Raw genomic sequence first — 242543 nt, 5'->3', positions numbered from 1 at the left:
CAGCATGTTTGGAATGTAAAGTCTTTGCCTTGGCAAACAAGTTTTAAACGTGGCCTTGTCGTAAATAATTCGTTATAACCGAATCATCTCGGTTGCACACTGCACAGCCTGGCAGCCGGCGTTCGCCCGGTGATCCAATTATCTCAGTCCATTGTGCACGGCAACCTCACTATGCGTGTGTACAAATTTATCGTGGAGCTGAAGTGACATTCTCCACGCGTATGGCACCTAACAAATCAAAGATCAATGATGCCATCCGGCGCCGCGGGCCCGGCTCAACTTTGAAGATTATTTTCGTCAAGGAAAATGCACAAAGAGAGAAGAGGTCAGATGGAGATGCTCCATGGAGTTACACTGTTTACAGTAAAAGACGGGGCATAAAGCTTACTTCCTCTGTCCCAAAAAAAGACAAACCCTGATTTCCGTGTCCAACGTTTAACCGTCCGTCTTATTTGAAAAAATTATGAAAAAACTTTAAAAAAAAGTCACGCATAAAATATTAATCATGTTTTATCATCTAACAACAATAAAAATACAAATTATAAAAAAAATTCATATAAGACGGACAATCAAAGTTAGACGTGGAAACCCAGAGTTTGCATTTTTTTGGGACGGAGAGAATATCTCCTTATCGGTGGGTTTTCTGATTTAGCCCTGTGTTGGAACAATCTTGACAAATTATTCCTTAACAAAACTTCTTCTAAAACTATATATACCACTCCAAACCACGATAACGTTTTTTTTTCCTTTTTAAGCACATCGCTTGCACTACGATTTAACGCCGTGTAGTACTGTAGCCTACCACGTACGATTGTCAATGAGCCGTGTAGGGTTGCAAGAGCAAGACTACGACTTCTAGAACGCCATGCTAAATGTCCGGTTGTTAGATAAATGAGTTTGCTACGGTCTATTTGCGACAAATGGTTTTAGAATGGACCGCATTGTAAAAAGCTTCTGTCGCAATCGGCACCCATCCCTACCATGCCTACTCCCTCTATTTCACAATATAAGTCATTCTATCATTTTCCACATTCATAATGATGTTAATAAATCTAGACATATATATATTTATTTAGATTCATCAATATCAATATGAATGTGGGAAATGTTAGAATAACTTACATTGTGAAACGGAGGAAGTAGAATGCTAATAAGAATGCTGCTGCTGCTAATGTGCTTACCTATTCTATGCTTTTGGTATGTCACATGTTTCCTACACGTACGAACTGCGAGCTCTACACGACCTGGAGTTATCACTGAAAGTGGGTCGATGTGCTGTATCGGACCGACCTGTCAGTGATTTCACCGTGCATTGGTTCAGGTATATATAACAGAATACTTATTTCAAAGTAACGTATCAGCGTCAAACCAGCCAGTAAGCTAGAAACAGTGAAGAAATTGACTAGAAAAGGTTAACGCAACACAAAAGCGGCCAAATGCCCACAGCTCGCATGGACTTTATACTACAAATTGACTTATCGTTTCAACCGGGGGCCCATTATGTGTTCCCACCTATATTGCCCTCGATGCGTATATAAAAATGGTCGTTGCCACTGCCAATGGAGCTCGATCTGGAACATATATTGCACACGCTCTGGCACAAAGGCAAATACACAGTAGAAAACATATCATCGACGACCGATCTCGAGCCAAAGCAAGATGGATCCCGAGGAGATCGCCTTCGACGAAGAGCCGGAGCCACGGCACGCCGCCGGCCGCGGCGGAGGCGCAGCCACCACTCGCGCCGCGTTCCTGCTGATGGTGTCCGGCGCCACGATGATCATCGCCGCCGCCAGCGCGTCCCCGGGGGACCGGGTGCCATGGCCTCGGCTGCTCGCCGAGCTGCTGATTTGGCTCGTTGGGTGCATCACTCTGTTTGCGCCATCGCTCTGAGCCTCTCACGCTTCCATGGGAAAATATATACATTGGTTTATACAGTGAAAACTTAAAAACTATCGTTGCATCGAAAAATAGATGTATATGATTTGTCCACGTTCACGTTGCCAGTAAAATTTTTACTTGTGGTGATGTAGACGAATATCATACGTTCATTTTACAAATCAACGGTAGTTTTTAAGTTTCCACTGTATATTTTTCCTGCTTGCAGAGAGCTCAGTACGAGTGTACGACAGTATATGTACAAGGCATCGTGTTATTTGTGTCGTTACTAGTTACTACTAGTATTGTACCAGTATAGTATTTCGTACTTTATCCTGTAGTATGGTTTTTTATTAGCGGCTGCGTCTCGTCATATCGAATCGTAGTTTCCCTATAATTTCTTTTTCAGCCATAAAGTTGCTGTCAGGGTATCTATCATTATGCCCTCTTTGTTTAAGCTTATAAGCCAACTTATAAGTCAACAAGTGTAAGTCTAAACAAACAAGCAGTTTTTTCATTTGGTTTTTTTAAAACCATAAGCCACTCTAACACTATTAAGCCAAAAGCTAAGCCGGAGAAGCTTTTTTAGCTTATGTAAGGTAGATGTATTACTCCACCACCAAACTTAGGATATTAAATCCACCAGCTTATAAATCATATAAACCAATAAGCTGACTTAAAAGTTTTAGACCAATAAACCTAAGTCTAAACAAAGAGTGTCTTAGTCCATAGAGACTCGCTTATGCACATGTCAGATTGTCGGTCATGTTACTTCTTCAAGCTGAAGTGGTGCGAGTCAAAGTTAAGTAGCCGATGGTGCTACTACCTTATCCCCTTTGGATACCAGGGACGGCATCATCTTTTGCTCTTCTAGTAAGAATTAAAGTCTGGGGAGGATGATTATATGACCGGAGAAAGAATTAAAACTGCTCATCCTCTTTGGTCCGATTAACCCAAACATATTATAACGATATATAATCGAATGTGACATTTTCTATTACTATGAATTTCGATATATTATCTATCCAAATTCACAGTATTATGATATGTCCTACTTAATACTTAGGTTGCTATATTTTAGAGCAGATACGATAATATTAAAAAAATATTCTAAATTTGAATATACTATAATTGATGGTTTGGTAATATTTCGTGGGGACCCAATTATCATGTCTATCGGTTTTACAACCTCTTTGGCACGTAAAACGATGTGCACATTAACGCATGATTAATTAAGTATTAGTTAATTTTTTTTAAAAAAATAGATTAATATGATATTTTTAAAGCAATTTTTTATAGAAATTTTTTAAAAGACACCCCGTTTAAAGTATAAAAAACGTGCGCGTAGAAAACGAGATAAATGAGTTAGAAAAGTGAGGCAAAGAACTCAGCCAAATCATATACTACACGTTTAAAGTACTATTGTGAGTTTGATCGTGGAGAACAAAGAAAGTACTTGTGGCCAAATCAAGCTTACACGCGGGGGGAATGCTTTACAAGTCATGTTGATGGGTCCATGTCCGTGAAAAGTTTTATTCTAAAAATATGATTGGGGAAATGATGGATTTGACCAGATCAAGAAAGTTGTTCATCTTCTTTTCCCCAATTAGCCCAATCACAACCAATCTAAAAAGGATAAGTCTTTTTTTTTTTGACCCACTATAGCTTCAAGTTGTGTTTGTACTCCCTCCGTTCCAAAATATAATAACTTCTAACCTTTAGAATTTGTCACAAAATATAATAACTTCTCAACCAATCACAATCCTCTATCATTCACATTGGCAAATCACCGAAAATCAGCTGTCCAAGACCCATAAACATATATAGGTTTTTGAAAAAAAAAGAAAAGGAAATATTGAAGCGGTGATTTCTGATTGGAAGCCGAAGCGGGTCTCCCGGACTCCGTTTCTCTCCCTGACTGCGCTTCTCTCGTTCTCCGCCTCGGCGCCTTCCATCTCTCCTCACACGGCGGCGGCACGCGATCGAAGGCGGCAAGCGGTAGCACGGTAGTATGTTGCAGCTGCATCTGGCCATCCGCTTCCTCTCTGCTACGGCAACCGCGAGTCCGTTGCGCTGCCTCCATGTGATTGCCCAGCGCGGCAACGCCCGAGTGGCCGATGGGGGCAGCGACGTATAGCATCGGTGCGTCGCAGGCTCGCAGCGAAGCTGGCAGGTTCAGCGATCTATGGCGTGGTGCAGCGACCGGCATCGGCCTGCGGGCTGGCATAATCTGCATTAGGGTAAGCTCCACGGGAGAGGTCTTCTATACTAAATTTCAATTTCTAGTTTTAACCCTTGTCAATCTCAAATTGTACTGCTGAATTGCAGATTTTTAAAACATGAAGGAGGATAAAGATGGTGCATCTCTTTTCCGGTAATCTTCTTTATACTTTTCTAGTGGTATAAGCTTCTTTGAGTCAATTTTTTACTCAAATATTCATTTTAAGATGCCTTATTAATACATTTAATACACTTTTGAATAAATCTATTATCCATACTTGTAACGTATATATATTGGCACTTTTACATTTACATGTTTCTAAATTTTTCTATATATCAAACCACCTATACTCTAAATTTTAGATACGCCGTTGACCATTCAATTTTTCCACCTGCCTCCACCTCTTATCTAATCACAACTATCCTCCATTTACTTCTATCTACTTTCTTAATAACTATATACAACTCTAAAAATACTTATATTACGAGAGGCAGAGAGTATTTTATTTTGGATTTTGACAAGAGAGTATTTATGGTCGAATCGTACTACGCCAACCATTACGATGGGTTCATTATTTGCTCTTCTAGAGTAGTTAAAATATCTTTGGATCACCTCGTTTTTTTTTCTAAAATATGAAATCATCCATTATATTTTAATTAATTAGGAATAAAGTTAACCACGGGAAAAAAATCACGGAAAAAATAATCCAGAGAGAGAGAGCGCGCGCGTGGGATGGATATGCAACGAGAATATGAGATGCAAACTTGTCCTTGACAACCGGTCAACCTAAGAGCATCTCCAACAACAGCCTCTCTAAATTGGACTCTCCAAACATTCATATAGCCAACTCTCCATCTGATTTGATTAATCAAACTAGATAGTTACTCTAACAGATTCTCTATTAATCCTCTCCAAAATGACAACGGACCCACATGTCAGCCTCTACTCCTCTTCTTTCCCTCTCTCTCCCCCCTTCTTCCTTCTTTTCCCCTTTCCTTCCTTCCCGTCGTCAACCACGACGCTCGGCGCTGGGCGTAGGCGACGCGGGGAGGCGGGAGGCGGTAGGTGGCGCAGGAAGACGGCAGGTGGCGGAGCGGCGTGGGGAGGCAGCAGGCGGCGGCGCTGCGTGGGGAGGCGGCAGGCGGCGCGGGGAGGTGGAAGGCGGCGGTGCGGCAGCATCCGTGCTCCCTCTCCCCCCCAAGCCGAACGCTGTCGAGCTCCCCTCGGGCTGCTGGATCTAGAGGCTGCTGTCGGCCTTGCCAACCTCGCCCCGCTTTGCTCGATGAGGCGACAACGGCGGACGGCTTTGGGGGGTGGCGGCGGAGCTTGGGGCGGGGATGGCGACGGCGAGCGCAGAAGCTAGCGACGGCGGTGGCAGCTCGCGACGACGACCCGACAACGACCTTGACGACGACCTCGACGACGATGACTGCGCAGAGGAATAGCATGTGGGACCTACCGTGTGGCGAGCCAAATCTAGCCAGCCAGCGAGCGAGTCTAGCCAGCCAACCAGGTTGGCCAGTCGATTGGAGCTCTTTTTTGTGCTTGAATAGTTAAAATTTGGCTTGGAGAGGCTAATAGAGAGGCTGTTGGAGATGCTCTAATGGGGCATAACACCGTAACAAGAGATATCTGGACCGTGGTTTGTGGACGGTGTGGATCGGTGGATGGGCTTCACGGCTGCGACCACGGGTCCCGCCGTCCTGGGAGCTGGAGGCAGCGGATTAGCGGAAGATGCTGGATGGTGGAAAGCGTCTCAAGGAATAAGTAGCAGAGCGCTTCAGAAGCTCGGACGGCTGGAGAGTTGGACAAAGATCGTGCGGAAATTCCGGCTAGCGGCAGAAGAGTGGGTCGTCTTGCACGCCACGACAGTCAGCAAACCGAGAAGCCCACACAAATTTGGGCCGGAACGGCGTCCCCAAGCACCTGTTGGGCCCAAGAGGGACTCCGACGAACGTGCCGGCCTATAAGGTCGACGGGACAGGACGGGACGTAACGGGATTCGTGCCTACATGATTGGTCCATATTTTATTGGGCCTTATGGCCTGCAGTGTGTGGACGTGGTGGGTAGTGGGCCTTACGTACTGGACCTCTAATGAGATGCTGCAAGTAGGAAATAGTCTATCTTCCTTCTCTCATTCTCTTCCTACCGATTGAATCGCCTCCGTTAACCGTAAAACCGACTATAACGTCTCCTCCATCTTTGAAAACCAGCACAAATCAACTCCTTCAATGATTTGGAAAGTGGTTTCTGCTGACATGATATGTTGGTCACGGTTGACACGTTGAAGAGTCTAATTGTCAGGGATATATCTCATTCTGTCAGGGATATATCTCATTCCTGTGTGGGTAAACCAGGAAGGTGGGGGTTAGCGTGAGGTCCACATGTCGGCCTTTGCATATGCCTCCCCACGCCACATCAGCCAGCCTTCATCCCTACCCTATCGTGCTCATCGCGCTGTTGCTATCGCCGCTGACCGCTCTTCTCTGGGGGAGTTAGCCAAGCCCAACGAGGGCAATATGGTGTAGCCCGCCAATTGCACCGAGGCTGCGGTCAGTGGCGGACCAGGATTTGAACCCAGGGTAGGCCTAGCTAAAATAAATACAATACAATGTGATTCGATATAAAATATGGTAAACGATACGTTATATAACTCTAAATGGTTCAATACAAATAGAAAATAACAAATAAGTTTAAATCTTATCTAAATGACAATTTAAATTGTTCAAGTAGCCACTGAGTCTTGAAACCAAAATAGTCATAATCGAAGTCCCTATCATAAATTATCTCGCTGTCCAAGCGAGAAGCATTCTGAAAATAAAGATCAAAACATCAGAAACCGCAAGAGGCATAACATACATCGATAATCCTAATGACCAATAAATTGAATGGAACAGTAAATTTTACAAATCAGAACAAGAACAACTATCAGTGCAAGTCCCTAAAGTTTAGTTTGATATCTCACCTTCATGATGACTTCATATACATCGTGGGCAACCAAAGGAGCATTCAGCCCAGATCTCTCGTTGAAATGTCCATACATGTAGTTAATCCTGCACCTAGAACGACCAAATCCCAATTCACATCCCAATCATTAAATACCAATACCCTTCGCATGATTCGGATGAAACAAAAGCAATCAATCGCTAACGTCTCCGAGAAGGACTTCTTGGTGACTTAGTGTTCTTGTGCAGGTTGGAAAGAGACTGACCCACATGAGGGCGGCCAAGATGAAGGTGAAGAGAGGAATGGAAGGCTGAATTGCAGCGGCATATGTGGGATTGGTGTAGCTGAGGCCGAACAAGAAGAGAAGCTGGTTGGCGAAGATGCTGAAGAGAAAAACATAGTGGATTCATCAAAGTACGAACTTTACAGAGCATAGCAGCAGCATTGCTTCAGGACTCCACTACCGAGTTCCTGACCTCGGTAACATGAGGAGCTGGGAGTGGGTGGGGCTTACCCTCGCGGTGCCTGGGAGGATGGGCGCTGGAGGCAAGGGGCGGAGAGGGCACGGCCGGCGAGGGGCGGAGGGGCGCACCGGCGAGAGGGCGCGGCCGCGCGGGCACCGGCGCGGCGCGCAATTGCACGAAGGCAGCGGCACCGCCACCACGGCTGGGCGCGCCGGCGCGTGCGCCTGGTGGGAGCCGGGAGGCCACCGGCCGGACGCGGCGGGAGGAATGGGAGCGCCGTCGGTCGCCGGTCGGTCGGGACTCGGGAGTGGGAGGCCAGTCGGGAGAGCGCACGGGAGAGGGAGAGGGAGAGGGAGAGGAGTGTTAGGGCTTTTTTTGTTTTGTTTTGTTGGGCCAGGCTTTTTTTGATGGGCCAAGAAAAATGAATACCTGGGTTCTCTGGACCAAATTCTAGGGTAGTCCTGGGCCTACCTGGACTACCCCTTGGGCCCGCCCCTGGCTGCGGTTCCTTCCAAGATTGGCGATGCCAAGGCGGCGCCTACTGTCATGTACTCATGCTGTTCCGCCTCCGCTATGTACATTGATTTGCTAGCTATTTTAATAGGGACTAGATAGAAAATGATAAAATATATGTGCTGCATGTACGTGGGAGAAGTCACGTATGGAGGGGAGAGAGGGCTACGTATGAGAGGTGGAGGTAAAAAGATTTGTCTGGGACTAGATAGAAAATTATAAAATATACGAGCTGCACGTACATCGGAGAAGTCACGTATGGAGGGGAGAGAGGGCTACATATGAGAGGTGGAGGTAAAAAGATTTGTCTTTTTCATTTGATCTAACGGTTGGAAAATGATGGTTCCACCGATTTAAATAGAAACAGATGGATATATATTTTTCTTTTTTTCTCAAAATTTCTAGGATTTCTTTAATTTATTAGAGCGCCACGTGATGACTTAGGAGTGTTTATAGTAAGTTTAATAGACTTTTAGTATATAATAGATAGATTTGGATTTAACCCATGGTTTCAACCCATCGATGGTAATAGATTGCACTAAACTCCAGTCTCCTGGACAAACTCCTGCGGCGGAGGCGGCGCCGTCGTACGCCACGGAGTGAGAGCTAGGGGCGAGGGTGAAGTGCTGTGGAGATGAGGTGGGCGCAGACCTCTTGGACGAGAGGCGCGACAATGGGGTTGCGAGGGCTAGGACGAGCACCTCAGGCGAGATTGACGACGACGGTGAGCTCCCAGCCCATTATGGTGGATGGGTACGAATGTACGATGCCTAGAGCACCGGTCATGCACATAGAGGTCCCACGCATGTCGGGAGCCTCGTCCCTTAGCGACAGGATGTCGACCACGAAGAACACAGCACAACCTCCATCGTCCCAGCGAAAGACAGCCTCTGGTGTAGAGTCACCGGCAGCAATGGTTTCTCAAAGAAGCTTGGGTCTACGAAATAGAAGCAGGCGGGATCACGAGCATGCCTCGGACACCAACCTCTATAGTGTTAGAGTATATGGTAGTTAGAGTTATATTAGGATAGGATTGATTTGTTGGATTCCTTCCATATCTGTAATCCTTCCTTATCTCCTTCCCATGTACTCCTATATATACCGGCCCCCTGAGGCTCAATACAATGTGTCCCACATTACGCAGTATATCTCTTCTATACTATCCAACACATAGAATATAGCTCAATTGACATGGCGTAGCCTGCTCGCCCTGGTCACGGTCAAGAGTATAAACTCTACAGAGTTATGAAAACTAATCGATTAGTCGTGTTTACAGTCAAGAGCGACTTGATGAAGTGTCATGAGTATAGATTTTACATTTTAAATGTGTGTGAAATTGGGACTTGAAAATGGTGACTTGGGTTTGTTTGACGAATTATGATGATGAATTTACGCCTGGTCGTTGAGGAGGACTTGAAAATGTGTGATGATGCTATGAAATTTACTACGATACACCTTTGTTTAAGCTTTGAATTGATTTTATAAACTTCCTTTGCTAAATGTTGCTAAAAAAACTTGCTTTTATGCTAAAATGAATTATAAATGGCCTTTCTTTGAATAAGCCTTGCATATAATATGTTAGGATTGATTTTGCTTGCCAGCATATTAATTTTATTAATTCATCGACTCTTGCAATGTATATGTTTATTTTTCTTTTTTGCAGGTGTTAGACTTAGTTAATATGAGTGTACGGGATCATCATTTTGCTTAGGACTTAATTTTACCTCTAGTTAGATTGCTTGTAGATTAGGTAGTTAAGCTTCTGCAAATATCTAAATACTTGGCCAGTCGGCCTATGTATCTTTAGTTAGTTGTAATCTGAAGGTTTATTATTTATATGATTTTTTATTTGTATGCCAATGCTAGTAGAACTTATTGAGACTCGAATTGTTAGTAGAACTTATTTACTGGTCTATTTAGCTTAGAGTACAATTATTAGAGTTCAAAATTTTCTAATATACTTTATCCGTTTCATATTATAAGACTTTCTAGCATTGTCCATATTCATATTTATATGTTAATAAATCTAAGCCTAGATTCATTAACATCTATATGAATATGGGCAATGCTAGAAAGCCTTATAAAATGAAACGGAGGAAGTAATAAGATAGCAAAAATAAAAATTGCGCAATCAATCTTCACTGCATTTCCACCTTCAGAGGTTAGCTTATGGATTAATGGTGCTATCATATGATTCTTTCCGAGGTCAACTTTATGGCCACATCTGTAAGGGGGTGTTTAGGAGAGAGGGGCTAAACTCTTAAAAACATAAGTCTCTAGAGGAGGGACTTATACTTTTGTGAGAAGGACTAAAGTTTAGTCCCTAGTTCCCAAACACCCTCTAAGTATGTGCGTACCTTGCTGCACTCCTCCATATGTCGTAGTAAGTATATAGGTGTGTGCTAGGTCTATCAGATCATATCACTATGCTCCAATTGCTGCCAGATGACGTCGTTGCCATCTTGAACCTTTTCATCAGTTGCCCAGATGGACCAGTTTGCAATCTCAGATAATCATTTGATTCTTTTGTTGGATGGTTCTGGATTTTTTTCTTTGTATAATTTTGTTCAATATTAACCATTATCAGGTAACCATTTGACTCAATCTGTTTTTAATTTTCTTAATGTCTTTTTTCCCTGTATGATGCTGTTCAATCTAGAGGACAGCTATTAAGTTCTAAAATAATAATAGTCGTTGAAATACATAATACTCTTATGATTAGCAATACAGTGATATTTAAAAGACTTACTACTACTTCGTATTACAGATGGGGACAAAAATTATTTGGAAGAGACGGAGGCTTAATTTGGAAAGCAATTACTCCCTCCATCCACAAAAGTTACACCTATTTTACATTTGAGTTTTTCTAAATAAGTTGTTTCTATCTGTAGTCTTTATGCATTCAATACTTAAATGATCTTGACTACTTAGTGGTTGAATGTTTGATTAAAACCTAAAGAGTCATCTAAATATTTATTGGTTGTATATTTGTATTCACTTATTGATTTTGTAACATCCAAGACAATTTATTTTCTCTTTGGTCTTTGTGACAAAAGTAATACTACCTCCGTTCCAAAATACTTCTCGCTTTGAGTTTTTGTTTGTAAATTTTAATCATTCGTCTTATTCAGAAACTTATGAAATTATTATTTATTTTGTTTGTGACTTGCTTTATTATCCAAAGCACTTTAAGTATGACTTATCTTTTTTATCTTTACACTAATTTTTCAAGTAAGATTAATGATCAAACGTTGAAAAAAATAGTCAAAGCGACCACTATTTTAGAACGGAGATAGTATGTGTAACTTTTGTTGTCGATGAGGAGAGTAAAATATACTCCCTCCGTCCCAAAAAAAGGCAAACTCTAGGTTTTCGTGTCCAACTTTGACTGTCCGTCTTATATGAATTTTTTTTATAATTCGTATTTTTATTGTTGTTAGATGATAAAATATGATTAATATTTTATGCGTGACTTGTCTTTTTAATTTTTTTCATAATTTTTTCAAATAAGACGGACGATCAAATATTAGGCACGAAAACTAGGGTTTGTCTTTTTTTTTTTTTTTGACGGAGGGAGTAGAGGGTGGTGTCTGGTGATGGTCGCGCGAAGTCGTGATCGCGAATTCCGACGAAGCTTCGTGGCAGCTTCGCGCCCGGCGGCCGGCCGATGGGCGAGCGCGCATAACTGTCGTCGCAACTCGCAAGCGAGCCGACCGACAATTCGAAGAGCCATGGAAATTTATTTTGGCGTTCATTGCTCTCTTCACTGACTCGACTGAAAAAGCTGACGCGCGTAACAAGCCTGGGCTACGCCACTACGGAATTACAGTTGCGTCCCCGAGCGACACGAAGTTGCCAGGAAGCTTCTGATCACGAAGCGTGGGCTTGGACGCTGGTATGAACTCGTATGAACTGAAGTATCTGATCGACCAACGTAAGGCACTAGACAAGACACTAGCTCCTTCTGCTGTATAAATATAGCAGGACAAGGGAAGGGAGGACGATAACCCAACACTATCTGAGCTGCTGGAGATTTATTATACCATTTGGGTTTTCTAATCTCAGTAGCTTCCGCGTGCATCCTCCAATGGACGCGCAGCAACGCCAACGCGGCATCAAGGAAGACACCACCATGCCGGTTACCAATGGTGTCGTGGCCGATGGCGATCTCTTTGGGCAAGCGCAAGCCCGCACCAACCACCCTGAGCAAGGCCCTCACGGTGGCCATGGGGATCTCCGCCGGCCCGACGAATTCGGGCTGACCACCGCAGCCGACGGAGGGCTCCTCGCAATATCGGACGACGGCGGAGTTGGACGGTCAATCACCGTCAATGTAGCCGGCGCCGTTGGGGATGACGTCCGCGTGCAAGACCCCGTCGCGCTGCTCCTCGGCGGCGATCTCGGCGGTGGCGCTCACCACTCTGGGCGACACGACGCCGGCTCCTCGTCTCGCCGAGGCGCCGGTCAGTTGGGACCGGCCGAGGAATTCGGCGGCGCCGGCCGCGCTGACGCGGCGGCCGCCTTCGCTCCTCCGGCACGCGAACGCAGACAGCCCGTGCAGCCCATGGGCGAAGCCGAGCATGCCATCGTGCGAGGCCCGACGGCGGTTGTCGCCACAATCCATCCCGCCGCCACCGCCCACCGCGCCGGCGCCGCCGAGGCGGCCCCGATGCGCCCCCAGGTTGCGCTCCTCGCCATGCTGCTGGGCGCCATTGTAATCGTCGGCGAGCCGGACGCGCCCTGGCCCCGGCAGCTCGGCGCCTTCCTCATCTGGCTCATCGGCTGCGCCTGGCTCTTCCTGCCACGTCGGCCTTGACACCGGCCCAAGAACCAGCTCATACATGGCGCGCCGCATTCTCATCAGACCCAAAAAGAAAAAAAAAAGAGTGCGGAATTTTACTACATACCTCATCCGTCTCGTAATATAAGTGAGTTTGGTGGGATGAGGAACATCCTAATACTACGTATCTGAAGTACAGATTAATAGTACTAGAATATGTCACATCCCACTAAAATCTCTTATATCATGAGACCGGAGAGTAAATCGTCTAAAATAACCTATACTTATACCTAAATAAACTCGAGAAAAAGAGGAGCTTATCTATGTCGGATTCGCTTACGTAAGCTCGTGCATGGTACACTCGCTATGATTCTAGTAGTACTATTCTATTCCTAGGAGGCTAGGACTAGGAGTGGAGGTGGAGAGTTCAGGTAGTCTATTCTATTCCTAGGCCCAGCGGGTAGAATGGAATGTACCGTACCGGACCAGCAGCGACGGGACAGCCAGTGACAGATCGAAGCCGACAAAAGGTAGATACCTGCGGCAACGGCCAGCGGAGGACCATCACCATAACCCACAACGACCTGCGGCGTGGCCGTGGCGTGCTGAATCTAGACGTGTTTTGGTCTCTTATGTGAATGGTAGTGATGATTGTCATGTCGTGGACATATGGTTCTTTTTATTGCAAGAATAGAGTAATGGGCACCCCGAAAAAAAAATAGAGTAATGGGCAAAGAAAATTTAGTCACACACAAAAAGGCATTTCTTATAATATTCGCTTGTCAGAAAAATATGTAGAACAAACTTTATATATAGCGTAAATATGAACTACTAGGGGCGGAGGCAAGCCTAGGGCAGCTTAGGCTTAAGCCCTAGGCTTGCCTCCATAAACTTTGCCTAAATCCTTTTAAATCACCATGTATATTTTTGAGAAAGCCAATATCCTATTAGGTGAGCCCTACTTAAGCCCTAGGCGTAGAAAATTTCTGGCTCCGCCACTGTGAACTACTATATGATATTAAATGGACGTCTGAGATTTATTTACATCATTTTAATTTTTTACTTCCTGATCTAACCGTACCAGTAAAATAATTGATAACGGTATGTTGACTTGTCCTCTCCGGTTTGCATCGGTTTAAATTGATGAGAACGATATGCTGACTTCTAGCTACTACCATTATTAATCTCGAAGACTAAGCTGAATTCTGAAGACTTTCGGATATAATTCCATATCCATGGGAAATGGTACGCTTGCGTTGCGTACTGAGTACGGTGAAGTTTGTTTCGCTCACGTATTTGTCGCTTCTGTTTCTGTTGTAAACTACTCCCTCTATTCATATTTGATCAGAGCATAAACTTGGTATTTCTATAGTGAACGTGATGGCTTTTAATTACTTTTAAAGTTTACATTGACATTTAATTGCTTTCGCATGCACGCCTAACTCCGCATAAGCTGAGTGGTGACGAAGTGGGATCGGTTAGGTTCATCCCTATTTTTTTGGAATAGGATGGTTCTATTTAGGGATAGAGCACACCCTATTTTTTTGTTTGGTTTGAAAGATTAAGTGAGATGGAATGTCCCATCACCTGCTTGGATGGAGGGATGACCGGATGAGGTGGGATATTTGGATAAAAAATACTTCCTCAACAAGAATTGGTGAGGTTACCTCTAGCATCCACAAAAATTTAATAAATTCTTACACAAAAAATACATTTGTAGCAGCCCCAGAAATTTAACAAAAAGATAAATATGCTGCCATATTATGCTCAAGCACTAATTAATCATCTCATCACAAATTACTTGCACACATCACAAACTAATTCTTGCTCACATAAAAAAGTGTCTACTGAAAATTTGCCGATGGTTCGCGTCCGGGCACACCACCCCGCGCATTGACACGCGTGTAGAGAGAGAGAGAGATAGACCGAACCGACAAGAGGCAAACCCACTCGTGGAGTACGTACACTTGGCTGCCGGAGCAGCGTGTCCTACATGCACTGCACCTGGACGCTGCTGAATGCTGACGCCAACAATCGAATCATTCTCGCAGAATCGCGCCAGAGTCACTTGACCTTTTTTTTTAAACAAAAAACTCGGTCTCGGCCTTGCTTGCGTCCGTCCATCCAGGAGCATCTCCGCTGCCGCCGGCCTCGATATCATCGACCGCGCCTCGCATCGCATCTCTCGGAAAGCATAAGCAGACCGCGTGGCGGCGCCGCTTCGTCGTGCACTGTCGCTTGCTCGGTGCACTGCACCGCGAGCGCTCCGCTGCCGACGTCGCGCGCGCGAGCTAGGTGAGCCGAGGAAAACGCACGCAATCTTGGCGCCACGCACGCCGAAACAGCTAGAGGACGATGTAGCGGCCGGGTGGCACGCACGTACTCCCTCTGTGAAACCTCCGTTTCACAATAAGAATTTATAACATTGTATGCTCATATTCATATAAATGTTAATAAATTTAGATATATATGTCTGTCTATATTCATTAACATATATATTAATGTAGACAATACTATAAAGTTTTACATTGTAAAACGGATAAAGTAGTATGAGGTGTGGCATGGGGAGTAGGGCTCGGGAAAGATCGGGGCTCACACAAATAATCCTTCACATAACACGCGATTCGAACAAAATCACCTTTTAGTCTTTTACAAAACACGATTTATTAGACACGCTGCTCCATAAGCAAAGAACAATTCGGCTTATACCTTTAGACTTGTTTATTTTAGCTTAAGATTATTGAATCAGATTACTATAAGCAGGATTATAATAAATCGACATAGAATAAGCTGTTAGCAGTTTGATTCTCTGGATTATTAGCTGTTATTCACCCAATAATCTAGAAAAAGTACCTTTAGAGTAGATTACTATATTATAGTAATCTTGCTTATAGATTATAATAATCTATCATATTTGTTTTAGTTTATTCTTAATAATTCAGATTGTTATAATCCTAAGCTGAATCAGGGCCTTGGTCCCCACCAACCTAGTTGTTTATAGGCCTGATTCAAAAAAAAAATAAGGAGAAAGAATTGTAGCCGTTCGATAATGGTAAACAAAACCGTGAAAAAAAAATGCAAATAGAGCCGTTGAAAGAGATAAGAAAAATTACCGCCTCCGATCCCACCGCTACGGTCGCTTCTTGTGCTTTCTGGGTCATGGTAGAATCGTGCTGTTAATAATTATGTGTCACGTACAATTAAATTTTCATATCACCTATCATTAAGCTTAAAATATTATCTTTTTATATATTACAAATTGTTTTCTTATAGCTTTTAACTATTTCTAAATGTTTCTGCTGCAACGCGCGAAGTAACCACTAGTATAGTGTCTATTGGTTTCACAGTGCGTCTCTGTATTTGAGTTTGGATTGTGGAGAATAAAGAAAGTATTTGTGGTCAAATCATGCTTGCAGCACCCCATCGTTCTTGTAAATCTTTTTCTCTACTGGAGAAGTTAAAGCGTAAACACGGTTTCAAAAAAAAGTTAAAGCGTAAACCGATCGAATACTATAGTACAACATCGTTCTTCTAAAACTTGTTCTTTTTTAACGAATCGGCGCAAGATCGTCCATCATAAATTTGATTAGGAGTAAAGTCAACCAGAAAAATATATTTTTCACGCAATAAAAATAAACTAGAGAGAATCAGAGAGAGCGACGGATATGCCACGAGAAAACAAGATGCAAACTTGTCCTTGACAACCAGGAACACCCTAATCGTGACGTCTCCAACCGTTCGATCGAAATCGGACGCTCGGTGTGCTCTTTGACCAGGCTCCCTTGAGGGCCTTGAGGAGGAGAGCCCCGTTCCACGCAGGTCGCAGCAAACCTCGCGAGAAGAAACGAGAACTCGAACTCGAACTCGAACTCGAGACTCGAGTTTAGCGCGAGGCGGAGACGGAGAGGGAGATGGAGAACGGCGGCGGCGGCGGCGGCAAGAGCGATGTCCCGGCGGACGCGAACGAGCGTAAGACTCGATCACTAGCCCTTTCCCCCCCTGTTTCCGTTGGGTTTGGGGGTAGGTTTTAGGTCGCTTTGCAATGGGGGAAGGGAAAGGGATGGGGGTATGGGTGTGACATGAGCGAAGGAATTAGGGCCTTGCGGAAGATCCCTAATCGTTTGGTTTCGCAGATTGCCCTGGGACGCAGTCGGAGGACGCGGGGAAGGCGGACGCCTGCGCCGGATGCCCCAACCAGCAGATTTGCGCCACCGCCCCCAAGGGCCCTGATCCTGGTAACAAAACCAATTGTTGTTGTATCATTATGTGGCAAGATTTTCCATATGTTCATTCTTCTTTAGGGGTGCAAAATTATCTTGCATATATCAGCAGTTTAGAATTAATTTGGTTTGTACCTGTTCTGTCACATAGCTGCAGATTCTCGTAAGATTATTAGGTTTTTTTTTTTTTTTTTTTGGGGGGGGGGGGGTGGGTTGGGGGTGGGGGTTGCTGTGTCTTGTTTTCTGAATTTTGGAGAAGCAAGATACGGATGAATTAAGATTAATTGGCACACGGACATATTCCTCGCTGCTGACCCTGTTGTACATACATCTTACAAGAGCACCACATGGATAATATGAGCAGTTGAAATAAGCAAATTGAGGTTCTTAGTAACCAACATCCAAATTTTAATTAGGCGGATGAAAGTATTTAATATGTTCATCAGGTCATTGCATGGTTTAGTTGGGTGTGTGCAATGTTGATTGGATTCTAGCCTTATGGATAGTTTTTACCTGTGATATTTATCAACCAGCTTAGTTCTATCACTTGTAATGTTTTTTTGTTTGGGCATGAAGACACCATCTACCACAATGATATGCCTTCAAGTCTTGATGTAATTTTGTAAATCTATTGTTCTATCTGATTGCATAAGTAACAGTAAAACCAAACACCTTGTAGGTTCTTAGGTTGTAAGTTCAGATGGTTAAAAAAACATGAGCAATGTGAGCAATGGATATAGGAAGGCTTGGGGATTGACACTGAAAGCTTAAGCCAAACCCAACCCCAAATCCATGAAGAAATACTTGGTCCTGACTAATTTTCCAAAATTAAAGTACTGTCAGCAAGTACATTTTTTTATGGGTATAACACTAAAGATCACAAAAAAAAAGGAAGTGCATGATCCCGATATCCAACATGAAAATTGAAAACACAGCCTACCTTCCTTTTCTAAGAAGAATGAAGCTAAAAAATGATACTAGATGTTAACATACAGAAAATGGAGCGCATCAAGAATGAAACCCCTGTTGGAAACAAATATGGAGAAAGCATTTAGTGATATCCAATTATCTGTGAACACACATCATGACAGTGTTGCCATGAAAAAAAAGAAGGCACCCATGTGATCAAACACCTGGGAAGACAAGCTCATGTAATCGAACAATTAGGAATACAAAAAATGTAGTTAAACAAATGAATTCCTTCATGGTTATAATTGGTATTTTTCTCCTAAGTATGCTCTTCAGGCATTCCTAATTTTAGCCATAGTTGATTGCTATTCACAGAGACAATATTTGATGCTTTCTTTCATCCACATGTGTGCGTGTGTGTTAATTATTGACTGTATTGCTCAATTGTGATTGTAGACTTGGTTGGTATTGTTGAACGGATGGCTACAGTAAAACATAAGATACTGGTTCTATCTGGGAAAGGAGGTGTAGGAAAGAGTACATTTTCTGCCCAGCTCTCATTTGCCCTTGCTGAAATGGATTGCCAGGTTGGCCTTCTCGATATCGATATATGTGGCCCTAGCATCCCAAAAATGTTAGGCCTTGAAGGCCAGGATATTCATCAAAGCAACCTTGGTTGGTCACCGGTCTATGTGGAGTCCAACCTTGGTGTCATGTCGATTGGTTTCATGCTACCCAACCCAGATGATGCTGTTATATGGAGAGGCCCTCGCAAGAATGGACTCATCAAACAGTTCTTGAAGGATGTCGATTGGGGGGAAATTGACTATCTCGTGGTGGATGCTCCTCCAGGAACATCTGATGAACACATCTCAATTGTACAGTACCTGCAAGCCACAGGAATTGATGGTGCGATAATCGTGACGACTCCCCAGCAGGTCTCTCTAATAGATGTGCGGAAGGAAATAAATTTTTGCAAGAAGGTCGGTGTGCCAATCTTAGGTGTTGTGGAGAACATGAGTGGCTTGAGGCAGTCTCTCTCGGATTTCAGATTCGTGAAGCCAGGTGATGCAGGCGAGACGGATGCTACGGAATGGGCACTGAACTATATCAAGGAGAGAGCTCCCGAGCTTTTGACAATGGTTGCATGCAGCGAGGTGTTTGATAGCAGCAAGGGTGGTGCGGAGAAAATGTGCAATGAAATGGGAGTACCTTTCCTTGGTAAGGTGCCAATGGATCCACAGCTTTGCAAGGCAGCCGAGGAAGGGAGGTCATGCTTCGTCGATCAGAAGTGCAGTGCTAGTGCACCAGCTCTTAAAAGCATAGTCAAGAAGCTGATCAAGAATCAAGATTGAGTGAACTGTTTTTTTTTTCAGATAGTTGAAGACTTGAGTGAACTAGTGATGGAGGCTTCTGGAAAACTACTAAACTGGGATGTGGAGATATCGAAGCTCTGTGTGCATATATGTTTCTGTTACAACCCCATATGTTTTGAAGTCCAGTTTTGGTTGTGTAGAACTTGTCTGCTCGTAAATCAGTTTTTGAGTCTGATGTGAGGGATGCGCCACAAATAAATTGCATGATGCTACTAAGCTCAACAACCATTTGTATTTTATATACATTAGTTGCTTGCTTTGCATGCTTTTCTGTCTTTATGGGTTGAATATGGTCAACAAAACCAATGGCATAGCGTACTACAGTTATATTGCTGTTAGGGCTACTACTGCCTTATCCCCCTGTTTATCGTGGGCTCCGTTTATCTTTGCTTCGGCTTAAATCTGACCCAACAGCCTACACATCCTTGTCCAATTTGCAGATTGGACAAGCTTGGCCCAACACATATCGAATCGCGGAACATGGCCTGATGAGTCCCATGGAATCAAAGGGAATAAGTTCATCTGACTTTCCTTAACTTATCAACAAATCCGATTTTCATCCCTGAACCTCAAAACTAGATATAACGGTTCCTCAACTATCAAAACCGGTGTAGATAAGGTCCTAGGCGGTTTAGATGGTGGTTTTGGCTGACGTAGCACCTACTTGGCGAATTTGACTCGGTCTTCATCTGACGTGGCATTGACGTGGCGTTTACGTGGTAATTCAACCTGAAAAAAAAATACTAAACCCTGTGGGGCACACATATCAGTTTCATATACAAATTAATAAAAAATGGTGGGGCCCACGTGGGCCCCACATGTCATTCTCACCTCTCATCTTCCCCCTCTCTCCCCATCTCTCGTCGTCTTCATCTCTCTCCCCTCTCCTCCCCCCCTCTCGCTGGCAGAGATAAGAAGCGGCACGTGGGCGCCGGCCGGAGGGAGGAAAGGAGCGGCGCGCATGCGCAGGAGGCGGCCGGCGACCGGCGAGAAAGGAGCGGCGTCCTCCGCGAGGAGTTGGATGCACACCTCACCATCGCGGCCCCCGCCACCGTTTCCACCGTTTTCCGCGCCACTCACGGACCTCGACGGCGTCCTTGCCATAGGCGGTGGCGGGCGAGCTCCTGCTTCTCCCTACCTGCTTCCCCGTCGCCGCTGTCGAAGATGCCGCTGCCGATGGCAACAGGTTTAAGGAGGGCATCGGGCCACCGATGCGGTGATTGGGCGTCGGCGGCGCGGGAGCAGATCGACTGATTTAAGAAACTAGGTGAAACCCCGCGTATTGCTGAGGGAGTTTAGTATGATAACAAATAAAAAAAGTGTAAGATAGCTAGAAAACATAAGATTATAAGATTATGTAAGTTAATGTGGTTTATGACAATTTAAATTTAAATAATATATAGATTGATGATTTAAATGTAAAACAAAGGTGAATATGACTTTATGAAGGAAAAAAATATTAAGATAGTATATTAATCATCTAAAGGCTAAAAATAATTGAGGTGATATGGATTAATTAATGATAGAAGAAAAGGAGAGAGATAATTTGAACCATAGATTAATGAGAGATAATTTGAACCATAGATTAATCATTTAAGCACTAAAAACAATTGATGTGATACGGCTTAATGAGAAAAGAGAGAAATAACGTTAACTGAGGATGAGCTATATAGCTACACAGCATATCATAAAAAATAATAAAGATATATATTGAAATATTATGTGAATTATGTGGTGATTTAATATGCTTGTATTTTAAAAGCTCTAAAATTCAATAAATTATAAAATTATAGATAATATAATATGTTTGCATGATGTTTAATTTAATGACTGTTAGTGGATAATGATGTGACATCTTGTTAGTAGATGATAATGTGGTATCTTTGCATATCAAGTTTTAGGAGTTAATGGGTTATAACTTTACAGTAAGAGAGGATTTTAGATTGAAACTCTAGAATAATACAACATGCTGGAATAAACAGGGCATCTGATGTAAAACTGCTAACATCGACGAACATTCCGGAATAAACGTACAACGAATAGCCATCCTCTATACGAAAATGCTAAAGGGCAATCGCTCGCCTGGGGGTGGGGTAGCGATCAATTCGCCCCCCCTCCCCCTCCCTCTCTCCACCACCTAGTTTCCTTTTTTGGCACCGCATTACTTTCCTATTTTAGTAAATTTATACACCTAAAGTTTATATATATCGAGTTTACACATCTAAAGTTTAGAGACCAAAAGTTTATAAGTCAAAAGTTTATATATCCGATTCTTGAATTCAAATATTTTTGTATATATAATATTTCTATGCATCTAAAGTTTATACACCTAAAGTTTATATATCCGATTCAAATTTGAATTTGAATTTGAATTATATCCGATTCAAATTAGAATTTGAATTCAAATATCCGATTCAAATTTGAATTTGAATTCAAATATTTTTCATATATAGTATTTCTATACATCTAAAGTTTATACACCTAAAGTTTATAGACCTAAAGTTTATATACCCGATTCAAATTTGAATTTGAATTATATCCGATTCAAATTTGAATTTGAATTCAAATATTTTCTATATATAGTATTTCTATACATCTAAAGTTTATACACCTAAAGTTTATAGACCCAAAGTTTATAAGTCAAAAGTTTACATACCCGATTCAGATTTGAATTTGAATTCAATTTTTTTATATATAGTATTTCTATACATAAATTTTTCTAATTTTTTGTTTTTTTAAAAAAATTTTGTGTGGTGTACTGTGGTAGGAAGAGAAGAAGAGGAGGAGGAAGGGGAGGAGTGGGAGGAGGTATATGGGGAGGGGGGCCGGATCTGATCGCTTCCATCAGGCCCCCTCCTCTATAGCGGTCAAGGGATCATGCGTGAGGTGATTTGGTGATGCATGGACCGCTTAACATGTGCTTGCGGTCAACATAACAGACGATCGATCGAGATCATGGAACAGCCTTCCCATCTTCGTCCCTGTCGAACCCGTGCGGCGGCTCTCAGCATCGTGAAATATTGAAATATTATCTCCGTCCTAGAATATAATAACTTTTAGCTATAAATCTGAACATATTTATTCAGATTTATAGCTAAAAATAATTATATTTTGGGACGGAGGGAGTAGCTCCGATCGTTTGTAGGCTCCCCTGCCGCCGAAGTTTTCGGTATTTATCCAGTACCGCACCTGCACCCGCATCCTCCTCCGGCGCCGGCAGCGGCAGCAGCAGCGGCCGTGGTCATCATCATCATCATCATCAGCTCCGGCGGAGCGGAAGGAGGCGCACGGATGTTTCGCATCCAGTACAAATGTTTGGGCAAACCTTTTAGAACTTGCGCAAACCTTCATCTTTTTTTTAACATTTTAGTCATCTTTAAAAAATTATTTTTAGACCCTGAAAAATCCTTTTTCTCGGTGCCAGTTATCCCGGCATCGAGGTCCAACATCTCAGTGTCAACGACGTTGGCATGACACCCTCGTCCCCAACTGAAGCTAAGTCACAGGGATCGGTGCCAATGACAATCAACCGATTTTTCTTACAAATAGGTTCTTGATGTCAATGTCATTGACATCGGAGACCTCCTCAAAGTAAGTGTCATTGACATCGACTTTCTCACATTAGTGACTTAGCTAGAGTGGTTGCGCGGCGGAGGGAGAGGGAGGGGGGGGGGGGGTTTCCGGCACCAGTATTATTGGTGTCGAGATGCTAAACATCGGCGCAATGACCCTATCACCGAGAAATGGGTGCATTTCAACCATAAGTTCTTTGAGACATCTATTTATAAAATAGAAGTAAGTTTTAAAAAGGGATTAAAAAATAAAAAATCCAGTTGCACAAACTCCACTGTACGGCTAAGCCACCGGCATCGTTCAAAACACAACTATGCAGCATGTCCGCCCTCTTATCATGTGCTGGGCAACTGCGCATGGTGGTTGGTCATTGCCTTTGCCACTGATCATCGCACTGTAAGAATAACGATAAGCCATGTAGTCTTGTATTGCTAAGTCAACCCAAGCCATTTTTGAAGAATATATAGAAGCAAACCATTAATTTTTGCTAATGGCATACATAGAATAACTTGCTTGTTACATCCATAAAACTTAAAGATCAAACTGAAGAAACAAACTAAAGAAGGTACGGTCCAACTTTTATTTTTCTGTAATTAAATATAGAGTTTTATAGCTGCAGACTAACGTTGATGCCGGTGAATATACTTAAATAAATTAAGAGCCAATGGACACCGCAGAAATACACCAAAAGAGCCCTCAGTTTTGGAAGGAGGAAAACGAGACATGTCTATGAAAACTCTGATTGGCACTAGAATGGAGAGGAGCAATTGTACTAAAATAAAATTTAGCCCATTTCGTAGTTCAATCTTTTCATAACTATCACGCAGGAGAAGAATGATGGCACATACCCTACGAGCTCTTTTCCATGCCCTTGCTTTTGTAATGGGGTTAGGAGAACTATGTACAAATGGTTTTATTTTTTTATAGATAAAGGTATTTTTACCCTGTCTCTACATCGACCTAATCGGATATACGCAGCCTTTTTTTAATTAGGAACTAGACCTTAGGGCGCTACTCAGGTAACTGTAACCACTAGGCTACATGCCCTTTCACTGTTTTTATTGGTTTCATTTTATCTCTCTGGTTTATTTTTTATTATTTTTTCTGAAAACACTGTTTTGTTATGGGATAGTTAAGGTTTTGTTATTATGGGAGAAGGGAAGGACAACTCCACTCTTCACAACAGTAGAGAAAAATCACTATTGTCTAATTAACTAACTAGAGATACACATAAAGCCATATTTTGTGGGTGTTAAGTTCTAAGGGTAGAATCATTAACCCACAACTCCACCTTCTTCCCGCGCTCTATTGGGTTTAAAAGGTTTCCTTTTAGGTAAAGTTACTTAAAGCACGCTTTCTCCGTCTTAATTGTGATCTTGTTAATTTGGCGCCCTTTGCCAGGTCCAAATTAAGAATTACCCCCCTGTTTGCCTAACCCAAAACACCCGACAAGCCAGCAAATTAAATAGTTAAATTTTGAGCATAAACCTATTCTTTTAGACAATTAGCTTACCTATTTCTTTCACAAACTTTAAATTCTCGCCTGCCTTTACGCGGCATATATAGCGGGTTAATTTAATTAATTACTTACTCGAGAGCTGCAATCCTGGGAGGATGAGGAAAATGTACGGTACCTCACCGCGCGGGCTAGAACGATCGTGCGTATATCGAGGAAACGATCGACCGACCGATCGATGGCCAACGCGATTAATTGGTACGCGTGACCCCGCGCCCCGCGCCAGCCGGTCGTGTGGGCACGTTGTCACGGCGGCGGGAGCGGGGCGAGCAGCGAGAGGCAGCCGACGAGCCAGGCCACGAGCGCCGCGAACAGCCGTGGCAGCGGCGTCACGGGCGCCCCGCCGCCCGCGGCGCCAACGATCACGGTCGCCCCGAACAGCATGAGATACAGCGCGGAGAGGCGCATCGGCGGCGGCGGTTCAGCACGCCGCCGTCCGCGGGCAACGGCGAGCTGCTGCTGCGGCGGTGGCGCATGGTCCTCGTCGTTGCTGCTGCCGCCATTGCCACTGCCACTGCCAGTGATGTTATCCTCGGCAGCCATCGCGCGGTGGATATATCAAAACGCACCGGCCGCGGCGGCTGTGGTTGTCTAGCTGCTTAATTAATCGTGTGCTTAATTAATTTTTGGAAGCGAGCTCGAGGCAAGCTAGCTAGCTAGCGGAGCCGTATAGAATTTATACCACCTTGATCGGCGGTTGCTATCGATCTATCGACCGGGATGATGATCGATAATTCGATATTACTGACCACGTGCGGATGAAACCGGGACATCGAGATGAAAGGGAAGAAGCTTCATCGGAATTTCGATCGATCGAGGCGTATGTGGGTCATGGCCGGGTGAGGTAGCCAGCGACGAATTTTCTTTGTTTTGGTATCCGTTTCAGGTCAGGAGACGTTATAACATTGGTTAAAGTCAAACTGTTTTAAATTTAATTAAGTTTGTAGAAAAAAAATAGTAACATTTTCAACCAAGACAAATTTATTATAAAAATATATTTAATTATTGATTTGATGAAACTAATTTAATTATATTTATTTATAAACTTAGTTAAACTTGAAATAATTTGACTTTGACCAAAGTCAAAACGTCTTACAATCTGAAACGGAGGGAGTATTATATTATTTATAACTCCAATCCATAAAGGTTAAAGAAAGCTACTTAAACAATCTGTTCAGTGGCTTATTTCTTTTTAAAAAAACACAATTTAAATGCACACCCTATGAATGAATAAATATACACCCTATCCCTATGAGCACATCTAAAATACTGGACTAGTATATCTTGAGATGAGGAAGTCATCACGGTATCTTGTTGTCTCATCTACCATTAAAAAAATAATTAGTTGTAAATATGATCACTCGTGCCAAGTCTAGAACTTGAAACCATTGGACACATTCAACAATAAGGAACCCAACCAATGGAGCTGCGCTCACTTCGTTGTTCAGTGTGGATTATTAGAGCAAGTTCAATAGTATAGCCAACTACTAACTCCAATTCATCTATAACTAATCTAATAGCTCATTCATACAATAGTTATATACTACACTATTAATACCTGGTTCTACCTGTCATACACACATTGCGTCTTGGAGTCCGTGCTGCAGCTGGCTATAAATCTGTAGCCTGCTGCCCTTGTCTCTTTTTATTTATCTACTTAAAATATGTTTGTAGCTGGCTTATAGCCTACTATTGTATCTGCTCTTAGGTAGTCTGTATGTTCTTTGAAAAAAAAAGTCTAATCCTAACTATATACCTAGGTACAATATGTATACAGATATAACGAAGGATTTAGTTTTTTTAGTATGAAGGATGTAAGGGTGTGGCTTATGGTTTTAAAAGTTTGAATAAAAAATTGTTTGTTCGTGCTTATCCAAAATTATACTAATAAAAAGAGTGAAATGGGTGAAATATTGTTTTAATAAAGCAGTGGTTCTAATAAAGACATCTGTACTAATTAGGCTCTTTAAGAAAACTCCCATACTGAAAACAGATTAAAGCCGTTAATTAGGTTAATCATGTCATCACTAGGGATGAAAACGGAGCGGATAGTTTCCGTCCGCTCCGGAGAAAAACGGATACGGATAACTTTCGGATCGGATAATTCTTGGATAGTTCGGATACGGATACGAATACGGATATTTTCTCCCGGATACGAATACGAATATGGTATCAGGGTTTCCGTCGGATACGGATAATAATTCGGATATCCGGTGAACAGTGCTATTCGGATATCCGCAGGACCCGTGAGACATACCCATTTCTTTTTAACTCTATAACCTTCAATATACCTTTATAGATTTTAATAGTAGTTTATCTCTTAACACTAGTCCATACTATTAATATTATTTAAATTTTAAAAAATATTTATAAATTATACCTCATTTTATATAAAATGAGCTAATTATATATGTTGATATTTGTTTCTATTAGAAGTTGAGTTGGTTTTCGTGTTCCGAGAAAAATTTGTTTCCGTATTCGTGTCCGATCATATTCGATTCTTATTCGTATTCGAGATAATCCGTATTTGTTTTCGTATTCGAGCTATCCGTATTCGTTTTCGTATCTGGTAAAAAATATGAAAACGAATATGGTATAAACATTATCCGTCCGTATTCGCTCCGTTTTCATCCCTAGTCATCACGATTATAGATTGCATTGGGAATTCATCTAGACGGAAAAAATACAATTGAGAACATCATGGAATTTTATTTTATTTTCAAAATTAAGAATTAAATAAATATAAAGTTGTACCTATCTTCACTTTCAGTTTAGTATTTTATATATCTATTTACTTCTGAAATTCAAAATCAATAATAATTAGCAAGATATAAAGGGCATCATTGACATATCTTCACCAATATAAAGGGTGAACCCTACAAAACCAGGTAGTAGTTATTCTTGTTATCATAATGTGTGGATAAGGTGTATCATATCTCACATTTAAGAGAAATGGCTGGATTGAGAAGAAAGAATGGACGATAGAGAGAGGAGAGTATTAATATTTATTTATTGCTTGTCGTCTGTTATTAGTGTTACTACTAGATGATACTACTACCTTTTTACGTAGTACTACTTATCTCACAAAGGTAAACAAGATAATAAACTTCCTTACTACTCACCTTTTGACATATTGTGAATGCTCTACTGATGGATCGTTCTTTTAATCAAAACCACACAATTCAATAAATAATCATTGTATTCACTGTATATTAAATTTAGAGTAAATTTTACAAAACTATGTATATACTTTGATCAAATTATCACAAAACTATAGATTTTATACTAAATTTATCACATAACTACATATTTAAGTTGGAGTATCGTAAAACTACAAATTTAATAACAAAGCTATCATAAAACTACATATTTAAAGTTAATTTAGTCACAAAACTTGGATGTTTATAATTGAAACATAACATTAGTGCTAAGGATTTAAATTGTAAAATATGTAGTTTTGTGATACTTTGCTTTGACCATATAGTTAATGTTATGATAAATTTGTTATTAAATTCGTAGTGTTTTTTGATACATCACCAATTTTGAGATAATTTGGCGAACGTATTTATAGTTTTATGAAATTTAATTTTAAAATTATAATATTAATAATCCAGAATAAATAAATAACGGGTAAACTTACCATGAATGCCTAGGAATGAAAGTGAAAGGCGGCTAGCTAGCCGACGACAGTGTGTCCTACGTCGTTGACCACCTACTTCTACCCCCCAAAAGGGTACTACTCCGTACTAGTAGTTAAGAGTAAGAGCAAGTATAGTAATAGGCTATAAACCAGCTAAATGCTGAGGTGGAAGAAAGAAGAGAGGAGGGAGAGGAGAAGCGGGCTGTAAACTTACAGCCGGCTTGGATACAAAAACCAAGAAACTCTGTGAGAGAGACAAGTGTGCCCTATATTAATTATAAAGAGCTAACTATTACTCCCTCCATCTATTTTTGATAGTCATATTTCATCTTGACACACAAACCAAGGATAAGTAATTCTACTTATCATCCATTTAAACATGCTACTAGTCATTCCTCGTAAACAAGCGATCCATTAATATTTACATTTCTCAATGACCATGTAGCCAATCATGTGTGGAAGAATGGAGTCACGCATTAAATTCGAGAAAATCATTAAGAGGATAGGTTGTTGGATTGAAATATGTCTATCAAAAATAAAATTTTCAGATTTGGAAATATTACTATCAAAAGTAGATGAAGTGAGTATATAGGTAGGCTGAAAGAAATCTATAAAGAACCTTATAGCCAACCTGTTGGCTATATTATTAGCCTTGCTCTAACAGTCGTGAAGAACTGTCAACGGTAAAATCATCTCCAATGCAGGAAGCTTCACAGAAAGCATCTGTTGCTAGCTGTTTGACTTGTACTGCCGTTCTGTTTTTGCCTCTCAATTCTCACGTGAATAATGGAAAATTTCGACGTCCTCACCCGAGCGCTATTGTACTTAAGTCATCTGCTTCAACAAATGGAGAAAAATAGTAAAGAAAAAAAAAAGCTTCCTCTCACATTTCGCACGAGGGAAAACAAAGTCGGCTACTCCAAGTCAGCTGCTTCAACAAAGGGAGAAAATAATTAAAAAAAACTTCCTTTCACTTTCAGTGATCTACCATTCCAAGCAGTGATATAATATGGGGGACGCTAATAGGCAATCAATCGATTGGAGTGATCGATCCCCGTCCCCTATACGCTCCTCTCCCCTTCCTCATCCCCTTCCTCTCTTCCTACTACACCATAAATTTTAAAAAAAAATAAAAAAACAAGTTGAAAAAAGATATGTATAGAAATACTATATATAAAAAGTATTTGAATTTAAATTTAAATTTGAAACGGGTATGCAAACTTTTGATTTATAAACTTTGGGTCTATAAATTAATATTTGAATTCAAATTCAAATTTGAATCGGATATGTAAACTTTTGACTTATAAACTTTGGGTTTATAAACTTTAGATGTATAGAAATACTATATATAAAAAATATTTGAATTCAAATTCAAATTTGAATCGGGTATATAAACTTTTGACTTATAAATTTTGGGTCTATAAACATTAGTTTAGATGTATAGAAATACTATATATAAAAAATATTTGAATTCAAATTCAAATTTGAATCGGGTATATAAACTTTTGACTTATAAATTTTGGGTCTCTAATCTTTAGGTGTATAAACTTTAGATGTGTAAACTTGAGGTGTATAAATTTTAGATATATAAATTTACTAAAATAGGAAAGTAATGCGGTGCCAAAAAAAGAAGCCAGCCACGTGGGGAGGGGTGATCGCCCAACAGGATTTTCGTATAATATACGGCCGGGAATGCTAGATACCAATAAGATCCCATGTATATATAGCGCTCCCGACGCATGCCTTCTCCTATTTTCTCGACGCGAGTCACACGTCACGCACGGTTCTTCCGCTCGGTGGGCCAATGGTTTTTGCTACATGTAAATCACGACATAATAAGTAACTCACGTCGCTTTCCTAGCTGAGCAACGACGGCCTCATCTTTTCGCTAATGCTGATGTTTATCAGCCAAATTTTAAATTTTAAATTTTAAATTTGGAGTTGATTTTAGGGTTTTTTCATCAAAGTTTATTTTTCAGTCTTTGCTTTAGATCACTAAGAACACGTATATAAAAGTTTTGTTCACAAATGATTTTTCGTTTGCAAATAAGTCAAATGATGGGGCCGCTAACCATATGACATAGGTTCTTTCTCATCTTTACCTATTTTTCTCCTTTTTTTGGTTAAATTTCTTATTTATGAGTTGAAACAATTTGATTTTTTAAGAGAAATATATGATACTTGTGTGACACCGATATTTCTCATTTATTTTTTTTAAGATATTTCCTTTTTTTCCAACTAGCATGGTGGCCCGCGCAATTGCGCGGCTAGCATCATTATATTTTTCTCATATAATAGCGCATATATATATATATCTTAATTTATTATTAAAATATATTAAAGTGACAACATATTTTTAATTATGTACTAACTTTACCAAACTACTAATGTGTGTAACATTCACGCTGTATTGTATATACGTGATAGTTATTAATTATTTTTATTATCAAATGTAAGTTATTTCTAAATTGTATTCCTATATGGACTCTACGCTCGTCTTCTAATATTCCTTTTTTTAATTTCATTTTTTTTATTTCTAGATTGTATTTCTATATGAACACTAACCTAATTTTAATTTTCTTATTTTTTTAATTCCGAATTTTCATTAGTTCTAAATTGTATATCGGTATGGACTCTAGTCTACTCTTTAATATTCTCTATTTTATTAATTCTGAATTTTAGCTATTTGTAAATTATATTTCTATATATACTATGTTTTTCTTTTTCTCTAATTAATATGAGAATTTCTAGGTTGTGAGAGCGAATGTGGAGGCTCCTTTTTCTATTAGTTTAATAAGTTAATAGATTTATCAAGCGATACATATGTATGGTTCTGCTACCTTATGTACCTTATATTGTACAAGTATCTTATTTGATGCCTTTATAGATACATTATTTATCTTTGGCTTTTGTATGTGCTACCAGTACGTAGAATATTATTCTTGGCACCAATTGCTATATAATCAGGACGGGATCGGGCATTTAAATATTTACCACTTTTAAGATGTGGTAATTAAACATTTACCACTCGCGATCTATGACATATGGGCTCTCATATACCTATGACATATGGGACCAATGGCAAATCCTTAATTGCCACTTGTAAAAGTGGCAAATAGTTAATATTTGTGTGGTAGTATGTGGTACCAGCCCTTGTACCCACATGTATCACATGATACCTACCTAATATCACTGTAGTACCGACCAAGTATCAATGGGTATTAATTAGCTGGTGCCGACGAGCATCAGTTGGTGCCTGATAGATACCAGCCGATACCCCTAGTACATATAGGATACCAGAGTCTGATACTTTGTATATATCATCCTGTCTGAACAAGATCCATGGTATAGTAGCCCCTATAATATAGTTGCTTGTGGCAAACTCATAACAGATCCAACTCTAACTACAACATGTGTAACTTGCTTACTTGCAGCATATATAGTCTTCTTTTTATTCCAAGATCACCAACATTACAGTGTTCTAGACAGGCGAAATAGTAGTAGCTCTTCTTTTAAAAAAAATATTACAAAGCACCTGATAAACCGGCATCTAAACAGAGCCTGCATTGGTACATACTAGCGGCTAGAATTTTGAAAGGGTTGGAGGTATCCAAACATAGCCATGGGTCTGCACGTAGCCCATCCTCTTGCTCAGCTCGTCGGCCTCTGGGGGTCCCCGGGTTCCCGGCTTGTACGGCAGGGCCTTCACCTTGCCGTCGTCGATGTCGTGCAGCAGCGGAGTGAAGATCTCCCATGCAGCCTGAAAACCAACACGGCGTCAGGTATTCAGTCACAAGCGAGCCAATTGCAAGTCACACAGCGTCAATTACACAAAGCACAAACCTTCAGTTCGTCTCGGCGAACAAAGTGCTGCTGATCCCCTCTTATCCTGTCAAAAAAATGGAAGACGATATCATGGTTCATCCCTTATATATATATATATATAATAGATTAAAAACCCGGCCTCTACTTCCAACACGGATAGTTCATCTTGGATATGGCATGTGTTGGGAACTAAGGCGCAATGCAAGTGAAGAAGTTATTAGTGTAGCAGAAAGAAATGGGGGAAGAAGGATGGAACAAGACGTACGTATCCAGGATGAGGCGTTCATACGCTTCTGGGATCTTCACGTCTTGGTAGCGTAGCCCATATGACAGATCCAGCTCACTTTGTTCGGTTGCCATTTCTAGTCCGGGTTTCTTGACCTGCAACAGTTCATGCACTTTGTTCAGACAACACTAGTTTTTTTTGGAGTTCTCTTCGGGCAAGATGAATAGACAATTCTGACATATCTTCAGATAAGTGGGTTTACAGAAGTTGTACATACAGTTAATTTCATATACATGGCTTCCGATGGCTGCAACCGTATAACGAATTCATTCCTTCCTTGCTTCTTGCCTTTATCAGGGTGAAGTAAAAACAGAGTTTTAGACACCATTGGCAGAAGCAAAACAATAGCAGACAGAACTGTATTGATTCAAATAGGTTACGGATGTTTAACTACATTCACAGTTATGTGAAATTTCTCTAGTCTGCTCATGAGACAAAAATACGTTTTGTTATCATGTAAAGGTACCACACACGCACACATTTTAACTTACTGCCAGATTCTTGCGCCTATAGAAAACAATAATTAGTTATCTGAAGGAGCTAAACAGAACAAGTTTTTACTTCATACCAGATCTTTTGGACAGTATTATTACCAATAAGAAAATGACAGCTCACTTCCAAATCTATTAAACACAAACAAGCTGACAAGCAGGGTCAACATAAGTCATAGAAACAGTGACTCAACCAATTAGTAAGGTGACCCAGCAAAAACCAATTAGTAAGGTACTCAGGTCAAACTGAAAGTAGGGAGCTTATAACAATTTTAGATCCTAAAATGTAGCAAAGTAGCAAACCATCTCATGCTTATTCTTGTCTATTTTCTAAAGGAAGTGTTGCTTATACTAAGGTGTCACATCATAACCCATTATAAGAAGTAACTTTTTCATACCAAAGCACTGGCACATTTTTACATTATTTCTCAGTATTATCAAGAAGGAATGTTTAGTACTCTCTTTAGTGCTTGCATAATGCAACATCTTATATTTCCAATAGAGTTGTCTGCCGTTACCCATTAACTCTTGACACAGATATTCAGATTTTTCAGTTTGTTTTGAACTAGCATTCAGATATTCTAAATCAAATAATTTAGTTTCTTATAATAGGTTGTGACTTTTGCAAGATCAGACTTGATGACAAGTTTCACAGCACATTTGGATACGAGAAGGTGTTTAGCACATACATTTAAAAATGTCACCAGGAGCATCCTTGAACTGCACACGTATCTCTGCTTTCCTATTGTTCAGTGCTTTGCCAGCCTTGAGAATGAAAGGAACTCCTGCAGCGCACGATTATTACTATGTTAACTGCACTGAAAGATAAGATAATGGTAACTGGAGGCTCAGAAGTAGATGTCAATGCAGCTTCATTTTTTCTAGGACAATGTAGGCATATGGAAAATGGAAATCTTGGAACCAAATGCCCATGTTTGATCAAAGTGATGCAGAACAGCTGAAACTCTTGTATCGAAAAAAGGCAGTTCAGTTGGAAAATGCAGATATTGGTTTAAAAGTGACTTCAAAATACTGTATATCTGTATGTTGTAAGGTGTAACATATACCTTCCCATCTTTCATTGTTTACCCTCAATACAAGAGATGCAAAAGTAGGTGTGTTGGAGTCATCTGGTACCGTAGAGTCATCCTTGTAGCCATCATATTGCCCAAGGACCACCTCATCATGCTTTATAGGTGTCACTGACTGAAGAACCTGACATTGTGGTATAAAAACGCAGAAGGAAGTATTGTAAGCAACGAAGGATGACAAAAAAAAAAAAAGATCCATACAGGTCTCCTACTTTCAGTTAGAGTAGAATTGTATAAGGAGAAGCAAAAACCTTGACTTTTTCATCTCTTATGTGCTCAGGCTTAAGAGAGACAGGCTTTTCCATAGCCACCAAACAGAAGACCTGCAGACAAGAGCGAAATCAATACAAAGAGGGGGCCTCAACTCGTGAAAGTGAAAACAGCAATATTCTCTTTTCAGGAATTATAATGCGTGACAGGTTGCTGCTCTGCCTCCTCATCACCTCATGGTATAACATAAGAATGGTGATGGAATAAAGCAGCAATCATTCTGAATGGTCAAGTAAAATGTCCAGCAGTCCCCACAGACCACAGTAAGCAAATGCTAATGTAGATTCACATTGGGAAGTGAAAGTGCACATAAAACTTCCCTCAAAAAAAGAAGTGCACATAAAACTGCATGGAAAACTATGCTGCATACCAAAAACAAATATATTTACCTGCAACAAATGGTTCTGAATGATATCGCGAATGATGCTGCAGCAACAAAAGCGAGGTCAAATATTTACATCAGCGAAGACGAATAATGATGCACGGGAGGTCCTCTAGGTGATTATTTGTCTCATAACATAAACACCATAATGCAGTTGATTTATTTTAAATCTAGCAAATACTGTATTATCATAAAAACTAAAGAAGTTTAATGCCTAAAAGAAAATAATAAAATGCAATTTGTATATTTTCTAATGGACAGCTGTACATGATCGAATGATTTCATGTGAACTATGGGAACCATAAACCATTTACAATATATCAAAGTGATTTTACACTTTTATAGTATATCCACAGTCACAAGCATATGTGCTTACAACAAAATACTTTCAGTAAAAGGAACTTTCATGCAAAATAAAGTTACTCCCAACATACCCATATTGATCAAAGTACCCTCCACGTCCTTCAGTCCCAAAGTCCTCTCTGAATACAATCTGCAGCATATATTTATTATGTTCAAGCACATGTTGTTCGCACCATGATTAATGATAAAACTTTCCAGATTTTCCAAAACTAATCCATTCAACTTTATACCAATAACAGAGGATGTCATAGATGTAACTACAGTTGACAAATAAAAATACAAAGGACTACATAGAAAAGCATATTACCTGTACATTAGCAATGTTATCACGATTCCAGAGAGGTAGGAACAAACGGTTTGCAAAGCGAAGCACAAGCTGAAATAGATTGAAATATGTTATAGTAGCATGGAATATGTCATACAACTAACTAGACTAAAGCCATACAACTTACCAGATTTTGGACCAATTCTTTTCCTAAATAGTGGTCAATTCTGTACAGCTGTTGTTCATTAAACAGCTCTCCAAGTTGGGCACTGAGTTCCTCTGCAGACTCCAAGTCCTTCCCAAAGGGCTTTTCAACAATAACCCTTGTCCAGCCAGAATGAGAAGCTGAAAGCACAATATGATAGTTACAGAAGGTGACTAGCATAAAAGAAATGAGACTACAACATAGTATAGCACAACTTTTAAAAATCAAACTTAAAAATAATTAATTTGATTTTTAATTTACTATGAACCAACACATGACTCAATTAATAACTAAGAGCAAATTCATTGTACCCAAATTGCTTCCAGAAAACCAAAATTTTATGTTTTAAAAGTCTTAATGAAAAAGCAATGTCAGGAAAAGAGTGGGCGACTGCTAGGAATTGGTATGCTTAGCAAGTTAAAATAGTAGCAAAGTTCCACAAGGCAAATACTTAGTTAAATAAAGAGGACAAAAGGAAAATAGTACAAACAAGAGTGGATATTACATTCTTAATACAACCAAATATATTTCCTATATTTTGAAACTCTGTTGTGGATAACTTCACTACACCAAAGGAAGTGCAGCAGCTTTCAAAATCCGTAAAAAAAGGGGAAGTACTCACATGGATTCATGCAGTATGATCTTATCATTTTGCATACTGAGGGGTAGACTGATGGAGGCAATGCCAAATAAAATAGTCTACGTGAGCTTCCTGGTTTGTTGTTCTTCGAAGTTTCATTCTCTGAAATGGCGTTATTTAATGATTCAAATCCTTCCCCGCTATTGTAGGAACCACTAACATATTTAATCTGCAAGGAAAATTCAACGTGTTACGAAATCTAAATGCAAAGAAGCTATTCATGATATCAGTGACTTACTAATTGCAAAAATTGTGAAATATGTTCATCTGAAGCTCCTTTGAGGTATCTGCGATAACGGGAGAATGCTATTTAGACACAAGTATATCATCAGACTTAAAAACAGAGAAACTACTTCCTCATACAGAATTTATTTTTACATGAAATTATTAAATTATTTTATGGTAAATGTTGGTGTTAATATGTATCTTTCTTACCCACGAATGCGTTCTCTTAATCCATCATCCGAAATATTTGATCTTGCATACCCAAATATATGGACTTCTCCAGATTGTAGAAATCCCTATCAACACCAAAGGTTACAGTTCAGAACTTTGTACGTGTGTCAACCTGACAAAACATTATGTACATGGCATGCAATAGCAATATAGCATTATAAAGTGCTGCAGTAGAATTTCTGAGCAATTATAACTCATCACGAATGCATCAATTTTGTTTCTTTTTCACTACCAACTCTTTCAGAAGTTTGACAACTATGGAAGAAGCTAGTATACCAAACAATGTAAGAAGCCACTAGTTACAATCAAATTACCTGCTGAAATAGGTGAAACAGCGCTGGGAATGTTTTCTTCTTAGCAAGATCTCCAGAAGCACCTAGGACCACAATGGACAAGCAACCAGACTCTGAAGACAGTTCTAGGTCCTTCAAATCTGACAAAGAACTGAAGCTAGCCCGCCCTGATGCTGGGGAAGAATCACCAGATCCTCCTGACATGATGAACTGTATGGTCTCTTCCTTTGGAGACAAAACCTAAGAATGTAAAAAAAAGTACTGTTAGTCTAATATGAGGTATTCACAACTAACTTATAATCTATCAAAAACTTTAATCTATGCTAATATGAACAAAAAGGTCTCTTGGTTGAATGATGGATTCTTGAACTGAATCACCTGTAAGTACCTAACAGCCAATTTGCAACAGAGTGTAAATCAAAATGAATGGGATTAAAGTTGGTTTCGTGAAATCAGTACTAAACTACTAATATAGCTACCCTGAACTTACGTCAGAGAACTATTCCCATTGTTTGCCAACTTATAGTCAAAGTTCTCATAAAACACAAACAGGTACTGTAGTTATGCTAGTCAAATGCTTCTATGAGATTCTAATACAGTAAAAAAAAAAGTATCTGCAAGACTACAATGTAAATCAATTGAACTTGGTGCCCCTACATTTTGTACGGGTAAACTGGAACACATGCAACAACTGAACTACCGCACTCACTAGAAGTCTAGAACACACAACAGCCCAACCACCCAATAATCCCGAAATAAACTAGAACTGCAACTTGCAAAGCAAATTCTGTTCCGAGAGCTTCAAATGATTAAAACGAACCTATACAGCAAGCGCATCAGGGCGCCAGGAAATCGAGGAGCACACGCAGAATAAACACAGAGATCATGAACACAAACACGGCGCACAGAACAGAGGAATTTGCCTGCGAAGGCTGCGATGAGATCCTAAGGCCGCAGCGTAGCACAATCCCTTCCACGGCAAATGAAATCAGCAATGGAAAAACCGATCGCGCAGAACTCTGCTACGGAACCGATCAAACCAAACCACCAAAGAGGAATCTAAGCAGTGTGGATGAGGAGGATGAGGAGGGAGACTAACCAGCAGTCGCGACGAGATTTGACTTCTCGAGGTGGAAGAAGAAGACGACGACGGCGAATTGGGCAATGAATGGTGATCTTTTCCGGGTGCGATTTATAGGGGGATCTTCCTCACTCACACCCGCTTTCCATCCACCCTCCACTCTCCTCCCCCCGCCGCTTTTATACTCGCGGACGACTCGTCTCTCGTCGGCGTTCTTCTCAGCTTTGACCCGCGCTTAGCCGCCTCTCTACTTTGCCACACGCCCACACCCACCAACCCTGCCCGCTTACTGTTACCCTACCAACATATAAATCACCGATCTTACAAGTTCTTTTTTAAAAAAAAATAGCGTCAATCCGATTCGTTTAATAACGTGAGACTGTCTAGCATTACCCACATTCATATAGATATTAATAAATCTATACACACATACTCCTTCCGTCCAAAAAAAAAAAAAGCAAACCTTGAAGGGACGTGACCTCAGATTCGTTCACATCCCTCCAAAGTTTACTTTTTTGTTGGGACAGAGGGAGTAAATGTCTAGATTCATTAATTAATATATATATATATATATATGAATATGAATATGAATATGAATATGGACAATGCTAGAAAGTCTTACATTATGAAACGGAGAAAGTAGTATATATAAAAAAATGTGAACCGTGAAGCTTAACGCTGTGGTAGAACCAACTTAGAGGTTCAAGCTCTATATTTAACATGGATGCTCGTATTTATCAACAGTGACTTTATCAATTTGTAATGTATTTTTGTCAAGGACTACGTGGCAACTTCATCAATGTATACTGTGTTTCAAATAAAATATGAATGAACCGGTAGAAATAGTTTATCATTAACATTTAATATTTGTATCACTTGTTTTAGCGATAGAAATAGTGCATCAGTAACATTTGCTCGCTTTATATAAGTTAATAGAAAATAAAACTAGAAAAAAAAAATCCTAAAATGAACTCTATACATTTCAAATTTTATATTTTTGCTGAAGCTGATATGTTGAGATTTACACTCCTGTCCCGTAACAAACAAACTTTTTGATATATTTAGATACATACTTTCTCCGTTTCACAATGTAAGTCTTTTTAGCATTATTCACATTTATATAAATGTTAATGAATCCAAACACTATATATGTCTAGATTTATTAATATATATATATATATATATATATATATATATATATATATATATATATATATATATATATATATATATATATATATATATATATATGAATATAGTCAATGTTAGAAAGTTTTATATTATAAAACAGAGAGAGTAATTAGAAGTTGAACATCCATAACTAAATATTTTTTTTTCTATGGATTGAAGGGAGTTGAAGGTGCAGGCGATAAGTCTGAGATGAGACCAAAGCAATCTGTGGAATGCCGATGGATTGTAGTTTTTTCTATGGATTGTAGTTTTCCCGAGTATCCACACTCTGGTACTCTAGTACTCTACAGTGTTGGTGACAAAAATTTTCACCTTTTCCAACCCATGAGGCCACATGACATGACATCAACCAAATGGCGCCGCAAATCGAGCATCGTCTGGAAAATCAATTCACGAGTCGAACGGCGCGGCCGGTGGTATATCTATCATCCCCATCTCTTCTTTTTTTTTTTTCTGTTTCGATGATTTAACAATGGTCATCAGCGACGTCACAAATACGCCAAAAAGTACCACGTTTTAATCCTCTATGACCTAAATGGTCTTATGATAAACTAAACGTCTTCGTCCTAATCGCTGACGTCTCAACGAACCCATAAACAAGAACTCAATATCCAGCTCGCTAGTACGGAGTACTACGCTGTATATAACAGTAAATTATGCAGAATAATCACCATTCATGTACTAATGTACGCCGATTAGTGCATGAACCACATGGCTAAGCTGACCACTGTGCTCGCAGATCTAAGCATGTTCCTGATGCACGTGTTAGGTTCTTTCTTTTTACTGCCACTTGCCCGGAGATGTCTCCACGGCGTCCCCGGCCCAGCTAGCTGCAGCCCAAGGCCGGAGCAGACCGACCCACGGGCCGAATCCCTCGGCTCAGTTCCGGCCCAGTCCGGGCGCAACTCGGACTTGTGGGCTAGGTCAACGGGTTCATCATAAAAGTGGCGCTATAAATTTGCAGCGAGCACGTCGTCTCCCTCTCTTCCCATCCTCCAAGAATCCATCACCGAGCTCGCGGCCCAGCTCCGCGCCCAGAGCGCGCCATGGATTATCTGGATGATGCCGACGCCGACGTCGAGGCTATGTTCCGGGAGATCGCGGCCGCCGTCGCCGCCAATGGTCCCGGCGGCGCGGGAGCTACTGCGCCGGCGAGAGATGCGCCTGCGCCGACCTGTACGCCAGCCTCCGGGCCATGGAGATGACCGCCGGTGAGCGGCCGTTGCCGGACTACATGACCACGGTGCAGCGCGGCCGGATCGACCCGTGGACGCGCGCGTCGCTTGTGGCGTGGATGGAGGGGATCACCCGGGGGCACGCCGGCCTCGCCGCCGGCACGCTCCACCGCGCCGTCGCCTACGTCGACCGCTACCTGTCGGTGAGGCCCCTGGAGGCGGTGAGCCACCGCCTGCTCGCGCTGCTCGGCGCCACGGCCGTCTTCGTCGCGGCCAAGTACGAGGGCGACCTCCCCGAGGAGAGGCTGAGCGCCGGCGACGCCGCCGCCGCCGGCGGGCTCGCCATCGCCAGGAGCGAGGTGCTCGACAGGGAGCTCGACCTGCTCGACGCGCTCGGGTACAGGCTGGGCCGCCCCACCGCGCACACCTTCGCCGACCACTTCCTCGCCAGGTACGGCAACTCCGGCGGCGACGCCGTGCACGCCGTGGCGCACCACCTCGCCGACCTCACGCTGCTCGACCGCCGGAGCCTGAGGATCCCGCCGTCCGTCGTGGCGGCGTCGGCGGTGTACCTCGCGCGGTACGCGGCCACCACCCTGGCAGATGCCGGCCTGCCGCCGCCGCTGCCGTGGGAGGACGACGGGCTGGAGGCGGTGACGGGATACAGCGTCGTGTACCTGGCACGCTGCATGGAGGAGATGTACGACGTGCATGAGATGGCGTCATCGTGGCCGGGTTACGACGAGATGAAGAGCAGATTCGCCATTGACTACCTGTTGCTTCCTCGCAGACTTGTGGTGCCCTTGTTCTTAATGTGATCATCGTAAGGGGTTTAATTAATTCATACTCCGTAGTATATAGGATCGATGATTAGCTAGGAGAGTCAAGAGAATCAGGTAGAAGAAAAAAGAAGGGGTTGATCTGGAAGGGGAAAAAATTGCCGGCATTTCGATGCTACTAGCGGAAGTCCGTTGCAAACGTGTGAGGTTTCATCAATGATGTTGTTGATGAAATCACCCTCTCGTGTTAAACCTCTTTGTAACCCTTAATTTGATACTCCCTCCGTTTTTTAATAGGTGACGCCGTTGATTTTTTCTCATATGTTTGACCGTTCGTCTTATTCAAAAAATTTACGTAATTATAATTTATTTTGTTATAGGTTATTTTATCACTCGTAGTACTTTAAGTGTGATTTATATCATATACATTTGCATAAAATTTTTGAATAAGACGAACGGTCAAACATGTGAGAAAAAGTCAATGGAGTCATTTATTAAAAAACGGAGGTAGTATTAGTCAATTTCTCTTGGCTGACGAACGCCTTGTTCGATCGCCCGTACGTAAAAAAGGTGGCAGGAGCATGTAATTGTAGCTTAATTAGCATTTACACGTAATTTTTCTTATTGAAATGAGATGTTTGGAACGTCGTCACAAGTTCAATTTTCTCGACGACGTGTATTTGCATACTTCTAAAATTTTATTTCCAAAAAATGTTTTTCATTGTCTATGACTAATACACATTCACACCATTTAAACATGCATAATAATTACATCTTTCTAGCTTTGTTTAGAGTAACTTCATCCTGCAACCTGTATACCGTTTTAGGCCTCCTTTAGAACAGAGTTTTTTCAGGGAAGTACATTTTACAGGGATTAAACCGTTCTTTTCTTCAGCTACTTCATTGGATTATCGTCAGTTCGTCACGGATTATTTACTCAGGTTTTCTTAAGATATTTCTTACTTAAACCACTTATTCGAAGCCATTTATAAAGTTTACTTTTTAAAATATTTAATTCATTCCTAAATCAAATATATAATCGGTAGTAATAATAATCCAACGAGTAATATGTTGAACATATCCTTTTTGCCAGAATTTTTGTAAAAGTTGATGTGTTCCGAGGTACAAACTGGGAGGCCGTTCATGTGCAACGTGGCGTCCCCAGGAGAAGCCACGCGACTGCAGTATTTCCCTTGGAGACACACACTAACCCAAAACCATACAGAGATCAGCTGTCCGTAACGACGCCACGTACGCCCGTGAGGCCGCGAGCACGAACCCCATCGTCAAACACGAGCCGCATAACCACCAGCCCTCTCACTGACAACTGGGCCCGGGATCCTCGCCCGGGCCCATACGTCAGCGACAACCCCCAGCCATCTCACCACCACCAAAGATAAGCTCCCGGGAGCTTTGCTTTATCTTCCCTCCTCCACTGCTTCTTCTCCTCCCAAGTCCTCGTCGACGTCGACGGCCAGACCACGTACACGGCGACGCGAGGCCGGAGGAGGCGGAGGAGGCGGTAGAAATGGAGGTGGTGGGCGGCGTGTCGTCGCTGAGCGCGTCTTCGCCGGCGCGGCTGCGGCTGCGGCAGCTGTCGCCCGGCGATGCGGGCGGGGGAGGATTCTTGCTCGTGAGGGCGGCGCCGAGGAGGCTGCAGGCGGCGGCGAGGCCGGCGCGGCGGGCGGCGCTGGTGGTGGAGGCGAGGGGGAGGGGGTGGTCGGACCGGCGGTCCCAGCAGCAGCGCATGCCGCAGCTGCCCAAGATCGAGGACGACGGCAACCCGCGCTTCGTCATCTTCATCCGCACCGCCAATGTCCGTGCTGCCCTGATTCTTGTTTTTTTTTCATTCTTCTTCTTCTTCTTCTCCATTCCTGATCCCAATGCTTCGTGTGCGTGTGATCAAGATTTGTGGTTTTTTTGGTTTCTGCAGGTGTACTTCTGGTACCCGCTCAACATCGTCACCGGCGGCACGACGGCGAAGATCATGCTCGCGGCGAAGGACAACTTCCTCGGAAAGTACATCTACAAGGACACGCTCGCCAGGAACCTTGCCGCTGTCATCTACAAAGTAATTAACACCACAATCTGTTTGCTTACACAAATTGTCACACAATCGTGTTTAAAGAGTTGTAGAAAAGAGAGGATTCAAATGTGCGTGTTTCATGATTTGTTTTCTGAAGGACGAGGATGACATAATAGACACAGCAAAAGAGCAGTACAGGGTGCTGAAGACCGACAATGAGTTTCGATATGGCTACAAAGTTGTGGTAATTTTCTCAGTCCTCATCTTCTGTGCGTGATTGTATGTTGTTGCACTCGAAAAAATTGAGAATTGCAATTTACCTGTCTCATTTGGGTGAGCAGGAGAATGGGAACCTGAGGTCTGCGCTGACGACAAGTAATGTGATCGAAGTACGTTTCGCTAGCGCCTTTTATCTCCTCTCCCTGTCGAAGTCTCGTGAACATTAGAGCTGAAATCTCTGAAAATGTACATTTCAGACTTGTATCTTGCTTTATCCTAGGCTGACATTTCTAGAGCACAACCTTCAAATTGTTTTGGCCTAGTACTAGATAGTAGCCTAGAATTAGCTGTGTACATCCAATTGGATGTAGAGGCCAGGTTTATCCCATTTTCTAAAAAAGATAGTAGCTCAGAAAATGTTGTCCTGGAAAAGAACTATGCAGTTAAGTGAGGATGGCAGGCATTTCTTATAGTAAATGTACAAATGACCATGTTTTTAGTAAGCATGTCTTGAGCAAAGGTAGCAAGTCACTAACAGTAAAATGTTTTGATTATCCCAGCTCCCAAAGAAAGAAGAGCTCAAAACTGTGGTTGACAAGGTGAAGGACTTCTTCGGCGACGTAACCTCTGGCGCTAAAGAGTCGTTTGCGCAGATTACAGGATCTGTCAGCGCAGAGGCAGAAGCGCCAGTGGAGGAAGAGAAGCCCTGGGTGAAGAGGCGAAACGAGAGGAAGCGGAAACAGAAGGAGAAGCAGAACCAGAAGCAGGGGATCAGTAAGTAGAGAGAGACAATGCTCCTATACTAAACTGCATTACTGATTCCTGTGATTTTGCTTGTGTCAATCTCTAGGCCTTTGTATAGCCATCATACACAGACGTTCTGAATTGCCTGCATGGTTACCATTTCTGATCTGCAGAAACGGAGAGCTGATTGTAAAGCGCAGCATACCAGAGATCGTCAAGTGAACAGCCGGCTGTAATTTTCCAGTGTGCTCATTTCCCTGTCCCAGATCAGCTCTTTGTAGTTCCTCAATACTTCGAGTTTTTTTGCAACAAACAATGTGTAGCTTGCCTGTGACTGTGAGTAACTTGCTTTGTTCTTCCTTACTAAATCTGCAGCTAGAGTCTCCTGGGATATTAGAAATCGGTATTTTATGGACTTATGGAACGGCGAAAATTACTGTTGTATATTGACCTCGTTTCTGATGAGTTACAGTGGCTGTACAGTGTGTGCGCGCGATTGCGTATGACCGATTGCTGTTTATCTGTTTTCTGAAATGTTGCATCTGAAAACAGGCTCAGAACAAAAGGAATTACGCTTGGTTCTATTTTGCAGTTCTCTTTTGAGACTAGCATGTCAGGCTATTTCAAGCATATAGAGAGACCCATAAGATCAAACAGTGCGGAACCCCAAAAAGACATCGCCACAAGACTTGAAATGAACGAACAGATTCATCTCAGAAAGACATGCACTCTTCTCGTTCTACAAATCTAAAGCACACTTACTGAAATTGCACACGGAGGTTCTCTTTAAAACCTTTTTGCTGTCCGCAATAAAATCAAACCGAGATATAGATCATGTTCTCATGAGCCTAGGAGTACAAGTAGAACAGCAATTTCAGTACGGTTTATGTCCATGGGGAGCTTTGCAGGGATCTAGAAGGATCACACCTCCAACGTCCAACGTAGACCATTGAATTTACAAGTCAATGACTCGTGACAGTTTCTGGATGCGGTTCAGCAAGAAGTCCCCTTGCTTGATGGTCGCTTGGTAGAAGGCATTCCTAGCGTCAGGTCGGTTTGTCTCCAGAACACCAGCAACCTTATCGATCTTGCAGTGAAGCTTCCCAGCTGCAATGAACCGCGACAATTCCCTGGAACAAATGAAAGGGAGATATTATCTCCACAGCACAGGAACAGAAAAGAAAGTTTTGTCCTACACAGGAATCACAAACATAAAACTAATGCGGATGGGTGACAGCACTTACTGGTCTATGAAATCAACAGTCACACCAAATGCTGCGGCCATCGCTTCCATTGTCACACTCTTGTATGACTCCAAAAACTGTGAATAGACAACGGTCCGCACTTCCCTCATATAGTAGCGGAAATGAGGCTGAAGATAGCGATCCAACTTAATCTGCTCCGTCATACCAGCTGAAAAGAAGTTTAGACCATATATTCATATAGCCCAGCCGTACAGACTGTAACAGTAAAACTATAGACAGCTTATCAAGATACTTTACACTTACAGAATGCAACAAAAAATGACTTGTACTGGCAATTGTAAAGGGAGTTCAGAAACTCAGATAGATGAGGTACTTTGCCAATCACTGCCAAAATTTCTGGCGCATCTACCACCTGCCATATTTCTTGTTAGTGAGTCAATTAAGAAAAAGAAAATAGAGTGTAAGAAGTGAAATTACCTTTTGTTTTAGAGATACACGATCCAATGTGATTATGCTTGTGATGACTGTATAGAAGACAAAAGTGTCATATGGAAACAACTCATAAGTTGTGAAAGTTGAGATGGAATCTAAAAATAAGCTGGCAGCTTTCTTGAAGTTTCTCGTTGCCATGAAGTATAGGCCTTCATATACTTTCAATCGGTTCTTTCTCTCCCAGTCGCCTCCTTCCTCAAACAGGCTTCAATCAACACAATAAATAGTCAGATGTCATTGCTCCAGTATAGATGGCAGAATGGAACTTCACAAAGGCACAATCAAAGCTATAACTTACTTCTTTGCCTTGTCAATGGATTTTGAGATGAGATCAAAGTCCATGTGGAAAAGGCCTATTTGCAAAGTGTAGAACACAAGATCCATTTTCTGGCCAACAGCTACAGTTTTCCCTTCAGTAACTTTAAGCTGCTCCAGTGCTTTTTCCTGCAATATTGATTTCAAAGAATGCAAATAGCTAAATCTCAAGCGCACACTTAATGTAAAGTATAGAAGCACACAAGTTTATACCTTCTCTCCAACCCTCATGAAGTACAAGGATTTCGCCAGATGGGCCTCACGCACTTCGCTCTCACCCAAATTCTCTTCAGCATCAGCAATTCTTCATACATAAAACATAATTACTTAGTTACTTCCAGAGGAACCAAATGATTCTTATCAAACTTCTAGTAACTGAAATATTAGATACAGATGCGAAGAGCAAGATCAGAAAATAGAAACAATGAAACATGCAAATCACCAAAAGGACATATCTTGACTGGAACCTCAACTTCTCAAGGAAACTATTTCTAACAAATTTCAACATGCCGTTCTTCCTTCACATTAGTTTACACTGGTATTTTGTCTCGAGAAGTTGCGTATTGTGATCCTTAGCAATCTCAATTACTTCTCTACATGCTAAATTACACATTGCAGAGAAAATGTACAAAATCATGAATATGTACATGAATCTAAAACAAAACTGTGGAAAAAGTTTATTATTATGTAGTACAGATTTGCATAGAGGTGAATTAATTGGCCCTAAACATAATTCATAAATTACAACTACCGAATCAAATGCAAGCTATCTACCAGTTTTAGCATCTACATCTCGCAACACAGAGTAAGCTAGGTTAGCTAAGGCAAACGGACCATATCAACACCTGAGTTATCGCAAAACTTATCGCATACGCAACACAGCAAGGGGCGACCTAATTTTTGGGGGGCTAAAAATAAAATAAAATCAGAAGAGAGGAAGAATCCACTCACTTCTCGTCGAGCTTGCGGACCTCCTCGTCGATCCGCGCGCGCATCTCGGCGAGCAGCGCGTCGTCCGGCTCCAGGACGCCCGCGGCGGCCAGCGACTCGAACAGCGGCGCCATGCCATCGGACTTGACGGCGTCGAGGGCGTCGGAGCGGAGGGCGACCTTGGCGAGGTCGTCGAGGTCGGGGTGGGAGAGGAGGAAGAGCTTGTGGGCCAGCACCAGGTGGCGCTCCTGCTTCGCCTCCTCGCCGCCGGCGTCCATGTCGTTCTCGTCGGAGTTGGGGGTTCGCGGTTAGGTCGGCTCGAGACGAGGCGAGGCGAGGTTGGGGCTTGGGTACTTGGGTTGGGTGGGTGAGTGATGCAGAGTCTGTTGCTGTTGCCGAACTGATGAAAGAGGAGTGCGGCCCGCTACGGCCTAACAGCCCATAGGCCGGATTCAGAGACGGTCCCCATGGGCCGGATTCAGAGCCGGTCTCAGCAGGCAACAGAGCTAACTTAACCAAAGAGGTGGATTTGTCTCCCGTTTTATTTATGTATGTATGTCATCCGAAAATTCATTAAAGATTTTAAAGATAAATTAACATGTAGGAGTAATATATTACTCAACAGACATGCAAGTTTAAATTCAACATATACAAAACAAAAAACAACAATTTTAACACACGAACTTTCCGCCTTGTTGAAGATTTGGGGGTGCTACCTGAAGATTTGAATGGATGGTCATCACTATCATGAACAACCGAGATTCAATGAGAATTCGCACTAGCTTTTTGTCTTTGACATAAAAAAAAGTTTTTCGTATTATTCACAAGCAAATTACTTAGTTCTAATTCTACTTATATGTGTCAAATTTAAGCTTGCATATTTGTGGAGTGATATTATTTATTCGATCTATCTTGTCCTTTTCTTTTTTTCGAACTTTTTGATGAGTTTTTGGGTGGCATGCAGCAGAAGGAATTGTCCTTCAGGGACAAATAGACTTCCCCGCTAAACCAAGCACATTACTGATTACATATTCAAGATAACTAGAAGAATGAAGAGAAAATTTGGTTAAAAGCTAAGTATTCAGAAACGGGGCAAGTCATAACCCAGCAGTATGTACAGATATTCAAAATGAACAACAACAAAAAGCATCACTAGATCAATCACCTTCACAACTCAAAAACCAGTGAGCGAGATTTCGTAGACAGTTAATTGAAGTTATCTCAGTCTGACAAGCAAAATCTTAATCTCCTATGCAAAGCAGCAGGCAAAAACCACAAACCAAAGGTAGCAGAAACAAACTACTCCTATCAATGCACAGTGCTACTACCACCTATGATAAGTATTATCCTGCATGCATCATCACACATCATCAAGGTAGCAGAAACAAACTACTCCTATCAATGCACAGTGCTACTACCACCTACGATAAGTATCATCCTGCATGCATCATCACACATCATCTTCGACTTGCTAGACAAAAATCAAGTGGAAACGAACTACTTCCGAATCATAGCTATAGCTTCTGGCCTTTCCTGATCTGGACTCAAACTCTGAATAAGATTGATACGTGCGGGGGGGACTTGTCCGGGTTAGACCGGGGGAGGTCGTCCTCGTCCGGGAAGGTTGGGGGGGACGTCGACGCCGGGGGTAAGTCCATGTCCTGGGAGTAGGTCAGCCCGTCCTCGTCGTCGGTGTCAACTAGTGCGCCATGAGGAGGATTGCCAGTGCCCTCGTCAGCAGCCACGGCAGTGGTACTGCTGCTGCCGACGGCAGTGGCAGTGGCGTCGACCTTGACCTCGTCGCCGGTGTTGCTGTCGTCAGACCCGGCATTGGCAGTGGGATCAACCTCGTTGGCGGGGTCGTTGTTGTCGGACGCGGTGGCATTGTTGCTGCCGGTGGGGTCGACATCATCGTCAATGTGGCTGTCAGTGTCAGTGTCGGTGTCGACCGGCGGTACAGCAGGGAAGGCGCCGGGCTTGAACAGAACCAGGATGACGGTCGTGTTGTCGCCCGATGGCAAGCCAAACTGAACAAGCTCCTCACAGATGACACGCGCTTCTGCACCCTCCTGCATAGCGATATTAATTGGTCACAGCAAGTCAGCAATATTTGGCCACAGCAAAAGGAACAACAGTTTTAACAACGAAACAATCGAGCATGCAAGATATTTTTTTGACGTAAACATGCAAGATATTAGTCACAGCAATATTGATCAAGGCAAAAGGAACAGCAGTTTTAACAACAAAAGAATCGAACAATCACAAAGCAGATGACAGTGTACTTATTAGCACTTGTTTTTTTTCTTTTTTAAAAAATCGGGTGCTTTATATTGCCTGAGTGAAGTCATTTCCTAGAATTTGACACAAAATATTTTTGCTATTACAGTAGATCTCGTCCTGCCAAGAAGACAAACTGAGCAAAAGAAAAGGACTCACCAAAAGACGGTCATGTGTGTGATCAACCACATTTTGATTTGTCATGTTGCACCTGCATGGAAAAAACATAGTACAGTAGGTATGCAACTATAAATGAAACTATATATGCATCAGCAGGAGAAAGAAAACAGCATCACAAAGAGTACTAGTGACATCAAAATGATCAAATAATAATTATTGTCAGTTATTTTTTGCTCAAAATTTACCAGAGGCCTTCAGTTGCTATCACAAGAAACTCCATGTCATCAGTTATGTCCATCTGACACAGAAAGGGGGATTTTCCATCAGACCCCACACAGCAGTACAAACTTCAAATTCAACCAAATACTAAACAAACATAGTTGCACTTACAGTCAGGATGTCCGGATTACATGTCAGCATTTGATCTTCAGGAGGTAAACGTTCGTTCTTCTTGCAAGCGAAGTCCCCTGAAATGTAAGTGGGTAAAACACATCAGCAAATCACAACATAATATGTTTTTTTTTCGGTGCTATTATGTGCAATAAACGAAAAACAGATCCAGGCAAGACTATACCAATTGATCTTGAGATTGATACTCTTCCCTTAAAATCAGTGAAGCCCCATTGTTTCTTGGTTACCCACCTCCCCATTATTTTACGATAACTATACCCAACAGCTACTCCTCCTGCATTCTGAACTCTCTCTCTTTCAGACTCACTGTCTGGTTTATGATCGACGGATAATGCACTGGCCTTTTGACACAACAGAAACAAGCACAAATGTTAGGCACGAAAATAAGTGAGCATGCAAATTAGGTACCAACAAGAAATTCGATAAGGAAATAGTCACTATACCTGACCATTTCTTGAGAGTACACAACGAGAATCACCAGCATGCCCAACAATCAATTGGTCACCTCTGATGACAACCACACATGCTGTGCTCCCTTCATATGATGGCGCAGTATATGTTGCCTGGAAAAAGAAGAAAGAAACTAAATTCCAACATAGTAGAGATACAGGTTAACCAAGAAATAGCTCACAAAAGCAACCAGACAAAGAAAAGCATTTCTGAAAGCCAAACCAGTGTATATGAAAGAGATAACCATAGAAGAGATGCCGCAAACAATACCTCAGTTTAGGGTAATGCCATACTATGACAAGAACCAAGGTGCAATAAGAACTTAAGAACCTGTCAGGCGTCCAACTCACCAGACCAGGCAACTGATAAGTAACTAACTGGACCTTTTTTTACAGGCGCAATTAGTTGAGGTTAGGGTTAAACATATCTCTTCCAACTCCAAAGTACATCTCAAGAAAGAACAATAGTCTCGATATCACACACATTCTTCCATTTCCTTTTTCATAGATACAATAAGCACTGTCCAACAAATACAGTTTTGAGTAACTTCTTCAACATATGGATATTATAAGATGTTTAGGGGTTAAAGGATCACTACCTGCGGGAAAGGCGAAAGGTTAGCACAGACACCAGCCTTGATAAAATACATCCATCCATTATTACGAGGAATAACTAACTCCCTCCAAGCATCGGACAGTTGCAGGTCCTCATCCATGCTGCAGAAATTACACAGGAACAATGATATTCCAAATTTGCAAGTGCAGCATCATTCAGTGCAACAAAATGATATAGACTAGGCGAAAATAACCTGTAAAACGCACTCCTCATCGCATTACTTAGATTGCTGTCGTAGTCTTCATGATTGCAAAGCTCAATATGAAATCGTTTTGCACAATATGATGCTACTTCAGCTCCTGAGATAGAAAATAAACAACTCAGAATGGTGGCTCAAGATTACTCCTATGTGCATATAGAAGCTTATAAAGCAAAACAATGTGATGAACACAGCAGATCAGCACTTCATAGGTATCATAAGAAAAATAGCACCACACATAAATTAACCAACATGTTCATCAGTGGCTATCCTTTTAATTATCATGACTGTTAATATTAACTCACAACCATGCAGTGTTTTATCCCTCGTAAAATAATATTTCTGTTTAAGCAGTTCATGTTATCCTAGAAAGCACACCGCACAAAGGTGATTAGTACTAATTAGCAAACTTGGTTCATTATCCAGAACTGTAGCCTAATATTTATTTGAGAATTCACAGGTAAAAGTTTCAGCATAAACAGTAAAGTTTTCAAAACATGCACGCAGATAAACACATGACATACAAAGACAAACAAAGCATGATGTAAACAGTTATGCCGACGATTTGGAGGATTTGAAACCAAAAAAAAAAAAAGAGAGAGAATGAAGATCAAACCTCCATGGCCATCATAAACGCCAAAGAATGACGTCATGGTATCATCAAGATTTAGAATAGCTGCATGCTAGAGAATATAGAGGGCATATGTCAGTCACAGTATTTTACACAATTACTTACAGATCAGTAAGAAATTTTTGCAGAACTATCCTTTTTTTTGTCATACAAAAGGCTGCAAGTTTACTCACAGCATCTTCCATTTTCTCACCCCATCCTTGCATAGACGACACAACATACTTAATTCTGTCATTCTCTTTTTCATCAGTGAACTTTGATTCTACAGGAAGGCTGTTACCCATAGCAGACCTTTGTTTTGCTGAAAATTAATAACATGAATACAAATATACAATAACTTTATTGACAAATATGGAGAAAGAGTAAAGTGAATACAATTACAAAACACTACAGATCAATTAAATACATAAGAGCTTTGGTAAAAACACGAAAAGGAGTCAACTAGACATAACATGATATGACACTATTTATCAGGGCCCCTAAATGCATTTTTGAGACATATAACATGAGAGTATCAATCTTCAGTTGCAATGCTGCAGTATTTTGCACATTAATCTTATATCTTATACTAGAATCAAGCAAGGAATAATTAAAATAAAATATTACTGTGAACAAAACGCATACAAGGTTTTGTAAGAACGCCAATTAAGCTTTACTGACACAAATCATAACACCAAATTCCAAAGTGAAATGAAGAGGAAACAAACAGAAAAGGCGTATTGTACAAGGACAATCAATTTCCTCCCGGTATGGCCACCTCTTCGGTGTATTAAAACTTCAATAATTCGAAACAGAGTATGAAGTGAACAGAAGAAGAAAAACAGAGACAGCAGCGTGCACTTATAGTAGAATTCAGCAAGAAGAATACAACATGACAGCGTCACTGAGAAGTAAAATATAGGTAACAAACATGAAGAAATTGTACAATCTTGCAGAACCAAAACCGTTGGGCTTAGAAGGATCCCAAATCTAAGATTCAAGAGATGAAAGCTTCTTTGATATGCAAAGAATCAGAAGATTTCTCATCGAAAAGGGAAAAAAAAACAAGCAGTTTAACCAAGCTACACATGCAGAAATCATTGTATGAACAGAACATGGAGTTCTTTCCAAACAGAAACTAAACCAAGATAACACGTCAGAGAGAACATGGAGTTCTTTCCAAACAGAAACTAAACCAAGAGAACACGTCAGAGAGACACATAGAGAAGAAGCATCCTGCATCAGGAACAGCGAAAAGAACAAGAAGGCCGAAGGCGGCATCTGGTTAATAAATTTTCAGAAACTGAACTCCCGCAACACACCAAAATTAACTGAACAAACTGGAAAATACAAGCAGACAAGAGAAACGAATTGACGTGGTCTAATTTTTTGCGCACGCACTGGTAGAGACTTTGAGACACACACAGCAAGATCAATACACCATGAAGCTTCGGTGCTCATCAGCCTCCTCCTCCAACTCAGAAAACCACACTCCACCTCAAACTTCAAAACCATCAAAGCAACAAAAGCACGGTACGGGAAGCCTACAAGAGAGGGAAAAAAAGATCAAACAGCTGTGATCCTTGCCCCAAGTTTCGGATGACGAAACGCCTCAAGATTCAAAGAGAGGTCAAGACGCGGTTGCTGCTCGATCAAATGCCACAACAGCGAAAGACATGATCGAACCAGAAAAAACCGCGACGCCCCCAAACACCCAAGCACGCAGAAACCACACCACCAGGAGGAGAGGGAGAACACCACCAGAAGAGCGAGATCGAAGGAAAGGGAGAAGAATCTCACGGCGCTTTGGGAGAGCGAGATCGAAGGAAAGGGAGAAGAATCTCACGGCGCTTTGGGAGGACGTAGGGTTTAGGGATGGAGGAGGAGGAGAATCTCACAACTCACCTCGCACCTTTCGCAGCTACTGCTCTTGAGATGAGAACGTTGCGAGAGAGACAGAGAGAGAGAGAGAGAGGAGAGAGATGCGGAAAAGTGGTTGTGCAGCGAAGCGCAAGGAGAAGAAAGCATCGCGCTTAAATACCTGAACCGGACGCATCTCGGCCGTCGGATCGTCTCTCCCGGCTGATCCAACGCTCGAGGAGTGCACCGCCCGTGTCTGGTGGTCCCCACGGAGCACGCGCCCTCCTCCTCTCGCCCTGCATGACCCACATTGCATTTGCAACTATAGCTGTGGTGTCCGTTATGCACATCCCACAGCTGACATGTGGGGCCCACAGTCTCGCTTCTGTCTCTTCTTCTCGACGCATAGGCCTCTCTCTCCGCGCCACCGCCGCGAGCTGCCGCTTCCTGACAGCCGCGCCGCCACCCACGCCACCAACCTCACATAGTGCAGAAGCCGGAGTGGTTTCGTTCCTACGTGACAATCAAATCAATATTTTTAAAAAAAAATCGGTGGGACCCAACTATTAGAGAGGGAGGGAGAGGGAGGGGTGTGAGAGGGAATCTGATCAAATTATCACAAAACTATATATTCGTTGATCAAATTATCGTACATTGATCGAATTTATATTTCTAATCCAGTACATTGATCATCAAGTTCGCGAATGTATGATGGTATCAAAGCTTAGGCCCTCTTTGTTTAGGCTTATAAGCCAACTTATAAGTCGAAAAGTCTAAGCCTAAACAAACAAGCAGCTTTTCCGTTTGGCTTTTTTAAAGCCATAAGCCACTCTAACACTATTAAGCCAAAAGCTAGGTTGGAGAAGCTTTTTTGGCTTATGTGAGGTAGATATATGACTCAACTACTAAACTTAGGACATTAAATCCACCGGCTTATAAATCATATAAGCCAATAAGCTGACTTAAAAGTCTAGGCCAATAAGCCTAAGCCTAAACAAAGAGGGCCTTACAAGGCAGAGACCTGCTGCTGCTGCTGCTGGCCTGGCCTTGGTATGAATTGTGATCCACCGATTCCAGTGCTCGTGATTTCTGAAGATCTCGGAATAGAGCTGCAAACAGGTCATGTTGGCCTGCAAAGAAACAAACAAGCCAATGGAGGAGTTAGATTGAATTGTGAGAGGTTACTGAATTTCCAGCTTACTGAAATGGGCTCTCTTTATGAGTAAAAAAGGAGCTTACTAAAAAAGGAATGATAGAGTAAGTACGTTACAGGAAACTAAGGGCCCCTTTGCCTTTGATTTGTAGGAAAAGTGTAGGAAATTTGAAGGATTTCAACCCTTTGGAAAAAATTCCTATGAAAGCCTTTGAAACAAAAGATTGAATCCTATACTATCCTTCAAAATTCCTATGGAATGGCTAATCCTATAGAGATTTTGGAGGAAAGTTAGCAAGAGATCCAACCTCTTGGAAAAATTCCTTTGAGTCTATCTCTCTCATCCGATTCTTGCGTTTTTCTTGTGGTCCAATCAAACGGTTATTCCTGTGTTTTTCTTGTATTTTCCAATCCTTTGTTTTACACCTGCATTCCTGTCAGAATCCTACGTTTTTCCTATTCCTCCGTTTTTCCATTCCTGCGATTCAAAGGGGCCAAACATAATGTGGGAGTTATTTGCTCTTTATTTTCAGATAGTGAAATCATCTCGCAGTAAAATTGCTCTTCTTTCAGGCTAAAATCAAAGTAGATGAAAATGAGATATTGTATAACGTTTACGCTGAACACCTGTATTTCTTTGTTGGTTGAAAAATGACCCTATTAATATTGTGCGCTCAGCCAATACCATAATTGCTCTCTACGTTGACGAACAAAATACAAACTAGTGATCCATAACAGATATATCCCCCCATAGTGACCAGAATACTTACTGATATGCATTATGTATCAGGATCAGCTTCTGCAACATGAAGAGCCCATATGCATATCAATTCCAAACCAGTTGGAATGTCCAGATTTCTTTCTATAAGAACTGATGAGACATACATCAGGTGCAGCGCTATCAATTTGCAAGAAGTTGCAAACAACACATAGACCTTCTGACATATGCTTCAGGATGTTGTGAAACAGCTCTGTTGAAACAAAAGTTAATGTCAAAATTGTACCTAACTAATAAAGTTCCTTAACACAGGAAATGTCTGTTTAGGCTTGGAGTACCTAGATCTTATTGTATCAAGAATAGCTGTGGCAACAGCTGATGCTTCCGGATGCATTGTCATGCACTTCATACAGACGCCAAGCATGCATACAATTTACCTAGGACAACAAAGTAGCGACTGAGCAAATCGATACCATATTACCATGTGATCTTTTATCATATCATTGCATGAGTGGGAGCATAAAAGCAGCAGCATAAACCAAAAGCATACAAAGGAAATCTATTTTTTGACCACTCCGACTGCAAATCTTTAGCTTTTCCAAGACCCCATTTACGAGATTTTCCTGATTTAAGTATTTAACTTGACATGATCTAGATGGAACCTCCTCTTTCATACCAGTGTGAACAATTCAGAAGTGTCCTGATTCTAAGACTTCCCTCCAAGGACCTGCAACAGGACAGGAGGTCCCCTGTCTCTGAAGTAGCTAAATTTCGAGCATGTACTTTGTCAACCAGACCACAGGGTAAAGTATAGAAAAATACAGATTTATACCTTCTGCCTGACACTTATGAAGTACAAGGATTCGGCTAGATGGGCCTCACGCACTTCAATCTCACCCAAATTCTCTTCAGCGTCAGCAATCCTTGATACATGAAAAAAAATTACTTTCAGAGGAAGCAATGATTCTTATCAAACTTGCTAGTAACTGAAACATTAGATACAGAACAAATGCGGAGAGCAGAACGGAAGATATATGTGACCAGCTAAAAGGGCATGTGTTGATGACTGGAACCACAATTATACTATTTATGCTCTAGTGAAGTTATATATCTTGATTTTCCTTCACATTAGTTTACATTGGGTTTTTTTCCTTGGTGAGGAGGGTGCATAAATTACTTTTATATTGGTTGGGAAGTTGTGAATTGTGATCCTTATTAGGAATCTATATTGCTTTTCTACAAGCCCAATTACACCTTGTAACAAAGAACCAAAAGCATGCATTGATGCACATCTGTGAGCATGGAATCAAGATACACAGACACTGGCAATGTACTGAAGACAGAATTAGGTACTTGGTCTGCAAACTGTCTCAAGAGAAACCTCATACAATACATATCGACCCCATTCTGAAACATAGTAATACATAAATTACATATATCCAGTCAAATGCAAGTGATCGACAGGTTCCCCAAAGTAACCTAGCCTAAGGTTCGTTTGGGCAAACGAATCGTAGCAAAGACTTGAGTTGTCACAAAATTTATCCCCATATAGACAGTGCTACAGCCTACAGCCATAAGAACAGCAACGGGCAAACCTAATTTTCTGAGCAATAAGAGTAACACGATGCCAAAATTGAGGAGAGGAAGAACCCACTCAGAACCCACTCACTTCCCGTCGATCCGCGGCACGCGTCTCGGCCAGCAGCGCGTCGTCCGGCAGCCAGCGACTCGACAGCGGCGCCATGCCTGCACCAATCAATGTCAATCAACCCCCGCATCAAAAAAATAAGAAAAGAAAAACCAAAAGTGCGGTGCCGTACCGTACCATCGGATTTGACGGCGTGGAGCCGGACTGACGGAGGACGTCGGAGAGGAAGGCGAGGTCGTCGTCGGCGTCGGATGGGAGAGGAGGAAGAGATTGTGGTCCAGCACCATCAACCCGCTCCTGCTTCTCCTCCTCGCCGCAGGCGTCTTTGGCGTCCTTGTCGTTCTCGTCGGTGTGAGTGTTCCGGTTGGGGAGGGATTGAGGGCCTCTCACTTTTTTGCAGAACTTTTTTTAGAACAACGAGTCTCTGACTCTCACTCTCTTGCTGTTGCCGACTGCCCAGCCGAACTGAAAGAGGCCATGAGCCGGTTTCAGGCAGGAAATGCTTTTCAGTTGGAAAAGTCCACTTGCCGTCTCTTATATAGGAGGTGGAGTTTCAATCGCGTCCCTCAATTTTAAAACCGGATATAAACAAGGTTTTTTCTTTCTAAAAAGCTAGAAAATTTCGGTAGGCACAACTCCAAACGAAAATTTTTGAAATTTTAACATATTCTTTTACTGAATTTGAATAAATTATTGCCAAATTAACAAATATTTGGAAAAACAAAAATTCATAATTAATTTTAATATTTTCTAACTTATTTTATCAAAGAAAATTTACCAAATCATTCTCTTAATGCAACGCGAGAAGGTTTCATAAAGTTACAGAGAAAAAGAGCTTCCAATCACTTAGTAGTGGCCAAAACTTAATGAAATTAATAGACATCATATAGCCGAGCTAATATAACTGCATATTCTAAATGAACGAGTTAACTTAAAAACACAATCATCGAATTGGCATAAAAATGTAAGTTGGATCCTCCATGTAGTTGCACTCCTACTTCTTCATACCCAGGAGACGTTTGAGCGCCTCCAAGGGAAAGCCACAACCACGATATGAGTTCTTCGTTTCGGGGCTGTTTACCCCTTCGCCTCGACAAGGAGGTATTCCAGCCATGGACCTCTTACTCTTTTTCTGATTTATTAACTTATCTTTCTGCTTTGTCACTCTCGTATTCTGAATAAAAATCGGCAAATAGGTACAACCACCCTTGAAAAATCGAACATCCCTCTTCACCTTATTTACCTTAGTGTATTTTACCTCATTAGCATTTTCCAGAATTGTTGGCCCTACCTGATATATGCTTTCAACACTTCGAGTTGGTCTGCCGTAACATCCTGCAGGAAATGTTGGCATCAATACTTGAGGCGACTGGTGATACGGAAGATGTGCGCCGGGATTGATTACAGCCGTAGTTCCTCGTTCCATGTCGTATACACACAGTACTTTTCCATTGAACCCCGAGTAGTAGACACAATTCCCTCTCAAGCATGTTCACTCTGCATCAAATGACGCTCCAAAACTGCCAATCTCAACGAAGAACGCTCTACCACCTAGCGAATCCACCTTCACCCACGCTGCTGATCTTTGCTCCTGCGTTGTCGTCGGATTAATGCTCAACCTGTAAACGCCTACACGCGCGACAATCCGGTCACATCCGATCGGGTGAGAGAAGACAACAGAGTGCAGCTCCCCGTTTGATTCCACGAAGCTAGTAGTACGTTTCTTGTACACCGCCGGTCTCCTATCGACGTCGTGTACGGCGATCTTGGTGAACGCCACCTCCGGCGAGAGCTCGAGGACGCCGACAATGCCGGAGAGTTCTTCGGTGTAGAACTTGCCGTCGATCGCCGTAAGCTGGCGTAATCCCCAGATGATGGCGTCACGGTGGGCAGGGTTGCGGTACTGGTACGGATGTTGATGGAGCTTCACCCAGTGGTTGTCGCCGGGGCGGCAATACCAGAGCTCCGGGTAGGCGAGGTCGATGACGAGCACGGTGCAGCTGGTCGGGTCCATGGGATCGCAGCATGACAGGAGGCACCTCCGGCGATGGCTGCCTTCGGCGGCGAGGACGGTGCCGTCGTGGTCGGGGGGCTGCCCGGCACGGCGGCCGGTGAAAGGGTCCCATAGGAAAGTGCACGGCGAGCCGCGGCGCGCCATGAGCAACCAGCCCTGCGCCGTGGTCCACCAGCGGTGACCTCTCATCATGTCGTCGACGCCGCCGTCGCCCACCCTCGTTGGCGTTGGCATTGGCAGCAGCGCTCTCTTCGGCACGCTGAACAGGAACGTGGCGTCGCCGTGGCCGAACAGCAGCAGAGGAGCAAGCTTGGGATCCAGAGCGGCAGATGCGTTGACTGCCTCCTCCATGATTTCGACGGACGACTGGCCGATCGATCTTTCGGTATACGAATTTGTGCAGTGTTTTAGAAATCCTACAAGTGTTGTCTCGTGATTTCTGTTCCAAATCATCCGAGATAAAGAAGCGATTTAATAGTAGTACAAGTCTACAAGAGATAAAGAAGCGAAGAAGTATGCACACCTACGACCTACAATCAGTAACTCCTACCAATTATAATGTGCACCGGCCTGTAGATCAGGAAAAGGAAACATGAATTCCTACACGACATCAAAATTAATTATACTAGTACTCCAGTATGCATCTATTTGGAGATTGGATAGCAAACTAACAAAAACTACAAGCGGAAGCCGACCTATATTACGCCGTGCAGGCCATCGCGGACACGCACGCACGCACGCACGAACTCTCGCGTGTGGAACACCAGCCAGGCCGGCGAAAAAGAAGCGGAAGCAGATGGACTGGTCGTCTCTCCCGTTGGACATGCTCGTGCTCGTCCTGGATAGGCTCGGGTGGTCGAGCCACCCGAGCTTCGCGTCGACGTGCCGGCACTGGCGCTCCGCCGTGTCGCCCTTCCGACGGCGGCGGATTGCGGCGGTGTTCGTCGGCGGCGGCAAAAGAGGGAAAGCACGACGTGACGACGAGGGTTCGATTTCTTGAAGCTAGAGCAGACACACGACCACCGGGACTCGTTCCTAGCGTCGGATTGGACGAAGCAGAGCCGAGGAGGGCAAGCGACGGGCGGCAATGGCGGCGAGACCATGCCGAGCGGCGGCGGGGCTTGGGGTGGCGCCTACTAGCTATCGGGTGTGCTACGGGGAGGAGGGAGAGCGAGGAGAGGGAACGGAGGGGATACCGCGACGGGACAGGGCGCCGTGAAGAGAGGACGACGGCGCGAAACGTGATCGTTTTGGCCGAGGAAGGGGATGAAGCGGGAGCGCGGAGTTCACGTCACGCGTCCACGAACGCGCCGGCTCCTCCGGCACGCTCAGCGACGGACGGCGACAGTGAGACGACAATGGTGTGCGACAGCGGTGGAGAGTGAAAGCAAGAGAGATTGGGATGGCGATGTCGGTTTGGGAGGGGAGAACCGACCTTGGGCGGTCAAATGGCTCGGCTGGCGCTCGGCGCACGCGGCCAAATCGGTGACAGAGGATGACGCCGGCGAGGGGAGGAAAAAGAAGAAAAGAAGAAAGAAAGGGGGGGCACTCCTTGCCAAAACAGGAAAGGGAGGAGGGAGAAGGAGCGACGAGGCTCTGCCTCCATCCCTTGGACGCACGCGCACAGAGGGCGGGGCCGGAGTGGATGACGCCGGCGATGACGGCTAGGGGCAGTGTGGAGCGGAGCGGCTACAGGGCGGCAGCGCGGGCACAGACGGCACAGGCGCGGCAGTGTTACATAGTATAGGGAGAGAGGATACTGCGAATATTAGACACATTGCCTCAGGGGGTCGATATATGTAGGAGTACATGGAGAGAAGATAAGGAAGGATTACAGATATGGAAGGAATCCAAACAGACCAATCCTATCATAATATGACTCTAACTACCATATACTCTAACGTCCCCCACAGTCCAAGCGTGAGCAGCGCAGACACTTGGACTGGAGAAGAAACCGACAAGAATGCTCAACACGGATGATAGCCCTTTGTGCCGTAGTCGATGTAGCCAAAGCGAAGGAGCCGAGAGAGCCGTGGTCGATGAAGCCATGCATAGAGTAGCCGTGGTCGATGTAGCCGAAGTCGGGAAGTCGATGATGTCGAGGTAGCTGAGCCGCAAGGTGCAGGGGACGCCGTAGAGTGGTCGTGGATGGACGGGAGGGCATCGTGGACCAATGGTGCGTGAGGACGCGCTGGAGACGAAGACGGTGATACAATCACGGCGGTCGTTGAGGAAGATGACGCCGAAGAGCCGATGTAGTCGAACCGTGAAGGACGAGACGTTATACAGGGCTTGCCAGACCCCGGGACAACTCGGGACAAACGCGCGCGCCGGTGTTGCCAATACCGCGCGGGCGAGACAGGAGACCACCATGAATCATACGCCAATATCGGAGGAGACTAGCAGAGAAGGCCTCCGGGACAGTCGCAGCGCAAGAACGGCGTAGAGGGAGAATTGCCGTAGCAGCACGCAGTTGCCGGAGAAGAGCGAAGTGTAGTCGAGGAAGATACGGCGACGCTGGCGATGAGTCATGTTGGACGAAGTAGAAGGCGAAGTAGCGGGACCAACGGCCTGGACGGCGACATCGGTAGCCATGTAGAGGTAGCTGCACCACCGGCCTAGAGTGGCAACAGTGGTAGCTTGGAGATGCAGCGGCGATGCTCGAAGTAGAGGAAGAAGACCCCGAGCGGCTGACGATGACCAGTGCGGACGACGAGGTTGTCGATGCGCGAACGGCGATGAAGACGACGAAAGCGGCGAAGCTATGGTCCGAGAGGACAGCACAGCTGCAGCTCCATGTCGATGCAGCGGCGAGAAGTCCACCGGCGGTGAGGCCATGCTGAGAAGGGCACCTCTCAGTATTGCAACAGCCAATGGAGGTGTGGACCATAGGCAGCGGCACTGCGGCCCAAGGAGTCGACGCAGCGGCAACCCAGAGCTTGATGGCGTAGACGCGTGCTCGAAGACGATCGGTTGCAGAAGTCGTTGTAGTCGGACGCTTGAACGGGTGATCAAGCCGAAGATGCACGGGGCAGGACGACGAAGTCGATGCCGATGTCGGAGACGTGTAGATATCGACGAGGCGGTGGACGACACAAACCCGATCTCTGATCGGAAAAAAAAAAGATACATGCAGCAGCAAGCAGCACAGTAACAACCAGCCCTACGTGCTCAAATGGTCCGTAGACCAAGTCCACGTCCAGCAACCTCTCTGCCTCAACTGTACCAGCAGCAGCGACACATGCACAATCGATTCCCTCCACAGCCAGCCAGCCAGCCAACAAGCTCTCTGCAACCATCTTGTCTCTCTCTCCTCTCCCTTGCTAATCACGTGTAAGATCACAGCAAAGTGACGGACAACCAAACAATACAGGGAGCGAGAGGCAAGACAGACGCGGACGCGTAGGGGCTGACCGGCGGCAACGACGAGGGAGCTGAGTCCGGAGGCGTCGAGGCCGCAAGCGGCGACAATGGTGCAGATCCTGGCGGCGAGGTGTCGGGCCGCGCGCCCGTGCCAGAGACGCCGGACCAGCAGCGTCTTGCCGGCGACGAGGCAGAAGGCAGGCGGAGAGGCGGTGAAGACGTCGGTCCATCCCCCCGGCGGAGCTTGATGAAGACAGCGGTCGAGGCGGAGACAAGGTCGTCCGTCGGCCGCGGAGCCCGGCGGAGGTCGATAAGCCGACGGTGGCCATCGGAGGTAGGGGCGGTGGAGGCGGCGGACCGGAGGTGGAGGACGAAGTGCAGACTGATGATGACCGGAGACTCTGCTACTGCTGCTTGATGACGACGCAAACGCCCGAGAGATCAATCTCTCTCCGGACATCGACTTTGACGACGCGAAGGAGAAAAAAAAAACGGTGGCCGCCCCAGGAGATTGAAACCCTCCCGGGGGCGACGAGCGGAAGCTTGAGAGAGAGGCGACTAGATCGCCCGCTCTGATACCATGTTAGATAGTATAGGAAGAGAGGATACTGTGAATATTAGACACATTGTATTGAGCCTCAAGGAGCCGATATATACAGGAGTACATGGGGAGAAGATAAGGAAGGATTACAGATATGGAAGGAATCCAAATAAACCAATTCTATCCTAATATTACTCTAACTACCATATACTCTAACAGGCAGGGCTGACGGCGGCGGCGACCGGCCAGTCGGCCACCACAATGCACGCGCGGCAACAGGCGGCACGGCAACTTGGGCGTCGTTTGCGGGAAATCGGGGAGAGAGAGAACAAAGAGAGGGAGCAAGAAAATGAGAGAGAGGGCTCTCTCTCGGCTTGGCTCAGCGCGCGTGCACGGCACGTGCGAGAGGAGGGGATGGGCTGAGGGAGAAGATGTGCCGAGGGAGGGAGCTTGGCCCACAAAACTTTAGGGAGGCGAAATAGACTTCTGTCGAGAGATTTGATTTGGAGGGGACTTGAAGTTGGAATTCGAACTTGACGATGGATTGGGGGATTGGGATCTGACGATGTTAGCTAGGCGCTACGACGGAACGGGCACTACACAACGAGGCTTTCTCAGGAAGAAAGCAGATTGGGGAGCTGTTAAACGACCTAAAAAAAAAAGGAGAAGGTTTCATAAAGTTTCAGAGAAAAAGAGCTCCCAATCACATAGTAGAGACCAAAACTTAATGAGATTAATAGACGTGACATAGCCGAGCTAACATTACTGCATATTTTGAATGAATGAGTTAACTAAAAAAACACTCATCGAGTTGGCATAAAAGGTAAGTTGGATCCTCTATGTAGTGCACTCCTATTTCTTCATACGCAGAAGACATTTGAGCGGCTCCAATGGAAAGCCACAACCGCGGTATGAGTTCTTCGTTTCGGGACTGCTTGCACCTTCACCTTGACAAGGAAATCTTTCAGCCATAGACCTCTTACTCTTCTTCTGATTTATTAACTTATTTTGAATAGGAATCGGCAAACAAGTATAACCACCCTCGAAAAATCGAACATCCCTCTTCACCTTACTTACCTTAATGTCTTTTACCTCATAAGCATTTTCCTGAATTGTTGGCCCAACCTGATAGATGCTTTCAACACTTCGAGTTGCTCCGCCATGATATCTAGGAAATGTTGGCATCAATACTTGGGGTGACTGGTGATACGGAAGATGTGTGCCGGGATCGATTACAGCCGTAGTTCCTCGTTCCATGTCGTATACACACAACACTTTCCCATTGAACACCGAGTAGTAGACGCAGTTCCCTCTCAAGCCTGTTCCCTCCGCATCAAGTGACGCTCCAAAACTGCCTATCTTAACGAAGAACGCTCTGCCACCTAGCGAATCCACCTTCACCCATGCTGCTGATCTTTGCTCCTGCGTTGCCGCCGCATTAATGCTCAACCTGTAAACGCCTACACGCGCGACAATCCGGTCACATCCGATCGGGTGAGAGAAGACAACGGAGTGCAGCTCCCCGTTTGATTCCACGAAGCAAGTAGTACGTTTCTTGTACACCGCCGGTCTCCTATCGTCGTCGTGTACAGCGATCTTGGTGAACGCCACCTCCGGCAAGAACTCGAGGACGCCGACATTGCCGGTGTGTAGTTCAGTGTAGAACTTGCCGTCGATCGCCGTAAACTTGCGTAAAAACCTGATGATGGCGTCACGGTGGGCAGGGTTGCGGTACTGGTACGGTTGCTGATGGAGCTTCACCCAGTGGTTGTCGCCGGGGCGGCAATACCAGAGCTCCGGGTAGGCGAGGTCGATGACGAGCACGGTGCAGCTGGTCGGGTCCATGGGACCGCAGCATGACAGGAGGCACCTCCGGCGATGGCTGCCTTCGGCGGCGAGGACGGTGCCGTCGTGGTCGGGAGGCAGCCCGACACGGCGGCCGGTGAAAGGGTCCCATAAAAAAGTGCACGGCGAGCCGCGGCGCGCCATGAGCAACCAGCCCTGCGCCGTGGTCCACCAGCGGTGGCATCTCATCATGTCGTCGACACCGCCGTCGCCCGCCCTCGTTGGCGTTGGCATTGGCAGCAGCGCCCTCGTCGGCACGCTGTACAGGAACGTGGCGTCGCCGTGGCCGCCGAACAGCAGCAGAGGAGCAAACTTGGGATCCAGTGCTGCAGATGCATCGCCTGCCTCCTCCATGATTTCGACGGACGACTGGCCGATCAAATTCATAAATCCTTATAAATAACTATTGGCATAGGAAAGAGGTATGCACATCTACGACCTACAATTAGTACTCCTACCAATCATCTGCACCACCCGTTGATCAGGAAAAGGAAACATGAATTCCTACACGATATCAAAATTCAAACCACTACCCAATTCTAAAGCAAAATCTAAATACTTTGCATATATGGAGATTGGATAGCAAACCAACAAAAACCAACCGGGGCGCCGGGGCGGTATACAATCTCCAAGCGGAAGCCGACCTATAAGGCTTATTGGCTCGCTGGTCTCTCTTTTTAGCTTTTTTGAGAATGAACAACCTTAGCAACTAACTTTTATCCTTAAAAGCATATTTATTTAAGAAAAATCTTTGTTCAAGCTACATGGCTAATGGCTTATTTCAGGGCATGTTTAATGCTGACCTAACTACCTGTTTTAGCAAGTGAAGGATGGCCCATGTTTCGAATTTGGGTTAGCGGATTAAGCTAACCTTGCCTAGCAAAACTCTGCCAGTCGGTCAGCTTGTATAAGTTTAACGCATGACTTCAACACAGGGCATATAATGACTAGCATAAAGACTATCATACTTTAGTTACTGTACTGCCAGATATTGAAAATTGCCCTTTGATAGGTGATCGCGTAATCACAATTTCACAATTATAAGTGGAGTTCACAATGAAGAAGTAGATTTGCTTAAGACATTGTTCAATCAGTCTATCACCTTGTTGATTTGATTAGTTGATAACTTGATATGGCTTCTTTGTTCCATCTTTGTATTTATGAGCTAAATATTTATTTTGTTTGAAACCATCAGTTATTTCTTGAAATATTCTGTTGTCTGCAGTCTAATGTTAGTTATTATTTAGTTTTAATAATCTTGCTACATATCATGCGTAGATATGCTTTCTGATGGCTATCTTTACTGAATATGCTTCAGGAACCGTGCTAACAATCGACGCAAGTCTGGAGGTAAATCACATTTACCAATTGAATCAGTTGGATTTCATGATGTTTTGGGGATTTATTATATTTTCCTTTATTATTATTTTGGCTTGACTGCTATATAAGGTCTCCAAATTAGTTGATAAGGTCTTATCCAGTTGTTGGTTGTTATGGTATCAAACTTAATTCATTATTCCTCTAGTAGATTTCTATGCAGTGAAACTGCCATGTTTCTTTTCCACAAATGGGCTGAAAAATATGTGCCTTACACCGACCATGTTGATAACTACTCTATATCTATAAGGAAATCCTTGCAAGCAAACATCCTTGTATGAGCCCCTCTACTCCATTGTATTAATGATGCCAATACTCTGTACAACATGCAACTTCATGCATCTAATGCAAGCTACCTGCAATCATAATCCCCACAATCAGTCATTTACAAGTCAAATGTGTTTTTTACTCAGAGTTTACTTATTATGACCAATAGCTGTCCAGAATCTTCTAACCTTGACATGTCTTTATTTGATTATTCATATTTCCAATAATTTTTTTATGGGCTATCTTTTCCTTATCCATGTGTTTTTTTAATGATTTATCTGTATGTTTAAGCATAACAATTTAATTTACGAGGTGATTTTTTTTGGCTGACACTGTAACACTTTTGTTATACCAAACAGATAGGGCTGAGAAGGCTAGTTATTTGTACAATAATGATGGAGAGAACAGCCATGCTCCTTCATTAAAGAACCTTCCACCAATTATCCCTCATGAGACTTTTTTCAGCAATCCTCAGAATGATTACAGTCAAACAAGATTAATACCCTTGGAGGGATGTTGTGCCAGTGAGGCTGCCCAGCTTCTCAATGACCGTATGTTTCTCAGAGAGACGAAGCTGCCCTTTTAAATGCTTGTAGAATTTCTATGATATAAGTTCTTATCTTTTTGACTTTCTGGGAATTGTTGCATGTTATTGTGGTAGTGATACATTATGTCTACAGTAATAACATACTACTCTGTCCCAAAATATAAGCATTTTTAGCATAGGGCTAAGTCAACCATTTTTAACTTTAACTATTAGTAGCAAAAAAATAAAAAAAATCAATAATGTGAAATTGATGTTACTAGATTTATCATTAATCAAACTATTATTATATGCAACTCTTTTTATTTAAAACATTTTATTTTTATAGATATTGTTGGTCAATGTAGCATCTCGAATACTATGTCGTGGTCCAAAAATGCTTATATTTTGGGACGGAGGAAGTAAGTAGTAAAAGCACATGCAGTATATTACAGAACCGCCCATTGCTTTAATAAGTTTACACAGGCTGATAATCCAATATTCAGATACTGTAAGTTGTAAAGAAAAATACGTGGAGCACCTGTTGTGATTTATTTTGGGGTTCTCTGCATGTTAGTAACATGGAAGAATATTCAAACTGTGTACCTACTGCTTATCCTATCTTTTTTGTTCATTAATCATACCATCAACTGTTCTCTTTATGTGCAATTGTGCATATGCCACCGGTAATTTACCGGAAGTTAGGCAACTTTTAATCAAGGATGGTCTAGGCATATATAACAAAGATGTATTCCTACAGTTGCTGTACTAATTTTGAACCAACTTTATTTACAACCATTCTTCTTATGTGATAATAAAACCTTTGCTGCTTTTCCCCTGTAGGTTGGGCTGCAGCAATGAACTTGTACAATGATCAGTCATATGATTCCCCTGGTGAGTCCTTAAGCAAATTCAGGCCGCATGATGGGAGATTTACTATGACATGAATCATGGTAGAGGAATCTTTAGATATTTTAGGATCAATTTCTACAAGACCTGGCATACTATCCTAGACCTATGTTTAATTTAGATTACCGTTTCATAAGTTATGATAGAAATATGGAGGTGAATATAAAGTGTTGGCAACAGTAGTGACGCCGCACAATTATGGTGCTAGCAATTATAGTATTGTATAGCAATTCGTGATGTTAATATGTTACTATGAACACCATCAAGTACCCTGTGCACTCAAGTGAATTTTCATGTCAGTTGTACCAACGGGAAGCACTAAACCAAAGTAACCTATTAAATGCTGTTGATGTTTTGCCAGATAAGCCGGTGATGTACTCTGGATCTAGTGGATCATCATGGGGTCATGGTCACATGAAACTTCCTCATCAGGTATATTGAACCTGCGATTTTGTCATACTGTTCTCCTACGTCTTAGTTTCTGTACTCTGATTCCTTTTCTGTGGTCATTGGTAGTACAGATGAACTTCTTTGAGGAGTTGCGCCGTGCCCTAGATGAGCAACCAGTCACAGGACCGTCTGTCAACACCTGGAACTAATCAAGCTCAAGCTGCATTGGAGTGCTAAGATTTACAAAAAAGCAATCTATTGCCAGTTCGCTGTGTGTTGTATCTTGTACTGAAACTGTATGCATGATGTGACTATAAATGCTTTATTCTAACTTGCAACTCCTTTGGTTTATCTCAAACAGAAACGGCAATCCTGCCCATTTGTAACCTTATGGATGGAAAGCCAGCCTGCTGTATCATGTGGAGTACTTTAGCATGCAGAAGTGCAGAACCAATGCTATATATATATATCCCTCTTCTTAAGGGTGAACTTTTGCAGTTTTGTCAGATTTGTTGCTGCGAAAGCATTTTTTTGAGTAACCTTATTCATACCTATTTATTTAAGTGAATAATGCAATTTGATGTAACAGGGCAAAAGGCTCGAATATTGGCTTAAAGTGAACAGATGTATGATAAATACACAAGACACATCTATTCACCACTGAATTTTGTGGAGCAGCATCTCCAAACAGTCATTGCAGAGAACAGTAAATAAGTAGCACAGCAAAATGGATCAGCTATTAGTGAAGATAAAAAATGTCGGTTTTAGGCAAATTAGCATCCACCTGTTGTCCGCTTGAATGATGTTTAAAGTAAACAGAGAGGCCATGCATCTCAATCTACAAGGAACGAGATTTTCGTCGATAATACAGGTTTGTGACTTTGTATAACTACACGACTTAAGAGCCTGCATGGATTTGATAACGCTTGACAACGGGTGCCGATGGGCCGAGGGGAATTAGTTCCCCTCGGCAACCTCCGGCGAGAACTCGAGGACGCCGACATTGCCGGTGTGTAGTTCGGTGTAGAACTTGCCGTCGATCGCCGTAAACTTGCGTAAAAACCTGATGATGGCGTCACGGTGGGCAGGGTTGCGGTACTGGTACGGTTGCTGATGGAGCTTCACCCAGTGGTTGTCGCCGGGACGGCAATACCAGAGCTCCGGGTCGGCGAGGTCGATGACGAGCACGGTGCAGCTGGTCGGGTCCATGGGACCACAGCATGACAGGAGGCACCTCCGGCGATGGCTGCCTTCGGCGGTGAGGACGGTGCCGTCGTGGTCGGGGGGCAACCTGACACGGCGGCCGGTGAAAGGGTCCCATAGGAAAGTGCACGGCGAGCCGCGGCGCGCCATGAGCAACCAGCCCTGCGCCGTGGTCCACCAGCGGTGGCCTCTCATCATGTCGTCGACGCCGCCGTCGCCCACCCTCGTTGGCGTTGGCATTGGCGCCAGCAGCGCTCTCTTCGGCACGCTGTACAGGAACGTGGCGTCGCCGTGGCCGCCGAACAGCAGCAGAGGAGCAAGCTTGGGATCCAGAGCGGCAGATGCGTCGACTGCCTCCTCCATGATTTCGACGGACGACTGGCCGATCAAATTCATAAATCTTAACTAATATAAAGAATCGTAATTTTCCTTTCGTCACAAAATTTTCGTGAGTCAATTCCGACCGATTCGTCCGTCAATTCCGACTGAGTGGCCCTCTATCTTCGCTATTTTACAGCGGCCAAAGAAAGAAAAAGAGATCGATACAAATCCTAACGTGTGTAGTCCGTAGCCCAGGTCGTTCCAAAATCGAAAGGAATAAGACTCTAATCCACCTAAATAAAATCTGAAGCATGATCCATAGGAGAACCCCAATCCAGCTGTGTTTCTAAATTCCAAATTTCTAACTAGAACACGAAATTAAGGTTCGAGTGAGGCGCCTGGAGGGGATAAGGTTCGAGTGGTGGGAGGAGATAGCGCCTGGGAAGGGGAGCGAGAAAACGGTTCCCATTTTCTTTATTTATTTTCTTTCCTTTTTTAACGCTACGGTCCTCCGGTTAGACATGAAAGTCTATTGAAAATATCTCATTTGCTAAAATTTATAAAGACAACTTTAAGTAAATAAGAAAAATACAAAATCAATTATTCTACGTGAAAGTAAAAAAGACTTTCACTTTACTTTCACGTTAATATAGCGTTGAGAACAGGTTGTATTTTTTTTCGAAACACAGTATAGATACATGCATTCATATAAACACGTGCACATTGATCCATATGAAAGCACACACGCACAACATATCTCTATGAGAATCTCCAAGACTAAGTCGGTATATTTTTTAGATTAGAGATATCATCACATGCGTCTATCGAATCTTGTTTAATCTTTCTATTATCTCTATCTCTACTACTTAAAAAATTACTTAAAAAATTGAAGGTGTTTTCGTCATCGTGATAAAAAAAAAGGCGAACAAACATATAATGATGAACCCTGAGCTCCACTCAAGATGCTCAAAGCTGTTGTTTGGACCGATCTTTCGGTGAGTTGAGATAACTACGATTTGGAAGAAACGTTGATGATCCGACTACAACCATACAAGACATTGCGTTGCGCCCTTAGCGATCGATACACCTCTCCGATTCATAAGAAGCTTGCACCTTATGTTCGATTAGGTAAAACATCATTATGGTTGTATCCATGGTGATGATGCCCTCATCATATAAAAAGAAAAAAAATAGGAAAGTCCGATTCATCAATGACACGGAGAAAAGAAGACCCACCGTCCGTGATAAAAAAGGTAGAATTTTTTTTGTTCTTATTAATCACTCTATATACCAATCATGTAGGATGGATAAAGCACAAAATCAAATCAAAGATCTACACGGACTGAGAGAACCTGAAAAAAGTCATCTATCAAACAGAACTACACGGAGAATCTAAAAGAATCATCCAATCGGACAGTTACACAGATTGAGAACCCTAGAAAAAAGGAAAAAAAGAGAGGAAAAAAATCACACAAATGAGCGAGTTTGCCATCGGATCCGGTTGTTCTGAGCTCGTCACTGTCACGCCTAAAAATTCCCGAATAGAATTCCAAGCAGAATGTGCATTAAAATCCCCGTCCAGGACCGGCCGGGTTACACAAACGACAAAGTTGACATACAGATCCACGTCTTACAAACATTATAAAAGTCTTACATAAATGCAGCGGAAAACTTAAAAGATATCTGGAGCTAAGCTTGACTTGGACTGCAGCGGGAACACCACTCCACAGGCATCCTCGACGGCACGGATGAAGCCTACTCCTCGGAAAAGCCACCATCTGACGCATACTCAAACTCTGGGGTTTTGGGGAAAATAGAGCAAGACTGAGTACTACCCATTGTACTTAGCAAGTCATACCGGGATAGGGGTATGATGCAGGGTAATCAAAGGATAGCTAGAGTGGTTCATTTGCATAAAGCGAGCATTTATAAACAGTAGTTGGAAGAAATTATAGTAATTAATCAATATTAACCATCCACTGTCCAACACTACACCACGTTGCAACAGACCCAACCATCCACCTAAACTAATCAGTTCCATCAGACTACCCTAGGGTGAGACTAATCACGGTGAATCTGGTTGACCGCCCATAACCGCGGGCACGGCTATTCGAATAGTTTTACTCTGATCAGAGGTGTACAACTATACCCACAAGACACAGCCCCACGACACGTTTCCGTGCGCCGACATGCCACCACGACATATCGGAAAGAGGCCGTGACAGGACCCTTCGCATTACCCCCTCTAACCAAGCACACCACACCTCAGGTTTCACCCCCACTCCTCGCAAGGCAGCGGGCAGTCCCCTCTCGTGCCTAGGTGAATCCGGAAGCCGCATAGGCCGTCGCAGGGCCCATCCAAACTCCATCACGCCCATCCTTGCCTGGATGCGTCGGCTAGAGGAAAGCTACACTACAATCCCAGCCGTTGCCCACGCTGGCTTGTGGTAAGTACGAGAAATTCTTCCAGGGTTTCCCGCGAACTGGTCCTTAATTGCCATGGGCGCGACCATCAAAACCATGCACCCACAGCCCACCATTTAATATATTTTAATTAACCAACACCGGAGCGGTGAGCATTAACCAACATCATTCCTAGAATCTGATATCTATGCATTAATGTTGTCCCCCATTGTATGCAAGTTGAACTAAGCAAGGCTAAGAAATCCCTAGTCCAATCTCTAGTCATGTTATATCCCAAGCTAACAAAGGAACATGGTACAAAATAGCATGGCTATAACAGTAGGTAAACTTCCCATGGTAATATTATAAAACAATGCAGTATTTGAAGGAAAACAATGGAGCATTTGCAATATAGGATCAACATGTTCAAGTGACAAGCATGACTTGCCTTGCTCTGCTGCTGGAGGAACCTCGGCGACTATTTCAAAGTACACCGGAGCGTCGGGAGAGCCAGAATCTAAGCGACATACAAAGCAAACAATACAAACAGGCTATAAGACTACTGAAACAGAGAACAAAACCATTTTTAATGGATTCTACACATTTTTATTGATTTACTAAGACTTGAATGGGCTTAAACGGAGCTCGGATGAATTAGATATGAATTTTAGAAGATTCACTGTGTTTTACTATAAACAAAAAATCCTTAATTGAATTATTGCGCAATAAATAAATCCCGGGAGAGAGAGAGGCGGCGCCGACATGCGGGCCCCACATGGAAGTGACTCGGGGAGGGCGGTTCATGGTGGACCGAGTCCACGGACCGGGAAGGAGCGGCGCACCACGTGGCGCTGACGCAGCGCCGACGTGGCGCACACGCGGCGGCCACATGGCACGCCACGCGGGCGGCCGAACCGACGGCCCCGAACTACCCGAGGGTAGATCGGACGGCGATGGGGAGCACGCGGCCGGCGCGCACGGGCGGCTCGAGCCGGCCCGGCGGCCATGGCGCACGGCGGCGCTACCGCGGGGCGGCGGCGCGGCAGACGGCGGCGTCCGACGGCAAGCGGCGGCAGTGCGACGGCGCGGCGACGCTGGCGGCGGCTAAGCGGCTAGGCGGCGGCGCGGCGACTAGACGGCGCGGGAGAGAGAGAGAGAGGAGAAGGTGCCTCACCGACGACAAGCGACGACGGCGAGCGACGGAGGGCGATGGCGACGGCGGGACGATCTCCGGAACCACCTAGCGAACACGATGAAAGGAGTTAGAGAGGGAGAGGGAGATGGAAGAGGGCGAGGACGCCGGCCAAGGGCGGCGGCCATGGCGATGCTCACCGGCGCACGGCGTGGAGTGGGTTCCGGCGGCGGAATCCGACGGGAGAGGGGTGGACGGGGTGGCCGGCACGACGGCGAACGCGACAGCGTCGACGACGCGGCTCGGCACGGCGGCTAGAGGCGGCTAACGGCGACCGGAGCGGCGGCGGCGGCGGAGAGGAGGGCGACGGCGCTAGGGCGATAGAGGGCACGGGAGAGCTTGGCGAAATGGGAAAAAAGAGAGAGGGGAGAGTGGGGATGCTTAAATAGGGGAGAGGGAGCTCGGACGTGGCCGGTAGAAGCGGGAATCGCTGGCCGACGTGGGGGAAGTGGGAGAGGAGAGAGAGGCGGGATTCGAAAATCGAATCCCGGCTGTCTCGAGCGCGGGCGCGGGCGGGAGAGAGGGGGAAGTGGGTGCGGGGAACACGGGCGCAAGGGCGACGTGGGCGACGTGGCCCGGGAGATGTGGGAGCGGGGTGCGGCGGCGGTTGCGGGGCACGGCGGCGCCAGCTGGAGGAAGGGGACGGGCCCGACAGGTGGGCCCCACCTGTCGGCAACCCCGGGAGAGGGAGGCGGGCGGCCGGCTCAGCTCGGCTGGGCCTCGGCCTTCGACCGGCCCAACGGGAAGAGGAGGGAGAGAGAACGGGCCGGCGGCCCATTCGAAAGAAAAAAAAGGGGAAAAGAAAAAGAAAAGGAAGGAAATGGATTTTCCTGGGATTAAATATTTCTTGTGCTCAATTTTAATTGGTTAAAATTATTTCTAGAGCTCTGAAAATTCCACTAAAAATCTTGTTAGCGTATTTTGACATGTAGAACTCAAGAAAAATCCCACATGCCAAATCCGATTATTATTTGCATTAATTTATTAAGGTTTACTCTTGCTTTACACTGGTATTTTATTGAGACCATTTATAACTTCAATTTAGGCTTGGGAAAGAACTTCAGGGTGTGACAGTCACCATTGCCATTGACCGCGCTCCTGTCATGGCCTCGCCCGCCGGGCACGGCCACACTCACCACATCCCCAACCGCGCACGGCACCCTGTAGGATCAAGGAGGCCGACTAGAGGGGGGGTGAATAGGCGGTCTTAAAACTTAATGGCAGTTAAACAAAACTAACCTAAGTTGCTAGGCAAGGTGAGGTGCAAGGTTAACTAAGCAACTAAGTTAAGTTTTGCAAACCTAAGTGATATGGGCTCAAATATGTCTCTATGAATGCAAATTGCACAAATGTAAATGCAACAAATAAATGAGACAAGAGACAAGGAATTTTTCACCGAGGTTCGGAAACTCGCCGGTTTCCTAATCCCCGTTGAGGCGAGCCCAACTCCACCGCTCAACCACGAAGCCACCGCACGCCCCCTTCGTCAAGGGGTGGGCAAGGTGAGAGCCGGCCCACGGAGAGGACTACCCAAGCCTCGATCACTAGGGGTAGTTCTTCCTTCGCTCCGAAGGTGGTGAACTCCAAACCACTCACAACCGGCGCCGGGCCTCCTCCACAATCTCCTCGGAGAGGTCACCGGGCAACACCTCCACAAGCCGTCTAGGAGGCGGCAACCTCCAAGAGTAACAAGTCTAGGATGCTTGCCGAGGATGATCAAGTGCCACACTAGCTCTAACAATGAAGTAATGCACTTGAATTGGCTTAACTCACTCTCTAACACCTCACTAGATAAACTAAGTGCACAAGGGTGTGAGAGCTCTTGCAAGGGTTCAAGATAATGCAATGGAGTGCCAAAACCTTACCCTTGCTGCTGGGGAGTGGGTATATATACCCCCAACCACCAAAACTAGCCGTTGGAACCGAAATCCCCAACTTTGTGCTCTGCCGGTCAGACCGCCGTTGTGATGCCGGTCAGACCGGACTACTGACTACTTTGCAATTATTGAGCCCACTCAACCTAGCCGGTCTGACCGCAGTGTAGTGGCTGGTCAGACCGTCCACGGCTCGGTCAGACCGCCGTCGGCTCGGTCTGACCGGTTGCGGCTCTGGCGGCTCTGTATCGCCACCAAAATCTAGACCAGTGCAATAGACCAGTGGGGCCGGTCAGACCGGCCTTACCACGCCAGTCAGACCGGCTAACAGACCCGGTCAGACCAGCCTAAGGCTCACGGTCAGACCGCAGGTCACTTTTCAGCTCAACCGACCGTTAGTAAAACGGCAATATCTCTTGATTCGGGTCTCGGAATTTGCCGTTCTTGGACTCTATGGAAAGCTTATTCAAAGGGCCATCCAACCCATGAAAAATCCATCCAAGAAACACAACTTAAGTCAAGGATAAAGGGCTCACACTCCAAAGGATATCCACCGGACATACCCACAAGATGTCACTCACTCCTATTTGACATGCCCACTTCTCTCTTGGTTTAGGACTTGAGAAAACTCATCACACTTGGTTAGACAAGCCCACAAAATGCACCTACATGCATATGAACTAATATGGCACAAGATCATCCACAAGCTCGCTTCATAGACCCCTTCTTGATAGTACGGCGCCTATCTAGCAAATCCGGTCTATACCAAACACCAAGACCGGGAAAAGACTAAGAAAACATTCTTAGCTACATTATATCTTTGCCTTGCACCATCCATCTTGGGGTCAAGCTTGACCCGAGATCAACACTTGTGACCATCCGGTTGAACCATGTTTATGCCGAGGTCTTGTCCATCCTTTGTCAGGACTTTATTCTCATCACAAGCTTGACTTCATTCTTGCCAACATGACGATGTCCTTGGCTTGGTGACCACTAACCCATGGTGTCATTCATTAGCCTCATCGTAGTGGGACCTATTCCTTTTCACACCTCAAAGGAGAACATTAGTCTCAACAAATCGGTTGTCATCCTTCACTTGATGACCAACCGGTTGCATATGAAAGATATGGATATGTTTGTTGAGTATTCATTAACATCACAAGTGTCATATACTCGTATGCAAGCTCAAGTGCAAAGATCTAGTATAAATAATAGGTGAACAACATGGATCTAGAACATGCACAATAAATGTATAGGATTTGCTCCCCCTAAATATATGCATACAAATAAATATACAAGAGATGCAAGTGTATGCATAATTAGAGAATGACCAATGGGGGTTTATCCTATACATATAGAGAAGGCATATGTAGTAATGATGTAGACCAACATAAAACATATACCTTCATGATCTCCATGTTCTCAATGTAAATAAGACTAAATAAGATAACATTCGAGTAAACATTAGTCTCACACTTATATATCAATAACATGGAAATCATATATATGAACATATCAAAAAGTAGGAGATAAGAAGTGGTACATATCGTTTTATCTCCATGCATTTCATCCTTGTCATGATTAAGGTCCATCACAAAAGAATGCATGTCTTCCACATCTCATTATCGGGAAATAACCTAGTAGACAACTTATACAAAAGAGAGGTTAATCCCATAAACATCGGTTTATCATCTATCACCAAAGTAACAATTACACAAATTGTTTAATCCAAGATCTTTCAATCTTTTCTCTCTTTGGTGATGGATAATAACCCGATATAAACAATATAGAGAGATGAGATGAAAAATGATTTCAAATCAAGATAGAAATCTTATAATAAAAAAAATATAGAATAAGCTCCCCCTCAAGATGTGCATACATATGCATATGAAGGAACGCATATGCACATAATCAATAAAGATCAAATAGGAAGCTCACACTATATTTTGGATCCACAAGAGAGACCAAGTTAGAATATGTGAAGTTTAATACATACTTCTCATCATTTTTACTTTCATATCCAAATGAGACTAGTCAAAGAAAGGCTCATAAAAACGTTAGTCTCATATAATTAGATTTGTCATTAATCACCAAAACCAAATTAAGGCACTTGAACTTACACACCCCCTCCCTCTACCCCGGCGACCTACCTTCCGGTGCTCTCTTCCTGCTCGGAGACAGAGGAGAGAAAGAGAGAAGGACGGTCGTCGCCGCCGTCTCCGTGTCATAGGCTTGTAGCCCCACCATCGAGGCCTATGGGGAGAGGGGAAATGGAAGGATGGTTGTCGTCGCCGTCGTCCCCCAACACTGTGCCATGCTAGCGAGACGGGAGGGAGAGGGGGAGATGGAACGGTGCTGCCGGTGGGGGAGGGGAAGGGGAGCGGCGTTGCTGATGGAGGGAGGGGGAAGGGGAGCGGCGCCGCCGGTGGGGAGGGAGAGGGGAAGCGGCGGAAGGGGAGAGGCGCCGCTGACGCCGTCGGTTTGAGAGAGAGAGAGAAGGGAGGGGAAGTGATTTTAGGGTTAGGGTTTGGGTTGCCGCCTTTTTATATATGTTCGGATCAATCGGGACCGTTGATCAGATCAGATGACTGTGGCTTCTCCCGCGTCGGGTTGCCGTTCCCAGGCCGCCACACAATTGGGCCACGTGTATGCTTCGCACGGATAAGTTCAGATTTGGTCCCTCAAGTTGTCCCCGAATCTTCATCCCTAAACCACAATGCTAGGCCAAAATCAGTTTATTTTTCTAAGCAACTGATTTAATTATTTTTATACTTACAGAAATTTTTTTGGTACTATTTTAAGCCATTTAAAAGTGTTGGGAAATTACGATTAATTATTTAATCACTCATAGATTATTTTTAGATAAATGAAACCAACAAAAAATTTATCTAGAAAGTATTAATCATATGATATTGTATTTGACCAAGTTAATATGGTTTCATGTCAAAATAATTATTGGGCTTGTTTGGTTTATTATCCTATGTTGGTAGTGCCAAACTCTAGGCAAGTTTTGACACTACCAATATTTTGGTAGGGTAGAATTATAAATGAGTGTCTTTGGATTTATGCCAATTAAGAGCCAAATTTTAAATTGTGATGAAGAATATTCTAGAATTGTGCCAAATTGAGTATAGGCATTACCAAACATTTGGCTTCAAACCAAATCATCATATTTACTATTTAAACTACCAAAAATTGATATGGCAATATTTTGGTATCAAACCAAAACGCCCCATTATTTCCTTAAATATTAAATTATTTCTAGAATTCAAACATATTCCACTAAAGATTTTTGAGTGAATTTTATTTCGATACTACAAAGTGTGTGTTTCTTTCCCATTGCAGATGCCTTTACCATTTTCCTTTTGTAGAGCATGGTGAATTCAGAGCTGTAACTGCCCCCGTTTATGAAAATTTGTGAAAGTTGGAATATTGTCTGAATGTGTAGAAAATTTGGAATATAGTTTGAGATACAACCTGAATCTGAATATGTATACAGTATGAGATATGTTTTAATATTTTCCTGTATAAAACTTGGAGATATTTGCAAGGTATGTACAAATTCAATATTTTTGTGCACATGTATTATAATAAGTACACAAGCAATCTTAACCATCCATATTTGTTTGATATTCACCCGGTGCAACGCACGGGCATATTTGCTAGTCCTTATAAATAACTATTGGCATAGGAAAGAGGTATGCACGTCCACTACCTACAATTAGTACTCCTACCAATTATCATCTGCACCGCCCGTAGATCAGGAAAAGGAAACATGAGTTCCTACACGATATCAAAATTCAAACTATCAACCCAATTCAAAAGCAAAATCTAAATATTTTGCATATATGGAGAGTGGGTAGCAAACCAACAAAAACCAACCGGGGCGCTGGGGCGGTATACAATCTCCGAGCTGAAGCCGACCTATAATACGAGTCCGGAGGAAACACGCCATGAAAGTAGAGCTCCGTAGCAGCACAAAACGCAGCTCGCCATGCAGGCACGAACTCTCGCGACTCGCGTGAGGAGCACCGCAAAAAGAAGCGCAAGCAGAGATCGACAGATGGAGGCGGCCGCCGCGACGGCGGCGCAAGGACGACGGGACTGGTCGTCTCTCCCGTTGGACATGCTCGTGCTCGTCCTGGATCGGCTCGGGTGGTCGACCCACCCCAGCTTCGCGTCGACGTGCCGGCACTGGCGCTCCGCCGTGTCGCCCTTCTACCCGGCGTGGATCACGCCTCTCCTCCTGAGCGCCGCCGACGTCGGCGTCACGAGCGCCAGGTACTACAGCCCCTACTACCACAGGTGTTTCCAGATCGCCGACACGCTCGTCAAGGTGCCTAACGCTAGGATCTGCTGCTCCACCGGACGACGCCTCACGCTGTGCTCACCTAAATCGATCCTCCAAGCCGATCTCGTACTACTCGCCGGCAGCACCATCCATGAGCTGCCGAAGCCGACACCGCCTTTCGACTCGTCGCCCGATTTCATCGTCTACGACGACCGCGCGCGAAGGTTGTATTGCGTCAACACGACGTCCGCGCTACGGCTCGCCCGTGCGATCCAACAAGACGATGGCCAATGGGGGCCCTGGGAATTGACGGGCTTCGGACCGCAAATTCTGGCGGCACCGACCAGCAACCCGGTGCTCCACGGTGGCTTGCTGTACGTTCTTGGCGAAGACGGGGAGCTCGCGGTGTACGATCCGTGCAACCATGGCGATAGTTTTAAGGTTCTTGATAAGCCTGGGAGCTTTGGAATCGAACACCAAGTCGATAGCCACCTGTTTGAGTCCGACCAAGCTGGCGCGCTCATGGCTGTCCTCGTTGGCTACAGTGGTGCGCCTGTCCATGTCGTCAAGCTCAATGAAGAGACGATGGAGTGGGAGAAGATGCGGTCATTGGAAGGACATGCGTTGTTCACCGGGACATACACGACGACGTTGAGGAAGACTAAGCTTAGGTTGATGCAGAACAAGGTGTTCCTCCCGAGGCTGTACGACTGGCCCGAGACCATCCATGTCGACCTTGTTACACGTGACAGCGAAACAGCATTTGTTCCCAAGTCATACAGTTCGTCTGCCACAAGGGAGATCACCTCGGACATAAATATTTGGTCCTACGAGTTTGGGCAGCACGAAGCAAGAGAGTTTTGGGGATCGGAGAGAGTAATTATAGTATTTGGGTTGATTTTAGTACTAATTGACCCAAATTGCAGTTGTTAGCTCATAATGAAGTTACTCTTCTTTCGGGCTAAAATCAAAATCGACGCAAATGAATTTTGGTATAACATTTACCCTGCACAACTGTATTTCTTTGTTTGGCGTTGAACAATGACGCTATTAATATTATGCGCTCAGCCAATACCATACTTGCTCTCTATGTTGACGAACGAAATGCAAACTAGTGATCCATAATGACCAGAACACTTACTGACGTACATTTTGTATCAGGATCAGCTTCTGCAGCATGAAGAACCCATGTGCAGAACTAGTAGAAATGTCCCGATTTCCTTATATTGATAGTGACGAGTCCGTTGCTGTTGCGGTGCTGCAGTATGCCATAGGCCGGCTTCAGATTTTCAGAGCCGGTTTCAGCACGCAATTCTCTTCAGTTCAGACAAGAGAAGAGAGGTAATCAGCCAAACCAAGCGCATTACTGATTACGTATCCAAGAGAACATTAATTCGGGAACAGAGCAAGTAGTACATACTCAGCTCTCAGCATGTGTAATAGATTCAAAATGAAGATCAACAAAAGCATCACTAGATAAAAACTCAAAAACCAGACAAGTGTTCTCAGTAACCAAGTCTAGCAAGCAAAATCTCCTACCCCCAAACGTACCCAGCCAGTCAGGAGGCGTGAACCAAAAACAAGGTAGCAGAAACCAACTAATCCGATCCTATCAATGCATTAGTTCTACTACTACTACCTATGATCAGTATCATCCCTCGAATGCAGTGGTGCATGCATCATCACACATCATCTCCGTCTTGGACAAAATTGAGTGGAAACTGTAGTGAACCGGTGACCTCTTTCTTCTGAATCATGCATCTACGGGCTGTCCTCGCTGTCGTCAGGAGCCGTGCCCTTGCCAGTGCCCTCGTCATCAGCCACGGCGGCGCTGGCGCTGGCGCTGGCAGTGGCAGTGGCGTCGACGTCGACCTCGCCGCTGGTGTTGCTGTCGGCCGTGGCGTTGGTGATGGCAGGGGGATCGACCTTGTCGCCGGTGTTGCTGTCGTCGGCCGCGACAGTGACAGTGACAGTGCCACTGGCATTGTTGTCAGCAACGGTGGTGTCGTTGTTGACGAGCTCGCCGCTGTCACCCCTGGCACTGCCGCTGGTGCTGTCGTCGACCTTGATCTCGTCGCCGGTGTGGCTGCCAGTGTCAGCCGCAGCGCTGGGATTGGTGGTGGTGGAGTCGACCTCGTAGCCCGCGCCCGTCATGACGCTGCTAGCCACGGCCATGGCTCTGGCAATGGCGCCGTTGACGTCATCGTCGCCGGTGCGGCTGCCACTGCCAGTGTCAGTCGCGGTGTTGGGGTTGGTGCTGGTGCTGGAGACATCGTGGCCCTGTAACGGGAAGCCGCCCAACTCGGCCTCGACTTTGTCGAAGGCCTCGAAGATATCCCTCATATTGTACCTCGTGGGGCTGGCATTGAGGCCGGCCTCGATTTCCCTGGGAGTGGGAGAGGGGCCGTCGTGGGCCCTGCGGACCTGAGGCTTGGGCCTGAAGATGGGATCGAGATCCACCTCGTCGCTGTTGATGCCGAACGTGTCGTCGCTGTTGATGAAGGTGAAGACGTCCTCGGTGTCGATGTTCGTGGCGATGTCCAAGTTAGCGGCGAGGTCGTCGCTGCCGAAGTTAGTGGCGATGTCCAAGTTAGCGGCGAGGTCGCCGCCGCTGTCGAACGCGGCATTGGCGCTGCCGCCGCCGCTGCCGGGGCCGGTGCTGGAGCCGGCCTTGTAGCCCGTGGTGGTGGTCCCGGCAGTGGCAGTGTCGTCGACGCCCTCGCCGCTCGTGGCGCTCGTGTCGCTGTCGCTGCCACCAGCCGGGCCGGCACTGGTGCTGGCAACGTTAGAGGCGGCAGTGTCAAAGGCAGCGGGATCGACCAGCTCATACTGGAACTGGAAGGCGCCGGGCTTGAACTGAACCAGGATGACGGTCGTGTTCTCGCCCGATGGCAAGCCGGACTGAACAAGCTCCTCACAGATGACACGCAGCTCTACCCCCTACTGCATAGCAATATTAATTGGTCACAGCAATATTGGTAACAGCAGTTTTAACAGGGAAAGAATCCAAACTCAAAGCAGATGGCAGTTTGTCAGTCAGGCATGTATATTCAGCGCTAAACAAAGTACTGGTTTTCGGGAGTTTAGGGGATAAGCACTGTTATTCTACAAAAAGAGAAACCAGGTTATTTATATTTCTTGGTTGAAGTCACTTCCTAGAACAGATAGCATAATTAATACCAATAAGATATATTGTCCTGCCAAGAAGACAAACTGAGGAAAAAAAAAAAAGACTCACCAATAAACGGACATGTATGTAAGCAACCACATCCGCACTTTCCATGCAAGACCTGCAGGGAAAAAATATACAGTACGTAATGCGGTTAGTATGAAATTATGAATGATACTATATATGCATCAAAAAGGAGAAAAAGAATCATGCCAATGAGTACTGGTGACATTAAAATGATCAAATAGTTACTGACAGTTCTTTTTTGCTGAAGAGTTACCACTTACCAGAGGCCTTGACTTGCTATAACAAGAAACTCCATGTCACCAGTTATGTCATGCTGACGTAGAAAGGGCCATTTTCCATCAGATCCCACCCCGGCAAAACAAACTTTATATTCTACCAAACGAACATAGTTACACTTACAGTGTGGATGTCAGGATCACATATCAACATTTGTTCTTCACGATTTAAATCTTTGTTCTGCTTGAAAGCAAAGTCACCTGAAATGTAAGTAGGTAAAACGCCAATCACAGTGTTATGTGGTTTTTTTTTATTACATGCAATCAATGAAAAATAGGCTCAGGAAAAACTATACCAATTGATCTTGAGATTGTTACACTTTTCCCAAAGTAACTGAGGATCCATTGTTCCTTGATTACATAATTCTCCATTACTTTTTCACAATCAACTCCAAGAGATATTCCTCCTGCATTTTGAACTCTCTCTCTCTTTCAGACTCGCTTGTTCTTGGTTTATGATCGGAGGATAAATCAATAGCCTTTTGACAGAACAGAAACAAGCACAAATGTTAGGCACACAAGAAACGAGCATGCAAATTAGGTAACGACCAGAAATTCAATAGGGAAACAATCACTATACCAGACCACCTTGTCTTGAGAGTACGCAACGAGAATCACCAGCATGTCCAACAATCATTTGGTCACCTCTGATGACAACCACACATGCTGTGCTCCCTTCATATGCTGGCCCAGTATACGCCTGGAAAAACAAGAACAAAACTGAAGTGTAAAACACAGAACCACAACATAGAAGGAAAAGGCTACCAAAAAATAGCTCAAGAAAGCCAACAGGTAAAGAAAAACATTTCTGAAAACCAAACCAGTGTACGAAAGAAATAGCCATCGAAGGGATGTTGCAAAAAATACCTCAATTTGGGTAGCATAGTATGATAAGAACCAAGGTGCAATGAGAACTTAATAACCTGTTGGCCTCCAACTCTGTAAACCAGCAATTGATATGTAACTAATTGAACCTTTTTTAATAGGAGCAATTAGTCGAGGTTAGGGTTAAACATATCTCCTCCAACTCCAAAGTACATCTCAAGAAAGAACAACAGTCTCGATATCAAACACATTCTTCCATTTCCTTTTTCATAGATACAATATGCACACTGTCCAACAAATACAATTTTGAGTAACTTCTTCAAGATATGGATATTCGAGGACACTAGGGGATAAAAGATTACTACCTGCGGGAAAGGCCAAAAGTTAGCACAGACACCAGCCTTGAGAAAATACATCCATCCATTATCACGAGGAATAACTAACTCTCTCCAAGCATCGGATTGTTGCAGGTTCTCATCCATGCTGCAGCATTTACACAAGAACAATGATATCCCACATTTCCAAGTGCAGCTATAAACAAAATGATAAAGTAGGCTAAAATAACCTAAAAAACACATTGTCCAGTGCGTTGGTGAGATCATTGTGATAGTCTTCATGATTGCAAAGCTCAATGTGAAATCGTTTTGCGCAGTACGATGCTACTTCAGCTCCTGTGATAGAAAATAAACAACTCAGCATGGTGGCTCGATAGGATGGATCATGATTACTTCTATGTGCATAGAAGCTTATAAATTAAAACAATGTTATGAACACTAGTAGCAGAACATCACTTTAACAGGTTTCATAAGAAAATAGAGTTAGCCAACCTGTTAATCTGTGATTATCCTCTTAATTATCATGACTATTTGTATTAACTCACATTCATGCGGTGTTTTATCCCTCATGAATTAAAATTTCCTTTTATGTAGTTCAGGTTACCCTTGCAAGCATGCCGCACGAATGTGATTACTGAACTTGGTTCGTTATCCTTAACTATAGCATCATATTTATTTGAAAATTGACAGGTAAAAGTTTCAACATATACAGCTAAGTTTTCAAAACATGCACAAAGATAAAAATGTGATACACACAGACAAACATAGCATGACGTAAGCAGTTACGCCAACAATTTGGAGGGTTTGAAACAAAAAAGATGACAATGAAGCAAACCTCCATGGCCATCATAAACACCAAAAAATGACGTGGACTTGGTATCATCAAGACTTAGAATAGCTGCATGCTAGAGAATAAGGAGAGCGTATATCAGTCTCGGCATTTTACACAAATTACTTACAGATCAATAAGAATTTTTTGGCAGAACTATCCTAATTTTTGTAATACAAAAGGCTGCAAGTTTACTCACAGCATCTTCCATTTTATCACCCAATCCCTGCATAGATGACACGACATACTTAATTCTATCATTTTCTTCTTCAACAGTGACCTTCGATTCTACAGGAAGGCTGTTACCCATAGCGGAGCTTGCTTTGCTGAAAATTTAACATGAATACAAATATAAAATAACATTATTGACAAAAACGAAAAAATAGCATCGAGTAAACAAAGCCACAATAGGACAGAGAGTTCTTTCGAGGCAGAAAACAGAGAGACGTGTAGAGAAGAAGCATCCTGCATATTGCATCAGGAACAGCGAAATGAACAGAAGAAGGCATCTAGCTAATACAAATTCAGAAACTGGCACTTCCGCAACATACCAAAACAGGGCAAACTGAAAAGACAAGCAGAGAAGATAAACGAATTGATGTGGTCTAATTTCTCGCGCTTGCACTGGTACAAATAGAGAAACGGAAGGCAAGATCAAGACCAACGTGTTCTGAGGAGAGGCGAACGAGATCACCATGAAGCTTCGGTGCTCATCAAACTCATCCAAGAAACCCACGCACACCCCAACTTCAAAAACATCAAGCAACAGTACAACACGGGTACGGAAGCCAAGAACACGAGGGGAAAAAAGATCACTGCCAGGTAAAATCTTAGCAAATTTCGGACTCCGAAACGCCTTAAAATTCGAGAAGAGAACGAGGCGCAGTGCTACTTGACCAAGACGTAAGGAAGACGAGCGGATTGCATCAGGAACAGCAAAAATAATAAGAACACACCAAAACAGAACTGAAAAAATTAAAAAAAAATCAGAGAAGAGACGAATTCATGGCGTCTAACTTCTCGCGCACGCACTGGTCGCGCCAGGAACTGTCAACATCAACATGCTCCGATGGGAGAGAGGCGAACGGAGTCGGAGACCACCATGAAGTTCCGTTGCTCGTCAACCTTCTCATCCAACTCTAAGAAAACCACGCCTCAAATGCATCAACCATCAAGCAGCAACATCACGGGTACAGGAAGCCAAGAACACGAAAAAAAAAACAAAGAGGAACATAGCGCGGTAAAGAGGTTCAAGTTTCGGAAACCGAGACGCCTCCAGATTCAAGCAAGAGTTCGACGCGCGGCGCCGCTCGATCAATGCCACTCAGCGAAGACAAGAACGAGAGGACCGCGACACGAAACACCAAGCAAACAAACACCACCACCGCACCAATGGAGCAAGATCGAAGAAGAATAGGGAGAAGAATCTCACGGCGCTTTCGGAGAAGAAGTAGGGTTTAGGGATGGAGGCGGCGGACGAAACCACAGAGGAGAGGAGGACGAAGTGGGAGAGAGATCTCACCTCTCACCTTTCGCCGCTGCTCTTGAGACGCGCGCGCGAGAGAGAGACGAGAGAGAGAGAGAGAGAGAGAGAGATGCGGAAAAGTGGTTGTGCAGTTGTGCTGCGAAGGGCAAAAAAAAGTTGCGCTTAAATACCTGGACGAGACGTATCTCCTCCGTCGGATCGTCCCTCGCAGCTGATCCAACGCTCGAGGAGTGGCCCCATCCTGTGGCTGGTGGTCCCCACGGATCCCTCAGCCTGCATGACTCATCCCCGTGTAGTTCTCTTTTATACTCATCATCAACTAGTCAGTTCATCAATCTGAGTACAGTTTCCACACGTACTCCTAATCTGGAACATGACAGCTTCCATACAATTTCCACACTAATCAAGTCATGTTCTTTTGCATCATTGCATGGATGACCAAAATTCTAACATTTCAAATCCCAGACAAAAAAAATCATGTAGACTGTAGCAGGATTAGCTGAACTGGAATTTGTAAACATGGCAAGATAATATAAGTTTTTTTTACAAATTAATCCAGTACATCGATCACATCATGTTGGCAAATGGTATGATGATGTTATCAAGCTTAGAAGGTAGAGAGACCTGCTGCTGCTGCTGCTGGTCTTGCTGTGATCCGCCGATTCCAGTGCTCGTGATGTCTGAAGGGCCATCTCAGAATGGAGCCGCATGCAGCTCATAGCCATCTACAAGACAAACATGCCAATGGAGTTAGATGGCAGTGTTAAAAGTTATTGCGTTTCCAGCTTAGTGGATTGGTTTCTCTTTATAAGGTAAAAAGAGGTCCTGTTTTTCTTTACAGATTTGCCGGGACAGCCGAAAGAGGTCGCCCAAATTGTATTAAGAAGAAAGAGGGTGTCACGAAGGTTACAGAATCGACCTTAGACAGTCGAGCAGGGTGCTAGCCGCAGCTAACGCCCCCCAAAAGAAAAGAAAAACGGCCACCTTAGGGTGACGCCTCCAAAAACTCTAGACACTTTACGCTTTTGTTAATCTACTCGTTTGAAGATCTCTTTTCTTTACAGATTGCTGAAAGAGCTGGATCACTGAATGAGTATAACATTAGATTAAAGGAATGAGAGGAGGGAGTAGGTTACTGAAAATTAAAGCATATGATGAGTGATATTAGCTCTTTCATTTTCAGATTGTGAATCATATCACAGTGAAATTATTAGTTCTTTCAGGCTAAAATCAAAGGCGATGCATACGGAATTCGATATAACATTTGCCCTTTATCTTTCGCCACTAGTGCTCTTGAGATGAGAATGCGTGAGCCTGTGAGGGAGGGAGAAGCAGAAAGTGGTTGTGCAGCAAACCGCGCAAGGAGAAGCAGCATTGCGCTTAAATACCTGCACTGGACGCATCTCGGCCGTCGGATTGTCCCTCGCGGCTGATCCAATGCTCCAGGAGTGCCCCGTTCTGTGGCTGGTGGTCCCCATGGAGCACACGCCCTCCTCCTCCTCCTCTCGCCCTGCATGATCCATCCACAGGTAAATTTTCTTTTGCTCAACTAATCAATTCAAAGTTTTCAAACATAGTAGTAATCTGGAACAGAAGACTTACATAAATTGTTTCACGTAAATCAATTCATGTTCTATGTATGAATGACGAAAAATCTAGCACTCCAAAACCAAATACATCAATCGATTTATATATCTAGTCCAGTACATTGATCATTTTGATGGTATCAAGCTTAAAAGGCAGAGACCTGCAGTTCCTGGCCATGCTGCGATCCACTGATTCAGTGCTCATGATGTCTGAAGATCTCGGAACAGAGTTGCAAACAGGTCATGATGCCTGCAAGGAGACAAACATGACAATGGAGGAGTTAGATGACAATGTGAGAAGTTACTGAGTTTCCAGTGTACTGAAATGGTTTTCTAATTATGAGTTGAACAAAAAACGAGTCTGGTTTTACTCTACACATTACTGAAAAGAGCTGGATCATTGGTTGAGTATAATAGAAGACCAAATGGAATGATAGAAAGAAGTACGTTACAGGAAACTAAAGCATAAGGTGGGAGTTATTAGCTCTTTATTTTCAGATAGTGAATTATCTCACAGTGAAAATACTCTTCTTTCAGGTTAAAATCAAAGACAATTCAAATGAATTTGATATAACGTTTACCCTGAACAACTGTACTTCTTTGTTGGTTCAAAAATGACCCTATTAGTATTATGTGCTGAGCCTATTGTACTATAATTGCTCTACTTTGACGAACAAAATGCAAATCGGTGATTCATAACAGAGATATCCCCCCATAGTGACCAAAGTACATACTGATATTCATTCTGTATCAGGATCAGCTTCTGCAACATGAAGAGCCCATATGTGTATCAATTCCAAACCAGTTGAAATGTCCCGATTTCCTTCTATAAGAGCTGATGAGACATACAATGGGTGCAGCACTATCAATATGCAAAAAGCTGCAAACAACACAGACCTTCTGATGCTTCAGGATGTTGTGAAACAGCTGTATAGAACGAAATTTGATGTCAAAATGGTAACTTACCAATAAAATTCCTTAACAGGGAAATGTTTGTTTAGGCTTGGCATACCTAGATCTGATCATATCAAGAAGACATGGGGCGACAGCTGATGCTTCCGGATGCATTGCCATGCACTTCATACAGACACCGAGCATGTATATCACTTTACCTAGGACAACAAAGTAGCGACCAAGGAAATCGATACCATATTACTAACGAAGTTCAACATGCCATTCTTCCTTCACATTAGTTTACACTGGTATTTTTCCTGCATACAAGGGACACACAAATCATTCGTATCAGTTGGGATGTTGTGCATTGTGATCCTTAGCAATCTCAATTACTTTTCTACATGCTAAATTACACATTGCAGAGATAATGTACAAAATCATCAATATGTACATGAATCTAAAACAAAACTGTGGAGAAAGTTTATTAGTATTATGTAGTACAGATTTATATAGAGGTGAATTGACCCTAAGCATAATTCGTAAATTTACAACTACCAAATCAAATGCAAGCTATCTACGGATCTACCAGCAGGGGCGAAGCCCAATAGAGGCCCGTGGGTGCAGATGAACCCCCCTCAAAAAAAATTTTTAGTTATTACCCCCATATCTCGGCCCTATATGCACCCTCTTGGCCCAATATAGTGCACCCACAGCCCAAACAACAGTCCAGTTAACGTTGTAAGCCCATGAGGAGAGTCGAATCCAGATCAATCTTTTCTCTTCTCGACTTCTCGTATGCCGCGTCCCGTCGCTGCCAATCTTGACGACTCCGCCTCGCGTCTGTTTGGCTTCCACGCCGCTGCTCTGCAATCAGCCAATCCCAGTCTCCCAGACAACACTTGCCCATCTCAACATCGCGACGCGCCGCCGTCGGCCGTCGCCCTCGGCAGCTCACCGTCACCGTCGCCGTCGCCCCTGCTTGCTTAGCGCCTGCGTTGCTCGCTCCAGCCGCAGGAGCCAGGAAGGCAGGAAGCCGGTCGCCAGGCAACCAGCTAACCAGGAGCAAGCATCAGACCACACTTTCACAAGCCACGAAGCCAACAACGACATCATCCATCTCCATCAACTGATCAGCACACAGCCACATTGTGCGTTAGTAGAGACAAGGTAAGAAAGCATGCTTCATCTATTTCTTTTTTAATCAATTTGATTTATTAAATACAAAGGCCTAAAATTTTTATTGGTTGTTTTTTTTTTTACATTGTAGAATTAGGAGGCCAGTAGGGTTCAATTTGGAATCCTTCAGAATTGGAATAAAATTGCAGATTGGGGGAAAATTTGAGAATTTGAGTTGAAGGTGCTATTTGGATGTAAGTCATATCAATTTTCATTCTACCTCTGTACTTGAATGAATGATAAAATCAGTATATATTTACATCCTCCTGAATCATCTAAGGATAGGTTAATTGATGGAACGATTTTACAAAAGGAAAGTGCCAGAGCCGAATAGTGCTAACAATGCATGTAATTCATGTTTGGATGATATAAACTGGGAAGATGAGATTAAATATGATCCAGGATTAAGAAAACAAATTGATGAGTACCATCCTAATCTCAGAGAGAGGGTGAGAAGGAAATACTTGGAGAATGGCCCTTGTCAACCTCGCACATTTGCTTTTCCTATGACAGGTTCAAGAAGGTTTGTCCCGGAATGGTTTGATGAGTTTGGAAGTTGGCTTGAATACAGTGAGTCCAAAAATCAAGCATATTGTTTTTTCTGTTTCTTGTTTAGAGAAAAGAAGGATGGTGGATATGAAGCATTTGTTAAAAATGGTTGGAATGGTTTTCATAGAAAAGAAAGGTTGAAATTGCATGTAGGTGATGTCGGTGGTTCACACTATCAAGCAATGAAGAAGTGTGATGATTTATTACAAAAAAGACAGCACATTGATGTTGCTTTTCATAGTGTGAGAGAAACTGGTAAGAGGGACTATCTTACTCGGTTGAATGGGTCCATTGATGTTGCTAGGATGCTAGTAAAGCTAGGATTGCCTTTCCGAGGTCACGATGAGTCAAAGGAGTCCTACAACAGAGGCAACTTCAGGGAATTTCGTGATTACACAGCGGAACAAAACCCATCCTTAAGAAAGGCAATAGGTACAAAAAAATCAGATAACAGTCTTTTGGTTGCTCCTGAAATACAGAGGGATATTGTGAAATGTTTTGCAAAGGAAGTGCTACATGCTATTCTAGAAGAAATTGGGCATGATGTTTTTTGCTTGCTAGTTGATGAATCAAGAGATGTTTCTTGCAAAGAACAAATGGCAGTGGTCTTGAGATATGTTGATAAATATGGAATTGTGAGAGAGAGATTTGTTGGTCTTGTCCATGTGACTGAAACAACTTCTGCCTATCTCAAGTCTTCTATTGATGCTCTATTTGCAGAACTGAAGCTAAGTCTAAAGCAAGTTAGAGGGCAAGGATATGACGGTGCTAGCAATATGCGAGATGAGTTCAATGGTTTGCAATCATTGATCATGAGGGAAAATAGTTCAGCTTATTATGTTCACTGTTTTGCTCACCAACTCCAATTGGTTCTTGTGGCTATTGTGAGAAAACATAAAGGCGTTAGTGATTTTTTTACTAAGATTTCCATCTTACTGAATGTGGTGGGTGGATCATCTAAGAGAAGGGATTTGATTAGAGATATTAATGTTAAAGAAATGAGTAAGGCATTGGGTTGTGGGCAACTTCAAACTGGAACCGGGTTGAATCAAGAGCAATGTCTTCAGAGACCTGGGGATACTCGATGGAGTTCCCACTATAAAACTCTCAAAAGTTTGGTTGGCATGTTTGCTACAATAGTCAAAGTGCTAGAAATTGTGGAAAAAGACAAAAATGATTGGAAAATTAGAGATCAAGCATCGAATCTTTTGGAGTACTTCCAATCTTTTGATTTTGTCTTCTATTTGCACCTCATGTTGACTATATTAACAATCACAAACAGCTTGTCACTAGCATTGCAACGGAAGGATCAAGACATAGTGAATGCTATGAAATGTGTAAAGTCAACTAGGCTCAATTTGGATGAGCTTAGAAGAGAAAAGTGGGAGAAAGTTCTAGATGAAGTCTCTGACTTTTGTGACAAGTATGATATTGTCAAATTGGAAATGGAAGATACATATATTGATCCCAAGAAGCGTAGGCACAAATCTGGAATTACAAACAAGCATTACTATCAAGTGGATTGTTTTAATGATGTTATTGATTGGATACTTCAAGAGCTTGACAATCGCTTCAGTGAGACAAGCTCTCAATTGCTTATTTGCTCATCGGCTTTTAGTCCAAGAGACTCATTTCATGATTTCAATCTAGAGAATTTGATGAGTTTAGCAAAATCGTATCCTAGTGATTTTAATTCTGGAAATTTGAGGGACCTTAGCCACCAACTTGGTCTCTACACCGCTGATGTGAGGGATGATGGTAGATTCTCCAATATACAAACTATTGCCGAGCTTTCTCAAATAATGGTGGAGACAAGAAAACATCTTTGTTATCCATTGGTTTATCAACTTTTAAAACTTGTACTTGTATTGCCCGTCGCTACTGCCACAGTTGAGAGGTGCTTTTCAGCTAAGAATGTGAAAACATATTTGCGCAATAAAATTGGTGATGAGTACTTAAGTGATAGCCTTATTTGTTATGTGGAGAAAGAAGAAATGAAGAAAGTCACCAATGAGGCCGTTGTTCGTCGCTTCATGAACATGCAAGGACGCAGATTTGATGATGATTGAAGGTAATGATTGTATCTAAGTGCTGGATTCTACTTTTTATTTGAAAAATGAGAACTGATTTTGATGTTAACTTGTTTTAGGTTATCAAATCATCGTCGAGGATGTTGAGATAATGAAATAGAATGGTGTTTGCTTATGTTTGCATATGCAGATCATCTTTTGCTCATGGGTTAGTAACCAATTCTCAATTATCAATGTTATTAGTGGATTTCTTAATTTTGAAAAACAATGTTTGTCACTTTTTTTATTTTATTGATGCATGTGTGTCTCTACTGTTGATGTAAAAAATTATTAATCAACGGTTCTATCGAAAATGTAGCTTGAAGTTATATATATTGATATACTTGTGGCAAAATCTCGAACCCCCCTCCATTTTGCTCTAGCTTCGCCACTGTCTACCAGCTTTAGCATCCATGTTCCGCACCGAGAGCAAGCTAGGTTAGTTTAGGCAAACGGATCATATCAACACCAGAGTTATTTATCACAAAACCTATCCCCACATAGTACTACTGCAGGCATACGCAACACAGCAACGGGCGACCTCTTTTTTGTGGGGCTAGAAATAAAATCGAAGAGAGGAAGAATCCACTCACTTCTCGTCGAGCATGCGGACCTCCTCGTCGATCCGCGCGCGCATCTCGGCGAGCAGCTGCGTCGTCCGGCTTGAGCAGCACGCCCGCGGTGGCCAGCGACTCGAACAGCGGCGCCATGCCATCGGACTTGACGGCGTCGAGGGCATCGGAGCGGAGGGCGACATTGGCGAGGTCGTCGAGGTCGGGGCGGGAGAGGAGGAAGAGCTCGTGAGCCAGCACCAGGTGGCGCTCCTGCTTCGCCTCCTCGCCGCCGGCGTCCATGTCGTTCTCGTCGGAGTTGGGGAGTCGCGGGTTTTCCGGTATGGTCGGCTGGGGAGAAATCGGTGTGACCGTGAGTGTGAGTGAGTGAGTCTATTGCTGTTGCCGAGCTGAAAGAGTAACCGTGACCCAAGAAGCAGCCCGCTACGGCCTACTTCAGACCATGGGCCGATTTCAGGCACAAAATGCCTACAGCCCGCATGGCACGACGCTCCCTCCTCCTCCTTTTTCGCGTACTTCGAGCCGGCGCGACGGCCGCGCCTCCTTCCTTTTTCCATCCACCTTCCGGCACGACGGATCGACGGTGGCACATCCCCTATACTCCCGTGCTCTACGCCCGCGCCACCACCTGTCAGTTGTCACCTCCCTCTGCTGGTGTCGGCCTCCACACCGGCACGAAGATTTGACAAGGAAGTACTCCCTCCGTTTCACAATGTAAGTCATTCTAGCATTTTCCGTATTTATATTGATGTTAATGAATCTAGATAGATATATATGTCTAGATTCATTCATATCAATATAAATATAAGAAATGCTAAAATAACTTACATTGTGAAACGGAGGAAGTAGATACTAGCGCTGATCTTGGTAGGTAGACCGTAGACATCCTATTTTGTTGATGTGGATCCAAGAAAGCAGTTGTTCGATTTGAAGAGTTGAGACTTGAGACCACTCGATGTTTCTGAAAAAACATGTGCCAGCACTATTGAAAATTATTTTCGTTCGCTCTGAACCTTTGAAGCTATTGCTGCTATCTAGGACTATCAGGACAGTTTTGTTTGTTGATCCCGAATCGGGAACAGAGAAGTAGTTCATACCCAGCATGTATAGAGATTCAAAATGGAGGTCAACAAAAGCATCACTAGATTAAGTACTTTGAAAACTCAAAAACCATTCAAGTGCCTCGGTAATTAACCGAGTCTGGCAAGCAAAATCGCGGGGGGGGGGGGGGGGGGGGGGGGCGGCGATACCCCAAACGTACCCAGCCAACCAGGAGGCATAAACCAAAAACAAGGGTAGCAGAAACCAACTATTCCGATCCTACCAAAGCAAAGTTCTACTACGATACTAGTACTACCTAGGATCAGTATCATCCTGCGCATGCAGCGGTGCATGCATCATCACACATCATCTTCGACCAGGACAAAATTGAGTGAAGAATCGCTGGTGTGCAGCTTGCTGCCGGCCGTGGCGCTGGTGCTGGCGTTGGTGACCTTGTCGTCGGCTGCGACAGTGGCAGTGGGATCAACCTCCTCGCTGGTGTTAATGGAGTAGTAGTTATCCACGATGGTCGACAACAACGACACCACGGTGGCTTCGTCAGCAGCCATGGCGGTGGTACTGCCGCCGGCGACGACAGCGGCGTCGACCTTGACCTCATCCGCGACGGTGTTGTTGGCGCTGGGAGTGGGGACGGCGAGCTCGCCGCTCTCAACCCTGGCACTGCCGCTGGTGTAGACCTCGTCGCCGGTGTGGCTGGCAACGATCTCAGCGTGCCCCCTGGGATTGTAGCTGTCAGCCGTGGCGCTGGCGTTGGGATCGACCTCGTCGCTGTCGACCGTGGCATCGGCGCTGCCGGTGCTGGAGTCCGCGTCGTAGCCCATGACGGTGGGCCTGGCAGTGGCAGCGTCATCGACGCCCTCGTCGCTTGTGTCGCTGGCACCAGCCGGCGCAGCACTGGTGCTGGCAATGTTAGAGACGGCAGTGCCAAATCCAGCGGGATCCACCAGCTGGTACTGGAAGGCGCCGGGCTTGAACTGAACCAGGATGACGGTAGTGTTCTCGCCCGATGCCAAGCCGAACTCAACAACCTCCTCACAGATGACACGCAGCTCTGCACCCTCCTGCATAGCAATATTAATTGGTCACAGCATTATTGGTAACAGTAGTTTTAACAGCGAAAGAATCGAAGTCAAAGCAGATGGCAGTTTGTCAGCCAGGCATGCATATTCAGTGCTAAACTAACAAATGGTTTTGTGAGGTTTAGGGCTTACACAGTTTTTTTTAAAAGAAAAGAGAAAATCAGGATATTTACATTGCTTGATTGAAGTCATTTCCTAGAACAGATAGCATGATTAACACCACTAAGATATCTTGTCCTGCCAAGAAGACAAACTGAGGGAAAGAAAAGACTCACCACCGATAAACGGTCATGTATGTAAGAAACCACGTCCGCACTGTCCACGCAAGACCTGCAGGGGGAAAATATACAGTAGTCAATGCAATTAGTATGGAACTATGAGTGAAACTATATATGAACCAAATAGGAGGAAAAAAAATAAGAGAATGCCAATGAGTACTGGTGACATAAAAATGATCCAATAGTTATTGACAGGTATTTTTTGCTGAAGAGTTACCACTTACCAGAGACCTTGACTTGCAATAACAAGAAACTCCATGTCATCAGTTATGTCATCCTGACATTGAAAGGGCATTTTTCCATCAGATCCCAACCCGGCAAAACTGAACTTCATATTCTACCAAACGGACCTATTTACACTTAGTTACACTTACAGCGAGGATGTCCGGATCGCATATCAGCATTTGTTTTTCACGATCTAAATCTTTGTTCTTCTTGAAAGCAAAGTCACCTGAAATGTAAGTAGGTAAAACGCCAATCACAGTGTAATGTGCTTCTTTTTGTGCTATTACATGCAATCAATGAAAAACAGATCCAGACAAGACTATACCAATTGATCTTGAGATTGTTACACCTCCCCCAAAATCACCGAGGACCCATTGTTCCTTGACTACATAATTCCCCATTACTTGTTCACACCTAAGTCCAAGAGATCTCCCTCCTGCATTTTGAACTCTCTCTCTTTCAGACTCAGTTCTTGTGCATGGTTTGTGATCGAAGGATAAATCAATAGCCTATTGACAAAATGGAAACAAGCACAAATGTTAGGCACCACAATGAACGAGCTTGCAAATTAGGTATTAACCAGAAATTCAATAGGGAAACAATCACTATACCAGGCCACCCTGTCTTGAGAGTACGCAACGAGAATCACCAACATGTCCAACAATCATTTGGTTACCTCTGATGAGAACCACACATGCTGTGCTCCCTTCATACGCTGGCCCAGTATATGTCGCCTGGGAAAACAACAACCAAACTGAAGTATATAACACAGAATCACAACATTGTTAGAAGGAAAAGGCTACCAAAAAATAGCTCAAGAAAGCCAACAGGTATAGAAAAACATTTCTGAAAACCAAACCAATGTATGAAAGAAATAACCATCGAAGGGATATCGCAAACAATACCTCAATTTGGATAGCATAGTATGATAAGAACCAAGGTGCAATGAGAACTTAAGAACCTGTTGGCCTCCATCTCAGTAAACCAGCCAATTGATATGTAACTAACTGAACCTTTTTTAATAGGAGCAATTAGTCGAGATTAGGGTTAAACATATCTCCTCCAACTCCAAAGTACATCACAAGAAAGAACAGTCTCGATATCAAACACATTCTTCCATTTCCTTTTTCATAGATACAATATGCACACTGTCCAACAAATACAATTTTGAGTAACTTCTTCACGATATGAATATTCGAGGATGCTAGGGGTTATTAGATTACTACCTGTGGGAAAGGCTTAGCACAGACACCAGCTTTGAGAAAATACATACATCCATTATCATGAGGAATAACTAACTCTCTCCAAGCATCGGACTGTTGCAGGTTCTCATCCATGCTGCAGCAATCACACGAACAATGATATCCCACATTTCCAAGTGCAGCTATAAACAAAATTATGTAAAGTAGGCCAAAATAACCTTAAAAACACATTGTCCAGTGCATTAATCAGATCGTTGTGATAGTCTTCATGATTGCATAGCTCAATGTGAAATTGTTTTGCGCAATACAATGCTACTTCAGCTCCTGAGATAGAAAAAAACAATTCAGTATGGCGTCTCGCTCAATACGATGGATCAAGATTACTTCTATTGCATAGAAGCTTATAAATCAAAACACTGTTGTGAACATTAGTAGCAGAACAACACTTGAATAGGCTTCATTAAAAAAAAACTAACCTGTTAATCTGTAATTATCCTCTAAATTATCATCACCATTTATATTACTAGTAACTCATATTCATGCAGTGTTTTATCTCTCATGAATTAAAATTTCTTTTTATGTAGTTCATGTTATCCTTGCAAGCATGCCACACGAATGTGATTACTGATTAGCTAACTTGTTCATTATCCATAACTGTAGCATCATATTTATTTGAAAATTGACAGGTAAATGTTTCAACATATACAACAAAGTTTTCAAAACATGCGCGGAGATAAACAAAGTGATACACACAGACAAACATAGCATGACATAAACAGTTACGCCAACAATTTGGAGGGTTTGAAATTAAAAAAAAAATGAGAATGAAGCAAACCTCCATGGCCATCATAAACACCAAAGAAAGACGTGGACGTGGTATCATCAAGATTTAGAATAGCTGCATGCTAGAGAATATAGAGGGCATATGTCAGTCACAGTATTTTACACAATTACTTAAAGATCAGTAAGAAAATTTTGCAGAACTATCCCTTTTTTTGTCATACAAAAGGCTGCAAGTTTACTCACGGCATCTTCCATTTTCTCACCCCATCCTTGCATAGACGACACAACATACTTAATTCTGTCATTCTCTTCTTCAAAAGTGAACTTTGATTCTACAGGAAGGCTGTTACCCATAGCGGAACTTGCTTTGCTGAAAATTTAACATGAATACAAATATAAAATAACATTATTGACAAAAACGGGGCAAGACACTTAAACAATAATACAGATCAATTAAATGCCAGAAAGCTAGGTTACATATGAAATAAAGTGAAGTAGAATCATCAAACTTGATATGGCACTACTTATCTAGCTCAAAGCACAGGGTGTAATTGGTGCTTTCATTCAGGGCCCTTAAATGCTTAAATGCATTTTTGAGATATATAACATGGAAGTATCAATCTTCAGTTGCAGTGCTGCATTATTTTACACCTAAATCTTATTTCATTACTGCGAACAAAATACACACAAGGTTTTCTACAAACGCGATATAAGCTTTACTGACACATATCATAACACCAAATTTCAAAGTGAGATAAGAAGAGGAAACGAGCGCATAAAGTGTACTGTACAAGAATGATCGATTTCCTTTAGATATGGCACTGCTTCGGCGAATCAAAACTTAAACAATTGCAAACAGAGAATGCAGAACAGAAGAAAAAAAGCAAGAACAACCTAACAGTACAGTACGGCACCGAACACCATCACAGAGAAGTGAAAAACAGGTTACAGACAAAAAAATTGCACAATATCTCGGTAAGGGAGAAGGAAGCCAAATCAAGATTCAAGAGATGGAAGTTTCTTTGATAGGTAAAGAATCAGAAGATTTACAAGTAATTCAATGGAGCGACACATGCAGAAATCATTGAACGAAAAAATAGCATCGAGTAAACAAAGCCACAATAGGACAGAGAGTTCTTTCGAGGCAGAAAACAGAGAGACGTGTAGAGAAGAAGCATCCTGCATATTGCATCAGGAGCAGCGAAAAGAACAGAAGAAGGCATCTAGCTAATACAAATTCAGAAACTGGCACTTCCGCAGCATACCAAAACAGAACAAACTGAAAAGAGAAACGAATTGATGTGGTTTAATTTCTCGAGCTTGCACTGGTAGAAATAGAGAAACGGAAGGCAAGATCAAGACCAAATAGAGAAACGGAAGGCAAGATCAAGACTAACGAGATCACCATGAAGCTTCCGTGCTCTTCAACCTCCTCCAAGAAACTCACACACCCAACTTCAAAAGCATCAAGCAACAACAACACGGGTAAGGGAAGCCAAGAACAGGAGGAAAAAAATGATCACGGCCAGGTAAAATCTTAGCAAATTTCGGATTCCGAAACGCCTTAAAATTCGAGAAGAGAACGAGGCGCCGTTCTACTTGATCAAGACGTAAGGAAGACGGGCAGATTGCATCAGGAACAGCAAAAAGAATAAGAAGAGGGCATTTGGTTTATACAAATTCAGAAACTGACACCTCCGCAACACACCAACTGCAAAACAGGAGCCAAAAAAAAAAAAACAAAGCAGAGAAGAGAAACGAATTCATGGCGTCTAACTTCTCGCGCACGCATTGGTCGCGCCAGGAACCGTCAAGATCAACGTGCTCCGATGGGAGAGAGGCGAACGGAGACCAACCATGAAGCTTCGGTGCTCGTCGACCTCCTCATCCAACTCCGAGAAAACCACGCCTCAAATGCATCAAGCAACAACATCACGGGTACGGGAAGCGAAGAACACGAAAAAAGAGGACCAGACCGCGGTAAACAGGAACCAACCAAGACGCAGGGTGCTGCTCGATTCAGCGAAGACAAGAACGAGAGAAACCGCGACACCAAACACTCCAAGCAAACAAACACCACCACCAATGGAGCAAGATCGAAGAAGAGTAGGGAGAAGAATCTCACGGCGCTTTTGGAGAAGTAGGGTTTAGGGATGGAGGCGGCGGACGAAACCACAGAGGAGAGGAGGATGAAGTGGGAGAGAGATCTCACCTCTCACCTTTCGCCGCTGCTCTTGAGACGCGCGCGCGAGAGAGAGGCGAGAGAGAGAGAGAGAGATGCGGAAAAGTGGTTGTGCTGCGAAGCGCAAAAAGCTGTGCTTAAATACCTGGACCGGACGCATCTCCTCCGTCGGATCGTCCCTCGCGGCTGATCCAATGCTCGAGGAGTGGCCCCATCCTGTGGCTGGTGGTCCCCACGGATCCCTCGCCCCTGCATGACTCGTCCAATTCTCTTTTACTCATCATCATCAACTACTAGTCAGTTCATCAATCTGAGTACAATTTTCATCAATTCTCTTTAATCTGGATCAGGACAACTTCCATACAATCTCCACACGAATCGACTTAAATTCTAGCATTTTCAAATCCCAGATTAAAAAACCCTGTAATATGACAATATCAAGCCTAATCAGAATTAGCTGACCTGGAATTTCTAATATTACATGGCAAGATAATATATGCTTATTTACAACTTAATCTAGTACATCGATCACATCATGTTGGCAAATGGTATGATGATGTTATCAAGCTTAGAAGGTAGCGACCTGCTGCTGCTGCTGCTGGCCTTGCTGTGATCCGCCGATTCCAGTGCTCGTGATGTCTGAAGGGCCATCTCAGAATGAAGCCGCAGGCAGGTCATAGCCATCTTGAAGACAAACATGCCAATGGGAGGAGTTAGATGACAGTGTGAAAAGTTACTGAGTTTCCAGCCTATACTGAATTGGTTTCTCTTTTAAGTAAAAACTGGTTTCCAGCTTATAAGTAAAAATATGTCCTGTTTTTCGTTACAAATTGCTGAAAAGAGCTGGGTCACTGAATTTGTATACTGAAGGAATGAGAGAAATGAGTAGGTTACAGAAAACTAAAGCATATAAGGGTAGGTTACTGAAATGATTAGGCGATGCAGACAAACTTTGATACAAAACCAGCATAACTGTACTCCTTTGTTCGTCAAAAAATGACCTATTATTATTGTGTGTGGTTTTAAGAAACAAATGGTCATCCTATTATACCATAATTGCTCTCTACGTCGACGAACAAAACACGAACAAGTGATCGATAACAGATATAGACCAGAGTACTTACTGATGTGCATTCTGTATCAGGATCTGTTTCTGCAACATGAAGAGCCCATGTACGTATCCATTCCAAACCAGTAGAAACATCCTGATTTCCTTCTATAAGAGATGATGCAACATACGACGGATGCAACGCTATCAGTATGCAAGAAGCTGCAAACAACACAGACCTCCTGACATATGCTTCGGGATGTTGCGAAACAGCCCTGCAGAAACAAAATCCAATGTCAAAATCGTACCACTTGGTTATAACTAAGAAAGTCTTTAACACGGAAATGCTTGTTTTAGGCTTGGCATACCTAGATCTGATCATATCAAGAAGAGCTGGGGCAACAGCTGATGCTTCTGGATGCATTGCCATGCACTTCATACAGACACCAAGCATGTATATCAATTTACCTAGGACAACAAAGTCCCGATTGAGCAAGTCAACACCATGTGATCTTTTATCATATCCTTGCATAACAGGGAGCATAAAAGCAGCAGCATATAAAGGAAATCTGTTTTTTGACCACTCTGTCTGCAAATCTTTAGCTTTTCCAAGACCCCATTTACGAGATTTTCCTGATTTAACTTGACCAGATCTAGATGGAACTTCTCTTTCATACCGGTGTGACCAATTCAGAAGTGTTCCTGATTCTGAGACTTCCCTCCAAGGACCTGCACCAGCAGGTCCCTGATCACTAGGAACTAGCCAAGAGGGAGAGGTGTCGGATATCAAGTTTCCATGCCGCAGCTCTCTCCTTACAATTTTAGTTTCCGCAAGCTCCTGTGCGGCCTCAGTCATAACATCAATAATCAAAATGCGCTGACTTACATCCACGCTTGATGAGTACAGCAACTTGGTGAGAACATCTAATGATTCAAATGTGCAGGTTACCAGCAAGGCAACTAATGCCTTCTGTCTCTTTTCTTCAGCAGAATCTTCCTCTCCTTCCATTGCCACGTCAGAACAACGAACATGCACAAGTGCTCTAACAAGATCACCTGAATTGTGGCGTAGTTCATCAGGTGATGCTCTCACAAGCTTCTCGGCAGAACTCAGAGCGTTTTCAACCTTGGGTAAAAAAAAGGGAGGATGATCAGGATTTTACAATAATTTGCTCTGGAAAGTACAGGTAGCACTAGATAGAAACTTACACCGTCTGGATCATCAGGTTTTCGTAGTGCAGAAGCAAGATCTTTTAATTGGGTGAATTTCTTCTGCAAATCTGAGTCATCGTCTGACAGATCATATGGCTCCAGGGATGAATCACTGGAGGCATCAATGTTCATTATTTCCTCATCACATTCTTCCTCTTCGAAATGCCCATTCACAGCAGAACCAGACGTTTCACAAGAATCTAGTGATTTGATCTCAATGATTTTTGCCCTGTTCTCTGAAGTATCATGTTTAATAGCCTTTGCCCTTCTCTCACCAGCATGTTTCTTGTTCTCAGGCAGAGATGGTTTCAGTTTGCTTATAAGTTCTACATCCTTTGAAGGGGCTGTGATTTCCTTCGGAGATAAAACCCCAAAGTCCCACTCAACATTCTCACAACAGTTATCATCAAGGTATAGAGGATTGTTTGGATCAACAACTTTAGAAAATGTCAATGCAATAGCACTGGCCATCTTCCGGATTAAATCAATTGGACTCTCTAACCTACCTACAGCAAAAGAGCATTCAGTATTACCATAATAATAATATGATAAGCTAATGCAGGGGGGGGGGGGGGGGGATACTCACAGCTTACACCTTCAAGAATATTGTTCAATACATCTTTAGTTGTTTCTAATTCTCTTTTTGATATCTTCTCCAAACACAACCCAATTGCTGCAGTGATGTCTGAGTGTTGTTTAAGGGGAACAAGTCAAATGATAATTTGCAAATAAAAAGTGTGTAATGTAATACAGTTTTGAGTGCCTCAAAGGATACAAGCTTGTTGCTCCACTGAGTATGCCTGGACAAACTCTTTCTTGGACCAAACACTGACTAAAGTTTGCAGTGTACCAAGGAAGCTCGATGTCCTTTGCTTCTGTGTTTCTGTGCCTGAATTTGGTGGCAATTCAAAGACAGCATAGTGAAGAATCCATCTCAGACAACATAGAGGGAATGTTTTCCAAAGCAAAAATTTGTCAACAAACATTGCCCTGAAGAAAGCACAGAGAATTAAAGGATGAAAGAAAAGAAAAGAAAAGACACGTTGAAGATTATTTGATCAATCGCTGCATGCCAATTATATGCTGAATAGACACCCATAATATAAGCCCATGCTGAAAGTTAAGTAAACATACATGGCACCCTGTTTGTCGTTCATAGGAATGAAGTAACAAAGACATACAGGGTATCTGAAGACTATCATTCACCTTACCTAAAACATCCACTAACTGAAAAAAATAAACCTCAGAAGTACTTTTTCCTTCACAGATAAATGTAGCATGCCAGACACAGATGAACCAATGTGGATAAACTAAAAAACAAGCACGTCAAGTGTTGCATAGTATTAAAATGCGTACATGTACTATCTCATTCTCACCTCAAAACAGTTTTGTGCATGAAGCTCTGATTAAACAAAGTCCACAGAATCCAGTATGCCTCCTCATCGCTTGTATGTTGTGATGCAAGTTGGCGCAACATCTCTTCCGCCAACCTTTCAACAGAATGCTGGTCTCTAATAGCCTCAACCACATTAAACCAAAATTGGGAAACATGCTTGATCTTGTCAGGACTTATGGTTTTATGATCAGATTCCATACATCTCTTTAAGTGACTACGGATCCTAGGAATCAGCTCAGCAACTAAAATGCCTGAAAAGAGCAAGATATATTATCAGAAATACAACAAATAGTAGGGAAAAGGATGGCTACATAGATTACAAACTAGAAGTTGTTAATGACTAGAACAGTGTGCTAGGATCATCAGCCATGACATGAGGCACTGCTATCCTGGGTGACATCTCAAGCATTGCAGACCCCAAGTCTACTGTGATTGCCAAAAGTGAACACTGGATAAAAACCCAAAAACAGGCTACCTTAAATGTTTAAAATTTCAGCTGAAGGGACTATTAGTGGACCATCAGAGAAAACCAAATGTGTACCACTGTGTTGTATTAGTTTGCATAAGGATTAAAGATTATATGAGGACAAAAAAGGATCTGCTCCATCACCCTAGTAGCAGACCATCGCAAACATAAATGTTGAGTTGAATACACTATAATCCTACCAGACACAAATGCATTGCTAAACCATTACTGCACCAACTAGAACTGCCCCCATTAGTAAATAGAAATGTCTAAACAGATAAACTAACAGCACACTGCACACGTCAAGCTACATCCTGAAGGATGAATACTCACCAGTAGATCCACGACGGCTAACACGAGATATCACTTCACCCACGAAGAGGAACACAGAATTGGAGGCATCTAGTCCATTAGCATCTTCGTCAGCAGCCAACTCCATAGCCACTTGTTCAGTTGCAACAAGAAGCTGATCGACAACACACTTGAAGAATGACCTTGGTTTCCATCAAGGACTTACAGTTTGGAGGAACAAACATAGTGCAAATAAATACATATTAGCTGAGAAAAAGCTAACAGAATAAAAGGAAAGGAAAAAAATAACAAAGATGTTTGTGTTTGTGTGTGTCGTGTTTGGGGCGGTGGGGGTGAGGATACGATGATGTCAGTGCAGGTGAAGCTCCCATTCTTGTTTTATCTGGAACAGATGCAAGTAGTTGAGCAACCCTTGAAATGAAAGCTGCTCTGCCTGGGTTCAAGTTGTCATCATCGTGCTTGCTGCTTACAGTAAACTCTGCAATAATCTGGCTGACCCCCTTATTCTCAACCAAACATAGAATTAACAGCCTGAAATGGGGGAAATAATGACACACCAAGCTCAAAACATAGTTATCGGGTGAGAAAAAAGGAAGATACCAGATAGGAACAGACCCATGAATTTTCAGATGAAGTGTGCATGCTAGATTGTTTGATTTCCTAATGACTCGAGCATAAAATAGACTTAAGAATACAAAGAAGACGATTGGACAAATACATGATATTAGTACAGACCCATGTAGTCGAAGTGTTGAAACTTGAAATTTTGTCCTACAAGGTTTGGGTGTAATATTTGAAGTTTTGAACTCACAGGGAATTGTCAAAAAGAAGGATGTGCTATAGACTTATAGTAAAAGCAAACAAAGTTGGACCAATAAAAGATTCAGGTGTAATGAAATAGAATTGATAGATTGTTCATGAATAACCTTTCAATATTTGAACATATAATGTTATGATCTTCCTTAGAGCCTCCTTTGTGAGACAAAGCAGGAACAAGAGCTTGAATGACTTCAGTTGGAGGTCCTTTGACAAAAAACGAATCATATATTTCCTTCCTTGCAGAGGCACGGATCTGACGTAACCACTTCAAGGCAACATCTGGACAACCAAAGAGTGAGAATGGGATTATAACTGAAGGAACTTTGCAACTGACCTAACTGTGATGAACAATCAAGAAGTTTTGAGTGTATAGTAATCAAATTGTAGAGATCGATAAACAATACAAATGAAGTATGACTTGTATGACTGGCAGATAACATTATAAGCAAACAGGAGAGTTGTACATGTAAAGAATATCAATGGTACAAAGTATATATGCAGTGATAGATTCAAGAGTAAACTTACGGCCAAGCAAAATCTTAGATATAGTAGGAAATGCTGGACCATGGTAAAAAGCATGCCTCCAAGATCCCCGTTCATCACTGCTGAGGCTTACACCATTAATTATCTGAAAGTACAGAAAATAATTCTCCCTGTTACATCATGGCCTAAAAGGATGGAACTCCAATTGGCTATTTGGCTGAATCATATTGAAGGAAGCATGTGTCTTTGAATATCCATACTAATTTATCTCTCAAGCATGAAACATGATCTTCTGTATTCTGAATGCATTATCAAATGACACAGGTTTTACAAAATGTGTGCTGCTACAGCTCACCTAGCAAGGTCCTGCAATTCGATTACCCATTGTGTGACCAAAGTTATAGGTTTATCAACTGGAAAATTTTGTGGATGCTTATCAATCCAGTTTCGGAGTAATTCCTTCCAGAGATCAATTTCCTCAAATATATGCACCACAATTATGACATTACAGCGGCTGAAACATTGTCCACATAACCAATAGTTCACTATGATATCTTAATGCTCCATTTCTATTTTTTGTGGCAGAATTACTGCTCCATTTCGGCATACAGTCCTTTGTGATTGCAGGTCAAAACAAAAACTCAAGACTTCCCCATTTTTTTTATCACAGACCCCTTCCATGATTATTAGAAATCACACATCATTGTTTATGCCAGAACCAAAAATAGCAAATGATAAAACTACTAGTAATTTTTCTCAGATGGACGAAATAAAAGGCCTAAAATTAGCACAGAGCTTCACCTGGCTCCTGAAGGGTTCGTCCACGGTACCTACAAGAGAGGCCATCAGACACCCCAAGTGACGGCGAATGAGATAAATGGGAATAGGGGGCATGTCGGATTAGGATTCGGAGCCTCACCGGCTACGGCAGCGGAGTCGACGGGGAAGACGAGGGCGGCGACGGCGTGGATCGCGCGGACGACCTCGCCGGCGCTCGACGCGGCGGCGACCGCGTCGGCCGCCTCCGCCAACTTGTCCAGTGCTAGGTCTTCGAGGCGCGCGCCACCATGGCCGCCGCCCTGGGAGCCCGCAGCCCTCGCCGCGGAGCTGCTTGGGTTGCTCGCCATGGGAGGGGGAAGGGAAACACACGACGAACCTAAGAGAGAGCGCTCGAGAAGGGGAGGTTTTGGAGCAAGAGTAATTAGGGGGGTTTTGTTTGGAGGAGAAATTACAGTTTTGCCCGGCTTGACTGCCCTTGGCTAAGATAAAATTTTAGGGGTATGTTTGAGAATATCAAAATTTTCAAATGAACTTTTGTTAGAGAAGATGTGTTTGAGATACCAAAAAATAATTGAAGGAATTAAGAATGTCGAATGTCAATCGTACTTTTATTCATGATACGAGTAGTATATTACTCCTATTATTTCTAAGTTTTTTTATAAGGATAGAATTGGAACTGCTAAGAGCAAGTTTAATAGTATAGCCAACTACTAGCTCTAAATCATCTATAGTCAATCTACTCCTTCCTTCCCAAATTGATTTTATGCACCAAAACTAAGGATAATTTAAATCACATCAATCAATACAACATGCACACATTCTCCCACCATGCATCGATTAAAACCTCATGCCAATTACACCATAGCATGCACACATTCTTCCATGCTGCATTAATTGTATTCTGCTGAAATCCGTGTCCATGCAGTTATATGATGATCAATTTAAGAATTTTTAGATTCTTTTACATGATGATCAATTTGGGAAGGATGGAGTAAAAGTAATTCATACAATAGTTAACTAGAAACATATACCACACTATTAATATCTGGTCCCACATGTCATACTCACATTGCCTCTTGGAGTCCGTGCTACAGCTGACTACAAATCTGTAGCCCACTGCACTTCTCTATCCTCTTTTATCTTCTTAAAATATGTTTATAGCTGGCTTAGAGCAGGTACAATAGCATACCATCAGCTAGCTATAAACATATTTTTATGAGATAAAAAATGAAAAAGAATAGTAGCGGGCTACAGATCTGTAGCCAGCTGCAGCACGGACTCCAAAACATAGTGTGTGTATGACTGGGGCCATATATTAATAGTATAGTAAGCAACTATTGTATGAATTAGCTATTAGATTGGCTATAGATGAATTAGAGCTAGTAGTGGCCTATACTATTAAACTCGCTCTTATAGTATGCTATTGTACCTGCTATAAAACTAACTTGCTTCTTTTCCTCGATACAGCAAAGCAGCAATTAACTAACTTTTCTCAGTAGTCGAATTATGCATCAAAAGCGGAAGGAGCGAGTATAACCAACTGCCAAATACGAAGCATGAGTGCATGATTCTCTATTAGATTCGAAAACAAGCTCGAACTTTCGAACGCTTTCATTACAACCAAGAAACATTTCGATTTTGACATCATGCTTCCCGAAGAAACCATGATGAATTTATCATGGTTACAACAGAAACATCCACATCTACATAATGGTAGTACTAGTATTGTTCTATTCTGCACGTATTACATTCTGTGTGCGGAACTCAACACGTACTGCTCGAGTACAATTTCTGAGCAGAGGACAGGGAAATGAAAAGAATGCCATCTGTACCAGGTATAGTTAAGTTAAGGGTGTGTTTAGTTCACGTCAAAATTGAAAGTTTTGTTGAAATTGAAACAATGTGACGGAAAAGTTGTAAATTTGTGTGTGTAGGAACGTTTTGATGTGATGAAAAAGTTGAAAGTTTGAAGAAAAAGTTTGGAACTAAACCAAAGCTAAGAAGAAATAAAATAAAACTGTGAATATATCTGCTAGTATTGTACAGTTATGCTACGAGATGTTGAATTCAAATCTCACATGCTTTTTTTTTTACTTAGTATGCATCTTTACTACATGTTGTTTCAATTGGTACTAATTAAACATCAAGAAGTTTAGTCTCGATTACTAGTCTCGAACAGGTATTAAAGATCGTTTCTCGTGCGTGAACAATAAAAACTGATATAACAAGAGGAAGCTCCACGAGAAAAGCAAAGAAAACGGAAAGAGAATCTCATATCACCTGTGCCATGGATTGATGTCACAAAATCGCCGTTGTTCGCTCTGAATCGCCTGTTGACAACCTGATTTATCGATCAGGGCTGGCGAGAGGGATTCATATGCGAGCTCATTGTTTCGATTTTCCGATTACCGCGGACGGAAATTTGTCCACCGCGTGTGGATCCGGTAACGGGCTTCATCGGGGCTTGCTTCGATGGACGGTCAATAGGAGCGGGAGTATGTACTCCCTAGGAGTACCCATTTTCATATATATACTGTACTCGAAAAATTGGCTTTGAGTTGAACCTGACTCTTATTTTGTTCTTCTGGATTTTAATATTTTGTAATTTATTTTCTCAAAGATAATTTACCAAGTTGAGCTATCATTCATAGCAAGATCTCTCTGCAACACCTAGGGTCCTTTTAGAGAAAATTGCAATATTGGGACAACAAACATTAAGCTTCGCTGTTTTAACACTCCGAGTGGATGACAAATAGATCTATCTGTGTCTATGAAATATGTGTCCAGTGTCATTATAGCAAAGGTCAATGTTTGCAGTGTCATTATTGCAAATCTCCCGTCATTTTTACCCCGTTTCATAGAAAAATATTATATCTTATGAAATTAAATCTTATAAAATTTCATAGAAAAATATTATATCTTATGAAATTAAATCTTATAAAATTAATAGACGAGATATAGCTACATTGGTGTATATCTTGAATGCATGCCATCCAATTTTAGATTACCATATTACTTTCGAACGAATGGAGTAAGAAACGCTCATCTGGTTGGCATCAATATTTTAGGCGACTGGTGATATGGAAGATGTTCTCCGGGATTGATTACAGCCGTAGTTCCTCGTTCCATGTCGTAGACACACAGCGCTTTCCCATTGAACCCCGAGTAGTAGATACAGTTCCCTCTCAAGCCTGTTGTCCGTGCATCAAGTGACGCTCCAAAACAGCCTATCTGAACGAAGAACACTCTGCCACCTAGCGAATCCACCTTCACCCACGCTGGTCTTTGCTCCTGCGTCGTCGCCATGCTCAGCCTGTAAACGCCAACGCTAGCGACAATCCGATCGCATCCAATCGGGTGAGAGAAGAGGATGGAGTGCAGCTCCCCGTTCGATTCCACAAAGATGCTGGTACGTTTCATGTACACCGCCGGCCTCCTGTCGTCGTCGTCTACGGCGGTCACGGCGAACGCCGGCTCCGGTGAGAACTCGAGGACGGCGACATGGTCGATGAGATCGGTGTAGAACTCGCCGTCCATCGCCGTGAGCTGGCGTAACGCCCGGATGACGATGCCGCGGTGCTCGTGGTGAGGCGGCCCAGGCTGGAGGTACTGGTGCTGATGCCTCTTCACCCAGTGGTTGTCGCCGGGGCGGCAATACCAGAGCACCGTGTCGGCGTGGTCGATGACGAGCACGACGCAGCTGGCCGGGTCCATGGGACCGCAGCACGAGAGGAGGCACCTCCGGCGATGGCTGCTGCCTTCGGCGGCGAGGACGGTGCCGTCGTGGTCGGGGGGCAGCCCGACACGGCGGCCGGTGAAAGGGTCCCACAGGAAAGTGCACGGCGAGCCGCGGCGCGCCATGAGCAACCAGCCCTGCGCCGTGGTCCACCACCGGTGGCCTCTCATCATGTCGTCGACGCCGCCGTCGCCCACCCTCCTTGGCAGCAGCGCTCTCGTCGGCACGCTGTACAGGGACGTGGCGTCGCCGTGGCCGAACAGCAGCAGAGGAGCAAGCTTCGGATCCAGTGCTGCTGCAGATGCGTCGTCTGCCTCCTCCAAGATTTCGGTGGCCGACTGTCCCACAGGTAGGATACGGCCGGTCAATTGGAAACGAACGAATTTGGCGGTGCTTTATAAACGAGGAGAGGCTTTGAGCAGTGCAATTACTGGCATATATAGGAAAGAGAAGCGAAGAAATCTGCACGCCTACGACCTACGATTACTAGTACCAATTAGGACATGAATTCCTATACGACATCAAAATTCAAACAAATTATAGTACTAGTACTTTGGGCCGGTAAATCAGTAAAAGGAAACAGTAATCTGGGCCGGGGATAAAGAGGGATCACCACATATGCATCTATGGAGATTGGATAGCAACCAACAAAAACCAACCGTGCCGGGTATACAAACTACAAGCGAAAGCGGAAGCGGAAGCGGAAGCCGACCTATATATGAGTCCGGAGGAAACACGTCAAGAAAGCAGAGCTCCGTAGCAGCACAAAACGCAGCGCGCCAAGCAGGTCATTGGCTAATTGCGGTGCACGAACTCACGAGATTCTCCAATCTCCGCTCCGTGAGAAAAAGAGAGCGGAAGCAGATAGATGGAGGCCACTGCGACGGCGGCGCAGGGACCACGGGACTGGTCGTCTCTCCCGTCCGACATGCTCGTGCTCGTCCTGGATCGGCTCGGGTGGTCGACCCACCCGAGCTTCGCATTGACGTGCCGGCACTGGCGCTCCGCCGTGTCGCCCTTCTACCCGGCGTGGATCACGCCTCTCCTCCTGAGCGCCGCCGACATCGGCGTCACGAACGTCAGGTACTACAGCCCCTACTACCACAGGTGTTTCGAGATCGCCGACACGCTCCTCAAGGTGCCCAAAATTGCGGCTAGGATCTGCTGCTCCAATGGACAACACCTCACGCTGTGTCTACCTAGATTGATCCTCCAAGCCGATCTCGTAGCCGGCACCATGTATGAGCTGCCAGAGATGCCTTTCTATTCATTCGAGTTTATTGTCTACGATGAGCACGCGCGGAGGATGTATTGCGTCAACACGACGTACGCGCTACAGCTCGCCCGTGCGACCCAACAAGACGACGGCGAGTGGGGGCCCTGGGAATTAACGGACTTTGACGTGGAAGGACCGCAACTTCTGGCGGCGCCGATCAGCAACCCGGTGCTCCATGGTGGTTTGTTGTACGTTCTTGGTGAAGACGGGAAGATGGCGGTGTATGATCCATGCAACCACGACAATAATTTTACAGTTCCCGATAAACCTAAGGGCTTTGGAATCAAACACCAAGTTGATAGCCACCTGTTTGAGTCCGACCAAGGCGCGCTCATGGCTGTTCTCGTCGGCTACAGTGGTGCGCCTGTCCATGTCGTCAAGCTCAACGAAGAGACGATGGAGTGGGAGAAGATGCGGTCATTGGAAGGACATGCGTTGTTCACCGGGACATACACGACAATGTTGAGGAAGACTAAGCTTAGATTGATGCAAAACAAGGTGTTCCTCCCGAGGCTGTATGACTGGCCTGAGACTATCCATGTCAACCTTGTTACACGTGATGGCGAAACAGCATTTGTACCAAAGTCATACAGTTCGTCTAACACCAAGGAGATCACCTCGGACATAAATATTTGGTTCTACGAGTTTGGGCAGCAAGACGCAAGAGAGTTTTGGGGATCGGAGAGAGTAGATTATAGTATTTGGGTTGATTTTAGTACTAATTGACACAAATTGACGTTGTTAGCTCTTATATTTTCATATAGTGAATCATCTCACAATGAAGTTACTCTTCTTTCAGGCCAAAATCAAAATCGACGCAAATGAAATTTGATATAATATTTCTTTGTTGGTTGAAACATGGCGCTATTGATATTATGCACTCAGCCAATACAATTATTGCATGAATTGATATTGATATTTGTGCACAGTAATTTATGAGGATTTAAGGGAATAATAAAATTATAGGCTTGGATGATTTTCTCGGAAAATTTGAATTTTTTTGGGAGGGAAGGATTTAGGGTTTGGGTGATTCACAAGGATTTAGGCAAGTTTTGAATTTCAAAATTCGAACCTTGGGATTTGTAATGGAATTTTGGGATGAAGTTTTTGGGATATCAAGGAGAGACCCACCGAGATCTTTTGGCACACTTAAGTCCTTGAGGATACAGAAAGATCTAAAATTTTTGCAATTAGGATTTCGTTTTATACAAAATAAGTTAGAAAAATAATTCATTCGACTGTGAGTTGCTGAAGATATGGTGGTGTTATCGGAAGACTTGACCGAATAGCCATCACTGCTAAATGGTGGCATGGATCTACTTAATCCACAAATAGACTTTCCCATTAAACCAACCATATTACTGATTACTCCCTTCATTTCACCAACATCCATTATCCAATGCATGAATCGATTTAAAACCAAAACGTATCACATAGAGCTAGAAGAATGAGGAAAACTTCCCCAAAAGCAAAGTAGTTAACGTACAGGTGCAAGTAGTTAACGTACAGTATCAATGATACTGGTTGGTGACGTTGGCTTTCATCATATACTTGGTTATCTTCTTCTTCGCCTTCTTGTCTTCCGACTCACACGTCTTAGCGTGAGCCAGAAGTGGGTTTCTCGCCCTGGCCGAAGAAGGTTCAAGAAGAATCTTCTGGTAGCCTTTTCCGCAGATCCAACACTTCCTTGGGTCGAATTCCTCCTGCTGACGCACGGCCACCTGATGGCCCGTTGCAGTGGCATCGAGGGCGACCTCGTCGGACTCGATGACTGCGCCGAGAGAAGGTTTGGGAGCGCTGTCGTCAGCGTCGGCATTGGCGCTGGAGTTGGGATCGACCTTGTCGTCGGCTGCGACAGTGCCAGTAGGATCGACCTCATCCGTGAGGGTGTTGTTGGCGCTGGGAGTGGGGACGAGCTCGCCGCTCTCAGCCCTGGCACTGCCGCTGGTGTCAGCCGTGGCGCTGGAGTCGGCCATGACGCCCTCGTCGCTTGTGTCGCTGGCACCAGCCGGCGCAGCACTGGTGCTGGCAATGTTAGAGACGGCAGCGGGATCGACCAACTGGTACTGGAAGGCCCCGGGCTTGAACTGAACCAGGATGACGGTCGTGTTCTCGCCCGATGGCAAGCCGAACTGAACAACCTCCTCACAGATGACACGCAGCTCTGCACCCTCCTGCATAGCAATATCAATTGGTCACAGCAATATTGGTAACACCAGTTTTAACAGCGAAAGAATCCAACTCAAAGCAGATGGCAGTTTGTCAGTCAGGCATGCATATTCAGTGCTAAACTAACAAATGGTTTTGTGAGGCTTAGGGCTTACACAGTTTTTTTAAAAGAAAAGAGAAAATCAGGATATTTACATTACTTGATTGAAGCCATTTTCTAGAACAGATAACATGATTAACACCACTAAGATATCTTGTCCTGCCAAGAAGACAAACAGAGGGAAAAAAAAAGACTCCCCGATAAACGGTCATGTATGTAAGCAACCACGTCCGCACTTTCCATGCAAGACCTGCAGGGGGAAAATATACAGTAGGCAATGCAGTTAGTATGGAACTATGAGTGAAACTATATATGCACCAAATAGGAGAAAAAAAAAAGAGAGAAGAGAACGCCAATGAGTCCTGGTGACATCAAAATGATCCAATATAGTTATTGACAGGTGTTTTTTGCTGAAGAGCTACCACTTACCAGAGACCTTGACTTGCAATAACAAGAAACTCCATGTCATCAGTTAGGTAATCCTGACATAGAAAGAGCAATTTTCCATCAGATCCCAACCCGGCAACCCAAAACTTCATATTCTACCAAAAGGACCTAGTTACACCTGGTTACACTTACAGTGAGAATGTCCGGATCGCATATCAGCATTTGTTCTTCACGATCTAAATCTTTGTTCTTCTTGAAAGCAAAGTCACCTGAAATGAAAGTAGGTAAAACGCCAATCACAGTGTAATGTGTTTCTTTTTGTGCTATTACATGCAATCAATGAAAAACAGATCCAGACAAGACTATACCAATTGATCTTGAGATTGTTACACTTCCCCCAAAATCACCGAGTGCCCACTGTTCCTTGATTACATAATTCCCCATCACTTTTTCACAACCAATTCCAAGAGATATTCCTCCTGCATTTTGAACTCTCTCTCTTTCAGACTCGCTTGTTCTTGGTTTGTGATCGGAGGATAAATCAATAGCCTTTTGACAGAACAGAAACAAGCACAAATGTTAGGCACCGCAATAAACGAGCATGCAAACTAGGTACCAACCAGAAATTCAATAGGGAAACAATCACTATACCAGACCACCCTGTCTTGAGAGTACGCAACGAGAATCACCAGCATGTCCAACAATCATTTGGTCACCTCTGATGACAACCACACATGCTGTGCTCCCTTCATATGCTGGCCCAGTATATGCCGCCTGGAAAAAGAACAACAATTCTGAAGTATATAACACAGAACCACAACATAGTTAGAAGGAAAAGGCTACCAAAAAATAGCTCAAGAAAGCCAACAGGTAAAGAAAAACATTGCTGAAACCCAAACCAGTGTACGAAAGAAATAGCCATCAAAGGGATGTTGGAAACAATACCTCAATTTGGGTAGCATAGTATGATAAGAACCAAGGTGCAATGAGAACTTAAGAACCTGTTAGCCTCCAACTCAGTAAACCAGCCAATTGATATGTAACTAATTGAACCTTTTTTAATAGGAGCAATTAGTCGAGGTTAGGGTTAAACATATCTCCTCCAACTCCAAAGTACATCACAAGAAAGAACAACAGTCTCGATATCAAACACATTCTTCCATTTCCTTTTTCATAGATACAATATGCACACTGTCCAACAAATACAATTTTGAGTAACTTCTTCATGATATGGATATTAAAAGACGTTAGGGGTTAAAAGATTACTACCTGCACGAAAGGCCAAAAGTTAGCACAGATACCAGCCTTGAGAAAATACATCCATCCATTATCACGAGGAATAACTAACTCTCTCCAAGCATCGGACTGTTGCAGGTTCTCATCCATGCTGCAGCATTTACACAAGAACAATGATATCCCACATTTCCAAGTGCAGCTATAAACAAAATGATAAAGTAGGCCAAAATAACCTAAAAAACACATTGTTCAGTGCGTTAGTGAGATCATTGTGATAGTCTTCATGATTGCAAAGCTCAATGTGAAATTGTTTTGCGCAGTACGATGCTACTTCAGCTCCTGTGATAGAAAATAAACAACTCAGTATGGCGGCTTGACAGGATGGATCATGATTACTTCTATGTGCATAGAAGCTTATAAATTAAAACAATGTTATGAACACTAGTAGCAGAACATCACTTTAACAGGTTTCACAAGAAAATAGAGTTAGCCAACCTGTTAATCTGTGATTATCCTCTTAATTATCATGACTATTTGTATTAACTCACATTCATGCGGTGTTTTATCCCTCATGAATTAAAATTTCCTTTTATGTAGTTCAGGTTACCTTGCAAGCATGCCGCACGAATGTGATTACTGAACTTGGTTCATTATCCTTAACTATAGCATCATATTTATTTGAAAATTGACAGGTAAAAGTTTCAACATATACAGCTAAGTTTTCAAAACATGCACAAAGATAAAAAAGTGATACACACAGACAAACATAGCATGACGTAAACAGTTACGCCAACAATTTGGAGGGTATAAAACAAAAAAGATGACAATGAAGCAAACCTCCATGGCCATCATAAACACCAAAGAATGACGTGGACGTGGTATCATCAAGACTTAGAATAGCTGCATGCTAGAGAATAAGGAGAGCGTATGTCAGCCTCGGCATTTTACACAAATTTACAGATCAGTAAGAATTTTTTGGCAGAACTATCCTAATTTTTGTAATACAAAAGGCTGCAAGTTTACTCACAGCATCTTCCATTTTATCACCCAATCCCTGCATAGATGACGCGACATACTTAATTCTATCATTCTCTTCTTCAACAGTGACCTTCGATTCTACAGGAAGGCTGTTACCCATAGCGGAGCTTGCTTTGCTGAAAATTTAACATGAATACAAATATACAATAACATTATTGATAAAAATGGGGAAAGAATAAAGTGAATACAATACACTTAAACAACAATACAGATCGATTAAACAACAATACAGATCGATTAAATGCCAGAAAGCTTGGTTACATATGAAATAAAGTCAAGTAGAATCATCAGACTTGATATGGCACTACTTATCTAGTAATCTAGCTCAAAGCACAGGGTGTAATTGGTGCTTTCATTCAGGGCCCTTAAATGCATTTTTGAGATATAGAACATGGAAGTATCAATCTTCAGTTGTAGTGCTGCATTATTTTACACCTAAATCTTATTTTATAAGAGAATCAAACAAGGAGGAATTAAAATATTACTGCGAACAAAATATACACAAGGTTTTCTATGAATGCGATATAAGAATTACTGACACAAATCATAACAAATTTCAAAAGTGAGAAAATAAGAGGAAACGAGCACATAAAGTGTACTGTACAAGGATGTTCGATTTCCTCTAGATATTACCACCTCTTCGGCGAATAAAAACTTAAACAATTGCAAGCAGAGTATGAAGAACAGAAGAAGAAAAGTAAGAACAACCTAACAGTACAGTACGGCACCGAACACCATCACAGAGAAGTGAAAAACAGGTTACAGACAAAAAAATTGCACAATATCTCGGTAAGGGAGAAGGAAGCCAAATCAAGATTCAAGAGATGGAAGTTTCTTTGATAGGTAAAGAATCAGAAGATTTACAAGCAATTCAATGGAGCGACACATGCAGAAATCATTGAACGAAAAAATAGCATCGAGTAAACAAAGCCACAATAGGACAGAGAGTTCTTTCGAGGCAGAAAACAGAGAGACGTGTAGAGAAGAAGCATCCTGCATATTGCATCAGGAACAGCGAAATGAACAGAAGAAGGCATCTAGCTAATACAAATTCAGAAACTGGCACGTCCGCAACACACAAAACAGAACAAACTGAAAAGACAATTTCTCGCGCTTGATGTGGTAGAATCAGGAACCAGACCAGGAAGCAATAGAGAAACGGAAGGCAAGATCAAGACCAACGTGTTCCGATTCCGAGGACAGGCGAACGAGATCACCAATTCACCATGAAGCTTCGGTGCACTCAACCTCCTCCAAGAAGCCTACACAACCAACTTCAAAAGCATCAAGCAACAACAACACGAGTAAGGAAGCCAAGAACACGAGGAAAAAATGATCACGGGGAGAAAATAATTCGAAACAGAGTATGAAGTGAACAGAAGAAGAAAAACAGAGACAGCAGCGTGCACTTATAGTAGAATTCAGCAAGAAGAATACAACATGACAGCGTCACCGAGAAGTAAAATATAGGTAACAAACATGAAGAAATTGTACAATCTCGCAGAACCAAAACCGTTGGGCTTAATAGGATCCCAAATCTAAGATTCAAGAGATGAAAGCTTCTTTGATATCTAAAGAATCAGAAGATTTCCATCGAAAAGGGAAAAAAACAAGCAGTTTAACCAAGCTACACATGCAGAAATCATTGTATGAACAGAACATGGAGTTCTTTCCAAACAGAAACTAAACCAAGAGAACACGTCAGAGAGACACATAGAGAAGAAGCATCCTGCATCAGGAACAGCGAAAAGAACAAGAAGGCCGAAGGCGGCATCTGGTTAATAAACTTCAGAAACTGAACTCCCGCAACACAACAAAATTAACAGAACTCCCGCAACACAAAAAAATTAACAAAATTAACCAAGCTACACATGCAGAAATCATTGTATGAACAGAACATGGAGTTCTTTCCAAACAGAAACTAAACCAAGAGAACACGTCAGAGAGACACATAGAGAAGAAGCATCCTGCATCAGGAACAGCGAAAAGAACAAGAAGGCCGAAGGCGGCATCTGGTTAATAAACTTCAGAAACTGAACTCCCGCAACACAACAAAATTAACAGAACTCCCGCAACACAAAAAAATTAACAAAATTAACCAAGCTACACATGCAGAAATCATTGTATGAACAGAACATGGAGTTCTTTCCAAACAGAAACTAAACCAAGAGAACACGTCAGAGAGACACATAGAGAAGAAGCATCCTGCATCAGGAACAGCGAAAAGAACAAGAAGGCCGAAGGCGGCATCTGGTTAATAAACTTCAGAAACTGAACTCCCGCAACACAACAAAATTAACAGAACTCCCGCAACACAAAAAAATTAACAAAATTAACCAAGCTACACATGCAGAAATCATTGTATGAACAGAACATGGAGTTCTTTCCAAACAGAAACTAAACCAAGAGAACACGTCAGAGAGACACATAGAGAAGAAGCATCCTGCATCAGGAACAGCGAAAAGAACAAGAAGGCCGAAGGCGGCATCTGGTTAATAAACTTCAGAAACTGAACTCCCGCAACACAACAAAATTAACAGAACTCCCGCAACACAAAAAAATTAACAAAATTAACCAAGCTACACATGCAGAAATCATTGTATGAACAGAACATGGAGTTCTTTCCAAACAGAAACTAAACCAAGAGAACACGTCAGAGAGACACATAGAGAAGAAGCATCCTGCATCAGGAACAGCGAAAAGAACAAGAAGGCCGAAGGCGGCATCTGGTTAATAAACTTCAGAAACTGAACTCCCGCAACACAACAAAATTAACAGAACTCCCGCAACACAAAAAAATTAACAAAATTAACCAAGCTACACATGCAGAAATCATTGTATGAACAGAACATGGAGTTCTTTCCAAACAGAAACTAAACCAAGAGAACACGTCAGAGAGACACATAGAGAAGAAGCATCCTGCATCAGGAACAGCGAAAAGAACAAGAAGGCCGAAGGCGGCATCTGGTTAATAAACTTCAGAAACTGAACTCCCGCAACACAACAAAATTAACAGAACTCCCGCAACACAAAAAAATTAACAAAATTAACCAAGCTACACATGCAGAAATCATTGTATGAACAGAACATGGAGTTCTTTCCAAACAGAAACTAAACCAAGAGAACACGTCAGAGAGACACATAGAGAAGAAGCATCCTGCATCAGGAACAGCGAAAAGAACAAGAAGGCCGAAGGCGGCATCTGGTTAATAAACTTCAGAAACTGAACTCCCGCAACACAACAAAATTAACAGAACAAACTGAAAAATACAAGCAGACAAGAGAAACGAATTGACGTGGTCGAATTTTTCGCGCACGCACTGGTAGAGACTTTGAGACACACACAGCAAGATCAAGACCAACGTGTTCCGAGGAGAGAAGCGAACGGACATCACCATGAAGCTTCGGTGCTCGTCAACCTCCTCCTCCAACTCCAAGAAAACCACACCCCACCTCAAACTTCAAAAGCATCAAAGCAACAAAAGCACGGGTACGGGAAGCGCTGTGAACCTTGCCCAAGTTTTGGATGCCGTAACGCATCAAGGTTCAAAGAGAGGTCGATACGCGGTTTGATTGATACAAATTCAGAAACTGATACCTCCGCAACACACCAAAACAGAACTGAAAAAATTAAAAAAAAAATCAGAGAAGAGACGAATTCATGGCGTCTAACTTATCGCGCACGCACTGGCCGCGCCAGGAGCCGTCAACATCAACGTGCTACGATGGGAGAGAGGCGAACGGAGACCAACCATGAAGCTTCGGTGCTCGTCGACCTCCTCATCCAACTCCGAGAAAACCACGCCTCAAATGCATCAAGCAACAACATCACGGGTACGGGAAGCGAAGAACACGAAAAAAGAGGACCAGACCGCGGTAAAGAGGTAGGTTCAAGCTTCGGATTCAGACGCAGGGTGCTGCTCGATTCGATACCACTCAGCGAAGACCAAACCAATGAACGAGAGAAACTGCGACACCAAACACCCCAAGCAAACAAACACCACCACCAATGGAGCAAGATCGAAGAAGAGTAGGGAGAAGAATCTCACGGCGCTTTCGGAGAAGAAATAGGGTTTAGGGATGGAGGCGGCGGACGAAACCACAGAGGAGAGGAGGATGAAGTGGGAGAGAGATCTCACCTCTCACCTTTCGCCGCTGCTCTTGAGACGCGAGAGAGAGAGAGATGCGGAAAAGTGGTTTTGCAGTTGTGCTGCGAAGTGCAAAAGAAAGTTGCGCTTAAATACCTGGACCAGACGCATCTCCTCCGTCGGATCGTCCCTCGCAGCTGATCCAACGCTCGAGGAGTGGCCCCATCCTGTGGCTGGTGGTCCCCACGGATCCCTCCCCCTGCATTGACTCATCCGATTCTCTTTTACTCAACGTCATCAACTAGTCAGTTCATCAATCTGAGTACAGTTTTCACACATAATCTGGATCAGGACAACTTCCATACAGTTTCCACACGAATCGACAAAAATTCTAGCATTTCAAATCCCAGATTAAAAAAATCCTATAATATGACAGTATCAAGCCTAATCAGAATTAGCTGAGCTAGAATTTCTAATATTACATGGCAAGATAATATATGCTTATTTACAACTTAATCTAGTACATCGATCACATCATGTTGGCAAATGGTATGATGATGTTATCAAGCTTAGAAGGTATGATGATGTTGCCTTGCTGTGATCCGCCGACTCCAGTGCTCGTGATGTCTGAAGGGCCATCTCAGAATGAAGCCGCAGGCAGGTCATAGCCATCTTGAAGACAAACATGCCAATGGGAGGAGTTAGATGACAGTGTGAAAAGTTACTGAGTTTCCAGCTTAACTGAATTGGTTTCTCTTTTAAGTAAAAACTGGTTTCCAGCTTATATAAGTAAAAATATGTCCTGTTTTTCGTTACTGCAAAGAGCTGGGTCACTGAATTAATTTGTATACTGAAGGAATGAGAGAACTAAAGCATATAATGGTAGGTTACTGAAATGATTAGGCGATGCAGACAAACTTTGATATAAAACCTGCATAACTGTACTCCTTTGTTCGTCAAAAAATGACCTATTATTATTATGTGTGGTTTTAAGAAACAAATGGTCACCCTATTATACCATAATTGCTCTCTACGTCGATGAACAAAACACGAGCAAGTGATTGATAACAGATATAGACCAGAGTACTTACTGATGTGCATTCTGTATCAGGATCTGTTTCTGCAACATGAAGAGCCCATGTGCGTATCCATTCCAAACCAGTAGAAACATCCTGATTTCCTTCTATAAGAGATGATGCAACATACGACGGGTGCAGCGCTATCAGTATGCAAGAAGCTGCAAACAACACAGACCTCCTGACATATGCTTCAGGATGATGCGAAACAGCCCTCGTAGAAACAAAATCCAATGTCAAAATCGTACCACTTGGTTATAACTAAGAAAGTCTTAACATGGAAATACTTGTTTTAGGCTTGGCATACCTAGATCTGATCATATCAAGAAGAGCTGGGGCAACAGCAGATGCTTCTGGATGCATTGCTATGCACTTCATACAGACACCAAGCATACCAGTGTCTGTAACTTGACCAGATCTAGATGGAACTTCTCTTTCATACCGGTGTGACAAATTCAGAAGTGTTCCTGAATCTGAGACTTCCCTCCAAGGACCTGCACCAGCAGGGCCCCGATCACTAGGAACTAGCCAAGAGGGAGAGGTGTCCGATATCAAGTTTCCATGCCGCGGCTCTCTCCTTACAATTTTAGTTTCAGCAAGCTCCTGTGCAGCCTCAGTCATAACATCAATAATCAAAATACGCTGACTTACATCCACGCTTGATGAGTACAGCAACTTGGTGAGAACATTCAAATGTGCAGGTCACCAGCAAGGCAACTAATGCCTTCTGTCTCTTTTCTTCAGCAGAATCTTCCTCTCCTTCCATTGCCACGTCAGAACAACGAACATGCACAAGTGCTCTAACAAGATCACCTGAGTTGTGGCGTAGTTCATCAGGTGATGCTCTCACAAGCTTATCGGCAGAACTCAGAGCGTTTTCAACCTTGGGTAAAAAAAAGGGACGATGATCAGGATTTTACAATAATTTGCTCAGGAAAGTACATGTAGCACTAAATAGAAACTTACACCGTCTGGGTCATCAGGTTTTCGTAGTGCAGCAGCAAGATCAGTTAATTGGGTGAAATTCTTCTGCAAATCTGTGTCATCGTCTGACAGATCATATGGCTCCAGGGATGAAACACTGGAGGCATCAGTGTTCATTATTTCCTCATCACATTCTTCCTCTTCAAAATGCGCATTCACAGCAGGACCAGACATTTCACAAGAATCTAGTGATTTGATCTCAATGATTTTTGCCCTGTTCTCTGAAGTATCATGTCTAATAGTCTTTGCCCTTCTCTCACCAGCATGTTTCTTGTTCTCAGGCAAAGATGGTTTCAGTTTGCTTATATGTTCTACATCCTTTGAAGGGGCCGTGATTTCCTTCGGAGATAAAACCCCAAAGTCCCACTCAACATTCTCACAACAGTTATCATCAAGGTATAGAGGATTGTTTGGATCAACAACTTTAGAAAATGTCAATGCAATAGCACTGGCCATCTTCCGGATTAAATCAATTGGACTCTCTAACCTACCTACAGCAAAAGAGCATTCAGTATTACCATAATAATAATATGATAAGCTAATCCCGGGGGGTTGGGAGGGTGGGGGGTGGGTTGATACTCACAGCTTACTCCTTCAAGTATATTGTTCAATACATCTTTAGTTGTTTCTAATTCTCTTTTTGATATCTTCTCCAAACACAACCCAATTGCTGCAGTGATGTCTGAGTGTTGTTTAAGGGGAACAAGTCAAATGACAATTTGCAAGTAAAAAAGGTGCAATACAGTTTTGAGTGCCTCAAAAGGATACAAGCTTGTTGCTCCACTGAGTATGACTGGACAAACTCTTTCTTGGACCAAACACTGACTAAAGTTTGCAGTGTACCAAGGAAGCTCGATGTCCTTTGCTTCTGAGTTTCTGTGCCTGAATTTGGTGGGAATTCAAAGACAGCATAGTGAAGAATCCATCTCAGACAACATAGAGGGAAAGTTTTCCAAAGCAAAAATTTGTCAACAAACATTGCCCTGAAGAAAGCACAGAGAATTATACGATGAAAGAAAAGAAAAGACACGTTGAAGATTATTTAATCAATTGCTGCATGCCAATTATACGCTGAATAGACACCAATGATATAAGCCCACGCTGAAAATTAAGTAAACATACATGGCACCCTGTTTGTCGTTCATAGGAATTCAGTAACAAAGGCATATAGGGTATCTGAAGACTATCATTCACCTTACCTAAAACATCCACTAACTGAAAAAAATAAACCTCAGAAGTACTTTTTCCTTCACAGATCAATGTAGCATGCCAGACACAGATGAACCAACAAGGTGGATAAGCTAAAAAAACAAGCACGTCAAGTGTTGTATAGGACTAAAATGCACATATGTACTATCTCACCTCATAACAGTTTTATGCATGAAGCTCTGATTAAACAAAGTCCACAGAATCCAGTATGCCTCCTCATCGCTTGTATGTTGTGATGCAAGTTGGCGCAGCATCTCTTCCGCCAACCTTTCAACAGAATGCTGGTCTCTAATTGCCTCGGCCACATTAAACCAAAATTGGGAGACATGCTTGATCATGTCAGGACTTATGGTTTTATGATCAGATTCCATACATCTCTTTAAGTGACTACGGATCCTAGGAATCAGCTCAGCAACTAAAATGCCTGAAAACAGCAAGATATATCATCAGAAATACAACAAATAATAGGGAAAAGGAAGGCTACATAGATAACAAACTAGAAATTGTTAATGACTAGAACAGTGTGCTAGGATGATCAGCCATCCCAGGTGACATCTCAAGCATTGCAGACCCAAGTCTACCGTGATTGCCAAAAGTGGACACTGGATAAAAACCAAAAAACAGGCTACCTTAAATGTTTAAAATTTCATCTGAAGGGACTATTAGTGGACCATCAGAGAAAACCAAATGTGTACCACTGTGTTGTATTAGTTTGCATAAGGATTAAGGATTATATGAGGACAAAAAAGGATAAGCTCCATCACCCTAGAGCAGACCATCGCAAACATAAATGTTGAGTTGAATACACTATAATCCTACCAGACACAAATGCATTGCAAAACCATTCCTGCACCAACTAGAACTGCCCCCATTAGTAGATAGAAATGTCAAAGCAGATAAACTAATAGCACACTGCACACGTCAAGCTACATCCTGAAGGATGAATACTCACCAGTAGATCCACGACGGCTAGCACGAGATATCACTTCACCCACGAAGAGGAACACAGAATTAGAGGGATCTAGCCCATTAGCATCTTCGTCAGCAGCCAACTCCATAGCCGCTTGTTCAGTTGCAACAAGAAGCTGATCGACAACACACTTGAAGAATGACCTTGGTTTCCATCAAGGAATTACAGTTTGGAGGAACAAACATAGTGCAAATAAATACGTATTAGCTGAGAAAAAGCTAACAAAATAAAAGGAAAGGAAAAAAAAATTAACAAAGATGTGTGTGTTTGGGGCAGTGGGGGTGAGGACACGATGATGTCAGTGCAGGTGAAGCTCCCATTCTTGTTTTATCTGGAACAGACGCAAGTAGTTGAGCAACCCTTGAAATCAAAGCTGCTCTGCCTGGGTTCAAGTTGTGATCATCGTGCTTGCTGCTTACAGTAAACTCTGCAATAATCTGGCTGACCCCCTTATTCTCAACAAAACATAGAATTAACAGCCTGAAATGTGGGAAAATAATGACAAACTAAGCTCAAATATGGTTATCAGGTGAGAAAAAAAAAGGAAGATACCAGATAGGAACAGGCCCATGAATTTTCAGATGAAGTGTGCATGCTAGATTGTTTGATTCCTAATGACTCGAGCATAAAATAGACTTAAGAATACAAAGCAGACTATTGGGCAAATACATGATATTAGTACAGACCCATGTAGTCGAAGTGTTGAAACTTGAAAATTTGTCCTACAAGGTTTGGGTATAATATTTGAAGTTGTGAACTCACAGGGAGCTGTCAAAAAGAAGGATGTGCTATAGACTTATAGGAAAAGCAAACAAAGTTGGACCAATAAAAGATTCAGGTGTAATGAAATAGAATTGATAGATTGTTCATTAATAAGCTTTCAATGTTTGAACATATAATGTTATGATCTTCCTTAGAGCCTCCTTTATGAGACAAAGCAGGAACAAGAGCTTGAATGACTTCAGTTGGAGATCCTTTGACAAAAAAGGAATCACAGATTTCCTTCCTTGCACAGGCACGAATCTGATGTAACCACTTCAAGGCAACATCTGGACAACCAAAGTGTGAGAATGGGATTATAACTGAAGGAACTTTGCAAATGGCCTAACTGTGATGAACAATCAAGAAGTTTTAAGCGTATAGTAATCAAATTGTAGAGATTGATAAACAATACAAATGAAGTATGACTTGTAGAGATTGTAGCTGGCAGATAACATTATAAGCAAACGGGAGAGTTGTACATGAAAAAAATATCAATGGTACAAGTATGTTTGCAGTGACAAATTCAAGAGTAAACTTACGGCCAAGCAAAATCTTAGATAGAGTAGGAAACACTGGACCATGGCAAAAAGCATGCCTCCAAGATCCCCGTTCATCATTGCTGAGGCTTACACCATTAATAATCTGAAAGTACAGAAAATAATTCTCCCTGTTACATCATGGCCTAAAAGGATGGAACTCCAATTGGCTATTTGGCTGAATCATATTGAAGGAAGCATGTGTCGTTGAATATCCATACTAATTTATCTCTCAAGCATGAAACTTGATCCTCTGTATTCTGAATGAATTATCAAATGACACAGGTTTTACAAAATGTACTCCCTCCATACTCGTAAAGGAAGTCGTTTAGGACAGCGACACGGTCTCCAAAACACAACTTTAACTTCTTGTTTCTATAAAAATATTTATTGAAAAGTAATATATGTATACTTTTATGAAAGTATTTTTCAAGACAAATATATTCATATAATTTTTACATTTTCAAACTCAACAACTTGAGAGTTATTCATGATTTATATTCCCAAGGTTTGACTTAAACATTATCCTAAACGACTTCCTTTGTGAGTATGGAGGGAGTATGCTGCTACAGCTCACCTAGCAAGGTCCTGCAATTTGATTACCCATTGTGTGACCATTATTAAAGCTATAGGTTTATCAATTTGATGCTTATCAATTGGAAAATTTTGTGGATGCTTATCAATCCAGTTTCGGAGTAATTCCTTCCAGAGATCAATTTCCTCAAATATATGCACCGCAATTATGACAATACAGTGGCTGAAATATTGTCCATGTAACCAATAGTGTTCACTTTGATACCTTAATGCTCCATTTCGGCATACAGTCCTAAGTGATTGCAAGTCAAAACAAAAACTCAAGACCTCCTTTTTTTTTTATCACAGACCCCTTCCATGATTTTTTTTTTGAGACAGAGAGCGGAGACCCTCCCATTTCATTAACGAAATGATAAGATTCTTACAAAAGGTTCAGAGCAAGTAAAGAAACTAAACATCACACAAGCCCATGGGGCCTGACCCAAAACATGACAGCCATGTTAACTACAGCAGCTCAAAGATGAAAATAAACCGAAGACATTCAGCAAAACAGCCAGCATTCAACACCCCAAACGCCTGACTTGTGGATTCCATCCATGACTTGCATTGTAGAGATCACCGGCTACCCTTCCATGATTATTAGCAATCACACATCATTGTTTGCGCCAGAACCAAAAATAGCAATGATAAAACTACAAGTCATTTTTCTCAGATGCACGAAATAAAAGGCCTAGAATTAGCACAGAGCTTCACCTGGCTCCCGAAGGGTTCGTCCACGGTACCTACAGGAGAGCACACGCGGACAAGAGAGGCCATCAGACACCCCAAGTGACAGCGAATGAGATAAAGGGGAATAGGGGGCATGTCGGATTAGGATTCGGAGCCTCACCGGCTACGGCAGCGGAGTCGACGGGGAAGACGATGGCCGCGACGGCGTGGATCGCGCGGACGACCTCGCCGGCGCTCGACGCGGCGGCGACCGCGTCGGCCGCCTCCGCCACCTTGTCCAGTGCTAGGTCTTCGAGGCGCGCGCCACCATGGTCGCCGCCGCCGCCCGCCGCGGAGCTGCTTGGGTTGCTCGCCATGGGAAGGGGGGAGAAGGGAAACACAGGACGAACCTACGAGAGAGCGCTTGAGAAGGGTGGAGGTTTTGGAGCAAGAGTAATTAGGGGGGTTTTGTTTGGAGGAGAAATTACAGTTTTGCCCGCCTTGGCTGCCGTTGGTTAAGATAAAAATTTGGGGGTATGTTTGAGAATATCAAATTTTCAAATGAACTTTTATTAGAGAAGATGTGTTAGAGAATATAAAAAAAAATTGAAGGAATTAAAATGTCGAATTTCAATTGTACTTTTTAGAGAACATGCTACCGATAGTATACTATTGACCCTCACTCCCGTTTAGCAATTTAAAAAACGTGCGCGCGGAAAACAAGAATGTAAGTTGGGAAAGTGGAGATGAGAACTCAGCCTAAGTTTTTTTTTTTTGTAAGGTTAGAATTGATGTCATTAAATTTTGCATACTTCTTTTCTTCGATACAGCAATTAACTAACTTTTCTCAGTTTTGACTTTTGACAAATCCCAAAGATAGGACATAAAGTAGTCGAATTATGCATCAAAAGCGGATGAAGCGAGTATAGCCAACTGCCAAGTACTCCTACGGAGCATGATACGATTCGAAAATAAGCTCAAACTTTCGAACGCTTTCATTACAACCAAGTAACATTTCAATTTCATATTATTCCCATCATGCTTCCCGAAGAAACCATGATGAATTTATCATGGTTACAACAGAAACATCCACTTCTACAGCGTAACAAAGAATGGTACTAGTATTGTTCTATTCTGCACGTATTACATTCTGTGTGCGGAACTCAACACGTACTGCTCGAGTACAATTTCAGAGCAGAGGGCAGGGAAATGAAAAGAATGCCATATGTACCAGGTATAGTTAAGTTAAGAAGAAAGAAAATAAAACTGTGAATATATCTGCTAGTATTGTACAATTATGCTACGAGGGCAATGGTCACAAGATGCTGCCTATCAACCATAGGTGCAAGAAGAGCCAATACACCATGAGCCCTAGCCTTGCACGAGGCCGGTTCATCAGAATTTGGCTCCCTGAGACCCTACAGAAAAAAAATACAGGGCAGTCAGACTACAGAAAAATACAGCGTGGTTAGACTAAAGGCAAATAAAATATTAAAACGTGTAGAAAAGTACGAGCTACGAACTCGTAGGAAGCACTACTCTACTCCCAGAAGACGATCATAATTGTCAACACGACGAAAAAGTCAACATAATTCCATCAGTGTTTGACAGCATTGTCTGTTGAAGTGTAAGCTGCTTACCAGATGCCATCAACCCTATCAGCAATCTGTTTTCCTTGTGCTGGAATCATGCCGGATGTATGCAGTGATTTAAATACACGCCCTTCAATACAACAAATACAGCACTGTCAATGACACATTAAAAATGATTATTTAAACAACACAAAAGGAGGCTGTGTTACCTTTGTCGTCAGAATCTTGTGCAGTAATTAGTCGTTCCGACTCTCGGCCAATATTCAGAACAAGATGGTCAGATGAGCCTTTTCGCATTAGTCTAGAATGCGCAGCCGTAGGGACAGATGAAATTGATGCCTTCCCCGCTGGTCCCTGCAGAGAAGTGGACTCTATTGTTACAACCAAAGCATAGATGGAATATTCATACATCTTCACGAGATGTGCTGGCATGTGTAGTATCAGAAACAAAAAAAAAAATGCATGTATAAGATTTGTGGCCAGGGAAATCACACGAAAGAACAGTAATACTACTATCTAATAATATTAGGAGTGTAAATGGCATATGCTAAAAAGGTAATGGAGCAAAAGAAAAGAATTGACAAGATAATAGACAGACAAGGTTTACCAAATCTTCAGCATCAGATATCTCTGAACCAACTGCTGAGGAAGATGCTTCAAATGCTCTATCCATATTAGCCTCTGGTTGCACAAGCCGAGCATGATGCAAGTCATCAAACATCTTAACTTTTGTTGACAACTCATCAATTGCCTTTTCCCTGACCTGCAGCTTTGCTCCCAGTTCCTGTATTACAGACTTGGCATTCCCAGATTCCACATTTGAGGCAATTATTAGTTTTTCCAGCTTTGATAAGAGTGCTTGTGTGCTTGTAGGCTTGTTATCTTCTAGTGCTTCTTTTCCTCCAAGATATCCTAATCGCTGAATCATTCGTTCCATACTAACTGTTATCTCAAGTAGTTCACTACTCTTTGATTCCAGCTCCCTGCGGTTTGAGTCACTATTTCTGGATGCCTCCTTTAGCTGTTCCATTTCACGAGCATGGGATTCAAGATTTAAATGTAAATCTTCATTTTCATATCTCAAGGTATCTACTTCGTGCCGAAGTGCATAAACTTCATCAATGAGACTGAAGAGCTTTTCAATAGGACTAGAGGACATAGCCAATTCTCTCTGCAAATGTGACTCAGCAGATGATGTATTTAACTTATTTATTTTCTCAACAAGCGCTTCCAATTGATCCTTTGAAATAACCTCAGTCATACCTGAATATTTTACAGAGGACGAGAGTTAGGACAAGAATAAAACAAGTAAATAGGTTCTAAGTAGGAAATTGTCAATAAAAAATGTCCCGTTGGCAGTTGCATAAGAGAAATTACCTCTCTCTGTTGTACTTTGTGCGTGCTCTAATGACAGCAACTCTATCTCTTTTGCCTTCAACATATTCCCCCTTTCCTGGTACTCTTGGATCTTTATTTCCATTCCTTTGCGCTCATCCTTTAATGTTTCAAGATCTTTCTCCAGCACACATACTCTTTTTACATACAGCTCATGCTCCTGCAAAGAAGTTTCAGCAGCTGATTCAGTTTGTTTCAGCCTCATTTTTAACTCATCTAACATGGTGAACACTGCCTCTTTCATATTAGATAACTTTTCTGACTCCAACTTCAGTCTGTTTACAGTAGATACTAAAGCATCTGAAACCTTAGTGTAATCACTAGCATCCACATCCTTCAAAACAGATGAAGATCCTTCAACTTTTGATACAATGCTGGAGTTTCCTGTTGCCAATTCTATTGCATAGCCTAGTTCAAAAAGATCATCAGAAATGGTTTGAATCTGTTGGTAGCAATAAATACAATTTGATGACATTGCCCTCAACTCTTTCTGTAGAGAAAGCAATTCGGATTCTTGAGCTCTATTATGAGTGTCCTTGTTTTGCAATTCATTCCTCAAGGTGTCATGCTCTTCTAGAGTATGAGCAACTTTGCTACTTGCCAACTGCAAAGAGTGATGAACCAGCGTGATATTTTCACCCATGTAACCTGACAAGTCTTTAAAAATCTCAGACAGGTATTCAGCTTGGTTGCTCAACTGTTCAACAACAGTAGAGAAGGACAAAGCACCATCAACATTCCCTTTTCTGATTTTGCTGCTTGCCATTCTTTCAGTAACAAAGTTATCGTAGTCTGGGAAAGAGAGAAGCATTCCCGATTCTGAATCCTGCTTATGAACATATGAAATGGTCAGATTATGTTTGACATGATTAAGCCAAGTCAATCGGCACAATTTGAGATATATAAAGTGTAAGTCAGGTAAAAACATTTTTTGGTTCCCTCGCTGAAATATCTAAAAGTTTAAAAAACAGAAAGCCTGCAAGTCTCAAGTCATTTTACCGCCGTATCCATTGTTAGGAATTAGGAAACAGTTACAAACACAATAATTGTTCTGGAGTTACAAGATCAACAGATCCATAACACGAGAACTGCATTGCGTACATGTATAATGGAGTAACTGTTATGATTAGAAGAAGAATTTAGCTAGATTGATTGGTGGTAAGATGGAGTCAGTACCAAGGTCCTAACTTTATACTAAAACTTCAGAAAGCTGTGTATTACAATAGAAAACATAAACACACTGAAAAACACAAACGCTAAAATCATAAATGATTTAAACAAAGAGTCATACAATTGAGTGCGTGTGTGTGTGTGTTGGGGGGTGGGGGGGGGGGGGGCGTTGAGGCTAGGAGAGGAGGGGCACTTTACCTCCATTGTTGGGTCAATCTGAAAACCCTTTGCAGCAAGCTGTTCACGCATACTCCTCACAATAAGGGCCATTTCTCTCAAGGTACTGACCTTCTTTCCAAATTCTTCAGTCATTAATGATAAGAGGCTGTTATCCATTACAAGTGTACTAAGTTTCTCAAGGTAAACATCATGTTCAGTTGAATGACTTTGTAAGTTTCCATGACTTCTGTCCAACTCTTCCAAACATTTGGCAAGCTTAGCATTAAGAGCACTAGTTTCTGTTTCATGCTTGGCATCAGCTTCCTTCTTTTCAGCATCAAGAACAGAAATATTCACTCTAGCCTGTGACAATGCATCTTGTAGTGAGTTAATCATTACATTGGCATCTTCGAATTTGCTGGCATAAATAGCCAGTTCCTCATTTGTTTTCTCCAACTCCTCTTCTACAGCAGCAGTATGCAATTGCATCTGCCGCTTTTCTTCAGAAATAGAAGAGATATACTCCTTTGAATTACTCAATTCATCTTCCAATACCTTTAGGCTGGAAAGGGCATCAGCAAGCTGGCTAGCTTGTGAGGTAACTTGTTCATTTGCTTTGTGTAGCTCATTCTCCACAGAGCTCTTAGTAACTTGTGATTCCTTGATATATTGGGCAATCTGACCTATTTTGTCGATAGGATCCTCACATGGGCTATCGAAAGGAAGAGAAATGCTTGATATCAATTCAACTAGAGCACCCGAAGAAACTTTGGCTTCTGCCAACATGCTTTCCACTTTTCCCTTTTCGTCAATAAGGGAAATAATGTCCAACTGCAACTTTTGAGAGTGTGTGACCTGAGAAGACAGATGCTCAACTTGCTCTCTGAGATCCGTAATGGCAGATTCTCTTGATGCTATCTCATATTTTAGATTCTCCATTTCCATGTATGTTGCATCAATGTCTTGTTTTAGCTTATCTGTTTCAGAGTTCTTTTCATTCAATGTATGTTTTAAATTCTCTATTTCAGAGTTATTCTCATCAAGAGCATGCTTTAACTTATCTACCTCAGAGTTTTTCACATCCAAAGCTTGTTTTATGTTCTCTGATTCAGAGTTCAGTTCATCCCAAGCTTGTTTTAGCTTCTCTAAGACAGAGTTGTTTCCATCAAGAGTTTGTTTCAAGTTTTCTAATTCAGCATTCTTTTCATCCAGAGCATGTTTTAGCTTCTCTATGTCAGATTTCTTCTCATCTAGGACTTGCTTGAGTCCTTCACGTTCCTGTACCAAACCCTTGCCCTTTTTAACAGCCATTGACAGTTTCTCCCTAAGCAAAGATGATTTTTCCTCCACCCGTTCAAGCTCTTTCTGTAATGAGTCCTTTTCATTTTTCAGTGCGTCAGTTTCCTGTACCATTCTTTGTAATTCACCAGATAGCCTCATCATCTCAGATCTATCAGCCTTGTCTTCTTCAAGAATTATTTTACATAATGTTAATTCCTGATCTAGGGTATAAACTTGTGTTTGAAGCTTCTCGAAACTTTCACACTCAACAGGAGAGGACTTTGCTCTTCCTTGGATGTTGGCGAGGCACTGTTCAACTAATTTGCCACCGTCCAGGATTTCATGGTCTTCCAATTGGACATCAGAAACCTCTGCAAATGCCTTCACAAGCTCAGTATACCGCAACGAGACAACAGACAATTGATCACTAGCAGCATGGTACAGGGACATCAATTCAGCATGTTCATTTGCAAGTATGTCCTTTTCCTGCTTCTCTTCAAGTAGAGCTATTGTCAAGCGGTCAACTTCCTCATGCATTGAATTCAACTTGGATTCATGTGAAGCCAGTTTGTGCAGCATAGCAGAGGACTCATCCTGCATCCGTGCTGCATCCTCTTTAGCCTGGTACAGTGAATTGAGAAGCCAATGGATTTGTGAATCGAGCTCACCAGTTAAGACTGCATGTGGAAGGTCAGTTGAGGCTAGGATATCTTTAACTTTCCGATGCTCTGAGAAGATCATGTCAGCAATTTTCTTTTGCTCAACCAGCCATTCCAATCTGTCAGCCATCTCCAAGGAAAGCAGATCCTCTGGAAATGATGCTTCTGACATTACCCCTTCAATGCGTTGAAGAATCACATCCTTTACTGAAAGGGAAGTCTGAACAGAAGTAAGTGCAGTGTTTTCTTCAGTCAGTTGCTCAACAGCAGCCTTAGCGGCTTCCAATGCATTATATGTTTCTCGAAGCTCATCCAAACATTGCTCATGTTCATTCGACTTTTCATCCAGCAAAATCTTGAGTTCCTCAACTCTGCTCTCAGCTGCTTGCATGGCATCTGACTTCTGCTGCAACTCTGTCATGCACCCATCAAGCTGAGCTGCCTTTTCTGCCAATGCCTGCTTCAAGGAATCACGATGCTGCACCAACGACTTGCCCTTTGTAACAGCCATGCTGAGCTTTTCTTTAGTTGTCGATAATTTATGCTCCACCTGTTCGAACTCTGCTTTTGCCTTTTTTGCTTCAGCATTCGCTACATCCAGAGCAGCTTTCACACTCTGAAGCTCTTCAGCAAGATTCTTGTTTTCTTCCCCAAAAGTGTTCACCTTCTGCAGGAAATCTGCTTCATTCCTCTTGCTGTTAACCAGTTCTTCCGAAACAATACCTAAGATGGTAGCATGATCGCATTGCCCTGTAGCCCCAAAATCAGGCTGTACCTCTGCTAGAACCTGCTCAAGTTGTTCAATATCCAGTAAGATTTGTCGATGCCTCTCTGCCAGCAATGAAGTCTTCCTTTCAACAAGAGATATCCCCTCTTCATCAGCACCCTCACTGCTGACGTCATATTGCCCAACCACAGCATCAACAGAAGCAACAATTCTCCCAATAGCTTGTTCTGACCCTTCCCTCGACACCTCAACCTCCGCAGACCTACCGCGTAAGCTCTCGATCTCCTGCTCCCTCGCACGCACCACTGAGTTCAGTTCAAGTACAAGTCTCGAGCAATCGTCAAGCATTGAGTGCAGCGGCGTCAGCGATCCCGACGCCCTCTCATCAGAGTCCTCCGCCGGCAACGATCCCGAAGCATCTTCCCCCACAAGCTCACGCAGCATCCCTCGGAGCGCCACAGCCTCCCGTGCAAACACCTCCCTCTCTTCCTGAACCAAATTCATTCATTCCACGTCCGCATTATTACAAACTATTAGCTATATCGCATCAACTATTGACTGGGTAGATGAGGCAAAAAGCGAAGCGACACCTTGTACTTCCGGCACTCGGCAGCTAAGCTCGACTCGTCGGGGAAATCGATGACAGCGATAGATTCGTCGAGGGAGCGGGCGGAGCGGGAGCCACCGAGGTCGTCCGGCGCGTCCTCGAAGGTCTCTCCGCTGGTGGCGTCGTCGGCGGGCATGTTGACGAGGACGCCGCCGTCGGGGTCGGCACCGGGGCTCCGCGCTTCCTACACGCAGCAGCAGAAGCTTCCATAAGCCGTCCTCCTCACGCGAAGCCAGGTACCATGACAAAAGGACGGCCGAGACGGCGGCGGCGGCGGCGGGGGAATACCTGGGAGGGGAGCTCGACGAGGACGCCGTCGCTGCTGCCGCCCTCGTCGGACTGTACCCGGACGCGCGGCGGGGAGCGGCGGAGCGCGGAGGAAGAGGCGGACGACGAGGAGGAGGACTTGGGGGAGGAGTCGGAGTCGGAGTGGTCGCCCATCGCGGCGGCCACGGCGGCGGCGGGCGGCGCTGGATCTGGGCCCGGTGGTGGGGGGGTGGGATCCGATCAGGCCATCGCCGAGGAGGAAGAAAGAAAAATTTGGGGGGATGTTTGGTCCGGTGGAGACGATGGCGTGTGGGCCCCGATCCCCAGGGTGCATGGAGGTGGAGGTGGAGTAGCAGAGCGGCGAAGGCTTGGAGGAGACTGTGCTTACGAGTGGGACCCAGGACTCAGTGGGAGATGGGAGGGTGACATGTCACCTTGCCGCATTTGTCAGCTGGTCGGACCCCACGTGGCGGTGTGTGTTAACCGGGCTCCCGGGAGATCGCGTGTACTTCTTCGTGTCGGGCCCCCGGTGGTAGATTTTCGCCGACCCGTTGACCAGTGTAAACGTTCCGGTTGCTAGTACTCAATCTGTAAATAAAATAAATTCTAACTGTATATTTATCAATAGAATTTGAGTGTTTAGACTGAGGGAGTAAATGATAGGAGTATCGTAAGAAAGTAAGCGTATGTTTGGAGAGCTTCTAACTACTATATCTTCTCCCAAAATCAAAAGCCTTCAATCAGTTTAGGTCTTGTTTGGGGGAGCTTATCCTAGCTGCAGCTTTTCCCAAACGATGCTTCTGCTATAAGCTGCATCAAACAATCCACAGTTTCTGAGAATCTGTAATTATAGATTCTGAAAAATGAACTAAGAAGCCAGAAGATGGGTTTCAAAGCTTTTCCAAATTCTCAGAAGCTAGCTACCAAACAGCTGCTTCTCAGAATCTAAAGCTTCCCAAACAGGCCCTAGATTTTGGTCCAGATTCTGAGAAGTTGTAGTTGTAAAATACTACATGAAATGAACTAGAAGCCAGAAGCTGGGAAACCCCACTTTTCTAAATTCTTAGAAGCTAGCTACCAACCAGATGCTTCTCATAATGTTAAGCTCCGCAAACATGCCCTAAATCTTTTTTATAAATTTTAATGAGCCATAGCCTAAATGATAACTTTGAACAACAAAACTAGATAGGAAAAATTGCAAAAAAAAAAACATCCATAAGTTATTTGAAAGTTTGACATTCTATCCCATAAATTATTCTTTTCAAGTGTCAACCAACCTACTTAGTTTTATTTAAAAACCATCATAGTATTCATATGTTTAATCGAATCAACACGTGTTTCATAAAGTGTGAGCTGTCAAGGTGGCTTTTACTGAAACTAAATCATTTCAGAGTATAGTCTTGATATTTTTTTTAATATTCCACAAATAAAATTGTTGAGGAGAGTTTAAACATTATCGTACTGAGTTTTGTTGTATGAAAAAAAAAAGCTCAAACAAATATAGAAAATAAGTATAATGCAAGCACTTGGACAAAATTGATTGTTTTGATTTACCACCCCAAGATAGCCAATGCGCACGTGCTTAATTGAATCAATCTAATAATACTATATTAGCGATAACGGGTTGTTTCGATTAAACACGTACGCATCGGGGGTGGTATTTACAACAAAACTAAGTTGAGGGTATTAAAAAAAATGATTTATGAGGTAGAATGTTAAATTTTATGTGACTTATGGGATTGTTTTTTAATTTTTTCCACCTATATATGAAAATGGAGGTTCCCTCAACTATTAAAACTAATAGATTTTATCCCTTTGAACGGTACGAACGATGGTTTTATCCATTGTGACGTTGAGTGAGCCGGCTACTGATCTTGAACGAATTCAAGGAGGGGACAACTTCTATAGGATGAAACATCAATATTAGTTGAACTACAATTTCTCAAAGAATAAGAAATAAATAAAACAAAAGCTTTTGTCATAAAAGCTATAGGAAAATTTCAAAACAAAAGAAGAAAAAATTATACTCCCTCCGTCCCATAATACAAGGGATTTTGAGTTTTTGTTTGCACTGTTTAACCACTCGTCTTATTTAAAATTTTTTTAGAATTATTATTTATTTTTTTACTTACTTTATTATCCAAATTACTTTAAATACAACTTTTCGTTTTTTATATTTGCACAAATTTTTTAATAAGACGAAGGTATTTTTATAGGGCTAACCACTCACAAGAAAAAGAAAATCATAATTTTTGGATGGTCACTTGCCAAGTTTCCATGGTTGGTCAAGCGCCATTATAACACTTTATGGCGCGTAACAGTTTCCGAGGCATGGGTCCCACCGCCCACCCCCGGAGGCTCGAGCAGTCGAGCAGCGTTCCCTATCTCGCAACATCGCATCACGTTCGTCCGATCCCCTAGCGTGGCCACCGATCCGCCCGTCCCTGCTCTGGGCTTGCCGCCTCCTTCCTTCTCCCACGACGACCCACCCCAAGAGGCCCAGACGGGAGACGGCTTGCCGCCTCTTCTCCTTCCCGCTCCGCGCCATCCACCTCCCCCTCCTCTCCCTCCCCTCCGCCGCCGCCTGGCAGCTTCCGCATCGGGGGGAAGCGCGGTAGCAGCACTGGTCTGTCCAACTCGAGGTGGTGTTATCCCCAAGATCGAGAAGGTGCATTTGGGGTGGTGTTTCCGCTCGGAGATGGTCAGAGGGACATCGACCCGGCAATACTGTTTCTAGAACCAAATGTAGGTAAAGTTCAAGCTCTGCTCTTGTGAGTTGTGGCTAGAAGATGATTACAAGGCCCTGTTTAGATCTCACCCCAAAATTTTTCACCCTGTCACATTGAAGGTTTAAACACATATATGAAGTATTAAATATAGGCTAAAAAAAACTAATTGCATAGACTGCGACTAATTTGCGAGACGAATCTTTTAAGCCTAATTGCTCCATGATTTGACAATGTGGTACTACAATAAACATTTGCTAATGACGGATTAATTAGGCTTAATAAATTCGTCTCACGTTTTACCGATGGATTCTGTAATTAGTTTTTTTTATTAGTGTCTGAACACCCTATACGACACACTATATAATACCTGATGTGACACGCCAAAACTTTACACCCCTGGATCTAAACACCCCCTAAGTTTATTTCCTTCTATGCTACTCCATCTGTTGCAAAATGTAAGGAGTGAAATTAATGAGAGAGATGAATAAAATGAGGGATGACTGAGACGAGGAAGTAGGTTGAGAGGTTATTATTACATTTTGGGGAATTTGGGGGTTTTGGGGGTGAACTTGAGCAGTATCGCACATTGAGTTCGGGTGACGCTTTTTTCTGTTGCTTCCTGTCAATAATGTAGCCTCATTTTTGTTTTTACTGCTGATTTGATGCTTTCTTTGGTCCGCTGTTTGTTCCAGGTGATTGGAGAGATTCATCAGTGATTGCTTTAGACAAGACTGTACTGGGGATTTATTGGTGTTTATAAGGATGGATGATGCTGTTCGAGGGCAGGGATGCGTGGGGAGGCTCAGGAGCTTCAACAAAACAAAAAAGAAGAACCGGAACTGCAGTGATGACATGCGAAATGGTGATGACGAAGAGAAGAAGAAGTACAGTCATCACGACATGAAGAAGAACTTGCGAAATGATGCCAACGAAGAGAAGAGGAAGAGCAGCGATGACATGCGAGATGGTGATTTTGAAGAGAAGAAGAAGTGCAGTCGTCACGACATGAAGAAGAACTTGCGAAATGATGCCAATGGAGAGAGGAGGAAGAGCAGCGATGACATGCGAGATGGTGATGACGAAGAGAAGAAGTGCAGTCGTCAAGACATGAAGAAGAACCTGCGAAATGATGCCGACGAAGAGAAGAGGAAGAGCAGTGATGACATGCGAGATGGTGATGACGAAGAGAAGAAGAAGCGCAGTCGTCACGACATGAAGAAGAACTCGCGAAATGATGCCGATGAAGAGAAGAGGAAGAGGAAGAGGAAGAGGAAGAGGAAGTGCAGTGATGACCTGAAGAAGAGTGTGCTAAACGATGCCAGCAAAGAGGCGACGTCACACAGTGACTGGAGAAAGAATAGGAAGGCTGGAAGCGATGCTGAGCAAAGGGGGAAGAAGTTGTTGAATGGCGACAAGAAGGCTAAGAGTAGGAAGGTGACCACTCCATTCTTTGAAAAGATGCGGAAAATAAAAATGCAGCGCACGAGCAACCAGAATGGTGAGAAGAATATGAAGAGTGACGGTGACAGCTATAAGAAGACAGTGCCGCTCTCAGTCAACAAGGGTAAGATGGAGAAAGATGGAACGAACAAGAGGACTTTGTCTAATACACTTGTTGCAAAGGAGAGGAAAATGCGACCTAGTGACAGTATGGAGATGAAGATGAAGAAAAAGAAGCGGGATGCATCATTCGTTCAACCTGATGAGAGGACAGCTCAGACATTTAGCACTAAAAACAAGGAAAAGAAGAGGAAGGCGCCATCTACACCATTGAAGAGGGAGCAGAAGGAGCGAGTGGCTAGCAGTGACAATAAAAAGGAGACGAAGAAGGCTTGTATTGTTGCTATAGGAAATGAGAAAAAAAATTGTAGGGATGGCAAGAAGAAGAAAAGGAAAGCAGCCTTCGCATTCTTCAAATTTGTGCGCGACGAGTTCGAGGAATTACTGGTGTGTGCAGATTTCTAATTCCTACACATACTTGATTATGTCTGTTGCTCATAAGCTCTTCTTTAATTAGCTATCCATGACCTTGAGACTTTTATTTGTGCTTGAAACTTGGAAGGTACTTGGAAATTAATATCATCTAATATTATCGGTCATTGGTTAATTTAAAGGTGACCATATGCTGTATTCTTCTTTCTACAATCCTGCCTGCCATTGACAACCAGGACTAAATCAACTACACAGAGGAATGATGAAGAGGCCTTGTACGAACAGAGTCAGTTTCAATTTGACCTTGTAAATTATTCAGTTACATCCTTTTTACCATTCTTGAAAAGGAGCCAAGAGCAAGAGGTGCCAAAGTTTATAACATCGTGTGGAGGTTTTCTCTCATCTTTGGAGACTTATGTACCTCTCCAGCTCTCCTTGGAGTGGTACCTCTTGTAACCTTCGGAGAATCCGAAAAAAACCCAACGAATGTATGGCCTGTTCTCCGTAGTGCATCGTTATGGTGCTGTAGTAGCCTTTTGCTGCCATTGACATGGCCATTAAGCAACTAGTCATCTTTCTTGTTGCGACCATAATGATAAAAAAATATTTTGGCCGAAAGGATCAGATAAGCAGTTATGTTTTCTTTTTCTCTCTGTTTACATGGATGCATGAAGTATCCAACTTTCTGTCTTATTTTTAATTTGGCACCTGCCTTGCTGCTTAAATATCTCTCCATAGCTCTCAAGCACCCTAAAAAGTCTCCGTAATTTCAGCTCTGTTTTTTCTTGTTCATTTTAGTGTCTTTTTTGTCATTGTTTTTTCTTCTTGTACTGTACCATGATGATTATCCTTAAATATTATATGCACATAATGTTGATTTATTCTTGTGCAGTTCATACCACCAGCAGTTGCACCCAGCCTTAAGGATTTAATTGATCGCCATGTATACCTTGAAGACTCAGAGGGGAAGTGTTCAAAGATCAGGCTATCGGTGGTGGATGGTTCCCTAGCTTTTTATGAGGGATGGAACAGTTTCGTTTCAGAACATTGTATTAAGTGGGGTGAATTTCTATTATTTGAGTACACACCAGAATCAACATTTTCTGTGCGGGTGTTTGGTATTGATTCTTGTGAAAGACTACATTTCAGTGTCAAAAGCGGAGGAAAAGGTGCTGTGAAGAAAAGGAAAGAAAGGCATACATTATCTGATGATTTGATATCACATTATAATGGTCAGTATCAGGACTCTGAAGACATACACGATGACCCCAATGTTTCTGGTGAATCTCCTAGGAGCAAAGAGCCCAAAATAGCAGTTGATGCTGAGATTGGTACCAGGAATCTAGTTGCTAAATCTATAAATGCAGCTTCCGAAACACAAGACTCTGAAAGAGTTGAAAGTGGGATTGGATATGGATCCTTAGGGGCACTAGGTAATAAGGTTAGAAATTTAAGCAATGGGGAGTGTGATACAAGGAGTGACTCTGTGTTCTGTATCCAAGAAAAAACAAGAAGATCTGAGGTTATTATAATAAGTGATGAAGCTTATTCAACACAAGTAGACGAGGATACCATGAAGCAAACAGCACCAAGTGAAGCTTCAGAAATACATCATGTGACTATCAATACACAAAAAGACCTTGAAAGAGTTGTAGATGGTGTTTGTTGTGAATCCTCAGTAGCACTAAACAATAAGATGGGAAATTTGATCCTTGGAGAGCCCAAAAACAAGAATATTTCACCAGCATGTAGCACAGAAAAAACAAATGGATCTGAAATAACTCCAACCACCGGTGCAATTCCTTTAACACAAGAAAATATTGATACGGTGAAGTTAAATACACTTTCTTGCTTCGAGGAAGACAGAAGCACAACAAGAGAATCTGAACTTGCTGCTGCTATTCCAACAATATCAGAAACTCATGATTCAGATAAAGATTTAGGACAGAAACATCAAAGGAATTCCGTTCAAGTAAATTCTATCATAGCTGTTGACAAATATCTTAATGATAGTGAGATGAATATTAGTGGAAATATTTTCAGAATATATGAAGCTCCAGCGGGTACTCGGTGCTTGGAGAAGTGGAAAAGGGGTATTGTGAACGGTCGAGCAGCTCTTGATGACATTGGACAGGTTAGACCTGAAAAAACACAAAAAGCTGGAGAGAAGTTAGTTGGTAATTGTGGTGCAATGGGAGAAAGTCCAGTTGATCTACGGATAGAGTCTGATGTTACTGATACCTGCCTCAAACCAATTCTCAACATACCTATTGAAGAACTCTCGATTCTTGATAGCGTATCAATATCCAAATGCGGACGTAGCAGGACAGAGGTCAACCATTTGTTCAATCAAAAAGGTGGAAGGGTGCTACTTCTCATAATACCTATGATGTCTGGAAGCCTGAAACTATTTTTATTTCTCAAAAGCCTGAAACTAACATTTACAAAATTAGCTTGTTTAGTTTGAATATAATTTTTATTTATAGCGTGTACTGAATTGTCTATTTGGTAGGAGCTACTGTTCAACTGCAAACAAAAAAGGAGCCATTGAAACCAACTGGTAGCAGCGGAAATAGAAAGGGGGACAAAATTGCAGTGTCTGTCAACCGTGTATTTGCTCATCAATCAGGTGAACTTACCTAGTTTATTTCATTGTAAAATTAAGGAGAGGCTGACCAATTTCATTTTGTGTTTCTTGTTGGGCACTCAAATTCACCCATGCAGAACTTCAGATCCCCCAGCAGGAAAATGGAAATTTTACCAGTTGTGTAACCCCAGTGGCTCTGCTGCCTGCTAAGGCTGAACTCCTGGATCTGGATGATCATTCCCTTCAATTCTGCATCCCTTCTACCATTCAGAAATGGCTTGTGAGTTGTTTGTATCCCATGGACAATTTCTTTTGCAGCTCATTAGTATTTTATTAAAACAAGGGCAAAATAATCCATCATATCTGCTTTCATGGAATCAAGGGATAGAAAAAGAGGACTTTTACGGTACTCCCTCCATTCCAAAATATAAGGCACAACCACTCATAACTCAAAGACCAAGAAATAATTATTATCATCTTGTAGTTTGGATCATCCTAATAAATACAATGCATGCATCCAATAGAATTAGAAAACATGAGAGTGGATGATTTAAAAAAGTAATAATTTAATGGAGAAGATGCTATAGTTAATTGCCTACATGCATGCATGCCTTATATTATGGAACATCTAACAAAAGTGGTTGTGCCTTATATTTTGGAATGGAGGGAGTACATTGTACTGCAAGTATATACTAGCAGTATATAGAAAAAATGCCACACCAAGAGTGAAAAATAAGGACTTGCACTTTTGGATTGCGATGGATCTACCCATCTGCAACGTAAGGTGTCGTGGTCCGAGTCCATGACGAGCAAACACCGCTGGAGGATAGCTGGGTGGTGTTGGCTGCTAGCCGCTAGGTGTGAAGGGAGGACTTAGGTTGGGATGAAGAACATTGAGTCAATATTAAAGAGTCGTATAAGTTGTACAGTTGTATTTTCAGAAATAGGTGCAAGAGTTATATAAGGAGTAGAGTTCTACTTTCAAATACAAACATGAATTATTAAAATATTATCTAGCAGTGCAAAAATCCATAGAAATATAGTTTTATAAAATACTCCTAAACAATTACTCCCTCCGTCCTATAATATAGCAACCTAGTACCGGATGGGACATTTTATAGTACAATGAATCTGGACAGGAGGATGTCATTGTACTATGAAATGTCACATCCGGTACTAGGTTCCTCCTGTCCAGATTCATTGTACTATGAAATGTCACATCCGGTACTAGGTTGCTATATTATGGGACAGAGGGAGTAATAAGTTAATTGCCAAGATGCAATCTTAGTGGCCATGTCAGCAGAAACCCAATCATATATCTCTAGATTGTAATGCGCCACCTTATGCAATTCGTGAAGGTTTTCAGCTACAGTGTTGTGCAATGGATGCAATTTGTTGAGTTCATGCTGATTGCAGTGAGGGCGGTGTGTTTGGATTGGAAACATCTGTTTATTATCTAGGCCACATAAAAAAGCATCACTCCAGAATAGCTCATTGCTGGTTATGATTGTATTGTTGAGGCTTGAATTCGTGTGTTTTCTATTTGTCTTAATTCGTTTTAGGCCGCTGTAAAAGATACCCCTCTACTAGTATCACAGTAGGTCAGTAGCTACTTGTTCTTGGGCATACTCATCAATCTACTAAGATCACAATAAGGAATTGATGCAGCATAAAACTTTAGTTTTGACTTACACTTGCCTATAATAACGCTATAAAGCTCCTGACACTGTTGATGAGTATGGCAAGCCCATTGACAACTGCTCTTTCTTTGCTGTCTTTGTTCAGGAGTTGCCCAAATCGCTTCCAATCACTTGTCGGCAAAAAGGAAGGTATGACCGGAACGTCGTAATCCTCAAGGATCCCATGAGGAGGCTATGGCCGGTCTTCTACCATGATAAACCGGTCTTCGTAGGCTTCACCGCGGGCTGGAAACCTTTTGCCGCAGCAAACAACCTCCAGGCTGGGGATGTCTGCAAGTTTGTGAAAGAGATGGACGAAGATGAGCTTGCGTTCCAGGTTTATATCACAAGAAAGTGATGGCAAGTGCTCTAGCTGGGTGCACCATCTTCAGTAGAACATGGCTGCTCTGCTCCCTCTGTAAATATAATCTTAGGTTGGTTTGCTTTTATGCAATGTTCTTGCTGCCATATTTTTCGTTTTATCCATCAGGGAAATTCTTGCAGCTCACATGTTCACATGACTCTGTGCAGGCATCAGGAACTATGGCTTTTCTTTTGGTTGCAACGACAACAATGTGCTGGCTGGCCACCAGGTTGTGTGAAAGCCGCGGTTCTAGGCGCCCTCCACTACTGACGAAATGATGGTTCTTTTTGGGTTGGCTGTTGTGCTGCATACTTGTCCTGACCAATTGGTGTAATGTATATATATAGCCTTGCCGTCCAAGACGACAAGCTGACAATATTGTGGACTTCAACAATGCAAAGGTCAAGGCATTGAACTTGTGTTGAATACTTGAATAAGATGTTGGCACTTTGGAACCAGACTCCCTTCCCTTTTTTGTACCTGTAGACAAGACACCACGGTCTAATAACTGGCTGGTCTAACTGAGTCCACGGTCTCGCAACCAAGGTTCACCAAACCATTTTAGGTGGGGTTATCATCACACTACAGTTTAGCAGTTATCGTGGTAACCACGTTGTTACTCTGAAAACTGTGTGGTTACCACGAGGTATTACGTAGTTTCAAAAACCGAGAAAATTACCGCACAAGATAACTACGAGAACTGCACGAAAACCGTACGGTAAACCCCTCGCAACGTTAGGCGTTGGCCGATGCCGTATTTGCCGTCGGATCGGTGTTCGGGTCGTCGAACCACCGATGGCGGCGACGGACGCTGCGATCGATCGGCACAGGCGAGAGCCCGAGAGCTCCCGTTCTCCCGGCGCCGCGGCAGCTAGTGACACCCGTATCTCATGGGATGGGATTACTGGCGTGCTTCGCGCACGCAGGTGGCAACCCGGGAAAAGTTGGCTTCCCCGGTGGGGGTTCGCTCGCTCGATCGGTCGGGGCAGTCAAGTGCTGGCGGAATAAAGGAGGATTGGTTGGGATTGATCGATCTGTCTGTTCCATATTCCGCCTGCCGTCTGTGACCGCGATGAGCCGATGACGCCTTCCTCCTTCAGCTCACTTCAGTTTCAGCTCGCCAAACCCCAACCGCTCCAAGCCCAATCCGTCTTGTCCCCTTCGCACTTGCCAATGCGCTCCCCGTGCAGTGCACCACGCACGCCATGGACCGGTTTGTAACTTTGGTTGCAACCGCTGATCCTGACTCCCAACCGTACGGTTTACAACACCGACTAGTTATCGGACAATTATCACTTGCGGTAACCTTTTCAGTTTTCGAAATCACGATATAACCGTATGTTTTTTTTTAACTACTCGATTACCGTGGTAACTGTCAAACCGTGAGACGATGGTAACTCATAACTTTTTTCTTTTTTAAGATCTAGAAAGAATATCTTTTACCCTGTTCGAATACTCTATAAATAGGATTAAATTTTGGATACTTGTGGCATGCTTTTCAAACGGCTAAACGGTGCGTTTCGTGTGAAAACTTTCTATATGAAAGTTGCTCTAAAATATCAGATTAATCCATTTTTCAAGTTTGTAATAATTAAAACTCAATTAATCACACATTATTATAACCTCGTTTTGCGTAAAACACTTAATTTTCATCTTCAGCAGATTCAAAGACCAAATTCCTGAATTTTCATGGTTCCTTATGTAATATGTGGTGAATACTAAATAGTCTGATGTGTCTTTTCTTCTTTTAATTTGTAAAGTAGTAACTGTGCTGGATAAGACTTTAGTCTAGTTTAGTTTTAGATGTAGGTGCACCAAACTGGTAAGTGGTTTAGTGCATACGTAGTTCAGTAGACGCATTTTATCATGCTTAAAGAGTGTGGTCAAACAATATAAAGCTCATGGCTCTGCTTTTGTGGTTAACTCGTGGTGGTGTCATGCTATCCCATGCTTCTATCCAATGTAAAGATTGCCGTTATCCATTGACATTAGACAACATTTCTCTTACAACATTTCTATTTTATAGGATGTATTTTACAATGTATCCAATGTAAAATACGTTGTTCATCCTATAACACTTAACGGAGGATCGCTAGCAGAATCCTAATAACGATGGTATTTCTAATACAAAGTTACTTGTACGATGACATTGCATGAAATTCACACTTGTCGATGGCTTAGAATTAGGTGCCTGTCAATGATACTTCCTTTTTTCTTAAATTTTCTCTTATAAATATTCTCCCGATTAAACTAAAAGACACACACAATACTCGCAATCGCACCTACACCCACGGATGTGTCTCTTATCATATGGAGATCCAGAAATCCCTAACTAGAAAAATCATTTCAAAATTCAGGTGCGTTTCAGCTCGCAAATATGCCCAACATTCGCAGGAAATAGAATTCAAGCTGACGGAGGAGGAACGAGATCCTCTGATGTAGAAGCCTCTACGTCAGAGGGACGTTCAAGGCGGGATCACCGTGCGTAGCGCATCCGACGGCACCAATCATTCATAGTGCCAGTCCGTTCTCCATCTTCGACCCAGAAGACCATTCAGTCGTCGCCGCCGACGCTGAGGGCATAGGTGACGCCTCCGCCTGCTTGGTCTCATCGCCGAGGGCGCCGCCTGCGAGGTCCAACAACCCACCATGCTAGTCACTCTTCAACATGGTCGGCAAGAAAGTGAAGTTTCCACAAATGATGTTGATGAGTTACACACCTACACAGGGAACGAATCGACGGCTGCTTCATGCCTGATGCAGAAGCCAGACGCACACACAAGTGTTGATGAACCTGCAATCTGTAGAGCAGTCCGGAGTGGCCATGGCCAGGCAGATGGCGGACTGCGGTGCCCAAACAGCGGCGGCAAGAGAGACGCTGCAGCCGACAGCGTGATGAATGGCGACAAGAGAGGAGTAGCAGCCGGTGACGCGGTGGACGGTGGCGAGCAAGTAGCGGCACCCGGCATCGCCAATATTTCCCCCTCACGAGTGAACAAGTGCAGCTGCAAATGAGGACCACATTGCGCTATTCATCAGGAGCGTTGGATGCTTGGGGGACGGTGGATCGAAGAGCTACTGCCCTCTGACGTAGTTTTCCCAACATCAGAGGATCCGGTTCCGACAGGGGAGTAATAGATCCATGACTCTAACCGCCATATATATCACCCTATGCTTTTCTGTGTACTTACCTACTGTACTTTATTATAAAACTTTATTCTTTCATTGTATTTAAATTGAATAACTTCACAATTTATTTACTCTATCCGTTTCATATTATAAGTCGTATAACTTTTTTTCATAATCAAATTTTATTAAGTTTGACCAAGTTTACAGAAAAATTTAGCAACATCTAAAATATCAAATTAATTTTATTAAGAGGGCAGCTACCCTACGGGATTCCGTTGCAACGTGGTAGTCACGGGATAACTAAATCCCCCGACATATATTTTTTTGACCGAGTTTGACCGAGGACCACACTGTCCACGCGATTCCACCCCAGCCAAAACCCGGCTCGGTATCACGTGCCTTCGCGCGCGATACCTCGCTGGCGGCGCTGCCGCCGCGACTACTCCGAGCAGGAGTGCTCCTTCCTCCAACCAGCTAGAACCCTGCTTTGCACGCAATACCTCGCTGGCACCGCCTGCAACTACTCCTAGGAAGACTTTCCCCCGGCCAGAGCAAGAGAGGAGGACTTTGGTTGCGACAGCAAATAGGAGACAAGGATCGAGTCTAGGTAAGGCAGAAGACGAGAGAACACGTGTGGTGCTTGATACTTGATACCTTGCAACCAGCCATGATACCTGATGCCTTACAGGTGCCCGGTACCAGGTCTGATACCTGATACCTTGCAGGTACCAGGTACCAGGTCTGATACCTATGGTACTAGCCATGATACCATAGGTACTAAGTATGGTACCTACTGGTACCATGTCTGATACCTGGATATCAGACGTGATACCTACATGTACCAAAGTATCATGATACCACTAAAGTATCACGGCAATAAATAACCAAAAATCATATGTTTATCAAGAGAGAGTTGAATAAAAATTAATAAAGGAAATCAATACCATGAATAAGTCATCATAGCTGTAGAATCACCCATAGAACATGTAGAACCCAAAATCAAACACAGAACAAGACAACACCTGAGCTTGGAGGTCGCGAGCCTAGATCTGGGTGTACTTGATGACGGTGACCTCGTCGACGATGGCCACCTCCTGAAATGTGGTGAGCAGCTCCGCCTCCATCATGTGCTTGGGCACCTACCCCACGAACAGCTTCACGATCTTCTCCTCTACTCCGCCCACGCCTCCACCAGCAGCAATGGTGGCGGCGGTGATGGCAGCTTCCTCCACGCTCGACGCGCCACCCTGCAAGGCCAGTCGCCGCCGTTGCCTCCGTGCTCCATGAGGGTGCTAGTCAGAAGGAGAGAGAGGGAGAGAGGAGAGGGAAGGGAAAGTGATGAGAGGATAAGGTTGAATAGATGGTGTGAGGAGTGAGAGTTAGAAATTTAGTGGCAGTAGTTATCCCGTGCCTATGGAATACTGTTCAGTGGTTTTTCTATTTAATTAATTAACATTAAATTTGATAATATGTTTATTTTGTGTTAAAAATACTACTATATTTTTCTATAAACTTGATCAAATTTTAAAATGTTTGAGAAAAAAATAAACGATTTAATATGAAAAGGATGGAGTAGCCTCTTTTTGGGTCTTTCACCAACTCAAAGCCAGCGTGCAACGGTATTCCAGCAGATCACCCTGGGTGGTGCACCGGTTCCACCAACCCCACGTTCGCAGCTAATATAGCTCTGACCGCTTCCGCACCGCACCGGATCGAACTCATCAGCATCAGCACATCTCTCTTCTCCGCTCCCCCCGAAATCCTCGCGCGAGCCGCCGCCAGCCACGCCATGGCCGGCACGTGCACGCACGCCGAGTTCTTCCGCGCGCAGCCGGCGTGGGCGCTGGCGCTGGCGGGCGTCGGCCTCCTCGCCGCCGCCCGCGCCGCGCTCCGCCTCGCGCTCTGGCTCTACGCCGCGTTCCTCCGCCCGGGGAAGCCCCTGCGCCGCCGCTACGGCGCCTGGGCGGTCGTCACGGGCGCCACCGACGGCATCGGCCGCGCCATGGCGTTCCGCCTCGCCGCCTCGGGGCTCGGCCTCGTCCTCGTCGGCCGGAGCCCCGACAAGCTGGCCTCGGTCTCCGAGGAGATCAGGGGGAGGTACCCCAGGGTGGAGGTGCGGACGTTCGTGCTCGACTTCGCCGCCGACGGCCTCGCCGCCGGGGTGGAGGGGCTCAGGGAGGCCATCCGTGGGCTCGAGGTGGGCGTGCTCGTCAACAACGCCGGTGTCTCGTACCCGTACGCCCGCTACCTCCACGAGGTGGACGAGGAGCTCATGCGCACCCTGATCCGGGTCAACGTCGAGGGCCTCACGCGGGTCACGCACGCCGTGCTCCCGGCCATGGTGGAGAGGAAGCGCGGCGCCATCGTCAACATCGGCTCCGGCTCCTCCTCCGTCATGCCGTCCGATCCGCTCTACTCCGTCTACGCCGCCACCAAAGCGTGAGCTCTCCCTCGTGTTCTTGTATCCCCTAATTGCAAGTTCACAACCACTTTGCTAGTTTGCTCTGTGTTCTGAAGTATAGTTAAGTTTAGATGCGGTGCTTTAATTTATCTGAATGTTCCTGATGATAGATGGCGGTAGTGCAAATACTTGTTACTTCACTACTTGATTTTCCAACCTATTAGGAAGATTTTGGGGTTTGAATAGGGAAACCGAGCGCTTTTGGTGTGAGCTGTTAGTTTTGAAATTCTGATGTCACACCCGTATCAGATTCTGGTGCCAATCCAGAAGTAGCTGGAAGCTGGAATAGTACATCATTTAGTGCCTTTTTAGCTTGTGATATGCCGAAGTTGTGGTCAGATCTGTTGTGAAATCAGTCAGCGGTCTGTTAGTGAATTAGAAGAATGTGAATTGCTTATTTTTAACATGCCATAGTATATTAATAAAATCACTTGCAGTTGTTTCTGACGGGTTTGTTACAGTAACTAGATGCTTTGAAAACTGGAGTACCTGGTGGGTCTTATTCTCATGGGATATGGCTCATCTTGAGTCCAAGACCAAGAAATCTTGCAGCACACTAGCACAATCATGTAGGAGTAAAAAATATGCTAGCAAACCACGCGCACGTATGAACAGTTGGATCATTTCTCCCTTTTTTCTGTGCGTAAATCTTGGCATTATGCAGAGGTACATAGCGGGGAAAGATGAATAAAGTCACCATTTCTCCTCATGTATATTTTTTTAGTTGAAGCTGTTTCTGTATAAACTTGTGAACTCTCTACAACTTAATGCAAGTTTGCCCATTTCCATGCAAATTGAACACATTAACATGTATTACTAGCATATATATTCCTACAATTTCATAGGAATTGTTAATTCTGCTGGAGAGAACAGTGATGCTCTCTCTCTCTCTCTCTCTCTCTCTCTCTCTCTCTCTCTCTTCATTTCAATCTACCTATGTTAGCTAACATAGGACTGAGACTAATAAATTTTTGTTTCTCAGTTACGTTGACCAATTCTCAAGATGCCTTTATGTTGAGTACAAGAGCAAGGGTATTGATGTGCAATGCCAGGTAATTACTAGTTTCTGTTTCTCAAAGTATCTCTCCATTATGCGGTTCTTGCAAGCTCAACATCTGATTTTCCTTGTATTAGAACGTTTGGTTATCTAAGACTATAACCTTTTATGGCCATAATCACCTAAGTGCTTGTTTGGTTTTTCCTACATATCTCTTGTCAGCAACTGAAATTTCAAACAAAAAACAGAATACACCACTTGTCTTAATCGGTCTCCTGTATATATTATGGTAGAAGCTTTATACAATATGTTCTCTAAATTAACTAGAGTGTTTCTGAAGTTGGTAAGACTGCTAAGGATAAATCATTGCATAATGCACATAGATGCAACCAAATGCCGACAAAGGCTTTCTCAAATAAAACCATTATTTTCTCATCATCTACTTTATTTTTTAAGATCGTTTCTTTTTTTTTTTTTACTGATTACTGAGCTGTCCCTACTTTTAACCTTATCTGTCATGTGAAAATTTAGTTATCTAAAATGCCCCTTCCTGATTCAAAAAGAAAATAGATTATTAGATAAATTGCATATGTAAATGAGAAACAAAGAGCACCTCAGTAGTGTGAAGTCTCCTGAGTGTACTTGGTGGTCCAACAAAAAAAAGAAAGAAAGAAACATCTGAATAATTTCCCTGCCTGTTGTTACTATAGATACTGTTCTTTCTTCTATATGAACTGTTGCACACTTAAATGACTTGTGATCTGTTCAGGTGCCCTTGTATGTGGCAACAAAGATGGCCTCTATCAGGAAATCCTCGTTCTTTGTCCCATCCGCGGACACCTACGCCCGTGCTGCCATTCGTCACATAGGCTATGAGCCGAGGTGCACACCGTACTGGCCACACTCTGTAATGTGGTTCCTGATCTCCATTCTCCCCGAGTCACTCATTGACAGCATTCGCCTGGGAATGTGCATCAAGATCCGCAAGAAGGGGCAAGCCAAAGATGCTAAGAAGAAAGCGCAGTGATGCTTCAGATTAGTCATTCTTGTTTGAGATTTTACTGTTTCCTGAGCATGTTGGACAAGTACGTGGCTCCGCTGTACAACTTCATAGATACATTACATTCCCAGTGTTTAGATCGTGAGTTATATTCCTTCCACTGATTATGAAACATGAACCTGTAGTCCATGATTTCCTACTGTAACGCCAGATTTCAAAGAACTGAAATTAACTCGAAAAAATTGAGTATGCCTTTCAGAATTATTTTCTCTCTTTTTCCCGTATTGTTGGGGATACAGCTTCTTCTTGAGATGGCGTTCCTTTCAAGCAGACAGGGTCTATCCAGAATTCCAGATTCTACTCATTCCAGGAACAAGTCCAAAGTAGAGATTAAGCACAATGAATATGCAAAGGCATACTACTACTAATCTACTTGCCAGGTGGCATCGTATTTGGGGGCACCGATTATTCTAAGATGTGTGGGCTTGATTCCAAAAACACAGAATCTTGCAACATCCATTTCATTCAAGAGTGGTTAGAATTAGTTCATACACCGGTCTAAACAGTTCTGTACAAATCAAGACAGCTAAAGTAGCTCTAGAAAGACGACTTAGAAATTCTGTCTGAACTTTCTGGAGATGTTAGGGATCAATTGTCAACTGCGCCTCCCGATCATCACCACGGTTGCTCGTCCTCTTCCCCATGGATCTCTGGCTGAGCATTCGGCTGATGCCGCTTCTCAGTTTCTGCATCTGGGACACACTGCCAGATTGGCTGCCACCCATTGTCCTCTCGAGCTCTTCCGAGAGTGATCTGACAAGGTCGTCGAAACGACGCTTGGCCGTTGGGTACCTTGATATCGACCTTGTGATTCCTTGCAATCTTGCATAGGATTAAAAACAGATTAGAAAAAAAAGAACTTAAATTGGTAAAAAACAGGAAGGGTGATGAACAGAAGTACCTCCGGGAAAGTGCGTCGATTTCAGCTTGTTTTCGCTCATTCAGTGATGATGGCAGATGAGGAACAACCTCTTTGAGGCGCTTCGGATCACTGGTCAGCAGCACTCGCTTCTTGAGGTATGCTTCTTCCTCTTCTGTAAAATTCTGGGCTTTTATTTGCTCTTTGATGACCATCAGAGGATCAAAGAACCAATCAAAGATTGTGTTCTTAGGCCTGTTATCAGATGTTATTTCAGAACCATCACCTGCATAATATTTCAAAAGGTGAGTCAAGCAAAGTCATAGCACCTGTTTTCGAATATGAAAAACTATTTTATTACTTACTTAAAATTAGGCCATCAGAATTAGCTTTTGCAGATCTAATGAGTGCGTGAAGAATAACATATGCCGGCAAACCAACATTAAGTACTCCAATCCCGATTTTTCCTGACTTTGTTTCTTCAATGTCTTTTGGTGTTATCACTCCTTCAGCAACCAGAACCTCTCCACGGTGCTTACACTCCTCAAACAGGTGATCTAGCAACTAAATCATAATATCAATCAGATATTTTTTTTTTCATTCAAAAAATCAATCAGACAGATTTGCACGAGTCTAAAGCAGACTTTCATGGGATGTGCAAATGAGAAGTGAAAATGGGACGATCGAGCAGGATAGTGTAATCTCTAGAAGTCTGAACAGGTGTTGCCCCTCCTAATATAGTAGAATGATTCAACAAAATCTGCCAATTTTAGCCAAGAAGAGATCACCTTAAATGGATTGAACTCATCAAAGCTGCCCTTAAACGATGTAACACGTGATGGAGCTTTCTTCCCGTCTTGCTTGTCCTTAAATGAGGCAGGCCTTGATAACGAACCACCCTCTGTCGAAGCTTCATTTTTCCGGTATTTAAACCTAGTAATAGAATGTTAGAGTTAGCTTGTATCATTCAGACAAGGAGGATTCAAAACATAAAGAGCATCGTGCATACCTGGGAAAGCAGGATCCTGGTGCCATGTCAAGCACATCATTTGTATATTCATCAAAGATGGCCACTGATGATATTACATAATTTAGTCCCATGATAAGCGAGGATTCCTGGCACAGAGACATGGTTAGGCTTCATGAATTCACCTCAGACAGATCAATTTATACTAGAAGTGAAAAAAAAATATTCACGGTCAGCAAGTGGCTACCTGATAAACCACAACAGCAGCAAAAGCACCTAAAGGAATACTGGAGATGATGGAGGCTAGAAAAGCTCCAAAAACAGCAAATGGCCACAGAAGAATAGCAAGACCAGCAAATGGCACACAAGCTGTCTCCAGGAAAGGTCCTTCCCTGCCAACTAAGTCTTCGATCAGCCGCTTCCATCCTTTGAAAAGCATCACAGGGAACTTGTAGAAGGCAATTAGTGTGAACATTATTCCATCCACTAGAAATCCACACGCAGCAACGAATAATGCACCAGGAATGTCAAGCACTCTGGGAGATGTAGAAGTATTATTTGACTTTGTTATATGGAATTCTTCAAGAAAATAAGATCAAGGCGGGCATTCAGAAATAAATATAAACAGCACCAATTTTGAAATTGTAGCGTGGTGAAGTTAAATTTATGAGGGAAAACTCCCACATATCATTGTAAATTAAGGTTTCAGTTCAAAATCTATTGCAAACCTTAATTATTCATGCATGTAAGAACAAAGGTCCCAGATAGCAAAAACAATAACTGAATTCATGAGAAGGTTGCACTGTTAGAATCTTAGATGAAGATTCCATGTCCTGACAATAAAATGCAACCTTAAAAGGAGAAAACAAACCTTATTTCATATGGCTCTCCTCCAGGAGGTGCATGAAAACGAAGGTCATCCATTATTGAAAAATATGAATGCAATAATAAATCTTTCAGGTCCCTAACTACTGTACAGCTTCCTGTTATAGTACTCCATGTTCCATCCTGCATTTCAAGTTGCATATACCGATGTAGAACTTGAGAAGTTATTTTTTTCGAAGGAATAAATCTTTAGAAGTAAGAACAAGGAAAATGCCAGAGTAAATCAAAGAAAAGGAAAATGTACCACAAAACAGTGGTATAGTGGTCTTTCTTTTCCTTCTCCAACTGCATCAAATGTGGCCATTACTGGAGTGAGAAAACCATACACCACACCAATTAGGACACTTCCCACGATCCCGACAATGAGCCATAAGACTAAAATCACAGATGCAGCGACAAGAAGAAGCAGCTTTACAACAGGCCCGACAAGCTTGGATCTGCTTTCCGAAAAAAAGATGACAAGCATATATAAGTACAGTTTTCATAATTATGTGGTAATTCTCTTTGGAACGGATCTGTACTGAGTTGTGAATCCTAAACCTGATGATGCAGTAGTATGTCCAGATCACATGCATAGGCCATAAGCCAAGAACGAGTGCAGAGATTCCGATCATCATGATAAGCCATGCCCATGGGAAGAGCAAAGCACCTGCATAGGCAAAATTAACACGTAGGGAGGAATTGCAAGTCAGAATCTGAGGTTCAAAAATGGGAACATGGGACGGCAAAAATTACTAAGTAGTATTTGATCATATGCTGAAAAGGCATTTAAGTTCGTACAACGATTTTGCATTCTGGAATTTACAGATACCTAGTACCGTACTTCAATTCCCCTTTTGCAATGGACAGTTGCAATCAGTCTAAATGAAGTGCAAGTGACGAACTCCAGCTGAACCAGAACAAAAAAAAAAAAAAAAGAGAGGCTAAAATCCAAAAAACTTTAACTAATCAGCCAAAAAAGAAGGAAAAAGGAAAACAATGACATCCTCTGAGCGATTCCAATTCCAACCCACTCAACCAAACTACCCTAATGCAAGGAAAATGCAAATGGGTCACCCAGAGAGATCTTCGGCTTGCCATTCTGATCAAAAACTAACAAATGCGCCACAATTCCACAGTACATAATTACAGAGACACTGCTATGTGAAGTTCTCCTCTAATACTCTCATGACAATACTTTCTTAGCACAAACAAACAGAAGCAACCAAACAAGATGAACCAATACAACCAGTGTTTTCTCTTCACCTTTGATGATCCCCAGGAGGAGAAGGCCAAGGAAGAAAGGTAGGAACTTGAAGAAGCTCCAGGCAGATGCCCGAATCCCAGACGGCGGCTCCATCGACAACCTTCCGCCCAATCTCTTCCTCAACGCCGATCAACCCTGCCCAACCCAATCACGGCAAAATCAACAATGAGTAAACCGAAAATCTCTCCAGGAAACGGATAGAAAAAAAAAAGCAGTCAAGCAGCAAGAATTTTCCAAGAAACTCACCGCTCACCAGAGCGTCGTCAAGTCTCAAAGTCCAAACCAGAGAGAGACGCGAAACCCTGGAGCCCCAAGAAAACGAAAGGCTCACGAACTGCCAAGATAATTGAAAATTAAAACCGGACGAAGTGGGGGCTAGTGGTGGTTGCGGTTTGGCAAGAACAGCCGCGCCCTGGAGATCGGCGTCGCGTGGCTAGTATGGGCCGCTAACTAATCAAAATTACCAACACGCACGCACACACCCATCGAAAGCAAAGAAAAGCCTCCTAATTGATATTATACTAATCAAGAAACAGAAAAGGCAGGGGCGGAGAGAGCTGTCTGCTTCGCTGCCCGCCGAATCTGGTGCCCGCGAGCAGAGCAGGCTTAGGGAGGAAGGCAACCGGAGCAGAGCAGCTCGCTTTGCTGGCGGAGGAGTGGGGGTCGCGGCGGCGGCGGCAGCGGCAGCGAGGCAGCGCGAAGCTGGGAGTTTGGCAGGGAAGGGGAGGGAAGGAAGGGATGGTCCCGACCGGATGCGTCGCGTGGTGAGCGGAGCACATGCCATCCGAATTCTGGACTGCGAGAAGAGAGGCCACAGTGGACAGGGGAAAGAAGACAAAGAGGTCAATAGCCTCGTTTGCAAAAACCGTTGTGCAGGGAAGCACCGGAAGCTTTCGAGATTTGGATCCCGAGCAGGTTTACCAAATTATCTGGAGCCAGATCCCCTAGAGTTTGGGTATTACTCTACCGGGTGGAGTTGGTCAAATCTGTGCCATTCGGCATACTTCAAGGGCTAGGATTAAGCCACATTAATTTATACTTAAAAACCAGTAACTGACCATGCAACAAATAATCTTGCATCAACAGCTTGTCACGAGATCATTCTTACTGTATAATTAGCACAAAAAATTCAAGATTCATCTATTATTTAAAAAATCATACACATTAATATTGATATGGTTCGCTGTTTGCATATATGTGAAAGCACTATGTTGATATACACTGACTGCCGCTTTAGAGTTGATCGACTATATCTATTGTTTGGGGAATAACAAAACGTTGTTCTGTTACATTTTTTTTTTGGGTGAGAACTTAATCAAATCGCTATTAGTGAGCAAACACATGAAAAAACTAAGTCATAACCATTAATTTAAGGAGTTATTTATTAGGTGAAATTTCCTTCAAAAAAAAATTTGTTAGGTTAAATTGATGAGGAATGATCTCAGCCGTAGGAAACAATGGATAGCACAGATTTGGCCAACTCCACCCGGTAGAGTTATACTCAACTCCAGGGGATCCAGACCCTTGCCAGTACCACCCACGATCTAGCAGTTACCCTGGTAACCACATGGTTATCATAAAAACTATGTAATTATTATGAGGTATACCGTGGCTTCGAAAACTGAAAAGGTTACCGCACGTGATAACCATGATAATCGCACGGTTTGATAAACCCTAGACATTTCATGAGATTCGGGTATTGCTATTTGTGTACTCACACTTGATGGGAGGATTCCTAATCATCAGTTTCAATGAACTTTACATCTATTTCCTTATTAGAGTGTCCATATAGCACCTGACATGTTTCTTAATCGAAATTAGTTGGCTTTTTTTAATTATGTTATCAACCCTTAAGAGCTCTCGTATAATATGATATCAAACACATATATTGTGTAGTTTATTTGCTATATCCTAATTCAAAATAATAATATTAGCAACTCGTATATACTAAAATTACAAATAACTATAGTGTACTAACATTGTCATTGCAACGTGAATTTTATTTTAGCTATACAACCAACACCTGCTGCTTGCTTAGTTAGTAAAGAGTTGACAGTGATACACAAGATCAATTTCCCACACCACGAGCACAGTCAACCGGTTAGATAACTTTAATTTTATGTAAAGCGGTCCGCACTAGCATGAGGCCATGTTTGGTTGGAGGGACTAAAGTTTCAGTCCCTTTTAGTCCCTAAAGTCTCAAACAGGAGGGACTAAAAATGACTTAAAGTGCATTAGTCCATTAGTTCCTATGGTAGGAGCTTATTGGGACTAAAATAGCTCCTTTCCACCCACTGCCCCCACACATGGGCATGGTGCATCTCTCTTTACATGCTTTTAGGGGTAGCATGGCCATTATACAGTGCAATTAATGACCTTCCCTTTTAGTCCCTATATCCAAACAGCCGTGGACTAGCGGCTGTGATCCATGGATCTCCGATCGGGAAGTGTTTAGTCCTAGGACTTATTTTAGTCCTAGGAATAAAGGATCTAAACACCCCCTGAATCTTGATGAAATCCTTATCAACCGGTAGGGCTATGGTACCCAGATTATTCCTCTCACACGAGAAGAGAACACGAGAAGAGAACAAAAGTGTATACGAGATATTATACAAATATGTGCCTATTTAATGTGATAGCGTACCAATATGTATTTTGGATAACAACCATACATCAGTGGAGGACAATAGCAGAGAGCAACAAACTAATGGTGGGAGTACGGTGGCAGAGGGCCAGAGCATGGGGCAACGAACTAGTGGTGGGAGGATGACGCAACAAAATGGTGGTGGGAGGATGAGAGCAACAAATTATCAATGAAGAACAACACTGGTGTAGTAGCATCGACAGAGTATGGATTGGAGCAATGAATTGGTGGTGGGAGGACAACATTGATGTCGGTGGTGTAAGGATTGAAGTACGGAGGGATGTATTACGGGGCAATGAACTGGTGGTAGGAGGACAATGTTGGTGTCAGTGGCATAAGGATCGAAATGTGTAGGGGTGGAGCTTGGGGCAGTAGATTGGGGTAGAAAGACAAGATCAACAAACTGGCACGATGGGAGATCACGCAATGATTGAAGTGCAAAGGTTCAAAAGCAAGGGGCGATGATTTGGCGTCCGACGACTCCCTAGGGTTGTAGATTTTGGGAGAAAAGGATTGAAGTGGAGAGGGGTGGATCGGGGGGGGGGGGGGATGAAATAGCGATGACAAGACGGGGGATAATGAAATAGTGATGGGAGGATGGGGGACAATGAAATGGCAGTGGAACGTATAAGGATTGAAGTGTATAGGGTGTAGAATAATAGGCAACAAATCAACAATGGGAGGACGACATGACATTGGTGGCGTAGGGATTGAAGTTACCAACATGAAAATGGCACCACTGCCAACAACGTCCCGAGGGTTGGAGAGTGAGAGAGATGACAGTGAATTTTCAATAGCATATAAGAAAACCAATGAATTTTCAATTTCATATAACTAATTTTTCTTACTATTAAAGTTGAAAAAAAGTGTTTAAGGTGTAATGTAAGGTGACTTCAATACAAATCAGCTCAATATTTTCATGTAATTTTTGCTGGATGGTACATTATGATAACTGATAGGCGTAAGGTGATACGGTGATACAAACACGTCAATACGGCACAGTTGGTACGTACCACAGTGCTATCAGTTTAGTATTAGTCAATGAGAGTGAAAAATTCTAACCTGACTGACGGGCCGTAACTGGGCCTCTCAGGTCCGACCCGAATTAATGCAACGAGAGAGAAACCAGCCTCGCGCGGACGCACACAACAGCCGCAGATTTTTGACGGCGGCTGCGGCGGGGAGCCCGCCACCGACCGCCCGTGATCGCCGGCCACCGCAACGCTGCAGACCTGCAGTACCACCTCTCCCTCCACGCGCGCTCGTACGCTGATTCGACGGGACACACAGGACGCGAGGACCCGCGAATCGCACGCGCGCGCGCGCGACTATTCCACGTTGATACCAGCACGCGAGATCGGCGAGCAATCAATCCGCAGATGTGGCAGATGTGGTGTGGATAGATCGCGCAATCATGCGCCGGATCCTTCTCCGGGGAAGAACCTGATGAGGACCAACCCAATCCGAGAGAGACATGCTATTGCTGCCGGCATCAAGAGATCGGAAAGGGGCAAGTAAGCATGGCTTCCCATGGAGTCATGGACCATGAGTGAGTGGTAGTGGACTTGCTTCCTCTTGCTGATGATGATGGGGATTGGAGAAAGGAAAGAGGCATGAGCTTTTTTCCCCCCTTTGATGAGAGAATCAGAGAATATTACTAGGTCAACTTTTGCATCAACAAGACTAGATTGGGAATCTGGGGGTAGGCATCGATGCATGCAGTTAAGATAGAGCGAAAAATTCTCACCTTTTTGGCGCCAAAACGCAGCCTAATTCATCGTCCTTTCGTAGCTTTATTTATGTACTACTCCACTATACAACACAAGTACTGCCCAGTGCAGGAATGGCCGGGGAATGCTTATCCTCTTGGCTGTTTGACAAAACTGAAGTGCTGAACAGTTCTCTGAACTGTCAAGTGTACATCCAGAAGCAATTGGCCTTTGCATGAGGTAGTTCTATGAATGCTGCATTCCTTGTCTCCAAGAATACTTATGTAAATTTCGCATCTTACTAGTAATTGTGGCTGTTTTTCACTGCCCTTTTATTCAGAAGCTTTCAGGCAGGTTTACCATTTTGCGAAATTTTATGAACTTGTCATTTCACCCACTTTTCAGGAAATCTTATGAACTTGGTATTTGAGAATGTTGGCTGTTTTTGACATTCCCTTTGTTCCTACATTTGGATCTGCGAGGATCAATTTAATTAGCAATTGCCCTGGTCTTAGCGTAAGAAGTGAAATACTTGAGAATTAAAACAGCTTATAAATGAAGTAGGCCATGCCCTGGTCTTTGCACTTGCTTTCTTCTGAAGCCTAGTGACCTTTCTTTTTTAGTGTTTCAGTGTCAATGCTGTCAATTCAAACATGAAAGAGATAAGCGAAAGCTTTATTCCAGTGCAGATGTTGGTTGTTGATGTCTGTAAATGGGGAACATCTCGGTGACTATTTTGTACTCACTGACAGCCCAATCTGAAATCTTTAAGGGCTCATTCCTTTCAAAAGATTTCCAAAGGATTATTGTAGTAATTGAAACCTCATGGTTTTTTTCTTTGTGCATTATTTGTTTCATAGTAACAGATCCTACGGAATATGTAAGGATTGTATCCTTATAATCTTGTTCCATAAAAAAAACTTCTAAGGATTAGAGTGCATGTGTCATCCTAATAATTTACTTCTTTTATTCCTATGTTTTGGAAATCCTATGAACCAAATAAGCCCTAAGCACAAGGCGAGTACTGCTATACATACGACCCAGTTATACAACTCACATACAACTAGAGATATGCAACCATGTATCAATCAAAGGAGAGTATATTCATATGTATTGCAGCCGTTTGCAATCGTTGATGTAGTTCATTCATACGTGAGTTGGACAGTTAGGTCGTATACGTAGCAATTTCCGCACAAGACAACTTAGCACATTGTCTCAAAACTCTCAATGGCACAACCGCACAATATTTTCCATTATCACCTAAAGATTTTCCATATCACCAATGTTCCGTTTCTTCAACCTGAAGCATCATTCATGGCTCTTTCTCCATACAAACAACATCGCAATCAAAATCATGAGGAATCCGACAGAAGGCAGGAACAACGAAACGAACACACACATTCAGTTTCCATTCAAGAAAACACAAAATACATCGTCTTTAGCCCCCATTTCCTGTCCATAACCTATGTAGGAATGGGAAAAAGACCAGAGCACAGTACCAGGGACCATAGGAGCCCAGCACCAAAGCTTAGCATCACATCACATCACAACCACCATGGCTGGACACTTGCAACTAACTAACCCATCATTAAACAACTCACACACTCTGATACACTCTCATGTTGAGGGACCCTTTGCCCTACCATGGAGTGGCACCACTGACAGTAAACTAAAGAGAGGAGGGGGTGAACAGCACCAACCCCCCACCTATTCCGGATATAATAAAACCTTCCAGAAATTGAGATGTCGATCGACTAAAATTGTAGTACAACTTAATAATAGTACTCTAATAGTTAGCGTGGTAACAGAACAGGGGTCACGGCCACCTAACCCTTAGACTTGGATAAAAGGCTGGCACGGGCTCTGCATGACCCGGGCTGCTGCGAGGGCGGCCCGGACCTTCATGTCCTTAAGGGCAGGGTCCTCGAGGAGGAGGACCTTGTCCTTGTCCCTCACCCCAACCATGTGGAGGTGATCGGTATCCTCCTTTTCCTTGCCCCTAAACAGCAGCCTCTGCTCCCTGGGCTCTAGCCCTGTCACCATGGACAACCTCACCTTCAGCTCACCTGCAATATAAGATGCAGAATATTGTTGTTACATATACAGAACATTAAATTCAGGCTTGGGCTTCATTTATAATAGTAGATTGTTTGCTTGCTTGGAAATAAAAAGGAAATTGTAGCAGGAAGTTTTGCAATTTTGTCTGCCTCCAAGCCATGTTATTATTGTCAGGCACCGGCAGATGCATACAATACATATATGAGCATGTGCTGGCAGTGCCGGTAGCAGCCATAAATTTCTTTAGCGTGTATGACTTTTTACAAGTAAAAGTCCATTCTGTACAGTTATGGAGCAGTAGTGGTACACTGCTATTCTTTTTTTCAATTAAAGCAAGCAACCCTCCTAGTTGTCAAGTTAACAAAAATGTTGGCATTGCCCAAGTGCAAAAGGAAGAAGGTCACATTTTGGCTTGTCTAGGATATGCAGGTGAAATGATGGAACAGTCAAGACCAAAGGTAGTTTAACCTTGCTACTTGTGTCTTTATGAACACCTGATGAGCCATTATCTGACTAGAACAATCTTGAAAAGCATTTTAGTTTTGCAAGGAAAATGTGAAGCAAAAGAGTGCTACTACTAACTGAACCGATATTTACTTCACACCAAACTGGCAAAGTGTGTGGGGGAGGTGTGATGGGTTCTTAACTGCAACCAATGACCCACCTACTACCAAACAAAAAATAGTGGAATTTCCCTAAAAAATTGATGAAATTTTCTTCCTCTCTTTCTTTTACACTTCTTTGCCCCCCAGCTTTTAGCTGTAGACTAATAGACCTTACTCTAGGATTCAAATGCATGGCAAAGCATCTGAGCTGATGAAAAGGAGTGCAGTGATTCAGTCCTGAACTTTATCGTTCTTGCAAAAAGATTGTGCATTGGTGATGAGGTTCCCAAAGAAAACCATGACCAAAACAAGTTCCAAGAACATTCTCTAAAGTTCAAAAAAAAAAAAGAGAGATAGAAACCAACATGAACATTTCCTCACATCAGCCCAAACAATACCAAAGTAAGCAAACAAAAACATTCAGTTTCCCTCAAGAGAGAAACAAAGACTGAGAACTCTGAACTCACCGAATGTGGAGGTCGCAGCAATGGACACGTCGTGCCAGGCGAAGCCAGTGGACACCCTCACCAAGATCACCTCCTCGCCGCCTCTCCCCTCCCTCTTCTGCACCAGCATCCCTCCCGGCCTCACCTCCCACCCTATCTCCCCCGCGCCGCCGCCGCCACCGACACAAGCAGTCGCCTTCGACGAGGAGCAGCTCCTCTTGAACAGCCTCTTGGAGTACCTCAGCTTGATCATGGCTTCTCACTTGTACACAACTCTGAAGTCTGAAAATGGTGAAGGCTGGCTAAGTGGTGACAGTGCCAAGGAGGCTTGTGCGCTGTATATATAGGCAGGTTTCAGAATGGGACTTTGGAAGCGTGCGTCTGCTTAAAGAGTCCAACGACGCATGCTGCAATCTCTGCAAAGTCCAAAATGGGACCCAATTCAAAAATATAAGGGCCCGCGTTACAGAACTATTCCTTCCGTTTTTTAATAGATGACATCGTTAACTTTTGATCATTTGTTTAATCATTCGTCTTATATAGGAATTTATAAATATGCAAATATCTTTAACCACAAAGCAAGTCATAACAAAATAAGTGAACATAATTTTCTGAATAAGATAAATAGTTAAATGTATGTGCAAAAGTTAATGACAACGTCTATTAAACATTATGAGGAGTACCACTCCTACAGTACTGTAGTACTAACCAATCAATCAATAAAATTAATTAATGTTGAGATGTTTTTCGAGCTGCATGGAAAGAGCAAGTTTGGGGGTTGCACATGGGAGGTTGGCGCCAAAAAATGATGAGCTTTTGATGATAGGACTTGGAGGGAAAGAAGAAGAACATGATAATTGGGGTGGTCGGTTAGCGAGCCCATAAGCGTCTCAATTAGATTATTGCCATGATGATAGTAGAATGGTTGGGCAACATGCACAGGTAGCTTAATTAGTTAGTTCATGGCCTATGGTTGCTTGCCGTCTTGCTGAACACAAAGGGGGGAGATGATGATTTGTGAGACCGGCTTCGTACGTGTGCACGGTGTGCATGTTTTCTTGAGTAGCTCTAAAGGTATGTGTTTATGATCTCCATTGTTTGTGGCTTTAGAGGGGTGGTTAAGGTGGCCTTGTGGGGCTTAATGTAAGATCTTTGTGTTGGTATTTTTCAGTCCCATATATGGATTATTATGGAGCTTGCCATCTCCTACGAAAGCTTAGGCTTGATTATTTTCAGATTATTAATCGAATTACTCAAAAGAATTATTTATCTCGAATTTATTAAAAAAACTTTATTATACTACATTACGTAGATCACTTGTTTTAATTTACTTTAAGTTTATTTATAAAAATGTTTAGTTAATCTCTATAATTTAAATAGATAATCTGTAGCAATAATCACTCAATAATCTGAGCTTTAAGTTGATAAGAGAGAATGGACGATAACAAGGGCAAACTAACAATTCAAGAATTCACTCTGTACCGTCTTAATCGCCAATATCCGACAACGACAAACAAGATCGATCGATGGAATGGATGACGATCTCGATGTATGATTGATCATGCATCCATGATTCCATCTGCAGCTAGTTGTTACTATAATTATATTAGTGTCTAGTATTTCTTAATCGTGAGAACCTTCCTGCGCTGCAGCCATCGGCGTCGCGCCATGTTGCACTGCAGAACGTGCTCCGACGCGAGCATTTTGGGGGTTGGAATCTCCATTATTTTTGAGCTAATCGATCGGCTAATCTCGGCCTCGGCCACATGCAGGCTCGAATCGGATTTGCATTCTCCCCGGGCCGGCCGCGCATGGCTAGCTCCGACGATCCAGCTGAAATTAATTTAATCAACCCATTGATCGCGTGTTGGATTCATGCTCTCCAAACTATCCTAGCACTGTTTTGTGTCAGATCACGCCAGCCATGAGCCATACGTATTGTTACCGCTGCATGGGCATACTGTTACCGCTGCATGGGCATGCACGCACGGCTGCAGGCGATAAATGCCAATCGTGCCAAACTGGCGGTATTAGGCCATTCACAGTGTATATAGGTGGCATTCAGTTCCAACCTATCACGTCCAAAGATTTTATGCCTAGTATGTTTCTCCCGTGACCAAATAAAGAACGGGAAACTAAAATGGATCACCCGTTCCTCGTCAGGTTTTTGTCAGGAGTGGAGAGAAAATCTTTGGGAGGGGAGAGACGATGACCGGAATAGGGAGGGGCATACCGGGATTTTTGTCACCGCCCAATCTATGTCGCCGACCTACGCCGCTGCCGCTAAGACCCCCGCCAACCATCGCCACTAGCAGATCCGTTGGGGAGAGGGAGGGGAGAGGCGTTCGCTTCCATCGACCTACCACCGCCTCCGCATCTTCTCCCAAGAGGTGCCGGCCAGCAGTGGGAGGGAAGAGGGGAGGGGAGGGGAGGGAGGGCGGTGCCAACGTTGATTTCCCCTTGTAGCCACCGGCCAACCACCAAATCCGCACCACCGGAGAGGAGGTCGAGGTTGCCCACCACTAGATCCACATCGGCGAGCTCCACTCCACGCTGACCGGAGGATGAGGAGGGGTGCCGGTGGCCGGAGGAGGAGGGGAGGGGGAGGCTTGATCCGCAACCAGATCTGTCGCCGCTTGGGCCGCCCGGCGCCGTCGCTTATCAAGAAGGCGCGATAGCCGGAGGAGGAAGGGGGAGGCGCGATGGCCGGAGGAGGGGTAGGGGAGGCGTGGCACTGAGAGGACAAGGGAGAGAGAAAAAAATACTTTTTATTTGTGTGGACCCCACTTGAGACTAGGTACCACTGTGAAACTTGTGTTAAACATTATTCTTAGGTGTTCTTGAGCCTATGTGACGCATGAGGTTCAGCAAAATGTGTTGTCGCACTGCTAATGCCCTTAGTGATACAAGTGTTTGGGAGGTCTCAGTTTCTGCAGATGGATTGGCAAGCAAAACATGATCTAGAATGATATTTTGATGAAAGCATGTATACAGAGCTGGATTTTCTAGACAGTAGTAGAGCTAGAAAATTTTTAAACCCCAAGCAAATCTAACTAAGACAAGTACTCCCTCCGATTCGAAATGTTTCACACCGTTGACTTTTTAGCACATGTTTAACCGTTCGTCTTATTCAAAAACTTTTGTGAAATATTTAAAATTATATGTCTACATAAAAATATATTTAACAATGAATCAAATGATAGGAAAAGAATCAATAATTACTTAAATTTTTTGAATAAGACGAACGGTCAAACATGTGCTAAAAAGTCAACGGTGTCAAACATTTCGAAACGGATGGAGTATTACTATAAATTTTTTATGTTCAGTTCTATATTATATCATATTTTACTTCATGTTCACTGCCACGAGTGCCCGGGGTCGCCGGGCGGTGGGCGGTGGCTCCGCCACTGCTTCTAGAGCATCTCATCCGGCCGCTATCCGAAGAAGGAAAAACAGGCAAAAAAAAGTTTTTTTTAAAAAAATGTATCGGCAAGGAGATTACCGGCTTACACCAACTTCCGCGCCGGCCGTGGCCGGCTGTAGTACTGCACACCGTGGCCACGCGGGCGGGCGGCGCGCGCAGCACCAGCAGGTTGGATGCCGGCCGGACTAGGCCGGTCGCCACTCACTGCGCCAGCGAAGCGGCACGTTGTCCTCTCCTCTCAGGCTCTCGCTGCGTCGGCGCCGCGCCGTCCGTCTCCCGTCTCCCCCGCGCGCGCGAGACTGCCCCGTCAACGCAGCCACCACCCACCCGTCCGTGTGATCCATGACCCGCGCGCGGGGCGCGGTACACCGATCCGTCGTGGGCCGGCATGGATTGCAGCGGGATTCCGCGGGAATAAGATCACTTTTACTCCCTCAACTGACTACCGAATCTAAATCATATCCCTCAACCGCAATACCAGAAATCTTGACTCCTCAAACTTACAAAACCGGTGCAATTTGACTCCCTGAACGGTTTTAGGAGACGGTTTTACTGACGTGGCGTCACGTGGTGCCTACGTGGCAATATTGACCGAGTCTTCGTTCTATGTGGCGATGACGTAGCACCTACATGACGGTAGAATTAAAAAATATGAGTGGGACTCATTAGTCATTCACACAAGAAAAAAAGTTGGCCTACATGTCAGTCCTCCTTCTTCCTCCTCCCTCTCTCCCTTCTCTCTCTCCCCTTCTTCCCTTCGGCCAGTGGCGCCTCTCTCTTTCTCTCCCCCTCTTCCCTTCGGCCGGCGGTGGAAGCGAGCGGCGGCCTAGCTTCGGCCGGCGGCGGGCGACGAGAGCAAGCGGCGGCGGCGCGCAAGTGAGGCCTGGAGCGGCGACGGCAGGATAGGCGAGTGAGCGGCGGCGGCGCGCAAGTGAGGGGAGCGACAGGAGGACTCGGCGGAGGAGGCCGAGTGGGAGCTCCGGCCGCGTTCTCACCCTGCTTCACGACGGCATCGAAGGCGACGCTGCCCTTGTCGTCGACAGTGAGCACGAGGATCTTCGAGCCGCCCTTCTCGTCCCGTCGGCCCATGCCGAGCGGGTACTGCGCGACGTGGATCTCCGGGAAGGCCCCGCCGTCGCCGAAGTCCTCCAGCCGCCGCGGCACGAACCCACCACGCTTCCCGTACGGCGGCACGGGCTTGGTGGGGTCCGAAGGCTTTGCTACCGCCGCCGCGTCTGACTGCGCCGACTCCCCGCCATACCGCTCTGGGCCTTGCGTGCCGCCTCTGCTCGCTCTCGCCGCCCGCCGCCGGTCGAAGGGAAGAGGGGGAGAGAAAGAGAGAGGCGCCACCGGCCGAAAGAATGGGAGAGAAAGAGAGAAGGGAGAGAGAGAGGAGGAAGGACTTATATGTGGGCCCCACATGTCAGTGGGCCCACTTTTTTTATTGTGTGAATGACTAATGGGTCCCATGCATATTTTTTAATTCTACCGCCACGTAGGTGTCACGTCATCGCCACGTGGAACGAAGACTCGGTCAATATTGTCACGTAGGCACCACGTGGTGCCACGTCAGCAAAACCGCCTCCTAAAACCATCCAGGGAGTCAAATTACACCGTTTTGTAAGTTTGGGGAGTCAAGATTTCTGGTATTGCGGTTGAGGGATACGATTTAGATTCGGTGGTCAATTGAGGGAGTAAAAGTGATCTTATTCCGATTCCGCGCGCTGCCCAACCACGTCGCTTCTGGGCCTCGCGCGCGTGACATTTCGGGCAAAACACGCGATGCGGGCTGCGCGTGAGATTTTCGGGGTCCAACAACATCAGCTTATCGTGGGCTCGTGGGACGGTACGGAGCGCGGCAGCGGAGGCCGCACGATCCACGCCATTTCGGCCTCCCACGCGCACGCACTGCGGCCTCGGACTCGGACTAGGCCTCTCGCGCGTGGCCGCGTGGGATTTGGGCCACACACTATGCGGCTGCCAATGGATTTTTGGGCCATCAGCCATCGACCCATCGTTGCGTTTGCTGCTGCTCTTGTGTCAGCCCATTTCACCCCCTCTCTATATTACGAGGTTTAAAATGAAGTTGTGAAGCTACTTAAGCCTATGTTATACTTAGGGTTTGTTTGTTAAAGCTCTAACTCCTATATTTAGCTACAAGAGTTGGGTTTAGGGTAGAGTTGTGGAGTAGTATAAATCCAGCTTCACCTTTCTAATTCATTGTGAGAGCACTTCACCCATCTCCTCTCCTATTTTAGGTAGAGCTGAAATTGTTTAGCTGCCGCTCCACCACCCCCGCCTCTCTCCTCTCTCCGCCCAAGTGGGCCATCGGAAATCGGGTGGCGGACGATGCCCATGACTCCAACCAGATCTGAGGTGATGCGACGACGGCGAGGTGGCGTCGCCGGCCAGATCCGACACCCTCCCGTCCAGATCCGACGGTGGCAGTGGCGAGGCGGCAGGGCACAGCTGCGTAGAGGAGGTGCGGGAACACCTAGATCCGGCCCCCTCTGCCCGGATTTGGCCTCCCCAACGCGGGTAGCCAACCCTTGAGCTGGTAGCGCATGAAGGGGGGTTGAAGCGTGCGGCAAGTTTCTTTCTAGGCGTTAGTCCTTTCGCGCCGGCGGCTTGCCGCCGTAAGATGGCCACGCTGGACGGGCTAGTGCGGGGGAGAGGGGATCAATTCTTCTCTCTCACCCTTCCCCTCTCCAATCCAACCACGTGGAAGAAGTTGAAGCGCGTCGTAGGTTTAGACTCTACTTTGGCTGTGTCTTTTGGAGGGTTGGGAACCTCTCCCCTTCGCATGTAAAACGGAGCGATGAATTAAAGCATGATTAATTAAATATTAGCTTAAAAAATTGAAAAATAGATTAATATAATTTATTACAACAAATTTTGTATAGAAACTATTTTTTATAAAAAATACCGTTTAGCAGCTTGAGAAGCGTGCCTGTGAAAAAGGAAAGAGGTGAGTTTGGGAACCTTGAGGGAAGAACACACATTTGATGACCGGTTGGCGGCAAGGCGTTGGTGCGGTGGCTGTGCGTGAGGGGAATAGCTAGTGGTTCTGCTGAATCTGACATGCACTCTTTGGCGCGGGAGAGTAGGAACTATGGGCAAAGATCTTAGCCTTCGGACGGGCAACGATGACGCCTGCAGGCGCTGATTTCCCCTTGGGACGTTGTTACGTTTTCTCTCCTCTCCCAATGTTATTAAGGTGAAAAATCAAGTCCTAGTTCTCTAGGACGAGCGGCGGTAGAGCTTTTTGTGTCGTTTCCTCTTTGGAGGTGTTGTTTACAGGTGTTGTGTGTCTATTCCGTTTTTAGCACTAGAATAAAACATAGACGCGTGGTGCGGTTGTTTTTTTTTTCTTTTCCTAACTATAGTCTGCCAAGACTATAAACTTTTTTCTTGCCATATCATTAAAAATATAGCATTACCTCATACCGGTTGTTAAAAAAAAAGAAATTCGAACGCTTCAAAACCAGTCCTAATCCACCCGATTTATCAATAAAAATCGACTGATTGGGAAGTTGGGATAGTCGAGTCGATCGCATCTGTAGTTCTGTTGCATCTGGATTCTCTGGAAATAGATGCATGGAACGAACGAATGATGCTGACGTGCATCTACATAACGGCGAGGACCTTCCTCTTCCTCCTCTCTTTTCTCCAAGGTGATCACCGGACCCGGACACCTCCCACCCACCCCAATCCGGTTCCCCGAGGTGGGGATTGCTAATCCGCGCAGACGGCCGGATTAGCAAGTCGCGCGCATTTCCGAGTCCGTAGCTTCTCACGCTCCTTTTTTTTCGTTTTCCGCTTCTTTTTTCTCGTCGCACGTGGAGGTTAAGCGCGTGGGCTATTACGATCACACGTCATTAATGCTAATAACAGTGCTAAGCTTATGAATTAATCTAATTATAGATTTTATTATCAAAATAATATATAAATAGTTAAGTTGAAAAGTTTCAGCGATACGATGAACATTTTAAAATTTGAGATAGAAAGTTTTCAAAAAATTGTCTTGAAAGTTAAATTTTCGAGTTGACAGTTTTAAAATTCTAGTTGGAAGCTTTCAAATTGAGGTTGGAAATTTTTATATTTGAGTTGAAAGTTTTCAAGTTTCGACTTAAAAGTTTTTAAAATTTGAGTTGAAAGTTTTCAAATTTTGGGTTGAAAGTTTTTAAATTCGAGTTGATCAAATTTGAAAACTTTCAGCCAAAATTCGAAAATTTTTGAACACAAAATTTAAAACTTTTAAGTCAAAATAAAAAATTTTCAATTCTACATTTGTAAAGAGGTGTGTGAAAGATTGAAAAAAAAAACAGAAAGAAACAGCGAAAAAAACGCGTCTAAGATCAGAAAAAAAAGTGTGAAAATGAAAAATAAAAGGGCCCGGGAGAGGCGACAGCTGGCGCGTATGCGCGCATTAGCCATCCTGCTCCGAGGTTGGCTCCCCCTTCCACCACCGCCGTTGTGGAGACGAGGAAACCCTCGTCGCCTGCGCGCTCACCTCCGCTTCGACCGAGTTTGTCGGAGGAGGTTGCAGGGAGAAAAAAGAGAAAATACTGCCGTTACGGGATGTTGCAACTTACAACCCCGTAATTTGGGGGCAGTTGCAACGGGCAGGGTTTCCCAAACTGCCCGGGCCGGGGTTACCGCGCCTCGGCGGTAAGCACGATTACCGTGGTATACGTGAAAAATCGTACGAAATCGTGCAAAATTTATCAAAAATTCAAATTATTTTTTAAATTTATTTAAATTTAAGGATGCTACCGCGGTATTTATATTACCTATCTGTTGGTAAGCCCGGTAACCACGCGGTTACCGGCGATAAGGGAAACCCTGGCAACGGGTGACGCGGGGAAGATCCTGACAGTAGAACGCGCGTGATGAGATCGGACGGCTCGGCGGGCACCCCATTTTTTTCCGTCCGATCGGCCGCACGGATCCAATCGTTTTGGCATCCTTTTTGGACCCGCTCATTTGCTCTGTAGCTCATTTAGGACTTTTCATGTGCCTCAACCGAATTGGTGAATTTGGAGGGAGGGTAACTGTTAATTCTTTTAGGTATGAATAAAAACCCGGCGGATGCACTGTACTTTCTCCATTTCATATTGCAAGTCACTTTTCATAACCAATTTAATTTTGACTAATTAAGCATTAAAAAAACATAGTAGAATTTTTATCACAAAACAAACATATTATGAAAATATATTTAATGAAACTAATTTGATGTTTTAGATGTTGCTAAATTTTTTATAAACTTGATCAAACTTAATAAAATTTGACTTGAGAAAATTAAAACTTATATAATATCAAACAAAGAAGAGAGAGTACAGTTATATGCATGGTCACAAGCAGGGTTTCACAATTCCGATGAAAACCGGTCGAATTCCGCGAAATTTCGACGTTTTGACGCGGCTCGGAATTAAGTTTCGATTGGAATTTCGAAGGTTAAACAGTAGATTTGGTCGAAATTCAGTCAAAATTTATCCGAAACCGATCAAAATTTATCAAAAACCATGATACCGATGAGAGCTCGAAATTTAGTGGTCAACCGGTAATATAAACCCTCACAAGAGAAATCTCTATCAGATACAAACAACTGTTGCAGAACACTTCTCGACGGGTTCATCGCCCCATCCGTGACGACTCACCAAGTTCGAGCATCGCAAAACAGTCTACATATTCATCTTCATCGCATGGATTTCTGTAATCACGGACGTCAGTTCTGTCAATGTCTGCTGTGTCCTCTTGCTTCTTAGTACTCATCAACTTACCATCAAAATAAATCTGGAGATAGTAACCACGATAAACTTTAATTAGTACTCTCTCCGGTTCATTATTTATAGACGCTTTAGACAAGAGTTTAGATACCAATGAGTAATTAATTAGAGTGACTATTTCCTGTTGTACTCATATTAAATACACCTATGTGGCTAGCTTAATGTGTTTTGCATGCATTAAGGGGATAAATTAGTCCAAACTGATCACACCAAAACCAAAACTTAAACGCTATTTTTTTTTCATTCAAACAGTCAAGTCTCTGACGTCAACTAATAACGAACCGGAGGGAGTAATAAATAGTAATGGACTATGTGTAAAAGACTATGACTACCTTACTCAAAAGTTGCAATAAGTTTGTATCAATCTAAAATCTGCCATGTAGAGAAGTCCATGAGACCTTTTAGAGTCAATAAGAGCAAAAGAGGAATTCTAATTCTAAAATTTCTAAATAAGATAATTACTCTTCGGTTACTAAATCACCAGTAGAGAGTCGTACGTATGTTGGGTCATTAGCCTTTTTTGCAACAAGAAAACAACTCGTAATCTCATGCCCGACAAGGCAAAACCCCAACAGCTTGGCAGGATCTCCGAATACCGAATCCAATAATTGTGCATGCAGTGTGACACTGTGATGTAACTTTTTATTTAACTAGGAAGGTAGCCCGCGCATCGCGCGGGCATGTATAACATAACATGTTGTGTTTCGGAAACCTATATAACTGGAATATAAACCAGATGATACCTGCCATGCTTCAAAAGTACTATTTCTTCACAACTTTTCTTTATTAGCATCGCTCAGTAATTTTTTTCAAACTATTTGGTAGCTTGAAATTATTTAGTATTTAATTCATGCCTACAAGAAATCATTTATAATGCTTCTTTTGGTCTAGGAAGAAGGTTGGCATCTTATTTATTTATTTATGAAAAGAATAATAAAATAAGTCAACTTACCATATCCATTGTAGACTACTATATATTATCTTATAATAAAAAACATTTATACTATCTCAAAAATACTAAATGATAAGAGTATTTCCTAAATTTAAAATAAAAATCACTTTTCTATTGTCACCTCTTCTTATGATGATTATATTGTTTTAGTGGATACTTATTATCATTATTATTGTTTTTGAAAGCTAAGAGTCTATAATAGATCAAACTACATCATACCATTACAATAAGATTAATACATTATTAGTTAACTACAAAAATCATCTATATTATTTAGATGACTATCCATGTCTCGCTTATTTCCAAATATATGTCTAAATATTCTAAAAATACCTTTTCTATCAATTAATAAGCTAACAACGTTAAATCAGATAAGCATATTCATGTATTGGGTGAAGCCGACCGCGGGCACCGAGGCTTTCTTCCGTGCTACCTTGAAATATGGGTTTCTCATAGCCATGTCCTTCTAGACCAGCGTGGAGCATAATTTTAATGTCTAATTAATTATAGGTGCCCTCATAGAGAATTGCCTCCTGAAATAGGAAGTTGAGCTCTATTGCTAAAGGCATCCTCTCATTGGGACTACCTCAGCCCGCCATATGTATGCCTCTGCTTTACTTATGATTGCGTAGAATGCTCTACTATCATGCATGGTGCCCTTCAGAAAAGTACAAAGAGAAGACGAAGGTGACGAAAATAATTTGTTTTTATGTTATGAGTTGTTTTATGGTATAGAGTAGACCTAGTTTGTTTATTGTGTTCATTAATATTACTCAAATTTTAATTCTATAGATACAATATCCTTTTTAAAAAATGACCAAGGTTGATAAATGGATATTACTGATAAATATATTTAAAGAGAGATACCACACTAATAATCTCCAAGATTAACCCCTGGTTTGCCTTTAACACTTGTTGTTCTAGACAAATTTACTAAGTTCAAAATTTTGTTTATTTTCTGAAACTTATTTACTATAGCTTATTCATTATTGGAGTGCACTTACAGTCACGTCAGAATTTCTTCACTATTAGAAAATATATCATGAGTACTTTAATGTCAGTGTTACTGGATTGTTCATTTGTTGCCAATACTGCCTTGGCAAAGAAAACAAATTTACATATATGACCATAATTATCATGATGTATTAAGGGGTTGTATTATAGTGGCTAGAAATATTTTTGATATTATTTTTCATATCTACATAGAATGTATGCTTCTGGTTTTTTTTACCATGTATGCTTTTGACTTCATATCTACACCAGTCAAATAGTTTTGAAAAATAAACAAAATTAAATTAGATATACTTCAAAAAAGATGATTAAATTCTACTGTTTTTAGTTTACATACGTATATTCAAATTAGTGTTGTATATTTGTTAGGTGATATTGTGCTCCATAAATTATGATGTAAAATTATTTAAAAGTTATTGTGTCTATAATTATTACATGTCGACACCATGTGTTGTGATGTATTTAGCCCTACAAATAACCATTATAATCCGTTCATAGTTCATTTAGTGATAAAAATTTTGTGATATATAATTTCAAGTAAGGACATTTAAAGGCCATTAATTTGATATTTTATCTTTGATGTAGTTTAACTCAGTATAATTTATCTTTGATATAGTTCAACTGTGTTTGATTATAGACTAATATTACCTTTAAATCATAGGAAATTTTAGTTTTAAAGACCGCTTACTTTTCTAAATAATATTATGTGCGTATGTATCGTTTTCCGTTTGGAATGTTTTCTTTTTTAACTTTTTTCTGTTGAATTCTACATACGTAGATGGGCTATTAGGATAGGGATATTTAATGGCCTAAAATAATATGTTTACCAATTTAATGTATGTGAAGTACTTGTAATGATTTTGAATGTATGACACTATTGAATTTTGATATGACATTTGACCATTTGTATTAAAAAATATATAAATGATATTTGTTTTATCATTACTTGTTTTATCATCAAAAATCTATAATCCCAATTTATATTTTTACATATCTATACAATTTTTTAATAAGATGGATGGTCAACTTATAGGAAAATAAAGAGGAAGTAATATATTTTAGCTTCCTCTAACATGGAATATCCCAATTCAAAGTTGAATTTTCTTTTCCAATCATATTAAGGAAAATATGTAGTGACTTGGATAAATCTCATGCGTTCATTTTCGGATGCATTGGCAGTTTTTAAGGTTTCATCTACGTATGTAGTTTGTAAAGTATATTTTTCCATCATACTATAAGTTTGTTTGGTTTGGTTTTTTTGCTTTGGGCTGTATCATTTTTCCCAGTGAACTGTACGTATGTGGCGAACTTGATGTACATACGTATTTTCTCACGTACATTTTTCCTGGTGAACTTTATGAATGTACGCATTTTCTCTTGTACATGGACGGTGATTAGAATGGAAATATTATATTTTAATTTTTCTAAAAGTAAAATCTAATCTAATGATCTAAAATAATAGATCCATCAATTTAAGTAAAAATAAAGATGACATATTATTTTTTCTCCGAATATCTACAATTTTCTCTAATTTATTAGAGCATCATATGATGGTGTAGGAGGGTTTGTAGAGTATCACGTGACGGCTTTGGAGCGTTGAATATCTACGATTTTCTCTAATTCATTAGAGCATTATGTGGTGACGTAGGAGTATGATTTTCTCTAATTCATTAGAGCATTATGTGGTGACGTAGGAGCGTTTACAGAGTATCACGTGATGTCTTGGGAGTGTTGGTAGGAAGTTTAATATATTTTTTTAGGATATTAATAGGTAGATTATAATCTATCGGTTATAATGTTTGATTTTTTTAATCATCATAAATTTTAAATTTTGGTAGGTAGAAAATTAAAAGATGGAAATAATGATATAGGATAGGAGACGGAGGAGGGGATGGATGGACATATGGATGTACGTACGTACCTACGTGATGGGGAGAGGAGGAGGAGGCCCAGGAGGTGGTGGGGTTATGGATAAATTTTTTGATTTTGATCTAATGGTAAAGAATAATAGGTCCACCGTATTAAATGAAAATCAAGGGTAGGATGTTTTGCTTTTTTCTCAGAATTTCTTTGATTTCTCTAATTTATTAGAGCGCCAAGTGGCAATTTAGGAACGTTTGTAGGAAGTTTAATGGACTTTTAGTATATAATAAATATATAGAGGAACATGAAATGTAGTATATGGCAAATTAAAATTAATATAAAGCCGAGTGACATCTCATACATTACTTCATAGAAGTAAGAACAAAGTTCACTTGAAGCCCTACAAGGCTACAACTAGGAGTTAGGACACAGCTACATTTATTGGGGATCCATGCATTAGGCGTACTTTGTCATACAAATTCATAGAAGGTATTGGAGTGGTTGCAAAAAACCGTTACAGCATAGTAGTTTTTATATTTGTATGTACTTTTTGAGAACTTAATTACAATAAGATGCCCTGGTTTGTTTCAAAATATACGATACTTAAAATAGAAAAATTCAGGCGCCTAATGTTCCGCATTACCAAACAAGTATAGTAATTGCACTTATTTGCAGAGAATGTTATAAGCGTTTACCTTGTTTTTTATGCCATTCTCTGAGATCCAGCTGTCGCTGTTTCTGCACCATCTCTGCAGTGCATCATTATCATTAATTTCCAATTTCTCCAAGGCACTAAGCTTTTGTACAAATGCCGGCAAATATACCAGATTCAAACAACCAGTAATAATTAATTCATGTAGCGATGACAGACTGACCAACCATTTTGATAGTTTCGTCATGCTATCGCAGCCATCTATCTGCAGTGATCGGAGTGTCGTCAGGTACCCAATGCTCTTTGGCAATTCGTAAAACCAACAGTGTGTAAGTTCCAACACCTGAAGATCAGGAAGGAACTGAAGCAGTTTCCAGTCATTGGGCAGCAGGCGGCAGCTTCTAATATGCATTTTCGATAGTACCAAAGACGATGACGAGCCTGTGTGATAGAAATCTGCTATAATTTGATCGCTTGCTTCTATTCTCCATTCAAGAGCTCTAGGAAGGCATGGATTTAACCTTAAAATAGGACACTGAGAAATTTCCAGCTTGTGAAGACTGGGGAACATGAATTCACCATTAGCCGATACTTTGGTGATCCACTCATTTAGGTTATCCATCTTTACCAATGTAAATTCCCTCAATTTCCTGAATGCTCCATTACCACCACAAATTTCTCCTCCCAGTTTCCTGAGGCTAAGGATTCTCCTAAGAATCAACAGTTCCAGATGTTGTAATTGACCAAATGGTGGTAAATATTCACACCTTGGTAAATCTACCATCTCAATTCGGACTAGATAAGGCAGACATGATGCCAAGTTCATCATCCAGCTAGCAAATGATGTCGCCATGTAGCCTTGTATCTGGAGACCTTTTAGAGTGTCAGGAGGTTGTAACTTCCGCAGCAAATCTTCATCCTCCACAAAACGCTCAGCTGCAGGAGTCCATGCCAATGCCAATTTTGATAGTGCTGATTTATACGTCAAGTTTACAACATCCACTTCTCCGATACTTGTTACATTCTCAAGGCATTCAATTTCTAGCTCAGCAGGATCTACAGATTGAAGCCGCGAAATATTGCTACACATGCCAAAAGCTGCTCTTTGAACAATAAACTTGGGCAATGCTAGCATATCATTCTTGAACTGAGACTCCCTCACACGCTTCTCTAACCAGGGTGAGCATCCTTGTATTAGCAGAAATTTGAGGCTGGTGATCTCACAAATGCTTTTCGGAAATATTTCTATCCATTGACATCCTGAGATATCTAAAGTGTGGAGATCTTTTAGACCCCTAATTGTTTCAGGTAGGTGGATGAGACTTGAGCAACGAGACAGGTTTAAGTACTGTAGCTTTGTAAGGCAGCACACAGCATTGATGTCAACCATTAAATTTAATGATAAACAGCGTGACAAGTTTAGATACTGGAGTTCACCTAGCCTATGAAAAGACTTGGGCAAACTATGAAGATCATAACAATTTGCTAGGTTCAAATGCAAGAGATTTGTCAGGTCACCGAATGAGTTTGGCAATGAACAAAGGCCAGTACATCCAGATAGGTCTAGATGTACCAAGTTTACGAGTCCGCATACTGTATTTGGCAAAGTATCAAGACTAGAGCAATTTGCCAGGTTCAAATGTGATAGGTTTGTCAATCCACCAAATGAGTTTGGTAATGAATAAAGGTTACTACAACCAGATAGGTCCAGGTGTAGCAAGCATCTCAGTTTGTTCACTGATGTTGGCAATGTTGAAATGTTCAAAGACCCATTTATGTTCAAATAAATAAGTTTTGAAAGTTTCATAACATGCTCGGGAATTGTTTCATGTTGCATGCCAGTAGCACTAAGGAACTTCAATTGCTTCAATTTCCCAATAGATGCAGGTAATTTTCCACAAGAACACTTACTTATGTCCAAGACACGCAAAGATTTTGTAAATAAGGGTAGCTGAATTCCATCACAGTTGAAAAAACGCATAGCTCTTAATTTAGTAGATGAATAGGAGAACTTTGTTTGCCCGACACAATTGATTAGTAATGCATACCGACAATTGCCTTCTCCAGAGTTGTATTCCTTTCCATTATCCATTAGAAGTAGCTCATCACCAATAACACATCTAGCAAGATCATGCATCAAATCATGCATGCTGAGTACCATAGAACACTTAGCATCCTCCCGTAGTCCCGTGTAATCTAAAATTCGTACATTGAAATGTTTAAATTAGTCCAGGATGACCCTGAAAGTACACCTATTCAATAGAAAGAGGGCCTGAATTTTAATTCAATAGAAGAAAAAGGATTAGACTACTAAACTTATATGAGCAATTTTAGGGTGCTCCACTTAGCTGCTATGAGGTAAGATGAGTATTAAATCCGAACCATCCATTGATCAAGGGTAATTGCCATGCATGCACTTTGCCTAGTATGGCAGATTTTTATTATGTTAATTAAGAAACTTTTCTAAGCACATTTAGTTCATCCTCCCATGTATTCAAGGAAATCAGATGTCCTTTTGGCTTAATATAACATTTCATGGTACACAAAATCACAAATACTCATATAAATTTATAAATATTTCTTCTGTACAATCTATGTAAATAGAAATATAGATCAATATTTGAAAACTGATATATGTTCTCTGTATGCGGTATTAAACATGTTAACTTTTTTTATAACAAAATCATGGAATCAATGCGTGCATCCTTTTTTTTGTGCGCCATGGATAGCCAGAATTATACGTTTAAGCATTACTGCTAATGACCAATGTCCAGATTCATGCATATCACATAAAAGTAACACACTTAGACCAAAATTAAATCATGAATGATAAGGAAACATTGCATTGCTCTATTATTCAAATGACAGTGGCTATGTGTGTTTTCTTACTTATGATACTGTCAAAAAAGACTATACTACCCTTGGCATGATAAGTGCTAACCAATTACTCCTTCCTAGATGGCAATCTTAAGAGAACTTTTATGGTGTTTTACCCTTTTTGGGATGCAAACACCATAAAAGTCATGTAATCTTAACTGTTGGAATTCATGGAATGGATGCCCCAAAATAAGTTGGGTGAACCTTAAAATTTTCCAACTTACATCTCTTGAATATTTTAAGGTTTATATGTAAATCAACTAAAGAGATTTATATGTAAGTTGGAAAATTCGCTCACCAGGGACAAGACTTGAATATTGAAGAAAGGACATTCCCAATAGCTCGCTTACATACTGTTCTCCTATCTTTTCAAGCGATATGTGCTTATTAGGTCTTTCTTGAATGAAACTAAGCGATATCCACTGTTGAATTAGATCACCACTATAAATCTCACAACCTTTAGGAAATGTTGAACAATAAGAAAAGCAAATCTTCAAATAAGGAGGCATCTGGTAATAACTAAGCTTCAGCGATGGCAGCACAACATCTTCTGGAGATGATCCATCCCATACATCACTATCTCTCACATTTTTCCATTCTTCAACATCTTTGGTGCGCAAGATGAATCCGAGAGACTGGGCTGCCAATGGAACTCCTTTGCACTTCTTTGAAATCTCCCATCCTATCTCTTCCAACACATTTTTATCACCTCCTTGAAAAGTACAACTAGACAGGATAGCACTCTGCCTAAACAATGTCCAGCAATGGTCATCAGACAATGGCTTCAGCTTGTATGGTGCAACTGTACATATCTTCCTTGCAACTTCTTCATTCCGTGTTGTGACAACGATCCTAAGCCTGCTTTCTGCCTTAAAGCTGCTTAGCATCAATGTTAACTCACCCAACTGGAAACAGCTGTTCTCCCATAAATCATCCAAAATAATCAGGCAACTTTTACCATCCAATATCTCTTCAAGACAGTTACTTATTGACTGTAGATCATCTAAACAGTCACTCTGTCCTTTGATTTGTGAAATTATACTTCTGCCAATCGTTTTTAAATCAAAATTTGGAGATACATAAATCCATACACGCAAATCAAAAGTTTGTGTTCGATCATCATTGAAAACCAATTTAGCTAGTGTGGTCTTACCAATACCTCCAAATCCAAAAATTGGAATTACCAGCAAATTTTCAATGTTGTCCGATTCTAACAATGCTAATATTTCCTCCTTCTCTTTGTTTCTTCCAACAACAGCTGACTTATTGATCTTTGATGTTGTTTCCCTCTTGCTGATCTCTTCCCGTTCCAGATCCCTAGGGTAGGTATCTAGAGTGAATCCATAGTGTGTTCGTTCTGCTGCTATCTCTGTTAACCTTACCCTCATATTCTTCAACCTTTTGCCCATAAATAACTTGGCCACCGAGCTAGAGAATGTTGTCTGTTGAACGTTTGTAGAAAACATAATGAAACGACTGTCCCAACATAAAGAAGTACTACCTCAGTTTCAGGTTATAAGATTTTGCATTGCCCACATTCATATAGATGTTAATGAATCTAGGCACACATATATGTCTAGATTCATTAACATATATATGAATGTGGGTAATGCTAGAAAGTCTTATAATATGATTATATGAAACGGAGGAAGTAGAAAGGAAAAACTTGCTCTTGAACATGACTGTAACAGTACAAAGGCAAATGAGCAGTTGCCCCATTGGAACACGCTGCAAAACCTCTATTTGCTTGTTGGGCACTATAAACCAGTTAGGCCTTATTCGGTTAATCCCCATGAGAGAGGGATTGGAGGGGATTTATTCCACACCTATTATGGTGTGGAATTATTCCCCATCAATCCCCTCCAATCCTCTTCAATCCCCTCTAAACCGAACAAAGCCTTAGGGAATCTAGCTGAGACTACTAAATATTGTCCTAAATGTCAAATCTTTTTTGACGGGAGGAGCATAGATAAGCATAAAACTGAAGTGAAGGACGACATCCTAGCGGGAGGACACTTTTTTACCTCCGATAACTTGGCTTCGAATTCATCGAGCATGTCGGAGATGTCGTAGGCCGCGTTCTTGAGCCTCTTCAGCCAGAGGCTGGCGCCTTCGTCACTCACGGAGCGCCTCTCGGCATCCCTGAGCACCGCTTGAAGCATACCCAGGGTGCTCTTGATGCTCTCCAGATCTTGCTTCAGGTTCCATCGCATCACGATCTGTTCCCCGACGGCGGAGCCAAGCTTTCCCAGCACCTCCTTCAGCACGGCGGACACGAGCGCCTCCCCGACTCCACCAGCCATCCTTGCTGTTGCTGCAACTGCAGTCTGGCTGAATTGCGGAGAGCGGTAGTGGGTGTGTGTGTGTGTGTGTGTAGGAGCGGGTTTCCAACGCTGGATAAAGTAGACCACGGATAGTCTGGAATCCGTGTTACTCTAGAATCCGCGTTATTGATCGACATTTTCTCTTGGAACTAACCTGCCGCCTGCGCGTAGACTCCATAGGCGGAACAGCGGAAAATGTTCTTTTTCCTTTCCAGAACACGCACGGTCTAGATTGGTCATTATCAGGATCTTTGGGCTGGTTTGGTTTGAGGCCTAAATTAGATTTACCAATATTTGATAATTTTAATAGTGTTTAGTGTCTATTTGGTTTGAAGCCAAGTTTTTGCATGCCTAAGAAAATAGGCCATTTTAATAGTGAACTTAGACTATTTTGGCTTAATCCAAGCACAATTTTACCTTATCAAAATTAGTCATACCAAAATTTGACACTGACAAAATTTGGTAAGTCCTATTTAGGCCACAAACCAAACCAACCCATTGTTTTTTAGGCTGTGTCCACTGTTTTTCGCTCGCACGCTTTTCAAACGGCTAAACAATATTTTTTTTATAAATATTTTATACGAAAGTTACATTAAAAATTACATTTTCATTTTTTAAAAAACTTAGTAAATACTTAATCAATCATATTTTGTCGCTCCGTTTGGCCCGGCAGGAGTATGATCATAAGTCTAAGTATGATCATGAATCGCATCGTAGTATCAAAATACTACGAGATTTTCTTTTTTAGTTTAATTTAATATTTATATTAAATATATGCAGCCAGCCTACTTAAAAATAAAGTAATAATAATAAGATATCACATAAAAAAGATATTTCCAAGAGAAAACCGCCTAATAGTGCTAATAGTTTTATTTAACATTGATTTTGAAGATACATAAACATAAATATATTCATATTGTTTTGATTTCTAAATTTAATACGTTAAAAAAGCTAAGTGGAGGAGAGAGAAAGCATGAGAGAGAAGAAAGCCATCAACTAATAATAAGTCCAATAACATATTATAAATAGCTATAAACATCCATGGAGAAGAGAAATGAAAAACACGTTACATATGTGAGCCAAGTACTAATGGTGCAATTTATATTTATATAAAACTATTATACAAATATGCTATTAGGTTGACAGTAGATGATATATCAATTTTAGAGCTACCGGTTGACTGTAATATTAAACTTTTCAAAATAGTTGATAGTGGTGTATGGGCGACGAGGCTCTCTCGTTCCAGGGTAATTGAGAGAGATAGTACCTCTTTTTCACGCGCAGACTTCACAAACTACTAAACGGTACGTTTTTAGAAAAAAAAATTCTATAACAAAGTTGTTTTAAAAAATCATATTGATTCATTTTTAAAATTTAAAATAGTTAATACTTAATTAATCATGCGTTGATGACTCACCTCGTTTTAGGTATTTCTCCACCTTCTATTTTCCCTTCTTTCAAACACTCCCGACCATAAAAACAATGTGCATTGATCCGTCGTGGGCCGGCACGGATTGCCATGGGATCCCACGCCGCTTCGGGCTCCCACGCGCACGCGCTGTGGCCTCGGACTCGGACTTGGCCTCTCAGCCGTGTCCGGGTCGGATTTGGGCCACACACGTTGTGGCTGCGAGTAGATTTTTGGGCCTTCAGCCATCGACCCGTCGTTGAGTTTGCTGCTGCTCTTGGGCCAGTCCGCCTATTTCATCGATTTTTTTTCATTTTTAATTTTTTTTAATATTTACATAAATAATTTATTGTCGGAAAAATTTAAAAAATAGACCTTGCCGCCCTCCACTAGAATGGCAAGCTGACGTGGCAAACAGGGGAGGGACAGACGATGACGGCGGATCGAAATTTTTTTTTTCATTAAACCCTTGCCGCCCACTGCTAGGGTGGAAAGGGGCCGGCCCGGGCTGGCTTTTTTGCATGGAGGCCCCTTGCCGCCCAACCCTCCCTCCTCATTCCTCCCATCACCTCCACTCTAAAAAAAATAAGGGGAGGAGAAGAGAAGAAGAGGCGAAGCTCTGTCGGTTTGAGACTCCGATTTCATGTAATATTCATAGATGCATTATATTTTTGACTATTGAGTTAACTACTGTGTATTTTTTAAAACTTTGTTTGAATAAATGCATTATATTTTCTAGGGTTTTAGTTGTATTAATCTAGAACCGCGTATTGTTACATATCGGTAACTGCGTAGATCTACTAGTTTTAAATATACACTTTACCATTACATTAGCATACATAACAAGATATTACGTTGTAGGTGTTTATTACATAAACGAATGATCTAGTTATTTCGTTGACAGATATGTCCAACAAACATACATTTCAAGTTTACCATGGCCTAGGAAACGTCCGTTACGGGCCGACTAGGGTAGATTTGTCAGAATTTATTGTAACACCAAGGGGAATTGATAGACCGGCTGAGAGGAGTGTACCTTCTATAAAAGGATGGTTGATGAGGGGCTTGAGAGTTGATCCACAGACAAATGACATAACAATCTATGTTGTAGTAAGTCGGGCAACTGAGAGTTTTTATTGGGAACTAATGCCAGTTCGAAACTCTCGAATGTGGAGATGGTATGTGGAGAATGCATTGCAACGCGGGTGGCCTCTAGCTATGGTTCCGTTTGTTCACCTGAAGGATCCAAGTGCGCAGATGAACATGGATGATAGCAAGGGACCAAGTGCTGAAGTGAAGGAGACTTCCGTGGAAGAGGTCAATGCACCAGAGGAAGGTGGCGTAGTAGCTCCAGTGGGCACTCAACCTAGTGGAGTGGCTGACGAGGGGGAGACTGTTGGTGGCATTGTGGATGAAATGGAGAGAGAGGATTCTGACAACGAGCGTGTAGAGGAAGATGATTCGTCAGATGATGAGGATCCCGATATTAATCCAGCCGAATAGGCTAGTGAGGACTTTTCTGGTCTGGTCGTCTCTGAAGAGGATAGTGTGAGATGGGAGTACAAAGAAAATGAGGTTATTCAGGGAGCGATTTATACTAGAGCAGAAGATATGAAGGAGGCGGTAAAGCATTTTGCAGTGTCACTTCATAGAGAGTTTTGTATTGCCAAGTCCAACCGGTCGCAATATGAAGTTAGGTGTGTTAAGGAAAAAGATGAGTGTCCCTGGAGAGTGCATGCTTATAAGGGAAAATGGAATGATTACTGGACAGTGTCAGTCATTACCAAGCATACATGTTTTCTACCTGGTGTTCAGAAATACCACAAGAACATTACATGTGCATTTGTTGCATCTGAGATGTATGTGCATGTCATCGATAATCTGACATATGAACCAAAGTCAATAATCTGACATATCAAAGAGACATTCAAGTATACTATTAGCTATGCCAAGGTGTGGAGGGCCAAATAGAAAATAATAGAGATGAGATTTGGAACTTACGAAGCCTCGTATGGCAATTTGCCACGCCTGCTTGGTGTTATCCAACAAAGAAACCTTGGGAGCTCTTACGCAGTGAAGAAATTCCCCTCAATTGAACATCCTGGCAACTGTGTGCTGCAAAGGACGTTCTTAGCTCTACATGCATGCAAGATGGCATTCGTGTACTATCCTCCTGTTCTCTGCATTGATGGGACATTCTTGACTGGAAAGTATCAGGGCCAAATACTAACAGCAATTGGGGTAGATGGGAACAATCAGTTATTGCCCTTGGCATTTGCTTTTGTTGAGAGTGAGAATAACGACAGCTGGTACTGGTTCCTGAAACTAGTTAAAACAGAAGTTGTTGTATGAGGCCCAATGTGTGCCTGATACATGACAGGCACGCCGGCATGCTGCGAGCGATAGAAGAGTTACAGTTTGGGAGTATGGATCGAGGATACCCTGGTGAGTGGGAAGATGTACAGAGTAGGTGATGCATGCGTCATATGGGAGCTAATTTCTTCAAGCAATTCAAGAACAAGGAGCTCATGAACATGTTCAAGAGGCTATGCAATCAAAACCAAGAGAAAAAAATTCAATGAGCTTTGGAAGAGATTAGATGAGTTGGGAGCCAAATGCAGTGATCAGCGTGCAGCGGGACCAGCACCCGCCGTTCCTGACCCTCCTCAAGCTCTTGGACCTCTTCCAACAGATAGTCCAACATTGGTTAGAAGAACTGGAGTGGAGATTCGGAAATTTTCTTAGTGGATTCTGCATGAACCAAAAGAGAAATGGGCCAAGGCTTATGACACAGGTGGTGCTAGATATGGGATAATGGCAACAAATTTGGCAGAAGTTTACAACTGGGTGATGCACGGTGTCCGTGGACTCCCACTAGTTGGTATAGTGGAGTTCATTTTACATGGGACATGTAGGTATTTTAGGGATCGGTTCCGGGCAGTTCTTCCCTATATGCCGAACAACAACATTTTATTCGGAACTTTCATGCAGAAAAAGCTAGAGGAGTGGCGTAAAAAGGCCATGAAACATCGAGCTCTAGTGCAAGGTACCCAACAGCACAGGTTTGAGATACTCTGTCAAGATAAGGCAGGCACGGGTATATACCGCAAGAGAGTGAAGCAGGAATGTGTTCTCAAAGCCGACGACACATGTCATTACTCATGTGCAAAGCCGAAGCTGCTCCACAGGCCATGCACCCATGTCATTGCTGCGGCATCGGAGTGTGGCATACCAGATGGAGTATATGTGTCACAGTACTCAGTAAGCAAGCAATATATCATACATGGAGTGGCGAGATTTATGGCTTCAGCATAGCTGGGGAGTTCACAGAGACTAACGATCAAGTAATCAGTATTCCTGACCCATCGAAGCTCCGAGGCAAGGCTGGAAGGAGGAAGAATCGTCGCATCCGCAACGATATGGACGAGTCAGAGGCAGGCAGGGTGAAGCGCTGCAGCAAATGAGATGAACGTGGGCACACCTACAAGCATTGTCCTAAAGACAAGGAAAATCCAAGTACGGCGGAGGTAGGACTATCAGGATCAGCAGCAGATGGAGCTCGCCCTACGGGTGATGGCACTACCTCAACTTGACCCCGTCCTATACATCGTTGTGCCACGTCCGGCTACGTGGTGTAGTTCTTGTGTTCTATGTTGGCATGTGGCTTTGCTTGTAATTTGGTTCGAACTTATCGATGTGTTTATGTTTCGTCGTGTAATGTCAGACTTCGGCATGTAATGTCTTTAGGTCGCATGATGTAATGTCAGACTTCGGCATGTAATGTCTTTAGGTCTCGTGATGTAATGTCAAACTTCGGCATGTAATGTCTTTAGTTCTCGCTATGTAATGTTAGACTTCGGCATGTAATGTTATGTTCTGTTATATTATTGAACTCTACTTATATGTTAAATCGCACCCCGCCTTCCACGAGTAGGCCTCCTGTTGTGCCCCCCATAGGTACTTAAAAAAACCACACTACATCGACAATCAATTTACATGCATTTTATGTCTTAGCTTACAAGGGTCTCGTTGTCGATGTGTAGGTTTCGCCCAATTCACTACGACACAGGCCACCCACTTCTCCCAGGCTACAGGGTCAGCGTCTCAGGCAGCTGCATCGACCTCGCACTCTGCACAGTTCTGGCAGTACACTGGGACTTCATCACAGGCAGCCGACACGTCGAGTCGGGGTCCACCACTGGACCATGCCGGGACCTCGTCGAAGTACAGGGTGGCTTCCGCCTTGCTCTTCGACATGAGCGACTTCGACTTCCAGGTCACGACAGAGGACGTCATCGGCCCCTCACAGCTGGGAGGCGCACCGCCGGTGCAGACGCAGGACTAGTCGCCCTCCACTCCGCGGCTAGACACTCGTGCTACCCGTGTTGTGCCACCGGATCATTTCACGTACTCCCAGGACCACGTGCGAGAACAGGCCCGGAGGACCAAGCTTGGTTGCGGCGCGAGGCAGAGCCAGTAGAGCAGACTTCTCTTTGTTTATTTACTTTACATGCTAGTACTGTATGCTTGTATAATGAATACGTTGTTGTTATTCGGGTTTCGCATCACTAAACTTCGCTGTTACTTTTTACGAAAGCACGATACCTTTCGGCGCATGCACGACTACTTTCTGTCGCACCGATGCAACCTCCTTTATTCGCGTGCGATACGACTGCGGAATGGCTGACCCACCATGGCCCGCATACGTCCAATCTTACTTTCGGCGCCAATCAGGTGTACCCACCATGGTCCGCGCGTTGACATGTCAAGGATATCACTGCGAGTTTTTGTGCCTATATAAGTCGCCATAACGAGCGATGCCTCACAATCTTTCATAACTCAGTCACATTCAGTACTCTCTTCCTCATTAGCTTCATTACAAATCCCACTAGCTTTCGTCAATGGCTAGACGCCTGGACGTTAAGGATCCGAACTGGCGTAGCGATCCTTGTGTATACCTACTACCACCTTAGTGCTAGCGGCCTCTCTGCCTATGCGGTGACCGATGCCAACTAATGGCTTCGAGGAATCCTGATATTCGAGGAATGCGCTTTTTTAGGTGCCCTAACTATGACCGTGAGGAATTTTATTATCTGCATATGCTTATTCATTCCGTATGGACAAATGTTTTATTCTTCATAATACTACTCTATTCGTCAGACCCGCACTACGGCTTGCGGATACATCGAGTGGGTCGATACAAAAAATCCGGTTCTCAACCTAACCACTTGTTTACAAGAAGGACGCTGGTATTTCGCATCCAAAAGTACTAAGCAATACTTGCAGAGAAAAGCGGCTTACGAACGACAATGTCGTGAACAACAGTGCGACTGGCGGGTGCTAACTATGGCACTCCCTCCATGGAAAGCCCGTCCAAGATGCAGATACGATGATCGTTGTCAGGTTCTTCGTTCCATAAAGCCTACGACTTTGGGTCGAAGGTTCTTTATTTGTCCAAATATTCTTGACGACGATTTCATGGTAAGAATATTTTGATTATAATGAATGCTTATTTTCTCACAACATTTACTAACTTTGTTCGCTTCACATCTATTCGTTTCTCACAAGAACCACCAAGGAGATGTCAATACAGAGAATGGATAGACAGTTCTAACTCCACCTAGCCGTGTGGTGCAGCTTGAACTACCAGAGGAATACAGGATTACTAAAGCGCGGTTTGAGAGAGGAGAGGGATCCTCACGTAGGGGTTAACTATTGTCGGACAACTTGCCATATTGAAATTTGTAATGTCATGCTTCCTTGTCCCATTACTATATCGTCGTTGTGTTCAACTCTTGCACTACCTCCCTCCTAGTTCGAATCTAATATTATCTATGTAACCGCAATGGAACTAGATGTATCATGTTCAAATTCTACTACTATATCTTCATGTTACATAATTCTCCTTGTTTAAGTGTATATAATGTTTCTATGACCGAGACTGCGATAGGCCTATATCAATTTTGTACACTAATACGTCGAATAAGTTACAGATTAATATCTTACTTAACATATGAAATTGCGAAACAACCAACTTCAATACATTTTTAAAACATTATTAACAAGTTTTACCAATAAATAATTATTTAATTATTATGAACATAGCAAAGAAAAAGCATTTGGCTGGTAGATTTTGCATCTGGGCCCCTTGCCGCCCTTTTAAGTTGCATCAATCAAGACACCATGCCCAAATTAAAACACCATACCAATTATACCCTTAGCACGCACACATTCTCCCTTGCTACATTAAATGTATTCCAATGAAATTCGTGTCCATGCAGTTATATGATGATTAATTTGAGAAAATTTAGATTTATTTATATGATGATCAATTTGAGAAATTTTGGATTTCATTATATGATGATCAATTTGAGAACAAGGGAGTACTAGGTTTAAAGTGGAGTTGTGGAGATGTGGAGCTGCCCAATTTGGTAGGGCTTCAACTCCTAAATTTAACTCCAAAAGTTTGGTATCCTAAATTTAACTCCAGAAGTTTGGTACTCTGGTTAGCTCCACCTCTCTACTTCATTTTAACATAGCACTCTAGCCAGCTCCACTCCGTTTTTTGTTGGAGTTGAAACTGTTTAGTTGGACTACAGCTCTAGGAGAGATGGAGATGGAGCTAGAGTTGTGTCAAATGGTGGATCGATCGGTTTTTTTTTTTCACCACTTTCTTTTTTTTTTGGCACCATATAGTTTTTTTGGGTAAGTTTATGTACCTAAAGTTTATACATACAAAGTTTACATACCTAAAATTTATAAGTTAAAAGTTTATATACCCGATTCAAATTCAAAATCAGATTTAAATTTTTTTTATATAGAATATTTCTATACATAAAGTTTGTACATACGAAGTTTACGGTATATATTTATAAGTATAAAGTCTATGCACATAGATATACCTTTATGGGTATTCGAGATTTTTTTTTCTATTTTTTTATTTTCTTCCTAACTTGTTTTTCTTTTTTGAAATTTATGATGCAGTTGGAAGGGAAGAAGGGGGACTAGCGTGTGTGTTAGGGGTAGGGACATGGGGCGATCGCTGTGGGCGATCACCAGCTCATTAGCCCTTATCTCTTTAATTTATTTTGTTAGTACATTTTAACCAGCTCCACATTCTTTTATGTGGAATTGAAGCTGGAGCTATGCTGAACGGGTTCTATATAGGTCATGGAATTTGGACGGCTAGTTGGTTATTTGGTTTGGGTTAATGTGGCTTGCCATTTCGCAGTCAAGTTGCGATCGATGCGCATGCATTAGGCAGGTGAGGGTGCTGACGCCGGCGAGCACTCCGTGCCGGTGCCGTCGCGGATTATCCTAAAGCTCAGGTGTAGACCTGCACGACACATATTGCTCGGATCCATTTGCGCCTTTTGCTGGGCGAAAGCAACATGGAGGATGCATGGAGCTGTATTCTTTTTTGTTATTTGGACCGGTTGTGCCAACCAAGTAAGATGTCATCATCAGACCATTATAATAAGTGTGGTTAATTAGTAGCGAGGGCACTGGCATTTCGTTGTTGATCAGATCAGGCGTCCGACGCGCACTGATGAAGGTCACGGCGACGGACCGACGGTGTTCGGGATTTTAGTCCCAATCTTTCACGGTACAACACAGCAGCCCGACTGTATATGTGGTTATATATCTCCGTAAATAAATTAAGCAAATGGTTGAGCTGAAAGAACAGGAAGACGTGTTAAGGTATGAAAAATGTTATGATGGTAATACCTTAAAAGAGATACCAGGCCACGTATATTTTTTTTATGATATGAAGAAAAGAGAAATAGACGAGGGAAGATTGTCGATTGTTGGTTAACAGGCGATCAATTTCCAATTATGAGTTGTTCAAATAGTTAATTGAAAGGCCATATTTAATTGCCAAAATTTTATTTTAGATCACCCGTAAACCAACACTTTGGACCTGTTGATTCTGTCATTGTTGCATTTTAGACCATCCCAAACAACTTATTAAGCACATGTCGACGGCTTTAAATAAATAGGCAAACTTTCCCATCTATGTGCATGCCATATTTTTCCTAGATCGGAGATTTGACACGGATGAATAGTGAGTTGGATCATCCAAAGTCCAAAATGGTAAAATGGCAAATTATTTGTCGAAGATGAAAAGATTGATTCAAGAATAGTCCAAACTAAAATATTGGCAATAATAGATGGTCTAAATTGTAGTTCACTCTTATTCAAATTTATTTGAGATAGACAAATAAAGAAATTGTCAATGAGTTGTCTAGACATCGCCAAGGTATAACATAGAAATATTATAAATAGCTATCGTGTACTACCTCCGTCCCAAAAAAACTCAATTCTAGATTTGAACCTGAAGACACATGTGTCCAGGTTCAAATTCAGAATTGTTTTTTTTTTTGGAGGGAGTAAGTTACTCATGCTTATATTGTCATTCTTGCTTTATGGTGATTTTTTTCCCTTTCTTTCAACTTACCAGTTTTGTGTGTGATCAAATTACACTAAATTGGTCGCGTGCATCACACCTGTCCTATATGCTTCGAGCATATACATTAGGGGTGCGTTTGGATAATGGTAAATAAGGGATGGGATTGAGATTGAGAAATAAACGAAGGGTTAGGATTAAATGAAAGAGGGAGAATGAACGGTTAGGATTTAAAGATGGGTAGGAAATCATTTCCCTTTCCCATTTGCCATACACTGTCTAGGTCTTATTTAAAACCCATTTACAATGTAAAAAATATATGAAATTTCTATGACCCTACATGAAATTCTTACGCTTCAAATCCAAGTCCTAATCCACCCGATTTTTCAACAAAAATCAACTGCTTTGGGAAGTTGGGATACCCGACTCGAGTCGAGTCGATCGCATCTGTAGCTCCGTTGCATCTGGATTCTCTGGAAACAGAAGCATATGGAACGGAACGGAACGAAACGAAAGACGCTGACGTGGCGCCCGCTGACGTGCGTCTATATAACGGCGAGGAGCTTCCTCTTCCTCCTCTCTTTTCTCCTCCAAGGTGACCACCTCCTCCCCACCGCCCCCCACATCCGGTTCCCCGAGGTTGCAGCCTCTGCAGCCTTGCGAGGATCGGATGAACCCATCGTCACCAGACGAATTCTCCAGTACGAACGATCGGACACTGAATCTTTGCTCAATTCCGTGCTGTTTTGATTCCTTTACTAGCAGCTGAACCGGCCCTCAATCTGGATTTTCCCGGAGGATTTTTGGGGGATTTTTTTTCTTTTTTGTGGGGATAAGGAGTTCAGGGGTGAGGGGGAATCTGGTGGAATTGGATCGGTTTTTCTGATCTTGTTGAGCCGATCTGTGTGGGATAGGAAAGGTTGCTTTTTGTTGTTGTTCTTGGGTTCTTGGTTTGATAGGAGTTGGGGGGATTCGGATGCTGTAATGGGGGAATTTGAGGCGGCGGATTTGGGAGATTTTGTGATGCGCGCGGGGATCGGGGATGGTGGAACTGTAGACTGTGTGGCCACGATCATCGGATCATGGATCGATCCTCTTGTTTCCGCTTTGCTCTTCTTCTCATCTGTTGATCGTGTCGGAGATGAGCGGAGAGAAAGATCATTGTGGTGGAGACTGATCTGTGCGTTGATCTTGCTTTGGTGGCATGATCCGGGGTCAATCCATGGATTTGTCTTGTGCGTGCTAGTCTCATCTGCAGTTCATTCTGATGGCATTCTTTTTGTGGGGGCAAAGGCTTTGCTAATTTACTACTGAATGAAAATTTTTATTTTTTATGTGTTGTTTGTGTTGTTTCTGCTATTAACTGTTTTTAGTAGTATTGAGTTCCACTGTAAGATGGTTCCTGATCTAACAAGGGTTCATGTGTGTTGTTGTGTTTGGATTGAGGTTCAGGCTTTCTCCTGTCCATGCGCTATCTGACGAATATGTCACTCTGTCTACTGCAGAATACAGCTTAGAAATACTGAACTGCCAACATGATCGAATAATTCAATGCTTCCTTTAATTTAACCTCCATTGCAAATGATTTGCTTATTAGTGATGCCGGGGTTTGCACTATAATGTGAAGTAGTAGTAATTTGCCTCTCTTCTTTTATTCTTGTCAGACTGAGTACTCTGCTCCCATAATCCTATTGATCCACACAGCGAGGGGCACTGCAAGAAGCATGCAGTGCCCAATGGACGCAGCTGCAAGTGGAACTTCGCCTGTGATGCAGTTCCATGGCATTGTTGATGAGCCACCCTCCCATTCATCTCCGCTGCACACGGCGCTGGAACGTTCGCAGCGCCATTGCTATGGTCATGAAACCCCAGGAGAATTCCCCCTTGCTGTGAGCCCCTCCATTGTGCTACATGTGCTCTCCACTTGCGAGCTAGATCCTAAAGATCTCGCTGCACTGGAGGCAAGTTCTACAGCTATGCTCTCTCTGTCTCAATGCTTTAGCAGGAGCTGCTGCTAGTGATGAGCTTCTCATATGTCTGTCGTTTCAGGCTACATGTACATTCTTCAGTAAACCTGCAAATTTCGAGCCAAACTTTGCTCTATCGCTTCCAGAGGTTGCGGCATTTGATATGTGCCATAAAAGACCCATGGTTAAGCTAATGGCACAGCAGGAACGGGAGCAACTGAAGCAGAGGTGTGGTGGATCTTGGAAGCTTGTTTTCAAGTATATTGTGGCTAGAGAAAGGAATTACTCTCGGATTGTCGCCGGGCCGGGCCATAGTATTGTTGTCACCACAAAGGGAGATGCATACTCATTTGGGGCTAATTGCTGGGGCCAGCTTGGCCTTGGGGATACTGAAGATCGGTTCAAGCCATGCCTTATTAGGTAATGTGTTGATATTGATAAAATATATGATTGTTTACCAATGTTGTAAAACGTTCACCTTCTTGTTAGGTCTTTGCAAGGCATCAAAATCACACAGGCTGCAGTTGGATCAAGGCAGACAATGCTTGTGAGTGACACAGGAAGTGTCTATGCATTTGGGAAGGGTAGCTTTGTGTGGGAAGAGCTTTCTGATGCAGCTGATCACATTACCACTCCTAAGATAGTGGAGTCGCTAAAGGGTGTGTTTGTAGTTCAAGCAGCCATTGGTGGTTACTTCTCTGCGTTTCTATCTAGAGAGGGTCAGGTTTACACGATCTCATGGGGGCGAACCGAGAGGCTTGGCCATAGTTCGGATCCTTCAGATGTTGAGCCTCGTCTTCTCTCTGGACCACTTGAGGGTGTTCTTGTTGCACAGATTTCTGCTGGGAATTGCTATCTCCTTATGTTGGCCTACCAGCCAACTGGAATGTAAGTTTTTGCTCTTGCGCCAATTTTTCATTTATTCTTGAATGATAATCTTTGAAACAAATTTGAGTGCTTGGTATTTGGAGCTTCTCTTGAGACGATTAACAGTGCTAACTACTTTGCAGGTCAGTGTATTCTGTAGGCTGTGGTTTAGGAGGCAAGCTTGGTCACGGATGCAAAAACAATAAGGGCACCCCCAAGTTGATTGAACATTTGCTGACATTGAGCTTTAATCCAGTTTCAGTTGCGGCTGGCACTTGGCATGCTGCAGCTCTAGGTGACGATGGGCGTGTCTGCACCTGGGGTTGGGGCCATACTGGTTGTTTGGGACATGGCGATGAGGAGTACAGGGTTCTCCCCACTGTGGTTCAAGGATTGAGCAATGTGAAGGCTGTGCATGTCTCCACCGGTGAATACACCACCTTTGTTGTCTCCGATAACGGCGATACATACTCCTTTGGATCCGCTGAATCCCTGAATATAGGTTTCCAGGTTAGATCATTATTCTATCACATTCATTCTTGCAAAATATCTACCATGATATGAAAAATAAAGAATTTCTACCTGATATGCTTCTTGTCAGGAGGATGAGGAAGCAGCAGATGATGCAGATTTTTCTACCCCAAGCTTGGTAGAATCACTTAAGGTGTTGAATGATAAGGCTGTACAGATTAGCACAACAAATTCTTCATATTGGCTCAACTCAGAAATGGGATACCCGCATACGTTCGCGCTCATGGAATCCGGTAAACTGTATGCCTTTGGGGGAGGGATCAAAGGCCAGCTTGGTGTCAAGCTCTCTGAGGGTCAAGAAAGAGCTCAGAACCCAGAGCGAGTCCCGATCGATCTCTGCTAATTTCAACCAGCATTCTGGTGACCATTTGCAATGACATATTCTGTGATCTGTGGTTAGCATGCCCTCCTGAATTTCATAGGAGGAACTCAAATGTTAGCATCGATGTAAATACTAGGGGCACTTACCTTTGGTTCTTCTCTGAAGTAACAGTGTGGTTGTTGGTAGTTCTTGCATTTTGAATTGTTGGTGCAGCCAAGTCCTGACCGAGTCTTCTGAATTGTTCGTGTGTGGCTTTAGCCTCTTGATTTCTAGCCTCATTCTGCATATTGCACGGTTAGCAGTGAGATCATTGCATGGTTGAATTCTTTTCAAACTCATCACGTAGGCAGTCTTATCAAAATTAGCTATAGTTGGAACAAAATCCAAGCCTTGAAATCTTTGCTATACCTGCAATTTCAGACTTGCAGTACATAAGTAAGAGTCAGAAATTATGAAATCCCGGAGCAACTGTGGGCGGGAACAACTGTGGGTGGTGGCCTTGGCCGAATCGCTGAAGGGACAATGTTGTTGACCGACAACGATCCTTCTTGTGCGGATTGGTGGTGTGGGTTTGGACAGGGAATCGCGGGCAAGAGCCTTGCTGAGCCATTTGGCTGGCTGACAACGGCGACGCCGTTTGGCGGCGTTCCTCTCCTTGGAGGCGTTGTTTTAACATACCCCTTTCCTTTCCCTACCATATTCTCTGGGTGAAAACCTTGCTTCGGTTCCGAACAAGCGGTGGCGGCGATCCACGTCGCATCCTCCTTGGGGGCATCGCTTTGGAGAAACCTCTTCGTGCAAGGATATTGTCGTTGGTTTATGCATTGGCTTTGAACTTCAGTCCTAGGCCTTGACAAGGCCTTTTAGCTCCACATTCTGTTTTGCTTTTCTCAGTTTGGGTCCTCTCTTCTCTTGTTTGGTGTGTTCAACTTGTCTTTTTTTTGGAGTGGATCTTTGTAATATATGGTTGTAGTTCTTTTTGAGCAAAGGGCGGGATATTATATTCCATTATCTAAAAAATGAAATCCCGGAGCAATTCAGAGTAAAGAGATTATTACTAGTCAACCTTCATCCCAAAATATAAGGAATTTTAGAATTTTGGCTATGCATTTATATGTATCGTCAAAATTAGGAAATCCCAAAGTGATCATGACCAGTTGACTACTACCTTCATCCCAAAATATAAATAATTTTGGCTTCATCCCAAAATATAAGAAATTTTGGCTATGCATTTATCTGTATCGTCAAAATCCCTTATATTTCAGAATGGAGTTAATACTACGTAATAAGCATGAGACATACAAAGATCAAAACCAAATCACCAACAAAAAAACAATGTCGTAACGCTACACCGTCACCAACAAAGATTATACAGCAGCATGAAACATATATTTTGCCCATGCCGTTCGGTCATATTGTTTTTGCTGCTAGGCTAGCAAAAACTGATGAACATGTGGAATGTATTACCGAAAGAGTGGATCTATCTATGCGCCTGCTAGATTTGTACAACTCATAACAGCGAGGCTACTGCAGGATCCCCCTCGGTCCCCAACGTCAGTTGTACCATGCTGGGCAGTGCAGCTGGATCGCGTTGGGGGTGCCACTGGTGATGTCTACAGAAGCTTTGCGCCGTGGTTTAGTACATCCCTTTGAAAACAGGATTCGTCCGGCAGATGCTTGCGCCATACTCTTCATACTCTGCTTTTGTGTGGCAAGCCTGGTTGGGAAAACTACCAGAATTAGCTTTAATTTCTAAAATGGAAAAAGGAAAAAGAAACCCCGAATATGGGGATATATTCCAACAAAAAAATTTAAGCTTTGGAAACAACTTGCAAAAGTAAACGCTATGCACTAGTTTCAAGTGATATGAGTGTTCATTACTACTGTATATAGAAATAGAAGTTTGAATACCTCGTAGAATTCAGCGGTAGAGGCAAGCACAGAACCACCAAACCAGACAGCATATCTTTGAATAGGATGGCTAACTACATTTACTTCTATAGGTTGGGCCTGAAATAAACAGAATGTAGCTGTAGCTTCCAAGTTCCAATATCACAATAAAGTTTCTGGTTTGGCCAGTGTTCTTCTGCAATCAGGAGAGAACCAGAGCAAACATGAAAAGTTTGTACCTTTGCATCTCCACCAAGTCGAGCATTAGATGCAAGGACTCGTGCATCCACTATCTTTTTTAGGTCCCGCTGCAGCCTCCTGTGGAAATCCTTAAACATAGTTGATCCCCCGGACAAGACAATATTCTGTCCAATAAAATGAAACTCAGAACCACTGTGATATTTTGAATCATAAGACGGCATTTTGATAACACAAACCTTATAAAGAGCCCTTCTTGTGTCAATTGGGGATGATTGGATGCACTTGTCAATAACTACATGCAAAGGAGTGGTGAAGTCATTGTTGTAAATCTCAGGGTGGAAGAAAATCTGCATGGTTCACAGCAACGTGGGGAAATTAGATTAAAATGATAGTGCAATCAAAATGTTTAGTTAGAAAATGCATCAGAACTACTAGAGATATCATGTACAAAGCAGTTATATTTATGAACATAAAGCCTGAACTCAAACTGGTTTATCCATGAATTGGAGTTAAATTATGATCGCAGTTAAGTTTTGAACCTAAATCAAATGTTACATTGTAGAAGCCACAGTTAATGGTGAACACATTAATGCAAAATCAATTACCTCAGGCCCTAGGAAGCGCTCATATCCAATGTCGCAGGTGTATTTGGCACCAGTTTTTGGTTTGATGCCACTCCAGTGCTTTATGTACTTATTGGGCTCTCTGTCATGCTTATTAAATTCCTAAAAAGGCAACAATAAAGTTATATTATTATTTTTCTTTTCATCTCTTAGGGACTCTATTTTTTGTCGTACAAATAACAAAGTCAATGGTTCAAAGCTGGGAAGAACCAAGACAACATATTCGATACTGAAAACAATCACCAGTTGCAGGAAAAAGTGAATCAGAGGAAAGTAGATGCATTGTTTGGCATCAAGCATGCTGGAACAGTGCTTTACAAAATTAGATTCCAGGCAGGGTAAGCCTTAAATGCCAATGCCTAGGCTGCTATAACTGTGACAGTCAGTCAACTGCAATGCTATTATGAGGTAAAAGCAATCCTTCCTTTTGAAGTAACACTCATCCTAGAATAAACGAGAACATATACTATCCATGTTTCAATAATTGACAGTTCATGTATTTATTGTAGTAGTTAATACCTTCACAATATCTGAACATGTATAGCAGTACATTTCTTTCACTCTCCTTGCCACATCAAAAGATTCTTCTGGTGGAATGTGCTCACCTCTTTCCTGCAAGAACTAATTGGCTCAGTGACTTATAAGTGCACTGCCATTATGCAGATTCGCTATATAAAATATGAAAATCTCAAGAAAATTATGAGGTAAACTTGTTATATATTTATATATCCTTTCTTGATATATCACACTCCCAAGTCCCAAGTCAATTTCACATGCAGGTTAAATGGCACAAGAAGAGAAGTTGTCTCTCTCATCACATACAGGTAACGATAATTTCAGCTTGTCCTCTAGTCTTAACCATGTGTATTCATTTGTTCAGAATGATATACTTGATATGCTTATTTGACAACCACGGTGAGGTGACTCAAATAATCTCAGGTGTGTTTACAAAATTTGCCATGGCGCATGATTGCAGCTGCAGGCTGGAGTTGCTTGTAAAACTTTGAGTGGAATTTATTGTGCATCATTAGATAAAAATTGACAGTTACTTTCCACCAATTCTACCTCTATTTCATGCATTTTCTCCCTTTCATTATTTGTGGCTGTTATTTTCATGAATCTTTGATTTCCTTGTGCAGTTATGATGGACATTTGGACTCTCAAAGGCATAGATCCACAGTAATGTAAGATCAGTGACATCTGTTGACAAATAGAAGGTTAAGTACTATCTTGTGACGGCCCACAAGAAAGCAATGGTAACTACCTTTAAGAGTTGCTGAATAAACTGGGTAACATCCTTGCCTGTAATTGGAATTGATCTGATGCTGCTTCCTATAACATAACCATCAGCAACAGGAACAATGTGGGTAGCCCCATCACCCACATCGACTACAACACCTGTCATTTCACACTGAAAACAAAGCATGAAATTCCTCATAAATATATCTCTCAACATAGACGAAAGGAAAAAGAGGGGCAAATAATGTAGTACTTCCTCCGTCCCAAAATAGTTGTCTCTTTAGGGTTTAAAATTTATCCCACAATACTTGTCACTTAAGAGTACTATATGTCCAATCAATCACCTCCTATTCAAATTTCTACACATTCTATCCTCAACAACCTCACAATTCCATTCAAATGAGGGGCACTTTAGTCTTTGATTGCTAAACCTTAATTTGTGCTAAACAAACCAGAAAGACAGTATTGTGGGATGGAAGGAGTATTGTAGAGCAAACTAAGCACAACTACGAAGCTCAAGAGTCCATGCATGGCTAGAAATAAGATGCCAACACAATGAGCTTTCAAATGAAACAGAAAAACCACTATAGAATTAAAATTTATTGGAAACGTAAATATTTCAATAATGTAGTCTCTTTCACCTATCAAATTAAGGTTAAGCAGAAATATTGCATATTGAAAGCGTGTAATAAAACAGTTCAACTACAACATAAACATGGCCTTGAGAACGAAATTCATGTTCTCATCTCAAGGAATTCTAGCTCTACTAACCTTTGTGGTGGTGTATCCTGCTGCGAGGGCAAGAACCGGTTGGCAAGCTATGTACAGACCAGGCACATTGAAAGTCTCAAACATGATCTCCCCGGTGTACTCGCGGGTCTCGGGAGGAGTCAGGGGGCTCTCGGTGAGCAGAAAATAGTGATCCTCCGGATCACACCGCAGGTAATTGAAAATGCACTGCTGCCAGAACCTCTCCATGGTGTCCCAATTCTCAACCTGAATATCTAGCCCATATCAGCTTGAGTAAATGAAGCTCCGCAAACTAAGATAGCAACGCAGAGTGTCAGAAGAGGAAATTAACGCTCGCTCGCGCGCGCGCGCGCACAAACCTGGCCATTGTGAATTGGATAGCTGAGGTTGTAGGTGTTGCTGGAGCGGGAGCGGGCCAGGGCGTCCTCCCCGATGAAGAAGTCGAGATCGGCCATGACGCCGGCGCTGTGCTGCGCCATCCAGTTCCCCTTGGTGGTGTTGGCCCTGGTCTGGCCGGCGAAGGTGTCGTTGACGGCGACGACGGTGGGGGTGATGAAGCAGGGCTCCACGTTCCCGGCGAACCCCATCTTCGTGTACCTGCGCGCGCGCGCCACCCATTCTCATCACCCGCCTCAGATTCGCCGCGGCGCACGCTCTCCGCGCGCAGATCTGGAAAGAGAGAGAGAGAGAGGGAGGCTTACCCAGTGCCGTTGTCGATGACGACGGCGGGGCGGGAGGCGGCGTCCATGGCGTCGCGCGTGGTCCCACCGCACCGCGGCGGCGCAGTCGGTCAGTCAGCCAGTCAGTCACCGGCGGCGGCGAGGCTTCCCCCGTCCGCTTTAACCACCACCGGCCGCGGCCGCAACGCGGGGAAGAGGAGGCGAGAGCGGGTCGGCGTCGCGGCGGGCATCCCACACCCACCGCCACTAGCTTCTGCCGCCGCCCAGCAGCAGCAGCAGCAGCAGCAGCAGCAACCACCTCCACGCGCGCCCGAAGCGGCCGGCACCGACCGAGGAATGGAAGCTTGTAGAAGAAGCGAGGTATCGGGGCGGCGCGGCGCGGCGGGAGGAGAAGGGAGTGAGAGGGGGGCTTGGCTTTTGCTTTTCTCGGGGTATCGTGGGATTTGTCTCGGCGTGCGTGGTGGTTTCCGTGTTTGGCGTCGTAGGCTTTGGCTCTCGCACGCACACGCACGCACGCAGGCTGCGGCGGCCGGGAGTAGGAGGAGGCTTGGGGGACGTTGGTGTTGGTGTTGGTGTTGCTCCTCCTCGGGTTGGTGTGGTGGTGTGGGGTTGTGGGGGTGGGGGGCGTGCGGGATGATTGCGACACCGCCACCGACGCCACCGTGTCCACTCTGCGGTCTCCGGCACGGGTGTGGGCGCCACTGACGTACTCCTATGCAGGGAGTTCCCGGTTGAGAGATGTGGGTCCCATGTGACAGAGGGTGATCGTTTTTTTTTTCCCTGTTTTAATGCCAACCGTTTTAGCTGATACCTGAAGAAAATGACCCTACTTGGCCCAATTTCTGCCCGTCATTCAGCAATACGGAGTACTTCCTTCATCTTCAGAAATGGAGTAAGTTAATTTTGTTCACAGCTGTAGTAATAAGATACATCACATATCATACTAGATTAACTTATCTTAATACAGAAATTATATTTTGCCCATCCTAAAATGCCAATTTCTCCATTTCATTCAGTAATTCTTTCTCCTAGACTGTCTTACTATTCAGTATGAGTTGCAATTTTGGGGTGGAGATAGTACGAGTTTTTTTTTCCCTTTTCTGCAGCAGAAGTTGATAATGAGTAATGAAGAGTTATATACAAACTTGGTTCTGCCAAAATAAAACAATTCTTCGTTGAAGACCCCAAACAAAACACAATGAGCTTTCCTAATCCCTCCCCAAGAAAAATGATCCTCCGACTCCTCCGAGTGCGTGCCGTGGACACGTACGAAATCAAATGCCATAGCGGAGTACAGAGCTCGCACGGGGAGACGTTGCCGAGGCTCGTAGGGATAAAACTAGCTCTGCAGCTGCTCTTGGCCCCAGGAAAAAAAGAGAATGCAACCGCGCGTAGGAAAGGCTCGAATTTTTCTCTCTCTGTTTTTTTTTTTAAGCTCATCGATGAGCTCCAGAAACAAGAGATTCTTCTCGTAGGACATCTTGAGAACACTAATGAAATTCAACCAAGGCAAAGAGAGGCCAAATGGTAGAGGTGTCCACCAAAAATTTCCTACTATCTTTTTGACCTGTCTGTCTACTCTGAAATGCTCTGACATGAGGCATGGCCTATATATCCATTGCTCTAGCCACAGCTGCTCAGTGTTACGGTGCAAGATAATTAGTAATTTGCAGAGGCAAAGCAAGATGAGGTTCCTTGGTCTCCTGAGCTTGGTTGCTCTCATCTTCCTCCTCAGCTTCAGGTCTCTGATTCATCAGCAAGTTCTTGTTGGTAAGTTTTTTTACTACTACTAACTTTGCTGCCAGCTTTTATGATGCTACTGCGTTACTGAAGATCATTCAGTGAGATTGCTACTGGAGTGAAGAGTATGAAACTGATCTTGTTCTTTCCGTGGAAGGAGAAGGTGCGGCAGCCAGCGGGTTCCTCCATGGCAGCGGCGACGACGGAAGGAGGCAGCATGCGAGGGAGTGGGAGGAGGAGAGGAAGAAGATGAGGTGGTTCATGGTCAGGGACTACGCCCACGCGCGGCGCCACGAGCCGAGGAACAACCGGCTGGATCCTTAGCGTGATGTTGATGCCTTGATGGCGCTGGATATAATGACTAGTCCTAAGCTCATGTTTAATCTGTCCCTAGCTAGTGTGCAGTGCAGCAATTTGCACACAAATTTTGCACCCCCTGACCATAGAATTCCTTTATGATTGTAGAAATAGTTCTATCTTTTGTGATATTTTGTAAGGACGTATTCAGGTTTTGTAGTTTTGAAACTGTTTCAGTATATGTTGGGTAAAAATACAAGTCTTTTTGATACTTTCTAGCTCCCTTTTCTGCATTCATCTCCCTCTCTTTAGAGGTGTTTGCAGATTGTAAAGCCGCTGGTGAACAGTAGTACTGATCATGGATAACTAAACTGCAGCCTAAAGGACAAATGGTAAGCAAAGATTAGTGTCCCTATAGCAAATGCTCCTTAATTATTTTGGGTTTTAAGATTTTCACAGTTCGAAGGAGAAATGCAAATGATCATGAGGGAACTTCAATCTGAATATCCTCATTTCTGGTGCCCCCAGTGCTACCCTACAGGATGTGGCAATCTGAATATCCTCATAGTAAAAAAAAAAGTGTCATTGATGTTAGTGAAATGCAATCACATGGTTCATCTAGGGCTCCGTAGTAGGAATCAATGAAGACTTGACCAAGGGTTGTTCACACAAACTCTACCGGTAATTATTCAGATGGTTAGTACGGCTTGTTTTGTTAGTCGTAGACTCGTAGCCTGTATATAGCATTTGTCGGTGAAGCAGCTAAAACTGAGGTCTACTTACAGTACCTGGGCTTGTTGCAACTCAGCAACTGATAGTACTACATAATACTGCTAGTACTGATTTACGCATGATTTATGCATTGATAGACACTAGTACTTTAATACGGCTACTGATTTATGCATTCTTCCTAGTACTAGCGAAATAGCAGTTGGATACACATGTACTAATGACTAGTACGGGCTGAACTCTGCACTGTACAAATGTATACAAGCTGGCCAAGAACTGGCCACACAATTTGATTGCGGTTTGCAGGTTGCAAAATTTCAGCATTTCCTCCTCTCAAAAATTTGCAGGAGCAATACAACAAAAGAATGTCCTGCCGGATTGCTAAATCCTTTTTTCCTGAAAGAAGCTTATACCAAAAAAAAAAAAAACTATGCTTTGCCTTCCTGAACTTGTATCAAATCTGTTTTTTTTTTCCTTCTATCTATCTGAATCTGGCTGCTCTACTCCTACTGCTGCTGTTGTACTTTGCCCATGACTTCTGCACTATCTCCGGCGCTGGCACCGGCCTCTTGGCCCATGCAGACATCACCCTAGCTCTCATCACCTTCTTCACAAGGAGCTTCCATGTCTTGTCCACTTTCCCTTTTTCCATGTTAGTCTTGAAGTCGCTGGAGCAAAGGGAAGAACATAAACAACATGAACGGAAGGGTTCATTATTAGCTTTTGGCATGGCAATGGCATGTGGCATCAATCAATCTATCTATCTATCTAATAATATGTATCTATCTATCTATTATAAAAACAACTAGAAAAAAAGGGTACAAATTACTTAGGTAGTCAGAGAAGAAGGAAAATATTTGATTCATTAGATCTTGGTGGGTGTAGATTGTTCGTATACAATGTACAACTGTATCTATAGAACATAAAAGTTAAGAGTTGTGTGAAATATATTTCATTTAAATTTATGGAGTAGAAAATACAGTTGTATCTATTGAAATGGAATATAATTTAAGTGTTATATATCAAATTCAGTCGTACCTTAAAAATCTAGCCTTAAAAATCTAGCACCGTGTCATTTGCAAGGACCATCCCTAGGTTTTATTAGGTTATATTATAAAATAGCGCCGAAAGAAGGCATCATGTTTGTTCTATAGACTTAGAAATTACCACATTATAATAGAAAAAAGTTAGCCGTAAGATCTTGATGGACCAAATTATAGCAGTGTAAATTGATAGCTATGCAAAGTACAATTGTCTATATATAGAAATAGAAGAAATGAGTTAAATATTAAATTTAATCCTACTTTTAACATCCATATAGTACTCCAGTATATAGAGTAGGAGTTTAGAGTCGTATACGATGAATCCAATTCAACAAACACGTACTGTAAATTTGTACGGGGATATTTCCTAGCTGTTCTTCATGTGTGATTATCCTTTATTTTTGTTTATTGTTTACCTGCAAAGGGGAACTCCGCAAGAATCGTCGTCGGACTTGTCGCAGACGGAGGAGTGTAGCCGGAGGAGCAGGAAGAAGCGCCGGCAGGGCGTGCAGCCTCCGGCGACTCTCCTGCCGCAGCCGGCGAAGAAGTGCCTCGCGAGCTGCAGGAGGCCCCGCCGGTGCGCGCAGGGGGAGGCCATCCTGCAGCACTGGCCGGTGCGCGGCGGCGGCGGCGGCGGTGGCGATCCGTGGGCGGCGCGGGCGAAGACGCGCTCCAGGGCGGCCATGGCGTCGCTGAGCTGCAGGTAAACGCCCTGGGAGCCCCGCTCCCTCCCCCACCTCTCCTTCCTCTGGTCGGCGTCGCGGATCAGCTGGAGCAGGTCGGCCCGGAGCGCGGCGTCGTGGCGCGCGGCGAAGCGCCAGCCCTCGGACTCCCGGACCGCCGCGAGCTCCCTGCCGGCGAGCCGCGCGCATCGCAGGTACAGGCGCGGCGCGTCGCAGAGCGCCGCCAGCTTCATCGCGTCCACCGCGCCCTCGGCCGCCACCCGCGCCGCCACCGCCTCCTCCGCGCGCCGCTTCAGCGGGCCCGCCACACGGTACGCGTGCGCCAGCGCCATCAGCGCCGCCCCGTGCTCCGCCAGCGCCGCCTCCTCCCACTCCGCCGCCGCCGCCGCCGCCCCCCTGCGCGCCACCACACCGCCGCACATGTTAACTTCCCTTTCGCGTGATCGCGCGCGTACGTGCGGTTGCCTACTAGTACAAACCTGACGGATGCGGCGTAGAGGAAGCGGAGGAAGACGACGACGGCGCCGGTGGAGGCGCCGGCGATCGGGACGACGCCGCCGCGCGGCGCCTGCTCGATCATCCGCTCCAGCACTGGCGACGCCGAGGCCTTCGCCATCACATTACATCACACCACCAGATTCCAAACAGAAAAACAAAGCGAAATTCATCAGAAATTCGAAACAAGAACGAGAAAAATCGCATCGAAGCAACGGCGATCTCTTCCTTCGCTTACAAGAACAGACGAGTGCGCGCGGATGCCGCTCCCGTCGGCGGTGACGACCCGCACGTCGGCCGGCGAGGTCGGGAGCGCACTGAAGGCCGTGCTGAGCGCCATCGAAACCAACTCCCCGAGTTTCTCGTCCCCCTCGATCGATCCTAAAATCCTTTATGCTTCCTTAACAAGAGGATTAAACTAAAGAAAGTGAACAAAGAGAAAGCGAAAGAATTAAAGAAGATCAAGAAATTCCAATTCCAATTCCAACTCCAACAACAGTAGAACACATCTTCTGGGTTCTGGGTTACGCCTTTTTATATAGGAGGGATTGGAACGATCTTCCGAATCATACGCACACGCATGCGCAGCTACGCGCGGCGTGGAAAGCAACTGAAGACTTCTGGTTCTGAGGGCGTTTTGTTTAGTGTGACGAGAGGGGTTAGCTTAGGATTTAATTTAATCATTTAATATGGGCTTTTATAATTAACACATGTGGGTGGTTGTTTTATGAACCGGGGATGCAACGGGTTTGCCGTGTCAGCGACAGATTAGGAAGGAAGCGGTGCGAACAAGCAGCCATTTTCTTTTTTTCTAAAAAATATAAAATAAAGGACATTTGTTTAAACTGCTGACTTGGAACCACGTATCATTTTTGTGGTGTTGTTGGCTAACATTATAGTCGGTGGCGGCCTTGGTCTAAAAAGTTTGAGTAGCTGCTCCCTTCGAGTTGATAATACTTATCGTTTTAGATAAGGGTGGGGTCAAATTTTAAAATCTTTGATTATGAATCATTTTAAAAATATTTGTCTTTTAAATATGGTGACTACATGTATAGATTAGTCTTAAAAAGTACTTTAATAAGATCATATATTTGTTAACACTTTTATACATATTATAATAGAAAATAATGGTCAAAGTTTTTTTTGAGACCATGCCATTATCCAAAACGACAAATATTATCAATCTAGAGGGAGTATAAGGATTAACACGTGATTTGGTCGCTAAACTTATGAACACTTAGTATTTACTTGTATATAGGGTATATTATAAGCTTTTTTAAAAAAGAAATACTCATACTTTTGCTTTTATAAATTGTGACAAACACGCTTCAATATTCCTCTTTAACTGCTACGGGCTTAATTGCATCTTATACAGCTGGAACTAGCTCTTCGGGACACGCGGAGTGAGGCCTAGCGGGGCCTGTTTAGTTCGCGAAATGAAAATTTTTTAGTGTCATATTGGACGTTTGACCGGATGTCGGAAGGGGTTTTTGGACATGAATGAAAAAACTAATTTCATAACTCGCCTGGAAACCGCGAGATGAATCTTTTGAGCCTAATTAATCCGTCATTAGCACATGTGGGTTACTGTAGCATTTATGGCTAATCATGGACTAATTAGGCTCAAAAGATTCGTCTCGCAATTTCCCCCCTAACTGTGCAATTAGTTTTTCTTTTAATTTATATTTAATGCTCAATGCATATATCCAAAGATTCGATATAGTGTTTTTGGAAAAAACTTTTGGGGAACTAAACGGGGCTTGTTTGATTTATCTTACAACTGGAGATAACCCTCTTTGTTGTATGTAGTCTGAGGTAGTGAGGTCCAGTGGATTGTGCTGAGCTAGCTAGCTAACTTCGGCGTGTAGTTAAGAGTTCCAGTGGGTTGTTTGGTTTGTCGTCGTACCTGAGCAGAGCAAGCCATTATTCTCACATGCACGAAATCAGGAATGATCTTTATTTAATTTGTAATTGGCAGAATGTGGTGGTTGTTTGTTGAAATAGCTGACTTGGATCTATGTGTTTTTGTGTTGTTCTTGGCTAACATGTAGTCAGATGGCGTTCTGTGTAACACCCTGAAAATTCGACGACAAAAATCTAAACTCTAAAAATACGGATTTTCAAAAACTTATTAAATTAATTGCATCATGCCGATCTTATTCGCCTATTTTATTTGGATTTGATCTCGAAGTTTATTAATCGTGAGTAAAGAATAGTTAATTAGCAATAAACCTTAAAAAAACAAATTGGTAAAATAAATATAAATTAAAATAAAGATTAGGTGTGGATAGAAATAAATAAAATATTAACGCGACCATAATTGGATCAATTAAATTTAAATACGATGGAATAAGAATTAACCCTAATTAAAACTCAAATAAATTATATAAAAATAAAATATGAGTAATATTAATCTAGGGTGAATTCATTAGTTAAAATAACACAAATATTGATTAAACTTCAGATGTACAAAAGTTAGGAATTATGGAATCAAATTTAAATAGAAAATGGGTTAAAATCGGGAAAAATAGGAAACTACACTGTTCATCGGCCGCCAGGTGTTCGACGCGGTCCCCTAACCCAGCTCCTCCTTTTTCCCCTCTCTCTGTCGCCACCGTCGCCTGCGCACCGCTCGCCCACGCCCCGCTCGCCCGCCGCGCCGCGCCGCCCGCCGTCGTGTCGCCGCGCCCGCGCCCGTGCCCCGCGCCTCGCGCCGCGCACCGCCGCTGCCGCACCGTCCCATCGCCGTCGCGTCGCCGCTGCCACGCCGTGCCGATGTCGCGTCGCCGCCTCGTGCCGCGCGCCGCCTCGAGCCCCGCGCCCCGTGCGCCGCTCGCCCCTCGCGCCGCTGCCCCGCCGTCGCCTTCGCCCGTCGCGTCGCCGCCTCGCGCCCCGCGCCCTGCCGCGCCGCGTCGTCTTCACATCGCCGCGTCGAGCCCGCGCCGCGTCACCCCGCCGACGCCATAAGGCCGCCGCCCCTCTCCCGCGCCCTATATAAACCCTCCCTCCATTCCCAAGCCTCCCCACACACACATCCCCCATCTTCCCCTCCCCCTTCCCTTCCCCCACGTGCCGCCGTCGCCACGCCGCCGCGCCGCCGCATTAGGCTGCCGCGCCACCGCTTTGAGCCACCGCGCCACCCGCGCCGCCATCGTCCGCGTCGCCGCCGCCGTCGTCATCGTTGCCGCCGCTGCCGGTGAGCCGTCCCCCCCCTGGCGTCCACCGCCGTCGCCGCTCGGGTAGGGAGAGAGGGAGCCGAGAGAGAGAGAGGGGCAGGGAGGAGCCGGGAGGAGGAAGAAGAAAGGAAAAGAGAGAAGAGAGAGAGAAAAGAAAAGAAAAGAAGGAAGAGAAAAAGAAAAGAAAAGAAAAGGAAAAGAAAAGGGGGGAAAGAGAAGGAAATAAGTAGGAAAAATTAGGGGATATTTAGGACACTTAAAAATATTAGAATTTAAGTATAGGATTAACGAAAATATAGTATTTGCAAAATAATGCTATAATCATAGATGTATTTAAAAACTAAACAATTAGGTGAATTATATAGATTATTGTAGATTGTTTTTAATGATCTCTACAAATGATCAGTTCGCGGTAGTAATTTAGATATAATTAATTAGATGAATTCTTATAGGCTATTATAAATTATATTTGGGTAATCTCTATAAGAAATCGATTCACGATAGAAATTCGGATTTAATCACTAGGAATTTTAGACGTATATTATCTTTAATCATTTAGTCATAGACTAAATTAAATCGTATAATATTATAAGATAATTTTAGGATTCCGTCCGATGTTTAGCTCGCAATAGAAATTTCTAACCTAATATATGAATATAATACTCGGGTAGATTCAATCAAAAACTTATGCTAACCAAATATTTACACCCGCAAAATAGTTTAGAATATTTAAAATCGAAATTGGGTTTGCCTTAGTTCGCAAATAGTAAAGTTAATATAAAAGAATTGACTTTCACATTCGACTCCCATTTGGATTTATTTGAATTTTACTTGAATTCTAACCGAATTCAAAATCGATTCTTCGCACGTACTTGTAGAGCCCGAGGGAGTTGCGGATCCAAGCAAGGACCAAGACCCGCAAGACCTTGAGCAAGGCAAGTCATCACTATTCTTTGAACATGTTGATCCCAATTGCGAAATTATTTTGTTTACAAATAAAATTGCATGCAATGATAAACATCCTACTTGTGATTATGCCATGCCTTGATTATTGTTTACCCTTAAAATCCTTGTAACCATGTTTACGTATGAGTCCCTAGTAAATTATGACAATTGCTTACAAATGCTATTTTAGAATCATGCATACTCATATTTATCAAATGTTATGTGCTTGGGCAATTACCTTTGGGAAGGTAATTGAGATGCGGCATGTGGAGACATGAGCGCTACATTGCCATGATGTTGATGACATGATTTGTGAAAGGAGAAATAAAAACTAAACAACTGTTTTCGACTGGGGCGGCTGGAGGATTTGGGTGGTGTCCGGAAAAGGCTAGTGCTGTCCCTGGTCAGTTAAGGACCGAGCCATGAAGTTAAGCATGAAACGACCCCCGTACAACCGCACTTCTCGTATGGGTATAGACCTAGCGGAGTAGATGGCTGAGCGGAGGCAGTATCCATGCGTAGTGGTCTTCTTTTAGGTGTGTGATGCGGCAAGCAGTCTGCTGGCGGATGCCCGGTTCGGATGGCCAGGTGGATGGCGGATGCCTGTTCCGGATGGTCAGAGGCTGGCTTGGCAATACTACATGAGGATACCCATAAGAGAACAATCATGATGGACTGGGTTCAACGACAAGAAGCAATGTAGGAGTGTGTGTTTTTCCCTTCCCGGGAGCGCCAGGACTCCTCTCACTGCTAGAAACATATGACGCCTAGAGTGCATGAGGACTAAAATTCATGGAGCGGGTACTGCCAATGCGAGGTTATCGAAAAGCTTTGCCGTGACGCGTCTCATGTGTTGGGACGAGGCTCATGTGTTGGGCAGTCGCGGAGTGCGGGTAAAGTGTACATCCACTGCAGTGTGAGTAAACCAAATCTATTCGAATAGCCGTGCTCGCGGTTATTGAGCACCGGGACATGTATTACACTTGGCTAGACTCTAAATTCTTAACTTGTGTGGGATGGGATGTTGCATGATGATCTTTATACTGATGGAGCCACTTCCCGAGAGGCGGGGATGTGGACGTCCTCAGAAAACCATGACGACTCAATGGCGGGAAGCTATCCTTGGGATCACAGTGGATGGTGGACAGAACCGTCATTGTTTAATATGAATACTGGTACTAAAATTTGATCAGTCTATGCTAGGTCTTAGGCTTGTGAAAAGAATTACAAAACTTGCTTTGCGCAAAAGAACCATAGCCATTCCTTGAAATACTCCTATCATATGCATTGTTGCTGTGGTGGCTTGCTGAGTACGGTTGGTACTCACCCTTGCAAATATAAACTTAATCAGAGGCCGGATATGAAGCTTCGGAGGACCCCTATGCCTACTACCAGGAGGGTGATGAAGACGATGGTGCTCAATAGGTCTTAGTACGGTCGTTGCCTGTGGGAATGGCGTACCGCTGCCTTAACTCCACTGCCTTACCTTCTTCTGTTTTTTGGATGTATTCCGGACCGCTCGGTCCGATGATTTAAGACTATGCCTACGGGCTTATGATGTAATAATCCGTACTCGTGCATGTGCACTTGGTACTTCAACTATGGATTCGTGTGTACCAGACTACTTGATCCAGGGAAATGGTACGTTATACACGATTGACTCCTGTTATAAAAATGGGGGTCCACATTCTGGTAGAACAGTAGCGAATGTTTGAGTACTAGAAGGCTAGAAGCTAAGGGTTAACACATGATTTGATGGGAAAATATGTAGTGAAAACTTGGAAACTACCGTTGGATCGAAAAATGGACGTCCGAGATTCGTCCACGTCACCATGAGTTAAAATTTAACTCGCGGATTCACTCACGGATTCACTCATGAGTTAAAATTTTGGTTGGAGTTAAATTTTAACTCATGGTGACGTGGACGAATCTCGGACGTCCATTTCTCGATCCAACGGTAGTTTCCAAGTTTCTACTACATATGTGGTTTGCACTACATATTTTCCCTGATTTGATCGCTAAACTTATAAACAAACACTTAGTATAAAGTAGTGTACATTGAAGATTTTTTTTTAGATGGCACCCATGCTTTTACTTTTTCATATCATGACAAACACGCTCTAATACTCTTCCTTAAGTGTGCGCTTAATTGCCCGTTGTACAGCTGTAACTAGCACTTTCAGCACACGTGGTGCGAGGCCTAATAGAACCTCATTGGTTGTCCATAATGGCTTATTAGGGCAAGTTTTATAAAAGAGATGGATGTTGTATCTAATTTTAACCACATCATCAACAAATAAATATAGAGATAACATGTACAATATATCACATCTATACTAATTCTAATACACTAGCCTCAATGTTTGTTTGTCCAATCTACTCTTTCCCTCTGTCCTTTTGTCTCGAATTTTGTGTAGTGGTTGCCTCTTGCATGAGAGGTGGATGCTTATCTCTCTCATCTCTTTTCTCCTCCACCTCACTATTTTAGCTTATGTGGAATCTAAGAGATTGTGCTTGGATGCCCATAGTGCTTGCCCTTAGGGAATAAAAATTAATTTTTAGGTGAAACTTTTATATATCTATTTGTAGCAACTTAAAAGCCAATGCTAAAAGAAATTATATTGAAAATATCTTAAAATTAAGTTTGAGGATTCAAATTGACTTTTGTTTTGGCTTATTAGGCTAACCGACAGGGCTCATAGAGTCATAGTTTGTTTGATTTATTGTATAACTGGAGTTAGCTCTCTTTGGTGTATGTATTATAAGGTCCAGAGGAATGTTTGATTGTTGAGATAGATTACTTTGGCGCATGTAGACTGTAGTTAAGAGTTTCAGTGGATTGCTTGGTTTGTTGTCGTCGTACCTGAGCATACTAAGGTCGTACCTTAGGGGCTGTTTGGTTCACTACTTCAACTTACCACACTACACTTTAGACTGCCACACCTCCTTAGACTTGTGTTTGGTTCATTGCCATAGATATGGCAAGCCACACGTTCTTACCATCTTACCCCACATGTCATGTGGCTTACAATTTGTAGGCCACAAAAAGTGTGGCAAGCCACACTTGCCGAACATTGCCTAAAGTGAGTTATGGCAATGTTAGTTAAGAACCAAACAACCCCTTAGTTATGCCCAAAGTGCCAGAATGTGTTGGTTTTTTGTGAACCGGGGTTGCAAGGTTGCCATGTTAGCAACAGATTGGAAGGAGGCGACACAAACGAGTAGCTCTTTTTCCACAAGAAAAAAGAGTAACGTGCACGAGCGGTCCTTAAACTTGTAGCGGTGTGTCATCTAAATCCCCAAACTCTCAAAATGCATATCCAGGTTCTAGAACTTGTCAAAATGTATCATCTAGGTCCCAAATCGACACATCCCCTCTTGGATCCTACGTGGCGCTGATGTGACCTGCCATATGGACGTGACATGTATTTTTTTCTTCTTCTTCTTTTTCTTTTCCACTTTCTTCTCATTCTTCTTTTTTTTTCCTCTCTTCTGATCGGGTCACAGAGAAAGGAGAAGAAAGGAAAATACAAGAGAAGAAAAAAAAGAAAAAAGAAAATTTTTAAATGGGTCCTATTTGTCAGTCAAAATTATGCCACGTCATGTCCGTGTGACATGCCACATCAGCACCACAAGCACCATGTAGGATCTTGAAGGGGCTGTGGCGATTTGGGATCTAGATGACACACTATGACAAGTTCTGGGACTTGTATATGCATTTTGAGAGTTTAAGGACCTAGATAACACACCGCTACAAGTTTAAGGACCGTCCATGCACTTTACTCAGAAAAAAAACTTTTTTGAATCCAAATTGCTAACTTGGTCCACATATTCTTTGTGTTGTTTTAATATATGATTAGTTGGTGGATCAGAGGTGAAAGCTAAGGTCACCACATGATTTGACTAGGCTTGGTTCGAAAGCTCGTTTTGCTTTTGCAACTCCCTCGTTTACCATAACCACACTTCCCAAATTTATCAAATGAAGCTAGTGAACTTGTACATTAATGGTGTTTGAAACTCAGTTAGATGAAGATGAAGATAAAGATTATGTTTTTTCACGTAAAATGAGGTGGTATTAATGTACGATTAATTGAGTTTTAATTATTATATACTTGAAAAATATATTTATATGATATTTTAGAGTAACTTTCATATAGAAATTTTCCGCACAAAACACACCGTTTAGCAGTTTGAAAAGCATGTCACGAATATTCAAATTTTTATCCGACTTTTGTTGGAGAAAATAACGGGCCATAGTTTGAGGTTTAGTGGGTTGTTTGGTTTTTAAGCTAGCTCATTTTGGCGCATATAATCATAATTTTAGTGGATTGTTGGTTTATTATCGTATATGTGCAAAGTTAGATAATGTTCTTCATGTACGGAATATATGGCATGAGCTTAATAATTTAATTACGGAGTATATTTTATAATTGGTAAATTTGGTAGTTTTACGAACTTAATTATATTTTATAATTGGTAAATTTGGCTGTTTTTTAATCGGGGCCGCAAGGAGGTTATCATGTTAGCAACAGATCAGACAAGATCACTGTGGTTTGTTGAGTTTTTTAATAAATAAATAAATTAATTAAAAGCCTGCTATCTAGGATATACACAACCAATGGTTTGTTGAGCTAGCTCATTATAGTCATGTGTCGTCGGAGTTCTAGTGTGTGTGTTTGGTGGACGTAGTATATCTACAACAAATACAACATCTACAACAAATACAGTAAAATTTGTATTGGCTTGTACGTACTGTACTGCAGCCAGCCATAGTCACAAGTGGCTAATAGTTCAAGCGAACAAGCCTACTCCCTCCGTCCCAAAAAAAAAAAAAAGACAAACCCTGCTTTCCGTGTCCAACATTTGACCGTCTATCTTATTTAAAAAAATTATGAAAAAAAATTAAAAAGATAAGTCACGCATAAAGTATTAATCATGTTTTATCATCTAACAATAATGAAAATACTAATTATAAAAAATTTTCATATAAGACAGACAGTCAAACGTTAGCACGAAAATCCGTGGTTTGCTTTTTTTTTTAGGACGGAGCGAGTAGTGAAGTAGGTTGTTTGATTTGTTGTTATATCTAAGCTTCAGTAAGATATTTTGATCACGTGAAAGTTAATAATTGGCACGTGTGGCGATTATCTTTTTTCTTAAACCGCAAGAGGCTGTCAAATAACAAACAGATAAAGAAGATTTTTTTGCGCCGTTGGAGCCAAGTTCGTTGAGTGGAGCTATTTTCTCTACTATTCTGTTCTCCCAGCGTCAAGATGACAGAAATTCAGAAAACCGTACAACAACAGTAGACATAGTAACGTATGACTATTAATCTAGAACAGAATTAAACTGCTTAATTAATCTAGGACTATTAACGTAGGACTATTAGATCGGCAAAGGGCGTCGATTAATCTAGAACAAAATTAAGCTGCTTAATTAATCGATGATCACATTGAAGCATATAGCAGCGACAGCGAAAGCGACAAACGAAACGTGACTAAATTTGAGATGGGTCCGTACCGTTCGTGCCAACCACCCATTTTCGGACTTTCCAACTGCCGCGTGTGCAGCTATGCCCGCACCACGGCCCACGGTGGACCCACAGTTAATTTAATGAGAAAATTAAAAAACTACCCCCAAATATCACTTTTATCTATATTTTTTTTTAACGAACCACACGAGACAATACGAGTTTCAAGTATTGATATAGCAGGAGAAAAATACAATTCTATAGTCCTAGAAGACTATAGTCAGAAAAGAAAAAAAAACAACCACAACGCGTGTCTACAACAACACCCGCAGCAAGAGTGAAACATGATATCTTCGAGATGATGCCTCCAAAAAGGGAACAAAACCAATAGCACCGTTGTGTCCCGTCCCAGGGAGCTAGGACAAGGTTTTCACCTAAAAAAAGTAATTGAGAGGGAAAGAAAATGCAGCAACACCCCAAGAGAAAAACGGTGCCCTCAGGCATCGTTGTTGCCAACCCGAAGGCAGAACTTTCGCCCATAATTTTCAACCCTCCCAAGAACAAGCTTCTGCATGGTCCACTGCCAACACCGACGAAAGCCTTCAACACGCGGCCACTGCGCCGGCGCCACATCGCCAGCCAATCATCGTTGAGGAGCTCGACCCCCGGCGCGCTCCAGCTCCATCCATGCAATTGGGTTGGATGGGGAGAAGGTGAGAGAGAAGAATTGATCCCCTCTCCCGCACACTAGCCTGCCTGACGTGACCATCTTTTGTTGGCAAAGGCGCCGTCGCAAGAGGACAAAAGTCTGGATTGAAGCCCGTCAAAGAACCGCAGTTCCCCCCTGACAATGCAACCGCCGACTCCGCCATGATCCTGTTGCCCGCGTCATCCTCAGGCCACAAGACCGTCTCTGCCGTCGCCTTGCCATCCTCTGTGCCATGCCGATGACACCCTCCGTCACAGTGCTTGCGGCACTGGAACGTCCGCCGAAGCACGACGCTCTCGCCTCAAATCCGGCGGAGGGGACCTGATCTTGCTGAGGGAGAGGCCAATCGTCCACCACACGAGCCAACCGCCACATTCAAAGCCGGCAGGGAAGGCTACGCCGCGCCGAGGCCATTGGGTCGCCACGTCGTCTCTTCCACCATCGCTACCGGCGCGACCTGGCATGCGTGTCGCGCATCGCTGGTCGCCCGCCAAGGCTCGGGCTCCGCCGCCACCACCATCCCTCCGCTACCCCTCTGGATCCTCCTGGGACAGCGCGGATCTGGATGGTCCCACCGCCGCCTCCACCACCACCAGTCGTCGCCGCCGCCGCCGCCACCACCGCTTAGTCCCGCCACCAGCTGCCTCCCCGCTGTCCAACCGCCGACGCCGTTGCTGCCGTGCCGCCATCGCGGGAGCGTCGGAATCAGCCACGGGACGGCCAGATATGGGCACGGCTGTCACGCCCAGAAATTCCCGAATAGAATTCCAAGCAGAATGTGCATTAAATCCCCGTTCAGGACCGGCCGGGGTACACAAACGACAATGTTGACATTCAGATCCACGTCTTACAAACATCATAAAAGTCTTACATAAATGCAGCGGAAAAACGAGAGATAACAGGAGCTAAGCCTTGACTTGAACTGCAGCGGGAACACCACTCCACAAGCATCCTCGACGGCACGGACGAAGCCTACACCTCGGAGAAACCACCATCTGGCACATACTCGTACTCTGGGGTTGGGGAAAATAGAGCAAGACTGAGTACTACCCACTGTACTCAGCAAGTCATACCGGAATAGGGGTATGATGTAGGGAATTATCAAGGGGTAGCTATAATGGTTCATTTGCATAAAGCGGGCATTTATAAACAGAAGTTTAAAGAAGAAAACAGTCGTGATAATTAATCAATATTATTCATCCACTGTCCAACGCTATACCACGTTGCGACAGGCCCAACCATCCACCTATACTATCCAATTTCATTAGACTAAACTAGGGTGAGTCTAATCACGGTGAATCTGGTTGACCGCCCATAACCGCGGGCACGGCTATTCGAATAGTTTTACTCTGATCAGAGGTGTACAACTGTACCCACAAGACAGAGCCCCATGACACGTTTCCGTGCGCCGACATGCCACCACGACATACCGGAAAGAGGCCGTGACAGGACCCTTCGCATAACCCCCTCTAACCAAGCACATCACACCTCAGGTTTCACCCCCACTCCTCGCAAGGCAACGGGCAGTCCCCTCTCGTGCCTAGGTGAATCCGGAAGCGATAGAGGCCATCGCAGGGCCCGCCCCGCTCCATCACGCCCACCCTTGCCTGGATGCGTTAGCTAGAGGAAAGCTACACTACAAGCCCAGCCGTTGCCCACGCTGGCTTGTGGTAAGCACGATAAATTCTTCCAGGGTTTCCCGCGAACCGGTCCTTAATTGCCATGGGTGCGACTAGCAAAACCATGCACCCACAGCCCACCATGTGATTCATTTTAATTAAGCAACACCAGAGCGGTGGCACTAATCCAACATTACCATTAGAACCTGCAGTCTATACTTTAATAGGATTTTTTCCCAATGTGTGCTAGTTGAACTAAGCATGGCTAAGCAATCCCTAGTCGAAAGTCTATTCATGTTATAACCCAAGCTAACAAGGAGCATGGTACCAAAATAGCATGGCTGTAACAATAGGTAAACCTCCCATAGTATTGTTGCAAAGCGATGCAGTATTTGAAAGAAAACATTAGAACATTTACAATATAGGATCAACATGATCAAGTGACAGGCATGACTTGCCTTGCTCTGCTGCTGGAGGAACCTCGGCGACTATCTCGAAGTACACCGGAGCGTCGGAAGAACCGGAATCTAAGCGACATACAAAGTAAACAATACAAACAGGCTATAAGACTACTGAAACAGAGAACAAAACCATTTTTAATGGATTCTACACATTTTTCTTGATTTACTGAGACTTGAACGGGCTTAAACGGAGCTCGGATGAATAAGTTATGAATAGTAGAAGATTCACTGTGTTTATTACTATAACAAAAAGTCCTTAAATCATTTATTGCGCAATAAATCCCAGGGCTGACGTCATAAAAAAGGGGGCGGCGCCGACAGGCGGGGCCCGCATGTCAGCGGCGCACGGGTGGCCGGTCTACCGTGGACCGAGACCACGCGGGTGGTCCACCGCCGGTCCACGGGATCGACGGCCCGGATCGGCCCGGGGCCGATCGGACGGTGCAGCGGCGGCCTGGCTCGGCTCGGCTCGGCACAAAGCCGGCTGGCCAGCCATGGCAAGGGCGGCGGCTCGCGCGCATCGCCGGTGACGACAACCGGCGGCGGGAGACGGCGGCGCAAAGGCGGCGGCTCGACCCGGCACGGCTAGGAGGGAGAGGGAGGGGAATAGAGGAGGAGGGGGTGCTTCACCGAAGGTGGCCGCCGCGGAGGGGGACGACGGTGAACGGCGACGGCGAGCCACGGGAGGACGGCGGCGACGGACAGACGAGCTCCAGGATGCCCTAAGAGAGGAAAAGAGAGAGATTAGGGGGAGGGAGATGAACCACGGCGATCGGAAACCATGGCCGAAGGCGGCGGTGGAGGTGGTGCTCACCGGAGTGCGAGGGGATGCGGGCTCCGGCGACGGACCTCGATGGAGGAGGAGCGGACGGGGTGGCCCTTGACCTTGCGAACCCGACGACGGCGACGGCGGCGCGGCGGCGAGTCTAGCGGCGGCCGGAGTGGCGGGAAAGGCGGAGGCGGGTGGATGCACGGTGCGGGAGCGATGGAGAGCTCGGGAGAGTTCGGCAAGATGGGGAAAAAGAGAGAGGGGGTGGCGGTGGAGCTTAAATAGGGGAGGGGGAACTCGGACGTGGCCGGTAGGGGCGGGATTCGCCGGCCGACGTGGGAGTGGGGGAGGAGAGAGAGGCGGGATTCGGAATTCGAATCCCGGCCATCTCGGGCGCGGGCGCGAGCGGGAGAGAGGGGGGAGTGGGTGCGGGAGACACGGCGCACGCACGGGCGTGGCCGACGTGGCCCGGGGGAGGTGGGGACGTGGGCGCGGCGGCGGTTTCGGCGGTGGTGGCGACGTGGGGCGGGCGGCCGGAGGAAGGGGACGACCCCGACAGGTGGGGCCCACCTGTCGGCGTCCCGGGGAGAGAGGGAGGGGCGGCTTGGGCCGGCCCACAAGGAGGAGGGCGCGCGCGGCGGCAGGGTGGACTGGGCCGACGGCCCAAGAAGAGGAAAAGGAGGGAAAAGAAAAGGAAAAGGAGGAAAAGATTTTCCCTGGGATTTAAAGTTGCATGTGCTCAATTTTAATTGGTTAAAATTATTTCGAGAGCTCTGAAAATTCCACTAAAAATCTTGTTAGCGAGTTTCGACATGTAGAACTCAAGAAAAATTCCACATGCCAATTCCGATTATTATTTGCATTAATTTATTAAGGTTTACTCTTGCTTTACACTGGTATTTTCTTGAGACCATTTAAAACTTCAATTTAGGCTTGGGAAAGAACTTCGGGGTGTGACAATGGCCGTGCCGGACCCGCATCCTCCACCACCGCCGCCGAAGGCCCGTCGTCGTCCATGCCGCCGCTGGCCACCGTCGCCCATGGCCTACTCAACGTTGCCCACCGTTCGCTTGCGGCCATCTCGACGACCTTCGACTCCTTGTAGGGGCTGCCACGACGTCCGCCGACGTGCCTTCACCGGATCCGGCCGCCTCCACTGTGGGCGCCGGCGTGCCCTTGCTGGATCTAGCCGCCTCTACCATGGGCGCCGGGTGCCCCAACCGACGCTGTTTTGGTGAAGAAGAAGCCCCGCTGCCGCCGTCCTTGCGGCCAGATGGCTTTCCGGTGGGCCACTCGAGCGATGGCAAGCTAGAGGAGAGGAGGAAGGTATGGCGGCGGTCGGTGCGCGGGGGGCGCTCGCGTTGCCCCTAGGCTGGAGCAACGTGAGCGAGAGATGCTACTTTGGCCAATCCATTTTATTTATATATGTTGTGATGAAAGATTGAAAGATATGATAAAATCTACTGTGCCCAAATCATTTCTTGACAGTAATTAGTACTCCCTCAGTCCCGTAATAACAAGCTTGTTCAACCTATTCTAAAATAAATTTTATGTTGCAAAGTGAGCGTAGCTCAACTAGTTAGGTTTATTGCGAGGAAACCAACCCATCCAAATTTAAGTATTAGACTTAAGGCTAATTATTTTTTCAATGGTAGATGACGTAACCGTCGATAGCGAGATGGATGTGGTGGCTTCTTTAATCTCAAAATATATATGTCCAGTCTTCTGGAGAAGCTCATAGGGATAAAGTGTGTGTTCACGTTCATACGGGTGAGTATACGCGCGTTGTAAGCGTTTGCGTTCGTGCTGTGTTTTTAAAAAAAGTTTATTTTCACATCAAAGTTTGTGAAAGTAGATAATAATTGTATTGGGAGTAAATAAAATTGGATATAGTTACATAGGATTTAATAAAATAGTGGTATTTTAGTTTTTTAGTTTTGCATTGCTATGTTAGGTGAAAAAAATTATGGATGGGGTTATTAGTAACAGTCATTTTGGTGACATTTACGTTTAACTATTTATTACTCCCTCCGTCACATAAAAAACCAACCTAGTACCGGATGTGACATATCTTAGTACTATGAATCTAGATATACATCATCGTATTAGAATATGTCACATTCAATTCGAGATTCGTTATTTATGGGACGGAGGGAGTATCTCTCACGGTGTATACCATCTTATATCTATGGCACTTGGTTTCAGTTACAAGCAAAATAGTTAAATATCTCTTCGTTCCTTTTGCGACAGCATCGGCGTACCAGGCGGCCCAACGTCGATCTGAGAAATGGGCCTCCCATCTCTCCTGGGCTTTGAGCGCTAGCCCACTAACAACAAATCCAGATCCGATCCGCTTTGAGTCGCACACCCAACCCGATCCACATCATCCCCAAACCTCCCTTCCCGACTTCCCCAGCTTACGGTTACCGTGCCCGTCTCCTCCTCGACCTCGAGAGTCCACCTTTCCCCCTCCCCTTCCACCTCCCCTCTCCGGCCATCTCCGCCGCCGCCGCCGCGTCGGAAGGAAGAAGAGGGCGCCGGGTAGGTAGCAGCAGCACGCGGCCATGGGGAACATCTTCGTGAAGAAGCCCAAGGTGACGGACGTGGACAGGGCCATCCTCACCCTCAAGACGCAGCGCCGGAAGCTCGCGCAGTTCCAGCAGCAGGTGCGCCCCCGTCCCCACCCGGCTGATCTCCTCCCCTGCTGCTCCTGTTCGATCGCGCGTGTTGGGGGGTTTCGGGATCGTGCCAGATTTGGTCTCCGCTGCGGCCGCCCATCGCGGCGGGTTGTGCGAGAGGTGGTTGGGGATTAGGTTTCGGGTGAATTCGCCTGTCGCCTTGTTAGTTTTTTTTTTTCTCGTGGCCTGATTCATGAAGCTCTTCAATCTATCATGGATTGATGGGATCGTAGTAGCAGCGAGAGCACCAGGTGACAATCAGTAGTAATAAACAGTAACTAGTAAGAGATGATTTGATGATTTCATTATGCGTCTAGTACTTCTGGTAAATGCCACTACACGTTCGGGTTATTGCAGAAACCAGGCTTGCTTCTAGTGCACGCCAGAGTGCATTGCAGCTATCTCGTCCTCGCAAATTTGGCCACAAAACGACTTTATTTTCTGCATTAGCATGTTATTGTCTTGTTCATGAAGGAAAAAAATTCTCCGCGGCAGTGCCGCACGCCACAGCCTGTGCAACACTGCGTAGAATAATGATGCGTGTCCAATAGCACGCTGCAGCCTGAGCCCAACTCTGGAGCCGAGCCGATGTCTGGTCTCCTACACCCACGCATCTGTCAACTCGTTGAAAATGCTACCAAGCCGCATCTACCAGCTACATGTGAAGCCTGAATGATTTCAATTTTCAATAGAGCTTTTTTAAGCAACCGTTGATGATAATATACATGGAGATTTTCTAGTGTAATATATAAGTCCTTTACCTAGACTTTATCAAGATGCCTCGGGTGCTCGGAAATTATATTTTGATGACATAGCAAATCACGGAACATTTAAGGAGTAGCTCCGATAATCTTTAATTGTACTAGTGTTGAGCTATACAGGAATACCAACCACATGAAGGCCTGAAAGTTTGCAAAACACAACCAATTCTAACACTATACCCAACCACTTAAGTAAAAATTACAATGTGTTCATTGACAACTTAAAAACACAACTGGTGTTGAAACCAGGTTGGCAGGTTCACAACATCATATTTGTACAGCATGTAAAATCATTTGGTCTATATTGCAGAAATAAAAAGAGAGCCAAAACACCATCTTTACATAGGAAACCCGAAAACTTCAGGACTAATACAAGCTAATTAGCTATATATCGGCCATATGCAGGATGTACTCCTGTCTCCTGGTCAGCTTGACTCCAATCAGCGGCAGCAAGAGATGGGCTCAGCTCGACACCAAAGAGGGCTTGGCCTGTAGCAGGAGATCAAACACGTGTCACTATTCTGCGCGGTGTTGCACTGGCTGTGTAGTGTGGCACTGCCGCAGAGAATATTTTTCTGTTCATGAAATAGCTTCAGGTTGCATCTGCTGTGTGTAGTACAATAGGACTATGCATGATTATTGACTGCGCTAGTGCACATATGTCGCATTAAATCAGTTCAATTCTTTTGTACCAACAATCATGGAGGTCCTAATGAGTTTTGCTTATGATGGTTTCTTTTTTTTTTTTGTTTTGCCCTCTTCCAGCTTGAGAAGGTGATTGAAGCAGAAAAGGAAGCTGCACGGCAGCTAGTTCAACAAAAGAAGAAAGACAGAGCTTTGATTGCACTGAAGAAGAAGAAAGCACAGGAAGAGCTGCTGAAACAAGTTGACACATGGCAAATGAATGTCGAACAACAGGTTCGTAGTCTATTGGACATATTCTGTCTCCTTATGAATTCAAAATAATTTGACTGGGTAATATCTGTTACTTACAATCAGAATTGATAATCAGTGAAACGTTCAGTTAAGATGCATGATTGACATCCTCTTTTTGTTTGCTTGTTGTAGCTGGCAGACATTGAACTAGCAAGTAAACAGAAGGCTGTATTTGACAGCCTAAAAGCTGGAAATGCTGCTCTTAAGTCTATCCAGAATGAGATAAATATTGATGATGTCCAAAAGTTGATGGACGACACAGCTGAGGCCAAGGCTTACCAAGATGTAAGTTGAATAAACTCTACACTCTTGCTTGTTACTACATTTACAGTTGTTTTATCCCCTTAGTTGTCTGGAAGTCATGGTCTCAAATTGTTTTACTGTATCCTCAGTTACACCTTTGGTATCACATCGGGTTCCTATAAAAGCTGTTTTGATCAACTTATGCCAGACTAAATAGACTCTGTAGGTTTTCTGAAAGATTATAGCAGTCTTGGTTCTGGAATGGCGGCATTATTGTTTACACCCATATGCTTCTTGAATGTATAAGTTGTCTCCTGATTTTGTATAGGATGTGCTCTATTTGTGTGCCTATAATTGGATTTAATTGGAAACAGTTGTGCATGAGTGTAACATTGGTCTATGTAGTTAACAGCTTAAGAATGAATGGATCTGACCTGCATAACATTTGTAGATTTGCGAGTTTGTGATCGACGTGTCAGATTACACAAACAGCGCTATCGTTTTTCTTTTCTATTGATGGTCTATGCACTTGCCTTACCTTCTGTTGTGTTGGTGCTCCAACTACAATTGCATGGACCTCCTTATATTGTTTACTTATCGACCAATATTGATTGCAGGAGATAAATGCTGCTCTGGGTGAGCAGCTATCTGCTGAGGATGAGGAGGCTGTTATGGCTGAATTTGAGAACTTGGAAGCACAGGTTTTTATTGATTTTCAGGAGCTTTTATGCATTTTCCATTTTGAGCAAACTACCAACATGAAAATGCTTTAATTCTGAACTTTCATGAGCCATAAACGGTTTATCTCTTCTATTGTTGATCATGACTGTCTGTTGCAGCTTGCCGTTGAGTCTCTACCAGATGCTCCAGTTACTGAAGTACGGCCTGAGGAGAAATCAGAAACACCTGCTGTCACTGAGGCTGCAGAAGACATTGACGAGGTTATTGAGCTTCCTGATGTACCCACTAAGGCACCAGAGAGACCAGAAGCTGCAGAAAAAACAAAAGGTATTTTTGTTTCTATGGACATTTAATGTGCATTATGCAATTTTTTTCTGTGCTTTTTATGATACTTTATGATATCACAGTTTTGGAAGAACCCCTACCTGCATAGGGGGATGGAACTGAGTTGGATAGGGACCTCCAGGTTGCCAAATCTGCAGGAGTTGTAAATTATCTGCCATTTCATTGTAATACCACACCCGCAAGTTGTCTCAGAATTTTAATGTGTACAGCATCTAAATATGTTTGCTTCAAATTTTCAGTTATCAATTCTTGGAAAGTTGGATTGCTTTTTGTCTGTTTAATAGTCCCAATGAGTGAACAGAATATTGCCTCGAGTCATTCTTTGAAAAGTACAGCCGGGTCTTTTCTGTATCCCTATCACAAATTCACAGTGCTTCAAGCCTGCCTACGTTTAGCTTAAGTTTTTTTGTCTCTTGATTGACACCTGTGCAAATGTTTGCTGCTGTACTTGTAAGTTTGTTCTCCCCCCTTCCCCTAGTTCCTCACCTTTGATGTTGTCTACTGCTGCTTGCACCCTCCTGTGTGCATTAGTTGACTGATATATTATATCACGCACACTGCTTGCAGTATTGACTGATCTCGAGTCCTGGACGAAAATGCAGCCCAACGACAAAGGCTACCAAATCCGGCAGCGTCGGTTGCATCGCATCGCATCGCTCCGGGCCCTATTCTACAGTATCATCACAACAGCCTGCAGCCTACTTTTTCTGATGGTTTTTGTCCCCTGGTTGTTGAGGCCAACAAATCCTTTTCCATTTTCTAGCTACAAAACCATCATCTTCAAGAGGACATCTTGGACATCTCGGAAAACGTTTGCAAGGCAGCGAGGAAGCAAGCGGTGCAGCCGAAACGAGCAAAAAGTTTGGCGGTAAAGTAAACCGCGGGATGGAGACACCACCACCAACGACAACAAACACCAAGGCCCTTGACCGGTGATGAATGCTTAGGCAATAGGCTCAATGCTGACCCCCCCCCCCCCCCCCCCCCCTCCTCCCCGCCAGGCGGTTGCCGGGCGCGCGCTTAATTTCTCACAATCTCGACGGCCGCCCCATCCGCGCGCCTCTCCGTTCCCTCGTGTGGAAGGTGGAATTCACTCGCCGGCCACTTGGCCACCGGCCGCCGGCTGGGCTCCGCGAAACTTCCTTATCGATCCACGGTGAGCTCCCATGGTTTGCGCCGACCACTTGCGTCCATGCGGCTAAGAGGGAATAACGAGCCAGTCGAGCCTCATTAACTTTAGCAAGCTAAGGGGCTGTTTAGATGGGGCTAAAACTTTTTAAGTCCCTGTCATATCGGATGTTTAACGTTAATTTGGAGTATTGAATATAAAGTAATAAAAAATTAATTTCATAAATAAGAGTTAATCCGTGAGACGAATTTTTTAAGACTAATTACTCCATAATTATCAAAAGTTTACTGTAGCATCACATTATTAAATCATGGTGTAATTAGGCTCAAAAGATTCGTCTCGCGAATTAGTCCAAGGTTATGAAATGTGTTTTGTAATTAATCTATGTTTAATACTCTAAATTAGTGTCCAAACATCGAATGTAATAGGACAAGTCCCTGTTTTCCAAACAGCCCCCAAAAAAGCATGCCTTGGCTAGGTTCGTGAGCTGACTTTGTCAACCTAGTTAGATTCGTTAATCAGTTTTATCCCAATTATATCAGCTTTTAAAATGTGATGTGATATATGCCATGCGTCAACAACAGAAAATAAACACTAACTAAGAATAGTATTCAAAGTTGATTTTTTTTTAAGGAACGGAGGAAGTACATATTAGTTAGAATAGACATATATTTCTTTTACTAATGAGTAAAACTAGTAGCTCGCAAGTAGTCTTGCAAATGAGTTAAAACTTTGGATCCGCTCATTTCGTTACAATTATAAGTTCGATTTGATTCAAACTAATTTTCTTAAATATACTCCATCCGTCTCTTAATATAAGGGATTTTGAAATTTTATTTGCATTGTTTGACCACTCGTCTTATTCAAAAAAATTTGTGCAAATATAAGAAAACGAAAAGTTGTACTTAAAATTACTTTGGATAATAAAGTAAGTAAAAAAAATAATAATTCTAATTTTTTTTTGAATAAAACGAATAGTCAAACGGTTCAAGCAAAATGTCAAAATTTTTTATATTAAGTAACGGAGGGAGTATGTAGTAAGAAAAAAAATACTAGATTATAACCTAGAAGACAACCACAAAAAGAAAAAAACAAAGGCAAATCATCACATGTTGATAGCTCGTAACACACATTCCTGAGAAAAAAAAAAAGACTAGCGCCAAGCTGGCTGCCGCCAGCCCCAAGATGGCATAAACGCACCGTACTATCACATCTCCAAATAGAAAAGCCACCAACGCACTCGTGGTCATCCCCACAAAGATAGATTTACCGAAGGAGAGTGTGAGAGAAGAAAATTCACTCATCCCACGTTCAAACCCAAAGACGATTCCCAAGAGCTTCGTCGAAGACCTTACTAATTAGTGGTGAGATAGGATAGAAACAGAATATTCTTAAAACGACGCTCGTAAGAATAACGTGACACCGAAAGTACCGTCGCTATTCGTCCAATGACTCGTATAACTGATTTTTCACCTGGAGAGTCCTATCAGGGAGAAGAAAGAGGCACGACGACAATGGCCCAAGGGAGATCACGACACTCAAGGATCCAAATCGATTTGAGCCATGAGTTTAATTTTAAGTGCTTTTTTTTTCACCTCACGTGCGGCTCGATTAATTTTGGCCGTACTGGGACTGGCCATCGTGCCGGTGGATCGATACATGCATGGAGACCGACTATATATACATGCACACTCCCAGGATGATCGAGTTGCCGGGCGGTGCATGCACCATGTCGATCGTACCGGTGGTACCGGTGACGGATATGGTAAAAAAAAAATAGTGGGATATTCGTGGGGACTCTTATATTCGTCACGTTAATAGTGGGGCTCAAGACCCCGATGTCCCCATGCTGGATCCATCTCCGGGTGGTACTGCAGCATGGCATGGAGGCCTTCTTTCTGGGAGAATGCATGGTTTGCCATATGCATACACAGGAGACACTGCATGCAAACCAAGATTCAACACGTCTTAATTATCACGTGGAAGAGAAATATATGTTTAAGAAAAACACAAAAAATATTCCTCTCCTAGAGTAATGAATCACCCCTTAAGGGGATATCCTATCATTTTTACATGTCACTTAAAATGTTATCCAAATAATTTGAAAAAAAGTTTAGTAGGATAGAACAATATGTGATATGCCACGTCACAAACATACAAATTTAAATTCCACTTGTACAAGTAGAAACAAAAATAACAAATTTGACTATGAATACAATGTGTAATTCATGGTCAAATTTGTTATTTTTGTTTCGAATTGTATAAGTCAAATTTTAATTCGCATGTTTGAGAAAAGATATACTCCCTCCGTTTTTTAATAGATGACATCGTTGATTTTTTCTCACATGTTTGACCATTTGTCTTATTCAAAAAATTTACGTAATTATAATTTATTTTGTTATGAGTTGTTTTATCACTCATAGTACTTTAAGTGTGATTTATATATTATACATTTGCATAAATTTTTTGAATAAGACGAATGGTCAAACATATGAGTAAAAGTCAACGGCGTTATCTATTAAAAAACGGAGATATTATCCTATATTGATCTATCATAATATTTTTTTAAAAAAAATTTGATAACTTTTTAAATGATATGCATAAAACGAGGGGACGTCAGTCTAGAGAGATAAAAAACCACTTCCTATATATCCGCCAGGTGAGATCGCCCCTGGCCTGTATACCAAAAAAAATTCCGCTCCAACACGCCAGACGCGTTTCGATCGTCTCCGGACGATTTCCGGTGCGGTGACACAAGCTCTTTCAGCACGAACGGATTGCTCATGGACCTATCTGTGGTAAGAAAAACCAATGCATGTCGATGAGCGTTGCAGTGTGTGGTGCAGATCCGTCGACGATGATATTATTCTCTCCAATGCTAGCATGCTAGATTCGTGAGGCGTCGTCGATGCGGCTATACAAAATTAACATTCCTAAAATCCATGGGTTGATCACTTCTTAAATTACCTAGCTACTGTATAAATGCGCCGGGGCCTAGAATTGAACCTTCAATGCCATTTCTACAGTAGATTAATTGCTCGCTCTTCCTTTTTCTTTAAAGATAATCAACACTAGCTTACTTAATAAATCCAACCTCCAACTATTTTTTTGTCAATTAATTAATGGATTAATTAAACCACATATTGCGACGCCCCCATGCTGCCATGCACCCTAGCTATAAATACGCTCCACTCCCAGCTGCTTAGCTCAGTCTCTCGCGGTCTCTCGCTGAGTCTCGCAGCTTCGCCGCCGGAGAGAGACACGACACGATCGATGGCGATCGCGTCCATGGCCGCCGCCGCCGCGATCGCCGGCGCGGTGCGGGAGCACGTGCGGGCGAGCGACCTGGCGGTGGCCGGCGCGGTGCTGCTCGCGTTCAGCGCCGCCATGAGCGCGGTGCGGGCGCGGCGCCGCGGGGCGCCGGTGCTGTGGCCGGTGGTGGGCATCCTGCCCACGCTGTTCGTCCACCGCGACGACATCTACGAGTGGGGCTCCGCCGCGCTGCTGCGCGCCGGCGGCGTGTTCCCGTACCGCGGCACGTGGGGCGGGGGCTCCTCCGGCATCATCACCTCCGCGCCGGCCAACGTCGAGCACGTGCTCAGGGCCAACTTCGGCAACTACCCCAAGGGACCCTACTACCGGGAGCGCTTCGTCGAGCTGCTCGGCGGCGGGATCTTCAACGCCGACGGCGAGGCGTGGCGCGCCCAGCGCCGGGCGGCCACCGCCGAGATGCACTCGTCGCGGTTCGTGGAGTTCTCGGTGAGGAGCATCGAGCAGCTGGTGTACGGCCGCCTCGTGCCGCTGGCCGAGCGGCTGAGTGGCGGCGGCGCCGCCGTCGACCTCCAGGAGGTGCTGCTCCGGTTCACGTTCGACAACATCTGCGCCGTGGCGTTCGGGGTGGACGCCGGGTGCCTCGCCGACGGCCTCCCCGACGTGCCGTTCGCGCGCGCGTTCGAGCTCGCCACGGAGCTCTCGCTCCTGCGGTTCGTCACCCCGCCCTTCATCTGGAAGGCCAAGCGGCTCCTCCGCGCCGGCAGCGAGCGGCGGCTCGTCGAGGCGACGCGCGCCGTCCGCGAGTTCGCGGAGCGGGCGGTCGCCGACCGCCGGAACGAGATGCGCAAGGTCGGGAGCCTGCGTGGCCGGTGCGACCTCCTGTCGCGGCTCATGTCGTCGCCTGGCGGCGGCGCCGACTACTCCGACGAGTTCCTCCGCGACTTCTGCATCAGCTTCATCCTCGCGGGCCGCGACACGAGCTCCGTGGGGCTCGCCTGGTTCTTCTGGCTCCTCGCCGGCCACCCCGACGTCGAGTCCCGCGTCGTCGGCGACGTCCTCGCCGCGGGCGGCGACATCAAGCGGATGGACTACCTCCACGCGGCGCTCACGGAGGCGATGCGGCTGTACCCGCCGGTGCCCGTCGACTTCAAGGAGGCCCTCGCCGACGACGTGCTCCCGGACGGCACGCCGGTGCGCGCGCGGCAGCGCGTGATCTACTACACCTACGCGATCGGGCGCGACCCGGCGTCGTGGGGCGACGACGCGGCCGCGTTCCGGCCCGAGCGGTGGATGCGCGGCGGCGCGTTCGCCGGCGGCGAGAGCCCGTTCAAGTATGCGGTGTTCAACGCCGGCCCGAGGCTGTGCATCGGGAAGCGGTTCGCCTACACGCAGATGAAGACCGCGGCGGCGGCGGTGCTGTCCAGGTTCGCCGTCGAGGTGGTGCCCGGGCAGGAGATCAAGCCGAAGCTGACCACGACGCTGTACATGAAGAACGGCCTCATGGTGCGCTTCAGGAGGAGGCCGCCGCCGCCACCGTCGCCGCCGCCGCGCCACGTCGTCGCCGACGACGACGACGACGACGTTGCAGCCGGTCGCCACGTTGCTGTCGGAAGCTGCAACAGTAACCATCTCTAACCAACCAAACAGTCTCTGTCGTTACTCCGCATTGCTAATTAACAAACTACTCACACACATTGCTTTCCCGCGCTAATTGTCATTAAAAAAATCGTAATCTCGAGGACTGATCGCTGTACTGTGAAACAGCTCAAGAGTGAAGAGCAGCTGGTGCCGTCTCGCGCTGGACTACAGTGTGGCGGAAAAAGACGCGATCGATCAAATCATCAGACATTTCCTGCTTACTACTCCGTATATTTTTCTTGCCTGTGTGACTGTGCATGTGTGTTCATCTCTGGTGTACCCCATCCGTCCCAAAATAAGTGGACTTTTTATCTAAATTCGTATGCTAGTATGAAGATAGTTTATTTTAGAGCGGATGGATACTAAACATTGCGATACTAAACAAGTGTATTCTACCTCTCAAAGAGGATGTCTGCCCGTGTATGTACATTTATTTCCAAAGAAGAAAGCATAGTTTAATTTTGTCCATCAGCAATTGTTTTGGTCCATCTGTTACAATTGGTTCTCAAAATCATTCATGTGTCATCTGTTGCAATTTTTTTTACGTCCACGTCTACGTAAAGACAACAATAATGTCATCAATTAATCAACGATAGTAAACAATAGAAAGATAGAGAAACGTATAAGCAAATAATAGAACATAAATAATGTCATCCTTATCTATTTTCTATATCTTCCATCTCGTAGATATTGTTTTTATTTTTGATTTGTCAGTAAGATGCAACAGGGGGCAATGTACCAAAAACCACCATTTTTTGGGTCCAACGATGAAATATAAATGATTTTGAAGGTTTTTTATACCAACATTAATCGGTTCCATGGATAAGGGACCCAAAAAAATGGAACAAGGCCATAATCAACGAACTGAATGTGTATATTTTAGTTTTAAAATATAATTCAAATACTTGTAAGGAATTAGTAAAAAAACAGTACATTGGTATCTACTAATACACCACAAAAATCCTAGTCTAAGCTTGACATGTATATAAAGTGAGAAGAAAAATTAATTAAATACGGTGGTAATTAACACAGTGCACATATTGTTTGCAGTTTGGATTTTCTTTGATGTGTTGGTCAAACTTAGACTTCAAATGTTCTACTAGGATATTATATGTATGTGCTAGTCACCAATCATGTCTTACACAAACTATTGTTATTGATGTTACAAATATTAAAATGTTAATCATGATGAACACATCGATTATTATTTTTCTGAAATATAAGAGCTTAGATTAATAGAAGAGTACGTCCATGTCAATTACATCGTGCTAATTATTTATTGTAGATTTTTAGAATTGAATTCATGAGTATTAATAAACTAAGAGTACATCTCACATTTGTTGATTCTGAATTTCAAAATTATTAAATTTCAGAACAACTGTAATTAAAAGAGATCGAGCATGGTATACATGGATTCTTAATTCGATCAACATTCATAGTAATACAACCCACCTAATTAAGTACCTAACCTATGCCTATATCTTTTTTATTAAAGTAAAAACTCAGTCGGAATGTTTTATTACTATAGGGCTTGTTCGGTGCGCCACAGCCATCTGCTACAGGAACCCAACTAGCATTTCTTCTGTTCGTCTGTGCAGCGCAGCCGCATGCAGCAAACAGCCAGTGATTATACCAACATTATTAATCTTTTTTAAAAAGGTTTTCATGACTCAATTGTGCGTATTTTTAAGAAAATGAATAGTGTCCCTTAAATGTGAAAACACTTTCCGGAAAAGTGATCTCCAGCTCTTTCTTCGACTTGTCTAGCCGCTTGTTAGGTCGTCGATCGTGTGTGCGGCAATGCCTACCGTGCAACGATCGTCTCATGTTCGTGCGTGGCTAGTGGCTACTGTTCCCAAATTAATTAACGCGCTAATCGAATTAACACCCTCCCAATGGTCGTTCCTGCAGTGAACATGTGGGACCAGCACGCACCCATGCAAAAAAAACTTAATATGGTGTGTGTTCTCTTAAACCATACGAGTAATAATATAGCTGGTGACCTCTGGTGTGTACAACTTTAACTTTTTTGAGCTGAACCATTGAATGGATCAAGAACTAATTAAATACTCCCTCCGTACTAGTAAAGAAAGTTGTTTTGGATAGCGACACGGCCTTCAAAACACAACTTTAACTTTTAACTTCTTGTTTCTATAGAAATATTTATTAAAAAGTGATATATGTATACTTTTATGAAGGTATTTTTCAAGACAAATCTATTCATATAATTTTTACATTTTCAAACTCAACAACTTGAGAGTTATTTATGATTTATATTTCCAAAGTTTGACTTAAACATTGTCCTAAACGATATCCTTTATCAGTATGGAGGGAGTATTTAATTAGTTCTTGATCCGTTCAATGGTTCAGCTCAAGCGCACTGTTCAGTAACAGTACATGGATACATCGACCACACATGAACTGCAGCTTGGCGCGCGCCACGTGCGTGACACGAACTCTCTAACTTCCATCCAAGATCAATGCAAGTCAGCTAGCAGCTAGTATAGTGTTGTGTTCGCGGATTTTAAATAAGATTTCGATTCTCTGATGACGAATGCACGGACACGATCGATTGATCGGTCGATTTTCACGCAGCAATTAGCCCTCGCGCCACGGTGGCCGCCGCGGCGGCGCCGGTGGCCGGGGACCTCGTGCTGGTGACGAACTTGAACCACTGGGTCTCTGGGTCGCACTCGCCGGCGGCGGCGTCGTCGAGGCACCTGCACGGGTTCGTCACCACGCTCCGGCCGTCGTCGCCGACGTCCAGGCACAGCAGCCCGCCGCCGCCGTCCCGAGATGGCGTCGTCGTCGTCGTCGCGTTGACGGCCACGTGCATCGTCGAGCCCGACACGAGGCGCCACGTCGACAGGGCGTCGCCGCGGCAGCCGCCGGCGTCGCTGGTGGCGAGCCGCGCCGGCCGGCCGCTCCCCTCGGCTCTCAGGCAGAGCGGCGGCGACCCCCGCCCCGCGCCCCGCATCGCCAGCGTCGACGCCGGCTGCGTGTAGGCCCACGCGTCCGTGTCCTCGCACCGGCCCAGCTCCAGCGTCGCCGCCGCCGCCGCCGCGTCATCCGCCGCGCGCCTCACCACGCAGCGCCCCGTCAGCGGGTGGAACAGCACGGTGTACGGCCTCGCGTCGTCGTAGCCAGGCCCTGCACGCATCGCATCGCCGGCGAACCCTTCGGTCAATTAGAAACGTTGCACCGGCGATGATGGCGCGAGCGAGCGACGCCGTTGACAGCGAACTGACCTCGGAGCGGGCGCTGCAGCGACTGGATCCTCGAGAGCGCGGTCGCGTTGCGGGGCTTGCTCCACGACCAGTCGAGGACGCCGTACACCTCGTCGGCCCCGGCGACGCCCTGCCGCAGCGCGTAGCTCCCCTGCAGCGCCCAGAGCGCCCAGTCGAGGTCGAGCTCGGCGGCGACGGCGGCGGCGCAGGGGAGGTACCGGTCGTCCTTGCGCGAGCCGCCGCGTGTGTCGGCGCCGAACTCGCTGAGGAAGAGCGGGAACCCGGCGTCGAGCAGGAACCCGCCCCGCCGCGCGACGCCCCGCGCCACGCGGCCGCACACCTCGTTGGCGTCCTCGGAGTCCCAGGCGCGCGCGTCGGCGAAGCTGTACCAGTGCAGCTCGAACACCAGCTTCCCCCGCTCCGCCGCCGCGAAGCTCACGTCCACGGGCCTCGCGGCGAGGAACGACAGGTCGGTGTCGTACCCGAGCCCGCCCATGATCACCAGCGCCGCCGGGTTCGCCGCGTGCACCGCCTCCGCCCCCATCTGCATGTACCTGTACCAGTCGTCGGCGTTCTGCCTCGGCCCACGCAGCTCGTTGCGGAGGCTCATGCCGACGACGTTGGGGACGCCGGCGAACAGCGCGGCCATGGCGCCGAGCCCGCGCACCCAGGCGTCGGGGTCGAAGTGCCGGTCGCCGAAGAAGCCATTGCCGTCGTCGTCGGCGCAGCACCAGCCGGGCCGGCTCACGTGGTTGTCCAGGATCACCATGACGCCGCTCTCCCCGAGGCTGTCGACCACGGCCCTGAACGACTCGATCAGCGTGAGGTCGAGGAGCCCGGGGTTGTTGGCCTCGACGCCGGCGACCGCGCCGGCGAGGCCGTGGGCGAGGAGCGAGCGCCGCACGGTGAGCGACGACAGCGACGCGTTGGTGGCCAGCGCGATGGGGTACGTCAGCCTGACGCAGTTGAACCCGAGCGACGCCACCTTCTTGGAGATGGCGTCCACGGGCTGCATCCCGAGCCCCTCCGTCACCACCGGCTCCAGGTGCGACGGCCAGTTGACGCACGCCAGCTTCACCCGCCGCCCGCCGGCCTCGTCGTCCACGATCCACCGCGACGACGTCGACAGCGTCACGGCCTCCACCGCCGCCGCGTGCAGGCCGGCGAAGGCGAAAAGCACGAGGCACAGAGCGACGCGGCGGCGCATCGTGACGGCCGGACCGATGGCCGGGATAGAAATGCAGTGAGGCGAGCGCGCGCCGTACGTGCGTGCGTGCTCCTGCTCCGTGTCCGGCCGCGGTAAAAGAAGAACGCCGAGGAGGTTTGGTGGCGAGTTAGGATCCCGGGTAGATTGGAGTTCACCCCGGGCGCGCCGAGAGAAGTTTGGTGACATGTTGGAGTAGTACTGTACGATATTACTGGTGTTGGTTAACTATACTTCTTGCACCTTACGCCGTGATAAGTTGCAAAAAAATTTTTTCAAACTTTCAACTTTTCAGTCACATCAAAACTTTCTTACACACAAACTTTTAACTTTTCCATCACATCGTTCTAATTTTAACCAAACTTCTAATTTTAGTGTGAACTAAACATACAATAATTTTTGTTTTGTCTGTCTGGATTGCTCCCAACTTTCTTGGAAGCATGCACTTTGCGAGACGGATGTTCGGAACTTCGGATGCAGTGGCTAATCGATCTGGCACTCCCGAGACTTGTTGATTAACCATGTTACGTAACATTTTTATTTTTCTCTTCAGTTTTGTTATCTCTGAAAACTAATTTTTCTTTCGTTTTATTTGTTGGGATAATATATAATTTATGTGTTTTTAAACAAAATTTAAGTTGTTTTGCTTCTTGTAATAACATGATCAATTGATCATATGAATGGGTTGTTAAGATTGATGCCATTTCAAATCATACCATTTTTTTTTGGTAAAGTTGTTAAATATGTGCATCAATTTAATTTTTACCAAACTCTGATAAATACATAAGATATCATATCAAAACTTGGCAATATTGCCAAATTGAAAAAAAAATGGTAAGGTTTATTTTGGCTACAATTTGAATAGGCCCAAAATGTTTCTTTAATGGGACATCCAAGTCCGATCATACATTTAGGAATAAGTCTATTTTCACCTCACTCATCCCTTGCCCTTGGTCAAATGACATCCTTAAACCACAAAACAGGATATAACGCTTCCCCCAACTTCAAAAACCAGTTTTTCATTCCGTCGGTGGTTTTGAAAGCGGTTCTTGCTAATGTAGCAATTTGGCTTGGTTAAGGTGGTATCTCAGTCATTAAAAGAATTAAAAATATAAATGGGTCTCACATGTAAGTGATAAAGATAAAAATAAACAAAAACAGAGGAAGGGGTAGTTGTCAGCCCCACTCCTCCTTCAATCTGTACACACCGCAAGCCACACCGCCGCACCTTGACGTGTCATAGTGCGGCTTGAAGCACATACAAACTGAAGAAGGGAGGAGTGGAGCTGACAATTGGGTCCCAAATTTTTTTATTTTCATTCTTATCACTTACATATAGGACAAATTTCTATTTTCAATTGTTTTGATAACCGGGCTGCCACGTCAGCACACCTAAACCAAAGTCAAATTGCCATGTCAGCAAAAGCCGCTTCCAAAACCATCTAAGGAGTCAATCTAAACCTGTTTTTGAAGTTGGAATGTTAGACCCGGTTTTACGGTTAAGGGATGCGATGCGACCAAGGGCAAAAAAAAAAAGAAAAAAGAAAAAGAAAAAAAAGAAGAGAGAGAGACAGAGAGGTGAAACAGACTTATTCCGACATTTTAAGCTCAGGTTGGCCCAGCCTTGGCGTCATCTTCGTCTTCCCCAGCCCGCCAGATTGGCCCAGCCATGGCCTAGACGGCTGCCTCCCCGTCCCATTCCGGCGTCGATCTGCTCCGCTGTCTATCCGCGCCGCCGACCTCCTCGCATCGCCGATCCAAGTCGGTCCACCGAATCGAATTTCTACCGTTTTTCTTTGCTTTTCGGTTTCGTTCTCCGTTTTGGTTTTTTATCGTAGTTCAGTTCTGGGGTTTTATTTCGAATTGCCGTTTGCTCTCAGAAAACCGTACTTCCAAAATAAGCAAGCGAAACCTCCGGAACCAGTGTTCGGCCCAAGGCCCATCTCTCCTCTACGTCCGGCGGCGGCGCATCCCGGCCTCGCGCTCCGGCGGCGGCGGCCAGTCTGAGGCGGAGCGGCACCGCGGCACGGGAGGGCAGGGCGCAGCGGCGACGGCGAGGAAGCCAACCGGGCGCGGCAGCAAGGGAGACCGCGTCTTGTCTGCACGGCTCCATTAGCGGCTGGAGGTGGGACTGGAGCCGGGAGACCCAACTAGCGTCCACCGCCTCTCCGCCACCGCCGCCGCCGCCGCCGCCGCCTCCCGCAACTTAGGGGGTTTTGCTGCGCCGGCGCGGCTCCAATCCGCTCCGGGGCGGGGCGCCACCTCCGAGGCGGACCTCGCCGGTCGACGGCTGCCATGTGAGCCCCCCATCGCCGTTTCCGCTCGTCACCGCTTGGTGTTCGTTAATGGCAGGCAGGCTGATCTCTACGTCTTCCTCCTCCTCGCAGGGGCTTCGCGCGCGTGGAGCTGCGGTGCCCTAGGGCCCTCGACCCCCGCCCGAGCTGGACCCTCGGCGACGTCCTCACCGAGCTCGACGCGCTCGAGGCCACTCGCCGCACCGCGCAGCCCACGCCCCTCAAGCAGCCGCCGGAGTGGTATCTCTATTCTCCAATCCCTTGCGCTCCCTTGCTTATGGTTTCGCCGATAAGCTGCAATCGTTTCCCTCTACATTACTTCTATATGATTTTTTTTTGGTTCATTTAGGGCTAGCAGTGGCAGCGTGAGGGAGAAGGCCTTTGTGATGCGGGTTGAAGAGGAAGATGACACGGATGAGGACGATTACGACAGTGATGGGGAGTCCCGGGCTCTTGTGGCCAAGGCCACTGGAGCAAGGTTCTCATGCAATGATCTTGAATCCAGGTGAAGATTTGATGCTGAAATTTGGCCACTGCAATTGCAATTTATTTGCTTTGAAGTACGGTACATTATCTGCAATTAAGTTTAAATGAATGGCGTATTGTGTGAGATATCCCCTTCTTTTGTTTTCTTCCTAGTGATGCTGAAGAATCAGAGGATGAAATGGATGGCAGGATTGCACCATATCACCTGATGGAGAAACGGAGCCTAGAGAAGAGCATTCTGCTTGAGCTGGAACGTGAGCATCATCTGAAAGTTCAAGTGTGTATTCATCAATCTATACTGTTATATCTTTCTTACTGAATGCAGTACTTATGGGCTGATTTTTCTTTGATGTGTTGGCAATAGACCATTGAATTATTTTCATTACCATTAGTCCTCATTCTAGTTTAGGGTTACCATGGCATTAGGTTACACTTTACGGATCAACTTTATATCTTTTTTCCTCACCTTTATGTAGGTATTTTAAGCTATCCAGGCATGTGGATGCTTCCATTATCTTTCATCTTTCTAAGGTTATACTGTATATGAATTCCTGAATGAAGCTTTTGTTTGTTCCCTTTAAGGTTAGTGTAGTGCCACACTGATATGGTTGGATAATGACATGATGAAATTTCAAGAAAAACAATACATCACTTCTGTTAGTTGCTACTTGAAGAAGATTTTTCAAATACAATACTGCATTTACTTCAAATTGGATATTGTGATCCAAGAAGTTTAACATAGAAAGCCAACAGGGATGTCGTATGACTAAATTTCTAAGTATTGGGTATCATAGTACTAATTATCTTTTTGGCTGATGTTGCATGCCTTTATTTTTTACCATGATGGATTTATTAAATCTGCTGAATCCTTTTTGTTCATTTTCTTCATATGATTTTTTTTCTTCAGGAGGAAGTCAGAAGTAAACTATCTGCATTGGAGGTATGCCACCAAAGTGAAATCCAGCGAACAGTTTCTGCATTTGCTCGACTACAGAAATACGCAGAATCAAGAAAAGAGATAGACAGAAGGCTAGATGTCCACTTCCAGAGAAAAATGTATGTTTTTGTTGTTGAATTGTTTCTCCTGTGTCTTTTTAAATCTACATTTCATGATTACTGTTGATTTTTCAAATTTTGAGGAAACTGTATGTTTTACAAGGTCTTTGGTGATGCAATTTTCTGGGACTAGGGTTAACTTCCGTACTAGTTTGTTCTCTTTTGTTACTGGAGGATTTTCTGTGGCACATATCAAGATATTCTTGTACTAGTTTGTCAAGACTGAATTTTTATTGGTGGTTGCTTTGTAAAGTTATGCCATTTTTATTTGTCATAACTCAATTTATTTTATTGTAAAGAGGGCTTACAAAGTGCTAAGTTTTTCATTCCAATATAGTTTATTACTCCTGAGTGGAAAAGGTATATATTCATGAAGGCTGACGGACCTTGCTAGTAGCTACACAGTTTATTATGGATTATTTCTAGTGCACATAGTTTTGAAGAGAAAACAATCATCTCCTATATGCACAGATTCCAATATAAAGGTTTATTGGGTGATTGTGGACTAATACTAAGATCCTTAATGTTTCCTCCACCATTTGCTATTATCCTCACCGTTATTTGGTTAAATTTGCTACTTAAATGATCAATGGGAAATTCCAAGCCCAAGGTTTCAGCTCTTTACATTTTGCAGCAATTTATATATTCTATTCACAACTGATTAAATCGTGTGGTTTAACGTACAAATATTCCATACTTATACCTGTGGTGTTTGGTCAAATGATTAGTGACTGAGACTAAGGGTTGACTATTTTTTAAATGCTCTATTTGTGTTATATAAGGAATTAACTATCTGTGACACAATTATATAGTTTTTGTACTTCTTTGTGTAGTAACTTTATGTTCCAGTTCAATCATTAGCACTGTAAATATTTTTTCAGAAACTTTGCATGTTAGCGTTTGTATTTGTTTTCCTTTGTAGTAGTTCTCACAGGATAAAGGACATATACTCTGATGATCTTTCGTTATATGTTATACTTGGATTTCTGATGATCTTTTGTTGGATTCTGTACCTTGTTATAATTGTTGCCTTTTTGCAGTGCAGAAGTACTTGATAAACATTTGTCTATGGTCCAAAGGGATCATGAACAGAAATCGCAAATTGTGGAACGTAGAATAAGAGATGATGCTGCTCTTGAAGAAGCTAAAAGAAAGGAGCAGGCCATGAAGGACGAAAAAATAAGGCAGGAAAGAGCCAAACAAGAAGCAGAGGTTTGTTTGCCTAGATGTGCTGGTCACTTGGTGTGTTTTTGTTAACATAAACTGATATATTTCTTTTGATATATGTCAATATGTGAGACTTAATTCATTGTTATTTCTTTTGGCTCTGGTATTTATCATAATACTTAGTCCATTGAGTTCCATCTAGTTCAGTTACATCTAATACCTTGTTATTCATGTTACTTCTTCACTGAACTTCTTTACAACCTACGTAGTTCAGAAACCTAATTTTCTTTACTTCACTGGTAGTCGCTTAAATGCATAACCAGTTTACCAGAAATTTCATGAACTATGATGCAGGCCAGACAGAAGGCAGCTGCAAAGTTAGCAGCGGAAGCACAGAAAGCAGCAGCTGAGGCTGCTGCAAAGGAAGCAGCAGAAGCTCAGAAAGCAGCAGCTGAGGTTTCCAAATCCAGCCAAAATTCTCAGAACAACGTTGCAGGAACAATGAGGGCAAACAAGAGTGAAATTAAATCTGAATTACCAGGTATTTCTTGCTTTTACAGAACCATTATAAGTTTATATCGCAATGTTTTATGGAGCTATTCTGAAGATCTGCTGATTGATATGCTTAGTAGAATCAGGTTGTGTCTATATACATATTTCTTAAAAACTAGTTTTCATACTAAGTCAGGCAGCCATTATCACAGCTTAATGCTTATGAACATCAAATGGTGGATATTAATCTAAAACGTAAATTTAAGGATTAACCTTCTCATTTTTCTTGTATATTTACTCATTTAGACTGTGGGCTTAGGCTCATGAAGGGCCATATATATCATGTAAAAGTATTAGAACATGTCAGAAGGATAATCACCCCTAACTGATCTTCAACTATGCAAAACCCATGTTCAGCCCCTAGAACTTTACCATGTTTCCTTAATTAGCACAAAGGTTGTGGTACTGAGACAACCTACTCCTAACAGCAATATTTGAAATATAATTAAAATCCATTGTAGTGGGATCCAGGAACCATGCAAAACTTGAAGGGATACACAGTTTCAACGCTTAAAAGCATACAGACATAAATAACACAAGGGAAAACTGTGGTTCTGCTTTCACATTCATGCGCTGCATCAGACATTCCATTTTTGTATCAAGAATAATTTCTAGCCTTGGTGTTAATTTCCTAACTACACTGGTCACTGGCTGACTATCGTAGCTTGATTTTATAAGGACTGTGATATTAATGTTGATTGCTCATTCATAACAGGGATCAAAGTCTTTGCTGATCATTCTGCACTGGAAGCAGAATTGCGGAGGCGTGCATTACTTGATCAAGTGCCAGCGAACATTCATTCCAGCAAGGTCTTCCAACTGCATTTGTACAATTTGCTGCAAATTTGTTGTTTTAACATTGATGATGAATGATGGTCACCCTGCTGGTTTCAGTTCTTTTGCCATATGGATGAGAATTGTGCTAAGCTTGTATTTGACTATTATTGTTTTTATTGTGCAGGAGTTCAGCAGATATGACCGACAAATTGCAAAATCTATTGGTAAACTTATGCCGACTACTGACAGTGTAAAGTGAGTATATGTATAAAACATATTTTTAACTGCCTAGATCCGTATAGCTCAATGCACATAAGCACATTCAAATAAAAAAGATCTACATCTATTCTCCTTTTTCCATCATTTGACGCGTGATAAGAACTAATTGCCTTTTGGTCATATAGTTGTTTTTGAAGGGTTTTAAAGTGAGTATTTGATTTGAATATTTATTTAATTTGAAATCTACCCCTAAACATTTGTTGCAGAGCAAGGGCTGGTGAGCTTATTAAAGCTTTGGATGGACAGGATTGCCCACGTCCAATTGCTTGCCGTATATTTGCAAACAAGGTACTTTTATGTGGTAATGGCCTCTTTTTTCAAACGAGTAGCATCATAAATATGTGTGAAATGTCAAAAAGTCTGAGTTGAACGACATGACCATGCAATATTTTTATCCATATGTTCAATATAAGTACGAACATACTTG

At 43.5% G+C, this 242543-nt stretch overlaps 28 protein-coding genes and 2 pseudogenes across 43 annotated transcripts in view; 12 read left to right on the top strand and 18 right to left on the bottom strand.

Moving 5' to 3' along the window:
- Nucleotides 1–16612: 16612 nt before the first annotated feature.
- Nucleotides 16613–19585, top strand: LOC127761086 (cytosolic Fe-S cluster assembly factor NBP35-like). Its single transcript, XM_052285304.1, has 3 exons — nucleotides 16613–16772; nucleotides 16937–17038; nucleotides 18389–19585. The coding sequence occupies exons 1-3, from the start codon at nucleotides 16715–16717 to the stop codon at nucleotides 19285–19287; spliced, it is 1059 nt and encodes a 352-aa protein (XP_052141264.1). The 5' UTR covers nucleotides 16613–16714; the 3' UTR covers nucleotides 19288–19585.
- Nucleotides 19586–31451: 11866 nt separating this feature from the next.
- LOC127764797 (glucose-6-phosphate 1-dehydrogenase, cytoplasmic isoform-like) lies at nucleotides 31452–37869 on the bottom strand. The gene is made up of 16 exons (XM_052289713.1): nucleotides 37704–37869; nucleotides 36626–36844; nucleotides 36291–36376; nucleotides 36094–36142; nucleotides 35838–36024; nucleotides 35198–35355; nucleotides 35053–35121; nucleotides 34817–34875; nucleotides 34390–34426; nucleotides 33982–34053; nucleotides 33707–33854; nucleotides 33329–33424; nucleotides 32366–32436; nucleotides 32128–32243; nucleotides 31881–31926; nucleotides 31452–31797 (listed from the first exon to the last, which is right to left on the bottom strand). Exons 2-16 carry the CDS (start codon nucleotides 36806–36808, stop codon nucleotides 31621–31623), a joined length of 1554 nt encoding a protein of 517 aa, XP_052145673.1. The 5' UTR covers nucleotides 36809–36844; nucleotides 37704–37869; the 3' UTR covers nucleotides 31452–31620.
- Nucleotides 37870–40071: 2202 nt separating this feature from the next.
- LOC127762597 (putative cyclin-F2-1) lies at nucleotides 40072–40869 on the top strand. The gene has a single exon (XM_052287086.1). The coding sequence runs from the start codon at nucleotides 40072–40074 to the stop codon at nucleotides 40867–40869; it is 798 nt and encodes a 265-aa protein (XP_052143046.1).
- Nucleotides 40870–42260: 1391 nt separating this feature from the next.
- Nucleotides 42261–44325, top strand: LOC127763594 (protein HHL1, chloroplastic). The gene is made up of 6 exons (XM_052288343.1): nucleotides 42261–42646; nucleotides 42764–42901; nucleotides 43014–43100; nucleotides 43198–43245; nucleotides 43636–43849; nucleotides 43993–44325. The coding sequence occupies exons 1-6, from the start codon at nucleotides 42359–42361 to the stop codon at nucleotides 44004–44006; spliced, it is 789 nt and encodes a 262-aa protein (XP_052144303.1). The 5' UTR covers nucleotides 42261–42358; the 3' UTR covers nucleotides 44007–44325.
- A 205-nt stretch (nucleotides 44326–44530) lies between these two features.
- LOC127763593 (26S proteasome non-ATPase regulatory subunit 6-like) lies at nucleotides 44531–47135 on the bottom strand. Its single transcript, XM_052288342.1, has 7 exons — nucleotides 46783–47135; nucleotides 46045–46135; nucleotides 45815–45960; nucleotides 45502–45721; nucleotides 45328–45436; nucleotides 45064–45232; nucleotides 44531–44949 (listed from the first exon to the last, which is right to left on the bottom strand). Exons 1-7 carry the CDS (start codon nucleotides 47037–47039, stop codon nucleotides 44775–44777), a joined length of 1167 nt encoding a protein of 388 aa, XP_052144302.1. The 5' UTR covers nucleotides 47040–47135; the 3' UTR covers nucleotides 44531–44774.
- Nucleotides 47136–47822: 687 nt separating this feature from the next.
- Nucleotides 47823–57042, bottom strand: LOC127763098 (probable protein phosphatase 2C 20). Of its 8 annotated transcripts, XM_052287708.1 has the most exons (18): nucleotides 57000–57019; nucleotides 56829–56920; nucleotides 56007–56097; nucleotides 55851–55938; nucleotides 55513–55611; nucleotides 55227–55427; nucleotides 54325–54433; nucleotides 53485–53816; nucleotides 51638–51765; nucleotides 51450–51516; nucleotides 50828–50933; nucleotides 50618–50735; nucleotides 50013–50132; nucleotides 49733–49910; nucleotides 49549–49625; nucleotides 49404–49456; nucleotides 49198–49249; nucleotides 47823–48830 (listed from the first exon to the last, which is right to left on the bottom strand). In XM_052287708.1, exons 6-18 carry the CDS (start codon nucleotides 55234–55236, stop codon nucleotides 48306–48308), a joined length of 1875 nt encoding a protein of 624 aa, XP_052143668.1. In that variant the 5' UTR covers nucleotides 55237–55427; nucleotides 55513–55611; nucleotides 55851–55938; nucleotides 56007–56097; nucleotides 56829–56920; nucleotides 57000–57019; the 3' UTR covers nucleotides 47823–48305. The 8 variants fall into 8 exon arrangements, 7 of the variants coding, with proteins under 7 accessions (XP_052143668.1, XP_052143666.1, XP_052143667.1 ...); XM_052287706.1 differs by having other exon boundaries at nucleotides 55851–56097; XM_052287707.1 differs by having other exon boundaries at nucleotides 55513–55938.
- A 6550-nt stretch (nucleotides 57043–63592) lies between these two features.
- Nucleotides 63593–64972, bottom strand: LOC127762595 (uncharacterized). Its single transcript, XM_052287085.1, has one exon. The coding sequence runs from the start codon at nucleotides 64970–64972 to the stop codon at nucleotides 63593–63595; it is 1380 nt and encodes a 459-aa protein (XP_052143045.1).
- Nucleotides 64973–65641: 669 nt separating this feature from the next.
- Nucleotides 65642–68622, top strand: LOC127762594 (uncharacterized). Its single transcript, XM_052287084.1, has 6 exons — nucleotides 65642–65649; nucleotides 65904–65935; nucleotides 66589–66780; nucleotides 67596–67646; nucleotides 68023–68093; nucleotides 68183–68622. The coding sequence occupies exons 1-6, from the start codon at nucleotides 65642–65644 to the stop codon at nucleotides 68258–68260; spliced, it is 432 nt and encodes a 143-aa protein (XP_052143044.1). The 3' UTR covers nucleotides 68261–68622.
- A 108-nt stretch (nucleotides 68623–68730) lies between these two features.
- On the bottom strand, nucleotides 68731–69695 carry LOC127763101 (uncharacterized). The gene has a single exon (XM_052287711.1). The coding sequence runs from the start codon at nucleotides 69648–69650 to the stop codon at nucleotides 69009–69011; it is 642 nt and encodes a 213-aa protein (XP_052143671.1). The 5' UTR covers nucleotides 69651–69695; the 3' UTR covers nucleotides 68731–69008.
- A 9412-nt stretch (nucleotides 69696–79107) lies between these two features.
- On the top strand, nucleotides 79108–80249 carry LOC127763100 (uncharacterized; annotated as a pseudogene).
- Nucleotides 80250–80735: 486 nt separating this feature from the next.
- On the bottom strand, nucleotides 80736–93269 carry LOC127763097 (probable protein phosphatase 2C 18). The gene is given in 18 exon segments (XM_052287702.1): nucleotides 80736–82278; nucleotides 82574–82625; nucleotides 82792–82844; nucleotides 82931–83007; nucleotides 83103–83235; nucleotides 83238–83285; nucleotides 83387–83506; nucleotides 83997–84114; nucleotides 84197–84302; nucleotides 84802–84871; nucleotides 84995–85121; nucleotides 86452–86554; nucleotides 86906–87006; nucleotides 87670–87791; nucleotides 87884–88117; nucleotides 88602–88794; nucleotides 88880–89078; nucleotides 93149–93269. Coding segments are annotated over 11 exon segments (2070 nt in total). The 5' UTR covers nucleotides 85106–85121; nucleotides 86452–86554; nucleotides 86906–87006; nucleotides 87670–87791; nucleotides 87884–88117; nucleotides 88602–88794; nucleotides 88880–89078; nucleotides 93149–93269; the 3' UTR covers nucleotides 80736–81096.
- Nucleotides 93270–94365: 1096 nt separating this feature from the next.
- Nucleotides 94366–100193, bottom strand: LOC127763102 (probable protein phosphatase 2C 17). Its single transcript, XM_052287712.1, is given in 12 exon segments — nucleotides 94366–94668; nucleotides 94670–95250; nucleotides 95544–95598; nucleotides 95771–95823; nucleotides 95921–95997; nucleotides 96097–96280; nucleotides 96383–96505; nucleotides 96998–97109; nucleotides 97192–97297; nucleotides 97809–97878; nucleotides 98000–98126; nucleotides 100084–100193. Coding segments are annotated over 12 exon segments (1770 nt in total). The 3' UTR covers nucleotides 94366–94496.
- A 101-nt stretch (nucleotides 100194–100294) lies between these two features.
- On the bottom strand, nucleotides 100295–106840 carry LOC127763096 (uncharacterized). Of its 2 annotated transcripts, XM_052287701.1 has the most exons (14): nucleotides 106594–106840; nucleotides 106476–106504; nucleotides 105717–105819; nucleotides 105299–105470; nucleotides 104715–104903; nucleotides 104394–104554; nucleotides 103575–103845; nucleotides 102974–103188; nucleotides 102785–102883; nucleotides 102196–102704; nucleotides 101355–102112; nucleotides 101063–101261; nucleotides 100522–100622; nucleotides 100295–100359 (listed from the first exon to the last, which is right to left on the bottom strand). In XM_052287701.1, exons 1-14 carry the CDS (start codon nucleotides 106799–106801, stop codon nucleotides 100350–100352), a joined length of 3024 nt encoding a protein of 1007 aa, XP_052143661.1. In that variant the 5' UTR covers nucleotides 106802–106840; the 3' UTR covers nucleotides 100295–100349. The 2 variants fall into 2 exon arrangements, with proteins under 2 accessions (XP_052143661.1, XP_052143660.1); XM_052287700.1 differs by having other exon boundaries at nucleotides 100295–100622.
- A 2656-nt stretch (nucleotides 106841–109496) lies between these two features.
- On the bottom strand, nucleotides 109497–110712 carry LOC127762593 (uncharacterized). Its single transcript, XM_052287083.1, has 2 exons — nucleotides 110684–110712; nucleotides 109497–110583 (listed from the first exon to the last, which is right to left on the bottom strand). Exons 1-2 carry the CDS (start codon nucleotides 110710–110712, stop codon nucleotides 109497–109499), a joined length of 1116 nt encoding a protein of 371 aa, XP_052143043.1.
- A 346-nt stretch (nucleotides 110713–111058) lies between these two features.
- Nucleotides 111059–112192, top strand: LOC127761125 (uncharacterized). The gene has a single exon (XM_052285353.1). It carries the CDS (start codon nucleotides 111059–111061, stop codon nucleotides 112190–112192), a length of 1134 nt encoding a protein of 377 aa, XP_052141313.1.
- A 617-nt stretch (nucleotides 112193–112809) lies between these two features.
- Nucleotides 112810–120651, bottom strand: LOC127763032 (probable protein phosphatase 2C 16). The gene is made up of 11 exons (XM_052287604.1): nucleotides 120536–120651; nucleotides 116386–116512; nucleotides 116196–116265; nucleotides 115592–115697; nucleotides 115392–115509; nucleotides 114774–114896; nucleotides 114491–114671; nucleotides 114315–114391; nucleotides 114165–114217; nucleotides 113935–113985; nucleotides 112810–113644 (listed from the first exon to the last, which is right to left on the bottom strand). The coding sequence occupies exons 2-11, from the start codon at nucleotides 116494–116496 to the stop codon at nucleotides 112978–112980; spliced, it is 1557 nt and encodes a 518-aa protein (XP_052143564.1). The 5' UTR covers nucleotides 116497–116512; nucleotides 120536–120651; the 3' UTR covers nucleotides 112810–112977.
- Nucleotides 120652–120737: 86 nt separating this feature from the next.
- LOC127763031 (uncharacterized) lies at nucleotides 120738–127691 on the bottom strand (annotated as a pseudogene).
- A 570-nt stretch (nucleotides 127692–128261) lies between these two features.
- LOC127762094 (trans-Golgi network-localized SYP41-interacting protein 1) lies at nucleotides 128262–135432 on the bottom strand. Its single transcript, XM_052286453.1, has 8 exons — nucleotides 135142–135432; nucleotides 134837–135037; nucleotides 131619–134735; nucleotides 130233–131076; nucleotides 129463–130118; nucleotides 129065–129209; nucleotides 128904–128985; nucleotides 128262–128681 (listed from the first exon to the last, which is right to left on the bottom strand). The coding sequence occupies exons 1-8, from the start codon at nucleotides 135292–135294 to the stop codon at nucleotides 128579–128581; spliced, it is 5301 nt and encodes a 1766-aa protein (XP_052142413.1). The 5' UTR covers nucleotides 135295–135432; the 3' UTR covers nucleotides 128262–128578.
- A 2201-nt stretch (nucleotides 135433–137633) lies between these two features.
- On the top strand, nucleotides 137634–144873 carry LOC127761417 (B3 domain-containing protein Os02g0598200). 2 transcript variants are annotated; one of them, XM_052285708.1, is made up of 7 exons: nucleotides 137634–137865; nucleotides 138542–139796; nucleotides 140674–142138; nucleotides 142294–142410; nucleotides 142506–142648; nucleotides 144154–144481; nucleotides 144579–144873. In XM_052285708.1, the coding sequence occupies exons 2-6, from the start codon at nucleotides 138612–138614 to the stop codon at nucleotides 144403–144405; spliced, it is 3162 nt and encodes a 1053-aa protein (XP_052141668.1). In that variant the 5' UTR covers nucleotides 137634–137865; nucleotides 138542–138611; the 3' UTR covers nucleotides 144406–144481; nucleotides 144579–144873. The 2 variants fall into 2 exon arrangements, with proteins under 2 accessions (XP_052141668.1, XP_052141667.1); XM_052285707.1 differs by having other exon boundaries at nucleotides 137634–137869.
- A 4374-nt stretch (nucleotides 144874–149247) lies between these two features.
- LOC127762771 (very-long-chain 3-oxoacyl-CoA reductase 1-like) lies at nucleotides 149248–152158 on the top strand. The gene is made up of 3 exons (XM_052287258.1): nucleotides 149248–149979; nucleotides 150984–151053; nucleotides 151768–152158. The coding sequence occupies exons 1-3, from the start codon at nucleotides 149330–149332 to the stop codon at nucleotides 152023–152025; spliced, it is 978 nt and encodes a 325-aa protein (XP_052143218.1). The 5' UTR covers nucleotides 149248–149329; the 3' UTR covers nucleotides 152026–152158.
- Nucleotides 152159–152353: 195 nt separating this feature from the next.
- On the bottom strand, nucleotides 152354–156850 carry LOC127762770 (uncharacterized membrane protein At3g27390-like). Its single transcript, XM_052287257.1, has 11 exons — nucleotides 156262–156850; nucleotides 156015–156150; nucleotides 155310–155418; nucleotides 155014–155206; nucleotides 154756–154892; nucleotides 154132–154420; nucleotides 153927–154033; nucleotides 153706–153850; nucleotides 153283–153481; nucleotides 152960–153203; nucleotides 152354–152880 (listed from the first exon to the last, which is right to left on the bottom strand). The coding sequence occupies exons 2-11, from the start codon at nucleotides 156106–156108 to the stop codon at nucleotides 152640–152642; spliced, it is 1758 nt and encodes a 585-aa protein (XP_052143217.1). The 5' UTR covers nucleotides 156109–156150; nucleotides 156262–156850; the 3' UTR covers nucleotides 152354–152639.
- A 4894-nt stretch (nucleotides 156851–161744) lies between these two features.
- Nucleotides 161745–163778, bottom strand: LOC127761685 (BAG family molecular chaperone regulator 1-like). Its single transcript, XM_052286010.1, has 2 exons — nucleotides 163499–163778; nucleotides 161745–162434 (listed from the first exon to the last, which is right to left on the bottom strand). Exons 1-2 carry the CDS (start codon nucleotides 163728–163730, stop codon nucleotides 162202–162204), a joined length of 465 nt encoding a protein of 154 aa, XP_052141970.1. The 5' UTR covers nucleotides 163731–163778; the 3' UTR covers nucleotides 161745–162201.
- An 8466-nt stretch (nucleotides 163779–172244) lies between these two features.
- LOC127762766 (disease resistance protein RPP13-like) lies at nucleotides 172245–182525 on the bottom strand. 6 transcript variants are annotated; one of them, XR_008015573.1, is made up of 5 exons: nucleotides 182070–182520; nucleotides 180344–181487; nucleotides 177396–179364; nucleotides 177212–177265; nucleotides 172633–172697 (listed from the first exon to the last, which is right to left on the bottom strand). XR_008015573.1 is itself a non-coding variant. In XM_052287248.1 (4 exons), exons 1-4 carry the CDS (start codon nucleotides 182346–182348, stop codon nucleotides 172536–172538), a joined length of 3738 nt encoding a protein of 1245 aa, XP_052143208.1. In that variant the 5' UTR covers nucleotides 182349–182520; the 3' UTR covers nucleotides 172245–172535. The 6 variants fall into 6 exon arrangements, 5 of the variants coding, with proteins under 5 accessions (XP_052143208.1, XP_052143209.1, XP_052143211.1 ...); XM_052287248.1 differs by having other exon boundaries at nucleotides 172245–172697; nucleotides 177212–179364; XM_052287249.1 differs by having other exon boundaries at nucleotides 172245–172697; nucleotides 177212–179364; nucleotides 180344–181521; nucleotides 182070–182246.
- A 10243-nt stretch (nucleotides 182526–192768) lies between these two features.
- LOC127762176 (ultraviolet-B receptor UVR8-like) lies at nucleotides 192769–196072 on the top strand. Its single transcript, XM_052286577.1, has 6 exons — nucleotides 192769–192885; nucleotides 193849–194145; nucleotides 194234–194571; nucleotides 194641–195039; nucleotides 195162–195528; nucleotides 195620–196072. Exons 2-6 carry the CDS (start codon nucleotides 193909–193911, stop codon nucleotides 195890–195892), a joined length of 1614 nt encoding a protein of 537 aa, XP_052142537.1. The 5' UTR covers nucleotides 192769–192885; nucleotides 193849–193908; the 3' UTR covers nucleotides 195893–196072.
- Nucleotides 196073–197180: 1108 nt separating this feature from the next.
- LOC127762177 (actin-related protein 3) lies at nucleotides 197181–201814 on the bottom strand. 2 transcript variants are annotated; one of them, XM_052286579.1, is made up of 10 exons: nucleotides 201276–201809; nucleotides 200934–201171; nucleotides 200596–200820; nucleotides 199850–199996; nucleotides 199105–199197; nucleotides 198568–198687; nucleotides 198199–198309; nucleotides 198001–198126; nucleotides 197783–197881; nucleotides 197181–197588 (listed from the first exon to the last, which is right to left on the bottom strand). In XM_052286579.1, the coding sequence occupies exons 1-10, from the start codon at nucleotides 201320–201322 to the stop codon at nucleotides 197508–197510; spliced, it is 1287 nt and encodes a 428-aa protein (XP_052142539.1). In that variant the 5' UTR covers nucleotides 201323–201809; the 3' UTR covers nucleotides 197181–197507. The 2 variants fall into 2 exon arrangements, with proteins under 2 accessions (XP_052142539.1, XP_052142538.1); XM_052286578.1 differs by having other exon boundaries at nucleotides 198001–198309; nucleotides 201276–201814.
- Nucleotides 201815–204189: 2375 nt separating this feature from the next.
- On the bottom strand, nucleotides 204190–206873 carry LOC127763687 (BTB/POZ and TAZ domain-containing protein 1-like). The gene is made up of 4 exons (XM_052288464.1): nucleotides 206480–206873; nucleotides 206226–206353; nucleotides 205480–206142; nucleotides 204190–204688 (listed from the first exon to the last, which is right to left on the bottom strand). The coding sequence occupies exons 1-4, from the start codon at nucleotides 206579–206581 to the stop codon at nucleotides 204502–204504; spliced, it is 1080 nt and encodes a 359-aa protein (XP_052144424.1). The 5' UTR covers nucleotides 206582–206873; the 3' UTR covers nucleotides 204190–204501.
- Nucleotides 206874–221793: 14920 nt separating this feature from the next.
- On the top strand, nucleotides 221794–225301 carry LOC127764324 (vacuolar protein sorting-associated protein 20 homolog 2-like). The gene is made up of 6 exons (XM_052289185.1): nucleotides 221794–222056; nucleotides 223595–223747; nucleotides 223898–224050; nucleotides 224626–224709; nucleotides 224848–225016; nucleotides 225097–225301. Exons 1-6 carry the CDS (start codon nucleotides 221955–221957, stop codon nucleotides 225120–225122), a joined length of 687 nt encoding a protein of 228 aa, XP_052145145.1. The 5' UTR covers nucleotides 221794–221954; the 3' UTR covers nucleotides 225123–225301.
- Nucleotides 225302–229395: 4094 nt separating this feature from the next.
- Nucleotides 229396–231339, top strand: LOC127764323 (cytochrome P450 86B1-like). The gene is made up of 2 exons (XM_052289184.1): nucleotides 229396–231057; nucleotides 231201–231339. The coding sequence occupies exons 1-2, from the start codon at nucleotides 229437–229439 to the stop codon at nucleotides 231209–231211; spliced, it is 1632 nt and encodes a 543-aa protein (XP_052145144.1). The 5' UTR covers nucleotides 229396–229436; the 3' UTR covers nucleotides 231212–231339.
- A 2016-nt stretch (nucleotides 231340–233355) lies between these two features.
- LOC127763957 (glycosyl hydrolase 5 family protein-like) lies at nucleotides 233356–235759 on the bottom strand. The gene is made up of 2 exons (XM_052288764.1): nucleotides 234323–235759; nucleotides 233356–234224 (listed from the first exon to the last, which is right to left on the bottom strand). The coding sequence occupies exons 1-2, from the start codon at nucleotides 235692–235694 to the stop codon at nucleotides 233662–233664; spliced, it is 1935 nt and encodes a 644-aa protein (XP_052144724.1). The 5' UTR covers nucleotides 235695–235759; the 3' UTR covers nucleotides 233356–233661.
- Nucleotides 235760–237383: 1624 nt separating this feature from the next.
- Nucleotides 237384–242543, top strand: part of LOC127764069 (mRNA export factor GLE1) — an 8490-nt gene continuing 3330 nt past the window's right edge. Inside the window, exons 1-10 of the mRNA XM_052288894.1 lie at nucleotides 237384–237802; nucleotides 237893–238039; nucleotides 238149–238304; nucleotides 238439–238562; nucleotides 239193–239341; nucleotides 240382–240553; nucleotides 240863–241049; nucleotides 241776–241870; nucleotides 242022–242092; nucleotides 242323–242404. Of these exons, the coding sequence (XP_052144854.1) occupies nucleotides 237801–237802; nucleotides 237893–238039; nucleotides 238149–238304; nucleotides 238439–238562; nucleotides 239193–239341; nucleotides 240382–240553; nucleotides 240863–241049; nucleotides 241776–241870; nucleotides 242022–242092; nucleotides 242323–242404 (1185 nt within the window). The 5' untranslated portion in view covers nucleotides 237384–237800. The remainder of the gene's footprint in view (nucleotides 237803–237892; nucleotides 238040–238148; nucleotides 238305–238438; nucleotides 238563–239192; nucleotides 239342–240381; nucleotides 240554–240862; nucleotides 241050–241775; nucleotides 241871–242021; nucleotides 242093–242322; nucleotides 242405–242543) is intronic.

This window comes from Oryza glaberrima, chromosome 2 (assembly GCF_000147395.1).
Source record: "Oryza glaberrima chromosome 2, OglaRS2, whole genome shotgun sequence".
NCBI classification, from domain to species: Eukaryota; Viridiplantae; Streptophyta; class Magnoliopsida; order Poales; family Poaceae; genus Oryza; species Oryza glaberrima.
Note: the sequence above shows the minus strand (reverse complement) of the source record. Positions and strands in the feature narration are given on the sequence as shown.

Bases quoted from the DNA above. Each gene is read 5' to 3' on its own strand.
- LOC127761086 (XM_052285304.1), top strand. From the start codon at position 16,715: ATGGAGAACGGCGGCGGCGGCGGCGGCAAGAGCGATGTCCCGGCGGAC. The intron at 16,773-16,936 runs GTAAGACTCGAT...TTGGTTTCGCAG, and splicing joins CCCGGCGGACGCGAACGAGC to ATTGCCCTGGGACGCAGTCG. The intron at 17,039-18,388 runs GTAACAAAACCA...TTGTGATTGTAG, and splicing joins CCCCAAGGGCCCTGATCCTG to ACTTGGTTGGTATTGTTGAA.
- LOC127764797 (XM_052289713.1), bottom strand. From the start codon at position 36,808: ATGTCAGGAGGATCTGGTGATTCTTCCCCAGCATCAGGGCGGGCTAGC. The intron at 35,122-35,197 runs GTAAGTTGTATG...AATCTATTTCAG, and splicing joins AAGAATTGGTCCAAAATCTG to CTTGTGCTTCGCTTTGCAAA. The intron at 32,437-33,328 runs GTATGTGCTAAA...ACCCTGATAAAG, and splicing joins TCCTGGTGACATTTTTAAAT to GCAAGAAGCAAGGAAGGAAT.
- LOC127762597 (XM_052287086.1), top strand. From the start codon at position 40,072: ATGGAGATGACCGCCGGTGAGCGGCCGTTGCCGGACTACATGACCACG.
- LOC127763594 (XM_052288343.1), top strand. From the start codon at position 42,359: ATGGAGGTGGTGGGCGGCGTGTCGTCGCTGAGCGCGTCTTCGCCGGCG. The intron at 42,647-42,763 runs GTCCGTGCTGCC...TGGTTTCTGCAG, and splicing joins TCTTCATCCGCACCGCCAAT to GTGTACTTCTGGTACCCGCT. The intron at 43,246-43,635 runs GTACGTTTCGCT...TGATTATCCCAG, and splicing joins CGACAAGTAATGTGATCGAA to CTCCCAAAGAAAGAAGAGCT.
- LOC127763593 (XM_052288342.1), bottom strand. From the start codon at position 47,039: ATGGACGCCGGCGGCGAGGAGGCGAAGCAGGAGCGCCACCTGGTGCTG. The intron at 46,136-46,782 runs GTGAGTGGATTC...TTATGTATGAAG, and splicing joins GTCCGCAAGCTCGACGAGAA to AATTGCTGATGCTGAAGAGA. The intron at 44,950-45,063 runs GTAAGTGCTGTC...CATTTGTTCCAG, and splicing joins ACTGTTGATTTCATAGACCA to GGAATTGTCGCGGTTCATTG.
- LOC127763098 (XM_052287704.1), bottom strand. The intron at 51,517-51,637 runs GTGAGTAAACTT...TATATTCTCTAG, and splicing joins GTGAGAAAATGGAAGATGCT to CATGCAGCTATTCTAAATCT. The intron at 50,934-51,449 runs GTTTGATCTTCA...TTTCTATCTCAG, and splicing joins CGTTTATGATGGCCATGGAG to GAGCTGAAGTAGCATCATAT.
- LOC127762595 (XM_052287085.1), bottom strand. From the start codon at position 64,972: ATGAATTTGATCGGCCAGTCGTCCGTCGAAATCATGGAGGAGGCAGGC.
- LOC127762594 (XM_052287084.1), top strand. The intron at 66,781-67,595 runs GTATGTTTCTCA...TTTCCCCTGTAG, and splicing joins TGCCCAGCTTCTCAATGACC to GTTGGGCTGCAGCAATGAAC. The intron at 67,647-68,022 runs GTGAGTCCTTAA...ATGTTTTGCCAG, and splicing joins TCAGTCATATGATTCCCCTG to ATAAGCCGGTGATGTACTCT.
- LOC127763101 (XM_052287711.1), bottom strand. From the start codon at position 69,650: ATGAATTTGATCGGCCAGTCGTCCGTCGAAATCATGGAGGAGGCAGTC.
- LOC127763096 (XM_052287700.1), bottom strand. From the start codon at position 106,801: ATGGCGAGCAACCCAAGCAGCTCCGCGGCGAGGGCTGCGGGCTCCCAG. The intron at 106,505-106,593 runs GTGAGGCTCCGA...CCTCTCTTGTAG, and splicing joins CGACTCCGCTGCCGTAGCCG to GTACCGTGGACGAACCCTTC. The intron at 102,884-102,973 runs GTATCCTTTGAG...AACAACACTCAG, and splicing joins CTCAGTGGAGCAACAAGCTT to ACATCACTGCAGCAATTGGG.
- LOC127762593 (XM_052287083.1), bottom strand. From the start codon at position 110,712: ATGTCGTATAGGAATTCATGTCCTAATTG. The intron at 110,584-110,683 runs GTACTAGTAATC...TCGTTTATAAAG, and splicing joins AGGAATTCATGTCCTAATTG to CACCGCCAAATTCGTTCGTT.
- LOC127761125 (XM_052285353.1), top strand. From the start codon at position 111,059: ATGGAGGCCACTGCGACGGCGGCGCAGGGACCACGGGACTGGTCGTCT.
- LOC127763032 (XM_052287604.1), bottom strand. From the start codon at position 116,496: ATGGGTAACAGCCTTCCTGTAGAATCGAAGGTCACTGTTGAAGAAGAG. The intron at 114,897-115,391 runs GTAGTAATCTTT...TTCTTTTTCCAG, and splicing joins ACTTTTGGCCTTTCGTGCAG to GCGGCATATACTGGGCCAGC. The intron at 113,986-114,164 runs GTAAGTGGTAGC...TTCCCCCTGCAG, and splicing joins ATTGCAAGTCAAGGTCTCTG to GTCTTGCATGGAAAGTGCGG.
- LOC127762094 (XM_052286453.1), bottom strand. From the start codon at position 135,294: ATGGGCGACCACTCCGACTCCGACTCCTCCCCCAAGTCCTCCTCCTCG. The intron at 134,736-134,836 runs GTGTCGCTTCGC...AATTTGGTTCAG, and splicing joins CCGAGTGCCGGAAGTACAAG to GAAGAGAGGGAGGTGTTTGC. The intron at 130,119-130,232 runs GTAATTTCTCTT...TAAAATATTCAG, and splicing joins ACAAAGTACAACAGAGAGAG to GTATGACTGAGGTTATTTCA.
- LOC127761417 (XM_052285708.1), top strand. From the start codon at position 138,612: ATGGATGATGCTGTTCGAGGGCAGGGATGCGTGGGGAGGCTCAGGAGC. The intron at 139,797-140,673 runs GTGTGTGCAGAT...ATTCTTGTGCAG, and splicing joins ACGAGTTCGAGGAATTACTG to TTCATACCACCAGCAGTTGC. The intron at 142,649-144,153 runs GTGAGTTGTTTG...GTCTTTGTTCAG, and splicing joins CTACCATTCAGAAATGGCTT to GAGTTGCCCAAATCGCTTCC.
- LOC127762771 (XM_052287258.1), top strand. From the start codon at position 149,330: ATGGCCGGCACGTGCACGCACGCCGAGTTCTTCCGCGCGCAGCCGGCG. The intron at 149,980-150,983 runs GTGAGCTCTCCC...TTTGTTTCTCAG, and splicing joins GTCTACGCCGCCACCAAAGC to TTACGTTGACCAATTCTCAA. The intron at 151,054-151,767 runs GTAATTACTAGT...TGATCTGTTCAG, and splicing joins GTATTGATGTGCAATGCCAG to GTGCCCTTGTATGTGGCAAC.
- LOC127762770 (XM_052287257.1), bottom strand. From the start codon at position 156,108: ATGGAGCCGCCGTCTGGGATTCGGGCATCTGCCTGGAGCTTCTTCAAG. The intron at 154,893-155,013 runs GTACATTTTCCT...CTTGAAATGCAG, and splicing joins CACTATACCACTGTTTTGTG to GATGGAACATGGAGTACTAT. The intron at 152,881-152,959 runs GTACTTCTGTTC...ATCCTATGCAAG, and splicing joins ATCGACGCACTTTCCCGGAG to ATTGCAAGGAATCACAAGGT.
- LOC127761685 (XM_052286010.1), bottom strand. From the start codon at position 163,730: ATGATCAAGCTGAGGTACTCCAAGAGGCTGTTCAAGAGGAGCTGCTCC. The intron at 162,435-163,498 runs GTGAGTTCAGAG...CTTATATTGCAG, and splicing joins TGCTGCGACCTCCACATTCG to GTGAGCTGAAGGTGAGGTTG.
- LOC127762766 (XM_052287248.1), bottom strand. From the start codon at position 182,348: ATGGCTGGTGGAGTCGGGGAGGCGCTCGTGTCCGCCGTGCTGAAGGAG. The intron at 181,488-182,069 runs GTAAAAAAGTGT...AACGTTCAACAG, and splicing joins TCGAAGCCAAGTTATCGGAG to ACAACATTCTCTAGCTCGGT. The intron at 179,365-180,343 runs GTGAGCGAATTT...TACGAATTTTAG, and splicing joins ATATTCAAGTCTTGTCCCTG to ATTACACGGGACTACGGGAG.
- LOC127762176 (XM_052286577.1), top strand. From the start codon at position 193,909: ATGCAGTGCCCAATGGACGCAGCTGCAAGTGGAACTTCGCCTGTGATG. The intron at 194,146-194,233 runs GCAAGTTCTACA...CTGTCGTTTCAG, and splicing joins AAGATCTCGCTGCACTGGAG to GCTACATGTACATTCTTCAG. The intron at 194,572-194,640 runs GTAATGTGTTGA...CCTTCTTGTTAG, and splicing joins TTCAAGCCATGCCTTATTAG to GTCTTTGCAAGGCATCAAAA.
- LOC127762177 (XM_052286578.1), bottom strand. From the start codon at position 201,322: ATGGACGCCGCCTCCCGCCCCGCCGTCGTCATCGACAACGGCACTGG. The intron at 201,172-201,275 runs GTAAGCCTCCCT...GCGCGCGCGCAG, and splicing joins GTCATCGACAACGGCACTGG to GTACACGAAGATGGGGTTCG. The intron at 197,882-198,000 runs GTACAAACTTTT...TGTTTATTTCAG, and splicing joins GACTTGGTGGAGATGCAAAG to GCCCAACCTATAGAAGTAAA.
- LOC127763687 (XM_052288464.1), bottom strand. From the start codon at position 206,581: ATGGCGCTCAGCACGGCCTTCAGTGCGCTCCCGACCTCGCCGGCCGAC. The intron at 206,143-206,225 runs GTTTGTACTAGT...GGTGGCGCGCAG, and splicing joins CTCTACGCCGCATCCGTCAG to GGGGGCGGCGGCGGCGGCGG. The intron at 204,689-205,479 runs GTAAACAATAAA...CCTTTGCTCCAG, and splicing joins TGCGGAGTTCCCCTTTGCAG to CGACTTCAAGACTAACATGG.
- LOC127764324 (XM_052289185.1), top strand. From the start codon at position 221,955: ATGGGGAACATCTTCGTGAAGAAGCCCAAGGTGACGGACGTGGACAGG. The intron at 222,057-223,594 runs GTGCGCCCCCGT...GCCCTCTTCCAG, and splicing joins TCGCGCAGTTCCAGCAGCAG to CTTGAGAAGGTGATTGAAGC. The intron at 225,017-225,096 runs GTATTTTTGTTT...ATGATATCACAG, and splicing joins AGCTGCAGAAAAAACAAAAG to TTTTGGAAGAACCCCTACCT.
- LOC127764323 (XM_052289184.1), top strand. From the start codon at position 229,437: ATGGCGATCGCGTCCATGGCCGCCGCCGCCGCGATCGCCGGCGCGGTG.
- LOC127763957 (XM_052288764.1), bottom strand. From the start codon at position 235,694: ATGTCACCAAACTTCTCTCGGCGCGCCCGGGGTGAACTCCAATCTACC. The intron at 234,225-234,322 runs GTCAGTTCGCTG...CGATGCGTGCAG, and splicing joins GCTGCAGCGCCCGCTCCGAG to GGCCTGGCTACGACGACGCG.